Source organism: Patiria miniata, unplaced genomic scaffold (assembly GCF_015706575.1).
Source record: "Patiria miniata isolate m_02_andy unplaced genomic scaffold, ASM1570657v1 HiC_scaffold_5, whole genome shotgun sequence".
In the NCBI taxonomy this organism is placed as follows: domain Eukaryota; kingdom Metazoa; phylum Echinodermata; class Asteroidea; order Valvatida; family Asterinidae; genus Patiria; species Patiria miniata.
In genome coordinates, this window is record NW_024037072.1 from 26,395,212 (window position 1) to 26,683,569 (window position 288,358).

At 40.6% G+C, this 288,358-nt stretch overlaps 12 protein-coding genes, 1 long non-coding RNA gene, 2 other non-coding genes and 1 pseudogene across 19 annotated transcripts; 10 read left to right on the forward strand and 6 right to left on the reverse strand.

Annotated features, from left to right (window-relative positions):
* Nucleotides 1-13,397: 13,397 nt before the first annotated feature.
* On the forward strand, nt 13,398-19,735 carry LOC119740305 (monocarboxylate transporter 13-like). Its single transcript, XM_038215571.1, has 4 exons — nt 13,398-13,743; nt 16,328-16,471; nt 17,015-17,845; nt 18,424-19,735. The coding sequence occupies exons 1-4, from the start codon at nt 13,548-13,550 to the stop codon at nt 18,558-18,560; spliced, it is 1,308 nt and encodes a 435-aa protein (XP_038071499.1). The 5' UTR covers nt 13,398-13,547; the 3' UTR covers nt 18,561-19,735.
* Nucleotides 19,736-22,377: 2,642 nt separating this feature from the next.
* LOC119741323 (monocarboxylate transporter 2-like) lies at nt 22,378-48,112 on the forward strand. Its single transcript, XM_038217074.1, has 3 exons — nt 22,378-22,573; nt 46,150-46,293; nt 46,845-48,112. The coding sequence occupies exons 1-3, from the start codon at nt 22,378-22,380 to the stop codon at nt 47,819-47,821; spliced, it is 1,317 nt and encodes a 438-aa protein (XP_038073002.1). The 3' UTR covers nt 47,822-48,112.
* A 6,184-nt stretch (nt 48,113-54,296) lies between these two features.
* LOC119741324 lies at nt 54,297-59,044 on the reverse strand (annotated as a pseudogene).
* A 2,044-nt stretch (nt 59,045-61,088) lies between these two features.
* Nucleotides 61,089-61,160, forward strand: Trnaw-cca. The gene has a single exon. It is a non-coding gene; the product is annotated as a tRNA-Trp (tRNA).
* Nucleotides 61,161-62,967: 1,807 nt separating this feature from the next.
* Trnaw-cca lies at nt 62,968-63,039 on the forward strand. Its single transcript has one exon. It is a non-coding gene; the product is annotated as a tRNA-Trp (tRNA).
* A 1,318-nt stretch (nt 63,040-64,357) lies between these two features.
* LOC119740377 (serine/threonine-protein phosphatase 2A 56 kDa regulatory subunit gamma isoform-like) lies at nt 64,358-116,324 on the forward strand. Its single transcript, XM_038215652.1, has 17 exons — nt 64,358-64,511; nt 67,655-67,723; nt 71,702-71,852; nt 83,422-83,621; nt 85,418-85,528; nt 90,093-90,185; nt 101,825-101,955; nt 104,685-104,744; nt 105,173-105,281; nt 107,026-107,079; nt 107,343-107,393; nt 108,560-108,679; nt 109,960-110,087; nt 110,805-110,906; nt 111,987-112,059; nt 113,648-113,758; nt 115,646-116,324. The coding sequence occupies exons 1-17, from the start codon at nt 64,485-64,487 to the stop codon at nt 115,787-115,789; spliced, it is 1,734 nt and encodes a 577-aa protein (XP_038071580.1). The 5' UTR covers nt 64,358-64,484; the 3' UTR covers nt 115,790-116,324.
* Nucleotides 116,325-122,637: 6,313 nt separating this feature from the next.
* Nucleotides 122,638-125,853, forward strand: LOC119741148. Its single transcript, XM_038216845.1, has 3 exons — nt 122,638-123,588; nt 123,908-124,368; nt 124,989-125,853. Exons 1-3 carry the CDS (start codon nt 123,270-123,272, stop codon nt 125,172-125,174), a joined length of 966 nt encoding a protein of 321 aa, XP_038072773.1. The 5' UTR covers nt 122,638-123,269; the 3' UTR covers nt 125,175-125,853.
* Nucleotides 125,854-127,129: 1,276 nt separating this feature from the next.
* On the forward strand, nt 127,130-129,301 carry LOC119741149 (gem-associated protein 6-like). Its single transcript, XM_038216846.1, has 2 exons — nt 127,130-127,334; nt 128,589-129,301. Exons 1-2 carry the CDS (start codon nt 127,162-127,164, stop codon nt 128,992-128,994), a joined length of 579 nt encoding a protein of 192 aa, XP_038072774.1. The 5' UTR covers nt 127,130-127,161; the 3' UTR covers nt 128,995-129,301.
* A 4,321-nt stretch (nt 129,302-133,622) lies between these two features.
* LOC119741062 lies at nt 133,623-134,590 on the forward strand. Its single transcript, XR_005272714.1, has 3 exons — nt 133,623-133,884; nt 134,269-134,456; nt 134,547-134,590. It is a non-coding gene; the product is annotated as an uncharacterized LOC119741062 (long non-coding RNA).
* Nucleotides 134,058-160,614, reverse strand: LOC119741061 (putative ATP-dependent RNA helicase DHX57). 3 transcript variants are annotated; one of them, XM_038216709.1, is made up of 25 exons: nt 160,497-160,614; nt 157,751-158,046; nt 156,603-156,923; nt 154,979-155,137; nt 153,718-154,780; nt 152,929-153,050; nt 151,813-152,008; nt 150,874-150,998; nt 149,476-149,609; nt 148,128-148,182; nt 147,560-147,774; nt 146,709-146,815; nt 145,684-145,790; nt 144,884-145,057; nt 143,685-143,848; nt 142,559-142,635; nt 141,961-142,056; nt 140,541-140,681; nt 139,996-140,091; nt 139,599-139,682; nt 139,050-139,187; nt 138,156-138,332; nt 137,649-137,738; nt 135,829-135,972; nt 134,587-134,730 (listed from the first exon to the last, which is right to left on the reverse strand). In XM_038216709.1, exons 2-25 carry the CDS (start codon nt 157,984-157,986, stop codon nt 134,587-134,589), a joined length of 4,365 nt encoding a protein of 1,454 aa, XP_038072637.1. In that variant the 5' UTR covers nt 157,987-158,046; nt 160,497-160,614. The 3 variants fall into 3 exon arrangements, with proteins under 3 accessions (XP_038072638.1, XP_038072637.1, XP_038072636.1); XM_038216708.1 differs by having other exon boundaries at nt 160,490-160,614; XM_038216710.1 differs by lacking the exon at nt 160,497-160,614 and having other exon boundaries at nt 134,058-134,730; nt 157,751-157,986.
* A 320-nt stretch (nt 160,615-160,934) lies between these two features.
* Nucleotides 160,935-178,188, forward strand: LOC119741593 (amine oxidase [flavin-containing] B-like). The gene is made up of 17 exons (XM_038217408.1): nt 160,935-161,027; nt 163,984-164,081; nt 164,322-164,416; nt 165,674-165,811; nt 167,798-167,899; nt 168,787-168,982; nt 169,507-169,544; nt 169,728-169,791; nt 171,324-171,499; nt 171,823-171,898; nt 172,650-172,737; nt 173,571-173,624; nt 173,932-173,989; nt 174,466-174,563; nt 175,468-175,579; nt 176,678-176,740; nt 177,823-178,188. Exons 2-17 carry the CDS (start codon nt 164,036-164,038, stop codon nt 177,985-177,987), a joined length of 1,569 nt encoding a protein of 522 aa, XP_038073336.1. The 5' UTR covers nt 160,935-161,027; nt 163,984-164,035; the 3' UTR covers nt 177,988-178,188.
* A 3,110-nt stretch (nt 178,189-181,298) lies between these two features.
* On the reverse strand, nt 181,299-194,664 carry LOC119741024 (HHIP-like protein 2). Of its 3 annotated transcripts, none has more exons than XM_038216592.1 (8): nt 193,179-194,663; nt 191,796-192,124; nt 191,103-191,232; nt 190,767-190,909; nt 190,190-190,271; nt 189,875-189,960; nt 184,674-184,760; nt 181,299-183,622 (listed from the first exon to the last, which is right to left on the reverse strand). In XM_038216592.1, the coding sequence occupies exons 1-8, from the start codon at nt 194,270-194,272 to the stop codon at nt 183,312-183,314; spliced, it is 2,262 nt and encodes a 753-aa protein (XP_038072520.1). In that variant the 5' UTR covers nt 194,273-194,663; the 3' UTR covers nt 181,299-183,311. The 3 variants fall into 3 exon arrangements, with proteins under 3 accessions (XP_038072520.1, XP_038072521.1, XP_038072522.1); XM_038216593.1 differs by having other exon boundaries at nt 183,411-183,622; nt 184,674-184,933; nt 193,179-194,664; XM_038216594.1 differs by having other exon boundaries at nt 183,411-183,622; nt 184,674-184,885.
* Nucleotides 194,665-195,284: 620 nt separating this feature from the next.
* LOC119741098 (nucleic acid dioxygenase ALKBH1-like) lies at nt 195,285-200,203 on the reverse strand. The gene is made up of 5 exons (XM_038216769.1): nt 199,843-200,203; nt 198,552-198,666; nt 198,021-198,186; nt 197,062-197,322; nt 195,285-196,919 (listed from the first exon to the last, which is right to left on the reverse strand). The coding sequence occupies exons 1-5, from the start codon at nt 199,990-199,992 to the stop codon at nt 196,160-196,162; spliced, it is 1,452 nt and encodes a 483-aa protein (XP_038072697.1). The 5' UTR covers nt 199,993-200,203; the 3' UTR covers nt 195,285-196,159.
* A 51-nt stretch (nt 200,204-200,254) lies between these two features.
* On the forward strand, nt 200,255-207,226 carry LOC119741099 (SRA stem-loop-interacting RNA-binding protein, mitochondrial-like). The gene is made up of 5 exons (XM_038216770.1): nt 200,255-200,274; nt 202,069-202,156; nt 202,959-203,017; nt 204,152-204,259; nt 206,231-207,226. Exons 2-5 carry the CDS (start codon nt 202,084-202,086, stop codon nt 206,321-206,323), a joined length of 333 nt encoding a protein of 110 aa, XP_038072698.1. The 5' UTR covers nt 200,255-200,274; nt 202,069-202,083; the 3' UTR covers nt 206,324-207,226.
* A 1,819-nt stretch (nt 207,227-209,045) lies between these two features.
* On the reverse strand, nt 209,046-223,497 carry LOC119741901 (carboxypeptidase Q-like). The gene is made up of 14 exons (XM_038217845.1): nt 223,382-223,497; nt 221,837-221,938; nt 221,560-221,691; nt 220,418-220,479; nt 219,989-220,094; nt 218,504-218,565; nt 218,085-218,249; nt 217,223-217,307; nt 214,958-215,061; nt 213,741-213,827; nt 212,974-213,090; nt 211,695-211,770; nt 210,990-211,169; nt 209,046-209,263 (listed from the first exon to the last, which is right to left on the reverse strand). The coding sequence occupies exons 1-14, from the start codon at nt 223,446-223,448 to the stop codon at nt 209,154-209,156; spliced, it is 1,455 nt and encodes a 484-aa protein (XP_038073773.1). The 5' UTR covers nt 223,449-223,497; the 3' UTR covers nt 209,046-209,153.
* Nucleotides 223,498-230,086: 6,589 nt separating this feature from the next.
* Nucleotides 230,087-238,006, reverse strand: LOC119740953 (sulfite oxidase-like). Its single transcript, XM_038216468.1, has 4 exons — nt 237,607-238,006; nt 234,321-234,425; nt 233,310-233,468; nt 230,087-231,644 (listed from the first exon to the last, which is right to left on the reverse strand). Exons 1-4 carry the CDS (start codon nt 237,839-237,841, stop codon nt 230,377-230,379), a joined length of 1,767 nt encoding a protein of 588 aa, XP_038072396.1. The 5' UTR covers nt 237,842-238,006; the 3' UTR covers nt 230,087-230,376.
* Between the last annotated feature and the right edge of the window lie 50,352 nt (nt 238,007-288,358).

The following is a 288,358-nucleotide window of genomic DNA, read 5'->3' on the forward strand; positions in this document are numbered from 1 at the left end:
AAGCTTGGGTGTTCAGTGGAAAAAGTTGTCAAAGTTTCTACAAAACATATGGTTTTGTACTTTTAGTTGAAAATTTTCAAGATTTCTTGCTTTTTCATTTTTTTTTTCCAAATTTTCAAGTTGGGTCTCAATTTTTCAAGATCTTGAAAAAAATTTCAAGCAGTGGCCACACTGATTGCTATGCAACCACGTGGTGCCTGATTGATTCACTTTCAGTACACACTTGAAGTATAGGATACCAGTTAAAAGTTGTGGCAACGATGACCATTTTAGCAGATTTTTCTGCTAAATCCTTTTCTTTCTTCATGGGCTAAACTTCGTAATCCTGTAGCCTAGCGGGACGTCGTCGCTGGCGTTTTGGGTACCGCCCGACGGGGAGTTGGGTATTTGATGCTGGTTCTTGCTCCTCGTCTTGAATTAGGCCCGTTGTGATATCTTCACTGCCGTTTTCTTGGGTGGAAATGTGTTGTTCTTCCTCGAATTCTTCCGTGCGTTCAGCAGAGGGCTCGAGCCTGATTGGCCCCCCTGGCCGGAGTATTTCACTGTGTCGTCTGTAGTCTCCGAAGTGGATTATCTTCAGGCAAGTGAACACCATCTTCATCAGTTGGTGTAGGTCATAATGCACAACCTTCGGCTTTGATTTTGGTTTCTCCTGTACCCGGAAGTTCACGTCTGATAACCTATTCAGGACCAGATACGAGCCAATCCATTTGAACTGCCGCTTGGGAGACAATCCTTTCCTTCTGGTCTGGCTTTACGAACGGCCCAACCAGATTAACCAAGCTTCGGTTGAATCTTTCAATGAACCCGTCGGACTTAGGGCAAGTTCCATGGGCAAGTTCGCGTCTGGTCGATCCCCAGCAATCTGCACACTAAGTTGAATACGGCAGACTGGAAGTTCGTGCCTTGGTCACTGTGCAGTTCTTTTGGACAGCCATATCTGCAAATAAATTGCTCCACCAAAGTTTGTGCTATGGTCGGTGTCTTCTGGTCTGGCAGTGCGTACGCCTCAATCCACTTCGTAAATGGATCTCCCACAACTAGTACATACGCATTGCCTCGGTCGCTCCTGGGCAGGGGGCCCATAACATCCAGAGCGATTCTCTCCATCGGGGCGCCAACCGTGTATTGTTGAAGGGGAGCTCGGGGTTTCTTGCCCGGTGATTTCCTCCTTGCACACACTGTGCATTGTCGAACCTTGGAACGCACATCGGCCGATACTCCTGCCCAGTAGTACCTTTGTCGGACCTTGTGTAGGGTCTTGCGCACTCCTTGGTGACATACCGTTTTACTATCATGGAGTTCATCCAGGACACTTTCCCGCAGGCATGACGGCAAAATTTCTTGCAACTTACATTGCCTTCCTCCCCAATCAGTCAAACTCCGGTAGACGGGCTGCTCTACCACCCCCGGTCCCCATGTCACTGGTGTTGACATGAATCTTGCCTGAGGAGAGGACTCCGCTGTAACGACCGTAGGTGTCATCACTTCCCCAACTCTTCCGGTCTGTTGATAGAGCTTTCGTGCCGTCACTGGCTCCTGCGCCCTGATGCCAACACCCGGCATCCTCTCGGCGGATCTTGCCGGTGTCAGTATAGGAGGCGATGGTGTTACCGCAGGGTGTAGCCTAATGCTTGCTCTGCTGGTCACCCTGGCCGGTGTTGCCTCAAAGTATCCCACACTTTCTTCCAACATCCTGTCTCTGCTGTCCATTGTTGCTGTGACTAATGGTTCTCCACGTCCACCGCTGAATTCCGCTATCCCAACTCACTGCTTCTGAAAGATCGATCCTGACCCCTCTCACCCTGTGGTTCCTTTGGCTAGCTGTCCCGTCACTCTCAGTGGATACCACCGCTGCCACCAATATAACGTGTGTCGCCTAGTCGGTCCCTTGCCTCTCTGGCCCAGTCCCGATGGAGTTGAAGCACCTGCGGTTAGAGGCCACAGCACCAAGTGACGTACAGCACTCCCAAATCTGCTCCACCAGGGGAAAGCGCTAACTCAACTTGTGTTTGGGATTTAGGAGATTGTGTGGATTAACCTGTGGTTTTGGGTGGATTAGCCTGTGGTTTGGGTGGTTGACTGGTGGCTCAGGGTGGCTGACCAGTGGCTTAAGTGGCTCAAGTGGCTCAAGTGGCTCAAGTGGCTCAAGTGGCTCAAGTGGGGGAGACTTACACCCTAATTAGTGACAATTAGACAATAAAACGGACGCTACCGTAGAACAAAAATGGCATTTCCAATCGTTTAAATCCATATTTTGAATTTACAAGATTGGATCTTTATGATGGGAACCCCTGATGTAAATCTTGACCGACGTTTTAACTCGGTAATGTTAATTTTTAAGGAAAAAACTTGGACAATTATTTACAGAAAGAAACTGGAATGTTTGCGTTTGTTGCAACTTTTTTATTATCATTATTATACGTGTAATGGTACCATTAAGGAGACACGTTGTCGTAATTTCTTCGCACGATGGGAGACATCGGTCATTAGAGAGACATTTTCATGTCTCCCTAATGTCACAGCCCCCCCCCCCCCCCCCCCCCCACTTAAGCAAGAAAAATTGTACCGTCGCAATTAGATTATATTTGTTGTTCGTGGTCTAAGTAGTAAACATACTGAAATTCGTGGAAAAAGGACAAAGGAATATTGGGTTACTGGGCACATTTAAGTGTGAAAAATTTGTGTCTCCCAAGTGTCCAATCCAGGGTAATATTAATTATTTTATTCCGGTTTATTAAAACTCATGCGTTGTGGCCCGAAGGCCAAATCGTACATGATTTACTGATAAAAAAGCATTAAAAATTTACATAAAGCATAAGATTTAAAATACAAAAAGTGACATTATTGAGATGTTTAAAATACACAATGTACCCACAAAAAAACGTAAGAATTGGCCAGGGATTCAGCATGAGGATGTATGACAAAACACTAGAACAAGGGATAACAAATGTTGGACCCAAAAGACTAAAATTAATATTAAAACGAAATCGATATAGTAAAGTTAAGAGCGTGATAGTGAAAACAATATTTTTACATTTGAATTAATTAGGTCAACGTAGTATGGGATTGGGCTATGTTTGGATAGTGCCCAGTGTTGAGAAAAATTACGGAAGTCATCCACTTCCGCATTCAGCAATATTTAATTTCAAAACTGACCCCTTCGGGTTTGAAATGCGTCGTGAAACATATTACTATCGGTTGAATGACTTTATCTGAAAACATGTGAAAAAAAGAATGATGATTTAGTTACAATGAGACACACTTCCATTACGATGGGATACACTTCCAAACAGGTACTCAAACATAAGTTTACACTCTAATCTCCCCATCGGCTAATACCCAATGTTAAATTTCAAATTATATGTGTTCCATTTGAGTATTTGTAAGTTTTGTAAATATTTGTTGTATAGAGACATGAGCGTCGCTGCATGACGGACTTAAGCGCTTTATAAGAAGCCACAAACAATCCAAGGTAATTATTACCAATATTAATATATGCCAGACCTGAGGGAAAAAGGGGATGCGAGTCTGTTTAAAAAGGGATGCGAGTATTAGGTACACGTCCAATGATATAGGCATACTGGGCTTAAGGGAAAAAAAGGAGTACATACACGCCCAATAGCCATGCTGGACTTATTGGAAAAAGCGGAGGCAAGTCTGTTTAAAAAGGGATGCGAGTATTGAGTACACGATCAATAGGCATACTGGACTTAAGGGAAAAAGGGGATGCGAGTCTGTTTAAAAAGGGATGCGAGTATTAGGTACACGTCCATTGATATAGGCATACTGGACTTATGGGAAAAAAAGGAGTACATACACGCCCAATAGCCATGCTGGACTTATTGGAAAAAGCGGAGGCAAGTCTGTTTAAAAAGGGATGCGAGTATTGAGTACACGATCAATAGGCATACTGGACTTAAGGGAAAAAGGGGATGCGAGTCTGTTTAAATAGGGATGCGAGTATTAAGTACACGTCCAATGATATAGGCATGCTGGACTTATGGGAAAAAGGGGATGCGAGTCTGTTTAAAAAGGGATGCGAGTATTAAGTACACGTCCAATGATAAAGGCATGCTGGACTTAAGGGGAAAAGGGGATGCGAGTTTGTTTAAAAAGGGATGCGAGTATTAAGTACACGTCCAATGATATAGGCATACTGGACTTAAGGGAAAATGGGGATGCGAGTCTGTTTAAAAAGGGATGCGAGTATTAAGTACACGTCCAATGACATAGGCATACTGGACTTAAGGGAAAAAGGGGATGCGAGTCTGTTTAAAAAGGGATGCGAGTATTAAGTACACGTCCAATGATTATAGGCATGCTGGACTTATGGGAAAAAGGGGATGCGAGTCTGTTTAAAAAGGGATGCGAGTATTAAGTACACGTCCAATGACATAGGCATACTGGACTTAAGGGGAAAAGGGGATGCGAGTCTGTTTAAAAAGGGATGCGAGTATTAAGTACACGACCAATGATATAGGCCTGCTGGACATATGGGAAAAAGATGATGCGAGTCTGTTTAAAAAGGGATGCGAGTATTAAGTACACGTCCAATGATATAGGCCTGCTGGACATATGGGAAAAAGATGATGCGAGTCTGTTTAAAAAGGGATGCGAGTTTTAAGTACACGTCCAATGATATAGGCATGCTGGACATATGGGAAAAAGGGGATGCGAGTCTGTTTAAAAAGGGATGCGAGTATTAAGTACACGTCCAATGATATAGGCATGCTGGACATATGGGAAAAAAGGGATGCGAGTCTGTTTAAAAAGGGATGCGAGTATTAAGTACACAACCAATGATATAGGCCTGCTGGACATATGGGAAAAAAGGGATGCGAGTCTGTTTAAAAAGGGATGCGAGTATTAAGTACACGTCCAATGATATAGGCATGCTGGACTTATGGGAAAAAGGGGATGCGAGTCTGTTTAAAAAGGGATGCGGGTATTAGTACACGTCCAATGATATAGGCCTGCTGGACATATGGGGAAAAGATGATGCGAGTCTGTTTAAAAAGGGATGTGAGTATTAAGTACACGTCCAATGATATAGGCATGCTGGACTTCAGGGGAAAAAGGGGATGCGAGTCTGTTTAAAAAGGGATGCGAGTATTAAGTACACGTCCAATGATATAGGCATGCTGGACATATGGGAAAAAGATGATGCGAGTCTGTTTAAAAAGGGATGTGAGTATTAAGTACACGTCCAATGATATAGGCCTGCTGGACTTATGGGAAAAAAGGGATGCGAGTCTGTTTAAAAAGGGATGCGAGTATTAGTACACGTCCAATGATATAGGCATGCTGGACATATGGGGAAAAGATGATGCGAGTCTGTTTAAAAAGGGATGCGAGTATTAAGTAAACGTCCAATGATATAGGCATGCTGGACATATGGGAAAAAAGGGATGCGAGTCTGTTTAAAAAGGGATGCGAGTATTAGTACACGTCCAATGATATAGGCATGCTGGACATATGGGGAAAAGATGATGCGAGTCTGTTTAAAAAGGGATGCGAGTATTAAGTAAACGTCCAATGATATAGGCATGCTGGACTTATGGGAAAAAGGGGATGCGAGTCTGTTTAAAAAGGCATGCGAGTATTAAGTAAACGTCCAATGATATGTATAGGCATGCTGGACTTATGGGAAAAAGGGGATGCGAGTTTGTTTAAAAAGGGATGCGAGTATTAAGTACACGTCCAATGATATAGGCATGCTGGACTTGAGGGGAAAAGGGGATGCGGGTCTGTTTAAAAAGGGATGCGAGTATTAAGTACACGACCAATAGGCCTGCCGGACTCATGGAAAAAAGAGGATTCGAGTCTGTTTAAAAAGGGATGCGAGTATTAAGAAACATGTCCAATGATATAGACATGCTGGACCCAAGAAAAAAAAGGGGATGCGAGTCTGTTTATAAAAGGATGCGAGTATAAGTATACGTTCAATGATATGGGCAAGAGGAGAAAAAAAGGAAGCGAATTGTAAGTACTTAATACCATAAGCACAATAATGGTCCAATGACATGATGGGCACATTATACAAAAGGAATGTGGCTCTTGCGGAGGCTCTTACGACGTATTTTCCTGTTACATTGGTTTGATTCATTTGCAGAAACGGGATGCGAATTATGAAGAAATGTAGACCTATCCCCTTTGAATTGGTTCGGTTCATCATTAAAATTGGAATGCGACGACTTGTGTTGGAAATGGATTTGAATTCTAAGTACATTGTAACGGTAATGTCGAATGAGTAAAACAAATTATAGGATCAGGCATTTAAATATATAAAGTCATTTATTGCTTCTTCAAATAAAGAATGTAGACCAACAAACACTTTTCTTTAACATAATATACCTATCAGGTTTCCTTTACGTTTACATGCATACAACAATTCATTTACTTATAATGTCAAATTTGAGGTTTACTTAAATATTGTATTTGAACAATTATAGGTCGCTTGTTTATGTTATTTCATTGTTTAAACCATAATACTCACTTTTCAACTTTACAACTCACGACAGCTGTTCTTTGATGGTAACATGATGCGTGATCCCAGAAATCATCCGACGTATGAGCTAAAAAGTTAAGCAGCCGTTGAAACAATTTTACAGGGTGTTTCACACAAAAAAGAACCCTCGTGTGTCGGGGGAAACAGTGCATATTTTCTGTGCCCTTTTTACGCTTCATCAGTCACCCTTTGTTTAATTCTTTTGTACGTATTTACTTTATTGCTAATGATGGTAAAGAATATTTTACGCGTTAGCATTTCTTGTAATGATCAGACTAAGTGGATTCCTTATTTTTTATTTTTATTTCGAAATCCATGCCTAAATGACCATTATGTTAGTTCTGTTCTTCAAGAAGTTCCAAAAGGATTTGTACGTTCTCCTCATCCAAGTTTTTTCTTGGTTGGATGGTGGAGATGGGTTAATCCTTGATCGGACCAGGCCATCTTTTATGTTTTTGTGTCGTTTGTATGCCAGGATGGGTTGGGTCGCAAAGAGTGCACTGAGAAAATCATTATCGCTGATCAGATTCTAGTGTTTCAGAAGGGCCTGCTGAAGAGCTGGGTGTTTAATTTGTGGGTTGTAGGGTAAAACAAAGACCAGCGGGATATTCTTTTCGGTTTTTGCACGCTTTTTAGAGTTCACGCGATTTTCGTGTGTGTGCATATACGGTCATATTTCATTATTTCTCCCTTAATCAAACCGCCAAACACTGACTCAGGGTGGGCTGAATCTCGAGCAAGATACTGAAAGGTATCAGTTTTTTGGTTGCTACTCGAGTATCCAGTTTCCCTTCTTTTTTGAACCGTTCGCCTTTGTAGATGACGAGGTCGAGGAAGGTGACTTGACTGTTTGAAATCTCTGACGTGAACTTGAGCGTGGGATGATTTGGTTTAGAGTTTGGACGAGGTCACCGGCTTGGTCTTCGTTATCGTTAAATATTATTAAGACGTCGTCCCTGTATCTCATGTAACTCACAATTGAAGGATTGTGTGGGAGAATAATTTCTTGTTCATATTTGAACAGGGTTATATCGCATATTTCTGGACTGCATTCGCTTCCCATAGCCACGCCAATTTTCTGTCTGAAGAACTTTCCATTAAATTCAAATATGTTTCGATGCATTATAAGTTCCAGGAGACAGCGAGCGTGTTCTCATGTAGGTTTGGGTATTGCGTACAGACTGTTATCGGCAACTTCAAGTGCATCGCAAACTGATTCAATTGCCTCATCTTGTGGGCAATTCGTATAGGCCTACATGGACACAATATCCAATGTGATCAATAGGCTATCCTGCTTCAATGTCACGTTGTTTAGTTTTTCAAGCACATGCCCGGAATCGCATGTATATGTGCTATGTTGTTTGACAATCGGAAGCAGAAAATAGTCTATGTATTTTGAAATTGATTGAGTCTGACCTCCGCAACCACTAATAATAGGCATCCCCACAAACCGCGTTTCTTTGGGTGCTTCTTTGTGAACTTTCGGTAAGAGGTAGAGGCAAGGAGTTTTGATGTCGTGGTTGTCATGGTTGAGAAACTCAAATGTTTTTTTGGATATTACTCCATCAATGTGAAGTTTGCGTATGGCTTAAGCGACCTGTTGCGCGGTTTCCCCAGTCAGATCCCTATCAATCTCTTCATAATGTGGGCCTGATAATTGTCGTATAGCCCCTCATGTATATAGTCTTGTCTGTTTAAAACACATACACCGCGGCCTTTATCGAATGGTTTAATGACTATGTCTCGTCTTTGCTTAAGGCCGGTCAGAGCGATGCGGTCCGCTTTTGATATGTTAGATTTTACATTTTTTATTTCCAACTTGGATAATTCCTCCAAAGTACCCTCAATGTATGATTCTAGATTAAGGTTGAAGGTAGGTTGGGGATTCCAAGTGGAGGGCAATTTGAAAGGATGCTAATTTGAAGGTCTCACTCTCCCTGCCATTTTTAGACGTAATCTCATTTTTCTGAAAAATGATTGGGAATGGCGAAGGATGGTGGACCTTTTTGGTTTTCTAGGGGTGGGTATAAAATTCAAACCCCTGCCTAGAGCAATCAGTTCAATGTTAGAGAGCTGAGTGTCCAAGAGATTCTTAACATAAGGCATACTATGTTTAGCTTTTAGCTCAAGAGACATCGTCTTCGCCCATTTCTTGTGCTTTTTGCTTATTTGGCGAGATTGGACAGATTTATTCTTGGCTGCATTCGTTTTGTTATTTTTTTTGGCTTTTATTAAGTCTCCTCGCCATGCTCAAGCAGACTCAGTGTAAACTTAATCCAACTTGGAAATGATTAATCCTTTTCTTCCTCCATTGTCTTCTGTTACAGATAATCCATCTGGTCTTCCTTGTTTGTGTTTACCCATCTTCCCCCATCTTTCATCCCTTTCCACCTCAATAATGTCCCCCCCCCCCACATCGTCCATTCACTCTCACACTCTTTTGTCCGTTCCCACTCCCTGTGACCTTTGATCCTTCCCCTTTCTGGTCCCTCCCCCGTTTACACAAGACCCCTTGTGGTTTGCCATCTCCCTTTGTTTCTTTGTTCTCTCATCCACCCTCCCCTGCATCTTTCCACACCTTTCACACCTAATCCTCCTTTTGTGTTTCCTCTTTCAGCCCTGCATGTTTGTGTGCACCCCCATGTTAATGTATGTACCTCTGTCATTTCTGTTTTAGCCTCTGAAGAAGAACTTGCTAAGTTCGCAACGTCAGGCCACATTAATTTTAAGATTTAAACTTAATTGTGTTCAATAAGTATTGACTGAATGAGGTCTGCAAGAGAGCGTGGAAATTGTGGTTTTGGTTTTAGTGGCATGCCAGCAACTTATATGTGTGAGCTGGGACGAGGGATGGGGTACAGCGCATGCGCAAGGACAGTGCAAAGTCACGGTACGGCAAGACGTGTGTAATCAAGCGCAAAAGAACCAGCCGGGCGGGCGGGGGGGGGGGGGGGTTTAGAGGAAAGTTGAGATAAGGTGGGGAGGGAAGCGATGAGTTGTTTTGGCTTTAATTCAATTACCATCATTGCGTGCAGATTTAGATTTCTGACATTATGTTTTAATACATGGATGGAGTGAGGAGCAGCCCGTCATCTTTATTTATTATTGTATTGTGGAAAGGGGCTAGTCCAGACTCGCATTATTTATTTTATGAGAGGAATTAAGCAAAATGAGTGACAAAAAGAATGCTCGCAAATAGATAAGTGGATTGTTCTATCGTACTTTTTAGACCCTTCAAACAAAGGAGAATAGGCTTTTCAATATTGTTGTAGAACGCACGGGGGAAGGAGAAGTGATAGTAAAAGAGTAGGATAAGAAGGAGAAGAAAAGTAAAAGGGATAAAACATAGGAGTTATTTTATTCAGACATGAAAGCTCTAATCTCTTTTGTGAAGTTTTGGTGGCTCTGAAAAGGGCTGTTTGGTTTGTAAGTTGGATAGATGAACTATCTGCGTCGCCCATCCCGTGAAGCTGGAAACAGGCCCTCCTTCTGCTCCGCGGACTCCGCGATGATGTGGAAGACGCGGTGTGCTCGCCACCGCTCCGTACGGTCTTGGATCTTGGCATCAATCAGGCTCAAACCCGCTGTTTTTACTGCTGCCAGTTGGTCCTCCAACGCGGCGAGATTCGAACGGTAGGCACTCAATGTCAGGTTGCCCAATTCCACCGAGCATTCCGCCAGTTTTGTTTTCCACGAGACAATCATCTCGGGAGGGCAGGAGATGCCAAGTGGAAGGGTCGGTATATTTTTATTGACTCTAAGCCAGTCCGGAGTCTCGCCGCGCGTGAGGGTTTCTTCTAGTTTAGTTGCTGTTTCCTAACCCGATTTCTCAGGCCGGCCAGGCGGACTACTTCGACTTTGGCACGATGTACCACCCAAAGGGCGTCCGGAGTGAGCCTGATGTGCCCGTCTCTTTCTTGTCTCTCTGGCCTTCTCGGACGGGATGGAGGTGGAGGCGGAGGGGGCGACTGGCGTTGTCCACATGGTATTTCATCGCCGTCGGTGTCGACGAACATAAGCAGATCTTGATTGGCCTCATCGTTTCTTGAGCCGGGGGTGGGAGGGCAGACGAGATTAGTAGATTGTCCATCTTATATTGGAGCTTGTCTGGAGATATGAGGCTATAATTCTCAAACTATCGCTTCTATACCATTCTTGTTGTATGTCTCAAACCCTGACTTAATTTGAGGTTTAGTATACAGAGTGCGATAGGCAGGAGATTAAGCCCGATTTCTTAATAGTCATGCATGGATGCGCAGCCGTATGGTAATATGATTGGTCTCCTACTCCACATGTGACTTAATAACGTAGTGTTTTGTCCGCTGACATGGATCATTTGGAGTCTAGGTTCGATTCCAAAGATAAGAATGCACGCCCCTTCGACCGCCGACCGGGTGGTCGGGGGAGGGGATATCAATGTGTTTAATAGGAAGGGGCGTAATCATACATGCCGCCACTACATTTTAAGTTAAATGGAATGAAGTATGGCCGCCACCATGCATTTAGGTTTTGATCAGACTTGTGTTTTCTTAAAAAGAAGTGGTTTTCTGGCTAGGAAAATAGCAAGGAAGAACCGGTTTTGTGCAAGCAAAATCCAGGGAACAATCTGTTGATACTAATAACTTGTTGGAAAGTTCCAAAATCATTCCAAGAAAGTTGCCGCCGTGAATTGGGTTTAAAACAAGGGAGAAGGATGGGATTTGCTATCAGCATCAGCAGGGCCGTTCCTCGTTCTTTTCTTTTTATGGGATGTATGATAAAATTGGAGTACGAGGGGCTCTGCGAGCTGATGAATCTTTTTGAAAACATTGTATTTGCAACCAGCTAGGGAAGATTTCCGTTTATTTAAGACTTACAAGCGGCAACTTTCTTGGAATGACTTTGGAACTTTCCAACAAGTTATTAGTATCAACAGATTGTTCCCTGAATTTTGCTTGCACAAAACCGGTTCTTCCTTAAGTTGCTATTTTCCTAGCCAAAAAACCACTCATTTTTAAGAAAACACAAGTTTGATCAAAACCTAAATGCATGGTGGCGGCCAAACTCCATTCCATTTTACTTAAAATGTAGTGGCAGCATGTATGATTACGCCTCTTCCTATTAAACACACAAGCTGGTTTACCCGATCATAGATCGGGTAGGGCGTAGTGTTGGGGATGAAAATGTGGGGAGTTAAATGTAAATGGGGGATATAGTTGCCCCCCGACTCAAAATGTGTGTGGGGGGGAGGGGGGCGGGGTCGATTTACGCACATGATAATTATGTACCGTGGCAACTGTCTGTAAATGTTGCCGTTGGTCTGTTAAATTGGCTTTTTGTGAGGCAGTCGCATTTGGAAAACGTAGTGAAAAGGTTACTGTAGTACACAGGCGAAGGCAATAAAACGTCAAGGTGTCATTTGAAATGAAAAATGTTGAGTGTTACCATAAAATTACAAACGGTCTGAATCATGGAGGAAGGTCATAATTAAGTTTCAGTATTGGACTCTTCAACAAACGTAAACTTGAACTTCTTACAATTTGCGAGACCGTCTGCGAGGAAAAAGTCGGTAACTTTTATTGAAGTTGGTACAACCATCTATATAACAGCAAGTTTTACTCGGCCTCCGAGAAATGTTTGCTCCTGAAAGGATCCGAGACCGCGGCTTCACGTCCGTGGAAAAATGTGGGTGTCTTCCGCCGGGTCGGACACTTTTTCGTCGATTTTTTTGTGACTGCGTTTGAGATCGCGATATTTGAAGCAATGCATCGATCCTTCGTTGACCCCAAACAGGCCCCCGAAATTATAACACGACACTGAATTATACGTGGCGGGCAGCGAACTCACAACGCTCAGCCTTGGTGGTGGAAGCATGGAACTGTAAACACATTATGGAAGCAACAGCACTCTATCACGCGACGTCACATGCTTGCGCTTCAAATACCGAGCACCGTAGACCCAACCTCGTTTCCAGGGTGTGGAGCAGGCTGCAGTACGCGTTGCCATCGACAGTTTTGCATAGCCCGGAAATACTACGCAGTGTAGACTTTCGATTGGTCAGACCGCGCAAGGCATACTTAATGTGTAGTCCTTCTGAGTATTCGTTGCACTCGGCGCAGGGGCGGCAAGCGAAGCATATGAAAGAATAGGGGCACTTGGTAGCCACGCACCATGGACAAAAAATATTTTACCAAGGTCACCCCATACCACAATTTGGTGAACGCTTTTGCAGAACGGCCGAGTAGAACACGTAAACGGAACCCCTACGTCGAAGCCGCTGACCTCGCACAGTCTAGACACACAGAAAAGCCAGCACAGGGGGCGGCCAGGCAGTCAACGTGAAAGCGCACACGACGGCAAATTCCTGCGCAAAATGCAGTCACGAAAAATAGACGAAAAGGATCGCCGGTCCGTACGGGAAAATCAGGACGACCCGAAGCGTCCGACCCGGCGGAAGACACCCTCCGCATTTTTCCACGGACGTGGAGCGATTCTGGCGCCGCGGGAGCCCGATGTCTCGGATCCTTTCATGAGCAAACATCGTCTCGGAGGCCGAGTTAAACTCTCTCTTATATATATAGATATATATTTGTTTCTCGTTCCATATATATTTGTTTCTCGTTCTATATATATTGGTTTCGTTCTATATATATTGGTTTCGTTCTATATATATTTGTATCATAATAAAGTCATAAAGGGGGCCTCATATGTACATGTACTCACTAATCCTACCCATACATGTGTTTTATAGCTCCATGGTGTGTGTGACCCCTGTGTAGTTGTTCAAGACCGCAAGAGCTCTCTGATTACACCTGTGCACTGGCAGCTGGTAAAGTGTAATTAGCCGGAAAGATAAGCGTTCTGGCCCTTTCTACACAAAACCCCACGCTAGTGAGGTTTTCCTACACCCAGGACCCGGACCATTTTTGACGAGAGTGTGTTCCTAATGTGGCAATTGAGGTTTTGGCATTACACATTCAACATCCGAAGTAGCCACAAAGTAAAGTTCTGGCCGTTTTGCTGATCTAACACTCCTCGTCCGCGGAAACCCTGTATTATGGCCAGAAATGAAGCTAAGGGTTCTTACCAGCACTGGTTTTCAGTTCTCTGCCTGTTTATGGACTGGTTCTTGTGGGCGGGGCTCATCAAGACTCTTGGTGTCATGTTGCCTACACTCCAAGAGCAGTTCGTGGCCCAAGCCTGGTTGATCGGTTGGATGATAGCTGTTGTCGATGGAGTCATCAAAATCGCAGGTGACGTGCAATGCATTCTATTCCTTTTTGTTTTCTAACAAAAGTGGCGTATATAGGATCTTTCTCTCTCTGCACACTTGATTGTACTCGACCATGGCATAAACAAAAGGGCTCATTACAAACCCTTTCCCATGTTGTGAACGAATAACGGAAAATGGGTCTCTCATGACCTTCACCTCAATCGGTCCCTTGAGATTTCATTAATAAGGGGAGTCATGTCTCAGAAAGTAAACGTTGGTTACTGAACGATTGCCACTTCATTTCCTTGAACGTTTTCGTTGGTCGCGTGGGTAGCACGAACCGGCTTTTGACGAGGTGTGGTGTGAAGTCAGAACCACCCGTGGGGCGTATTAAAGGCATATAGGATCATTTGCATTTCATGCATTTTGTTGTTTTCCAATAATAACACTAAATCCAAAGAAGAATGTTCAAAGCCTAACGGCTGTTGAACTTTCAGCTCAGAGGAAATTACACTTTTCGAGGAAACATTACAAAACCATGCACGCACAACCTTCAGATCACGAAAAACGATTCCGTCAATAGCAATAGCGAAACGCCTAAAATGAGACCAGAGATTCCACCTCCTCCAGTCCGTATTTAAACCTTCGCCCGTACTACACGTACTGTACATTACAGCAGTTGTCTGTACATGTACAGTCGAGTCTCGTTAAAACAAACTCGTTCGGACCTAGCCAAATTGTTTGTTATCAGTCCCATTCATTGTGCACATAAATGCACAGTCGGGACCAAGGCTTTATGTTTGTTACAACCAGAATTTGTATTAACAGAGTTTGTACTAACGAGAGTCGACTGTATATTGAACTTTAAGATTCCAAGAAAAAATGATAACAAGTGCCATCTTCGCATGTTTTACATATACGTCAGGACCAGTGGTGGGGTCGGTTTTATAGGTTTCTTTTATAAATGTTTAGTTCGTTTACGAGTTCACATGCGTTAACACATCTTTTGGACTTCAGAGTTTCTCTCTTTGCTATCGAGGGGAATTAACCAGGTTCCATATATACACCCTTACAAACCCCTCAGACTGACCGTCGATCCTGGTCCCTCTGGACATCGCAATGGAGGCGGAGCTCCCCAGTGACGGAAGTGGTATCTTTCAAGTTCCTCTCCTCAAAACGTAGCTGTGGGATTCACCTCAACGTTTTTGTTTTTATCTTCTAAGTCCAGCGATTGCCGATCGATACTTAATAGGCTAACACTCAAACACAAATTTGTCAGTGCCTATCTCGTGATAAACAGATGTATCACAATGTTTAAAACTCATGGACTTTGTGAAATCAAGATGGCCGCCAAACATGGACTTTTCAAATGGTACCAAAATCTAGTTTTGCAAGTGAAGTGAGTTGTATAAATATGCTAAATAAAAGTAGAAACAAATGTCAGATTTACGATATACCCCCAAGATCCAAATATTTAAACGGTCCAATCTTGTGTTACCACTTTTTTTTCTCCAATAATGGTGCTGGGGTGTAAGTCCTGCCGATTTTTGAATTAAAAAAGTTCTCATTACTTTGTTTGTAACGAGGATACGCCTAACGATGTGCTGACCGAGTAGCCTTAAGGTATCTTATCTCTTTCAATGGAAGGAATGCATACACTGAACATTTTCACAAATGTAACTACATCATTACATGTACTTTCAAAACCCGACAATATATTTCAGCGAACAGTTCTGTATGGTCATGTTTGGTTTGTTCTTGATCATGTTGCTTCGCCGCCTCGCCGCCTCGCCGACCATCTTCAATACACAAACATCACACCCTCACCCAGGTTTGTTTTTGATGGTGTAAAATCGAGGATTTTCTATTGTACCTCTTCCTTGATGTTCGTCCTCAATTTGACTCCACTCCCCTATTACTCGATGTGTTTCACATGTGTGTCCTCGATTTACACCAGAAACATGCGTATACTTGTTCCGTAGTGGGGACTACCCACGAGTTGTCCCATGTTACTATGGGAACCGAAGACACTGGGGACAGCAGATCGAAAGTCCCCATATAACTCGGTCCTATTTTGCCAAACAATAAAAAAAAAACTTCCCCATAAAGCGGAGACGGCCCGCCCACTTGTCTCGCTTTATAATACACCAGTAGTTGATCTAGAGGGGGTTAGGGGTTGCAACTGCACCCAGTTCAGCCGCTGACTAATGTTATGATACTAACATGGGGCCAAAAATAATAAATGGACTGCTAAAGTTCCTAAATTTATTCTTAAATTGCAAAATGCAGGAGAAAGCATCATAGCTTTCAAAAATTTCGGGGAAAGCCTACGGACCCTCCTAGTAGGGCGTGTCCGGTTTCGGTACGCCTTCACTAACCCCCCCTCCCCCTGTATGTCAGCCCCCCCCCCCCCCCCCCCGTTTCCTGAAAGCTAGATCCTCCCTTGGTACAAATGTATACAGCGGTAATGTGCATAGAGAGTGCATGATCAAACTTCGCATGCATGGCTATGATTTATGGGCTGGCGGTAATTTAGCCCCTACGAAGTATGTAGGGGAAAACTATATACCAAATGTTGAAAACAATCATGATTTTATTTTATTTCCACTTTTATTCACGCTTAGGTATCTTTACTAGGCCACTGGAGGTGATGCTTGGTACCCGCGCTCTGGTGACGGTGAGCGGTTTCATGGTTGGGGCATCTATAATCGTCGCTTCATTTACCACCAATGTCGTCATGTTGACCGTAACTCTGGCACTCATAGCTGGTAATAATGTTTGGAGGATCGAGTTTTGACATTCTCTGACGATAGATTATAAATTGAATACATCTATTTTACAAAGACTCCAAATGGAGAATCCAATCGAGATGACCTTCTTCATTATTTTGTCTTTATCCATAACGCTATTGTATGCAAGGCACTGTGTTTAGAGAAACTTGAGAAAGAAAATCTAACCTCGACCAACCGAATTGCGTTGAGCAGTACGCTTCCACTAGCTAGCTGCTTTCTCGCCAGGGTACACGATCATTTGCAAGTTCAAAAATCTTTCATATTATAGTATAGGTGCGGAATATTCTGGTGCCTGGCTATGCTTGAAACTGGTGTTTGTTTTTATATACGGTGTCCAGGATACAGACGGAATCAATTTCGTCGTGCAATGAGACCCGAAAACACACGTTTTCGAAGCCATACCGATCTAACATGTAATATTACACGACATGCGAGTATTGAAAAAAATATGAGGATGTAAAAGAGGCTGACGAAAACTTGATCATAAATTGAACTCTTTCTTGTTTTGCTTCCCTTCAGGACCTGGGCTGAATTTCATCAACATTACAACAAGGGGCGTCATCGGTCGTTGTTTTACCACAAACTATGCCACTGCCAGCGGTATTGGATTTTCGGGATTGGCGTTTGCCCTGATCGTCGTCGGGCCATTTACCCAATTGTTGTTGGATACGTACGGCTGGAGAGGTGCCTTGCTTATTTTGGGAGGGTTTAGCCTGCATCTTGGGGTCTGTGGCGCCCTCTTGCGTTCACCATCGACTGATGAAACACAGACGAACGCCACCTATCAGCAAGTGAGCCCTGGCGCAGATGATGAAGAAACCGACAAAACGAAGCAGTCACGACTTCGCTCCTTCAAAGACGCCCTAAGCGCGCAAATGAAACATTTCGGCTTCTCCGTTTTTTTCAAGGTCTCCTTTTGGATACCAACTGTCGTGTTCACTATTGACCACTTTGTAAACAACCAGTGGCTGTTGTTTTACGTCTCCCAAGCACAAGCAAAAGGCTTCTCTGCGTATGATGCCGTGACATTCACCACGGCCGCAGGGGTCGGCAACTTGTTTTTTAAGATCTTTGCTGGTCCTATCATAGATCGTGGTTTGTTAAAATTGCGACCAGGGATCATAATGATGATCGTTGTATGTTCCTTTGCTCTACTGATTACTCCCTGGGTCGATTTGTATTGGCTGATGATCGTCAATGCATTCGTCTTTTTTGGTGCTTCTGGAATACTATCCGTAATGAGTGATCTATACACCAGGGAACTGCTTGGAGTTGAACTCCTGGCTTGTGCCTTCAGTTGGATGAATCTGATTGGGGCCATGTTAAATTTCTGTCTTGGCTTTATCCCAGGTAAGATTGTTTTCTCTAAGGAAGCCGCTCGTTTGTTTTCATCCGAGGAAACGGGGCGGATTAAATGTTATCCCTTTCGACCCCTCACTATAATAGACTCGACAAGAAAGTAATAATTATTTTTCTTGAGGGCGCTACCAATTAGGAAGGGTCCGTGAGAAGTAGAAAAAGGGTGTATACATACTGCCACTTCCTCTGAACTAAAACAAAACGTATGAGGGAACAGACCAATTAATTTTACTGTACATAAACAAGCAGTAAAAAAGAAACTTCTTGGAGAATCATCCGTTCCACACAGAGGACATTTAACCTGACAACCGAGGACAATGTTTGGAACCCGTTTGGTTCTCGTCCTCGGTTGTACGCCATAAACACGCACAAAGGAGTCACCTCTGCTCTAAATCCACCACCTTCGGTACATTCACAACACAATTGTTTCATGTTTTCAATCTCCTACAAGGAAATCAAAATTGAAGGAAAAATTCATCCTGTTGTGTTACAAAAGGTCAAGAATTCAAATGAATGGCCCCTGTTAAAGTAGTTAAAATACATGTACCCTCTTTTAAATACATCTTTAGGTTGGATATACGACCAGACTGGAAGCTACGACTTTGCCTTCTTCATCCTGGGATGTATAACTGCTTTGTCGTTGATGGCGCTAATGTTGGAATGGATCCATGCGAGGTTCAAGACACGACATTCAAATTCAACTTGAGATATTCCTTCATGCATTCCGTAATGAATTCGCCTAATTGAAACGTATAAATATAAATGTAATGAGACTCCGTGATCACATCTCACAAAATGTCAATCTTAAATTATTGTACATGTAAATCCATATTGGCAAATTATTGTATGCATGGCAAAACCAAAATCTACGTTGCGAGGTCACGATGTTGCACTCGTGCCTTGAAATACAAATGTGTACTCCTGAGCATAAAAACGTCGTATTTTGTACGTGTTTATGGTATAAATCGAAGACACACAGTCATGTGAAGCATCATCGATTTATTGAGGACAGGAGTCAAATCAAGGACGACCAAAAATCATCCTCCCGCCTCACTTGATCTAAAAATTGCTGGGGTAAAGCTTGAGACGGTGAATGAGACAAAGCTCCTTGGTCTCACAATACAGTCTAATCTATGATGGGACTTGCAGGAACAGTAACCGTAGGTTATGCTCAGCCGGTTGAAGTGCTTTGGTGTACCTGTGGAGGATTTGATCTCGGTGTACATTGGATATACATGATATATGCGCCCTGCTGTTGAGTATGCTGCACCAGTGTGGCATAGTAGCATCAACTCCCACCAAACGCAGCAAATTGAAAAAAATCCAAAAAAGGGCCTGCCACATTATCCTTGGCAATACACATACATCGTACACTGAGACTGTAGCCATCATGGGTCTCCAGACGCTTGAAGAGGGACGTCTTCACCTTTGTTGTCATTTGCTACCAGATGCACGACTTCCAAGCAATACGCTGAATGGTTTCCTCACAACAAAAGCTCTTGTAATAGGAGCCTACGACACACTCCTTTTTACCACATTCCCCAGATCAAAACCAAGAGATACGGTAACGGTTCCATTCTTTACCTCACAAAACTTCTGAATCAACAATAACCGGTGCTAGTTTTCAGTTTCAATCTTATTCCAGTATATGTAATGTAACGTTTATCTCTCATTAATGTAATAATCTTGGCCAGCTGTCATGTAATCTTGTAATGTTGTTTATTCCAAATTCAACTTCTGATTTTGTTTTTGCGTATATAACAATGTTCTCAATTTTAATGTGTAACATATAATGTTTTACATAATTATAATGTTTTTATTGTGAACACCTGTAATTCAGCTTCAGCTGCGAAACGGTGCTAATAAATTTGAATTGAATTGAATTGAATTGACCGCGATTAGAAAACGTGTACAAAACCAATGGGAGCTGTTGCAAATAAGTTACAGTATAAACAAAAGATCGACGATGAGGAACAATAGAAAATCCTCGATTCACGCCATAAACAAACTCTGTATGTTTAACGGTAATTCTGCGCAGTAGTTACGTTGCATAGTTTGTTGACTGTTGAAATGGTATATTTGTAAAAAGGAAAAAAAAGGAAACAGGCAGCGCCCTCTATAGAAAACAAAACACGAGAGTCGCTGAACACGCATTATACAAATTACAATGGCTACAAAAAGAAACTGAAATGTACAAGATTTTTACTTCTTTATGCACGAGCAGTCAGAGTTTGAATTATTTATTTTCAATTTTATCTCCAAAGAAATTAAAGAAATGCTCACTAAGTTATATTTGAACAGTTTCAATAAAGGCCAATGACAAAACTATAGTTCCTGTCGTGTGTTCCTCTTCATCACCGCCCAGTGGCGTATTCATGCCGAATAGCCGGTGTAGCGTAAATATCCGACTCCATGTAAATACTGAACTCGTTCGTAGTTGCGCGTGTCACGGTACGACAATTAGGAGAGTGACGGGTCACGTGTGAGGGATTAACCAATAATGGGGAAAAGAAGTCCGATTTTCAAAGGAGTCGGATTTTTATATCACACGGGCATAGCGGCTGCGAAGTCACAGTCCATATGAATACCTTTCTTTAATAGTTGACATAATTTCCAGTGCCTTGAGTACCTAATTGTTGGTAGATACGTGCGCTGTATGAGACTCCGTTATTGTTATTATTATTGATTAATGCCCACACTTCACAGTCTTTTAAAAATACTCGAAACTCTCACGATTGACTTTTTGAGATATTCTCACTCAAAGAAGAACACCCCTAAAATGAATGATGTTTCCCAACTGGAAAAGTAGCCATTTTGAAAAAGAATCCCTTCACAACATGGCTTAATAGCGCCACTTTCAAGCCCAATCATAAAATGCTCAGAATTGGAAGCCCCAAGTCCGGGCCAAATAGGTATATTGCCATTATGTCTTCAATTCTTCAATATTCCATGGCTCTGAGAACTCTCCAATAAAGCATATTTTGAGGGTATAACTTTTATTCATGAGCTCGGCGGACGGATTTTTGGCCTATTTACAAGCGTGCAACCCGTCAGGAACAGGGAAATTCGTAAAATCTCTCCCTGAAAAATGGGGAAAATAGTGCGCATGCGCAACTTATGCAGGCAATAACGGTCCATTTTCAGTCCCACGCACGCCACACCGCAAAAGAGCCGACCAGTGACGTTGCACAAAAGTCTTGCTGCATCTTTCATGCTACTTGAAGAAATTTAAGCGTTTGGTTCGGTATTACCATGAAATGTTTTGAATACGCGTTGCACACAAAGCGCACGCAAGGGTCGTTGGGGCTAACGGTATAGTACAACTAGTGATTGTGTCGCGGCGCGCGCGGTGTGCGGTAGCGGGAACAAGCTCGTATGGGAACAAGCTGATAGCCTTGGTCAAGGTATCGTCCGCCTCGACTTACTGCACGGCTGTTTGCGGAAGTGTGTGTGGGGCGTACGTGCATGCACACAAAGCACACGCAAGGGTCGTTGGGGCTAACGGTATAGTACAACTAGTGATTGTGTCGCGGCGCGCGCGGTGTGCGGTAGCGGGAACAAGCTCGTATGGGAACAAGCTGATAGCCTTGGTCAAGGTATCGTCCGCCTCGACTTACTGCACGGCTGTTTGCGGAAGTGTGTGTGGGGCGTACGTGCATGCACACAAAGCACACGCAAGGGTCGTTGGGGCTAACGGTATAGTACAACTAGTGATTGTGTCGCGGCGCGCGCGGTGTGCGGTAGCGGGAACAAGCTCGTATGGGAACAAGCTGATAGCCTTGGTCAAGGTATCGTCCGCCTCGACTTACTGCACGGCTGTTTGCGGAAGTGTGTGTGGGGCGTACGTGCATGCACACAAAGCGCACGCAAGGGTCGTTGGGGCTAACGGTATAGTACAATTATTAGTGATTGTGTCGCGGCTCGCGCGGTGTGCGGTAGCGGGAACAAGCTCGTATGGGAACAAGCTGATAGCCTTGGTCAAGGCTATGATTTCATAGAATATCGCCTTGGGAAAAAAATCTGAAATCCCCGGTTACAATTCGCCAATTGAGATATTGGGCCGAATTATGGTAGCGTGTGCGTGTGGAGATCAGATCGAGGTAGGGAGTGTTTCAAGGCAAAAATAAGTGCGAATGCACAATAAGCTCTTGCGAAAAATGCGACGCCGATGGCACATAATTATGGAACACCATAATTTTGGACAATTTACGGCACCGTGAGACAGACCGACCACCAAATGACATGTTTAAGTTCCTGCTAGAGCTAACAAATCCTATATCCACCTGATAGATATTAGTTGTGCGCATGTCCAAGAAAACGGGGTCCAGTTGCAAATGGTCGACTCATTCCAACCATCCTCGTCCGAGCGAAGTTAATATATAGGCGCACAACCGCTTTGTGCTCAACTGCGTATGACGCTGTGCGCTATAACTGGTGTTACATTTTAACCGATCCGAATTTACGACAAATAATTTTCTGGCCGTCTTGCTGATCGAAGCTCCTCGTCCGCGAAACCCTCTATCATGGCCAGAAATGAAGCTAAGGGTTCTTACCAGCACTGGTTTTCAGTTCTCTGCCTGTTTATGGACTGGTTCTTGTGGGCAGGGCTCATCAAGGCTCTTGGTGTCATGTTGCCTACACTCCAGGAGCAGTTCGTGGCCCAAGCCTGGTTGATCGGTTGGATGATAGCTGCTGTCGATGGAGTCATCAGAGTCTCAGGTGACGTGCATTGCATACATTTTTACTTTTCCATTTTCTAACTAAAGTGGTGTATAGAATGTTTCTTCTCTTCTTTTCTCTTTTTCATGTAAGTGGGTATTTCACTTCGAGAAAACAGTGAAAACCATGCACATCTTTTAGATCACGAAATACGATTTCGTCAATAGATCTTTATTCCAAAAATCCAGTCAAAGGACTCATCGTTGGAAATCACCTACATTTCTAGATTTTTTTCTGAACGACAGTTCCAACCAGACGGACTTATTTCACGGGGTGTTTAGTGCCACTATGATCTTTAATCCAAGTAAGCATTTTAGTAATACATGTAATTCGTATAGGTTACTTTAGTGGAGCTGCTAAGCGAAAAATCGTGCACTTTGTGGTAAAAGCATGAAATTTTGCATGTGGGGTCAAAATGGGCTAAAAATCATTTTAAGATCGGGACCCATCCTGGATCTTGCACATTTTGGAGGCGGAGCTTGATTTTTCAAAAAGGGGGTGCAAACAATACAAACTCATGAAAACTGTATTTAACATCAAATTTCCTTGTTTTTTTACGCTTTGAAATAAACTTAAACATGAAATAAGACATTCTAGCATTCTAACACCTGTTAATTTTCCACCCATTTTGTGGGCGTGGTCTAAATGGTAAAAGAGGCGGTATATATTAGCAGTTTGGTTCTAATATGGAAAACATCATTCAGTTTGGTGGTAAAATTCTGAAAATTGGCATGTCCAATTGAAATGGGCGAACTCAATTTTTAGAGGTGAACGCATCTTGGATCTTGCCCATTTGGGGGGCGGAGCTTGATTTTTCAAAAAGGGGAGTGCAAAAAAAGAAAACTCAGAAAACTGTATTTTACATTCACTTTGTAAATTCTAACATTCTAACGTGTTATTTTCACCCTTTTGCGGGCGTGGCCTAAATATGTAAAGAGGCGGTACATTAGAGCAGCTTGATTCAAACGAGGGAAAATCATCATTTTTGCTGGTAAAAACACAACTTTTCCATCGGTTAACTATGTTTACCATACACTGTAAAGATAAGTTTAAACGGTTGCAAAACTAATTGTTGCCCTTTAGGGGTGGAGCTACATTTTAAAGTAGGCGGCTATAAAAAAAAAAATCATATCTAAATTGTTATGATTGTCTACAAGTAACTTACACAGGGTGAGTCAAAAAAAGGAAACCCAAATGGCAAGACAAATTTTTTTAATGAAGTTCTGCATGTAGCACTATCAAAATCAAGATATGAAAGCCCAATTTATAAGCTTTGTTTTAGTACAAGAGTCATTCAAATCACTTATGTACTTTGCAAGTTACAGAATTTTAAACACAAACACCGTCTTAAAAGTTCTGTCAGCAAAACGAAAACAATTCACATATAGGGGGATGCGCTGGAATTGTTTTCGTTTTGCTGAAAGAACACACACCATTTTTTGTGATACATGGACAGAACTTTAAAACAGTGGTTGTGTTTAAAATTCCGTAACTTGAAAGGTACATATGAGTGATTTGAATGATTCTTGTACTAAAAGAAAGCTTATGAATCGGCTTTCATATCCTAGATTTTGAAAGTACTACATGCAAAACGTTATTAAGAAAATGGTCCCGCCATTTGGGTTTCCTTTTTTGTTCACTCACCCTGTATACTTACAATGGCGGCATTTCCTAATTGTGCATGTATTATAAACACTATGGGGATCACAAGGAGAGGGAGGGGAATTAGGGGCGGCCCAATGAAGGATTTCTTGAAAGTGCTCTTCTAACTTTCTTGGACGTGCTAGGGGTGCCCTTTCAGGCGTTTTTATGCCCCGCGGCGAAGCCGAAGGGGCATACTGTTTCCGTCTTGTCCTTCCGTGGGTGGGATTCCCTATGTGGACTTGTGAACAAAAGATGTCCACATAATGCAGGTTGTGTTAACGTTATGTGGACTAAGCCGTGTCCACATAAGGTTTTGCCCTTTCTGGAAACAGGTTTAGAGGCATTTTGGGGTTAGGTTTGTCTGTAGCAGAATGAAGAGAAACACTATAGGGTATCATAAAAAAAAATTGGGTTGAAAGAGTTTTCACAGTTTAAGTGAAGTTATTTTTTGTACCGAGTTTTCTTAACTACACGAAAACAAAGGAATGTCCACACAAGGTATGTAACGTAAACCTGGGTGTGTGTGTGTGTCCGGACAAATCTTGTCAGCGCGATAACTTGAGAAATACTTAAACATATGAACTTCAAATTTGGTTCGTGTATTGTTCTTGGTAATCCTAAGAAGCCTATTGCATTTGGGACCGAAAGGTCAAGGGTCAATGTCACAGTGGCTGAAACAATAGAAATTTTGTCAGCGCGATAACTTGAGAAAAACTTTACATATGAACTTCAAATTTGGTTTGTGGATTGTCCTTGGCAATCCTAAGAAGCCTTTGCATTTGGGGCCAAAAGGTCAAGGGTCAAGGTCACAGTGGCTAAAACAAAAGAAATTTTGTCAGCGCGATAACTTGAGAAATACTTTACATGTGAACTTCAAATTTGGTTTGTGGATCGTTCTTGGTCATAGGCCTATCGCATTGGGGGTCGAAAGGTCAAGGGTCAAGGTCACAGTGGCTAAAACAATAGAAATTTTGTATTTATTCTGAGATCATAGAGTTTAGGGATTAATTCATATAAAACCTACACGAACGTGTTTGCTTAATTTTCATTCATACAGATGCGAGTAAATGCTTCAAAATTGGAAGTACCAGTATCAGCAAATGCCATGTTTTATTCATACGAACATGGTATCATTTGTACTTTATGAACTTTGTTAATATTAATTTTTCGCGATTAACATATAATAAATGCTGTACTTTTGCGCAGAATTATTTGCTTTATAATTTCAAGGTTGCCCCAACCCAGCCTTGTGAATGACAAGTGCATATTTGAAATCTGAAGCATTTACTCCTTTATATTCATACGAAACGTACAGATGGGAGTAATGCAAATGCCAGTTTTTATTTACACTAACTATCGTATGGTATTATTTGTACTTTTTCGCGATTAACATTAATAAATGCAGTAATTTTTGCGCATAATTATGTGCTTCCATATTTTCAAGGTAGCCCTTACCCAACCTTGAAATATGACAAGTAAATATTTAAAAATTGTAGCATTTACTCCTTTTTATTCATAAGAAACGAAGTAAACGCTTATAGTGTAGCAAAAGCTAAACCTAAAAGTAATTATTTTCAGAATTTAGCAAACGGTTTTTAGTAAAAGTGCTTGCTTAATTTTCATTCATACAGATGCGAGTAAATGCTTCAAAATGGTAAAGCAAATGCCATGTTTTATTCATACGAACATGGTATCATTTGTACTTTATGAACTTTAATAAATGCAGTAATTTTTGCGCAGAAGTATTTTACTTTATAATTTCAAGGTTGCCCCAACCCAGCCTTGTAAATGACAAGTGCATATTTGAAATCTGAAGCATTTACTCCTTTATATTCATACGAAACGAAGTAAACGATAAATATTTTTTTTCTGGTAATGAAACCAAGGATCCTCAAAAGTGCATGCCCCAGGCACTGTAGCTCGCAAACCCCGAAAATAAAACGTGGAGAGAAGACAATGAGAAGAAATTACAGTTTTAGAGGTGGGAGGAAAACCCCAGAAGAATAGTCTGGGGAAAACCCACGAAATCAGGTAGGGACTGAAAATTGAATGCGCAATTACCCACTGCAGCGATAACCCGCCACCGCGAGAGAGCGCCGCATAACGACCACACCGTTGCGTTGAGCGCGAATCACGTGTTGCCGAGGCACCCTATACGAAGTTGTTTGCTTGGAGTTCATGCATACATGACTGGTCGTCAGCCAATTGCGAATATTCTTCATGTTGCGGTCAGGCGCGGATATCCGGGGAAAGGGAGGGGGGGTATGTAGGGTTCGTCAAAACAGCGTCAAAATGCTCGTCAAAACAGCGGGGATCCTCATACTATGTGGTAAGGAGCCCTGTTGGCGAGTCAAAAATTATTGGGATATGGCAAAGATGAAAGTACAGGAAGAAGAAATCATAACATTCAGAAAGCAAACCGGTATAAATGTGTGTATAGTAAACGGTTGAAATGATTAGATCGGGATATTTGAAACAATGACACATTTTCTTCAGGATGTATGTTTTTACATGTATGCCCAACCTTGGGTTATGGTTAGCCTGAACATGAATTATAAAAGATGAGTGAAATAAAAGAGAGAACCTTGAGTCATGATAAAAATCACTACAAGGTAGACGCCAAGGTTAAGTGACATTAAACAGCCGTCAGATTGAAACTCCATCATAACTGGTTGTCTAACTATAGACCTTGGCAAGGACTTCGTACTTTTTAGAATGCATGATTCACATTGCGAAGGAGGACGGTTCAACAATGATATTAACAAGATGCAAGGTCAAACGTTCACAATGCGAAGGTACATGGTTCATATTGCGAAGAAGCAAGGTGCAACGTTGACATCAAGCATGATCAATGGTGTACATTGACAAGATCGAACGTGAATATTAACAAGTTGGAACATTCACATTAAGAAGGAACAACTTCCAAAATGCGATATTAAGCCACGTGCAACGTGCATATTGCGAAGGTATAACGTCAATATTAAGAGGTTACAAGGTTCACATTAAAAAGGTCAATATTAAAATGTCGTTCCAGGGCCACCGTAGAAAACCCAATCCACATGTAGACCATGGGTGCCGATGCACAGCGCATTGTGCACGTAATAACGGCATTGCGTTCGTCGCGTTTGATGCGCTTTTTTTGTATCTGTCCTCCAGCACGTGACCCTCCCCGGTGCCGCTTTCCGTTTCGGTTATGATAGTGTTATTTTCTGCAAACTTATAAACATGTAAAGCTTTACATTTTGCAGGCCATTTACTCAAGAGCAAATGGTTTTTAGTAAAAGTGTTTGCTTAATTTTCATTCATACTGATGCGAGTAAATGCTTCGAAAGTGGCAGAAAAAGCAAATGCCATGCTTTATTCATACAAACATATGGTATCATTTGTACTTTATAAACTTTAATAAATGCAGTAGTTTTTGCGCAGAATTATTTTGCTTTATAATTTCAAGGTTGCCCTAACCCAGCCTTGTAAATGACAAGTGCATATTTGAAATCTGAAGCATTTACTCCTTTTTATTCATACAAAACGAAGAAAACGATTATTAGGCCAAAAAAGGCTCTGGTTTCTGGTATGCGCGCGCGTCGCCATAGCCATGCGCGTCGGCAATGTAAGATGATGTCTTTCAATGTAAGATGATGTCTCAAACCACCAAACTCACTGGTTCGACTGGAATCCTGCTGCTGCACAATTTTAACGTGTTATTTCTCATAAAATTATTTCTCATGTCTGAGTTTATTTCAAGCATGAAGAACAAAGGAAAATGGATGTTAAATACAGTTTTTCTGAGTTTTTTATTTTTTGCACTCCCCTTTTTGAAAAATCAAGCTCCGCCCCCAAAAATTGTGCAAGATCCAAGATGTGTTCACCTCTTAAAATTATTTTCAGCCCATTTTAACTAGACCTGCCAATTTTCAGGATTTTACTACCAAACCGAATAATGTTTTCTATATTAGAACCAAACTGCTAATATATACCGCCTCTTTTGTACATTTAGGCCACGCCCACAAAATGGGTGGAAATTAAGCGGTGTTCGAAAGCAAGAATGTTATATGTTATGTTTAAGTTTATTTCAAACCATAGAAAAACAAGGAAAATGGATGTTAAATACAGTTTTCATGAGTTTGTATTGTTTGCATCCCCTTTTTAAAAAAATCAAGCTCCGCCCCCAAAATAGGCAAGATCCAGGATGGGTCCCGATCTTAAAATGAATTCTAGCCCATTGGGACCCCACCTGCCAAATTTCATGCTTTTACCATAAAGTGCACGATTTGGGCCAAAAATGGACCTAAGCAGCTCCACTACTTGTGATGTTTATGTAAATGATCATTTTAAGCATCGTTATGGTAACTTTCCGTACATGTAGTCAGCATATTCAACTTCCTGTCCAGTCAAACTGAACAATGCAATAACACTGCGTGGAAAGAAGACCAGTAAACATAAACAGGAAACTAGATCTGTTTATATAATTATGTGCATATATATATTGTACAGTTAACAATCCATCTATATGTCCCAATCATGTTCAGTCTGCATTGTGTGTGATTACATTGTATATCCATGACACACCGATGTCGGGCACTTTCACTCACGGGCGTCGCTAGACCATTTTGAATGGGGGTGTCATCATGAAATTTGCCGACGGACCGTCACGCAAAATGGGTATTTCCGCCCAAAATGATCCCTCTAACATTTCTAATTTTCTCCACAGATATATGAATGGTTAACTATGTTGATTACTTAGAATGGACTTAATTTTTCAGTGGGATAGGTTCAACTTTAAAACTAAATCGTCAAAATTTGGCTCTATATATGATATTGAATAGTTTAGGACATTTGCTTGTCGCAGTACTGCGTGTACACGCTCAGCACGTGTGCGCATACTTTGTTCAGACCCGTTCCTCGAACCAAAACTGGGGGGGGGGTCTTTAAATCCTAAAGTGGAACTTTTTATATGCGAGCGCGGAGTGCGAAGCCGTGAAGGGGTGAGGTCTGGGGACAGCTCGCGCTTAAGGGTCCCGGAAAATGTTTGGATTCTAGATGCTCCGTTTGTGAGTTAGCCACGGCCCTATGGAGTTTTTGTACACTAAGTTTTGTTTATCTCAGATTTTGCGCGTTCCGCGTCCATTTGTATATCATGTAATTGAACAATATTTCACAAGCTGCGTTGACGCAATTCTAGTCAATCGAGGCATTTCCTGGCCACTTCCCCCTGACTTTTTGAATGAAATGTGCTTCTCCCTTATTTTATGACCTTCTGCTTGAAATATGCAACAAATGTGTTATAGATAGACCGGTTACAGAGACGTGGGTGTAGGATTGTTGAACATTTGTTTAACAGTGAGTTGAGAACACGAAAAAAAACGTCTTTGTTTCAGCACCACCTTGGTTGTCAATCTGCAGACTTTGATCTGGTCCAAGGAGTTGATGTGATCTTCGATGGAACGACTCTTTTTCCACCATCTGAACACCGTCTTTCAATGGGAACGTTGTTCAAAACCGAATTCATTGTCATTGTCAGGTATCGCAATACGCGCCTGATCCATGGGACGTTAAAATAAACAGTCAATCGCGGAAAACAGGGATTTCGCCAAAAACAAAATTAAAAATGTTTTCAAAAGCAACTTTATGTTAAAACACGCTTATCATGGTTTCGTGATTTTCACGGTTTGGCAAATTTGCAGGGGGGACTATAGAAGGCGCCGATTTACTCGAAGCAAACCATTGTGCAAACAATGGCTTGCACAATGGTTTGCTTGCTCGAATGGCGTCCATGGCGATTTCGCAATTTCTATGGAGTTCCCCATCTTGCGCCTTCGGCGCTTTAAGATCTTTGATTATACCCAGCTCATCAAGTTAAGATGTGCGCTCATCCGTAATCTCCCCTTTCATCTTATGTTCAGCAAGGGGACCATGCATCCATCGTTCAGTGATTGAATTTGATTAACAATGCCAGCTAGCTGCAATAACCATTTGCGTGTAACCTATACCCTTTGGGATTTACATTTGAAAAACGTCTGGTACAATGACTTGCTCAGAATGCTTGGCACATTTTAACTGTGAATTCTCCAGACCAAAGACACTGTTGCTAATCACATGATTCGGGGCAAGCTCTTGCATAGTTACGTAAGAGACGCTCAGCACCAATACATCGTTCACAATGGGTGAGAATAGCACAAAGACACCAGACCATGCCGGAGCTGGGGGTTGCTAGCATAAGGCTTGCCCCGAATCACGTGATATAGTAACAGCCTCTTTGGTCGGGAGAATGCTAGGTTAAAACGTGCAAAGCATTGTATTAAGTCAGCGTTCCAGATTTTATTCAACTCTAACACGCAAGTGGCTTATTGAGGTTTGGGCATTACACATTCAACATCCGAAGTAACCACAAAGTAAAGTTCTGGCCGTTTTGCTGATCTAACACTCCTCGTCCGCGGAAACCCTGTATAATGGCCAGAAATGAAGCTAAGGGTTCTTACCAGCACTGGTTTTCAGTTCTCTGCCTGTTTATGGACTGGTTCTTGTGGGCGGGGCTCATCAAGGCTCTTGGTGTCATGTTTATGGTGTTCTATAGACGCCAAATCTGCGTCGCGTCGTGCTTTCACGTCGTGCCGTCGCGTCGTACCGTCGCGTCGTGCCGTCGTCCGTCGCGTCGTGCCGTCGCTCGTCGCGTCGTAGCGTCGCGTCGTGCCGTCGCCCGTCGCGTCGTGCCGTCGCCTCTTAAATTACCGTTTCTAAGCACGTACACTGCATGAGGAAGCGACGCACCTTCACACGTCGCGTCGTGCCGTCGTACGTCGCGTCGTGCCGTCGTCCGTCGCGTCGTGCCGTCGCCCATCGCGTCATGCCGTCGCCTGTTACCTCGGCGCTTCTAAGTAGACTGCTTGAAGAGGCGACGCACACATTGCCCGTCGCGTCGTGCCGTCGCCCGTCGCGTCGTGCCGTCGCCCGTCGCGTCGTGCCGTTGCGTCGTGCCGTCACCCGTCGCGTCGTGCCGTCGCCCGTCGCGTGACTGTATCTTTCTTGGCAATAGGTGGCGCCTTCATTCTTCATGTACTTGTGTTTAATAGGAAGGGGCGTAATCATACATGTCGCCACTACATTTTAAGTTAAATGGAATGGAGTTTGGCCGCCACCATGCATTAAAGTTTTTATCAGACTTGTGTTTTCTCATTAAAAAGAAGTGGTTTTCTGGATAGGAAAATAGCAAGAAAGAACCGGTACGTTTTGTGTGAGCAAAATTCAGGGAACAATCTGTTGATACTAATAACTTGTTGGAAAGTTCCAAAGTCACTCCAAGAAAGTTGCCGCCGTGAATAAGGGTTTAAAACAAGGGGGTGGGTGGGATTTGCTATCAGCATCAGCAGGGCCGTTCCTCATTCTTTTCTTTTTATGGGATGTATGATAAATTGGAGTACGAGGGGCTCTGCGAGCTGATGAATCTTTTTGAAAACATTGTATTTGCAACCAGCTAGGGAAGATTTCCGTTTATTTAAGACTTAGAAGCACTGGTATGGATACCTGTGTAAGTATATGACTAAACTGCCTAGAGCGTATTTGTTAAAGTTTTTTTTTTCTTTATTGGAAATTCAATACGCATATAGGGAGTAACATCAGTTCCACTGCTGGGTTGCGGTGATGGGTGGGTTACAACTTGTCAACACATACCTCGCCAGCAGGCCCATTAGATTGGTGATAACCGGAGAGCGGGAGTTTCAAAAAACTCATCCGGTGTTTAGGCGACGCAGGCACTGGTTTGTGTACATGTGGTTTTTGTTTCTAGTATACTAAATGATTTGATTTATACCGGTGATAAAATGCCGTCCCACCTGTTTTTTCTTTTTTTTTGTGTCGGGGGAAACAGTACATATTTTCTGTGCCCTTTTTACGCACTTCATCAGTCACCCTTTGTTTAATTCTTTTATACGTATTTACTTTATTGCTAATGATGGTTAAGAATATTTTACGCGTTAGCATTTCTTGTAATGATCAGATTAAGTGGATTCCTTATATATTTTTTTATTTCGAAATCCATGCCTTAATGACCATTATGTTAGTTCTGTTCTTCAAGAAGTTCCAATGGAATTGTACGTTTTCCTCATCTAAGTTTTTTTTCCTGGTTGGATGGTGGAGATAGGTTAATCCTTGATCGGACCAGGCCATCTTTTATGTTTTTTTGTCGTTTGTATGCCAGGATAGGTTAGGTCGCAAAGAGTGTATTGAGAAAATCATTATCGCTGATCAGATTCCAGTGTTTCAGAAGGGCCTGCTTAAGAGCTGGGTGTTTAATTTGTGGGTGGTATAGGTAAAACAAAGACCAGCGGGATATTCTTTTCGGTTTTTGCACGCTTTTTTTGAGAGGTCACGCGAGTTTCGCCTTTTTGGGGAAGAAGGGCCAAGTCTTCTTGGTTGTATCCGCGTTTTTGAAGTTTGTCTTTGAAGAATTCAGCCTTCTCTTCAAATTCTTTTGAGTGTGTGCATTTACGGTCATATCTCATTAATTCTCCCTTAATCAAACCGCCAAACACTGACTCAGGGTGGGCTGAATCTCGAGCAAGATACTGAAAGGTATCTTTTTTTTTGGTTGCTACTCGAGTATCCAGTTTCCCTTCTTTTTTGAACCGTTCGCCTTTGTAGATGACGAGGTCGAGGAAGGTGACTTGACTGTTTGAAATCCCTGACGTGAACTTGAGCGTGGGATGAATTTGGTTTAGAGTTTGGACGAGGTCACCGGCTTACTCACTCGTTACCGTTAAATATTATTAAGACGTCGTCCCTGTATCTCATGTTACTCACAATTGAAGGGTTTGTGTGGGAGAATAATTTCTTTTTCATATTTGAACAGGGTTATATCGCATATTTCTGGACTGCATTCGCTTCCCATAGCCACGCCAATTTTCTGTCTGAAGAACTTTCCATTGAATTCAAATATGTTTCGATGCATGATAAGTTCCAGGAGACAGCGAGCGTGTTCTTTTGTAGGTTTGGGTATTGCGTACATACTGCTTTATCGGCAACTTCAAGTGCATCGCAAACTGATTCAATTGCCTCATCTTGTGGGCAGTTCGTATACATGGACACAATATCCAACGTGATCAATAGGCTATCCTGCTTCAATGTCACGTTGATTAGTTTTTCAAGCACATGCCCGGAATCGCGTGTATATGTGCTTTGTTGTTTGACAATCGGAAGCAGAAAAAAGTCTATGTATTTTGAAATTGATTGAGTCGGACCTCCGCAACCACTAATAATAGGCCTCCCACAAACCGTGTACAAACTGTACGACATAGCAATTTGCAACACTTTCACCGCGCACGGCACGCATGTCATAAATACAGTACAGGTACATGAAGAATGAAGGCGCCACCTACTGCCAAAAAAGATACAGTCACGCGACGGGCGACGGCACGACGCGACGGGCGACGGCACGACGCGACGGGCGACGGCACGACGCGACGGGCGACGGCACGACGCGACGGGCGACGGCACGACGCGACGGGCGACGGCACGACGCGACGGGCGACGGCACGACGCGACGGGCGACGGCACGACGCGACGGGCGACGGCACGACGCGACGGGCGACGGCACGACGCGACGGGCGACGGCACGACGCGACGGGCGACGGCACGACGCGACGGGCGACGGCACGACGCGACGGGCGACGGCACGACGCGACGGGCGACGGCACGACGCGACGGGCGACGGCACGACGCGACGGGCGACGGCACGACGCGACGGGCGACGGCACGACGCGACGGGCGACGGCACGACGCGACGGACGACGGCACGACGCGACGTACGACGGCACGACGCGACGTGTGAAGGTGCGTCGCTTCCTCATGCAGTGTACGTGCTTAGAAACGGTAATTTAAGAGGCGACGGCACGACGCGACGGGCGACGGCACGACGCGACGCCACGACGCGACGGACGACGGCACGACGCGACGGACGACGGCACGACGCGACGGTATGACGCGACGGCACGACGTGAAAGCACGATTCGACGCAGATTTGGCGTCTATAGAACACCATACATGTTGCCTACACTCCAAGAGCAGTTCGTGGCCAAAGCCTGGTTGATCGGTTGGATGATAGCTGCTGTCGATGGAGTCATCAAAATCACAGGTGACGTGCAATGTTTTATCGCAAATACTAACCGCAAAGGATCATGGGGCTGCAATCGGAGCAACAACGCCATCACACGGCGGTGGGAAAACGTACACACGGTGCGGTGTGTACGATATTTCTTGGCTGTCCATTTTTCTGACGTTTTGTGTTCGATGGGAGGTGATTATTGTGCTGTTCTGGGTTGCAATAATGACTGTTGTTATCCACAAAGGTATGATCTTTGTTATACATGAATTAAAGTTTTTTTGATGTACAGAAGAAAAAAAATGTTCTCACGACAAAAAGTAGTAGCGTGCAGTCCCGACGCGATCGCGATGTGCCGACGACCGGCACGCGACCGGGGAAACACGGGACACCCTGCACTGTCATGACTGTGTCAGCCAATGCATTTAGAGTTTCTGGGCCCCTCAAAAGCTCCCTTTTATGACTCTTTTCTTATCGGAAATATATGTGGCTTTTAAAGTGATTAATGGTTTAATTGGTACTTCTGTCAGCGAACGATGTGTGACTTTTACAGACAATTTCATGATTGTTTATTTATATTCTGTTCACGAAAATGTGAAAAAAATATACATGTACACATGTATATATTTGTCCTAGTCAGCTAGTACTGTAGTAGGCCTAGCTAGCTAGCCTACTCCATTGTTTTACTCATAAAAAAATTGCGAATTCTTATGTGGTTTATTTTTTCTCCGTCATCAAACAATAAATATCTCTATCTTACGTTTCCCCTTCTCTTTGCTGTACCTTTTCTTAAGTTATTATTTATTTTGTTCATTCTTACTCAAGTCAAGGTTTGTATGCAAAATAAACCAAATTATAAATCGCATTAGCCTACATGTACATGAACGGTCTTCACTTATGATAATGATAATAGAAATTATATCAATTGTGAAAGGTTTTGCAGGTTCATAAAAATAAGAGACATGTTTAATTAAAAATAATGTAAATAAAATTTGGAACAAAGTTGTACACAATAAGGATGTAGAAAATGCAAATTGAAATGATCAAGTCACGTTTTATAAAAGTACATTGTTTAAAAATGCAATTATGACCTGCGTCTCTTGACGAGAGTTGAATTAATAGTAAAAAAAAACCTGGAAAATTGAAAATAAAACTGGCAAATGCAAGCCTACTCGAGTGTCATAACAAGAGTTGTATGAACAGTTGTCAAAATATCAAGGAATATGGCCTATGTCCCTCAAATAAAAAAAACCGAGTCTCAAAACAAGTCAACAGTTGGAATAAATAGGTGAAAGTAATTGGCAAATATGAGCTGTGTTTCTTAATTAAAAAGCTGGCAATATTTGAGCAGATCATTCTCGTAAAAAGAGTTGGATAAAGTTTTAAAACTTGGCAAATATGACCTGTGTTTCTTAAATACATGTAACTGGTAGCCCCAACATTGGCACAAATTTACTTGGACGAATACAAGAAAACCGGTTTAACATAAAAAAAAATTATGAAATACACAACAGTTAATTATTTACAAACCTGTACAGCTGTACACCTGTTACTAGGTAGGCATGTTAGCTTAGAAATTTTGGCGATCGTGTATCAACGGGCCCGGTTCCTGCATGGTTCCTGTAAGGGACTCGACAAAATCCACTTTTAAGTTATTTGACCTACCAAAATAGTTTGCGATATTTAAGAACATACAGGTATGTCATAGATAAAGGGCAGGGTTTTTAATTTTGAAGGGAATTTTTTTTGGGGGGGGGAGAGATGATAACGACAAAACGCAACACGAAAATGATGGCGATCACTGCGCGATGTACCGTGAATGGCAAGGCGCGCTGAATCGCACTGCACCACTGTAAGCCGCGCAGGAAAATCATCATTTCTACTCCGAGAAACTGTTCAAAAATTACACAAAAGTGTCAACTGTCATTATATTAAGAGAAGTCTGGTCTAGGTTGACAAGGTCATTTTGCATAGTAAAAAAACACTCTTGACTCTAATTTTATCGAAACCAAACGGGCCCTACGCTACACGATCGCTGAAGTTCTCGTGTGTGATCGCAGCCATCATTTTGTGTTGGTTGCGCGATGCGCGCTTCAACATCCGGGACTGCAAAATTGTTATGCTCCGTTTTGCATCCCATGATGCTTTGCAACAGGACGCCCTCTGTTGGTAGAAAGCTATTTGCGATAAACCTTGTTTTCTAACAAAAGTGGCGTATATATAGGATCTTTCTCTTTCTGCACACTTGATTGTACTCGACCATGGCTTAAACAAAAGGGCTCATTACAAACCCTTTCCCATGTTGTGAACGAATAACGGAAAATGGGTCTCTCATGACCTTCACCTCAATCGGTCCCTTGAGATTTCAGTAATAAGGGGAGTCATGTCACAGAACGTAAACGTTGGTTACTGAACGATTGCCACTTCATTTCCTTGAACGTTTTCGTTGGTCGCGTGGGTAGCACGAACCGGCTTTTGACGAGGTCTGGTGTGAAGTCAGAACCACCCGTGGGGCGTATTAAAGGCATAATTTTTGATTTTCAAATAGCTCGATTTTTCAAAAAGGGGAGTGCAAAAAAAGAAAACTCAGAAAACTGTATTTTACATCCACTTTGTTTCTCATGCTTTGAAACAAAGGGGATGTAAATTCTAACTTTCTAATACGTGTTATTTTCAAACGTGGGAAAATCATCATTTTTGCTGGTAAAAACACAACTTTTCCATCGGTTAACTATGTTTACCATACACTGTAAAGATAAGTTTAAACGGTTGCAAGACTAATTGTTGCCCTTTAGGGGTGGAGCTACATTTTAAAGTAGGCGGCTACAAAAAAAATCATATCTAAATTGGTATGATTGTCTACAAGTAACTTACACAGGGTGAGTCAAAAAACGGAAACCCAAATGGCAGGACAAATTTTTTTAATGAAGTTCTGCATGTAGCACTATCAAAATCAAGATATGAAAGCCCAATTTATAAGCTTTGTTTTAGTACAAGAATCATTCAAATCACTTATGTACTTTTCAAGTTACAGAATTTTAAACACAAACACCGTCTTAACAGTTCTGTCAGCCAAACGAAAGCAATTCACATATAGGGGGATGCGCTGGAATTGTTTTCGTTTTGCTGAAAGAACACATACCATTTTTTGTGATACGTGGACAGAACTTTAAAACAGTGGTTGTGTTTAAAATTCCGTAACTTGAAAAGTACATATGAGTGATTTGAATGATTCTTGTACTAAAAGAAAGCTTATGAATCGGCTTTCATATCCTAGATTTTGAAAGTACTACATGCAAAACGTTATTAAGAAAATGGTCCCGCCATTTGGGTTTCCTTTTTTTTCACTCACCCTGTATACTTACAATGGCGGCATTTCCTAATTGTAGATGTATTATAAACACTATGGGGATCACAAGGGGAGGGAGGGGGATCAGGGGCGGCCCAATGATGGATTTCTTGAAAGTGCTCTTCTAATATGTTTAATATTCTGCTGATGAGTGCCTTATGGTACGAAACAGTCTGTCCAGAAGAGAGATATGCCAAAGTTTGTTTAACTCATATTCTGAATTTATTGCATGTATATATATATAGGCATATAAACATGAAAATGTGCACAGAATATCCGTCCATTCCTTGCAGTGTGTACTGTTGGATTTATATTAGATGGATGTTGGGACTTGGGGGAGTAATGTGTTAATGACTGAAAAGGAGGGAATAATGTTGTTGTTTTTTCGAGAAATTATGTAACTTCTTAAATAATGCGTTAGAACTTGGATATGTTATTGGGAGAAATTGCAGTTGACTCCCCCTTCCCCAAATATAAAAACTACACGAATGTACGAAATACACGAATGTATCAATGTAGCTGATAACATAATTTGTGCCATTATTTGTTCCACAAACAGTTTGTCACTTGATACGAATTCATACAATGATATGAATTTGATTTAAAAAATAAGAGATCATTTTCTAATTCTCCCTATATAGTATAATGTCCAGTGTCCAGTTTGCTGACGTCACGATCCTAAAACCTCACGAAGTCATTACGTTTTCCTATATAATATCTAAGGCCAAAAAAAAAAGTCTCCGGTTTCTGGTATGGAGCTTGCCTAAAAAGTGGTGCGGCGACGCAGCTTTTTTTTTTTTTTTACCTGATTTTTTTGCTTCAAATGTGTGCTGATGACTGCAAATGGTGCCCGACTAAACTTAGTGCAAATATATGGGAGTCCAGAGAGGCCACATAAAGCTTATTCTCGACCATAACCCAATCTAAAAACATGTTAAAATTGTGCAGCAGCAGGATTCCAGTCAAACCAGTGAGTTTGGCGGTTTTGAGAAATCATCTTTCATTGAAAAAAAAACTTTTTCATTTTGCCGACGCGCATGGCTACGGCGACGCGCGCGCATACCAGAAACCGAAGACTTTTTTTTGGGCCTAAGGGTAAGTTTGGTAAAATTTGGATGAATGGTTTTTAAATTAAAAATAGTCTAACTTTCTTGGACGTGCTAGGGGGTGCCCTTTCAGGCGATGACATCGCCATGCCACCGTTTTTATGCCCCGCGGCGAAGCCGAAGGGGGATACTGTTTCCGCCTTAATTGTCCTTCCGTGGCTGTGAGTTTGTCTTACATTCCCTATGTGGACTTGTGAACAAAAGATGTCCACATAATGCAGGTTGTGTTGACGTTATGTGGACTAAGCCGTGTCCACATAACGTTTTGCCCTTTCTGGAAAACAGGTTTAGAGGCATTTTGGGGTTAGGTTAGAAACACTATAGGGAATCATAGAAAAAAATTTGGTTAAAAGAGTTTTCACAGTTTAAGTAAAGTTATTTTTTGTACCGAGTTTTCTTAACTACACGAAAACAGAGGAATGTCCACACAAGGTATGTAACGTAAACCTGTGTGTGTGTACAGGCATTACATTCACTGTGTGGACTTCCGAACAAAAGATGTCCACATAAACCAGGTAGAGGAGACACTGTGCGGACTTGGGCAAGTCCACACAGTGTTTCCCCATTTCTGGAAAACAGGTTTAGAGGCATTTTTGGGTTAGGTTTATCGGTAGCAGAATGAAGAGAAACACTAAAGGGAATCATAGAAAAAAAATTGGGTTGAAAGAGTTTTAACAGTTTGAGAAAAATGAGTTTTTTCACTGGTTTTTCTAACTACACGAAAGCAATGGAAAGTCCACACTCGGTATGTAACGTAAACTGGGTGGGTGGGTGTGTGTGTGTGTGTCCGGACAAATCTTGTCAGCGCGATAACTTGAGCAATACTTAACATATGAACTTCAAATTTGGTTTGTGTATTGTTCTTGGTAATCCTAAGAAGCCTATAGCATTTGGGGCCGAAAGGTCAAGGGTCAATGTCACAGTGGCTGAAACAATAGATATTTGTCAGCGCGATAACTTGAGAAATACTTTACATATGAACTTCAAATTTGGTTTGTGGATTGTCCTTGGCAATATTAAGAAGCCTTTTGCATTTGGGGCCAAAAAGTCAAGGGTCAAGGTCACAGTGGCTAAAACAAAAGAAATTTTGTCAACGTGATAACTTGAGAAATACTTTACATGTGAACTTCAAATTTGGTTTGTGGATTGTCCTTGGTAATCCTAAGAAGCCTATTGCATTTGGGGCCGAAAGGTCAAGGGTCAATGTCACAGTGGCTGAAACAATAGAAATTTTGTCAGCGCGATAACTTGAGAAATACTTTACATATGAACTTCAAATTTGGTTTGTGGATTGTCCTTGGCAATATTAAGAAGCCTTTTGCATTTGGGGCCAAAAAGTCAAGGGTCAAGGTCACAGTGGCTAAAACAAAAGAAATTTTGTCAACGTGATAACTTGAGAAATACTTTACATGTGAACTTCAAATTTGGTTTGTGGATTGTCCTTGGTAATCCTAAGAAGCCTATTGCATTTGGGGCCGAAAGGTCAAGGGCCAAGGTCACAGTGGCTGAAACAATAGAAATTTTGTCAGCGCGATAACTTGAGAAATACTTTAACAACAGAAATACTTTACATGTGAACTTCAAATTTGGTTTGTGGATCGTTCTTATTAATCCAAATAGGCCTATCGCATCTGGGGTCGAAAGGTCAAGGGTCAAGGTCACAGTGGCTAAAACAATAGAAATCTTGTATTTATTCTTAGATCATAGGGATTAGGGATTAATTCATATAAAACCTACAGAAGACACTAATGCTGTCAATGAACGTTCCATGTGACCAAGGTACATGTAAGTTGATGTTAAAAGAGTGGTGTTATGTAATGGGAACAGTCACGGTTGCGGGCATTTGTGTTTGTAAACACACCTGACTTGTTTGCATTGGGCATTCCTCACTTAACATTTCCATTATTTGTTTAATAGTTGTTAAATCCTTCCGGTTTATGTTATATTCACTTCTCAGTGCACTTCCAGTAGCACCGTAAGTAATTGACAAATGGCTTTGTACACGGGAATCCAAGACATTGCCTGAGGCAATGCCTGCCACATTACAAAAGTATGATAACGGTGGTCCATTCTTTTGAGAAAGTTATAATTCAAACTAGAATTTTGTGACTTGTGACATGTAAAGTTTCAAGTATATGTTCCATCAAGGAAGGGTGTGTAGTTCTGTTTATAATAAATGGTGGAATATAATATGTAATTATATTCTCATAGGGCTGTGAATTATGACGTCACATGTCACGTGATGACGTCATGATGACGTCACATCAAGTTTCATCTATAACTATAATATTATGGTAAAGAACAACTTCGCCAGAGCATACATCGTTGATGCAAGTTCACATTTTTCACCAATTCTAAATTACAAGGCAATTCCGGTTTCAACCGGAAGAAAGGGTCACGTGATTTTGCACATAATATAAAAAATGAAGACCCTCGATAATTCTATCATATACCACGAAAATCATGTTCAGGTCTCTCACGGTTGATTTTATATTGATTTTTAAAGATCAAATCTATTAATCTTTAACGAGACGTCACGTAACCCATTATGACGTCATAATGACGTCACTTCAATTTTCATCTATAACACATCCCGGTCTAGGTACATACCAACTTTCAACCCAATCGGACCAGTGGTTCTGTAGATATTGGCCTTCAAAATATGCAATTTTAATATGGCGTCACATGTCACGTGACGTCATATTAAAAATAAGATGAAATAAAAAAAAGATACCATGTCTGTTTGCAAACAGAACACAGGGCTTTTCGCATTTTACAAATGTTTATGTTTCGTTGGTCCTTTTGCAGTCACTTGTCAGAGTGCTTCATGCAGTTAAAGGTTGTTCAAATGCTTAGAATAATTCCTAAAATATAATTTTATCACATGACGTCACATGCCCTGCAATGACGTCATCTTTAAAACCCTTCTCAATACACATTTTGTCATTGTGGTCTTGGTTTGAACCAAGTGTGAAAGAAAGTGTGCAATTTTGGAAGCAGAATAAAATCATAAATATTTTTAAAATCATTTAAAAAATCAAACGATGACGTCATCGTGACCAAATACAAAAAGAATTTTTAACATTGCATGTTGCGTTCGTGAGATATGGCTAAACGGTCCAAAAATTCAAATATTCATATATAATCTCAGGATGGCGTCATCATGACGTCACTTCATTTTTTTTTTACCTGTAACACATCCCGGTCTGGCCACATACCAAGTTTCAACCCAATCGGACTTACGATTCTGTAGATAAAGGACTTCAGAAATATGACAAGTAAATATTTGAAATCTGAAGCATTTACTTCTTTTATATTCATACTAGTAAACGCTTATAGTGTAGCAAAACCTAAAAGGTAAAAACTAATTATTTTCAGATTTTAGCAAATGGTTTTTAGTAAAAGTGTTTGCTTAATTTTCATTCATACAGATGCGAGTAAATGCTTCGAAATTGGAAGTAAAAGCAAATGCCATGTTTTATTCATACGAACATGGTACATGTATATCATTTGTACTTTATGAACTTTGTTAATATTAATTTTTCGTGATTAACATATAATAAATGCTGTAGCTTTTGCAATTTTGGAAGCAGAATAAAATCATAAATATTTTTAAAATCATTTAAAAAATCAAACGATGACGTCATCGTGACGTCACTTCGGACTTTGCTGCTAGTACCATTATCTACCTACCCAAGTTTTTCACAAATGTTGTGCAAATACCTATCACCTAACAAACCAAATACAAAAAGAATTTTTAACATTGCATGTTGCGTTCGTGAGATATGGCTAAACGGTCCAAAAATTCAAATACATGTATTCATATAAAATCTCAGGATGGCGTCATCATGACGTCACTTCATTTTTTTACCTATAACACATCCCGGTCTGGCCACATACCAAGTTTCAACCCAATCGGACTTACGATTCTGTAGATAAAGGACTTCAGAAATATGACAGTAAATATTTGAAATCTGAAGCATTTACTTCTTTTATATTCATACCAGTAAACGCTTATAGTGTAGCAAAACCTAAAAGGTAAAAACTAATTATTTTCAGATTTTAGCAAATGGTTTTTAGTAAAAGTGTTTGCTTAATTTTCATTAGCCTTGACCAAGGCGTTGGGCTTATCGATTCGCCGATAAAAAAAAAACCCCGATAAAAATCCCTAATCAACTTGGCAAGGCATAATTGCGTGCACATATCGATGCCCGTACGCTGCTAGTGTAACATATGGATTTGGCTATAGTCTTTGGGTTGTTTGACTATACTATATGTTAGGATAGGGTAGCTGTGGCTAAGAGCAGGATGAACAGATGACTACGAAGACTATACAAAGACACACTGGTAATGACTATGAGCTCAGCTATATGGAAAACTGGTTTATTTTCAAGAACTCAATATTCTACCGGTATTGTGTATGTACAGAACTATAACCTCAGACCATACGGCTGCGTCAGCTTATGGGTATGGCTGGGTACTAGAATACGGAAGTTGGAGACAGAAGACAGAGGTTCTGAAGAGTTTTGTAGATGAAGACTGGCCAGAGCATAGGGCTGAATCAGCTTATGGCTATGCCTCTGGTTTCCCAGGGAGAAGAAGAAGAACTCAATGAAAGTGGGAAAATGGGGACATTTTATACAGTTTCAGAGGGACCACTTGGAGTGAAAATAGGAGATGATGTCATATAAGGAAAACATAACTTATATGACATCATTTCTGAGTAAAGGTAGACTGACCATAGACTGACGTAATGGTCAGTCGGGGGAGTACCCTTATGAGGTCACTTTCCCCTGTACAAGGGTTAAATCACAGTCTTGGTATGCTGTGGGTGTATTGCTTGGAAAAGAGTGACGTGAAGACCTTGGGTGTAATGTGGAACACCTGTTGTGAGAGTGGTATCAGGGATGTGTGCTCAGGGTCAGTCTAAATTTCGGTCTTACACTAGTGAGAAAGTAACTAGTACCATACAGCAAGCGGCTATGCTTGTACATGTACGTACGCAAGTACACACACGTACTCGTACAACAGCCATGCACACACAGTACATTGTACATGCATGAGCTAGTCCGCGTAACCCAACGACAGGCCACGCGGCGCGTATATCCCCCACACGTACGTACGTACACCCACACGCAGAACATAGTAGGCCTACATTTACTGCCTTATTTACACCATGCGTACAGTGCGTACTCACGTGTGTGTGCTTGCTGGTTGTGTTAGTACCGAAACGTTACGATTCTGTAGATAAAGGACTTCAGAAATATGACAAGTAAATATTTGAAATCTGAAGCATTTACTTCTTTTATATTCATACTAGTAAACGCTTATAGTGTAGCAAAACCTAAAAGGTAAAAACTAATTATTTTCAGATTTTAGCAAATGGTTTTTAGTAAAAGTGTTTGCTTAATTTTCATTCATACAGATGCGAGTAAATGCTTCGAAAGTGGTAGAAAAAGCAAATGCCATGCTTTATTCATACAGACATATGGTATCGTTTGTACTTTATGATTAATTTGATTAATTTTTATTCATACAGATGGGAGTATTGCAAATGCCAGTTTTTATTCATACGAACTACCGTATGGTATTATTTGTACTTTTTCGCGATTAACATTAATAAATGCAGTAGTTTTTTGCGCAGAATTATTTTGCTTTATAATATCAAGGTTGCCCCAACCCAGCCTTGTAAATGACAAGTGCATATTTGAAATCTGAAGCATTTACTCCTTTTTATTCATACAAAACGAAGTAAACGATTATTAGGCCAAAAAAGGCTCTGGTTTCTGGTATGCGCGCGCGTCGCCATAGCCATGCGCGTCGGCAATGTAAGATGATGTCTTTCAATGTAAGATGATGTCTCAAACCACCAAACTCACTGGTTCGACTGGAATCCTGCTGCTGCACAATTTTAACGTGTTATTTCTCATAAAGTTATTTCTCATGTCTAAGTTTATTTTAAGCATGAAGAACAAAGGGAAAAGGATGTTAAATACAGTTTTTCTGAGTTTTTTATTTTTTGCACTCCCCTTTTTGAAAAATCAAGCTCCGCCCCCCAAAATTGTGCAAGATCCAACCTCTTAAAATTATTTTCAGCCCATTTTAACTGGCCCTGCCAATTTTCAGGATTTTACTACCAAACCGAATAATGTTTTCCATATTAGAACCAAATTTATATTAATAATGTTAATATATACCGCCTCTTTTGTACATTTAGGCCACGCCCACAAAATGGGTGGAAATTAACTGGTGTTCGAATGCTAGAATGTTATATTTTATGTTTAAGTTTATTTCAAACCATAGAAAAACAAGGAAAATGGATGTTAAATACAGTTTTTATGAGTTTGTATTGTTTGCACCCCCTTTTTAAAAAAAAATCAAGCTCCGCCCCCAAAATGGGCAAGATCCAGGATGGGTCCCGATCTTAAAATGAATTCTAGCCCATTTGGACCCCACCTGCCAACTTTCATGCTTTTACCACAAAGTGCACGATTTGGGCCAAAACTATGGACCTAAGCAGCTCCACTATTCTTGATCATGTTGCTTCGCCGCCTCGCCGACCATCTTCAATACACAAACATCACACCCTCACCCAGGTTTGTTTTTGATGGTGTAAAATCGAGGATTTTCTATTGTACTGCTTCCTCGATGTTTGTCCTCGATTTGACTCCACTCCTCGATTACTCGATGTGTTTCACATGACTGTGTTTCCTCGATTTACACCAGAAACATGCGTATACTTGTTCCGTAGTGGGGACTACACACGAGTTGTCCCATGTTACTATGGGAACCGAAGACACTGGGGACAGCAGATCGAAAGTCCCCATAACTCGGTCCTAATTTGCCAAACAATAAAAGAAAACTTCCCATAACGCGGTGACGGCCCGCCCACTTGTTTCGCTTTATAATACACCAGTAGTTGATCTAGAGGGGGTTAGGGGTTGCAACCACCCAGTTCAGCCGCTGACTAATGCTATGATACTATTAAAATGGGGCCAAAAATAATAAATGGACTGCTAAAGTTCCTAAATTTATTCTTAAATTGCAAAATGCAGGAGAAAGCATCATAGCTTTCAAAAATTTCGGGGAAAGCCTTCGGACCCTCCTAGTAGGGCGTGTCCGGTTTCGGTACGCCTTCACTCACCCCCCCCCCTGCATGTCAGCCCCCCCCCCCCCCCCCCCCGTTTCTTGAAAGCTAGATCCTCCCGTGGTACAAATGTATAGGCCTACAGCGGTAATGTGCATATAGAGTGCATGATCAAACTTCGCCTGCATGGCTATGATTTATGGGCTGACGGTGATTTAGCCCCTACGGTAGGGGAAAACTACCAAATGTTGAAAACAATCATGATTTTATTTTATTTCCACTTTTATTCACGCTTAGGTATCTTTACTAGGCCACTGGAGGTGATGCTTGGTACCCGCACTCTGGTGACGGTGAGCGGTTTCATGGTTGGGGCATCTATAATCGTCGCTTCATTTACCACCAATGTCGTCATGTTGACCGTAACTCTGGCATTCATAGCTGGTAATAATGTTTGGAGGATCGAGTTTTGACATTCTCTGACGATAGATTACAAATTGAATACATCTATTCTACAAAGACTCCAAATAGAGAATCCAATCGAGATGACCTTCTTCATTATTTTGTCTTTATCCATAACGCTATTGTATGCAAGGCACTGTGTTTAGAGAAACTTGAGAAAGAAAATCTAACCTCAATCAACCGAATTGCGTTGAGCAGTACGCTTCCACTAGCTAGCTGCTTTCTCGCCAGGGTACACGATCATTTGCAAGTTCAAAAATCTTTCGTATTATAGTATAGGTGCGGAATATTCTGGTGCCTGGCTATGCTTGAAATCGGTGTTTGTTTTTATATACGGTGTCCAGGATACAGACGGAATCAATTCGTCGTGGAATGAGACCTGAAAACACACGTTTTTCGAAGCCTAACGTCATACCGATCAAACATGTAATATTACACTACATGCGAGTATTGAAAAAAAATATGAGGATGTAAACGAGGCTCACGAAAACTTGGTTATAAATTGAACTCTTCATTGTTTTGCTTCCCTTCAGGACCTGGGCTAAATTTCATCAACATTACAACAAGGGGCGTCATCGGTCGTTGTTTTACCACAAACTATGCCACTGCCAGCGGTATTGGATTTTCGGGATTGGCGTTTGCCCTGATCGTCGTCGGGCCATTTACCCAATTGTTGTTGGATACGTACGGCTGGAGAGGTGCCTTGCTTATTCTGGGAGGGTTTAGCCTGCATCTTGGGGTCTGTGGCGCCCTCTTGCGTTCACCATCGACTGATGAAACACAGACGAACGCCACCTATCAGCAAGTGAGCCCTGGCGCAGAAGATGAAGAAACCGACAAAACGAAGCAGTCACGACTTCGCTCCTTCAAAGACGCCCTAAGCGCGCAAATGAAACATTTCGGCTTCTCCGTTTTTTTCAAGGTCTCCTTTTGGATACCAACTGTCGTGTTCACTATTGACAAGTTTGTAAGCAACCAGTGGCTGTTGTTTTACGTCTCTCAAGCACAAGCAAAAGGCTTCTCTGCGTGTGATGCCGTGACATTCACCACGGCCGCAGGGGTCGGCAACTTGACTTTTAAGATCTTTGCTGGTCCTATCATAGATCGTGGTTTGTTAAAATTGCGACCAGGGATCATAATGATGATCGTTGTATGTTCCTTTGCTCTACTGATTACTCCCTGGGTCGATTTGTATTGGCTGATGATCGTCAATGCATTCGTCTTTTTTGGTGCTTCTGGAATACTATCCGTAATGAGTGATCTATACACCAGGGAACTGCTTGGAGTTGAACTCCTGGCTTGTGCCTTCAGTTGGATGAATCTGATTGGGGCCATGTTAAATTTCTGTCTTGGCTTTATCCCAGGTAAGATTGTTTTCTCTAAGGAAGCCACTCGTTTGTTTTCATCCGAGGAAACGGGGCGGATTAAATGTTATCGCTTTCGACCTCTCACATTATTAAGACTCGACAAGAAAGTAATAATTATTTTTCTTGAGGACGCTACCAATTAGGAAGGGTCCGTGGGAAGAAGAAAAAGGGTGTATACATACTGCCACTTCCTCTGAACTAAAACAAAACGTATGAATTAATTTTACTGTACATAAACAAGCAGTAAAAAAGAAACTTCTTCGAAAATCATCCGTCCCACACAGAGGACATTGAGCCTGCCAACCGAGGACAATGTTTGGAACCCGTTTGGTCCTCGTCCTCGGTTGTACGCCATAAACACGCACTAAGGATTCACCTCTGCTCTAAATCCAACCCCTTCGGTACATTCACAACACAATTGTTTCATGTTTTCAATCTCCTACAAGGAAATAAAATTTGAAGGAAAAATTCATCCTGTTGTGTTACAAAAGGTCAAGAATTCAAATGAATGGCCCCTGTTAAAGTTGTTTTTCTCAAAAATACATGTACCCTCTTTTGAATACATCTTTAGGTTGGATATACGACCAGACTGGAAGCTACGACTTGGCCTTCTTCATCCTGGGATGTATAACTGCTTTGTCGTTGGTGGCGCTAATTTTGGAATGGATCCATGCGAGGTTCAAGACACGACATTCAAATTCAACACGAGATATTCCTTCACGCATTCCGTAATGAATTCGCCTCATTGAAGCGTATGAATATAAATGTAATGAAACTCCGTGATCACATCTCACAAAATGTCAATCTTAAATTATTGTACATGTAAATCCATATAAATTGTATGGCAAAACCAAAATCTTACGTTGCGAGGTCACGATGTTGCACTCATGCATGATACTCCTGAGCATAAAAACGTCGTATTTTGTACGTGCTTATGGTATAAATCGAGGACACACACTCATGTGAAGCATCATCGATTTATTGAGGACAGGAGTCAAATCGAGGACGACCAAAAAGCATCCTCCCGCCCCAGTTGATCTGAAAATTGCTGGAGAAAAGCTTGAGACGGTGAATGAGACTAAGCTCCAATTGGTCTCACAATACAGTCTAATCTATGCTGTGACTTGCAGGTCAATACCATGATCACTAACAGTAGCCGTCGGTTATGCTCAGCCGGTTGAAGTGCTTTGGTGTACCTGTGGCGGATTTGATCTCGGTGTACATTGGATATACATGATATAATTGCGCCCTGCTGTTGAGTATGCTGCACCAGTGTGGCATAGCAGCATCAACTCCCACCAAACGCAGCAAATTGAAAAAATCCAAAAAGGGCCCGCCACATTATCCTTGGCAATACACATACATTGTACACTGAGACTGTAGCCATCATGGGTGTCCAGACGCTTGAAGAGAGACGTCTTCACCTTTGTTGCCATTTGCTTCCAGATGCACGACTTCCAAGCAATACGCTGAATGGTTTCCTCACAACAAAAGCTCTTGTAATAGGAGCCTACGACACACTCCTTTTTACCACATTTCCCAGATCAATACCAAGAGATACGGTAACAGTTCCATTCCTTACCTCACGAAAACTTCTGAATCAACAATAACCGGTGCAAGTTTTCAGTTTCAATCTTATTCCAGTACATGTATATGTAATAATGTAACATTTTTCTCTCATTAATGTAATAATCTTGGCCAGCTGTCACGTAATCTTGTAATGTTGTTTATTGCAAATTCAACTTCTGAAATTTTTTTTGCGTATATAACAATGTTCTCAATTTTAATGTGTTACATATAATGTTTTACATAATTATAATATTTTTATTGTAAACACCTGTAATTCAGCTTCAGCTGCGAAACGGCGCTAATAAATTTGAATTGAATTGAATTGAATTGACCGCGATTAGAAAACGTATCAAACTATAACAACGTCTAGCCCATAAAGTTGCAGACCAGTAAAAGGTCTGAAAATGGAAGATCATGAAATGAGCTTTAATGTTCGTTTCAAGTACCTGTGAGAGTTGTGAATATTTTTCCTGAATTTTGGAATTCGTCGTGTATTATCACTGGGGTCTATGGCAGTTCATTTTACTGGTCTGCAACCTTGGTAGTCAAGGGCTAGACGTTGTTATGGTTTGATGGGGTAGCATAAAAAAAGTTCGAGAGTAGAGCGAGTAATGAATATGCATGACTATGACGTCACTAGAAGCTCATGAGTAATATATCACGGTACGTGTATAGATGCACTGTATGTACTGCATGCAGCGTGATCATTGTTTACGGCCACCACAGAGTTCAGTTATTAGGACAAAAACGAGCAAAACCCCTGTTCAGCGGTTTATAAGGGGCGGGGGGGGGAGCCCGGACCAACAGTGAGCGTCAAAGCCTCGGGAAACCGAATAGGGGTGTTGGGACGGTGTGAGACCATCCTCCCCCAGAAAAAAATAAAATTAAACTGTACATGTACATGTACTGTCGCCCCATTTAATGTATGTATTCGCGTTTAGTGGAGTCCTCTTTCTACTGTCGCGCCACCACCCTCTAGTGTCGTCCCACTTACCGATGATCATCACAGTTAACAAGTCCTCTTTCTACTGTCGCGCTACCACCCTCTAGTGTCGTCCCACTTACCGATAATCATTTAACAAGTCCTCTTTCTACTGTCGCGCCACCACCCTCTACTGTCGCCCCACTTACCGATGATCATCACATTTAACAAGTCCTCTTTCTACTGTCGCGCCACCACCCTCTAGTGTCGTCCCACTTACCGATGATCATCACAGTTAACAAGTCCTCTTTCTACTGTCGCGCCACCATCCTCTAGTGTCGCCCCACTTACCGATGATCATCACATTTAACAAGTCTTCTTTCTACTGTCGCGCCGCCACCCTATACTGTCGCCCCACTTACCGATGATCATAATTATTTTCGCGCGAGTGTGACGACACGAATAAGGCTGTGTGACGTCATGGTATGCATATTCATTACCCACTCTACCCTCAAACTTTTTATGCTACCGTTTGATGCGCGATAGCCAGTCGCCGCGATAACCCGCCACCGCGAGAGGGCGTTATCACGACCAACCAATATCACCAACGAATCGTCAGATTAGGAACAACGTCTGGGGAAATTCGTATCGGTTGTGTAATGCGCGCGCACCTGTTTGGCCTATTATATGCAGCCCGCATTCAAAACATTTCATGGTAATTCCGAACCAAACGCTTCAATTTCTTCCAGTAGCATGAAAGATGCAGCAAGACTTTTGTGCAACGTCACTGGTCGGCTCTTTTGCGGTGTGGCGTGCGTGGGACTGAAAATGGACCGTAATTGCCCGCAGAAGTAGCGCATGCGCACTATTTCCCCAATTTTTCAGGGAGAGATTTTACGAATTTCCCTAGACGTTGTTCCTGACGGATTGCACGCTTGTAAATAGGCCAAAAAAACGTCCACCGAGCTCATGAATAAAAGTTATACCCTCAAAATATGCTTTATTTGAGAGTTCTCAGGGCCATGGAATATTGAAGAATTGAAGACATAATGGCAATATACCTATGGCCCGGACTTGGGGCTTCCAATTCTGAGCATTTTGGATGATTGGGCTTGAAAGTGGCGCTATTAAGCCATGTTGTGAAGGGTTTCTTTTTCAAAATGGCTACTTTTCCAGTTGGGAAACATCATTCATTTTAGGGGTGTTCTTCTTTGAGTGAGAATATCTCAAAAAGTCAATGGTCAACCCACAAAAGATTGAAAAGTAAATAAAAGATGACATGTTGATCATCATTTTTCTGTAGATCCTGATCACCTGTGAGAGTTTCGAGTATTTTTAAAAGACTGTGAAGTGTGGGCATTAATCAATATTAAAACAATAACAATAACGGAGTCTCATACAGCGCACGTATCTACCAACAATTAGGTACTCAAGGCGCTGGAAATTATGTCAACTATTAAAGAAAGGTAAATCATATCGATATAAAAATCCGACTCCTTTGAAAATCGGACTTCTTTTCCCCATTATTGGTTAATCCCTCGCACGTGACCCGTCACTCTCCTAATTGTCGTACCGTGATCACGCGCAACTACCAACGAGTTCAGTATTTTCATGGAGTCGGATATTTACGCTACACCGGCTATTCGGCATGAATACGCCACTGGGCGGTGATGAAGAGGAACACACGACAGGAACTATAGTTTTGTCATTGGCCTTTATTGAAACTGTTCAAATATAACTTAGTGAAAATTTCTTCACTTTCTTTGGAGATAAGTTAAAAATAAATAATTAAAACTCCAGCTGCTCGTGCATAAAGAAGTAAAAATCTTGTATTCCCATTCATAAATGCGGCGCCCTTTTTTGGTTGAAAAGCATACTAATCTAGGAAAATCTGTAAAACTTATCTGTTTTGTACATTTTCAACTCCCGTCAGTTGCTCAAATGCATATCATTAATGACGCTCAAAATTTGTCCACATGGTCCGCAATGAAAAAAAATCACATCCGGTAGCCTATGGTGTGCATGCATTTCTATAGCAAACTTTTGGGAAAGTATTTGCGCGCATTGGCTAACCGCGGTCTACTGCTGCAGCCAGATGCTTCATACATAGGTCATGATAAATTACCCAGAATGCCATCCCAACTTCCTTCACAAGATTCTGTGAAGCTTATCTGCCCTTCCCAGCGCCCTGTTTGCAGGGCGGGGTACGATCGAACGTATTTAGCGGTAGTCCGCACCAGTAGGTGGCTGGGTAAGATCGAACTTTCTCATCCGCATTGAGCCCCCCCCCCCCCCCCATGATGTCCAGCTCTCTGCCGCGTTGTCATATTTTCTGAGTCGTTTCAGATATAGGTATATGCCCTGAACGAGTAAAGCTGATGAGTACACTTGATGTACATAATGCATGTACATGTATATGCTTTCAATGAGCCACATTTTGGGTTTTCAAAAAAGTTCAACAAGAAATGTCCTTATTGTAGAATGTTTGGAGTGAGGTAGAACCCCAAAATGCCCCTAGAGTGCATGCCGTGACATTAAAACAGCATGAGCGCTCTTAACTGCAGTCAAACCTAGTGTATTTTCAAAATCATTTTAAAGGGAATGTACAACATTTGCTTTTGCTGTAATTTTCAGAAATAAATGGATTTGGAAGATTAGTATGTTATAGAAAATATGGTTAAATTGATTTGTTTCACGTTTTGAGCTTGTAGATGCTGAAAAAAAACCCAAGAAAACCAGTCATGTTCTGTAGACTGGTTCCCTGAAACGGAGCAATTAATACACGTTGGGGAATTGTAAGGTCAGAGAATCAGTCTAGCATGCAGGAAGTATACCCCTTCACAGGTGTGTAATCAATTGCAAAGAATAGTGAGAATAACTAAATATGAAAAATTACGAAAAATTTTGAAAAGCCAATTTTCTCCAACGCTTGTCGGCCGACCAGCTTTGAAAAATTACAGTTTTTCTTGAAAATGTCAGCACACTGCCGGAGCAATTGTTGTATCTTCCTTTTAAGTTATCATATAATTCACTGAGAAATATTCACGAAAGGCTCCATCTTCTTATGGGCTTTGATGTTCGGTTGGTATTAATGCAAAAACCAAACAATCTTACAGTGTTATTTTTCTATAATTCAGCGCCCCTTCAAAGATGGTGTGCATGTGAACGTGTTTGTATGTGGCAGGTTCACGCAAATTTCCATCTTCTTATGGGCATGGGCGTCGCGAGGGGGGGGCAAGGGGGGGCACTTGCCCCCCCCTGGAAAAGCAAAAAAAAAAAAAAAAAAAAAAAGGAAGAAGAAAAAAAAAAAAAAAAAAAAAAAGAGGCGCGAAGACAAAGTGGTGTAAATTTAATGAGTTGGGGGGGGGCAAAATGTCCCTGCCCCCCTCTAAAACTGATAAATCGAGAATGTGTTGACAAATACAAGCATTTTTTGGCAAAAAAATTGTTTGCCCCCCTCTAGAAAAAATCCTGGCGACGCCCATGCTTATGGGCTTTGATGTTTGGTTGGTATTAATGCAAAAACCAAAGGAGGAATAAAAAGATTCGGTCAAAATCGTGGTATTTACTGTACAAATCACAAACAATAAAGTGCTAAAGACGCATTACTGCACCTGCTCACCGGCAAGGGCGGATCGGGGGGGGGGGCAAAGGGGGCCATCCCCCCTCCCCAAAAAAAAAAAACGTATCCAATTTTTGATGGTTTTTTAGTGACTTCGCAATAAAGGCAGGTAATGAGTACACCACCATCTTTTCCTGAAAAAAAAATTAGTTAAAGTGGTCAGAAATTGCCTCACATCGCACCACAGTGCATCTAGAATCCAAAAATTAGAATCCACACCGTATTTTTTTTGGGCACACTTTTTGGGGACAAATTTTTTTTTTGGCCCCCCAAAAAATTGTGTTCTGGATCCGCCCTTGCTCACCGGCCTACATCTTTAGTTAATTTCCGCATATAGGCCTAATGGGTAACATTGCCAGGCTAATGTGACTACAGATATGTTTTGTGGGTCATCTGTCCCCCCCCCCCTTCCACATCTGCCTCCATTCCAAGAAAAAGAGGAGATATACTGTTTTATTCGTCTACGTGTATTTGGATTCTTGCTTTGATTCAGCCCAATTACCACATAAAAATTAACGCAACAAAATGACACAAAATATAAGGTGGTACATGTATACATAATACGACGGTTGGCTGTATTCACCATTATAAAGTGTGCTTGTTCTTGAACAGGTGATGTGGGTATGGCTCAAGATCCTTGATGTGCAGTCAGCAAGGCAAAGAAATCCAGCAATTAGAGACGGATCGTTTCTTATATCAATCATGCTTTTTAATGGTTTTGTCAGTATACTGGTGTTGCTCTTCACACATCCGTTTACTATTGAATGCCCATAAGCTTTTATTTTGGTAGGTATAGGCCTACATAGCGCCCAAAACACAATATTATTATATCAAGAGAGGTGACATTGTAAAACTGTGGGATTTATGCACTATTTTGTGCACTGTTAATTAAAGGGTGCTGCTTTTAATGAGGAATGACTCTAATTTAATGTTGTCACTTCCATCTCCCCTGGATCCATTCCAAAATTAGCGCCACCAACGACAAAGCAGTGATACTTCCCAGGATGAAAAATGCCAAGTTGTAGCTTCCAGTTTGGTCGTATATCCAACCTAAACAAGTAATCAATGAGAGGATCTGTATTCAGAACGCAATCAATGAGAGGATCTGTATTCAGAACGCTATTTTTCGCAAATTGTTCAATCGTCTCCTTTTGCAAGTCGGGCATTTCAACTGAAGTAATACACAGTACACGTTTTTGCATATAGATATATTCGCTGCAATCTATTTTGGACCTTTTATACCGTACCAGTACCTGTGAATCAAAGAGTTTGCGTTGACCAATTAGTTCACGGCTTTTGGTCAGGTGACAACGCTAAAAACCAAATATGGGCGGAGCTTATTACCAAATTCAGAACAGTCTATTAATTTTTTTATTTCTTTTTTTTCCCCCGTGTTCATGGGGGGGGGGAGGCATTAACAAAACATAGCGTGGACTCCATAAGAACATAACCTTTGAGATTAACGGCATGGATGTATTTTCAGGCATAACTAATTGCATTACTTTTTTCACTGAATGCATGGCCGACATATAGGATGGATCCACAGGCTATAGGCCTTTCGGTGGTTAAATTATTTAGACAAAAATATCCTGTGGTTTTTTATCACCATGTCTTACCTGGGAAGAGGCCAAAACTGAAATCCAAGACAGCTTCAATGAGCGCCATCTAACTGAAAGCACAAGCCAAGAGTTCAACTCCAATTAGCTCCCTGGTGAAGACATCTGCAACCGCTGAAATCCCACCAGACGCACCAAAATATACCGAGGCATTGATAATCATCAGCCAGTAGGAGTTTACCCAGGGAGTAATCAGTAGACCGACGGAACTTACAAGTACCATCAGTACGATCCAACTTCGCAATTTCAACAGACCACGATCTATGATAGGACCAGCTATGATCATGAAAACAAAATTGGCGACTCCTGCGGCCGTGGTGAATGTCACGGCATCATACGGAGAGAAGCCCTTTGACTCGGCTTGTGAAACGTAATACATAAGCCAATGGTCGGACACATAGTTGTCAGTCATGATTATGATCGTTGGGATCCAAAAGGAGACCTGGAAACAAACCGAGAATCCGAAATGCTTCATTTGAGCACCTAGGGCGTCTTTAAAGGAGCGTGACTGCTTCGTTTTTTCGGTTTCATTACCTTCTGCGCGTGCGTCGGGGTCAAGTGATTGGTAGTTGCCATTCACCTGGGTATTAGTCGAGGGTGATCGCAAGAGGGCGCCACATACCCCCAGATTCAGGCTCAATCCTCCCAGAATAAGCAAGGCACCTCTCCAGCCGTACGTATCCAACAACAATTGGGTAAATGGCCCGACGACTATCAAGCCAAATGACCATCCCGAAAAGGCGATACCACTAGCAGTGGCGTAGTTCGATGCAAAACGATGAGCCGTTACGCTCCTTGTGATTATATTGAAGAAACTCATTCCAGGTCCTGCAGCCAAATTCAATAATAAACACTGGTTCATCACGTGTCGATGCTACGCCCAACTATTTGGCCCACTGTGTTGGGGACTCCCAATTATAGTTGATTAAATATGCGAGTTTTAGGTCACTAAACGTTTCACTTAGAGGCATATAAATTATTTGCATTTATCTCAAAAGTAACCTGTACCGAATTACTATTAAAATGCCGATTTGGATTAGGCCTATCGTACTGATACTTTAAACGTCCCGTGAAATCCTTCCGTCTGCCTTGCTGTCATTTAGAACGCAATGGATTAAATCGTGTTACGAGATCGAAATGTTATGCATGGTTTTCCACTGTATATTTTTTTTCGAAAAATCATTTGAATGATCCGGCGACTCGAACGGAGACTATTAGGACCTAGACGCCAAAATACAAATTCAAGGTCCAATTTCATGGAATTACTAAGGCCAAAAAAAAAATAATAAATAATAGTTCTGCTTCCGGTTACTCTACCTACCCTATTTTGACAGTCCCCACCCTATTTTCTTTTGGGGGGGGGGGGAATGGGGGAAAAGCGAAAATTATCAATTACCACCTTTTACCCTTGATACACGCAGACACCTCCATTATGATCGTACACCCAAAAAAAATTGCCCAAAGTCATGTAATCGGAAGCAAAACTATTTATTTTTTTTTGGCCTAGGCAGATAATATTAGTGTTCAAAGCAGAAATCAACCAAAGCAGACATCGCATTATTATTTCGGCCGGTGACCTGTTTTTGTTTAACAAGTATATTCTAAACAGTCAAATTTGTGTGCCTAATTAAACAGCCCTGCTATTTTGCATTCCGCAGTTGATGGTGGGGCTTTGCATTTAGCGATGTGCAGGCGACGAGCTTATATGGTTTCTCACGCGGATGACACGATGGGGACAATCTAAAGGGAGTTTTGTTTTAATTAAATTTGATTTGTTTCATAGGTTTGTTTAACTACCTGTCTAGACCGAATCTCACTGAGAGAGATACGGCTGATATAATTATCTCCATTACAAAAATAATTTGCAACTGGTATGCGTAAATTAACGGTTACATGTACACAGAAAATATCTTTGGCTGCGTATACAGCATTGGACGCCTTTTGGCTTCCGTCTCGTCCGATTCCCAAACATTGAGGGATGACAAACTGTGCCGATGTATCCCTTTTTAAACCCTTTTTGTTCAATGCCTTCTCCAGAACAAATAATTGTGCAACATGAGAATTATGCATTTTGATGGCCAACAATGTTTTTCTTTGTGGAATTGGAAATTTTCAGTGAAAACTGCATGTTCTCGATCATTGAGAAAAGAGCAATGAAATCACAATATGCATAGTCAGTGATTTGTACAATTATTGGTATGTACTGTGATTGGTACGTACAGGATCATAATTATTTGCAATTACCCCGAAAAAATACCGATTTAATTACAGAAACCTTTTCAAAAGTGAAAATAAAGCTAACTGTTCAAAGTGGAAGGGGCTGGCATTAAATACCCTGTGAATTTATTCCACATGAAATGATGTAGATTGGAAGGAAACCAGGCTGAAAGGGTTTTCCAAATAGCCTGGTGCGGTTGCGGGTACACTTGTTTTCACGTGCATTATAGCAGTGGAATCCATTTACGATCCCCAAGACCCATAAAAATTGGCATTTCCTCTGTTCTGAAAATGTACATTATCCATTGAGCTGAAACTTCAACAAAAAGTTGGTTGTTATGTGCCCCTCTTAAAATGTTGAGCAATTATGTTGCTTCAAACCAAAACATATGCCCACAAAAACAAATGATCTTTACGTACATTTAATAGTGTTCAAAATTGGTGTACCTTTATTCACAGTGAATAAACAGGTCCTATTCCATTTGAAATTTGTTCTCGTTAACTCTCGACGAAAAGGCCAGGCCTTATTCAGAAGGAAAATGTTTATATGAAATATGAACATCTAAAAACAATAACACTGAAAAATATTTTACCAGCAACGAATGCCAGCGTTACGGTCAACATGACGACACTGGTGGTAAATGCAGCGACGATTATAGACGCCCCAACCATGAAACCGCTCACCGTCACCAGAGTTCGTGTACCAAGCATCACCTCCAGTGGCCTAGCAAAGAGACCTATATACACATAAGGCCCAAAAAAAAGTCTCCGGTTTCTGGTATGCGCGCGCGTCGCCGTAGCCATGCGCGTCGGCAAAATGAAAAAGTTTTTTTTTCAATGAAAGATGATGTCTCAAAACCGCCAAACTCACTGGTTTGACTGGAATCGTGGTGCTGCACAATTTTAACGTGTTTTTAGAGGGGGTTATGATCGAGAATAAGCTTTATGTGGCCTCTCTGGACTCCCATATATTTGCACTAAGTTTAGTCAGGCACCATTTGCAGTCATCAGCCGACATTTGAAGCAAAAAAATCAGGTAAAAAAAAAAAAAAAGCCGCGTCGCCGCACCACTTTTTGGGCAAGCTCCATACCAGAAACCGGAGACTTTTTTTATTTGGCCTAAATATGAATAGAAGAAAAAAACAGTTTTCAACAATTAGTAATATGTTTCCTACAAATAATCGAAAGTGAAGGCTAAGACTTTTTGTATGAATTAACTTTTACATGCGATGTTGATAACGCCATTGATAACAGATATAGTCCAGCCGATCACCCAGGCTTGGGCGGCGAACTGTTCTTGGAATGTCGGCAACATTTCACCCAGACCCTGGATGATGCCCGCCCATAAAAACCAGTTCAAAAACAGGCAGAGAACTGCAAACCAGTCCTGGTAACAACTCTTAGCATCATTCCTGGCCATAATACAACTTCTCCCAAATTGCTGTGTCAACGTCAATGCGAGTTATACTGAATTACTGTCACGATTTGTTCACCACACGGCAGATGTGGTTTTGGACAATTATATTCGTCATACAATCCTTTTATTTAAAATGTGCGTGTGTCATTAAGTTGGTCAAAGCCGATTTATCCATTCTTTAAGTTAACAAATCCAATTAAATTGATTTCTATTATAGCTGATGACTTTTGAACAAAAACAAAACCTAAATTATACACTTTGGTCGTCCCAAAAAAATATTGTACTTTTAAAAAAATGAAACGAAATACAGTCAGGGGCGGACCCAGGAATTTTTGCAGGGGGGTTTTCATGGGCAAAAAAATCTGAAATATAGGCAGGGTTTTTTCCGGACACTCGTACCATACTTTCAATGGGGGCGCTGTTTAAATCCTACGATTATTAACACTATAGGCCTATATAACACAGAATAGTCTACATATACCCCAGGACCCAGCTAGCTCTGTCCGTATTTTGTGCAAAAGCGGACATTATTACCTGTACAAAATGTTTGGGTGTCAGAGCGGGGGGGGGGGGGGGGTGCGGTTCGCATTTTAATCATGAATTTCTATGGATCCGCGCCTGGTTACAGTGCTATAAAACTGTATCGAAGAATGGCAGATCTCAATGTACATTACGTATGGTTTTCAAGATGTGAGAGGGAAGCGTATCACTTCCGACGCATGCGCATTTAATTCAAGTCACAATCAATCTCGTCCCCATGGCATCGAGCAGTACACTTCCACTAGCTGCTCTCGCACCATAATATTGGACATTTTGCATATCCAAAGATTTGTATATAACAATTAGGCGGCACGAAAAGTCGGGTGCCTTTACAATACTGCGAGTCAATATTTAGTTTTTGTATGGGACGTCCAGGGTATAGACAAAATTAATTCGTAGTGACGTCAGATGGGAAAATACATTATCTTTTTTTTTCAGAGAGATGCATGCGATAATCACACAAATCCAACGTGAACTATATTACCCTAAATGCGATAATATTCAGGAAATTTAAGGAGAGTTGGACACAATAATTCACAATGAAACGGATGGACGGATGTCATTATAACACGGACCAGAATGCGCTATTTTCATAGAATATCGCTTTGGAAAAAAAATTCTGAAATCCCCGGTAAAAATTCGCCAATTGAGATATTGGGCCGAATTATGGTAGCGTGTACATGTGGAAATCAGATAGTGTTTCAAAGCTCCTGCCAGAGCTAAAAAATATTATATCCACCTGATAGATATTTGTTGTGCGCATGTCCAAGTAAACGGGGTCCAGTTTCAAATGGTCGACTCATTCCAACCATCCTCGTTCGAGTGAAGTTAAAGGGTGCATGCAATGTAATTTTGTTTAATGCTATCCTTGAAACTGCACATTTTGTGTCCCATTTAACCTTATTTTCAATTTTCATTTTGCCACTTTCAAGGGTATTTTGGTACCTTTTTGGTTTATGCTAATCCGAATTTAGCTACAGTCATGAGCAAAACTGTGTGTGTCATTCCGGGCATGCGACAGAAACCGCAATGTTACAGCTATTTCAGCACCAAAGGTTGCAAGAATTTGGAATCTTTTGCTGTCATAAAATTTCTTTTCTTTGGTGATTCTTTGTTGTGTAAATACATTGGCAGTACGCCGATACAAATGTTTTCAATGAGCAAATTTTGGGTTCACTATTAATTTGAACAGGAAAAAAACCCTAAACTGAACAGTGTCTTAATTCCTGAAATGACATCACAGCAACAGAGCCTTCTGTTGTTCGGAAAAGCCTGGACAATTTTAAATGTTTAAAGAAGTGCACTTTTCAATAAAATAAAATAAACCAAAATTATGAGATGTCAAAATAGTTACCATTCATTTTAAGAGGAGTGGGAAGTCGCACAAAATGTATTCCTGAGAGAAATTCAACGCATGAACCCTTTAACTAGCTCGCACAACTTAGTTCATAATAATGTGCCCAGCCGCTTTAGAATTCATCCATTGTGGGTTTTTTAACATTCGTGAGGCCTCGTGGCGCAATGGTAGCGCGTCTGACTCCAGATCAGAAGGTTGCGTGTTCGAATCACGCCGAGGTCAATCCTGTTTTTTTTCCGGGTCGGGGAAAGGGATAGGGCTAAGCCCTACAGGTGAATAAGGACTCCGAAATTGATATTATGGAGGCACAACATTATGATTTAATTGCTATGCTGTGTTTCGATTATGTCTTTCATTTTTAATCGATTTATTTTAACCATTAAATATCCAGTATATAAATGGGGAGTGGAGGGGGTGGCCGAATCATGGAAACCGGAGCCTGGGGGCCGGGACACTGTTCTGTAATGCCGTCGAAACCATCTGACACGCTGTTTGTCAGCGATTCGGCTCGGGAGGGGGGGGAAGGGGATAAACAGTGGGGAAAAGGGGGACTATAAGGGGAAAGAGAGTGGTATATGGTTGATCGGACTAAAGCAGGGAAGGGAAAGGAACTATACAGCCCCTTCAGCCCTACCCCAGTTGCCCGGATCGTCAGAGTGTCACGGTTCAGTAGGATAGCTAACAGTGACAACCTTCTCACCGGGATGCCTGAACAGAATGACGATCTCACAAACTACCCCAAACACTTATACATGAAATTTGAAAGCAGAAGAGTCTCGCTTTTATCAGAGCTATTCCTTAGAAATGCGCGCCATCTCCGGGGCTGTTTCCCAACGGGTACAGTTTATCGGGTAGAGTTTGCGGTGCTTAAGTCTTTGGTGCGTGGTTGCCCGTTCAGTGGTTCGAATCGGCTCATGATAGGCCTAAGTAGGGACTAGCCCGTCCGACTATTCTCGTTTTTCGGAAACGGCCGCCGGACATATCAATTATACTGATTGATCACGTGTAACTTAGTACGAACTACATGTATATGGCTAGTTATGCGCTTTAAGAACTTCAAATTCCTAGCTATTCCAGCTGAGTAGGCCTAAGACATAACTTAACCCTAAAAGGGCTGGGCGGAATCCGCCCCCCCCCCCTCAACTTTTTCCGCGATAGCCTTGATTTTTTTTTTCGCGACCCGAGCTGTTAGGACTTTTTAGCCTCGAGCCTTGCGCATCTTTTGATATCAAAAAAATAAAAATCGGACTAAAATAAAAAAATTCCGGCGCAATGCGCCGTGAAAACTGGATTTTCCCATATACGTCGTGTACACAGAGCAGAATTGGCATTCGCACATATAAGTAATTAGCCATAATTCCAAAACCCTTTGACCTATAGTTATGAAATTTCTTAGGTATGTTCATGAAGAGTTGCTCTATGCATGTACCGAGTTTCACTGGTTTTTCGTCACTCGATGGCCGAGATCTTGGGGCCGTCCCCCCCCCCCCCCCCTAGCCTTTAGTCAAGTCCCACGCGCCTATACCCGGACCATCCGGACACGTAAAGCACCCCGGATGCTAGACTAGCACGAGCGGCGAAGCCGCGAGGGCCTTTACCATCTCGTGGAGAACGCTTATGTTTTCTTTACATTTGTCTACCGATTTGGTAGACATGCATAATGCATTACTCGTTGTGAATTGACCAATGAAAATGCAGAATTACTAACGTAAATCAGCCGTCGTCTGGCGCAAACCACCGTTAGATGATTGGTTTATATTGCTTGATTTATATTACGTGAATAAATGAATAAGTGATTAGTTCCACGAGATAGTAAAGGCACTCGCGGCTTCGCCGCTCGTGCTAGTCTTTTTACGTGCCAGCATCCGGGGTGCGTTACGTGTCCGGGTAAGCGCGTGGGACTTGACTAAAGGCAACCCCCCCCCCGGCCCCCCGGCTGAGTGGTCAAAATAACCCGGCCCTTTTAGGGTTAAAATATAAAAATAAAAATAAAGATTCATCATTCTGTCTCTCTTGAAGCAACCATCGTGGCCTTGTGGCGCAATGGTAGCGCGTCTGACTCCAGATCAGAAGGTTACGTGTTCGAATCACGTCAGGGTCATCTTCGAGATCTCTTTTTTTTTTGAGGGGGGGGGGAGAGATCCGGGAGCCGGTAGGCCTATTTGATTGGTACGCCTCAGATTCAAGTGCCAATTTTCAGCGTTATCTTCATTTTTTTCCAACAACGTGAAACTTCAAAAAAGCAGAGGGGATTAAGACGATCGCTTTCTAGTCTCCGTATGGCAGACATTATTCAAAATGACAGAATAATTATGAACTATGACAGACCAGAGTTGCTGACTCGAGTCATGTGACTTGGACTCGAGTCGGACTCGAGTCGCTATTTTTGTGACTTGTGACTTGACTTGTAAATACCAGCTTTGACTTGTGACTTGACTTGGACTTGCAAACAATGACTTGTGACTTGACTTGGGATTGCAAAAAATGACTTGTTACCAACCCAAGTCAGACGCTACTCGATTTTTTTTTAAATTGAAGTCGCCCATAACAAGGCCCAAAAGGCCACTCATGGTGTTTATAAATGCAGTTTATAGATCCAGCGAGAAAGTTTCATTCCAGAAAATAGACCTCAGTGACTGAATCCAGTAAAATGAATAGTTCCCACTAGTTTCAAAAGTTTTTAATAAGACTGTCACAACAAACTACAGTTTTCAATGACCAAGTCTCTTGCTTAATGTAATGGTTGAACAAACTTTGAAGGAACCTTTCATGAAAAGAAAGCATGCCTTTGTCAATTGCATGTAAAATACTGGATAGCTTAACCCATTGGTATAGGCGTTTAGTATACATGGAAATTGAACAATAAAGTGTTAGTATACTACATGTAATCGAGTGAGTGAAGTCTTTTTTCATGTCATCTCAGCATTTATTTCTACAATGTAAAATACATTTATTAAAGTATACAAAGGGCTAATATCCGACGGATATGTGATAAACTACAAGAATAGTAACTGCAACACATTGAAAAAGGGGAATTAAGGAGGCATGTTCAAAATAACTCGTAAGTTAACGCCAGGTTCTTTTTTAAAGCTGAACAAAATAATGTGCAACTTGACGTGTTCTTGGACAAAGATACTTGACCAAACATGCCAAATGACTTGTGACTGGACTTGTGACTGGACCTAATGACTTGTGACTTGACTTGGACTTGCAAACAATAACTTGTGACTTGACTTGGACTTGCAAAAAATGACTTGCTGCCACCTCTGTGACAGACTTTCGTCTAGCATCTTCATCATCTGATGCATCATGTCAACGAGGAATTTTCATCATCAGCTGGTTTTCCGATGCATGATAGCCGCACGTGTGCACCGAGTACCAACCGACCATTTTCAGCAACGATGGGCGTCACGTGGTTTTAACGGACCTATCACAGTGCTGGTTTGTTGAGTGTGTATGTACGTTACCGTCTTGCGCTCACGATCTCCCGGCAAAAAAATATGAACGCCTTAATGTAGGAAATAAGAGCCCAAGAACATCTCAGACATGCCGAATAAGACCAAGAAAGAAAAGGTGAGTTATTTGAGAACACCGATCGTTGGTGGAGAAAGACGTTCAGTTCGTTTGGGATCCCGGAATGTCGCTGTGTTCAGGTGTTGCCTTTATTACAATTTACATGCAATGTGGTGCATGTGTACTGTCAGTGTCATTTAGACTGTACGTTGCAAAGGCTGTAGTGTAATCCATCTGATATGGTCCATCATGATTATGTACATGTACACTTGTCACGCGTTTAGTACGCAATAGTTATTACTACATTGTACTACTACTAGTACAAGGCCATATTACTACTAGCTTATGGCTGTAGACAGAAATGTAAGGAAAGACTGCAAAAGAGGGCAATAATGCCAGTTTATTTGTACTTAATTTTAGGCAGTAAAGTGGATATTTAGCCGGATCTGGCTTTGGGAAAGATTCCCATATCTGGCAATCACTAGTATGGTGGTGTACCCTAACGTGGCGCACTTCGAAGCATACCCAAATTTCCTCGTGTAGTGTTGCCAAACCTCTTTGTTGACAAACCTCAAATTCATGCAGTGAAATACTGGTACTTTTACCTTATTAATACTTGCTGTTTAACCTATGTGAACAATTTCGGTTTCATAAAATTTAAGCCGAAATTAAAAAACGGTGGCGTCCGGAAATTGGGCACAATTTGGCGGAGTGTTCCCTAACGTGGCACACTTAAATAAATCTCGGGAAATTCCAAATTAACATTTAAAAATTTCTGAAAACTTGATAAATTCTGATAAATCATTATTATCTCTACTTACATACCCAGCCAGATGTTTGTCACAAAATTATTTTCTTATTTTTCGGGGCATTTTCAAAGGGTTCACTTCGCACTTGAAAATAAAATCGGAAAATCACGCCAAAATAAGTTTTTCTTTTAACTTTGTAGCGGGTAAATAAATTCGCGATTTATGAACGGGAGTGTTTATAACTTGATGAAATTTCACTTTCTGTGAAATTTCAGTTAAAACTTTTGCTCTAGCTAGGCGCTACAGGCGAAAAATCAAAGTGCGCCACGTTAGGGGGCGCGCCACGTTAGGGTACATCAACAATATTATTACTTATTAGCCCCACATGTCATGTGCATGTGTGGCCTAGCCTCTGTATTGCTGTGCTGTACGTTCGGCCACACGTCTGGTTTCCCAATCTACTGAGGAGTTTAGTCCGACCCTAGCACATAACGACTCCAGGACAGGATAATGTCTGAATTGCTCAAAAAATTTGAAGAAAGATTACCTAATCCACCCGGAGGGCAAAAGATGAGACATCATAGAATACAACCGTATGCAGTGGTATGAAGAAAAAAAATGCCAAAAAATAAGTGCGCCAGTTTTGGATTAAACTCCTCAGTAGGTTGGAAAACCAGACGTGTGGCCGAACGTACAGCACTGTACAGCGCAGCAATACAGAGGCCACACAAGTGGGGCTAGCCATCACTCATTTTTCCCTTCAGTGACCAGTCATGCCAGTGACCTATCAGTATCAGCCATCAGAAAGTGATATGTCCTAAAAATTCAAATTTAGCAGGGAAAATATTGAAGTATTTACTGAGAAAACACTTACTGAAATGTTCAGACCAGTCTCATACGGTTTGTGCACAGGGTGAAAAGTGATGGCCAGATATGGGAATCTTTCCAACTAGTCCGAATTTGAGAGTCGGTTTGGCCTAGTGGTACTACTTTCCTTGCCTTCCACCGCTGTGACCCGGGTTCGAATCCTGCCCGGGCCAATATGTGGATTGGGTTTTTAGTTATACAAAACCAAAAAATGTTGAATGAGCGCGACTAGGGGTATCAAACCCGGGATCCTTCACTAGTCATATATCAGACGTGCCGTGCTACATGAGCTGCCCGAACAATGGTGGTAATGTAGGCCTACTTGTCTACGTGCCAAAGAGGGCGCTGTTAGACCTCTCCGGATAAATATCGTTTCCTAAAAGAAAGCCGGATCCGGCAATGTGTCTGCTACCTGTATCTTATTTTTATGGGAAACATACAGTTACTGAGTTGGGGCCTACTGGCATTATCACTGGGACCCCAGGAGTAGAATTTCTAGAAACACACGCAAAACAAAAGTAGGCATAGACGGGGTCTAACAGTTGATAAAATTCACAGAAATTTCCATGACCCATTGTCAATGAGGCAAAGATTAACGCTGCATGCTTGGCGAGCTGGTATGGACACAAACTGTAAGAATGTGTGAGTAAATAATGGTGTAAGACAGTCAGCTGAATCTATATGGCTGGAAATTCGGAAGATCACAGTGCATCGTTTATTAATATTAGAGTAGACTTAATCACAAGTATTGTTTCGTACTTCAAAGCACTATCGGAAAGGAAAAAGGAGCAATATCTCCCTTTTCTCTTCTCATAATTGTTGTAATACAAATTCACTTAAGAGGTATGCAACACAGTCCTTCTGATTTGAAAATCACAGGACGTGCGATTATTTGCACTTCTCGGGAAGCTTTTACTAGTTTTAGGCGTGTGATGGCGTGGGGGTGTGATCGCACGCCTCAAAACAGAAGGACTGCAATAATGCCTATTCAGACCAATTAAGGCAGTTAATTATATCAAACACGCACCCCATGTCATGTGTAGTACCCTACAACAAGTGGCTGGGTCCAGAACTCACTTGAAATCATGTCGACTTTGACAAGGATACCTACATGTACCTACATGTACATGTATGATGTGCATGTGTACATGCTTTGAACATGTAATAGAATGGAATAGCATGTGGAAAGGTCAATGACCTGGTTGTCGTTGGCAGCACTTCACCATGACAACAGTAGAGCCTGACTTTCTCTTAGAGCAATGAAACTAAACTGAAGTCCAAGCAAAAGAGGGATCATATATTTCTTCTCTAGTAGTACTATGAATTATAAGGACAGTAAGTTAATCCATCAAATATTAAATCAAGCTGACAAACATACTGTTCCTGTATGTGACAAAAATGATTTTTATGAAACTTCTTTCGGTGCATCTGTCATTTGTGAGGAAATTAACTTCACTCCTGAGTCCTTAATTAATTATTAGATCACTCTTGGATCTCTATCCTGTCTCTTTCTGTAGTGTATACAGAACATTGTTACTGTTTTGTGTTCTGTATTTTTTTTAATTTGTAATGTTTCTGTTTTTGCAGGCTGCTACTAAACCAGCAGGAGGCAACAACAAGACTTCCAGTAAAGATGGCATAGATGGTCCAGACGAGGTAACATCTGGGCTTCCAGTTGCTGTACATTATTAGTATTATCCCACAAGCATGAGTGGAACATGGAATAATGTAGTGCATCTGTGCGAGTGGTAAATGAAACACAGACGCACTAACATTTTCCGTGTTCCACAAGTGGTAAAGAATTTATCTTCGAGCAAACTTGACGCACGGTAAAGATGGAACGAGCTTGCAGTACACGAACTCAGCGGTTATCAGAATTCGGTAGAAAAAGCGTGCGCATCTTGGAATAGTGCGAAATGCGGAATGCGATAAGGGTTTGTGGTATTAGGCATACATCACACTGATAGACCAATCAGGATCAAGGATTCAAGTCTGCTTGAAGATAAAATGTATAATATTATTATAAAATGTGTTATGGTTTAGAAACTCACAATGCTAGATGCTTGAATTTTTTCATTCTTACTGTGACCCTTGGTTCAGACAGGCGTTCCAGAGTCGCGCCGAACCAAAATAAAGTCAAGATTTGAATTAAGTACATGAAAAGTCTGATGTCTGAAACAATTAGGAGCAACTAGACGTGCCAGATGGCGAAAGATCGACTGTCAGAGTTGTGCAGAATGACTTGATTCAGACGTCGCTCTAGTCATGAGCGAACTCAATGCAAATGTATTTGAATAAGTATTGACCGTACAACATTTCAAAATCCACCATACAAATTAAATATTTGTGGTTGTTTTAGCGCGCTATTTGCAACATGGTGTGAAAGCAGCAGGAGAGCGGCCAAGAATCGAGGTTCAGTACTCTTTTCCTCCTCGCATCAGCATAGATGACAATGTTCTATACTGTCCTTCTTTTCTTCCTTTCGGCCAAATTAGGATTAGGATTTGTCCGCTGAATTTTATGGGTCAGAAATTGCTCAAGAAAAACAATGTCCGATATGCTGGTAGTGTTCGAAAACATAAGCAAACCACAAAAAGTGTTGCGCAATGCCGGCTTGTTGCTCGTGTGTTTGTTTGTTTGTTTAGTATAGAATTCTCCAGTGTGTTAATTTCGCCTGTCTGAGACCAAAAATCTAAGGGTCAACTCGAGTCGCTCCTCAATCTATTTAGTTCGGCGCGACTCTAGAATGCCAGTCCAAACCAGGGGTGACTCTACTTTTCTGCATCCGATTTTCTCAAGAGTCTGCTGTGCACCTTTCCCTAGTGTGAAATTGAATTATGTCCACTCGTTTAAAAAAAAAAAACAAGGAAGAAAAACATTATTTGGGGGCCAAGTTAACATACATGTAATACAATGTAGGATAATTATCAAAGATGCAATACAATCAGACGGGGTTTAATGAAAATATAATCATTGAGCTGGGAAATTTGGAAAGACCTTTTGTCATCATGGCAGTAGGCTACCAGTACCACTTGGCAAAACAATCACAGACGCATCAGGAGTTGGTCCAATCACAGTATATCACTATGTAGATAGAAAATGAACAGCTAATCACCTTCACATACCATTACCAATAAGCAATCTCACACATGTGTATGGACATCATATGCTCATACACTTTCCTATTTCCGGCAACTAAGTCAACATCAATTGACTGCACAGTTCAGTATACATGGACAATGTACATGTGGTCTTATAATCAAGGGTCATATTGTGTACAGTGAGTTACGTAGCAAAAGTGAAAACTGATGGACCGCAATGAACACATACATGTACAATAAAGTTCTGCTGACCCGAAAACACATGCAATAACTGGGAACAAAACTGAGCAGACATGTCTGTTCTCATGTGAATATTGAAAATCTTGTGCTTACTCAGATACGTACAATGTGTAATTTACCATAATCCCACATTGCTTGGGACACAGAATTCAGATAATGTGCATTGGGGTTCCTGTGCAATATGCATTACATGTAGTGGATTATTATCGGATTCAGGAAGTTCCTAGCAAAAAATGCCTGCGGTACATTTGCACCAGGTCACAATAGACCTTATGCGTAGCAACCATCTTAAAGGGTAATGCCTTTTTTTAATTTGCTGGGATATGCATAATCTGACCTTTTATGCATTCATTGTTACTGAATTAAAATAACGAAAGATGCCCTCTAAGATGGCTGCTTTGCATAAGGTCAATAGAATCAACGCAGGACATACACAATCTGTGTGGAAGGACCTACATGTGCGTGTACGTACGTACATTGTACAGCAAAATTATACACTAAAAAAGAGGTTGCGTTTTTTTTTTTTGAGTTATAAATACAAAAGTACAGTAGAACTCCATTATAACAAACACGATGTGCTCTGTAAAAAATAAAAGGTTTACATGTATTATAGTGGTCGTTTGTTATATAGCGATTGTGCATTATACATAGTACATGTAGAATTTAATATTTCGTGTGCCAAAAGGAATGTTAAATGAGAAAGGGGATGCTCTTTATGGCCAAATGTTAGTTTCTTAAAGCGGCATTTTGCTGTATTTGTAAGTCCGAAAGTAAAAGAAATTCATTAGTCATACAAGTATGTCATACAAGTACCGTGTATGTCTCAAGTAAATATCCATCAACTACTACTCCAATAACAATGTCATTATGAAAAACAATTCTACACACTACTCAAGTGTGTTTATGTATCTTTAGTCGTCAGTGCCAATTTTTACAAGGGAAAAATCAGTGTAGAAATGACAAAACAGATTTAATACTCCGCAGACATTGGGATGTTGGTCCCTTACACCAGTCCACAGTGGCGTCCATGTGTGCGCAGGGGACAAAATTTGTCTGTCACATCAAGCGTTTGTCCCCCAAGTCGTTGATAAGATGGCCGATAGCATGGGGAGGAAGGTATGCGCGGTTTGAGTGCAATCTTGTAGCGCTGAATGCAACATGTTTGGAGACCATGTGGAGACACAGCTAGGGGCCTTGTGTAAACCCTCATGTCATTAGCTCTTAGCTTTTGCTAGCCGCTCCTGGCAGTTGCTAAGATATTTTCCCATTTACTTGCAAGTAAAAATGTCCAGAAGATTGTGATGTGAATGAAGACATCCATTGATTGTCTGCAATTTTTTTTTTTTTACACAAGTCTGGGAGAAGTTGTGTATAAAAATCTGGAATATAATAATTTTTTAAAAAAGGAAACGGGGTAATTTTGTTTAACGTTATGTACTGGTATTGGTTGGGAGCAAGTATACGGTATCTGATGTGACGTGATGTATACTGGTAGATCTACATAGTAAACAGAATATGGAGGAAAGCCATTTCTACTTCCTCTTTTGAAATTAAACACCTTGCCTGAAATATTTTGCATTGCGAAAGTTCAGTTTTGATTGTTGGACACTCAAATTTGTAAATTGTATATATGCCGGTGTTCAGAATTTATGGACAACCTGTTGAACTCTTGTACAGTACACAATAAATGCACTTGATGTACCCGTGCACTCATGGCCCATGCAGTGTTTACACCAGCTGACACAAGAACATGTACATGTAGGTCTATGGGTATGCATATTGGCAATTCCAGCCTGGCCTGCATGGTACAGATGCACAGGAAGTTCAGGAACAATTATACGGCTGGACTCGGGCCATGTTGGCCAGTGTTTGCTGACCTTCCCTCTCCTGATGTAATCAGGTCCTCTGATGACGTATTTCACTTGTTACCGGTAGTGTGATATTACAGCACACACATTAAACATCTTGAACAAGTACACGCACATGTCATCTGTACTTGTAAAGCAAAATATACATTATGACATGTAGATGTACCGTAATGCATTAATTTTATAGCACTTGGTAGACTTGACATTTGCTTTGTACTATAATACATGTATGTACAATTAGTAATAATACTGCTTAAAATACTACATACATATGTACAATACTGTACATGTATACATTGTAATTTACATGTGAAATAACTGTGCATGGGTAAAGAAGCATGCCTAGCTATAACAAAGGAGTTTCTTTTTCAATATGACCCTCAGTGAACTGTGCCGTTCTTTACATGTATTTGTTTCTACAATAGACAAGACATCGCACAACAAACGTACCACCTCCAACACAGCTGACAAGGTCGAAAGGTACAGGACCGCTGGTCAAGAAAGAGAAGAGACAAGGTTCCTCACGGTTCAACATCAGCAAGAATAGAGAATTACAGAGACTACCCCTCCTCAAAGGTAGGTCACGGCAGATTGCACAAGTGAACAGCATTGAACTCCTACACTCATATAAATTCAGCAGCCGGTGGCGCGTGGATGCAGTTTTTAATCAGTTCCATCACAAGTCTGTCTCAAGTCCATCACAAGTCAATCACAAGTCCATCACAAGTCCATCACAAGTCAATCACAAGTTCCATCACAAATCAATCACAAGCCCATCACAAGTCAATCACAAGTCCATCACAAGTCAATCACAAGCCCATCTCAAATCAATCACAAGTCCCATCACAAGTCAATCACAAGTCCATCACAAGCCCATCACAAGTCAATCACAAGTCCATCACAAATCAATCACAAGTCCATCTCAAGTCAATCACAAGTCCATCACAAGTCCATCACAAATCCATCACAAGCCCATCACAAATCCATCACAAGTCCATCACAAATCCATCACAAGCCCATCACAAATCCATCACAAGCCCATCACAAGTCCATCACAATGCATTGTTGGTAAATGTCTTGATCTGATTGTACAAGTAATTTCACCCTCTGTGTAATGTATGTACTGTACCATATGTACAATGTATACAAATACACGTTTACATGATAAGCATGTACAGTAAATATTCCATGATCATTTTACATGGTGTACAATGTGTCTTTATGTGCATGTACACATACACAGTAGTATGTTTTCTTTTTACATGTGGATATATACATGTACATGCACTTGTACGTGTTCACATTCAACCTGTACATGTCATTTACAATCTTCAACATGTTCAGCAATGTGTTCTGTTTGAAAGCAAGTCTTGATACATGTACATTGTACATGTATACTTTCACATGTACTCTTCATATTTATATTTTTCACTCTTGATGGGCAGATTATTCCTTGGTAATATGCACAAGTTATGTTTATCATGCATGTAGTTGCCTTAAAATCTTGCATATCAATCATCATTCAAGACTTCAGTGCAGTTTACACAAGTTTATCCTAATACAGTGGATTTTTCATGTTCTGTTCAATCTTGCCCATTAGCAGAACTCCCCATTACCAAGTCACTATCCCAAAATGACCTGTTGCCTGGGTCCTAATGATGTTGACTTGGCAATGTCAATTTGGAATGGAGGCAGGAAACCAGTCCATTTACCATACGCTGCATTTGGCTGTTATGTTGTTTTTTGTGGGTTTTTTTACCCGCTTGCATGAAAGCGCAGTCAGCCAATTTGCATGAGATAATATACGTGGATGGTAGTGTGGGAAAGAAATGTTATCTCTTCCCATGGGTCATTTCCTTTTAAAGGGAATATACATCATTTGCTTTTGCTGTAATTTTCAGAAATGGATGGAATTGGGGGGTTGAAAATATAAAGCAAATATAGTTACACTGACTTTTTGGAGGTTTTGGGTTCGAAAATGCTATAAAAACCAAGAAAAACGATCATTTTCCTGTAGTCTGGTTCCCTGACTCCATATAAGAAGAAACGGAGCAGTTTACATACATTGGGGAATTGTAAGGTCAGGGAACCAGTCTAGCTGGCTCGTACCCGTTCATAGATTTGTAATCGATTGCAAACAAGTGCAATGGTCAATTGGGGCCAGTATTTGAAAAAAAGCCAGTTGTTTCCAACGCTGATCGGCCGATCAGCGTTGGAAATTGATACAAAAATACCACTTTTCTTGAAAATGACAGTATACCAGGTGCCATAATTTTACAGGATGCTTTAGACTGTCATTTACCAACATCCTATTAAGGTATTTCGTAAAAACTTGGTAATTTTATTTTTCGATGTTTGCAAATGTTGTATATTCCCTTTAACGTGAGCTCTGATTATTTCATCTCATTAATTCCCCGTCCTGTTGTTATGATGTGAAATGCCAAAGAGTCTTCATTCATTCCACATGTAGCTGGTAATTGGTCATTAGAAAATCTCAGTAAACATGGTAAATGTAGTTTGCACACGTTCATTGTACATTGAACAGTTGTTCATGGACACTAGTCTGTACAATCCTCCTATGACACACACTACTGGCTGTGTCCGGTTCTTTTCAGAACCACACATACTCACAAAAGAGATATATTCACACGGTGCTACTGCAAACTTATCTTGTCTTACAACCCTCCTATGCAAACAAACAGTCTGTGCCAAGTTGTCCCTTCAGTCAAAATCAATCAAGTGACTGTTGAGAATTCCCAGCCCACATAAAGCAAGATTGGCTGGCTGTGACTGTTTACATGTATGTAACTTGATTTTTGATACAGCTTTGCTTTGACTGTGGATGATTGATAAGCCATCTGCGCACACAACTTGCCTGCTTTGTCTGTTCATGGTCTGTTGACTGAATTTGACTAGTCATACTGCTTGCTTGACAATTGACATATGATCTGACTGCTGGTGACTAGCCTGTGTGAAAAGTATCGGGGAAGTGGATGGAAATTTTGACTGTCTGTGACTGTTTAAGCAGTGCGTGCTGGAGGCCGTGTATACATGCAAAAGTTTTGCGGTATTCGGAACGGATGACAGATAAACACGGAGGTAGCGAGGCCGGAAATATCTGTCAACGACCCGCTCGCAGCAAGCGAGGCCGGAAAAATGATTTATAAGGGTGTGAAAATGTCACATCCTTGTGGGGGGAGGGGGGGAACAATTCCTGTTAACCAGTTAATGCCGGATGACGTGTTAAAGTATATTCGTATGGGCAGGAGACAGGTCAAATCGTCAAGCTTTCCCCAAGTCTTTGGCGATGGACGTTTATGTACACAGTTACACGTCAGTGGTTCCCGTTGGTTTTGTACACACCGTGTTGTGAACTTGAACTTGTTCGCTGTACACGGCCTGGTGTAAAAAAATATCGCTCCGTGATGGGGCCTCGGAGTGTTGCAAAAAAATGAATTTAAAGTGAGAAGTATTGTACAAATATTTTGCATATATTTACAAATGACTTCCTAGATTCAGTATTTGTGGTGTTCGACGTGATTGTAAAATTTGGCCGATATATTTTGTCTTTTTCAAAAGATTTTCGGCCAAAAATAATCCAGCCGTTAAGTGTTAAAACTATAAAAGGCATGCATGCGTTACATGTACATGTACCGGTACCTGCTGTTCTTATATCATAAATGCCTTTGGTACAGTGGTTAACTTAATTAGCATGGGACGTTTATTCAGAATCCTTTGTTACAAGTAACAGTTCATACAGTATTGCACTATAGAACTGACCTGACATTTCATTTTCAATGAACTACATTGTACCTCTTGATTCACCTCTGGAGAGAAACAAGATTGAGTTTTAAGTTACAAATCCTTCTTCTTTTACACATTAACTACGTACACTGCATAAGTTACATGTAGGCAGAAGAGCCAGAAGCGTGTTTTTTTTTGCACAAACTGTAAATGTCAAAGTGTAAGTGAGATAAAACTCACAGAAATTTCCCAGAATAGCCGCCGCATCGCTAGAGTAAATTACCTTCCTACTGAGGATTGCGTGCAGTCAATTTCATATATGGTGTCCATTTAGATGAATGTGTACATGTACCTTGGGGATGTGTGTAAAGTGCGTGTACACATATAACATGAACTAAAGGCAATACTGACAGGAAAAAGATTTCCTCTTTAACGTTGTACATGTTCAGCGATTCTGTGAATCGATTCTGATGCAATCCGATTAAGGGTGATAATTCCTCTCAGAATCAATCAGATTTACCCAGCCAAAAACCATAAAAACAGAAGCTACGGTATTTGGAAATGTATACAAGTTTATATAATTTTACTACTATATCGCCACACCAGTAAAAGCAAAGTCATTAAACATAATGAGCAACCACACAAATGTGTTGCAAATATGTCTAGAGTGTATTACATGTACATGTACCGGTACATGTTAGAATATAGGAAAATAAGATCTACTGTACAGGGAATCAATTCCCCCATTTCCCCTTCCCCCCCCCCCCCCCAAAAAAAGATTTCTGAGTCCACTTTTGATTTCTAAGTCCAATTACATGTTAATCTTATGTGATTCTGATTAGGAGTTGCGCAAGCGGTGGCCCATATAATACCACTGATCTCTATTATATTGACTGGATAGCGCTGTGACCTATGCGTGTACACAAGACCATGACGCCCTCGCACACACGCGGCGGCCATCTTGAAGCTCCCTCAAAGCCCCACAACGCACAGATCCGTATATAAAAAGCACAGAATTACAGTAGTTTAGGAAGCAATCTTGGATCATCAAACACGTTTTTTTTTTAATTCATTTTGCCCACAGTGTTTACTCATGTTAATTATTTCGTGATTATACATGTATAATTGTACCGGTACGTGGCCAAAGGGAGTGTCAAAATGGCGTCCAGTGACTTCAACCCCATGGCCCGAAGCGCTATCCAGTCAGTATAATAGAGATCAGTGTATAATACAGGTACCTGCGGTACATTTTTACGTACATGTTCATGGTACATGTACACTTGTGTAAATTTACTGCACATGGTTCATGTGTACCCAGTGAGACACAAATACCGGTACATGTACATGTACATGTCAATGTACCGGTACATGTATACGTTGTTGTACATGTACATCTAGGCATATTCACATCTTTACCTGCTGTTATTACTTACACACATGTACCGGTACATGTTATTAATGCCATCATGATTTAGTCAAGGTGCATGATCTCTTTTGCGGGTATTATGTCAGTATGTAAGCCTTCCTGTTTTGTAAATTTGCTGTGTATCAAAGCATTTGTTCTTGATCTTTTCCTCAAAGTTGAATTCCCTATGTTCGAATGATGAAAATGCCAGGCAGTGTCAGTGCACCCGTATGTTCCCTATGTAAACACCGACCCTTGTCACATTGTCAGACAATGTACGCACAATGTACACGTGTACGGTACATTTAACAAGTGCTTTTAATTTCCTGTCAGTTCCAATTCGATGGCCAAATTTTTAAGATAAAGTGTGCTTGATTGAATGATAATGAGCATCTTTAAAGGGACAGTGTAGACAGTGGTCAGTGGCATCAGGAAAGGGTCATTCCCCCATCCCCCAACCCAAGTTGGGGCTGACGTTCATGAAATTTATGGAGCCCCACTAAGATCCGGGAAGGGGGGGGGGGGGTGAAGTGACGTCATGATGAAAACATCTATACATTTGCACACCAGTTTTCACTGGTTACTTTGTGCTACCATTCAGCACTCCAGACTCAAAGGCCAAGTTCGGGCAAGGACCATTAGTCAACTAGTGGTTGATTTGTGACGTACCTTACGCCTGCGCACTGGTAGCAACGTGTGAACGTCTCTAGTCAAACGCTGGTCAAAATGTCATCGCAAAACTTCTGGATCCTGGCTCTCTGCTAGCGTTATGAATGCGCGCGGCTATTGGTTACCAGCGAAGCAACCAACCCCAGTAGGCTGGTTCCAAATAGTCGACTAGCGTAGTCAACCACCGTCGACTAGACAGAGTTCGGGCAAACGTTAGTTAACCATTGGTCAACTATAGTCCTTGCGCGAACTTGGCCTAAGTTTAACCATTGAATTTCAAGAACACATGCCGGTACATGTACATGTACATCTGAGAGCTGCCGGTAGATAAGCCAATGTAAAATATTCCTGGATGTCCGCGCCCACCTATGAAAAAAGTTTCTTGTGTGCCATAGAAAGATCCAAAAATACCCCGGTACCCTTTAAAAATACTCTATTAATTAAAAATCCATCCATCCATTTGTTTGCATACTGGATGTACCAGGACATGCATGCCAATTAAGCAACATGTTTCTTGGTGTCATACAAATGAAACTTTTCGAAGGGGAAGGATCAGAGTACATGTATGGGCTCCGTGCACAAGAACCCCCATACTGGTAAGAAAGGGATACAGTTGGGAGAGACCACTGGGTGAGACATTTGAACACATTGCAGACGACGCCTGACGCACATGCACCGGTATCACGCAAAGACGCTATGGCTTTGTGCACATTCAGAATCAAATTAGTTGGGCGTACCGGTACTTTGCCCCATAATGTGTGCGAACGGTATACGTTTGTCCCATGCATGAACACATACCGGTACAGGTATGTATGCGTGATGTACAGGTTTACTGTTACCAAATTACACTGCATCTTACAATGTGGGCATGTACAAGTACATGTGTGCACATGTATACTTGCACACATGTACATGTACATGTGCATGTATACATAGGCTGTAGGAACGTGTACACTTTATAATGTACAACCACTGTTCATGTACATGTATTTATTTAGTAGTAATACATAAGTGTACAAACGTACATGTACATGTGTCAAAAGCAGTAGCAGTACTTTATCAAACTTTCTACACAAGAAAAAATGTACATTACTTATTTCAAAACTGTTAGTGTTAGTGTTAGACGGCCCAAAGTTTTGATCCTTGCATCCTTAAAGGCAAAACACAAATTCTACACAAGTTCAGTGTTTGTTCTGCACATGGGAATGTTGTGACAGGGTCTGTGTTTTGTTTGGCAGGTTTACCACGGGACCCCTAACCCACCGAACATCTTAAAAATAGCTGCAATGACCTAGCACGAACTGAGGGGAACAATGGGCAATGTAACCGCAGTGTGTGCACAGTGCAAAAGTTCCTTTGGGTCTACAGGGTTATTCATTGCGTCACTAGGCTAGGTGCCAGTTCACACAAAAAGAAGCCACTGTAGGCATACCAGGGCACTGCATGGTGACAACCCATGAATGCTAAAACATGTTCTCCTTTGATACAGTATCTCCATTGTTGATGAAGACACCCATCAATAATGAGACAAGAGGGTACTTAGGATCAAGACTTGTTGACCAAAAGCTTTTTCCTCACTGGGATCATAGAGGAGACTTCATTTACATCACAAACAGGGGCCAGGACAGTCGGGGTAGAAATCGTTAGGGGACGTGTCCAACAGGGTTGATTAGGGGAAAGGGGGCCATTTTAATCAATGCAAAGTTGTTGAATGGGTACAATGGTTTTTCTAGTTTCCTCAGAAGATTTGTCATTGTCCCGTTTGCTCAAACTATGTTCTGAACTCTTGGAAGGAAGAGGATGCATCTAGATACAAAAAACTATAGTGTTGTGCGCACGGTGTACAATGTGTGTTAGTTTATTTATGCATCCACAATTCACACGTGTATACATAGAGAGTAATGTTTCCATGTATGTAACTCTTTAAAGTTCAAAAAAATGTCTACGAAATGTTTTAGTATTTTTTGTTTTGTCCTCTATTTTCCAGCTCTGGCAGGAGCTTCTACATGTCACTTGGCGGGTGGTCGGTCGGTCTGTCTGTCTGTCTGTGTCTGTCCCCAAAAATTTACCAAAAACATTTGACCAAAAATTGACGCAATGCCATGCCTTCATCAGTAAATGCACTCTTGACGAAAGGTTTCGGAAAACGAGCTTTGTCTCGATCGATGCACGTCAATTTTGCATACGGGTATATGATGTCTGTCCCCGGAAATTGACCAAAAACGAGCCCCAAAGTTTCCCATAAAATGTAGGCCGAAGTAGCAAATTTTAATTTAAAGAAAAAAGAAAAAAAGAAAGAAATGAAATACTTAACAAAAATTGTTTGTAAAAATGTGTAAACTTGTGTGAAGATTTTGTAAATGGAGGCAAGATAATATGCAGTAATGTTATAGTCACGTGGTATATGCTATTTTTATGGGAAACTTAGGGGGCTACTTTTGGTCAATTTTCAGCACGTGATTTTCGCCTGGAAAGGTGGCCCTAGCGTGTATGCACAATCGCTTCATGCTGGACTTTAATACAAGGCGGCCAGAGCTTATTGTGCACTCGCACTTGTTTCTTTACATGTTAAAGGGAAAATACAATATTTGCAAACATAAAAAATAACACTACCAAATCATTTTGAAATACCTTGCTGGACTGTTAGTGAATGACAGTGTAAAGCATCCTGTAAAATCATGGCACCTGGTATACTGTCATTTTCAGGAAAAGTGGTATTTTTGTATCAATTTCCAACGCTGGTCAGCCGACCAGCGTTGGAAAAAAAACTTGCTTTTTTTTTTCAACTACTGGCCCCAATGTTTGCAATCGATTACACACCTATGAACGGGTACAAGCCAGCTAGACTGGTTCCCTGACCTTACAATTCCCCAATATCTATAAATTGCTCCTTTTCATCTTAAATGGAGTCAGCGTCTATGAACCCAAAACGTCAAAAAAGTCAGTGTAACAATATTTGCTATATAAACTATTACCAACCCCCCAAAATCCATCCATTTCTGAAAATTACAGCAAAAGCAAATGATACAATGTACATACACCCTTTAACCCTACCCCCACAAAATTAATTTGGGATGAAGTACCAGTATGTAGTATTTTGTGCAGATTGTGCTAGAGTAGGGTACCTGTATGTACTTACAGTAATATTTTTAAGCTTTGGGGGAGGTTATGTACATATGTACCGGTACTACATGTATGTGTACAGGGAAATTTGTTCGGAACAATCTGTTCAAGTGGGTATGTTCACACTTGAACAACATGGATATTAAAAAAAATTCTAAGGTGCTGTTTATTGGTTTTTTTTTTTCATTTGTTAGTCTGCACTCAAGAATTGCCGGTACATTGTGTATTTGGTTGCACATCATGTTTATCTGAACAACTCATGTGCACCCTTGCAAGTAAATGTGATTACACGGAAGGTTTACTGCAAGAAAAAAAAAACGTTTGTGAGAAAAGAAGACTTTTCTTACGGTACAAGTTGCTTGCTTTTAGTTGACACTGATGCGTCACTGTGATGCGTATGCGAGTGGTATGCCTAATAAACCATGAACATGTTTGTTTTCCTGTAATATATTCCCGTATGTTGGTAAAGTGATATGTGTTTTCTTATGTGATATTGCTCGATATGGCAGTGTCAGGTTCCAGTGTTTGGCACTGTTCTTGACATTTTTAAACATTTTCAGAGGTAAAGAACCTGTGCTGAGGTTGCTAACCGATGAATTCCCCGCATGATTTGTTTTGCCATTAAATTTGCATACGTATCCCGGGTTCCATTTACATGTACGTACATGTACATTGTACATGTACATGTATACATGTCCGAGATGTCCTTGACTTTTTGGAAAATTACATTGCACAAGTTTGGCTTGCAATAACAATAGTTGTGGTAATATTTTCAATGCTGTTTTTTTTTCTCCCCCAAAAATAAATGGAACATCCAGTATTGAGTGTGCACAATACAAGTACTGTATTTCAAATGAAAATGCAAAAGGCATTCATTATTATAAATGTGGGGATGTTTGGTTTGTTGGTCTGTTTTGTTTGTTCAACGCAAGGCAGGTTGATATATTGGGTGGTTTGAGCATGGTTTGAGGAAGCTTACCGTACATGTAGAGCAATGCTCAAAACAAAATTAAAATGCAGTAGCTGCATGTGTATGCATTTGGTAAGGCCCGAAATAGATTAAATTTAATTCTACATCAGCTGATAGCGAAGGCCACACTGATATTCCTATCTTAGTATTGTTGCATGCCTGCACGTAGGTAATCATTTTTATCTTGGCAAAATTGAATACACAGTATTTACATTGTAATTCTTGGAATAGATGTTGGCCAAATTCACTGTACATGTGTGTATACCGGTACATGTACCGGTGATGTTAATACGGTGATGTTAATACGGTACCTTGGGTACTGGCATTTCATTGGACCAAAGTGGTCACATGTAAGTTTCCAAGAATGATAGTTGGCAACAAAATTCAATGAGCACAGCGGTCATCAGTTCACCTCAGTACACAATCGCTTTGATTACAGATCCTGATTTTTTTTATTTTGATGCTCACTACTTTCATCAAGGGGAAATGGGTCATTCTATAAATTTGAGGTCCAAAGTGTGACATTTTTCCCGTCCCTGTTACCTTGGTACTTTGTAATTTGCCATTCAAGCATCATTAAGAATGACTTCAAATGATTGTTTATTTGTTGGGTAGGTAGTTTGCTATTCATAATCACTCTTGGAGGATGACTGCATTAAGGAGTGCATCAGAATAATACAATCATAGATGTCCGATGTAACAGGGACGGGAAAAAAAGTGGACCCCAAATTCATAGAATGACCCAAATCTATTCTAAGACACAAGACATTTAACAAATCAATTGCGACTACTCTGATGTGAGACGTGACAGTTTTAACACCCTCTGGGTTCATGGCACAGATTCCATGTGCCTTTTGGGTGTTGAAAATGGCATACCCCATGTCAATATTAATCTGTGAAGATTGAGAGCACAATCTTGTGAGTCTGCAGGTCGACAGGGCAAGATGATCAGGGCAAGAGTTGATAATCGTTTTCCTTCCCTTGAGAGATGTGATTGCTAATCTTGTTACCCCAACAGCCTTCAATGCCCTGTCTTTCCCCAAGGTGTTCTTTCTAGGTAGATGGTTTGACCATGTAACTTATCTTTTAACAAGTCTGTTGACATTTTTGATTACCGGTGTCTGCAATTTGTCCATCTACATTTGAGATATTTTTGAAGGCTCAAATAATGAATCAAATGCCGTGCAGGTTCCTTTGAACTATTCGTTTTTTAATGTAAATGTATACCCCCCCCCCTCAAAAAAAGACCACAACAACAACAACAAGCTAACAAACAAACAACAACAACAACCCAACAAAGAAAACCCAATCCAAAAAACAAGCAAAACAACATGTAAATGCTTTTTTTTTTTTTCAAAGGCAAATTTGGACACCCAATTTGACTAAAAAATCTGATGTGATTCATACATGTATATTGTGAGAAATAATAGTAGTCAGTGTAAAAACTTGCTGTAAATGAAACAAGTTTTTGAACCCAGCTATAAAATCAAATAATGGTTTCACTCTAAATACCTCATTCAATCTTTGTCGTCTTTTCATGACTGTCAAAGAATACTGACAGAAACATTCTCTTTTTCTCAAAACCCATGTTTTTTTTACTTGAATCTCCCGTGGTTTATTAACCCTAACTCCCCAGGCATTTTTGCTAGGATGCAACCTCAGTCTAGAAAAATCCTCCCATTGCCTCCATGTAAAAATTGCATACAGCCTCAATCCTGCAAAATCCTCTATATCTTCCTTGCATGTGGTTTTTGGAGGGGTGACCTCTGGCTCAATCCTGCAAAATCCTCCGACAATCGCTGTCAATATGTTGAGGCTGAGCCAGTGATACATGTACATGTATACCCTAGAGCAGTGCGGAGTGTTTCAAGTATAATCTAGGTCAAAATTTATGCACAGCTGAATATTAACAGCACAAAGACCTGGACACAGTGCATCCTCCAAAATCAGCCACACATTTTTGCCGTACAGCCTCAATCCTGCAAAATCCTCCATTTTGCTAAGAGGATTTTAGAGGGCTTTGGAAGGTTAGGGTAAAAAAAACTTTTCCAACTTTAACTCCCCACTGAGCCTCACATACCATACATGTAAAATTCACTCTTTTGAAAATTAATGTGGAGTTTTTGACAAGCAGAGTTTGTTTGAACAAGTATTGGTACATGTAGTTTGACAAGTGGACCAGTTTCGAGTTTGAATCCAGTGAATAAGGTGTCTTTGATTTTGTTTGGTTGCAGATGCCACTCCAGCAGAGAGGGAAGACCTGTTCATGCAGAAGTTGCAGCAATGCAGCGTGGTCTTTGACTTCATCTCGGATCCACTGAGTGACCTCAAGTGGAAAGAGGTCAAGCGGGCAGCTCTGAACGAACTGGTAGACTTTGTCACCCATCAGAGAGGCGTTATAACAGAACCCATCTACCCTGAAGCTGTTAAAATGGTATGGGGTATATTCTGGCAATCTTGGTTTGGGGGACGGCATTTAGAAAACAAGTACATACAAGATGTCTGCAGATTGTTCCAATTCTAGTTGAGAGTAGTGCCTAGGAGAAGAGACAACCCAGCCAACCCCATATCAAATACACACAAAATAAACAGAATCCTTGAAAAAAAATCAGATAAAAAACCCCAAATATCAACCTTGATTAGCAATCTGTTAGGGCAAATCTCCAGCTGTGAAACCTAACCCCTAGGCCCTTTAAGCTAGGAACTTTCCTCAATCCTGCAAAATGCTCCAATTGATACCATATATAAATTGGATTCAGTTTTTTTCAGTGGAGGGGTGACCATTGCCTCAATCCTTCAAAATCCTCCAAACAATAACTGTAATGGGTCGAGGCAGTGCCGATGACATTCATAAGCAGTGCCGATGATATCGAGCATAATGCAGGGCTCAATTATGCATGACTGAGCATAAACAATGCAGGGTACAGCCTACGAACTAGACACAATGCATCTTCCAAAACCAACTGACACTTTTTTTGCCATTCAGCCTCAATGCTCCAAAATTCTCCAAAACTGCGCATGGAGGATTTTGGAGGATTGAGGAGGATTGAGGAGGATTGAGGAGGTATAGGGTCAAGAAGTAATTTAAACAGGTAATATAGAAGATTTGGACAGTGACCTATATTTTTAAAGTTTGACATTCATCCGAGGGCAAACTTCATGTAACTCTGGGTTACCGGTAGCTTCTCTCTGGGACACCAGAGTACCGGTAATTGATATTTTTATGTACTGTACGTATATGTACATGTAGCTGTATGTGAAGGTTTGTACATGTTCTTGTAAATCCTGTCCTTCTCGAGCATGTTTGAACCTATTTGGTTAAATCAGGTGCTGAGGTGAGCTTCCTATCAACAAAACTGTACATATTTTATGTTAACTACCTTAAAAATAATAATAATAATAACGATTTATTTACTTATTTTTTTGTTGCTACTTCTTTGAATATTAACCTTTCCATCCTCTTTAGGTGAAGCAGCTTGTCTCAGAATATGTAGATGCATGTTTGCCTTCTTGTAAATGTCAAGTGATAAGAAGATGACAAACTTACAAAATAATTTCCATGTTATCTAATGCCGTGTATCTGAGTGAAATCAGATAACCGCAGAGAGACACAGAGAGAAAGTACGTGGTTTATTTTAGGATCAGCTGAAAGTGCAGTTACGGAACAGCCGTGACGGTTTCAATTGCACGAGCACGGGGACAAGTGTCCCTGTTACAACTGTACACATCAATTTCCTGTCCCAAATTGCTTGTGATTGAAACGGGATCCCTCTAATACGGATGTGAACATGTACATTGACATATGAAGTCTGTCACGTTACTTGAGATTGTGACACGAACACACACTATGTGTACCCGTTTTTCTGTGTGTCAGTTGAATGCACCTATATGAAACTAGGCTTGCAGTAAAACACGATTTTTATAAGAATTTAATTTTGATTTCTTAACATTTATTTGTGTCCAGTCGTGCCTTTTTTTTTTTTTTTTTTGCTTATTAAAAAAATAATCCGACTCCTGTACTGGTCTGGTAAATATTTCCCCCACTTGAACAAACAATTCTTCAAGTATGTTGACTGACATGTATTTCCAAATCTGAATTTGTTTTTAATCAAGAAATTGTCCGTTGGGAAATGATAGTGCACTTTACATTATCAACAATTGTAATTGTCATTTACACCAGAAACAATTTTTTCCCTTTTTTTTTTCTCTTTCCTTTTTTCCTCCCCACAGTTTTCAATAAATATGTTCCGCACGTTGCCCCCACCTTCAAATCCCAGCGGTGCCGAGTTTGATCCAGAGGAAGACGAGCCGACATTAGAGGCGGCTTGGCCACACCTACAGGTCAGCAAAATCCTCTTTAGTTAATTCAGATGTTCCGATCAAATTTCCAAATCAAATCACAGGGCTAGTTCATACAATGTGCGATTATGAAGCAAATTTGACGTTATGAAACATTTGCAGTGGATTTCACCTGAATAAAAATGTGTCGAATTATTATACAGGGGTGAGTCAAAAAAAGCGGAACCCAAACCCCCAAAAATATATTTTATATTTAAAAAAATATGTACATGTAGCACTAAAAGTAATAATATATTTAAAAAAATATGTAGCACTAAAAGTAATAATGGCTGGAAAGCCAATTTCAAAAGCTACTTTTAGATGAAAAAAGTATTGAAATTGCTCAATCCGTTCAAAGATTATCACCATTTAAACACAATGACCCTAAAACCTGTCTCGTCCAAAAAAAGCAATTTATTGTGTGATTTGACTGTTTTTGAACAACAAAGGAAATGCAACAGAATACTTGTTTCAACAACTGTCACCAACTGTAGTACACAATATTTTGATTAACAACCCTGGTTAGGCAAATAATATGATTTATAAAATTTACTTTTTGAAAAGACGGGCCTTCAAAAGGACTTTGTTGCATATTGTTAACGTTTAAACTAAGATTTCATCGCTGGTGATGTTTGAAGACAATTGTGACGACGATTGTTGAAATCGCATTTTTTTTTGGACGAGACGGGTTTTAGGGTCATTGTGTTTAAATGGTGATATTCTTTGAAAGGATTGACAAATTTTAGTATTTTTTCAGCTAAGCGTAGCTTATGAAATTGGCTTTCCAGTCATTATTTTGGTGCTACATATTTTTTTAAGTATGAAATATAATTTTGGGGGTTTGGGTTCCGCTTTTTTTGACTCACTCTGTATATTCACGGCGCGAATACTTGCCATCACATCATAAATTTACGTTAGCTTTCACTTTTGCGGCTAGGATGAACCAGCCTTTATATGATACAAGTTATAGCGTGTCTGGATGAGTGCCAATGACAAGTTATCTTTGTAACCTGATATCTCTTAGATCTTCTAGGTCAAACGGAAGGGTTATGGATGATTTTTCTAGGATTTACAATGTAGGAAGGAATAGCAAGATCGCTTTTACTCTCCGTGGAACTTGATATCCCTTTGAAGTTTGAAGTACACACCTGTACAGACAGTGCACCATCCACTTCTTGCACAGTGTAGATTATGGAGGATTCTGGAAGTTTCTCATCTTAGCCGAATAGGCAAGGGAGTTACAGTTAATCCATGTTTCTTTGGTCGTAAAACCCCTTCAGAGTTTAGAATTTCAATTCTTATACTCATGCAGTGTAAAAAATAGTCTGAAGGAAATACTGTAGCTCCTTCTCTGACAATTCGTGTTTCAAACTCTTCAATTTGGGCAATTCACAGTGCAGTGCGCCACCAAGAGTTTGCCATGGAGAGTCAACTTTTCAAGTTTATGGTAGAAAAAATCTGGCCCATTTGAATGAGTGTCAGTAGACAACTTGAGCTAATTTGTTATAGATTGGGGCATAGGGTTCTGCTGCCTTACAAAAAATCACCATATTGATACAAATAAAAGAAAAGGGCAGACATATACTCGAATCATACGCTTACGAAACTACTGACCGGAAAAAACGAACAATTTCAAATATCCCACGTTGCGAATTTGTCGACCATCTCCCACAATGCACTGGGAAAAATGAACTCTCCGTGGCAAATTATTGGTGCTCTGCATTGTGAATCACCCGAATTGGAAGATTGGTGATCACTTCAGAATGTCCCTCAATTGCGAGTACTCGACATCTGACGATTATAGCGTACAAGTACCAGCAAGCTCACCTCATGAGTTGCGTGTTGTTGTGTTTTGTACGCCCAAATTGAACTACATGTACTTGATAAACTAAATATAAACTGCATAAAGCTTTCAGGAAACCTTAAAATAATGGAAACCCTTTCAACATGTTCAAGACAGCAAATGAGTGAAGTCCATTCAAATTCATTCATATTATGACCAGTTAAATTAAGCTTAGTTACGGTAGCTCCGGAGCCCATGAGCACTCGGTCCTAAATGAGCGAAGTGAGCTCATCAATTTGTGGTCTATTTTCTTTAATCAGGTAATCAATTTACCTTTTTTTACATGTACCAGTACATGTATTGTGTGTCAGATTGTCGGAAGACGACATGTATCCAATCTTCATTCATCCCACATATTGTCAATACAAATGCTAGATGCACAAGTAACCGGAAATGTCCCTTTTGTCGCAGAGTTGCTTTCACATTCAATCAGGGTTTCCTGCGTGCACGTCAAAGAGCGATTTGTTATCTTGGACTGAGGATAACGCTGTATTATTCCCTTGAAACTTAATAGCTGCTCCCATGATATGATTACACCCTGTGCATGTTTACAGGTGTATCATTGGAATTTGAGTGAAGGGAAAAAAAACTGGAGGAATAAAAAGAAAACGCATAATTGCTCCAGAATGCATGAGTCAAGTTCCGACATGTAGAAGGAACTTGTGCGCTAGCATGTTGAATTTTTTTCCCGTATGGGACTTTTCTGGCAATATTGTGGTATTGTCACATGGCTCTAGTGTTATCAGGAAACATTATGCCTTGGGATAAAGTGTTGTGCCAACGGCAGGAAGAGCAGGTTTTTAAACGATCTGTTGGGACTTAACCCTGCTTTGTGATTAGGAGCATCTACCGGTACATCCTATGCACCTGTCTTGTGGGAAAAAGTAGGGGAAGCTTGGGGGGGGGGGGACTGCAAGGGCTTCCAACAGATATGCCAGAAGAATGTACATTGTACAAAATGTAAAGTTTTCTTTTATCTATTCATTAAATTTGTAACATGAAAAAAGTAAGACTGCTGCAAACTGCTTACTGACTGGATGGACCTGAAATATATAAATCTAAAAAATTAATGTGGCCTGACGTTGCGAACTTAGCAAGTTCTTCTTCAGAGGCTAAAACAGACTGTTTTAGCCTCTGAAGAAGAACTTGCTAAGTTCGCAACGTCAGGCCACATTAATTTTTAGATTTAAATTTGTAACAGTTTCATTTGTTTTTAATTTTGTTTGGGGGGGGGGGGCGGGGAGGGACGGGAGGGACAGGGGATGAGGAACACACATCTGAGACATACCCTGACATGCATGCTGATATTACATCCCACCAAAAAAAAGAAAAAGAAGGAAGATTTAAAGAGATGTTAGAAATTAATTTTTAAAGCAGGCTAAAAGCGAAAGCTGTTCAGTTGATGTAGAGAGAAAACATACATGCTGTACATTTGTATTTGAATGTTCTCTGACAAAACATTGCCCGACAAACGTGTTTGTTGTTTTAAGTTTATCATTATTATTGTCACGGTGTTGGCCTGAAGCGTCTTATTATATCTGTGAACCAAGGCCAGAATCCTTTCCAGCAATCGCCACGTGATGAGTATTTCTTGTATCAATACACATGGGAGAGATGCAAAGTGTTGATTGCAGATTTATCATTAATGAAATGAACCGCAAGAGAAACTGACGAGGTGCATTTAAAAGAAATTGACCGGAGTAGGGTTTGAACCTGCATCCCCAGGAATACAGTGCCTGTGCTCTACCAACTGAGCTATCCAGCCGTATGTTGGCGGTTCCCCCATTTTGTCAATGTGTTTGTTCAAGGGGTGCTAGTCAGAAGCCATAAACTACATCTCACCCAAAGTCATCAAGTTTTGACTCTTTTTTTTTCATTAAAAACAAATCAAGTAATCTTTAATTTAGTAAAATAAGGTTTGTCAACACGGCCCACAATTTGTTTACAACAGGGAATTGAGCGAAAAAAATAAATGAGGGTAAACAAAAAAACCCAAATAAATTCAGGTAAACAAACGTGCGAATATTATGTTTGTCACTGTACCGGTATTTTTAAAGGGTAATGTTGAACCTACATGTACTAAATGTAATGTCATACACTTGATGCATATTATTCATTATGCATGTTATCCCCCCCCCCCCCCCCCCCCCCCCGTTGTTTTCTCCTCACTGATGTACTGTAAACAAAGCCTGACCTTTGTGTTTGGCATTTTGGTGGCTTTTAGAACTGTTTTTGGAAGGTTGTGGCAAAAAATACACTGTACATGTAGCATTGGTTTTAAGTAGGTTTTTAATTTTTTAATTTTGTTTTTATTAAAAGGGAATGTTTCTAAAAGATGGGGGGGGGGGGGGGGGGGTTAGTGCTCTTTGAGCCTTATATGGATGCCTACAACCCTACGTGCAATTGAAAACATCATCATACCGTACATGACGTTCTACATGAGTATTGAACAAGCCCTTAAGTCCAAACTGTCTTGACATTTACATACGTTCTCAGTAAAAAGCCTTGTACTGTTACGTTCCCAACACTGTTTAACCTACATGTACATTGCACTGTTGCATCTATTTTAGTCTTTCTCAAGTCCTGTTCAAACCCTTTCTTGACCAATATGCTTTCTCAAGAAAAAGCACTCGAGAGTTTCTCCCGTTTCCCCCGACCTCCCCTGACATCCTGTTTTTTGCCGTGCACTTAACCTTTTATTGGCCGCTTTCCTTCCGTTCGCAGCTTGTTTATGAATTTTTCCTGCGGTTCCTGGAATCGGCCGACTTCCAACCCAACGTAGCCAAGAAGCACATCGACCAGAAGTTTGTCCTGCAGGTAGGAAGTCTAGGGAAGGCATCTGTTTTGAATCTTTGCTTTTTCTAAGAGGATCAAAAGATTACAGTTTACAAGAATCTCCTTTTTTCTTAAGTGCTAATGAAAGTTTTGGTTCGTTGACCGATGGCTTGGCCCATACTGCGTTAGCAGGCATCTTGGCTTAGTCAATTCATATGCTAACTGTATACGGGAATCAGGTAAAATTGGACACAATGTTGCAGGTTTTTGTGCAGGTCTACAAACATACATGTACGTGTACGTTTACATCCATAATTTACATAATTTGGCTGCTGACCTGTTTTGGCAAGTCACACACTCGGTTGTCATGGTTGCGCTCTGCGGATTTGGAATTCTACAAATACTGGCCTACGTTTTTAATTGCAATTAGTGATTCAGCTACCGGTATGAGGAAGATATCCAATCTAAATATTTTGATGGCATGTATTAGTTTTCTTTGATGTGATGTCATTAGTGCTAGAACAGTGCGCATCATGTGCCAAATTGAGGGTTTTTACATCCCAAAATTCAAAAAAAATTGTCTATAATTTACAACTTAATCCAAATTTTCCATTTAATAATGGTTATTTTAGATTGGTACGTGAGTGTTTGTTTCAAGTTTATTCATTCTTTACCTTTTTTGGGGGGGGGGGGATGTTGGTCTTATGCCTTTTTTGTGGGGGGGGAGCCTGCCTCCTTCATTTTTTTCAGAAAAGCCGGACGAGAAACTTCCGGTACTTACTGTTTTTTTACTCGGCCTAATGGTCAGTGCATATTCTACAAAGCACTCTTACGTTGTTTCTTACATACAATAACACATGTGCAAGTAATTTAGTGTCCATGGTAACGCATTGCGATTGCACCCAAGTCTGTATTGATTTCACCACCTTGAATGAGAGAAAAAAATAGAATTTTTAATAAAAACATCCAGGTGGTCTTGGCTTTTTTTTTTACACAAGCAATATTTTTTTCGGAAATTTGCATCCACTTATATGTTTTGTAAATCATACAGGCATGCAACTTGTCCTCGGATCTGCTGATTTCCTTGTTTTTTACTCCTCATGAATGCCATTACAAATTGAAAAACACTGTGCAAAGTCTTGTGTGGTTTGGAGTTTCCTCGTTTTTTCCCTAAATTCCCAGTTGCGTGCCTGATTATATTCTAATGGTTCACAAGAATGTCAATGTTGCTCAATGCACACTGTACTTATGCATATAATTAACAATCCAACTTTATATCATACATTCTACATGTAATGCCTACATGTGTGTCCTAGTTATTTTTCATAAAGACACAAAAGTTGTCCATGTACCTTTGGGTAATGAAATCAGATGATATGCAGATAAAATCAGTATCATAATACCAAACATCTTTTCTCCTCAAAATGGTGTTAAATTTCATGGATATTGTCATATTTTAGTCCTGAAAAGTCATGGAATTTGGTTTTCAGATTTCTGTGGGAACCCTGAAAAGGGTCTGAGGCAAAGCCTTGTTTGCAGATTTTATACACACATAAACTAAATTCTATTTTCTAAGGAAATTGAAATGGTCAGCATGCATGTACTCTGTTAAAACCAAATGTTGAAAGGTTCACTGAACCCTTCTGAAGAAACACATGTCTTGCCAGATTTAACTCTGATACAGTATGTTATTTATTTGTTCATGTTTTATTTTATATCTTCGGGCAATAAGTAAAAATATGTTTTAAAAAAAGGCCTGGTCTAGACAAAAGTTTGTAAAAACTGTTAGTATTGCATTAAGAACAAATTGGTCATTCACTAACTTGAAGAGTGACTAGGAGGACAAATCTCAGCTTAAGGGATGGGATTAGGTAGACACCTGTGGACGTTGCACCTCCCTCTCCCCCCCCCCCCCCCCCCCCCCCCCCCCCCCCCCCCAACTAGGAGCATTGATGATGAAAAATTGTACCACTGATTGTCATGTCATCCTTTTAAAAAAAAATTGTAATCAAACACCTGTTTCCTGTGAAGATCACTTACATGATTGTCACTGCGTTTAGTTAAGTAAGTAACAGGGATGTGTGGCATATACTTGTAATGAAAATGAATGGCACGGACATTGAAAGCATGCTTCACACAACACACAGCCTGTAGAACATTACATATTACATACGTGTACAAGTAGTTTGTTTGGCAGATAATGTAGCAGATTAATTTCAGAGAACATGGCTTTAAGCAGCCACGAACATGTGCTCAATAGCAACAAATGTCTAGTCATACATGTATAAAGAGTCCCGGATAAACTTCTTTTTGGTGCTTAAAGGGAAAATACAACATTTGCAAACATCAAAAAATAAAACTACCAAATCATTTTGAAATACCTTGCTGGACTGTTAGTGAATGACAGTGTAAAGCATCCTGTAAAATCATGGCACCTGGTATACTGTCATTTTCAAGAAAAGTGGTATTTTTGTATCAATTTCCAACGCTGATCGGCCAATCAGCATTGGAAACAACTGGCTTTTTTTTTTCAAATACTGGCCCCAATTGACCATCGCACTTGTTTGCAATCGATTACACACCTATGAACGAGTACAAGCCAGCTAGACTGGTTCCCTGACCTTACAATTCCCCAATGTATGTAAACTGCTCTGTTTCTTCTTATATGGAGTCATGGAACCAGACTACAGGAAAATGATCGTTTTTCTTGGTTTTTATAGCATTTTCGAAACCAAAACCTCAAAAAAGTCAGTGTAACTATATTTGCTATATATTTCCAACCCCCCAATTCCATCCATTTCTGAAAATTACAGCAAAAGCAAATGATGTATATATATTCCCTTTAAGGCACCGCATAATCATGGCATAAAATCTCCACTTATGGTCCCATGATGCATTGCTTGTGTAAATGTATGTACATGTACATGTGTCACATTAAGTTGCTTAATGATGCCATTTTGGTGCAGACATCAAAAGTCCAACTTAATTTCCGTCTCGACACTCATTGGCGCTGATTACAAGGACAGTACACATCACTTATCTGAACATAACTGTAATATGAAATGTCCACCTGCATTGCACATGTACATGTAAATTCAAGATGGAATTGGCAACATTGTGCGAAGGGCAAAAAAAACCCATTAGAATATATACATTGTACATGTACTTCATTCAAATAGTTAAATGTGTTTGTACGTTTTGTATGACATGTACGTGTACCTGTGCTTTGCTGGAAAAATACGCCACAGGACAGATTTCATTTTCCACTTGAAATGGGGTTTTGGAAATTGCAGACTTGGAATATTGACATGTTCATGTATATGACGGGTCCTGACAGGCCACAATGATGTATGAAGACCAATGATTTTTCTTCGTGTTCAATGGAAAATAGCCCCGGATTTCCCATTTTGGAATGGATCGAAGCATTGTTTTGCGTGTGTTCCAAACTCATCCAGTCCTTTAAAGTCAAAATAAACATTTTTTTCAAATGTCCAATGTAAGCATACTATGTATACAAGCTTATGTCTTGTTTATATTAAGTTTGCCGCAGAGTTGATGCATTCGAACTGTTTGTCCCAGGCCCTTTTTCAACACTACATGTATGTGAAATGTTTTTAAAAGAGAACAAATATTTCAGCTCTTTAAATCAAATAAATAAAATGTATAAATATAAAAAAATTGAAATGGAAACACAAAATCTCACAATGTGGTAACACCCTTATACAATCCATGAACAGGCTCAGATAGCATTTAAATACAATCACACGACACACGTACAATATAAATGTAATGTACCAGTAGATTTCCATGTTTATTCAATCAAAGTTATGAGCTTTCAGATCTGTTCTGGACGACTGGCCATTGCTCTCTGTGGACATCATCAGGAAACACTGCAGTTTGTTCTGCAATGATTTCTGTCAAGTTGCACTTTTAGTGACTGATACATTTTGAAGATTTCCATGTTTATTCAATCAAAGTTATGAGCTTTCAGATCTGTTCTGGACGACTGCCCATTGCTCTCTGTGGACATCATCACGAAACACTGCAGTTTGTTCTGCAATGATTTTTGTCAAGTTGCACTTTTAGTGACTGATACATTTTGTACATTATTGCTTTGTACCGGGGGTATATAACTATATATTCACATGTTCATCTTCATGTGAAAGGGATATACAGTATGTTACATGGTACATATAGTGTGCATATGTACTGGTAGACTAGCTATTCTTCTCTGATGTTACAGTAGGTTTGTATCATAATCTTATACACTATGTACGTGTACCGTATGGATAACCGGCACAACGTCTGAAGACAGACTCAAAATGGCGGATTATTGTGGACAGCCATTTCAATTCTGATACCGGCCAGCACGTCGAATGTCAAATTGACCTATGACCTTGGGGTCGACCTAATTTAAATATCAAATTGGATGTGTTGTGCATCTCCAATAGGATCTACAGCAGGCCCGTTCCCTGATCCTAGATTAGGGGGGGGGGTTCTTGAAATCCTAAAGCGAAAAGTTTTGTATGTGGGCGCAGAGCACGAGGCCTTTTGACGGCGTGAGGTCTGGGGCCCGTCAGCCCGGCTGAAAATTTTGGATTCTACATGTTCTAGATGCTCTGTGGTGCAATCTGAGGCATTTCCTTGCCACTTCCCCCTGACTTTTTGAATCAAATTTGTTCGTGTTTACACATGTACAACTTGAAGGCAAGATTTTTAGGGGATGGGTAATCAAAAGTTGATTTTTTTTTGGTTAAAATATCCGAGTAGAACTCGTCACCGAGCGAGGGGGTTTGTTCGAACGAGCAGGGGTGAACTGCAACTAGCAAATTCGTGCTGTCACGCTGAGGAAATGTATCAGTTTAAATGATACAATGCAATAAAATGTAAACAAAAATGCGTCAAATTTAAATAATATGTGGATGCTTTTAAAAGGGCTGCCTGCTTATTTATTTGATAGATTGTCACTTTTATGACGACATGTTTAACAGTCCGTAGCACGCACCATGAAGCACATGTAAAAATAGGTCTGGGGCTTAACATGCATATCCATGTCCACTAAAACATTTGAGGATTTGATGAGGCAAATTTTGTCGCATTTTTGATGTAAAAAAAAATCTGAATTTGGCAATGAAGAGCCCTGCAATTTTCATGTGTGACTTGCTGTACAGACCGTTCCGGGTTGAAAACTTAAAGAGTGTGAAACGTCTGTGCAAATCCCCATGGCGAACCTGGGGCAAGTGAAATATAGTTTGCGCAAACAAGTCTGAAACAATGCGGGGTTGAACTCAGGTTGAAAAATCGAGAGTCACCCTGTGTGTAAAGGCCTATAGTTGTAACTGTCAAAAGTCCTAGACAATAGCTGTAGAAAATAGACTTGGATCAGACTAAGTCATGTGTTTCACATTGGCCCTAGGCATACCAACCAGTTTTGTACACAGTGTGTCTTGCACAAGGCGCTCTCGGGAGTGGTCCCAAAAAGTCATTTATACATGGTGTAAGTGTATTTAAAGTACATGTTCAGCATACAGTTAGCACACGTACATGTACATTATGCCAAACACATATGTGACCTACATGTACTGAGGCAAAATGAGGAATGTCCCCCAAAACCTTGTTTTGAGTAATTGATGCCTGAAGTCGGATATAGTAGAAAAATCATGTCAAAATTGATATTGGTTGTTTCGCATTTTTGAGTAGTCAAGGTATCCAAGATTCACACTATGCAATTTTGTTAGGAAAAAAATACCCCAAAAAGGGAGGAAAAAACTGAAGAACGTTTATCACTGCCGTTGGCGGAGCAGTGTGTATCTTTTTTTTTTTTTCAAAGTCTTTTTCTCAAAATCAGGTTGGCGAAGATTGGCAGGACACTTGAAATTCCTGCGACATATCTTTGGAATAAATTCAGCTACAGAAATAAATTTGGTATCATTGGAAAGCCAATGATTTGCGCTTTAACATGATGTATATAACTAGAAAAGTCAAAGGTGGGGGTTATTCCTCATTATGCTGTGGCAGGTCACATATTTCAAGCACCTGTCATCATTCTATGTATACATGTATAACAGAAACATTAAAAGCCATTAACAAGATCTCCGACGGGTAAACATTGCTGCCATCTTTTCAATCTTCCCTGTGGCTCCAAAATACCGCAGATGGGCCCAGACAGACGAGACAGAGAAAAAAAAAGGTCCCTCCTTTGGCAAGATCATGTGCAACAATAAACAGCAGACTTCTTGTGATGCCACTCTGCATGCTCTGGCTGAATTAACATGGGGAAGATGAGTGTGTTTGTTATGCACTGCATCCAGTGTATATTAAATTCAGTCGCTTGGGAAGGTCGGTACACAGCGTTGGATAAGGCGTGAGAATGCTACAGGCTTGGATTTGGCATTTTTGAGCGATTCAACAAGTACATGTACATGTATATGAAATAGATAAATTTGTGGCCCACTAGGTTTTTTCCCTCAGATGGAGGTCTGAAATTAGATATTAAAGGGAATATACCACATTTGCTTTCGCTGTAATTTTCAGAAATGGATGGATTTGGGGGGGTTAGTATTTTATAGCAATTATTGTTACACTGACTTGTTTGAAGTTTTGTGTTTGTAGATGCTGGAAAAACCAAAACAAAAATCATGTTTTTGTAGTTTGGTTCCCAGACCGCACTTAAGATGAAACGGAGCAATTTATAGACGTCGGTGAATTGTAAGGTTAGGGAATCAGTCTAGCTGGCTTGTACCCGTTCGTAGGAGTGTAATCGATTGCAAACAAAATGCGCACTAAATATGGTAAATTGGGGGCAGTATTTGAAAAAAAAAACCAGTTTTTTTCCAACGCTGGTCAGCCGACCAGTGTTGGAAACTGATACAAAAATAACACTTTTCTTGAAAATTTCAGCAAACCAGGTGCCAGATTTTACAGGATGCTTTAGACTGTCATTCACTAACAGTCCAGCAGGTTTTTTATACTAATTTGGTAGTTTTGTTTTTTGATGTTTGCAAATGTTGAATATTCCCTTTAATAAGCTCCTTGGCCATGAAAGAAAGGACTATTTCTGGATTAAAAAATATTGTTTTAGTATTTTTGTTGAATATTTGCACATAATTTAGATGACAATCTTTGATGTGATCCTTGTGCTTCTCAGTGCATGAATAATGCAGATAGGGATCAGTGTTTCAAAGAGAGAAATGGAATATTCGTGCAGCTAAAAATAGTTTGAAAATGGACAAACATCTGAATGCTTTCTTATTTCTTGACATAAAAAATGACATTTTTATCTATCGAGATTTATTCAAATGATATGAGTAAACATTCCTGTGTACCCCTGAAATTCAGAATGAAACCTGTAAGAAGCTGACACTGGACAAGCACGCAAGACTGAACAGAAAAAAAAATGCTGACCAATTTATAAGCCAAAGCAGTTGTCAGGCACTGAGTTTGAATTAAAAGAATTGAAAAGCTGAAGCGGAGGAATTGAAAGCCACTTGTCCAAAGAAAAACAAATTGCATTTAAGCAGACAAGATGAATGGACAAACACAAAGGAACAAACCCAACCACAAATTGAATTAAAAGAAACATTAGACGGCCAGAGATTAGGAGAAAGTTATACTAGACATGCAGTACATGACCATAAACTTTAAAAAATAAAAACATGAAAAGCACAGCATGAAGCAAAGAATATTCACGAAACAATTCTTCATACCGTTCATTGTACATGTAGCAGTCATTGCAATGATGACACCAGCAGCATTGAGGTGCAATGTAGCTTTTTCATCGAAGTGTACAATAAATGCGCTGAGTACGCGTGCACCCTTTGAATGGCAGCCATCTTGGTGGTACAGTGCTTCAGTTTCACGGGGATATGCATAAATACCGTACGTGTACATGAACATGTACCCAGAGCATTCAAAAACACCTCCAAGATGGCTGCCGCACACATATATGCAAAGGGTCTATTGGTAATTTTGTCTTCCAGCTTTTTTTCATCTTGTAGGCCCTATTTATTTTTGTATTGAATCATCCATAATGTACCCCCACATGTATGTGAGCGGAGCCTGTCTGGATTTATTTGAAGAATATAAATATTGACCCTAACCTCCCGAACTCCATCAAAATCATCCCCCCCCCCCCAATTAAGGTGGATTTGGGGGGAACTTGGTCCTGCAGGCCTGGTTTGACTAAATATTGATAATGGAGCATGATGGACTTAAGCCTGGGGGCCTGAAGCAGTGCTAGGGGTATCTGATTGATTTTAGCATCCTGTACTGCTGTTGTCATATAAGCCGTGCGTACTAAGTCCGTCAATGTCCACCATGACCGACCAGTACATGTACGTCAGTGGAGGATTCCATTATGTCATGTATTGCAAGCAGAGGGATTGATGGAGTTTAGCGGATTTGGTCCAGTACTTAGGAAAAGACAGAAGGGGGTTTAATGAACAAACTTGAAGTGAGGAGCATGGAAGTAATAAAGTAGTCATATATTATTATAAGATGGAATTTTGCGTAGGGTTAAATAAATTAGATTAGGTTTTGCCCTTCACCGACGTTTAAACACTGTATACTCAGTGTGTTACCTCCCGAGTGAAAGATGGAAAAAATCACTCGGGTGGGACTCGAACCCACGACCTCCTGCTTTCCAGTACAGATGTCTTACCACTCGACCACCGAGCTAACGGGATCGGTTGGCTGGTTCGAATCTGATGTACATAGCAGCGGGTACCGCATAAACTATTATAAGATGGAATTTTGCATCGGGGTGATATAAATTAAATTAGGTTTTGCCCTTCACCGACGTTTAAACACTGTATACTCAGTGTGTTACCTCCCGAGTGAAAGATGGAAAAAATCACTCGGGTGGGACTCGAACCCACGACCTCCTGCTCCTCATAGATTGTTAGAAAATAAACAGGCTATGTGCATCTACATGTAGTGTATACATGTATTGTGCAACTTTCAGGCATCACAAATCAAATGATGACTTCCATATTCCGGTTTGGTTTTACTTATTGTCCCCGCAAGCCAGATTGCCAGCCCCGATCAGGTTTTCATTTTCGGCAAATCAGTAATTCCACAAATGTATCAGCCCTGGTGTCCCGGAGGGCTCCATGCGTGTTGTCACCCGAGTTCACACAAACTACGCGGTCATTATCGAAGGTCTCACGTGAACTACGCCGGGGAAGACAAGTGGTCATCAGCAAAGAGCAAGGCGTCAAGTGTTGGAAGTACCAATTTGCATATCTCAGGGGTGTTGGATGTTTTCAAGACATGCTGACTGCCGTGACTGTTGTTTTCCCTCTGAGGTGTTCTTCTTGCTTCAGGTTGCTTCCGGATAAAGACGGATATTTTAAGTCAATTTTAAGACATTATTCCTGGAATAAAGATCATCCCTGGAACAGGATGAGATAAACTTGATGAGAAGCAGTTTCTCTTCTGTGCCTAAGGCTTAAGGCGTAATTTCTTGAAATTTTGAGATACATGTCTTTCTTAAAAAAAAGTCTGCCGAATTTGGCAAAATGTGACCAGCTCCACAAAAAGGGTATTATGTCGCGAAAAAGTGAAATTAACTCTTTCGCTACGGAAGTTAATTTACCGATTTTTCCACGTTTGGACGTAATAAACTGCTGGAAATTCCGCCGTGTGTCGATGTGGACGCCGGCATCTTGAAATGTCTCTCTGTAAACAAACTGCTCACAATAACCTGCAGCAGACCCCGGCGAGACGGAGAGCCGCTGGCAGCGGCTCAAACTAGGGTCAGAGGTTATACGATATAAATTATGTAGATAAGGCACACGTCATGGGGATATCCTGTTTATTCACAGCGACGTCACCGAGCCGCTGCCAGCGGCTTGCCGTACGACATGTACAATTTTTGTGTACCAATTACACAACTGAGAAAACCCTCAAAACAGGCTTTGAAATAGCTGGCTCTGTTACTGTTAGAGATTTAGGCATGAAAAGCTCAAAATGATCAATTTTTTTCAACATTTCTTTCAAAGAATCCTGAAACATCAGGTAATGAAGATATTATTCACAACAAAAAATATAAATCATATTTGGACAAAATTTTCACCCGCTCAACTTTGAACGGTGAAAATCACATTACACGATAATGCACAGCGCAGCTTAATAACCTTTTTTTTGTGGAGCGGTTCACAAATAAAAGTTACCAAGCATCACTTCTCAAATGTCATTGACTTGAACTAGAATAAACATCCTATCTTTGTATGTAGATCCTTAAATAAGGCTTGGTGGAAACAATCCTTTGGGATGTGATTATACAGAGGTTTAAAGTCCACAGGAAATAAGTACAAAACATTAGAAGTAGTGCATGTACCTGCAATGGGGTTAATTTGCAGAGTTCAACAAAATGTTAAAAGCCATGAGAACAGTCCTCAGGTACATACGGTATGAATTGGTGGCTTATGGTCAAAAACATGGTGTACCTGTACCGGTACATACAGTGTGTACGCGGTACTTACATGTTTTATTGTTGAAAATGCCCAGTAGGATTTGTTGAGTGACTAAGGCCGAAGAAAATAATAGTTCTGCTTTCTGTTTTCCTACCTAACCTATTCTGACAGCCCCTACCCTAATTTTTTTATGGGAAAAATTAGAAGAAAAAAAACACCCAAAACCATCAAAATCTTCCTTTTACCCTTGACTACACGCCAAAGCCTCCATATTATCGTACACAACAAAAATTGGCCAAAAAAATATAAAAAATTCCTACCTACCTACCCTATTTTCGAAAGCCATGTAATCGGAAGCAGAAATATTTTTTTTTTTTTGGCCTAAGTTCAATACAGAAAATATTTTCCTTTCTAACGAAAGTTGCACCACAAACAACAAGACTATCTGACTTCATTATAAGTCAGGCAAATACCTACATGGGTCATTCTATAAATTTGGGGTCCACTTTTTTTCCTGTCCCTGTTACATGTACATCTGACATCTATGATTGTATAATTCTGATGCACTCCTTAATGCAGTCATCCTCCAAGAGTGATTATGAATAGCAAACTACCTACCCAACAAATAAACAATCATTTGAAGACACTTTTAATGATGCTTGAATGGCAAATTACAAAGTACCAAGGTAACAGGGACGGGAAAAATGTCACACTTTGGACCCCAAATTTATAGAATGACCCACATGCAATATACATCATCTCTTAAAAGGGAAAAGAAATACCCCTACTTAAATGTAATTAAGTAAATGTATTTTTTGGGGGGGGGGAGAAAACCAATGTGAAAAATGTTGACGTCCTTATAATGCCCTCTGATCATACGTACAGTGTATCACATCTTTTCTGATTCTGATGACAGTTACTGGAGCTGTTGACAGCAAGGACTATTTGACTTCCTTATACTTGATAGTCAGGCAAATATCTAAATGGAATCCATCATCTCTTAAAAGGGAGAAGAGAGACCTCTACTTACATGTGTATTTAAGTAAATGTGTACCATATTTCTTTCTTTTCTATAGTACATGTACGTCTTGCATGCTCATGGGATTCTGACGGTGAAACACTGAATCAAAGTTAATCTTTACATGTATGTTGGTTCTGTGTGTGTGTGGGGGGGGGGGGGGGGTAGAAAACCATGGTAAAAAAATCTGACTCCCTTATAATGGCCTCTGATATTGTATCACCTATTTATTCTGATTCCAATGACAGTTACTGGAGCTTTTTGACAGCGAGGACCCGAGAGAGCGTGATTTCCTCAAGACCACGCTACATCGGATCTACGGCAAGTTTCTGGGTCTGCGGGCCTACATCAGGAAACACATCAATCACATATTTTACAGGTACGTAAGAGCAATAGCCGCTGTCCCAGCTGTGAGAGGCAGCGTTAATAATTGACTGACTATCGTCGACTTGGGTCTGAGCATCTCTGGGCTACAAGTTGACCTGTAATACATGTAGGCTTCCATGTACATTTAAAGGGAATATACATCATTTGCTTTTACTGTAATTTTCAGAAATGGATGAAATTGGGGGGTTGGAAATATATAGCAAATATAGTTACACTGACTTTTTAGAGGTTTTGGGTTCGAAAATGCTATAAAAACCAAGAAAAACAATCATTTTCCTGTAGTCTGGTTCCCTGACTCCATATAAGAAGAAACAGAGCAGTTTACATACATTGGGGAATTGTAAGGTCATACATTGGGGAATTGTAAGGTCAGGGAACCAGTTTAGCTGGCTCGTACCCGTTCATAGGTTTGTAATCGATTGCAAACAAGTGCGATGGTCAATTGGGGCCAGTATTTGAAAAAAAAACCAGTTTTTCCAACGCTGATCGGTCGATCAGCGTTGGAAATTGATACAAAAATACCACTTTTCTTGAAAATGACAGTATACCAGGTGCCATGATTTTACAGGATGCTTTACACTGTCATTCACTAACAGCCCAGCAAGGTATTTCAAAATGATTTGGTAGTTTTATTTTTTGATGTTTGCAAATGTTGTATTTTCCCATTAAGTATTCTTAACAACACCACAGAATTTGTTGCATCCCTTGCCAGTTGCAAAAAGCAAGATTTGTCAGTCCTTGTCCTTATTTTTAAAAAAGAAAATGCAAAATTAAGTGTTTAAGAACACAACTTATTGTTGTTTTGAAATAGACATAAACCCCTCGACCTTGCCATCTAAAATTTTTGTATAAAAGCAAACCTTATTATCATGAGTAAATGCTTGATTTCATCAGGAAACCAGATACCAGTAAATTGTACCGACTATTCTTACTGTACAGAATTGTACAGAACTATCTTATCAGCTGCCTGTGCTTTGACATAATTTCCTGTTTGTGATTGTGATGAGGTGCCTGCATGTTGTAGGCTTAAAGATATAGTCCATCATTTGTAATTTGTGCATATTGTTCGTTTGAAGCAACAAAATGTTCAAAATCTAATGAAGGATACTGAACAACTAACCTGATGAAATTTCAGCTCAGCTTCAGCTGTATATTCCGAGAAAAACAGCATTCTAGGATCTCAATTTCAAATCAAAAGTTGATGAATCATGTTTTGAATTGGGCCTGAATTCAGCGTCTGAGACACGTTCTCACTGAGCCGATTGCAGCTTCGCAATGTCGCACACTGATCCGACGAATTATAGCAACCGCGCGCGTGTGTGCGTCGTGCCAATGCTTGCGCGCGCTTCACCGAATGACAAAACGAGCTACTAATTTAAATTTTCCTACGGTGCGTCTTAAGACGCACTGTTGGAAAGGCCTTCTTTCGTTGATTACTTCAAAATGAAAGAATCATTTCACAGGGAGTTTAGTCCACTTACTATCTTTCAACCAAGTATGTTTTTCAACAATAATTATGCCAGTTACTTTTCGGATGGCTGCAAATGATGGGCTGAGAAGTACGATGAACAATTTACTTTTTCTTTCAAATTGCTCTTTGACAATTTAATTTCTTTTATTGTGGCTTACAAAAATTGAATGAGATCCTTTTAGAAAAGAATTGCATAGTTTGAAATTGACATTACATGTAGCTTCACCGATCCCTGCCTATGTTTTGTGATCCGAGGTTTATTTTAGGAGGACGCTTTTGCTTTTGGCCGGAGGGCTTAGCAGCACTCCCTTCCATGTCTCTTTTTACTGACAAACCTGTTTATTTGGCTGTGGTAATTTTCATGCAAATGTATCAGAGGTGAATGTTTTGTAGGAAAAAAAATGCAAATCCCCACGTATGTGGGGGAGTTGAGAATAATAAGCCTCTGCCTTCATACACCCACATTATGTATTGCATATTATTTCTGTCTGCTTTTGCAAATCACTTACTTAGATTTCTGTACTCGAAGCCACCTTGTTTTTAATGAACATTCATGCTATTGTATTCAAAGCTTTAACCATAAACCATCCATTTTTCTTTGTGGGGAATTAAAATTTGTGGGACCGATTTCAATGAGTTGCTAATTGATATTCATAAAAAACCGGCACCTGAGACAGTTTACCAATTCCTATTGGTCGAGAGCCCGTCATGTGGTTGGTTTGAAACCGCCGGTAGAATACCGCTGTGTTCTGCGCCACATTGCGCATTACCCGCCTCGCACTCGCCAGTTTCCATATAAGGAGATTTGTAGCACTACGCGCACGAGGCACATACCATAGACATGGCCAGAGGGGTGTTTCATAAAACAGAAAGTAAAGTTGTTGAACAAAATCGTTCGAAATGGTGTGAATTTTGAACTTGTTTTGAATTTTTGACAGAAAGTTATTTATGAATGGGAATAAGTATGTGCTTAGCCGGTTAAAACTGGCTAGGGTCCTGGTCGCCGATGATGTTCACCTTAGCCCATTATCCGTGACCAGGCCCCTAGCTGGTTTTAAACGTACTTGTTTAAAACTGGCCAAACACATATTCCCTTGAAAACGTTACGGGTTACCAACCAAAATGTAATGTAATGCATATTGCTGTTGACAGGTCCTCTGCTTAGTTTTGATGAGACGAACCATGCTTTTGACAGCTGGGATATGACACACTGCTAATAATCAGTGTTTTCTGTCATTGTTTTCTTACAGATTTGTGTATGAAACGGAACACCACAATGGTGTGGCTGAACTACTAGAAATCTTGGGAAGGCAAGTTAAATGTCTTGCTTGTGATATTTGTTATCATATGGACTCCTTTCATGAACAGTAGATTGCGTTTTTGTTTACCACTTTTGAGAGCTTCGTGGGAGACAGGTTCGCACGTGTATGGCACAAAGTACACAATCCAAATGTGCACAACCTAGTTGTAAGCATGTTCGATATCCTTTTATTTTTATTTTTTCATTTTCGATATATCAGGAAAAAATATCGCCATATTCGATATTTTCGCCATGACATGAGGCCAACTGGAGGATTTTGCAGGATTGAGGCTACATCCTAGCAAAAAGGCCTAGGGAGTTAGGGTTAATCATTTAAACGGCATTCTCTGACTATCTTTTGCAAATATCTACACAAATGTCCACCTGTTACCTCAAATTAAATGGAATTCTGTTGACAAATTTGGTTTGGTTCTGTAGTATCATCAACGGTTTTGCCTTACCGCTGAAGGAGGAGCACAAGTCATTCCTGCTGCGAGTCCTGATGCCGCTACACAAGGCCAAGTCACTCAGTGTGTATCACCCACAGGTAAGTCATGCAGTATAGAAATACTGCACAATATTCATTATGTGTTCCCCTGCTGTTTTTGATTTTCACCTTGATAAATAGATTGCTTTATTAAACTGCTTTTTTCCTAGCAATACAAACATTATTCACTTTGAAATGAGACGTCAATGAAAAAAGCCACCAACGTTTAGTTATTGAATTATGTCTTCCAAAAATTCAAATTATTGGCTGCCAGACAAGAGATTCTGTATCTTGATTGGTTTAGAGCTGGCCACATGGCATTCGCTATTTTTGCTATTTTGCTGTACACGGCCAAAAGTACTGTACCCATAGCAACCAAAGTACTATACCCGTAGCAACCACAGTACTATATGCATTACAACCGGTATTGTGTGCAAATGCACAGGGGTGTGCACGTTGCGCGTATTATTCCCTAGTGTTTGAGCTACAGAGCCTGGTTCAACATTAAGTGAATAGTTTGGGCCCCATTTGCAACTAATTTCGTATTCAAATAGAAGTATATTTTTGTTGTATTTAGATTAAATTAATCTGTTATCGCTTTAAATCAAGCAGAATCTGTGGGAGAGGTGTTATAAAACCAAATATTAACTGTTCTATCTGGTGATGTAGTCAAACTAGCCTCCCTCGGTGATCCATGGAACATTCTATTTTCCCTCGGCTTCGCCTCGTGAAAATAGAATGTCCATGGATTACCAATGGAGGCTAGTTTTACCACACCACTCGAAGCAGTCAATATTTGTACCGGTACATGTGTATAACATCACCCCGACACAAATTCCACTATTTATAGTGGCATAGATGGTTGTTCATTTGCTGTAATTGATATATTTTTTTGATTTACGACAGTCAGTACAGGGGTGAATTTTCATGTAAACCCAATATAAAAAAAAAATCATCAAAAATCATTGATTATCATACCTGCCATCATATTGGATTTGCGTCGGCCAGCTGACCCGAGCTACAATGTAGCTTGGTGATAAAAAGCTTGTTAGTTGTTTTCCCAAACATGTTCTCGGACAGCACTAAATGTATGTTACTTGCAAAAAAAAAGCATCTCGGATCAAAACCCAGTATTAAAAAATGATTTGAATGACAAACAATGATGCAATATTTCTGTCAGTGTCCTGTGCTGATACCCAAGTCAGTCCATTTACCTTTTGTAGCCTGATCTGGCCACGAGCGCATGAAACTGAATTTCACAGCTTAATACTTGTAATAAATACGTTCATGTACATACAGGATTTTACCAAGAAAAGGCAAAGACACTGCGATATTATTCACTGGTTTCCAAATAGTTTGCTTTGCAACAAAATTCAAAAATACATGGGGGACCATTCTGCGGTTTGGCTTACATAAAGCACGGCTTGAAGCGAAAGAAACAAGTGTTACCGAGGGGGCATGAATAATTCATACCAAAGACTGAACATGCAATTTTCATTTTTATGTGCAACCATCAATAAAACTTGGCGAACGGGAATAATTATAATCAGAAATAACAGTAATTTTGTGTGGATTAGTCGCTGTTTACTCTAGCAGGTGATACCTGTGGAAATGCCCCACATGTTGGGTTGAATATGCTCGACGTTTGATTCTGAGATCTCGGCGGATGTGAATCGCTTGTGCATACAGGAATGTTTGCACAGAGCCGAATGCTAACAACTGGGGTTCCCTGGAATGGCCACAGCAGATCTTTATATCAAACATTTATGATAATATATTTATTCTCTGTGTCTTTACGTTACAGCTTGCGTATTGCGTAGTGCAGTTCTTAGAGAAGGATCCCACTCTTACAGAAAAGGTGAGGTCACAATTCCTGGCATTTTGATGTGGATCTGTGGTACATACAAATTAGATTTAAGATATATAAGAATAACAGAAATTTAAGTTTAAATGAAATTAAAATTAAATTTTTAAATTAATGAGAAAATTAGAAACTTCGTGATCATATAGCCACAATAAATTGTACAACTGTTTCAGAGTTTCATTTTTTCGTATCTACACCAGTCTTGATTCACTCATAAAGAGAAATTAAACCTCTGTCTTTGGGTGTCTTGTTTGTAGGTTTTGAAACTACTCCTGAAGTACTGGCCAAAAGTGCACAGTCCAAAAGAGGTAAGTTATGTATCCAATTGTTGTGCCCAATATGTCATTGAACCATCTCTTCTCAACAATAAAAATAGTAGAGGGCCTAACGCTAAGGGGTCATCCGTAATTATCAACATTTTCATAAACGTACGAAACGTACACCCAGGGAGGGGTCTAACGCTTTTGAATTTTGTGAAAAATGTCAATCAGTATTTTCGGTTGAGTATTTTTTGTAATGGTCTTTCAGAAGATCTTTCTTAAAAAAAACCTCCTCTACCTCAACTTGACGACCTCCGGACAAGCTCGAGAATCATGGGAGAAGCCTCATGGGAGAAGCTTTGTGCTACGCGCCGGTGACAAACATACGCGATGCAGCCCTTTTCAGCTGCCACTTTGGTAGTGAGGAATTGCATACGCGTGCGCGTTTAGCAAGCACTTAGTGTGCCTAGCCTATCTTCAAGACACTAATATTCTATAACTAATCGCGACGCTATGAATGAACTGTTGAATCCAGGATATCTTTGAAAAATCTTCATTTTGTGGGGGGGGGGGGGAGGGTGTTGAGGAAGGGGTCTGCAAAAAGAGTACGTTTTGTACGCTTTGGAAAATGTTTGTGATAAGGGATGGCCCCTAAATGCCTAAGCCGGAAATGTGGCTTCAGCACATTTATTTGCGTCGTATGTAAATGTTGGGGGAGAGCCAGTTGCAAGGAATATACATCATGGGCCGTCTTGGCTGGTATATTAAGAATTTCATGAGGTGACAAATTAAATGAATGGAACATTCCATCTGTCTCCGAATGAAATTATTCTTTTCATTGCACGAATGTGAAACATTCATTATTTGTTTTATACAACACCTGAATAAATCCTCGTCATCTCATTGGAGTGACCGTGCAATTGAACGTCTATTTTTGCGGTGCAGCTGCGCTGTGCGTTGGAAGCAATAATTCAATGACACGTGAGCAACGACTGATCAGATGATGTGGATCTATTCAGACGTTGTATGACAACTTTTATTTTTGGCTAAACAAATCTTTTCTGTGCTTCACAAACCTCTGTGCTGAAAAGCTCCATGGCATTAGCCTCTAGTGGAGTGCATTAATTAAAGGCAGTGAACAGAATGTCAGGGAATGTTACTACAAGCAAAACGCCTTCAGTAATTTCCATGGTATCATTTTTTTGTGATTTCAGGTGATGTTTCTGAATGAATTGGAGGAGATTCTAGACGTCATCGAGCCGGCTGAGTTCAACAAGGTCATTGAACCTCTGTTCCAACAGCTCTCCAAGTGTGTTTCCAGCCCACACTTTCAGGTATTGCCCCTAAATGTTTCCCTCATCAGTTTATCAGTGAAAGTATCTGCACAATTTGGCAGTGGAAGCAAGATGCTCCCGAGAATATGATTTGTTCACGTAAAATTAAAAGATGACACAAATACCCCCTCGAGTGGGAAAACATGATTGAAGGACAATTAAGCATCAAATGGGTTCAGGCTCATGCTGGAAACACATACTGGTTGGTTCTAGCAGATTGCCGTGTGTATGTGAACCATCTCACGCACTAAGTCTTTACACAGGGCTCTTTAGAGTAGCTGACACAGTTTCATATACTGTTCCTACACTGTTTCGTCCACCGATCAGATAGTATTGTGTTTGGTAGTGTGTGAAAACATCAGCTGAGCAATTCAACTTTTGTTGTCTTTTAAAGGTAGAGTAGAGTATAGGCCCTAACATTTGTCATTTGTGCATTTTTTTGTTTGTTCTCAGCAAAAGTGCTCAAAATCTAAAGAAGGGTGCTTAAAAACATGATGAAGTTTTAGCTCAGTGAATGCTGTATATTCTGAGTAAACAATATTCTAGGATCTCGATTACAATTCAAAAGTTGCTGAGTCGTGTTCTGAATTACGCACGAAATCAGCGTCCGGGACACGTTCTCATTCAGCTGATGCAGCTACTCGATGTCACGCACTGAACCGACAAATTATTGCAACTGCGCGCGTGTGCGTTGTGTCAATGCTTGCACGCACCTATCCGGTTCGTTAGTGTGAATTAGTTCAGTTTAAACCACGCCCACTGGCCATTAAGTAGCATTGGAACCATTGGAACCGGAAGCTAACGCAACTTGAGCGTTTATCCAATGGGCGCTAGTAATCAGTGGTGTGCGCGTATATGACGTTTTTACTAACGAACCGGATTCACGGCTTCGCGGAATTAAAAACGAACTACTAACGGAAATTTCCAAAATTTCTTTAGACACATCTTTTGAAATGGCCTTCTTTTGTTGTTTTCTTCAAAATGACAACATGCCAGAAAGAATAATTTAACAGGCAGTTTAGTGCCATTACTATCTTTAAACCAAGTATGCTTTTCAACAATAATGTCATCAGTTTTTTGGATAGTTGCAAATGATATACTCTACCTTAAACAATTGCAAAGATGATCTTTGATGCTAGGATCTCAGTATCTCTGTCCTAAATTTAGATAACATTCACGATCTAAGTCTTATTCCATTGAGAAAAGAAAGAGAATTCATTTACCCCATAGTGGCCTTTAAAAAAAAAAAATTCTCAACTTCATATCCCCTTATCTCACAGGTTGCTGAGAGGGCGCTGTACTATTGGAATAATGAATACATAATGAGTCTCATCAGTGACAACGCCGCAACCATTCTGCCCATCATGTTTCCTGCTCTCTACAAAAACTCGAAAGCTCACTGGAACAAGTAAGACATCACTTCATTGGTTTGTCGGGATATAGAAGTGGCTGCCTGAATTACAAGCCAGACCCCAAGAATTCAATTGAACTAGTCAGTTGGAGGTCCATTTTGTAGGGGCAAGTGTCTCGGGCCATTTTAAACATATAGAAACTCAACCATAACAGAAAAAATAAACAAGTTTAACAAAGTGTGCACTGAGTTGAAAACCAACTGATTTAGATTGCCATTCAAACCAAACGATGTGATCCAAACTCATATCAAGCAACTTGAAACAAACCTTAAACTTAGTAACTTTAGAATTTGTGCTTGTCACTTCAGGGCCCAGTTTCATGGCTCTGCTTACCGTTAGCGAAAGTTACCGTTACCGTTAGCTTGCTGTAGAAGAAACTTCCGGCTTACGGTTAGCGTATTTCACAGGTTTGCAAGGAATTTGGGCTTAAATGTACTTGCATACATCCCGTAAGTAAGGATTCTGTGCTTACAGGGTTAGCACAGAATTTTTCTCATAGCGCGGTTAGTGCAGAATGGAGATCCTAAGCGCAGAATGCTGTGGTTGGCAGAGCCAAGAAATTGGGCCCAGTGAGATGGACCGTGTACAAAATTCTTCAGAATGTAGTCTCAAAAGTTGCCTTGCCTAAGTCAACAGCTGAGTGTTCTATTGCTCCTAATACTCGCCCTAGTGCATAAATCACACCGTGTGTTTGTGTTTTGTATCATTGCCAGGACTATACACGGGCTGATCTACAATGCGCTGAAGCTCTTCATGGAGATGAACCAGAAGCTGTTTGACGAGTGCTCCCAAAAGTACAAACAGGAAAGACAAAGGTGAGTGAGAGAATTGCTGACCAAAAATAGAATAACAGATGCAAACAAAGTAATAATTATAACTTGTCCATATTGTTCCAGGGCAATTTTGTAAATTTGGACGCACGTGTCAGACACTTTAATGAGCTGGTGTTGGGAAAGTGAATGTGATACATCACTAATAGTGTGACATCTAATGAGTAGAAAACAATTACAGACCAAACTAAGGTACACAACCTTAACAAACTTGTGTACCTCATGTGGTCGGACGTATGGTGTATTTTACGGAATTGCCCTCTAGCCTGTTTTTCTGATGGCCATGTTTTTTTAATTTAAAAAATAAGTCTCAAGACTGGTTTCAAGATGCTCACATAATGTGTTTTTCGTATGTTGCTCACGCGAGATTGGCAGCGCAGGCGCTAACTGCGCGATGTGGTGCAGAAATAGGCGTCAATCAGTGGGGGAGGGGGTACGGGACAAGTCCCCTCACTTTTAAAGTGGGAGGATATCAAAAGTGTTTGTCATGTCCCTGAATAAAAATTGTAGCCTACATAAGATTCTATAGCTCAGAATAGCTTAGCTGATTCAATGACTCCAAACTCGAAAATGATGTTTAAATGATGATCTTTTTCTCAAAAAAAAAATGGTTAAAGTGGTCAGAAATTGCCTAGATCACATCAAAGAGCATCTAGATTCCAAAACTTTTCGGGGTCCTCAAGAGGTTCTCGAGCCCCACGCCATTAAGGCTTTGCACTTCACGCTCGCATTGGTTCTGATCAAGGCATGTCCCCCCCCCCCTATTCCCCCCCCAGGCCCCCCCCCCCCCCCCCCCCCCCCCCCCCCCCCCAGGCCCCCCCCCCCCCCACCCCACTTTTGAGAAGCGATTGACGCCCTTGGACCGTGCAGAACACAGCGGTGCAGGAATAAAGTGTTTAAAACCAGCCGGTGTTTTATCAGCGGTTTAAAACCACCCACATGACGGGCACTTAGACGGGCACCAATAGGAATGGGTAAACTGTCTTAGGTATTTATGAATCCATGTTTATAAGACATTAAGATAATATGTTTGTTGATTAGTTACTGTTTTCATTTCTCCAACAGTGAGAAGGACAGACTAAAGAGGAGAGATGAGCAGTGGAATAGACTTGAAGGTGTTGCAAAACAGAACCCAATGGTAAGCTGAACGAAAGAAAATCATCCCTAATTGAAACACATCAAGATAGATTTATGAAATGCATCTAACTTATTATAAGAAAAGTATGCAAAGTATTACACCAAACTCATTTGAATAGAAGGGAGGGGTAGCATTTACTGGTGTTTTGGTGTTTGATGATTTGTAATCCTTCTAATGTGAAGCAACAGAAGACCATTATGGCAGATGACACAGAGTATTAATTAACCCTAACCCTCCAGGATATTAGAAACCCTGCAATTAAAATGCAGCAACACACAACACTTGTCAAAATGACATACCGGTACCTGCACATATAAAGTGCACAGTGTAGCATGATCCATCAGGTCAAAAGTCTCAAGGCCCAAATGCCTCTGAGTCTGTGGTAACCAACTGCAGCAGGATACAACTGTGGCATTTCTCAATGGGACTAGCTCTCATTGTCTCAGAAGTGGCCATTTATGCACTGGTGTTGATAGCTGAATGCAGCAAAGTTGAACAGACTTTTACACCAGATGCACTGTGTTGCGTGTGGCAGGGTTAGGGTTAAGGTGATATAAAGACACCATTAAGAATAATAATAATAATAATATAGTGCTTATATAGCGCTTTATACCAAAGGTCTCAAAGCACTTCACAATTATTACCCCTGTTCATCAGGCCATGAGACCAGTTTCTGCAGCAGCTCAAGATCAGCGCAATCTGGTCTCTACCTTCACATGTACCCATTTATACTCCTGGGTGGAGAGTGGCAATTGTAGTAAAGTGTCTTGCCCAAGAACACAAGCACCATGTTCCCCGTCCGGGTTCGAACCCACGTACTGCGGCAAGTGAGCCGAACACCGTAACCATTGGACCACAGCGCTCCACAGAACAGTTTGTTCACATCGTATTAGAAATCTTAAAGGGAATATACATCATTTGCTTTTGCTGTAATTTTCAGAAATGGATGGAATTGGGGGGTTGGAAATATATAGCAAATATAGTTACACTGACTTTTTTGAGGTTTTGGGTTCGAAAATGCTATAAAAACCAAGAAAAACGATCATTTTCCTGTAGTCTGGTTCCCTGACTCCATATAAGAAGAAACAGAGCAGTTTACATACATTGGGGAATTGTAAGGTCAGGGAACCAGTCTAGCTGGCTCGTACCCGTTCATAGGGTTGTAATCGATTGCAAACAAGTGCGATGGTCAAATGGGGCCAGTATTTGGAAAAAAAGCCAGTTGTTTCCAACGCTGATCGGCCGATCAGCGTTAGAAATTGATACAAAAATACCACTTTTCTTGAAAATGACAGTATACCAGGTGCCATGATTTTACAGGATGCTTTACACTGTCATTCACTAACAGTCCAGCAAGGTATTTCAAAATGATTTGGTAGTTTTATTTTTTTTTTGATGTTTGCAAATGTTGTATTTCCCCTTTAAAAACAGAATTACAAGTGAACTTTTGCCAAGGCTTTTGGGTGCATTGTAATGAGAGAATTCCGTTTAAAGTTTTGCTATCACTAACTGGTAATTTTGTACAAGTATTTTATCTAAATCATAACTTGTGCTACTTTGCATCTCGTCATTTTGTTCTGAACCTCAGTTTGAGCGATTACATAACGATATCCACGAGGAAAACAGCCGTATGGAAGTTGACACGGATGAAGATGTTTACGATGGAGACATCACCAAGGATGTGGCTACTGAGGCCAAGGTAAACAACAACCATGGTGACTTTTGATCACTTGAGATTCTTCCATTTGGGAGATGTAAATTTAAATTTTTGGTTTTTGCCCTTCACTAATTTAACTTGATAAGCAATGTTTACTCACTGTTTTCTGTAAGGGTGCGAGAAAATAGACGAGATTACTTTTATAAACTTTATTCACGAGTTGGCCATATTAAATTGAAAGCGAGGTTAACACTTTGACAGTTTTCGAAACTTGTGAGTAGAAATGAAAGCAATGAAATAACAATTCATTAAAAATTAATACCAGTCTGCTCTGATGAATAATTACAAATTTGTGATTAAACATACCCTTTCAAGCAACATTAATCCTGACAGAACTCAACCCATCAAACCCCAACGGCATGTTTTGATGGAATCTGTCAGGATGGGTACAGTACCCCTAAACTGACAGTCTTTTACATTTGGTTGGCACACCTCCAGAATCAAAGTCAGAAATATGTGTGTACAGTTTCCCATATGGTGTTGGAGTTTGCCAGGATGGGTATAGCTCCTAGTAAATCATGCTAGGGAGTTAGAGTTAAAAAAAAATGAAAGTCATTCTTGGAACGCATTCCATCAATAAATAGTCTGGCACCATCCCATTCAACAGTTTACAATTTATGAGATAGATTCAGGGAACACGATCGAAAATGGTTTCCCGTGACTATGGTCTATAGGTATGGCCATACCCCTTATTCGGGGGGAAACCATTTTTGATCGTGTTCCCCGAATTTTATTTACGCATACGCCATTTTGCCGTGCGATAATGTCGCGCGTATTTATATACAGGCACAGATCAATGAGCGTGTTTACATTACGCGACAAAGTCGTGCGATATTGCACGAGTAATTTCAAAAATCGCGTACTGTATCGCGTATTTTGTTTGTTCGTTCACACACACACGTGCGACATTGCCGCGCAGCATAGTCATTGCGAAAAAAATCACTAATGTGTAATAGGCCTTGTAAAGTGTTCAATGGGATGGTGCCAGACTATTTATGTGTTCCGAGCCTCACTTGCAATTTTTTTAAATGTGGCTTAAAACATTAGCGTATAAATAATCACAAATTTTAAATTATTCATCAGAGCAGACTAGTATTAATTAGTAATTATCTTTATTTCATTAATTTCATTTCTATTCGCAAGTTCCAAAAATGAAGATTTTACCTCGCTTTCAATTCAATATGGCCGACTCGTGAATAAAGCCTATTGCAGCCATTTTAACCTCTCAACCGTAGATCTGGAAAAGAATTTTGCGTGCTCTGACTTAGACTGGTTTGCGACTTGCCTAATGTTGTTCATAGGCATCGGTGGCAATACGGCATTATCAGCTGAGCAGATGAAACATCTTCTCATTAGCATGTTCGTTTTCATCGTTTGCTATGTGTTACCATTCAGCACTTCAGACTCAAGAACCATTGAGTTTTAAGTAAATATATCTTGGAGCTATATAAAAAAAAGGTAAGATAAAGGGGGACGAACCTGTGTTCACAGGAACGGAGTGCTCTCTTTCGAAGTGATTGGGCCGTACTCGAGTCCATAAAATGCTGCTGTGGGGGGGGGGGGGGAATCGCCACACCTCCTCCACAGCGAATATGTTACCTTCCCAGCATTGAATAACGCCGGTACCCATTTAACACCTGGGTTGAGAGGAGTAATTGAGGTAAAGCACCTTACTCAAGGGCACAACACACATGGCCACGGCAGGGCTCGAACCCACAATCTCACGATCATGAATCCTGGTGCCCTACCGTTTGACCACACGTGTCCAATGTAAACAATTCTTGGATGTCCGCACCTGTCTATAAAGCCAGTGTCAATGCCAGAAATAGATGAATACAATGTACATGTTGAACTATTTTCCATCCGCAGGCTCCAACAGGTGTGAAGAAAGAACCGGTCAAGCAGTTGATACGAAGAAAGTCTGAACTTCCTCACGATGCGTACACAATGCGTGCACTCACCACCCACAAACGGCCAGACGAGTATCTAGTGTCTTCACAGGAATCCAGTTGAGTGCAGTGGCAAGTTGACTTTCAGAAGTAGATTTATTAAAGACACCAACATACGAGAGACGATTTAACGAAACTTAAAAAAAAAATTCACTATCCTTTAAAAAGTATTAAGGTGTATTATAGCGTACTATATAAATAGTTCATGCTTATCACCGTGGTATAGCTGGATACCTTGTTTTGACCGTGTGGTATTTGTTCAATGTGATGATTTTTTTTTTAAACCGTTGTGTATGGATGTTCATAATCGGGTTATTTTTTTATGCCAGAAAGCACTTTTAATGCAGCAGCTTTGAGCAGAGGCTTCAAAGTTGATGTTGCCGTGATGACATTTAATATGGGATGAGACTTTGTTGGATGTGTATGATCGTTTGTTGTGATACACTCAGATGTGTGTGTCTTATATCAGTCATGATATTTTTTTTATCACTTATATTAAGCTTGTAAGGAAGTAACTTTTGGTAAATGTAGTCACGTTGTTGAAAAATCAAACGGACTATTTAAATTAATAAATAAAAAAAAACACTGTATGAAATGGATCTGAACCCTCACCCGATTTGCTTTATACCCATAGTAACACACTATTATTATTTTTTACTTTGATACCCAACAATATTGTTAGATGCATTAGGGTCTTTTATAAATTTGGGGTCCACTTTTTTTTCCTGTCCTGTTACATCTGACATCTATGATTTTATAATTCTGATGCACTCCTCAATGCAGTTGTCCTCCAAGAGTGATTATGAATAGCAGACTACATGTACATACCCAACGAATCAAACATTGTTTAAAGTCATTCTTAAAGGGAATGTACATCATTGGCTTTTGCTGTAATTTTTAGAAATGAACTATTTGAGGGGTTAGTATAATAGATCAAATATTGTTACACTAACTTGTTTGAAATTTTGTGTTCGAAAATGCTGGAAAAACCAAGAAAAACAAAAATGTTTAAGCAGTCTGGTTCCCTGACTGCACTCAAGATGAAATAGATCAATATTTATAGGTGGCGGAAAATTGTAAGGTAAGGGAACCAGTCTAGCCTACCTGCACCCGTTCATAAACATCTAACCAATGGCAAACAAAATTTGGACTGAAAAAAAGGTAAATTTGGATTAGTAGTTGAAAAATAGTCAGGTTTTTCCAACGGTGGTCGGCCGACCACCGTTGGAAATGTATACGAAAATACTATTTTCTTGAAAATGAATTCACACCAGGTGCCATAATTTTACAGGATGCTTTCCACTGTCATTTATCAACATCCTAGTAAAGTTTTTCGTAAAAACTTGGTAGTTTTATTTTTCGATATTTGCAAATGTTGTATATTCCCTTTAATGACACTTAAATGGCAAATTACCAAGTACCAAGGTAACAGGGACAGAAAAGATTTGGACCCTAAATTTACAGAATGACCAACACCACCTAAACCTCACACAATAGCCGAATGGCAGAGAATTTGCACCCTGCTTGACCTCTACACTATAGTATACCACAGCTGTGCCACGTTGTTGGGCCATAGTATACCCTGCACGATTTGTGACAGAGGGGTACCCCCCCCCCCCACCCTCCCACCCCCAAGCCCACCCTCCCACCCCCAAGCCCACCCCACCCCAACCCACCCCATGTCCCTATAGAGTACCGAAGTTTACTGCCTATTCTAGTTCACACGCAGCGCGTGAACCAGCGCGTGAATCAGAACAAATATAGCTGACGCCAGACTTTGGTGCTCTATACTCTGTATACACTCTAGACTATTGTTCCCTAATACATGCCTCCTACATATCTCAAAAGAATTTCTGAGATTCCGGTAACACAATGACCAACACAAGAGGGGGCGGGGGTCTGCCACTTATCCTGCTACATATTAGCCTTAAGTCAAGTCAACCGCGCTTACCCGGACACGTGACGCACCCCGGATGCTGACACGTAAAAAGACTAGCACGAGCGGTGAAGCCGCGAGGGCCTTTACCATCTCGTGGAGAACGCTTATGTTTTTCTTTACATTTGTCTACCGATTTGGTAGACATGCATAATGCATTACCGTTGTGAATTGACCAATGAAAATGCAGAATTACTAACGTAAATCAGCCATCGTCTGGCGCCAGACAGCACGCGCGCCATGGCGCGGGTGCTGTTGCTGGTAACCGCAAACCACCGTTAGATGATTGGTTTGTATTGCTTGATTTATATTACGTGAATAAATGATTAAGTGATTAGTTCCACGAGATAGTAAAGGCCCTTCCGGCTTTGCCGCTCGTGCTAGTCTTTTTTACGTGCCAGCATCCAGGGTGCGTTACGTGTCAGGATGGTCCGGGTATAGGCGTGTGGGACTTGACTAAAGGCTAGCTACATATGGGCCAGAGAGTGTGGTTGGTGAATAAGTTTGACACAGTAAGGATAAATGTTTCGTGGGAAAGTACTGACGTTGCGAACGCACTAGCCCAAACAAAATTGTTTTGATTTTTCTGGGTTTTTTTTTGTTTCACTTAAAGATTAGTATTCTTGATTTCTTTCTATTCCAAACTTTGCCAAAATTTACTTTTTTTCCCTCTTTCTCCTTGTGTGTTTAAAATATTCAGGTCTCGCACAAATCCATGTCTGTTGTTTTCTAGAAATTCTGCCCTTACTTTTTTTAAAAATTAGTTTAAACTAAAGGGGCAAAATATAATGTGTTTGTTAGCAAAACCTTAAGAAACATGAAAATATTAATACACACGTGTATTTGTTGTGAGATTTTTGTGAAAATATACGCACTATTGTCTTAGGGGTCCAATTTTTTTATTTATTTATTTATTTATTTATTTATTTTTTTCACGTTGGTGCCCTTTGATGACTTCTGCAAACCTTCAAAAGCACACACTGAATTGTTTTTCCACAAGTTTAAGTCAAGCACTTAAAAAAGAGCTGAGTCGGCGGATGAACAAGATTAAGGAGGATTAAAAGTAAACAAAATTGCAACCTCTCGTAATTTTCCTCGTTAAAAAGCTGTGTTCTCATAAAATGTTTAGCCAGAGGTAATTCAAACTTGGAAATGCAATGAAGAGAATCATGTCAACTGTCATGTCAATTTACTTTTTGTGTAGCCTTTCCATTGCTTTGCCAGTTGTATTGTGTCCTAGTATCGTTAGTTCCCAGTGAAGTTATACACCACTTGTTCTCCTGCACCATTTGGATTCCTTCTCATGTACATGTAGTCTGAATAAGCTCTGAAAATAAGCTAGTTGTGCATCACGTGTATGTTTAAAGTGACATGCAGGCATGTCGTAAGTTAACTCATAAAAAAAGGCTGGAGTACAATCGATATCAAGGTGTTCCATCCCCGTAAACATTCTTTCCGCTTGGTTTTCCTTGATGGTTGGATGATTTTCAAAACCTCCACCTCGATCAATAAATAAACATAAATGTCATGGTGGTGTCATGATTTCTGAAGAAGTCAGTAGTGCGGTACGCTGGCAACATTTTAAACCAACTGTCATATTGCTTTTCTATAACAAGTTGTGGAGCCATAGTAGGGTAAGAAATACAGTGGCCTGATAACGTTTGAATGGATTGGATTAGTTTCATGTATGCTTCACTTGAAATAATGTTAATGCTTGAAAATGCAAGAAAGTAATGTTAATGCTTGTCAAACACACAAAATGTACTTTCTAAATCATTGTTTATCAAAGAGTTTATGGTGCAAAGTGCAACACAACATGAGGTCGGTGCCCACTGTAATGATTATCTACTGCAGAACAAAATGCGGGATACATTTGTGTATTAATGTAGATCGTTGGTTTCATTTCTTCAGTTGGGGTTTCTTCCCATTTTTTTCTGGTCTTGCGCGTATTATTTTATTAATGGGTATTGCTTTTAAGAGGCTATGATGTTGGATTTGACAAAACATGCTTTTTTGCATGTCGTTTAATAAAGTGACATTCAGACACTAGTTATCCAGGCAAAATGTGCACTTATCTTCCACATTTGCCAAAGTTGGTGTAGCACAAACATGACAGGTGCAAGGATAATGGGAAGATTTTCTCCAGATAAACTAGTGACTTTTTGTTACATATTATTGATATGAAGAGGAGCAAAAGTCGCAGTTTACTGGTTATATTACAATGCACAGCCTCATCCTTCTCCTCTCAATTTAAAACAGAAATCCTATTAAACACTTGACTTACCGCGTCAGTTTTTGGACAGCCATGGATGAAAATAATGAATACAAATTTTTTCCTTTGCATTCTTCAACAAGTGACTGCTAGCTAGCACATTGTGATATTAACCTCAACAAAGATCATTACCATGGATTCAGGAAAAAATATCACTTGGTCAAAAGTGTCCCATTGGCAATTTGATAGCATTAATGTAATGGTACAGTTTAAACACAAAGATACATTATTGACAGCTATCCAAGGTCCAAATCATGTTTTTTTACTTTACGTTTTAACATCCCAGATACACATCCCATAATGGAGTTTTTCAAGAATAATGCCAAGATTTGTGAATATTTTGTGTTTTAAATCATTTTTGAATAATTATGCGCATATCTTTTGTGCACCGTGATGCAGTATAAAGTGTAGAGTTTGTATGAATTGTAAAACACAACAGGGTTTTCACCCAGATCAAATGTCAGTATATTTCACGAAACAAAACAAAACAATATTTGGTTTTCCCAAATATAAGTAAATTATGTGTATTTGCAAAAGCACTGAAGAAGTTCTTTGGACCGCATTGTTTTGCGATTATATATACACAATGTAAATCTTTTGGAAGTGTGATATTTTGTGAGTATGATTATGCAGATATTGTGTCTGGAGAAAAAAAAAAACCATGCTTATCGGTATAACGGTAAATTTGATTGGTTGCCTTCAAGGGGGAATCTTCCATTCCACAGAAGGGGAGAGCCCACCTTTAGCAGTAGTGCGTAGTTGTCATGTTCATTGTAGATTATAAACGCCAAGAAAAGTTGTGAATAAACAGGTACCGATTATGTAGCCGAATTAGATTAAAATGCTGTTTCACATTGTGAATAATGTAATCTTTATTTTCATAGCAACTGAGAGGGAAAGCTGCCTGGAGCAAAATGTATGTCTCAGATGTTAAAATAATTACTCCAAAAAAAAACCCCGAAGAGCTTGAGATATGTTGGGCTATGATTTTAAACCAGACAAAACTCAAGTTCGACTTGAGATGAGACTTCGGTGTATAATCATGACATGCAGAGGCAGTAAAAAAAAAAGACAAAATGTGGGTTCATTTTGAATTGACGAGTCTAGTCCCGTTTAAAGGTTAATTGTAAAGTGAATACTATGCCTTACTGTACAGCCAGTTGTATTATGTAATAAATGAATACCTCGGAGTGCTAAAACTAGTGAATGGTGTATGTACACCAGAGTTTGTTCATTTCTGTCTCTGTTGCGTCCTCTTTTTTCAGCTGTAAATTACAGTATTTTTTCTGCATGAGTCAAAGCGTTTTTGGCACACTATCATGCCAGTCATTATTGTCATTACATGTGCATTGTACCATGATAATACTTTCCGCTGAAGTAAGGTACATTTATTTTCAATAAAAAAAAAAGGAAACGGAGTGTAAACTGAAAATGAATTGAACTGCTGCAAACTGCTGCTGAGCTTACTGACTGGATTGCAATCTGTTCCTTGCTCTATGGAATGACTAACCTTTTCAACCCCCCTCCATACCCTCCTGGGATTGATCACCTCCCTTGTCGTCCCTTTCCTTAGTTCCTTCTGCCTAATTCCATTACACCCCTATTCATCAGACACTTCACGCACTGCCGCACTCCTTTGTCCCCCGGCATCATCATCCCCTTTTCACCCCCCCCCCCCCCTTCCACCCTTGCATGCTTGTGTGTTAATGTTCCCTGGCCGCATGTCAGTTTCTTGTGCCACTGTCATTTGCCTCTGAAGCAGGCCTTGTTAATGAAGGCCGAAACATCTGTCCAGCTAATTTTGTAGAAGAATAAACGTAAGGACTTCGCCTTCAATGATATTGGCTTTACGTTTTCTCCAAGATACCAGCAGGAAGTTTTCCAAATTTCTAACAATTTATTTCAGGCAAAATGAGGCAATGGCCGCGACTAGGGGACGTGTGGTCTAGCGGTTGAGCACAGGATTCATGATAGTGAGGTTGTGGGTTCGAGCCGCGCCGTGGCCATGCGAGTTGTGCCCTTGAGTAAGGAGCTTCACCTCAATTACTCCTACCAAGGTGTTAAATGGTTACCGGCATTATTCAATGCTGGGAAGGTAACAGACTCGCTGTGGAGGAGGTGTGGCGATCCCCCCACAGTAGCATATGAGTCTGGACCAATCGCTAACGAAAGAGAGATGGGCACTCAGTCCCTGTGAATACAGGTTCGTCCCCTTTACCCTTTTTTATTACCTTGCACAATTTATAGCCAAGAATGAATCTCCAATGGCGGAGCTGAGTGGAATGAACATATTTAAAGGCACGCGGGGTAATTACCCGGAAACGTACCGGTACCATGCCAAATACCGGGGAAATTGTTGCTCCTGACATGGTCTGGATACACAGAAAGCAATTATTGAAGGTTCTTTTAACAAGCATGCCCGCGGTCATGCTTCTTATACGTAAAGGAAAACTATTGTTCAATATACATAAGTACAGTAACTGTGTTTTTTAAGCAATTACAGAAATCATGTGACTGGAATAAAGACTAGCACTCCAATAAGCCTCTGTACTAATGGCGTCACACTTTGTTTACACACTTTCTTTCCTATGGAGCCAGTGGGGTCCCACGGTCCACTGAGCACCATAGGAAAGCACACACGTAAACAAAGCGAGCAGTCGTTAATACCATGGAGGAAGGAAGAGGCTTATTCCTCGAACCATGCTCGAACCAACGTTTTGTGCCCCGAAAGTCCTGCACGTTATAATAATTATTACACGAAAACCGCAGTTATCAACCTATTTTATGTGGACTTTTATATTCCTGTTAATGATCTTTCCAACTTTTGCCAAGCGCATGGGTTTCCCACGCGTTTTAGGGCCCAAAGGGCACAATTCCGATCGAAAGACTTGCTGCACCCGTAGTGGGTTTTGAAGCCGATACGATGGGGTCTTTTTGTTACAGCGTTCAAGCATTGTTCTGTTTGCGGCCTTCAGCCATGGTTTCGCGCCAACTTCGCGGTTAGCAGTTAGCTCTTAACATGGCAACGCTTGTAACTCCAGGTGGACTTATCCTACATGTACATGTACTTCCTTGTGGGGTGTGACAACGAAGGATACAGGTACCCATTATTTATTGAATATCCCAATAGGAAACACGTCAAACACTGATGCGCTGCGCGCGTGTCGATGAGTAAACTCGTGGAAACTGGTCAAAGATTGCTTGAGAACTTTTGTTCAGATTGCTGATTATGTTGACTGTGACGATTGGAACGAGCGACGTCGTGCTTAAACCTTTGCCACAGGGCCGGGTACCCCACAAAAGCCTAATTCATCGGACACAACCCATCCTGTGAAGATGTTGCGTCTGTGGAGTGTCGGATGTGCAATTTATATATGCATCCTGGTGACAAACCTCAAGCGAGTCGCCTCCACTGGCGACCTGCGGATTTTCAGCGATAGACACTGTGACTGTTTACATGCTGAGTATTCGTGGAGGAACAACACGACTGTGTTACTGGAGAGCTACACGGGGGATGATGAGGGCGGTTCGGGCCGGATCGTCTCCCGTGTGTCGTTGATGAAGACGGGGCATTGGAAGCGATCGCGACAGGATCCTGTAACATTGTCGGTTTTAGAAATTCCGTCCAAGGATATTCACGACTTAGTCATCGATGGTAATGATAATGTGTTTGTTTCAGTTTTCATGAAAAAAAAAATCATACGTCACACAACATAACTTTTGTGCTAAATTTTGGACCAATTCCCTTCCTCCATCATACTTCGTACATCGACATTCCATTATCTTGTTTCGTTTCTTTGCATAAATTTTCAAAAGATTATAATTCACCAATTGGTCAAAAATTCACCAATTTTCCATGGACATTATTTGCTCTTTTTGCACAATTTACTTGTATAAGCTTTGTAATCCCCCCACCGAAAATTGCTTTCTGAGTCATCACTACTAATGGTTCTTTTTTTTTCAAACAAATTCAGGAATCTCCGAGTTGGTCACTTCATCTGCCCAATACATGTCTCGGACCGTTGGCAAGTCTGGCATTCCAAGCCTGGCCGACCTCGTTCCCATGTACGACGCCATGTTTGAGAAGCTGCACCGTAGCACACGCGGCTGGCCTTTCACACAGGCCCGATGGGCCACCTTTTACCACTTCTCCGTCATCCACGCCGCGGAGCGAATCCGCGGGGGCGTTCCCGCACAGGACGCCTGCCCGCCTTACCGGGGGTACGCCACAGGCAAAACCGGGGGACTGTTCGTCTGTCGGCAGGAATACGAGGGTTTCTTCCTCAGCAAACAGGTTGTAGACGAGAAGCAGCTGATGATGAAAATCTACGGACAAGCGGAGCAGAGCAACTTTGAGGATGTGGTGGAGGCTCTGGCGAGATTGAACGCGTGCGGCTCCTTTGATTGTGATGTGCCGGGCTGTGCAAGCTATCGGGTATAAATTGTGTTTTGGCAGCCGATCAGCCTTCCTCACGAGTCAACTCTAAAATGACTTTTAAAACTAATGTGCTTAGTTTTTCCACGTCTTGAGTGCCACACTGGTGACATGTTTGGTCCATTCTAAGGCAACAGACATGTCGATATTGAAAAGAAAAACAACAGCTTTTTATTGTTCGAAAAATATTAACCCACTTGGATGCGAGATCGATCCACCTAAGTGTCCCTGCAAATGACCCTAATTACGTCAGTGTGTGGAATTTGTTTCGCCTATTTCCCCATGATGAAAAACAAAGATTAATTTTTGCCAGGATTTTTTACATGTAAAAAAAACCGCCCGCCTAATTCAATTTGGCCTTGTACTCTGTAAAATTCCCTCAAAACTTCTCCATATAGTCTTGCAGTTTGCGCTTTTAGATTATTATGATAATGATGACTAATATTGTGACGAAAATACATGACTATCCTAAGAATTCTCGCATTGCGTGTTGCTTTTGGGAGGGGGAGGTCAGGTGTGACACTGACTATGCCATTTCACACACTGCAAGATGCACGACCATGGGCTTGTTTTTCCCCCATTTTTTTCACAGTTTTTTCGTTTTCTTCGTTCTATTTCAGTACGACTTCGGATGGCACATCCTCGGCAGTGATTCAGGTTGCTGCGGCGACTACCCGCGGTGTTGCGACTTTGCAGCTCCTTTTTGCTTCTTCCATGACATTCTGTGCGAGTGCTGTTCGTATTTCGTCTGCCCTGAACCATACTGCAAACCCGCCCCTAGTTGTACAAACACAACCGTTGTCTAAACTAGCAGGACATCCGAGAAACAGGGGAAAATTGTCAATTAAATAACAAATAGAAGATGGGGCAGAGACGTATCATCAGTCATTTTAAACGGCATGATAGTCTTTCAGCGGTGACGTATTGACACTGTGAGCATACAAAGTCTAGCTGCATGCCGGCAGGCTGAACAGTTTTGTACTCGCCCCTGCAACTTTCAATATAACTATTTATGTTTCCGTTGCTCAATTTCATCTTGTGCCCCATGCACTTCAGGCGTGTTAAGTTTATGTATTTCATTATAATTTCAAGGTTTTTGTCCACCATTTTGATATGTACATTAACTTTAAAATGTATTAATATTGTCGTAGACACTTTGTTATCCATGTTTCTCGTGTATAGGTTGACTATAGAGTTTGTGTGTGCTTTTTGTTACCGGTATAGTAGTTGCATAGATCCAAAGTTGTGTTTAAATCAAATTTCAATTTTTGTAGATTGTTGGATTGTTTTTACTACTGTTTGGCGAGATAACTTTTTAGTCAGTCACTTAAAGTACAATGTATTTGGAAACTGTGAGGTTTTCTCCGCATGGGGGAGGGGGTGCCGAAGGACCCGAGCGAGGATAATGCTGCATTAATTGATTTTTAAAAATAAAACTCTGTATAAATTAGGTACCTAAAATAAATGTACACAATGACAACATTATTCTTATCTGCAGTTCAGTTTTTTTTTTTTTTTTTTTAAAGGTTGTACCTATTATATAGGTACAACCAAGGGGTGTGTACCAGCCGTGCATTTAGGCTATAAACACGGCTGGCACACACCCCTTCATTTTTCAAGAACATGTACAGGTAGCTCCCAACCTCGTCCCCAGGGTGTCGAGCAGTACACCAACCACTACCTGCTTACTATTGGAAATGAGGTTGGAAATAAAGTAAGCACTGGGGAAGAGGTTGATGTACATGTAGTTCTTACCGGTACCCAGATCCATATTTTTATTCCAAGCGTTCCTTGCCTGTTTCCCATAGGCTGTGCGAAAGACATGCCGCGGGGTGTGGCGTGAATATCCGACTCCATGAAATAAGGCTCATCGGTAGTACTGCGCATGCGTATTATGTATATGCGCAATTACGATTATATGCTATTTTTAGGATTATATGGGAAAGTGACCTGTCCCTCTCCAATACTGAAAAAACTGTCTTCGAGATCCTTCCCCCTTGCCCCCCCCCCCCCCCCCGGATACGCCATATGCCTGGTCTCTTTATATGTCCTCTTTGGACTGTTCTCGATTGGTTTTTTTTTTGGGGGGGGGGGGGTTGGTGGAGGGGAGTTATTAATTAAAAAACATCACTTTTTAAAGGCAGTAAATATTTTGAGGATAGAGGCCTAATCACATGGAGACAGGGTTCGACCGACCTTAGGCTACCGGGCTACTGATCGAACAGACTCTTAACAACAGCGCCGCGCCCACGGACATTGATACAGATTTGCTCTCTGAATTTCATGATTTATTTCTTCCTGTCCTTTCATCTGGACTCGCTAGCCGGGCGGGCTACCGTAGGAATAGTTTGACTACAGCCAGCCGCGTGATATTTTGACCAGCATTTGTTTGGCTAGGCAGGCTAGACCACTAATTAAGTCGAACTCTCGGATGGAGATCGTCGTGATAAAAAGTGAGCGTCCTGAGTTGTAAATCACACATTGTAAGTCGGGTCCATACATCTTTTAAATACAGCTCTATGGTCAGGTAAAAAGACTTGTAAAATGAGAATGCAAAACTTGTAAAAACTTGATTTCAACATAAACAACTACGAAATGCATTCAATGCATCTTATTCACTCGTTTTGTCAAACTCGTTGCCCCCCCCCCCCCCCATCATATACCTAGCTACCCGGTAGTAGTACTCCCTCTCCGAGCTCATCGCGACGTGACTCAGTGGTCATCATGAAAAAAAAAAATAAAGCTGGCGAGCGGGCGCAATGTGGAAAAAAGAGGGCGCTGCACAATTTCAAAATGGCGGCGCCCATGAACAAACTCGATGCTGAACAGTTTGTACAGGGTAAAGATTTTGTGCACTTTTCTCCTTGCGATTGGCGTTCGTTGGTTTCTAAAAAGGTGGACGTAATAAGCAAGGATAGTAAGAGGCATACTGGATGGATATTTACAGTTGACCCTGTGTCTCAAAGGTAAATTCAAAGAAGTTAATTTGGGCGCTCAAAGTCAAACAACAATGTCAACATGACAAGAACTTGAAGACGTCAAACAACATACGGCGATCGTTATCATAGGCCCCTGTTTTTTTTTCGATCACATTAGATTAGAAATTAAATCAAGATTTTTTTTATTACTAAAAATGACACTGTCAACCCAAGGCAGACTTCTCTAAATGTAATGACACCTTTTTTAGTATTTTTTGAACAGTTTCTTGGGGTAGAAATTACGATTTTCCTACCACGCTGTTTACAGGCCGGTTGGTCATGTTGGTTGTCGTGCAGCGTGACTTGCACGCTCACGGTACATTGCATGGTGATCGCCATATTTATTTTCGTATTGCGTTTTGTCGTTGTCATCTTCATTTTACCCCCAAATTTCCCTCAAAAATTCAAAACCGAGACCCGTGAACGTATACAACGCCACGCGCTTCCCTCGCATAAATACAAGCGATTTATCAATTGATCTTTTGATCCGCTACATATAACAATGTATAATTTTGCCCATAGGTAAATCACTTACTTGTTAGGCTTCCTGTGAATTTACGCGAGTGTTGGATCTGTCATTGCCAAGAAACTTGATGTAAAATACGGCACAACTTTGTCACAACGAACGTTTTCAAAATGATCAGAAAATCAAAGACAGGCATGACACTCTGGTACCCTGAGTTCCGCATGCACAAAACAGTAGGAGTCCCACCAGTGGGTACCCGACTAACTGTCTTACATGGCAGGACGACCGTAATACCATGTAAAATTCTGCTAAATCCACTTCGAAAGTCTGCCATTTACCCAGTAATATTGCTGTTCCCTTGTGTAAGGGATTGTTTCAGGGATCTTTAAAAAAACGAAGGTTTTTCAAACCAAATGTGCCCATATTTCTCAAATCTTTTTCATTGTCCTTCATCTACATAATTCTGCCGAAAAAATATCCTGCTTGATTTTCTGTACAAGTCATTTTTGTATGCAAAATATTCTGTCAAATGTAGCCGAAATTCGGCTAGAACGGTCACTCGATCACAGTAACCGTGGATCACAATAGAGTGTTTTTACTATAGATTGAAGCGTGGCTATGTATATAGCCACGTTCACGGGTCTATTCAAAACCCTGCCCTTCATATGTTCTTAACGTCACCAATTAGTTTGGTTGGTCAAATAATTTACAAGTGGATTTTGTTCCCTATAGGAATAATGTTATTAAAACAAACTTCCATATATTTTTTTTTACAGTATTGTGCTTGTAGAATTCCCTGATGACCAGCGTGCAGTAACTGAAGTCATCATGGGTCATGCCATCCACAGTGTAACCCTTGTCAGTGAACCCACGCCTCAGTGCCTGGACAGACTCAACAGACTGTTCCAGTCCAGTCATCAGCACAACGAGCTGTCAGAAGAGGAAATCTCCCGTCGAAAGACAGACTTAAAACAGTGGCTGGAAAAACATCACATACCCGTGACATTGTCGGGGGACAAGGGAGAACTGCTCAGTATAGCAGGAGCACTGTACGTTGAACCGCCGTACGGTTTGGAGAACTGCGTGAGCGCAAATGAGATCATACTGGCCAGAGTGCAAGCGCTAATACAGTCCAAACCAGAAATGCCAAAGCCCAGAGCTTGTAACGGAGAAAACACATGAGGGCTCTCGCTGTAGCTCACTGGAACCACACAGGAAAACTGCCAGTCAGTTGAACATGTGCCAAGACAAAGAGCCTTTGAAAGAAGAGTTGATTGAGTCTTTATACTCCATAGGAAGTGAGTTGGAAGGCACATTAGTTGATAGCACGGGTCACTCATCAGCTGCTTATGACGAGAGGATTGAACTCTTGTGGCATGTGCAGGAGTGTGCTGGAGTTCACTCTTGAGAAACTGGTACATCTACATGATGAGTGTGCATTAAGGATTGATGAGAATCTGACGAGGGCAAGAGTAAATTAGTTTTCTGACGAAAGTGTAATCAGCAACAGTATTCATTAAAAGACTGGTGCTTGAGTAGCAATGGTCTTGCCATGTAAGAACAAGTAAAGCTTGAGCAAGTTCGGGCGCGGATATTGTAGTTTACCGTATTGTTCGACTAGCTTAGCTCGATTGAAGGACAGTTGGACTACTCTAGTCAGCTATTTGGAACCAGAGCACGGGGAACGGTTCCATCGCTGGTTACCAATAGCCACGCACATCATAAAGCACAACAGGGGGAATGGACCAAGACGTTTTAGTGATGACGTTTTGACCAGCATTTGACTGGAGGCATTCATACATGTATGTTGCTATTAGTGTGCAGGCATAAGTTATGTCTCAAAGCAACCACTAGTGAACTCATGGTCCTTGCATGAACTTGCACTTTGATGTCAAAACATGAAAAGGCTGTGCCATGCCTGTGGGTGCCTTTGGGCAGGTTGGAGCCTATGATGTCATTACACATTGAGATTTTAAATAGAACTGTAATATCTAGCATTGGATTATTGAATTTCTTTATGCCTTTACAGTTTTCACAATTACTATAGAAAATGAAGGATCTGAGTTATGCATCAATGACAATACATCTGGCATATTGACCTGGTGGGGGGGGGGGGATGCCAAACTTGGCAACATGAGGTTCATTGTTTCAAACCAGTAGCAGCCCTTGACCATTATACAGTTAATATCTGGTGTGATGTAGACTCTCCGTGGTGTTTTTTACATGTGGTGCAAATGGTGCCTATGGCAAAGCCAAGGCTGCTATGTGTGTATTTGCTCCCAAGGATGTACAAAACCAATAGACTATATCACAACAGACAATTGTGGTGTTATTAATATTTTCTCTTAACATTTTTTGTATACTCTGCATAGTCTATTAGGTCATCATGCATACATGTACATGTACATGAACTCCTGAAATACGTCAAGTGAACAGTTCTCAACCAGTGAAATTACACAATTTAATGTCATGGTGTAACATGATGAATTGGGTGACAGCAAACACACATACATGTATATGTACACCCAGACTTGCTGGTAGACTGCCCTCCAGTCTGGTGTACCAGAGGTTGCAGGTTCAAATCCAACTCAAAGTCTATTTCATCTCTGCTATACTATCAAGTGGAAAAGGTGTAAAAGCATTACACTCACTGTGTGGACTTCTGAACAAAAGATGTCCACATAAACCAGGTAGCAGCGACGTTGTGTGGACTTGCCCACGTCCACACAAGGTTCCCCCCTCTTAGAAAACAGGTTTAGAGGCATTTTGGGGTTAGGTTTATTAGTGGCAAAATAAAGAGAAACACTAAAGGGAATCATTGGAAAAAAATTGGGTTGAAAGAGTTTTCACAGTGGGAGTAAAATGATTTTTTTTCACAGGTTTTTCTGAACTGCACGAAAGCAAAGGAATATTCACACTACGTATGTAACGTAAACGTATGTGTGTGTTCACAAGTTGTTTGGCTCAGTCCCCTCCCCTGTGAAGCAGACCATGCAGTAAAGCCACCTACATTCACCCCACAAAGTAGGCGAGGCAGAGCCTCTATTTTAACATTGTTATGAAAATAAACAGATAAGGTACAACCAAAGATTTGTTTCACGCATACATATTTATTTGAATGTTGCAGCTTTGTAAATTACCAACTGATACATGTATATTATATTTTGGATATTATTTAGGCTCAAACTCTTTCCTCTTCTCCCCAGGGTTGTTAATCATGATTCTTTTTTTGATAAAAAAAAAAATCAGATTTTAAAACAATTTAAACCGATTGTTTTGTTTTTTGTCAGTGTATGAGTTATCAAAAACGTTGTTTGTCATATTCAATACATACATTGTATATTATTCAACACCCATTTGTAAAACTCTGTTTATTTTGCATTGCATTTATACATTTTAAAACTCCCAAAGATTTTTTTATAGAAATTATCTGTTCCTGAAAAAGAGAGAGATTAACCATCTCACGAGCTTCAATATATTTGAGGGATTTATTAAATTGTAGAACACTGAGCAAGAGTGAAGGACCCACCATGGAAGAATTAAAGACAAGTTTGTCATCTGTTTAAGTGTTACTTCTGTTCAGACAACAAAGTTTCTTTTAACTCCCCAGCATGATTTACTAGGAACCATACAATGTACCCATCCTGGCAAATTCCAACACCATATGGGAAACTGTACAAACGTATTTCTGACTTTGATTCTGGAGGTGTACATGTACCAACCCAATGTAAGGGGTACTGTACCCATCCTGACAGATTCCAACAAAACATGCCGTTGAGTTCTGTTAGGGTTGAACCCTAACTTTAGGAATATGTAACATGCCTTGCATCCATGCGTGAATCAATAATTACATACAGCATTCATTGGGAAGTTGATAACAGTGTAGCCAAGCAGAACATATCAACTGCCACGAGAGCATACTGGATGGAATGATCCACCAGATAACATCAGTGTATTCAAATTGGGTTAATAACCTTAAAAACCTCTTATTTATGAGCGTATATAAGTATCATGTGATTTTTAAAAAAACTTTTACATGACTCCTGAAGTTTTTGAATGATTTTCAAAAAAACTCTTCAAGATATTTAAATGAATGATTTAAATCAGGTGATTTTAAATCAAACAACCCTGCTTTCTCCCCATCATCTTGTTCAGACTCGTCCGTTCTAACACTAGCCTCAAAATGCATTCAAGGCATGCGTGTTTTGAATGCTCTGTACTTTCAACTGTGTTGCATTAGAAAGTAGTCAGTGTTTTATTAACTTTGGACTTCTCAGAAATGCTGTCTATTTTCTCAAAATTTAGTGATTTGAATTTTCAGTGACCATCTTCCTCTTAGTAAAGCCAAAAATTAACTGTTGCTAAAATTTAAACTTTCTATTCAGCCCAAGCACACGTTCTAAATTGCACAAGTCACAGTTAGAAAATACTTGATGTGTAGGCCTATGTACTGGATTCATTTATACAGGAAAATAAATACTTGTTTTTGTTAAAAAACAGATACTTTTAACAATGTAGGTGATTTTTGGCAGTATTCTTTTAAAGAACTGAATTACTCTGCATCAAAAAAATTACAATTGTACTAACTGGAATTAAAAAATTACACTTGTTATACTGATAGGCTCATGCAATTCAATGTACAGGCACACATTCAATGGATTCAAAATTTGTTTTGATTTGTAAGTATTTTGGCATTAAAATATTTTCTTTATAAAAAATCACATATCTATATACACATGTTCATGAAGAGATAATTTCCAAAATGAGATAAACGTCATTGTGTTATCTTTTAGAATTCCACGCTCTCCTGGCTGGCCAAAGTCCATTTTGACAGGTTTTATATAGTTAAACACACTTGAAAAAAAAGTTTAGAACCAGCTGTTGTGCTGTTTTTGTTCTTTAACCCCAACTCCCTAGCATGATTTACTAGGAACCATACCCATCCTGGCAAACTCCAACACCATATGGGGAAACTACGCACATATATTTCTGACTTTGTTTCTGGAGGTGTGCCAACCCAACGTAAAAGACTGTCAGTTTAGGGGTAATGTACAATGTACCCATCCTGACAGATTCCAACAAAACATGCCGTTGGGGTTTGATGGGTCGAGTTCTGTTAGGGTTAAATTTAATAATGGTGGAAATATTCACTTTTTATCAAATGGATATATCGCATTTTGGAAATAAAGTCTTTGCATGTTTTGCATAATACAACTGCAAGGCACTTGTCTCTGCTTCTGGACTTCACTTGCCACAATAAAAAGTCACGGATAATTCAATTTCTAATAACTTGCATGAAGTTCATGCTGCATCCCATGCTATGCATACAGTTCTATCCATGTGGTCAGTGTACATTTACAAGTACATTTTTCCATGTATGATGGAAGCATCGTGGACTACAGCGCAAAATATCCTATTATGCTGTACATGTCAGAGAATACCCAGATTTTACATTCACTCAAACATGGGCACAGGTCCTCACAGGACTATGTACGTAAGTTGTCATGTTCCACAGGTCACAGTATTGTAATGAGCTGCACGATGGCTGTGATGATGTGACTCCTTTGTAGGCAGGTGCACAGGTCCACAGAGGGCCAAGTTGTCATGTCCTTGCTCACTGCGTTGTAATGAGCTGCACGATGGCTGTGATGATGCGACTCCTTTGTAGGCAGGTGCACAGGTCCCCAGAGGGCCAAGTTGTGATGTCCTTGCTCACTGCGTTGTAATGAGCTGCACGATGGCTGTGATGATGTGACTCCTTTGTAGGCAGGTGCACAGATCCACAGAGGGCCAAGCTGTCATGTCCTGGCTCACTGCGTTGTAATGAGCTGCACGATGGCTGTGATGATGCGACTCCTTTGTAGGCAGGTGCACAGGTCCACAGAGAGCCAAGTTGTCATGTCCTTGCTCACTGCGTTGTAATGAGCTGCACGATGGCTGTGATGATGTGACTCCTTTGTAGGCAGGTGCACAGGTCCACAGAGAGCCAAGTTGTCATGTCCTTGCTCACTGCGTTGTAATGAGCTGCACGATGGCTGTGATGATGCGACTCCTTTGTAGGCAGGTGCACAGGTCCTCAGAGGGCCAAGTTGTCAGGTCCTTGCTCGCTGCGTTGTAATCAGCTGCACGATGGCTGTGATGATGTGACTCCTTTGTAGGCAGGTGCACAAATCCACAGAGGGCCAAGTTGTCATGTCCTTGCTCACTGCATCGTAATGAGCTGCACAATGGCTGTGATGATGCGACCCCTTTGTAGGCAGGTGCACAGGTCCACAGAGGACCAAGTTGTGATGTCCTTGCTCACTGCGTTGTAATGAGCTGCACGATGGCTGTGATGATGCGACTCCTTTGTAGGCAGGTGCACAAATCCACAGAGGGCCAAGTTGTCAGGTCCTTGCTCACTGCGTTGTAATGAGCTGCACGATGGCTGTGATGATGCGACTCTTTTGTAGGCAGGTCCACAGAGGACCAAGTTGTCATGTCCTTGCTCACTGCGTCGTAATGAGCTGCACAATGGCTGTGATGATGCGACTCCTTTGTAGGCAGGTGCACAGGTCCACAGAGGGCCAAGTTGTCATGTCCTTGCTCACTGCGTTGTAATGAGCTGCACGATGGCTGTGATGATGCGACTCTTTTGTAGGCAGGTCCACAGAGGACCAAGTTGTCATGTCCTTGCTCACTGCGTCGTAATGAGCTGCACAATGGCTGTGATGATGCGACTCCTTTGTAGGCAGGTGCACAGGTCCACAGAGGGCCAAGTTGTCATGTCCTTGCTCACTGCGTTGTAATGAGCTGCACGATGGCTGTGATGATACGACTTCCTCGGGGACAGGTGCATAAATCCATATTGGGCTGTTGGATCTTGTCCTGCAGAAGCTGGTCTAGCTCCAGTCTCAGCTCCCGCACCAGCTCGGCCACCTGGCAAAGAGAAGATATACCAGACTGGTTTAAAATATGGGGTCAAAGTGGTGGCGCTTAGGCACAGTTTTTCATCCTAATTCTCCTTACACAATTTTTTTTTCAAACAAGGGACAATACTGAATCCTCAAAAAAACCTTTGTTGGGCAGAAAACCAATGGTAACTTCTTTGACTTTTAACTTTCAACATACCTAAAGTCTCATGTAAAGTAATAGTGGCTAGGTTCTACCGCACTTTATCCTTCAAAAATTTCTTGAAACAATTTTTTACGGATTTTAAAGGATCTTATAAGATAAAGATTTACGGTAGCATCATGTGACAAATCTCTTTTGTGAGTTTGTGAGGTTCTAAAAAAAACCCAGGAAAACTTAACGTTTAGGACAGTATGCTCTGCCTGGTGTCAGAAGACACAGTCTCCTGACATCGTCTGTCTTCTGACGATCGGCAGAGCATACTGTCCGAAACGTTGAGTTTCCTTGGTTCTTTTCAAAACCTCACAAACTCACAAAAGAGATTTGTCACATGGTGCTCCCGAAACCTTCATCTTATTGTTATCTTCACCATGCAAATATTCAAATCTTATTTGAAGGATCCTCAAAGGATTGCGTTAGCCACTGGAATGTTTTTAATGGGTGCGTTCGATAAGCTTCCCCGTTTATACACAGGGTTACACCCGGGGAAGCCACCAAATGAGGCTACTCAAAGTGTATTTGCCTAGGCATTCTACGATGTATTTGCCTAGGCATTCTACGGTGTATTTGCCTAGGCATTCTACGGTGTATTTGCCTAGGCATTCTACGGTGTATTTGCCTAGGCATTCTACGGTGTATTTGCCTAGGCATTCTACAGTGTATTGCCTAGGCATTCTAGGAAAATTAAAGTCAAAGGTCGTTTTTGGGTGGGACTTTAAAATGTAAACACACCAGGCATATTGTTGTCTGGGGTAGTGGTGGTTGACACCAGGGCAGACATGAGGATCACGTGATGGCTAATCAAACGCTCTTATGCAAGTTTCACTTACACTCGTAAGCTAATCGAAAGCACCCAATATGAATCTAATCTTACAAATTGTAACACACAGATTACAAATGACAAACCTCGACAGTGGCAACATTGAATCGAATCCAGCCCTCGTCCAGGGAGATGATGAAGCGCCCTCTATCCATATTTATGGAGAGATCACAGCCTCCAAACAGCAGTAGCGGATACACAGACACCATACTGCAGTCACGGATGTACACCTAGTTGACATGGAAATTTGGTATAGCATCAGAGACCCATTGCATCACTCTGCTTACCGTTAGCAAACAAATACCCCGCTTAGTTGTTTATACAGATATTCTTTGCTATAAACAGTTACTGTGTTACCCAAGCGAGCAAAACATTTGCCCAAAAACATGGCGTAGACCTTTCAAAAGAGTTCTATCCTTACATAGAAAGTTAGCGTGCAATTTCTTTGCTATGCTGTAAGCGCAGAATGCCATAATAAGCACAGAAACTGTTCCTAGAGCTGTGCGATTTCACGACTTAAGGGTATGGTAAGTTTGTGCTATGTACAAATTGTATTATACTACCAGGTGTTCGCTCCTTACATGAAGCAGAAGACACTGCTAAAAACATATGAGGCAAATAAAAAGGCACCTTGGGGTTCTCTCCTATCACAGTAACTACTAATTGTTGCAGAACCTTTGTAATATTTGTCCATATTATCTGCAAACAAAATGTGTTTTTCCTGTCCACATGTGTGAAATTCTGAGCTTTCACTGCTTACTGTGATGCTTACCTCATATTTGCTAATCAATATTTCCCACTGTTAAAGCCAGAGTCCATCATTTGCAGCTATCCAAAACTAACTGACGTAATTATTGTTGAAAAATATATTTGGTTGAAAGATAGTAATGGGACTAAACTCCCTTTGAAATTATTCTTTCTGGCAAGCTGTCATTTTGAAGGAATCAATGAAAGAGGCCTTTCCAACGGTGCGTCTTAAGAAGCACCGTTGGAAATTTCCGTTTGTAGTTCGTTCGTTCGCGCGCGTGGTTGCTATAATTCGTCGGATCAGTGCGCGACATCGCGTAGCTGCAATTGGCTCGGTGAGAACATGTCTCGGACGCTGAATTCAGGCCCGATTCAAAACATGATTCAGCAACTTTTGATTTGAAATCGAGATCCTAGAATGTTGTTTTTCTCGAAATATACAGCTGAAGCTAAGCTGAAACTTCATCAGGTTAGTTGTTCAGCACCCTTGTTTAGATTTTGAGCACTTTTGTTGCTTCAAACGAACAAAATGCACAACTTACAAATGATGGACTATATCTTTAACATGGTTATAAGCACCATGAAAAAACGGATCCATTAGGCCCCATCCACTGTACACACGGGCAATCTCACGTGTACCTCTCCAATGTGCTCCACACTGCATGTTCCAGAATGCGCACGTGTCCCGACTTTCGTGCACACATGTCGGACATTGATCGAGACCGTGCTTGAATTGGTCAAAACACCACTGGGCATGGCTTAGGATCAGTCTATTGGGCCCAACCGGCTTCATGAATAATAATAATTTGGGAGGCTAATCATCCTTACTCGCAGCTGGTATGCTGAATTGCGAAGGACGCGGCTACAACGTGGTTGGGCCGCTGGCACGTAAAGGCGCCTATGGCTGCCGGCCACATCGACCCATATACGACCACGGAGCACAGCCTGAGATCGAAAGTGTTTGATTTTTCCGGAGGGAGGAAAACCGGAGGGCCCGGAGAAAAACCCACGTGGCACAGGAGAGAACCAACGCACGACTCTACTCGCATGTGATCCGCGGCCAGGATTCGAACCGTGGTCACCTTGGTGAGAGGCGAGCGCTTTACGCACAAGCCACCCATGCCACCCTAGGAGATGAAGGAGGAGATAGTTGAAATACCTTTGATGTCTTGATCTTTTCATGAAACACCAGATAGGGGCTCTCATAGTGTCGCACTTGGAAATTGACTGATGATGGATGAACGTTCACCTGTTACAAAAACACACAAAACAGTGAACGGAAGAATGAGCTAAAACATGGAATGCAAGTGGTGCAATAGTGTAAAATAGCTGTGCATTAAATTTGCACCAAGCCTAAATAGAACTGATGCGCCACTTCTTGCATGGTCAGTAATAGTACAAATAGTTTCATGTGTATGTCTTCTTTATTCATGCACTTCAAATCCATCCAGTTGAATATTGGTGCTCTTAATATAATTAAGTTTATTGTTATGAAATTGTCCAAAAATAAAAAACAGCTGGTCTGCACAAATTGGGCTACAAATCGCGAAGACAGTTCCACGATGTGGCACACTTGAACAAATCCCAGAAATTCCAAAATTAACACACAACAGATTTCTTGGAAGCTAGATGATTAACAATTACAAGTACCACAGCATGTACTCACATAGCCATCATCTCTCGTCTTGAACCTGATATCTTCTGGCCTGGGTGCCTTAGGCACAGCCCCTGCACTAGTCTGGCTGTACTTGGACTCTGGCGTCATCACTTGTACCACGTTAGGATAGAGGGCAGCACATAGGACGGCAAGGACGAGCCGCGAGTTGTCTGCGTTTGCATTGCCCTTAAAAAAGAGGACAAGTGGACAATCATAAGATAGTCCTACAGCGCTTAGTGTCTAATCCCTGCGCAAACTCTGTGAGCAGGGCGGTATAGGTACTAACTTTCTGTGTTATAGGGATGAGATTGTCAATTTGAAAAAGGTCTGAAAATTGGATGAAAGTTCTAAAAGATGAATTTCTTTGTATATTGATGTCTTTCTCTCCGATAAAAAAATCTGGATCTCCTGTCTGTTAGTTCTAGCATTCCCCAAAAGGTGGATGAGTTAAATCTTAATCCTTGTCCGTACCTCAAAACAAGTACGACATTACCTTAGGAGCTGAACTGAACAGCGGCGTAGCCAGGGTTCTCACCATAGAGGGCGAGTGGGGGAGTGGATGATATAGTGTGCGGGTGGGGAGAGGGGGGGGGGTTGCCCAATTTCTGTTAAACCTGTTAACCATGGTAACTTATAGGACTAACAAATTTCCAGTGGGGGGGGGGGGGGGGGGACCGACTGGGGGTGGAAGGAGAGGAGGGGGGGGGGAATTTTTTTTTAGAGGGGGTGGGGGCGTACACCCCCCAAGCTAGTGCTGACCACCAATATAGCTAGATTTCTTACAATTACCTCAGGGTACCACACCCAAACAACAAGGTGAGTGCAGTTCTATATGTACCCGAGGTTAACACCACAAAACAACAATTAATGACCACCACCAACTACAAATTAAGACAGTCTTACCTCAGGTCCGCACATCTTGAGGACTGCATCCCCATTCCCTCCTGTCTTTCGGTCCATCATCTTGGAGCTCAGTCCTTCCTTGATGAAGCCGATACTGGACAGGAGCTCTGCAAACTGGTGCTTCATGCTTGCAATCATCTGTATGAACAAAAAACAAAACGCACTCTACCTGTGATACCCATTTCTTACTAGATGGATTTCCCAGCATAAATAAGAATGCACAACTATTTTTGCCTGTAAATTTCCTTCGGCAAATAAATTCTAGTACAGTTGTCATCAGGTCCTCCCAAGTCGTTATAAGTTACCCAGTCCCAATTCAAATTGCAAGGTACATGTATATTGAAATGAAAGATGAAAAAGCCATTCCTTTGCCACTGTTAATTTGACCTGACTTGTGACCAAACTTCAGGTTTGACTTGTGATTGACTTTGTGGCTGACTGGATTACAACTCTGATACCTTATCAAGACAACAGTTAAAAAAAAAAAGGAAAAACGTTTTGTGATTGGACAGCAACACTGATTACATTGCTATGTAAGTTACTGTTTACCTGGAGTGTTTTTAAGGACAGGAAGTTTTCATGGCAATACCGGTATCCGTTGTAAGATCCTCGCCCTATGCACGTGGTCCAGCCCTACAGGTGAGATAATAGTAACGATTATTCATACAACATCAATATAGCAAAAGGTCTTCTAATGCTTATCCCATCCAACCAAAGGAATTACCTTCCAATATGGCCACAGCTAGTGCATAAGGTTTGTTAGTACCCAGGCAACTATACATCTCTAAGAAATGGGCATTTCATTTGAATCCCCAAATGAACGTACCAGCAAGCAATTCAGAAACGAAATGCAGACATCAGTAAAGTTGAATATATTTATTGGATCTTTACATTGATTCCTCAACATCGTTATCGTTATTGTAATTCATGATGGTATTCATTTTACCTTGTAAGCTCTCAGCAATGTCAGGTGATCACTGTTGCCGATGGCGAACTCCAACTTCTTCTTGTCTGCTTGGTCTCGCTTGTCAAATGGTGCCACCTTGATTGACATACAACATTGTTATCTTGTCAGATTAATTTCCCTTAAAACTTCAAACTGCAATACATGGGTACGTGATTCTGAAAATACTGACACTGTCAGTGACTCCCTGCTACCATGTGTAAGACAATTTTTTTCAAAAGGCTTGGATATTTCTGACAGTTGATAATTTGTCAACATACTGAACAAACATCTTTACACTGTGATGCTCCCAAAGCTTATCCACTTTTGTAAAACCTTTTATTGAAAAGAAATAAATATATAAAATATAACAAATAGTAAATCGATCACTTCTCCACAACTTGTTATTTGAAAAATGAAAATATATTTGAAAAAAAAAAATATTTGAAAATATATTTGAAAAAAATATTCGAAAATAAAAATGTAAGTATGTTCCAGGAATCTTCACAAGATGTTCTCATAAAATCTAAATGTAATTTGATCCTTACGAAGGGTGACTTGAAGCTGAGACTAGCAGCAATAGTAAGCACTGGATCCAGGCAGCGAAAGATGGCGCCAAACAACATGAGTTTACCAATGCGGACGTCAACTGGTAAGGAGGCTAAGTGATAACCCAGGGAGGTCAAGCCCTGCAACAGAAATAACAACAATCCCAGGTTATAAAAATACACCCGGTGGGCTTTTTCTGTACAAGTCAATCTCAAATGTTTCAATGCTGATAGTGCCATGAGACCACACCTGAAACAATGTACAACATAAATCAATAAAAATTCATAATACCTGAGACAGTTTACCCATTAATTCCTATTGGTCGAGAGCCTGTGGTTTTAAACAATTGATAAAATACTGACAGGCTGGTTTTAAACACCGTTCCAGTGTCACATGAAATTTGAGACTCCTATGAAATCTGGTCCCTTTAACCCTTTTATTGGTTGAATGTTCACAATCTTTACTTAGGCATGCGCAATACTCTACCAATGAGTCTGTATTTCATAGAGTCCTCAATTCACACCACACCGGCACCGCCACGTTCTGCGCCACATTGTGCAGTACGCACCACACGAGAGGCACATACCATAAACATAGCTTGAGGGTGTTTAAAAAAACATGAAGTAAAACTGTTTAAGAAAACATTTGAAAATTAATTTTTTTTAACTCGGTTTTAATTTTCGACTGAAAGGTATTTATGAATTTCGGCTAGGGCCATTATCAACGTCCAGGCCCCAAGCCGGTACTTGTTTAAAACTGGCCAAGCATAAATTTATACTAAGAAGATTTTTTTCCTAGAATGTTCTGCTGAATATTTAATCAGACAATCTTACGAAGAATTTTTCGACCTGCCTAATACTTTGGGAGAATTTTTCAGGGCCTTGAAACCCAGTTGATGTGCTAGCCTAAGTGTCCTTTCTTTCAAAAGTGTACTTCTTGTGTACTTTGACATTCAGGGTACAGATGGTCCAAATTTACATATTACTGCTGAAACTTGACCAGTTAACCCAGACAATGGGTGTACCTTAACTTATTACACCTCAGCAGAATTTAAGTGCGGGAAAAAATGGATCTCCAACTTTCCCGCAGCTTAGAATAATAAACATCTCCAACTGCTACCTGCTATTGAGAATGCACTACTGGTATGCAGTTTGTATAAATAAATCAAATGCATAAAAACATCCAAGAACATGCATTTCCTGTATAGTAACATTCATTTAGTGTAACTCCATATAAAGAGTGCTGATGACTACTGTAAAACGCCACTATAAGGAACACAGCTTTACCAGACACTTGGCCATAAAAATAAAATAAAAACACAAACAAATGAAAAATACAAAAAAATACAAAAGCGAAAAGAAGTTAAAAAGCATGACAGGTCTAGACACAAAAATACAGGGATTACAATATGAGACTGACCTCCTCTTTATCAAGCGCTCCAAGATTCTGCAGTCTGAGGATGGCATCTTGATTGTTGGAGATTGGTGGAGGTTCTAGGAGGTTGGACAATACCTCCTGTCACACAAGCACAAAAAGAGTAAAACAAAACAATCAGTGCTGCTGTCTAGACTGTTGTGAGACTTTTCAAGACCTCTTTTATAATCAATTTAATAATCAATTTTTTTTAGATAAAAATGCTGGTGAGTCAAATAGCCTCAGTTTCATTATTTGTCTGATATCATTTATTCAGTATTTGACCCGATACATAAGAGAAATGACTGAAGTCGCACTTTTTCGAGAAAGAAAAAATTGGATGTTTGTGTTTTTGAGTTAACATTCATCTTCAGATAACTTGAATATTTTCAGCATTTAAAATCTCACTGAGAACTTAATGAAACCTTTTACAGATACATTGTCTAGACACATCTCACAATATTTTAACTTGACTCTTGAGATATTGACAAGAACACTCATACAATGTGTCTATATCAGGCTAGCTCTTTTGTGCATCAAGGATGAAAATGGCACAAGGGCAACCGACTATTCCTAAGCTGTAGATTGCCTAGCATGTTCTCACCCGTACAGACATTCCTTTGAAGAGGTCCAAGATCTTGACTCTGAGAACCAACTGCTCCAGAGGGATTCTCTGAATCTCTAAAAAAAAAAAAATAAGCAATGAATTTTTCTTCAATCTGTCCTAAACTTTGTGGCAATTTGCTAGAAAACTGCCCGACTCCTCCAAACTCAGTTTTTGGATTTTAGCACAAATGTCTGTCAAGCAATGACATCTTTGGATTAAGCACAGCCTGTAGTGTAAGAACGTAACATGAAATGAAATAAAATTCATCCTTTACCAGAATAACAATTTGTTTTAATTTGAAAAAAAAATGTATTGTTTTGGGTTTGATAAATTTCAGTAAACATTTCATGAAAACGTTACTTCCGGTTTTGTTTGATGACGTCATCAGTTGAAAATGTGAAAAATGAAAATGTATTTATTTAGACAGGAGACATATGCAACATAAAGTGAAAATAACTTCTGAAAATATAAAAACTACAAAAATTAATACTTGTATGTATTAATAACACCTAGTTTTCGGTCTGATGATGTCACAGCATTTAGAAGCCCAAGGTTAACATTGTACTGGGTATCATTATTTGTGCCACGAACATAGTCATTGGACATGGATCAAATATGGATTTGAATTAAAAAAAGAAAACTTTTTCGAATTCTCCCTACAATAGCTTCTGATCTGATGATGTCATGATTCTAAACCCCACAAAGTCATTAGCAGATGTCCATTGAAAATTGATAGGCAATTTGGTAAAACTTTGATGAACGCTTTTTTAAAATCGAAAAAGTTCAACTGTCTTTGACATGCTGCTAGAGGGCCCCATTTCGGGTGAAGAGACAAAAAAAAAAAGGAAAGGAAAGAAAAATAGGAAAAAAGAAACATTCAAACAATTTTAAAATGGTGATCAGGTTGAGCCCAATCACCCAATAAATACAAGATTAGCCTTGCCCAGTTGAGCTGGAGTTGGAAGTCACAGACAATGTTTATACTCAGAGATTATATCAGTTTAGCCAGCCAGTGACCCATTCAGTCAGAGGTAAAACTGGCCCTTCAAGTTCAGCAAAACACTGTGATAACCAACAAAGTAGTTGCATTTGAGGTTATCAAATGCTTTGAGTTAGCTGGTACCTGGGATCGGTTGGTCCCTGAGATGATGCTGGTATGTGTTGGCAGTGTACAGATGAAAGCATACGCCTTCAGTGACACGCCCCGCCCTCCCTCTACGCTGCAAGGCGTTGGCTCTAGACACCCAGGTCGTCTCCAGGCTTTCCATGCCCTTGGACGAGTCGTATCTAATGACATAGAGAGAGAGATGGGGAGCTGAAATTAGTCTTCAACAGCTCTTTCTTATTTATAATTGATTATGATTCTGTGAAGGAGTTCTAGTTCTCTATGTAATGGACAGCAACTTTCCTAACCTCCCTAAAAAAGGGGACAAACCTAACAAAACGACCAAACTAAAACAAAACAAAAATCAGCTGTATTCGTGCATATGAGATCATACACCATAAAACCCCTCTAAAACAACATGATGATTGTTTTATCAACTAAATTTGTTCCGAAGTCCAGACGAAATGGAATGTTGCTTTCTTTGCATGCATGCTAGTATTCATCCAGCCAACACATTGTACAAAACAATCTTGTATGCTTAATACGTAGTTAACCTATTTTGATTATCATTTAATCACAATCTGTATTTCAAGAATTGCCAAGGAGAACAAATAATGTAACCTTTCCACTATCAAAGACTCTTGAGGGAATGTTCACCAAGAGTGCTAATTAAGGATGCTGAATTGAAGGTAACTGATCCTGACTGAGAAAAAATATCAGAAATGGTGGCTTCCTACAAATCGTAACTGTTGAAAAACAGGAAAAGAAAACTATGACTTGTCGAAAAAAATTCTCTTAACCAGTTCACGCCTGAATTATTTTGACAAGAACGGAACAAGGCGTGGGATTACTTTAGACTCGACCTCATGCCAGGTGGGTTGAAGCCATCATACTCGTACAGCACACTCATATTTTGGGCCTCGCTCCCTGTGAGTGGGTAGCCGACAGATATTTCCGGCCTCGCTCCCTGCGTGTTTATCTGTTATCCGTTCCGAATACCATGAGATTGTTGCGTGTACTCACAGCCTCCGGTGCGAACTGGTTAAGTTGTACACAGCCTCAAAAGCAGGTTATTTTCAAAACTAATGTTAAACTTTTAGCCTTTGTTAACTGTGAACAACTTTGTTGTTGCAAAGTTCTGCCTCAATGTTCGCAGCATTTTAGTGGATATTCACAAAGGTGTTTCAGTGACTGAAAAAACTTCTGCAAGGATGTACCTTTTCTCTTTCATTTTTCCTGCATCAATGACGTACACGATATCGTCAATGGTGATAGAGGTCTCCGCAATGTTGGTAGCAATGACTATTTTGGTGACTCCTTCCTTAGGCTTGAGGAAGGCGGAGTTTTGCTCCTCGCTGGAGAGGGACGAGTGAAGGGGCACCAGCTTAAACCTGAGTGAGGAAAGAAAGAGGTCACTGTGAACCAATGCTCTGGTGTGTTCCTATGCGAAGACACAGGGCCGTTGCCTCAGGGTCTGGAGTACTGAATTCGTGGTCTGTGGGTAATCCTGCAGGTTGTGGGTTCGAGTCCAGCCTGGGGTTATTGTGCGTGTGCCCTTGGGCAAGGCACTTTGTCACTCATTGCTTCTTCCCACCCAGGAGTAGATGGGTACCTGTAAGGGCAACGATGGCTCCGATTGTGTTTGATTTCAGCTGCTTTGCGCCGAAATGGCAGCATTGAGCTGTATACTCCCCAGGGAGCTGAGATTGTCTTTGAATGTTTGATTGACCTTATGCATTAATAGTGTTAGGAGTTCTTTCCAACTGAAATCCAAGCTCCTTGGTCATGCAAGTGCTAAGGCGTCTGTACTAGTAACCAGGAGGTCATGGATTCGAGTCCCACCCGAATAGTTGGGACAACTCCGAGTACACAGTGTTTAGAAAGTGCGTTGGCAAAGCCACATTGAATTTACATCATCCCAACGCAAATTCCATCTCATGAATAACCAACCAAATGATAAAAATAGGGAGTATTAACGTCAGGTAATCTTCACTAAAGCCCCGTTGGTATTTCTTACTGTTTCTTGGCTCTGGGTCCACCGAGAGAACTTTGAAGCTGTTCATAGCAGGAAAGTATCTCAGCCAGTCCGGGGAGAAAGATAAGAATGGCTCCATCCTTCGGATACTGAGGAAAAACAAGAGAAGTTTAATACCTTACAGAGCAGATACATGCCTTGATTTAGAATAGATAAGTATTTTGTTTCTATGCCCTTAAACCCATGAGAACAAATGTGCATTTACCAGTACTTTGCAATCTGGAGACCCAAAATATGAGGCATTCTGGCACAATTAGACAGAACTGGGCACAGGTCATAGTGGAGAAAAATGTAAAAAAAAACAAATGGGGGTGATTTTTTCTTCAATATTCATATTTATTTGATATTTGTAATCTTTTAAACCCTAACTCCCTAGGCCTTTTTGCTAGGATGTAGCCTCAATCCTGCAAAATCCTACAATTGGCCTCATGGAAAACAAGCATATAGCCTCAATCCTGCAAATTCCTCCATTATTTCTTGAATATGGTCCGTGGAGGGGTGACCCACTGCCTGAATCTTGCAAAATCCTGCGGCAGTGACTGTCAATATGTTGAGGCTTGGCCAGTGACATCCTGGAGCAATACGGAGGATTTCAAGCATAATCCAGGCCTATTGTGCATGGCTGAGCAAAAACAACACAAGGTCTGGCCCAAGACCTTGACAAAGTGCATCCTACAAAATCACTAACGCACTTTTGCCATGTAACCTCAATCCTCCAAATTCCTCTACTTTGGCAAAGAGGATTTTGAAGGATTCAGGGCGGTTAGGGTTGATTATACCATGATGCAGTACCACAAGTACTCATCCATCACCAGTCTTCCCGTCCTAAGTCATACCACAAGCTATTCAAATGAACTGTGACAAGACACGACAAAGGTATTCCATTGTTACTGTTCTACTGTTATTTGTGACTGGACTTGTGACTGGACCTGTGATGGGCTTGTGTGATGGACTAGTGTGATACCGCCTCTTCTTACTGAGGTTGCAGAATAAGTTGAGATGCATACCTCATGATCCCCAAAGACAATCCAGGACACCAGTTCTTCGATCAGGTCATTATTGATCTTCTCCGCATCCATGGTACCTAGGACCTTTATGGTAGACTTGCTGTAATCTGTTTGGAGGAGGCCAAGTCCAGTAAATATGATGGAATCTGTTAGTCTAGGATTAGAAATGCATTAGTTGAGCTGGTATGGAGTTTACACACACATTTTTTTGTCATGAGCTGCAGATCTCACGATTAAATTCCAATTTCTTTCAATTTTTGACAATTTTCAACAGCAACATTTATTTCCAAACTTTCCAAATGTCCTTTGTTTGCAATTCCTGGGTCAACAAACTTTGCCATTGTTTGTTGAATATAAAATGGGATGTCCCATTGTGCTACAGGACTGCCTGGTCAAAAAAGCATTGTATTGCAAAACTAATAGAAATTCATATCATTGTTATCATCTGAACACCCCCCTCCACAAAGAAAATCAATCCTCCCATGCATATAACGGGTAACATGTGGTACCTGTGAAAGGATGTCCCAAGAGTCAACACTTTTTGACCGATTTTGACCTACCAATGTATTAATCACATACATTATCTGACCATTGGTGACCAGCCTGTGTTAAAAGTATAGCAGGAGGTGAGGAAGGAACTTTTGACCGTTTGTGACCTCTTAAATAACAGGAGGGTTAACTCAAAGTTAGGCTGTTTCCAAATTTGGCATTTTTGTTCACCACAGCGTATGTATGCGCCAATGTCTCTCAAAAGGCTTCAACCAGTCAAAGTAACAGTTAGTCAGTAAGTTAGTCTGTCGGGGAGTCAGTCAGTCAGATAGGTACAAAGAAGACACAAGTGAATTCCTTACCACAATATCTCACAGCCAGCTGTTGGACGGTGAGATTCCAATCTCTCATGTTGTCCTTGGCTGGTTTGATGGAGGTCGATGCCAACGCTTCCTCGATCTCATCTTCCACGCCTCCGTATTGGTAGTTCTTCAACTGTTTAGAGGTGCTGTCTGACGGCACGGCATTGCTGCGCTTGATCGGCCGAGAGTAGGTTGAATTCTCTTCCAGTTTATAGCTAAAATATCATTTTTTCATGAATTTATTACAATTATTGTAAAATATTTTATGAAGCTTTGAAAATAGATTCAAAAGGGGAGGATAAAAGGGCGTCTAAATCTCACTCGGCTGAGAATGGGAATGTGGGCTGTGCGGCCTGAACATCATGATGTAAGGTGATACGCTATTGGAAATAGACCCATTAGTTGCTGTATAACGACCCAAACTACCCTGCCTGTCATGGATTCATAAGGGAATAAATACATTGTAATACAATGTATACAAGTGCTGGTTAAATACATAACTACAGCGTTGAGTGTGTAAAGCAATAGAATAATCAATCAATTTCCAACGGAAATTGTGAATACCTACTTTGTCCATTCAATGGCGTCCTCCAGAAAGTACTGCTCAACTGGGAATGTTCTCCCTACAAGGAAGAAAAAAAAAGAAAAAAAAAAGAAAAGATAGGGGTTGTATGATTCTTCAAACAGACCAAATGTCAATTGTCACAAAAATATTAAAAACAAATACAAGGACAGTCTTGCAAGGAGTCATGTAATAACAACCTAATATGACTTGAAACAATGCACACAAAAATGTATCTCAGGTGTGCAACTACTGTATTCTAATTTTGTGGGTATTCACAATCCAATTAGATATATTCCTGAGCATAACAATAGTGTCACACTTGCAAAAGAGATTCTGCATCAAAGTTACAGGATAAAAGTAGGTTGGACTGTACTCTTCCTTCTTTCCAAGTGATTTTAAAACGCTATTAAAAACGAGTCAAGAGAAATAACCAGAGTTATTCAAGTCAATTCAATTCAAATTCAGTACTGGGTTTTGCCCGTCACTGAAGTATTTTATAAACACTGTGTACTTAGTCATAGGTGGAATTTTGCGCCGGGGTGATATAAATCAAATTAGGTTTTGCCCTTCACCGACGTTTAAACACTGTATACTCAGTGTGTTACCTCCCGAGTGAAAGTTAGAAAAAATCACTCGGGTGGGACTCGAACCCACGACCTCCTGCTTTCTAGTGCAGATGTTTTACTACTCGACCACTGAGCTAACGGGATCGGTTGGCTGGTTTGAATCTGATGTACATAGCAGCGGGTATGTGTACTTAGTGTTGTCCGAGTGCTTGAGAGAAAAAAATTCTACTACTTGGGTGAGACTCCAACCCACGCCCCTTTCTTACTAGCTTGCCAGCGTCGGCTGGCTGGTTTGGATCTGGTGTACATGAAGCAGCGGGTACCACAAGTGAAAAACTTTTTCTGCCCGCGATACCCTTTAAAAAAATGTTTTTGCGACCCGAGCTGTCCTGACTTTTTAGCCTTGAGTCTCAGTCCTTCTGATTTGAGGCGTGCGATCACACCCCCACACCATTGCACACCTAAAAGCCTCCCGAGAAGTGTGAATAATTGCATGCCTGAATTTCCCTGGACCACAGATCACACACCTAGAAAACCACACACCTAGAAAAAACACACACCTAGAAAAATCCAGGTGTGCCTTTTTCCACACGCCTGTGATTTTCAAATCAGAAGGACTGGAGTCTTGCTCATCTTTTGATACCAAAAACATAAAATTTGGATTGTAATTGGTCAAAACTTCACGTGGTTGGGCTTAACGAATAAGTCTACTGAATTTGGAATTTGCTGGAATTTGTGTGGGTTTTTTTTGGAAAACGTTTTTTGGAGAAAGAAAATCTGCTCACCTGGTATGTCAATGACCGGGCAGCCGTTGAAGTAAGATGAGAAGAGTTCTGCATTGAGAGTGGCGCTCATCAGTAACACCCTCAGGTCCTTCCTCTTGGGCAGAAGATCTCGTAAGACCATCATCAGAAAATCACTGGTCAAAGGAAGAATCAAGATCGTAAGTCCCATTCTCCTGATTACATTCACTAATTCCTATAGGCAAGTACACTCAACCAAAAAAGAAAGTCCCCCCTTCCAACACTTTTTTGTCTAACTCAAAAACTACTGAGCACCTCTCGCTCAAATAACGACTATCAGTACAGAAATTCCTTAGCAATCCAGCCATGCTCTTTATTGGGTCCAAAACAGTGATAATGTGCACAAATTTATGCAATTTATGACAAATGATACCGCAAACAGTTGCACTTTTAATACGTGCAACTTGTGGTTCACACTCACCTTGCACGTATACAAAAGTGCAACTTTTTTTTTGGTACCATTTGTCATAAATTGCATAATTCTGTACACATTATCACTGTTTTGGGCCAAACAAAGAGTATGGCTGGATTGCTAAGGAATTTCTGTACTGATCAGTCGTAGTTTGAGCAAGATGTGCCCAGTAGTTTTTGAGTTAGACAAAAAAGTATTGAAGGGGGGACTTTCTTTTTTGGTTGAGTGTACATGTACAATGTGATAACCACTCAAAATCAAAATCATGTTAGTTTCCACTCTCATGAAGGCCTCCTTGTTAATCTCTCTGGCGGAGAATTCAGGAGGAAATTTCTACCAAGTACCAAGTCGCCCATGCTATGGAAATTCCAAGTGTTGAATAAAACTTAAAACTTATTTTTGTTAACCGAAAAGGGTACACTTTATGGCCCTCTTCATGCAAATTTTGGCATAAAATAGAAGAATTATCTTCCTCATCCTCCCGCATCATCTAAATGGAAAAATAATCCACAGTGATTATTCATGTAACTTGTAAACTGAGAAGATGCGTATTATTCATGTGATGCATAAAAAGGACATTATTCTGTATTTTTGGTGGCGAAAACAATATATGCCCCCAAAAGCACCATAAATTCAAATTAACATTTCTATGAGAACACTAGTAACTATGAGTGCACAAACCATGCAAACTCATGGTCAACGCCACCTCAAGTCATATCACAATTAAGTCACAAGTTAAATCACAAGTATGATCATAAGTGAAAAGGAATGGCACAATTTGTTTGAAGAGACCGATACCCCTTTGGTCAAGGCCCAGGGGCCGAGTGCCCAAGAAGATCTCGGACAGAACAACTGGGAAGACCAAACGAGTCAGATAGCATGTGGAACCTAGCTGTGACCAATGCTGTCTTGGAATGCTGTCTTGGAAACTTTCAATGACTTGACTACATCTCTGGAGCATTGCTTACCTCTCTTCACTCCTTTCGTGCACCTCATCCACGATGACGTGACTGACACCGTCCAGATTGAAATCTCCTTCTAATCGACGCAGCAGGATACCAGTCGTGCAGAACAGAAGTCGAGTGGAAGTAGACTAATAAAGGAAATTACATCACACATTACTCAGTCTGTTGTTATTGCGCTTGTTACAAAAATACAACCCCTTTAATTTTGATGGAGGAACATTATTTTGGCAAGTTCTTTACAACTTAATTATTTGAGTGCTCTTTACAAAACGTAATACATACATGTAGGAAGAAAATTTGTTTTTAGCATTTCCTAGTGGTGGGCTAGTACATCTCAAAATCCCAGCATTGAGTTAATTTGTGAGCAAAGAAGAGTCAGATACATGAAAAAAAGATAGATTGTTTGATTTTTGATTTGTGTGCAATAAACAGTTTTGTGAAAAATTTAAAGTTTCTGGAAAGGTATTTTTCTCTGTCAAAACAGATTCTGTAGAAACATGGTTTCGTGTAGCAAATTGCTGTTAAATCTCTTTGAAACTGGTTATCATGAATTCATACTGTAAGACTGTGACACAGTGAAATGAAAAAGGCAATAAGTGAAATAAAAGAAAACATGAACAAATGTTCATGCTTAGAACAAGGATATATGAAAGCTTAAAAAAGTGGGCAATTACAAGTAAAGAAGGGTATTACTTTTCTTTTTTTAAGACTTTTCAAGTCAGGAAAATATAAGAAACATTTCAGGTGAGGTAAGGGAGAAAAACATACATGTAGCTAAAAAAAATTAACGAAAATACATTTTCTAAAAGCAGTGGGCTCTTTGGCATGTATTTCAGGGGCTAAATAACCCCAATCCCCCTATGAGCATAGCTTGCATCAAAGACATTGACTATTCCAGGCAACTCGCTTCATGACATTTTAGCACATTTTTTAATGTATTACCTGTTTGTTCTCCAGTCTGATCTGGTACCCAACCACCCCACCCAGCTTGACAGCCCTCTCATTGGCCACCCTCTCAGCGACCGCCATGGCCGAGATACGCCGAGGCTGAGTGCAGATGATGTTGCACAGCGAGGGGCCGGGGATCTTGAGAGAGGCATCCAAGATGAACTGGGGCACTTGGGTTGTCTTTCCACATCTGAGGAGAAATCAAAACATGTTAAGGTGAACAAGGAAAATTTACAGATGCGCAATTCCATGGCACAGTGTCGGATGTAAAGATGTACATTTTGGAAAATTCAAAATTGTACATAAGAAAAGCTGTACATGTAATCATAAAGAGGATTTTAATTCTGATAAAACGTATCAGTTACTAACGTATTTAACCACTTGCCTTCAGGATTATTTTTGGTTGAAAAACCCCATTTAAAAAAAAATTAAGATATATCAGTCAAATTTGTAAATTAAATCAAACACCACAAATAGGCCTACTGACTATTGAGAGTCATTTATACAATATTTGTATGATAATTTCCACCGTAACTTCACATTTTGCAAAACTCTGAGGCCCAACCACAGACTCACAGAGCGATATTTGCTACGAGGACAGGCTGTGTAAAGTGGCCAAGTTCAAGTTACAGACACGGTGTGTACAAAACCAATGGGAATCACTGACATGCACACACGTCCACCGCCGGACACTTGGGGAAAGCTTGATGATTTAACCCGTCAACCGCCCCTGCGAATATACATTGCCAGATCGTGCTTACATGTCCTCCGGTATTAACTGGTATTTCAATAAAATACAGATACTACGCTTGAAAATGATATGCATGTTTCATTTGTGGCATTTGGACTCTTTTAAAGTTTTAACATTGTGGTTTTTACATCCGTGGAATTGCCCAGAAGCACGATATGAATGATTTAATCAAATAAAATTATAAAACAAATGAAACTACATGGGAAAATATATTGATGTTAATTAATCAATAAGCTCAGCTTGGAAGAAAAACAATTAAATTTTGGATGTGGACGTGAGCACATGATTCAAAAGTACAGGCATAAAAGCTCTGTTTAGTTCATGAATTGAAGAGTTAATGCAAACATACTTTTGCTTACCCGGTCATTCCGCTTACAACCACTACTTGGTTTCTGTCCAGGGTTTCCAGGATGGTTCCCTGTTCCTTCCATGCTGGTAGCTTTTGCCTATCAGCCAGGAAGCTCTTGTAGGAATGAGAATGCTGCCGACGTAAAACAAAAACCACACAATGCAGAGTTTGTGGAAGTGTGTGAATTGTTCAATACCAGTACGGAAGGGTAAAACTTACAGCATGCACACTGTATGAGTGCCTAATGCACACAGAGGCCGTCATTCATTTAGTTTGCGGACCATTTTTGTTCTTCTTTAAAGCTTCATGCAGAACGTGATGCATTGCCATTGGAGACGAGCAATGTTACCAACATGTTCCCATACTGTTCCTAGTCCCAGAAGTCCAGCCAGGCAGAATTCAGAGCTGACCATTTCAAGCACGGAAACTGCCGACACACCCCTTATCGACTGATTCAAAGGGCAAGTATTTGTTTTCGCACTGCAAATACACTACGTGTAAATTTGAACACATTTCATTTTATTTTAGCAAGTTTTGCAATGAATGGTGCGTGACACCAAATACTTGCATGCTTCACGTGTCAAAGTCAAGTGTCAAACTATGTGCCAAATAGTTAGTGCAGAAACAAAAAAAAGGTGCATCTGCAAGCACTGTTTAACTTGGTGTGACAAATCCAAAGCCCCGACATTGCAAAGAGCAGGCCAGTTAGGCTTAAAAAAAACCTGTAACATTTGTTTTGATTCTGTATGGAAGGAAGATGTTAGAGTTTTTAAAGAAAGAGGAAATGGAGACTTTGTACCTTCTTTTTCCTAAACTGCTCTTTGAGAGTCCTGTTTTCCCTCTCAATGGCTCTCTTGTCTCTTCTCATTGGTTGGTTTTTCTCAGCTTTCACTGGTGCAGGTTCAGACTCTATTTCTGAGGAGGAGCTCCCTCCATCCTCATCGGTGCTATCAGAGTCCTCGCTTTGCTCCCTGCCAACTGGTGTGTCCTTTCCCTTGGCTAAAGCACACGAATTGCTAGGTTTGTGTCCAGTCGAGTTGTCAGCTGCAGCATTCTGAGGTTTTCCACGACCAGCTCCCTGCTTAAAGGCCGGTTTCTTCTCAACCGGTTTAGCTGCGGAAGGTGCGAGACTCAGTGGCAACAGCTTCTGTTCAAGAGTTTTAATCATCTGAGGAGCATCTTCAAGAACTGACACAAGCGAGAACACGACCGGGGAGGCACTTTCAGCAATCTCCTTGGCCTCTTCAAACAACAAGTTGGAGATGTTGAGGCTCTTGCCGATGGGGAAGTCTGGATTTGAGGTGAGGAAGGCCACGAGAGGAGGTTCCATGGGATACAGGTTACCCTCGGGGAATCTGATCTCAAGCTGATAGACCTGAGCATCGGCATTGTCGCAGAGCTCCTGGTAGGACTTACTGTGACCCTCTCTCTTATGCCAGAACTTGCATTTGGAACCAAACCGGCAGTGGCCCTGCTGATAGAACCTGCAGAGACCGACGCTGGATAGAGACCTGTCCACCATCTGCTGCTTCCTGTTCTGTAAGCTGCGGGCCTTCTCCACAAAGTGGTCCGTGACATGGGGCAGGTCAAAGTTCATGACCCAGACCCGGTTGGGTATCCTCTCGTCAAAGTCCTCCTGGTATATGGAGCTCAGAGCCATGGCTTCCTCCTCTCTTTGCTGCAGGGCCTCCTGCATCTGTCCATCGGTCTCCCCTCCCCCTTGGCTCTTGGTCCGTTTCCGTTTGTGTTTGTGCTTTGGTGAAAAGTGGAAGCATTCTTGCAGGAGATGATCCAGTGCCTGGCCAACATCGCCATTTGTCTCTTCCAAGGCTGCAAGACAGTGATCCCGGTGAAAGCCGTATCTACATGGTTTAAAGAACATGAAATTGAAGCCACAGAACCAATGATGCACTAAAGTGGAAAAACAAAATGCAAAATAACAGCTATGAATATTGCTTGTGTCTGACTAGTTGTCAGCTGATTTTTACTCCACATTTACAAAGTTGATAATCCCACCTTCAATTTGTAACTTCCCACTCAATTCATCCAGTTATACTCACTTTAGAAGTTTAAGCAGAGCATATTTGTTGACAAGTTCCTCCTGAGACTCATTTTCATTCTCTGCTTGGAAGCCTGTAGCACCCTCCAAAACCATGCTTTTGTCTTGAGTCCAGAAGCGGAAGTCACTTCGATTGTGTAATTCATCATAACCTTGCTCACTGTGCACAATTAGAACAGAAGAGAAAACTACATGTAACATTTACTAATCTTTGGAATGACAATGAATCACCTGAAGCCACTACAGGCATTCCTGTGTCGCCTATAAAGGCATTCCCTTGTCACTGTTCATCCCCAGCAACTTTTGACCTGACTTGCGATTTGACTTATGGTTGACTGCTTATGATTAATCTAAATGTATTAGCAAATGTACTACATTGTACAAGTAGTAAAGTAAAGTCTGTCACGAGCCAATATGGGCTCCGTGCACAAGTACACCTTCAACGGCCAGAAAAGGAGAGTTGGGGGTGACCAAGACTGGTTCCTGGTCCATCCACTGCGTATTTCGAATGATCCAAAGTTATTGGGGGCGGGGATCAGTCTGCAAAACTATCACAAGTTAAATTCGAACGTATTTGCGCACCTACGACGCTTGACGCTCTCGCGCAAAGACGCTACGGCTGAGCTTTGTGCACATTCAGGAGAAATAAGTCGTGCGTACTTTGCACGCAAACCAGTCCCATACGCACATGTGGTGTCCCGACAAGGGGCTCTAAAAACAGGTAAAACGTGCCCTCTTTTGTTGGCGCACGGAGCCCATAGCCCTTCAGGCCAGTGTTTATCTCCTGTTTCCTCGGCATGAAACGATCGAGGATATTTATATCCCCCCCCATGGGATGCCAGTCCATCGCAGGTTACTTCCCAGCTAATACCAGTACCCATTTATACTCCTGGGTGCAGAGGCAAGTGGGGGTGAAGTGGCTTGACCAAGGAAACACATATGGCCAGCAGCTGGATTTGAACCCCTAATCCTCTGATTGCAAGTTACAAACCCTAACCACAAGGCCATGCACACTCACTCTCCCTTGTATTGCATATTGTGTTCATTCACTGATGAATCAATAGAATCATAGTGTTGGGCGGTTTTTGGGCGCTACAGTGAGTAATGGGATAACTCGTTATTGAGTTGTGAATTTCATATTGGGTTTTACCCTTCGCAGATGTATAACACTGTATACTCAGTGTTGTCCAAAGTCTTGCAAGAACATTTCACAAGCTCACTCGGATGGGATTCAAACCCACGACCTCCTGCTGACTAGTGCAGATGCCTTGCCACTCTTCCACCAAGCTTGCCGGGTCGGCTGGCCGGTTCGAGTCTAATGTAACAGAGGGTACTGCAACCAAACTTTTTGTAAGCTAGAATTTGCGTCGGGGAGAGGTAAATTGACTTGTGGTTGATGTGTCATTGAATTGTGATCGACTGGTGATTGACTTGTTATTGACTTGTTATTGATTGGTGATCGCCGTGATTGGCTTGTAATTGACTTGCGATTGAATAGTGATTGACTTGTGATTGACGTGTGATATTGACCTGTGATTGAGTTGTGATTGATTCGTAATTGCTTGTGATTGACTTGTGACTAGCTTGTGACTGACTGGTGATTGACACTTTTACAACCCCAATACCTGATCTCTGATGGTTCACTCCCCTGGAGTTCCCTCAAGACGTCCCGGACCAGTTCTTGATTCTCAGTTGTCATGCGCAGCTGCTGCATCTGCACCTTCCTGGGTTCACCCCTGCCACGCCCTCTGGGCCCACCCCTGCCGCGCCCGCGATACTCATCATTGCCACGCCCCTGGTGGGTTCCCTCACTGCCCCACCCTTGTTGCCTGTCGCTGCCTGAGGATCCTCTCCCTGATGATCCCGTTGAACCTCTTCCTGATGAACTTCTTCCTGATGAACCTCTTCCTGATGAACCTCTTCCTGATGAACCCTTTGATCCAGTCCTGAATCAAAATGTTACATGTTAGTTTGTCATAAGACAGGGATGTGGTTGACTCCAGACTGGGCCCTCGAGTGCAGAAAAAGATGCATAACAAAATCAGGCCATCTTTACTCACTCTTTAGCTTACAAAATTCTCCCAAATTTTCATGAGGCAAATACAAGGTCCTCAGTATTTCACCTGCCAAGTTTGAAGTCTCAATTCAATTTATAAAGGAGACTTTTCTTTTCTTTCTTGGTATTGTTCATCCACTGTTACTTGTGACTGGACTTGTGATGGACTCAACTACGTCCCTGTCATCCAAAAAGCAAATGAATGGAATTATAAACCTCACATCCTTCACATCAGCTTTGAAACAATTATTTCACTGAGTCCACCAATATGAACCAGAAATATCTGAAACGCTTTTGTTCAGGCCAAGCGGACTAAAAGTCTAAAACAAGAACAATGGCGATTATATTTGAGACATTTGGTCAAAGTTTCGGACATTTTAAAAATCTCCTCTTACCTTTCAGACATTTTGAATGTTTGATATGTAACCCTATCAGGAAACTGGCCTCAAGTCACCTGGAAGTGCCTGAAACTTAACATGGCCGGTTTCTTGATAGGCTTACATTTCAGATATTTTGAGGTTAACAAAATGTCTGAAAAGTCATTGGTTTTAACAGGTTTGTTTCAGACAATCGTAATGTCTGAAACGCAAAAAGGCATCAATAAAAATGTCTGAAATGGTGTCAACTCTCCGAAAAAATGCTTGCCACTAATCATGTTTCGGAAATTTTGTCGAGAACAAAAGCGTTTCAGACATTTCGGGATCATAATGAATGTACCTGTTGTTTCTGTCAGATGTCTCTCTTGGCATCAAGACAAAGTCATCATCAAGGTAGTCAAAATTCCCTTTTCTCGCTCCAGTCTCTGCAGCGAAACCAGAAGACCTTTGGCCTTTGCCCCCTCCGTGACCTCCTCCTTGACCTCCTCTGTGACCTCCTCCTTGACCTCCTCTGGGTTTGCTTCCTCTTCCGCCCCCTCTGTTGGGACCACCCCTCTTCCGAACAACATTGCTCATGTTGACCACGGTTGATACCAGTTTTGAAATTAATTACTGCTCCTCATGCCATTAATAAGTCTGAGGATCAAATAAATAATCATTTCAGGTGGTAGGGTTAAAAAATGATATAATTAGAAAATTATAACACAGACCCACAACATGTCATGTTTTAAGTGGCATTACCACAGCACATGCCTCTGCACCAAATGCTACATTATTGTTGTGTACAACTTTTTGTTCACTGTGTGGTCGCTCAAATTGACATCGTACAACATCAAGAAACTTTTTGTCTGATGATCCTTCGACCATTACTTTCTACAAAAGTACTACCAACATTTTTATAGGTCACTTATATGCCATTTTTTTTTCCTTTACATGTATCTTTTGCTTGATTAGTTTTGTTCTTAGGTTTTAATGCTAAGGTGCTTGTATTAATATTATTCTATTATTATTATTATAAGTATTGTAACAATATTTAAATTTTAAAGGTTTTTCATGTTTTTAATTTTTTTTTTAATGATTGGTAAGCGCCTTGAACATCATTTTAAGGGATTGGGCGCTATATAAGATTATATTATATTATTATTATTAAATAATCACCCTATATTACCCTAGTAGTGGCAGAGATGTAGTTGCGTTTAAGGTAAATTGTACTTGTTCAGTCAGCGAGTCCAAGCAGCAATGTAAAAGCTATGGGGAAGTACAGCAATCAGTGGGCTACTGCTAAGAACTTTTTTTTCACAATTTCAATCATGCAAAACATCGTTCAGCATGGATTTCGCAGCCTTTGGCTTTAAATCTAAATTACTTGGGTTCACAGAATAGCCAACTGGTTCATAAGCCATGTTAAGTCGATCCTAGTTTGCATTTTTTTGTATCTGTAAATGCCCCAACTATACCAAGTTTCATCCCATCTACATGTATGCGCATTAGGGGGACATTTGATAGGCGCATATATTATTAATGGCGCTAGGCCTATTACTAGTAACACCAGCTCCATGGTACTACTTAGGCCAAAAAAAAATACTCCTGCTTCCGGTTTCCCTACCTACCCTATTCTGACAGCCCCTAGTAATTTTTTTATGGGACAAATGAGAAAAAAACGCGCAAAACCATCAATTTCTACCTTTTAGTTTTATACCCTTGACTTCACGCAGACGCCTCCATATGATCGTACACAAAAAAAATTGGTCTAAAAAAAAAAATTCCCTACCTACCTACCTAGGCCTACCTTTTCGAATGCAATGTTATATAATCGGAACCAGAACTTTGTTTTTTGGCCTTACTTAAGTTACTAATACTACTTTTACTAGAGTGCGCGCGCGCGTGTATGTATGATTTATTGCAGTCACTTACGAACCGGATAGTTGGGGCGTAACAATTCCTTTAGAAAGTCAAACCCAAGACATGCTAGAAGAACTTTTTAGTTAACTGAGGAATAAAATACATAATCTGTTATAAAGTGTTAATCCATGCTTATTTTGCACAGCATTGAGCACATTACTGAAGCATAGTCGTGTTCCCTAACGTGGCGCACTTCGAAGCTTGCCCAAATTTCCTCGTGTAGTGTTGCCAAACCTCTTTGTTGACAAACCTCAAACTCATGTAGTGAAATACTGGTACTTTTACCTTATTAATGCTTGCTGTTTAACCTCTGTGAACAATTTCGGTTTCATAAAATTTAAGCCGAAATTAAAAAACGGTGGCGTCCGGAAATTGGGCACAATTTGGCGGAGTGTTCCCTAACGTGGCGCACTTAAATAAATCTCGGAAAATTCCAAATTAACATTTAAGAATTTCTGTAAACTTGATAAATTCTGATAAATTATTATTATCTCTACCTACATACCCAGCCAGATGTTTGTCACAAAAATATTTTCTTATTTTTCGGGGCATTTTCAAAGGGTTCACTTTGCACTTGAAAATAAAATCGGAAAATCACGCCAAAATATTTTTTTCTTTTAACTTTGTAGCGGGTAAATAAACTCGCGATTTATGAACGGGAGTGTTTATTACTCCTAGAACTATGAGGCTCCACGTAGTGGAGCCTCATAGGTTCAGAACCCCGCAAAATTGTTGTCAGCACAAAACACTAATTAAGTACAAAAACGTCCATCCCAACGAAGCCGTTTCCCACAGAACCGCTGCACAGTTTGCCCCTAAACTCCGTACAATATTTTTGTACTTAATTAGTGTTTTGTGCTGACAACAATTTTGCGGGGTTCTGAACCTATGAGGCTCCACTACGTGGAGCCTCATAGTTCTAGGAGTAAGTGTTTATAACTTGATGAAATTTCACTTTCTGTGAAATTTCAGTTAAAACTTTTGCTCTAGCTAGGCGCTACAAGCGAAAAATCAAAGTGCGCCACGTTAGGGGGCGCGCCACGTTAGGGTACATCAACAACATAGCACTCATCAAGCAGTCAAGCAGACTTCAGTGAATGTGTAATAATTAATATACAAAACTCATCAAAACTCAAAATTCAAAACATATCACATGGAATAAACAATGAAATTTTGTATCAAACATGTCAATGGCAGGCCTAGCTAGCTGTAGCTGTATTAGAGGCCTGCTCATGGCTCGCTCGCGCTCAGCCAGGCTGGTATTTCTCATCTTGTGTTGTTCATCGAATCCTGATCCTCAATGGTACGTACGTGCGGCGCGTGTGATGGTGCAATTTCTCACCGCACCACAAAATTCCTTGACCTTCAGCTTCATGCATTAAGGGACGTTCCATTTTGGAAGAAGGTAAAACCATGGAGGTAGGCATTCCTACGTCCTTTGTATGTATACTGCCAGAGTTAGACGAAAGAGAAAGTCGATCTCGTGCATTTAAACAGTTCTATTTAAGTTATGAGTGTATTTGTGTAACAGTTTTCTTTTTTTTATGAAAACAAAATGCACACTAAAATGTTCTGAAAATCCGAGTCACACCTTTTTGAAGTGAACTCTGCCAGATGAGGTCAACGCACACATCAGCTGTCGTGCATGTTGTGAGGTTTGCGCTGTAAAAAAGGTTGATCAAAACCTTCAGAAGTGAAGACTGAAGTCTGTACATGTATGTGTCTTTAATCTTTGTTATCATTGTACTACTAAATAATTACTATGTAAATTAATAGATCGTGAGGGGAGGAATAGATCATCTTTGTGTCTGTGTATGTTGTAATTTACATGATATTAAACTGCTCCCTGCTGTCATGGCTGTTGGCTGTACTTACACTTACAGTGTTACACTTGACATGCTTGATTGCGTTTGTTGTGCCCATTCTTGAAAATCACGCATTCTCGAAAATGGGCATGCACATTCTCGAGAATGGGCGCGCATTCTAAGAATGAGCGCCCATTCTTAAGAACGAGCACGCGTTCTTAAGAATGAGCGCTCATTCTTAAGATTGGTTGGGAATATCACGTGCACAATTTATGAATTTTGCCCAATCTTAACAAACATTGCACGACATAATTATGTTAAATGAATTGTATAGCGGTTAAAAGGGAAACAATTCATATAAAGAGGAAAGAAAATGTGCTATGCTTCTGTACTCGTATAATTACGATAATTTGAATCAAATTAAACCTGTTATTATTGCTTTTTTCTGCCCACTATGGGAAGTTTTGTAATAACGGAGGACTGGGAACTAGTCTGGGAAGTGCTTTGTTTAGGCTAGACAAGTTACAAGTCCCTGCATGTATCATATGCGTGCCACAAAAAAAAAAACGATGTCCAGAAGCCAAAATTGCTCTTTTGACTAGATAGAATCCAGCTCTGCGACGTTATGGTGGGATGTGAACAATAAATTGGTGGCAATTTAAATGGGAAATAGCATTAGCACTATGGGATGTCGCAGTATTCATTCTCATTCTTCACATTCTTCATTCTTACGTCCCCCCCCCTTGCTTTTATTATCCCAAAAATCAGAATTCTTTGCACTAGTATTATTATGTCTCTTATATTTTCCCGGTCCCCCCCCCCATATTAATACGCCTTTACTTATCATATCCACTCTACTTTTCAGAGCCTTGCGTTGCAACAGTATAATTATTGAGAATCAGTGAACGAGGATTCAGCTAGACTTGCCAAGCGCAGCCGGTGCTCGGCATCGACAAGACCGTTATCTTGTAGCGCATTCTCGAGAATGTGCGCTCAATCTGGAAGAGTTATTTTTTGCCAAGATTGAGCAAGGATCCAGTTGCACATTCTCAAAAATGTGCATGCCCATTCTCGAGAATGCGTGATTTTCAAGAATGGGCACAACACGTTCATTACGTAACGCGTTTCTGTGGTGTAGAAAACTCCACAGTCTAGACTATGGCTAGACTAGACTTTGTGCTAGGGGCTAGCCTAGGGCCATACAAATGGCGATTGTGAAGTGTAGGGCCCCTGTTTTGTTTTGATAAAATTAGAGTCAAAAATTTTTGTATTGCACAAAAATCACCTTTACAATCAACAGCAGACTTTTCTCAATTCAAATAACCGTTTTGCAATTTTGAAAAGTTTCTTGGTGTAGAAATCACGATTTTCCTGCGCAGTTTGTGCCTTGCAATTCAGCGCGCCGTGCATTCTCGCGGTACATCGCGCGGTGATCGCCATCTTTATTTTCGGGTCGCGTGTTGTCCCCGCGCTGTCATCGTCATTTTACCCACAAATTTCCCTCAAAAAATCAAAACCCTGCCCTCTATACCTGTTCATTAAGAATGTCGCCAATTAGTTTGGTAGGTCCAATAATTTTAAAGTGGATTTTGTTCCCTTATACTAGGAGCCGGGCCATACACTACACGATCGCCATACAAATAAAAACTAATAAATAACTTATTGAAATTGTAAATTCTCTGTATTTTTATCTAAGATTCTGCATACCTTGTAATATTTTTTTATATCAGCCAGTGGAGAAGTGTAATAAAATAAAATAAAAATAAAATAAATGTCACAACTTTTGTTATGTTAGTTCAAATGAAGTAAACTTTCCATGGAAATATTTCAGAGACAGACTCATGTATGTCATAGTCATACTTGGCAAGAGGGTTCACTTACCCATACGCTTCATTATTTAGCCCAAAACATGACATGCTTGAGTAACTCCAGCTCCAACCAATGCTCATCAAGAATTTGACGTTTAACGCTGGAGACAAAACTACGTTGTACGTAACGGATAGAAAATGACAGAGTCCCTAAAAACCGGACTCCACAAAAATGGTCCTTTTCCCCTTTTATTCAAACCAGATGAAATGAAACATTCCTCATACCGTGCAGCAGTCATTCACGAAGTAGTAATGATCATGGAGGCTTACTCAGCATAAATAGTCAAGAAATGATCTGATTGGCTGATCGGCACAAGCGCACAATAAACACAACACAGCCATGACAGTACAGCGGCACTGGATGGTTTTTCTGAAGTTCTAGCCACCAAAATCATCTTATTTTTGTAACTTTTGTTCTGCTTCAAGTCGATTATTAGGCCTATAGCTTCATGAATGACTGCTGCATGATATAAGGTATGTTTCATGACACGTATGATTTGAGTAACAGGGGAAAAGCATGAAAAGGACCATTTGTGATGCGAGCAAGCTAAATAAGTCGTTTGTCGGGAACTTTCATTTGGAGATACAGGCCAAAATAGGGCCACTTCATCACATCACTTCATTGCATCTCTTCGTGTTCTGACTTCCATAATTTTTTAACTAAAGATGGTTTCAGCATGCGGTTTGTGCAGCAGTAATGCTGAGGTTGTGCTCTTTTCAAATCTGTAAAAAAAAAAGAAAATTGACCAGGGTCGACAAACGACTTATTTAGCTTGATCGCATCACATTTTTGTGGAGTCCGTTTTTTAGGGACTCTGCCATTTTTGATCCACTATATTCAACACACACGTAGTTTTGTCTCCGGCATTAAATGTCAAATTCTTGATGAGCATAGCTGGAGTTACTCAAGCTAGACTTCCCCGTGCTTCCTTCTGGTGCAATGTGTCTCTAGTCTTAATTTGCCAACTGAAGTGAATTCAGTTTATCTTTCTCACCAGGCCCGATTTCGAGCAGTTCAAGGTCTTTTGGCATTAGCGTTCCAAGTCAGTTATGGAGCCAGAGTACGATGTCATAATCCTAGGGGCAGGCATAAGTGGTAAGTGGGGGTGAAGTTCCTTGTCTTGAGTTTCAAATTCATAATTCATAATGTTTCCATTGTAAGGTAAATCGCTCGGCACCTGATGTTCGTTACTTTTTCTTCAGGAATAATGTATCCCAGGCTTAACAACAATGAAATTATTTTGGTGAATGTAATAAAGTTATCTTCAAAAAAAGTAGTTCATCTTGTAAGTTGCACAGTTTTAATTGACACCGGTTTTGTTTCCCTTTTGTCAAGGTTTGTCGGCAGCCAAGCTGCTGCATGCTAGAGGTCTGAATGTACTGGTTCTTGAGGCTAGGAGTCGAGTTGGTGGACGCACCTACACGAAGAGGGTAATAAAAGGCTCAATTAAATAGCTTATATCCCAGTGTGGGCAAGTCCCAACTCTATCTGCTGCGTGGTGTCTTACCCTATAAGCCCTTTTCACACTAGAGCCTCTCAACCGGGGTTGAACTCAACCCTGGGCGAACCCAGTGTGCCTGCGTTCAACCCCGTATCGTTTCACACTTGTTTCATGCAAATCAAGCTTATCATGCTCAGTTACCACTGTTTTGAACCCTAGCAAGAATTTCAACCCAGGTTTAAAATATCAACCCTGGTCTGGAGCAGGGTTGAGTTCAACCAAGGGCGAAATCAATCTCGGGGTTGACGCAGGGTTGACGCTGGGTTGAAATTCTTCAAGTGTGAAACGATGGCATGTTTTCAACCCTGCGTCAACCCCGAGATTTGTCTAGTGTGAAAAGGGCTAAAGTGTGATTGTGAAGTTACAGACCCTTCTTTCATTCTAGTCCTTGGAGTGTTTTATCATTCCAAAATGAATTCTATAACCTTAAGCAGTCTTCTTTTAATTCTAATGACCTTTTTGTTTGTTTGAATATTTTTTGGTAAAAAATAGAATATTTTTTTTCATTTTCAAATTGATACCGGACTCATCAATGCGGTTTGTGCACTCACATAAAGGATGTGTTCATCAACTATACTTTTGTTTAGTCGTCTGTGTTGTCAAAGCCCTACATTCTTTACACAAAGTTCTGTTGGTTTTATCCACGCTAACCAGTAAGGTGTAATAACCTGAATTTTCATTACATAGTAGAACGCCATGGTCCAGTGGTTACAGTGTTTGACTCATGTACGAAGGTGCGCGGGTTCGAACCGTACCAGGAACATGGTGTTTGTGCCCTTGGGTAAGACACTTAACTACAATTGCCTCTCTCCACCCAGGAGTATGGGTACCTGTGAGGGTCGAGGACCGATTGAGCGCTGATATCGGCTGCCCCGTGGTCCCATGGCCTGATGAACGGGGTGATAATTGTAAAGTGCTTTGTGATCGTTGATACGATGGAAAGCACTATATAAGCACAATTATTATTTATTACATGTAGGAGAGGCACCCGTAACTTCACAATCGGCCCTCAAGTGCAAAAAAACAGGCACAAAACCAGGAATGTGTGCTTGCACCAATACACAGCTGAAAATAGCATAAGATGCATATGACCGCATTCAGACTGAACATGCACACATCCATAATGTCTTTATATGATGGAAACATGTACACGTAATTAGTGTTTTTAATTGTCCTAAACTTACAGGATCCTGACTTCCAGTATGCTGATATGGGCGGGTCTTATATAGGCCCCTCCCAGAAACGCATCAGCAAGCTTGCCAATGAGCTTGGGTTGAATCTGTACAAGGTCAACGACAATGAGAGATCCATATTCATGGATAAGGTAAATGTCTCGTAACACACAGGGGTATAACCTGACATTTGATGGATTTGTTACATTGATCAGGATGATTTAAAATTTATTACAAGCAAACTTGAATCCTTGATCCTGATTGGTTAAGCCATGGTAACAGCACTGTGGTATTATATTGCATATTCACATGGTCCGTATTGCACGACGCGAAGCATATATGCTATTCTTAGATGTGCACGTTTTCTGATGCGTGCACAAGTAATTTAGGATAACCGAAATGGTCACAGCATACATTTATGCTTCTCATCTTAAATGTGCATCAAGTTCGTTTGAAGATAAATTCTATATTTCACTCGCACTTGTGGAACATGAAAAATGCAGTGTTTCTGTGTCCCACATGTTTCAGCCCCATGGCATATGAACACTGATATTCGGGGTGTTCCACTCATTCTTATGGGTTTTTAAACTCACTTGGGTAAGCTTGTTAATTTTTTCTCGCTGAAAACACTTTATGCACAGTGCTACATTGGTAAATGTACAACTCCTTGTGTTCAAGCTGTAACAATTAAGCTGTTAGTGTTTAGACGTTTAGACCCAAGTTCATCATGGACATTTTTGCCAGAAAGCTACGTGTACTTTTTTAGTGCTCAAAAATTTAGTTGTGTAATGAAACACAGTAACAAACACTGCAACAGCATGCTTCATGTTAAAGCTATAGTCCATCATTTGCAGCTATCCGAAAAAGTAACTGGCGTATTATTGTTGAAAAACATACTTGGTTGAAAGATAGTAAGTGGACTAAGCTCCCTGTGAAATTAATCTTTCTGGCAAGCTATCATTTGAAGTAATCAACGAAAGAAGGTCTTTCCAACGGTGCGTCTTAAGACGCACCGTAGGAAAATTTAAATTAGTAGTTCGTTTTGTTATTCGGCGCAGCGCGCGCAAGCATTGGCACGACGCACAGGCGTGCGTGGTTGCTATAATTTGTCGGATCAGTGTGCGACATCACGTATAGCTGCAATTCAAAACAAATCAAAACCGTGATTCAGCAACTTTTGATTTGAAATTGAGATCCTAGAATGCTGTTTTTCTCGGAATATACAGCTGAAGCTGAGCTGAAACTTCATCAGGTTAGTTGTTCAGTATCCTTCATTAGATTTTGAACACTTTTGTTGCTTCAAACGAACAAAATGCACAAATTACAAATGATGGACTATATCTTTAAGTGGGAGTGGTCAGGCTGCACATTCCTACATGTATCAGATACTACAAAGCCAGTTGTTGGAATGTCAGTAGTTAGGGTTTCATGCCATCCTTGTGCCATCATGGCACATTCTGCTTTGCGATAATTGTTGTTAACACAGTGCCATTGACAGTTTTTTTTCTCAACTTGTGGTTTCGGTTTTACAGGTGCCCACCTTGCACATTTCTGCTAGTAAAGTGGTTTATATAACTGACATACAGATCCTAGTCATTTGATTGGTGGAACTCACATCACGTGACATTTGTTATTGCTCCCATTCACGCCGCGGCTCAAAAAGTACTATCCGCCCATGGGGAATGGGAAATACTATTCAACAGTTAGGATCATGACGCGGTATTTGTGTGCAAATGCATGCTGGTGTGCGCGTTCAGCGTTGCGCGTAGCGCGTGTTGTGCCAAAGAGCCAGCGCTCTTCAAACATTTTCGTGAAGGGGTGGTTTGGAAGAGAGAAATACATTTTCCTCCAGTTTTGTATTGAAAAAAAAAGTTCAAATATATCCAATGACAAGGATCTATATGTCAGTTATATAAAACAAATATTGAGTGGCTTTAAATTGTGAAATGGGAGGAATATTATCGCTCGGTAAAATCTGGACTTTTCCAGTTCACTCGGCTTCGCCTCGTGAAATGGAAAAGTCCAGATTTTACCTTGCGATAATATTCCTCCCATTCCACACTGAGCCACTTAATATTTGTATAATGAGGCACTTATTGTTTATTGATGAATTACATTGTTTTTTTCAACACTCACAGGGTAAGATAATGCCTTACAGGGAATTTCCCCGTGTTTACAACCCCCTGGCTCTGATGGACTTCATCAGTTTCTGGAGGACGGTGGATGAATGTTGTATGCAGGTAAGGCAACCTTTGTCTCAATGGATCCCTCGGAAGCATGTGTCTTGACTCAAGAGATTTCTTGTGCTCGCCAAGTTAAAGTAGTTCCATTCACGTGTAATTTTCTTGAAATAGTGACACATTTACGACACAGTATGGACACTTTTTGAAAACTGAAACTAAAGACATATGGTCACATATCCATTTATGTATTTATAATTTTGAAAACTAAGCTGCTTTTTCATATTTATTTAGGTACTATTATGCGTGTTGAAATAAAATACGATATATCCTTTTTACAAATTCAATTCAAGTTGATCTCCTACTCACCAGCGCTTGAATTACAATGTATTACATTGTATTTACTCCACGACCTGTGTGCCATGGCCTCGTGGTCTGGAGCACTGGATTTGTGGTCTGCGTGTAATTCTGCAGGTTGTGGGTTCGAGTCCAGCCTGGGGTTGTGGTGCGTGTGCCCTTGGGCAAGACACTTTGTCACTCATTGCTTCTCTCCACCCAGGAGTAAATGGGTACCTGTGAGGGCAGAGATGGTTATTGTGGTTGATTTAGCTGCTTTGCGCCGAAATGGCAGCATCGCGCTGTATACTCCCCAGGGAGCTGAGATTGTCTTTGGAATGTTTCGTTGGCCCAGTGAGCAGGGTAATAATGATATAGTGCCTTGAGTACCAATACTGGTGGATATGTGCACTTTATAAATAATTATACACATTAGCATTAAATTGATTTTGATGTAAACGGTATGCTTCCTAGCTTGGCCCTTGTTTGAGTAGACCACCTGGTCTGCTCACGATGGACCCATGTCAATTTCTACACAGGTAGGCAAGACAATAGTGTAAAAAGGCCTGATTTAATGGATTAAGTGCTTCTGTTTTAATGTGTCTGCCCAGGTACCCCTGTCCGCCCCCTGGGACTGCCCACGGGCCGTGGAGTGGGACGGCATCACCTCCCAGGAGTTTATAGACAGGCATTGCTGGACGCGATTCACCAAAGCCAGCGCTGAGTCCATGATCCGTATGACCTTTGCCATTGAGCCCAGGGATATGTCCTTCCTATTCTTCCTGTGGTACACAAGGAGTGGTGGCAGTACGTAGTCTTTTTTATTCTTCTGTACAACTTGGAATGAATTTGTGACAGTCCACCACCAACAGGCTTTGGTAGTGATGATGTACTCTTTCCAGATTAACCAAATAAACCCCACTCTTTGAGATTAATGTAAAGTTACATTATCAGCTTTAAAATGACACCAAACTTCTCCATATCTTTTCACTTTGTGGAACTCAAAGTGTGGACTCAAATAAACCTCACAATTTTCCATCCAGTCTTTAATGCCAGCTGTACGGTTATTGTTGCAATACTTTGGACATTTACAACTCCCAATTCCCAATTTCCAAATTCATCAGTTTGTATTGTAACAGACCTTTACTGTCATCCGAGCAGTTTATCATGTACGTGTAGTTCACAGTATAAAGTCTGAGTAGATTGGTAGGAATTAGCCAATCTAATAGACATGTGTTTATATTAACAAACTTGTTTTGTATTCAACCATTTCTAGTCCATATAGAGGCTAGCCTGGTGACAGCATGGAATTTATTTTCATTTTGTTTCAGATGCTTATACTCACATGGCCACAAGCAATGGTGCACAAGTGAGTATAAAATGGACCATTTTTGTGACACCATACATCTGTGGTTTTTATTAGCCCAAAGTGACCTTTATTTGCGACAAAGAAATAAGAAGATGGAAGCCTAACGGACCGTACTGTCAGTTTCAAAGGTGACATGGCTTTGGGTGAAATTCATTTTTGCCATGATTTTATTTTGTTCCTCAGGACAGTAAGATCGTGGGTGGTTCTATGCAGGTAGCTGAACGGATAGCAGACAATCTGGGCTCAGGTAGGTTGGTTGTATCTGATCTATCAACAATATACCAACTTCATGTCAATGTGGAATCTTATATGGTACATAAAATCAGTACAACATTTGATATTTGGTGTCTTGACTTTCCTGAGAGCAAATTTCAGGGTGTGGCACAAACAAAATGCACAGAGAAAAAAAGTAAAATGGACTGAGGGAGTAACAGCTTGGTATAAATCTATGATACTCATGTTTTATACTTTTAATGAAACTAGAGTACTCATATGCTGCTGAATACAGAAGAACTTGTATCCAAACTCACTTATCATTTACTTGGACTCAAGTTCTTCCTCAACTTGGACTAAAAAATAAGAATATTCCAACTTAAAATGGAAAACTCGGACCAGAATGTTAAAACATATGAGAATTGACTTGTGTGCATCCTTGGGGGTCGAGGGGAAGGAAATGAAGTAATCTAAATTTTGACAGGAGTGTTCAAAGGATATTAATGTAAAGCGCTTTGATCTTAGTTAACAGCACTATGTTAGTATCTACTATTAAGTATTTGACCTCAAAATCTTACTTTGGTTATCTGAGGAATGGTATTGGTTTATGTGTGCAAATGGATCTATCGACACAATTTGTACAAACCTCAATAGCCTCTGTGAATGAGACAAATGCAGTGCACCTGAACTTGGGCACATAATGTAAATAGCGCTTAATTATTGATTTGTCAATAGAAATGATTTCTACAGGGTGGTAAAAAAGAAGGAAACCCACTTTTGACAGGAATTTTAACCTACTTACTTAACTTATTTGAACTGGGTTTTTTAAGTGAAGGATAGTCCTTCAACCATACGTGGTGAAAAAAATCTTTTAACAAAATCTCTGTTATCATGCTAATTTGAATACAAGTCACGAAAAATCACTGTTTTCCACGTGTAAGTGTAGTGTAGTATTTTTTTGTCTTCAAATCAAGCTCCGGAGCTCAGTCAAGCGGATGGAATAAAGCCGTCCGTGGACAATCAGGTTTTGCACATGAAGTTTTTAAACTACCGTATCTCAGAGACAAAATATGCATTTGCAATCATTTTTTTGTCACTAATGTTTAAAAATCAACATTTTTATACCATTTAAGTTAATTTTTGAAATATGCTCAACAAATGGGTGAAAATTGCTGTCAAAAGCGGGTTTCCTTCTTTTTGCACCACCCTGTATTATGAGTGCCCTACACAAGTACCTCCTTAACGGTAACAAAGGGAGAGTTGTGGGAGACTACTGGGAGAGCCATTGCCGAAGATGCCTGATGCTCACGCGAAGATGTTATGGCTTTGTACACAATCAGAATAAAATTAGTCATGCGTACTTCGTGCCATACGTGGCGAACCAGTACGCACAAATGTGTCGCCCACATTGGAGCTCTCAAAAGTAGTAAAAAATGCCCTCTCTTCACGCACTGAGCCCATTACAGCTGATGATGTACCGGTAGTTCACAGCTTGGGGTTCAAAGCAACATGTTTCAGTAAAATCAAGTTGCCCTTTATGTAATGCTTCTCGTTGTGATTGTGCAGATCATGTGATGCTCAACAAACCTGTTTCCAAAGTTACTCAGCACGATGATGGAACTGTTACCGTAGCAACCCTCGGCGGCAGCAGCTACAGCTGTTCCTTTGTGATCAGCGCTGTCCCCCAAGCTCTGATTGGTCGGATCACATTTTCACCTCCACTGCCGTCGCTGCGAAACCAGGTAAAGTAGACTTGACACAGTTAAACCCTGTTCTAAAGAAGTGATCTTGCAAACTTTACAGCAAAAGGCATTCTCCCTATTTGATGCAAAAAGGAGGATAATAAGCCTCTGTACTGATGACATTGCACTGTGTTTACGTGTGCACTTTTTTATGGGCTACGAAACCGTTGTCCCAACCAGGCTCCCATAACAAAGCACACGTGTAAACAAAGTGTGACGTCATCGGTACAGAGGCTTATCCCAAATTAGTTTAAGATGTAACATTTTTATATATGATATTGAAATGAGTTTTCTGTTTTTCCGTGTGTTACTCATATACTCAGCTTATTCAACGCATCCCTATGGGATCATGCATCAAGGTACTATTGTATTACAAGACACCCTTTTGGAGGAAGTTGGGTAAGTATTTTATTCTTGTTATTCTTTTTGTGCGGGGTCGGGAGGGGGCAGGATGATTCCTGGCGATTATGTAGTGATGGGCCCCTGTTTAGTCAAGGTAGATTCAAGAGTGTTTTTGATCATTCCAAAATGACTTCTGCAACCTAAAACCTGTAATTCTAATGACCCTATTTTTTTGTAATTTTTAACAGTATCTTTCTGTAAAAAAATACAATTTTCTTACGCATTTTACAGTTGATGCCATGCAAATCAACACGGTTTTGGTCATTCACGGTGCGCCGCAGTGATCGCCGTCTTTATTTTTGTGTTGCGTTTATGGTCTTCATCGTCGTTTTACCACAAACTTCCCTCAAAAAATCAAAAACCCTGGCCTCTATCCACAACACTCCAGTTGGTTTTACATGTAAAAGCCGCTACCTAGTTTGTTAAGCTCAATAAACTAAAAGTGGATATTTTTTTAACGGGCCCGTAACTACACAATGGCCAATTTCTTAATTGCAAAATTTTGTTCGGGAACCAAATGCCCCGGGAAAGGGGGATGGGGGGGGGGGGGGAGGGGAATTCATAAGTTTAACAAAAGTTGTCCAGGAGTTACACAAGGCACAACCGTTCTGGTACAAATCAAGTGGCTGCAAACAAGCTCACAGCATATTTTTACACCGGCATTCATAAAAGCAAACAGTACCATAACAGGTTTTCGTCTGTGCATCTCTACTACTATTACGTATGCTACATTTCCCTGTGTTGTCAGATTTCTGTGGTGATTTATGGGGTACAGACCTCATGGCTGAGGCTCATGATGACACCAAACCTGACGGATCTTACCCAGCTCTGGTTGGGTAAGTAAACTGGACAACTATAACTCTTTATTATACCAATAGTCCAGTCTGGGCACACAGTCACTGGACACTCACGGTGGCCCCATCTAATGGCAGACACACTGTGGACTCAGAGCACATGCACAAGTACCCCTCAATTGGGAGACAACTGGCAGGGACTCTTGAACGCGTTGCCAACAGCCTGACGCTCATGATAAGATGCAACACGTTTATGCAGATGTAACATAGAATTAGTCATGCCTACTGTGTGCCATACATGCAAGAACCCACTACACGCACGGGGTGTGTGTCCATCCCAATGGAGCTGTCATGATTGGCGCCATCTCCTGTACATGCTCAGAGTCCGAGGTTTACAGTAAGGATTGGCTGTTTGTGACCACTGTGAGTTTCCTGTTTCTCTGTGGCCTGATTGATGCATGGGTTCCGTGCGCCAACAAAAGAGGGCGCCCTTTTACCTAGCAACGACGTCCCATGGGCGGGACACATACATTTCGCTGGTTGACGCGCGCGCACCATTCCTTGTGTGTGACGCACGTTCACCAGGGGGTTTGTACTATGTACACGGAGTGGCCATGCTTCGCGGCAAAATATTGCAGTCAGGCAAGATGACATCGTTCGGTCACCCCCAACTGTACTTTCTTTGCCGGTGAGGGGGTACTTGTGAACGGAGCGGATAGTATGTATACAGTGTACCGTCTCCATTAAAGATTGTTCAAGAAAACAAGCTTTGCACTATGCACACGATATTGATGCAAAGCTTTCATAGATTTGTTTTCATATTTGAAAGTCTGTCATGCTTTTCACTGACCGTGCATTGCTATACTTGCTTGCAGATTCTTAAATGCGGATAATGCCAGGAAGTACTGCATGGAAACACCAGAGAAAAGGTAAGATTTGCTGGCCAACATCACCACTACCACACAACCACATCTTCATTTGCAGGCCTGAGTAATTTCTTTTGTTTACAAGCATGCATTCCTGAATTTTTAGCAACTGTCAGAGAGCCCACCTCACCCAAATTGCTAGCAAAGGAGAAGGTAAGATGTAGGCTGCACAGAAAAAATTGATAATAGTGAATACATGCTAAAGTAAGTCATGTTGGCTTGTGAATTATAGGCTAGAGTCCAGAGTCAAGTAGGACAGAGATATGCGACCAAAACATCATTCAAGTATTTTTTTTTCTATTTATTTCAGGGCCAACATGGTGGCTGGCTTCTACTCCAAGGTTTTTAAATCAGATGAAGCACTCTATGTAAGTTTACTTTCAAAACGCTATGCTGCCTAATCATCTCACAAAGCAAGGCATGAAATTTCTGTATCATGTTCACGTCCAAAGAAGAAGCTTTCTAAATGTGAAATACTAAAATAAAAACTCACTAAAATACTGGATAATTGATCGCCAGCTTTTCAAAATCAAGGTTGGCATGATTCAGGGCGTAGTTGTACCATATGTATAAGGCCAGAGCTTCGTTAAAATCAGTGTTAACAGGGTTTCAGACAGGAAAAAAATGATGAACTGATTAGTGGGTGAGTTAAATGTTTTTGGTTGGGCTAAAAATTTTCATTGATCCTAATATGTCATAAAAAAATTGCACAGGAAACAAGTTTCTTTAATAATTGGGATACCTTATAGTGGATTTATCATCTTTTTAGCAAGATGACAATTAGTGACTTTAAGTAGGTTTCATCCTCTGTACTTGACATCTTCTCGTTTTTGCCTCCACCTAGCCCGTGGCAAGCGTGGAGCAGAACTGGATGGCTGAGCAGTATTCAGGGGGATGCTATATGGGAGCCACGCCCCCTGGAACCCTGACCACATTGGGCAAGTAAGTCATGATGTCACAATTATAAATTGCATACATTGAGTGTATATTAGAACCATGGGCGTCAATCCTGGTTTGGTGGGGGGACATGTCCCCCCCCCCCCCCCCCCCACTTTTTGAAGGATGGGGGACACAATATCAAATGGCCCCCCCCCCCCCAAGATTTTTGAACTCGTGTGTTTCATGTACAGGGCCCTATTATGTACTACAATGTATATTTTGCTAAGAAAATATTGGTTAAAGTGGTCAGAAATTGCCTGAGATCGCACCACAGAGCATTTAGAATCCAAAATTGTCTAGGGGCCCTTTAGAATGTAATAGCTTATACAATGACTTCAGCCTCGAAAAGGATGTTTAAATTATTATCTTTGGCTAAGAAAATAGTGGTTAAAGTGGGCAGAAATTGCCTCAGATCACACCACAGAGCATCTAGAATCCACATTCCCACGCCGTAAAGGCTTCGCACTCGCATTAGTTCTGATCAAGGTATGTCCCCCCACTTTTGAGAAGCGATTGACGTCCCTGAGTAGAACTATGTTAGTCCTGATTATTGCGAGACAAGTTGATATTGTTTTTCGCCGTCATGAAAAGTTAGAAAAATCTGTTGAATGACTGCATTGTCCTTTTTTTCATAAATGAATAGTTTGTAGTATTCTCCTCCAGTTCTGGAAAAAAATTAGGAATGACCGACGATGTTAAAATATTGCCTTTCACTAGGTCAAGCGTTGAAAGAAGGAATGCATTGAGTTTTGTACCATTTTGAAGATGATAGTTTGTTTAAAGTTGGTAGTTTGTGGAAAGTTGCACACCATATAAGGCATCAGTAATCCTTCCAATGGCCTGAGGGTTTCCAACAGTTCTTACATTACTAGTTTGACTCACCATAACATGTCCCTCAACTCCGCAGGGTGATTCGGACTCCCGTGGGCAAGGTGTATTTTGCAGGCACCGAGACAGCAACAAGATGGAGTGGGTACATGGACGGTGCTGTGCAGGCTGGTGAGAGAGCCGCTAGAGAGGTAGGTCATAGAGGGGGCAGGTCCGGGGGGGGGGGGGGGGGGGGGCCAATCCCCAAAATTCTTTCTAGCTCCCCCTTCCAAAAAGACATTTTCTGAATGACATTCCCTGAAAATTTGTCGGAATCAAAAAATCATGGGCAAACATATTTTCATTTCAATTTTTTTTTTAGTCTCTTATTTGTTTCTTTTGTATATACAGCCATGACAAAAAAAATCTTCGGAATTAATAAACCATAAAACAATGAAAGTTTGACTGTTAACAGAGCTGTTTTGCTATAACTCTTTGCCAGCTTTGTGTGTCATGCAGTATTTTGCAATGCGGCCAGTCGCAGTAATTTATCAAACTTTATTGTCCCTTAATAACGCTCCGATTAATACACACTATTGAATTCCAAATCCCACACATTTTAACAATCACTCCTCTTCTCGCCAGAAGCCAATTTCATGAAACTTTACGCAAAGGCATGAGTCCACTCTGTGCAACTATTGCTCAACTTGCGCAACATTTCACGCTGTGGAACATTTCAGTTATGACAATTTCACTTAAGTTTCATGGTGCGTAGATCCGCGACTTGCGCAACAAATTATGGCGTAATTTGCGCAATCATTATTTATAGGTGGCATAAGTTGTGGCATAGTGACTGAAAATGACCTATTTTACCAGCTAATCATGATCGTCGTGGAGCCTGTAATTGTACGACATATCAAGGTTGATACAAGACACTCACAGCTTTGTGTTGAAGGTTAAAGAAGTGCTATTCTACCGATTCCAAAGAAAGTCGGTCAAAAATTTTTTTTATACGGAGGTGATTCATGGACTGTTTCAAGAATGTACAAAATCATACACCCCACAAAACCGCCGTCGTAAATGCTGTTATTATCCTTGTCCAAGATGTTTAGATTATTTAAACGTTGCGCAGCTACGCCATACTTCGTGAAATTGATCGTAAGTTTATTGCGCAGCTGTGCAATAAATTTGTTACGCTCTGTTTCGTGAAATCAGCTGCAGGGTATTCCAGATGGTCAGGATCTGACAGATTGTTTGGGACAAACAGTGTTAAAATGAAGACATAATGATCTTGATATCCCTTATTGTAGGTTTTGTGTGCTAATGGCATGCTACGTCAGGATGAAATATGGGAGCCGGAGCCAGACCCTGAGGTAACGCCCAATCAATTACATTTACACTTAAGTCTGTTCATCAAGGAACTGTTTGATTACACTAAGTGAGCTATTCTCAAGATCCAATGCAGGACACATTGCATGAGCAAATGGTGCAAAGTGTGCCTAACCTATTCGGGCGATTCACAATGCAGTGCGCCACCAAGAGTTTGCCGTGGAGAGTCCATTTTTCAAGTTTACAGTCGACAAAACATGGCCCATTTGAATGAGTGTCTGTAGACAACTTGATCTAATGGATTGGAGCATAGCGTTCTGCCACCTTACAAAAAACACCATATTGATAAGAAGAAAAGAAAAGGGCAACAGATCCTCAAATCATACGCTTACGAAACTACCCTCTGGAAAAAACTAACAATTTCAAATGTCCCGCGCTGCGAATTTGTCGACCATTCCCACAATGCACTGGGAAAAATGAACTCTCTGTGGCGAACACTTGGTGGCGCACTGCATTGTGAATTGCCCGAATTGCAAACAGAATGTACAAAAACTCTTTTAACGAGTGCCAATTTTTGATCTACTAAGGCTCAATGTGCCCTTTTTTGTACGGCTACCCCCCAATCAAAATGACCTTGCTAAGAGCCTGTCTAATACAGAGTTGTAATTGAGATACAGGTAGTCACAAGTTAATCACAAGTCAGGACACAATAATAACAGGATGAATTATGACAAAGAAATCCCTTTGTCACAGTTTCAATTTAATTCAATTCAATTCAAGAAGACATTTATTCCATACTCCTTTAGAGAATACATTCATAAATAAAAGAAATCTGGTAAATGGCAAGATAACAAAATCAATAAATATGTTTCAAAAAATAATGAAAATAAAATAAATGATAAACTTATTTCGATTTATGTACAAGAGAAAGTAGCCAAAATTATACAGTTCATTTAAATAGCTCGCTGCTTGACTTAACGACTTCTGATTTATGTGATCGACTTGTGATGACTTGTACTCAAGTGACTTTTGACTGCGCTCTAATATCCAATGTTGTCACTGTTTTTATTATCTGTTTGAAAAATATTGCATTAAAGAATGCTTTTTTGCTCTTTTTCCTTCACAGAATGATGGAGTTACCTACAACCCTTTTGCCGATAGTCTCTTTCTCCGAATGGTGCCTTCCGTTCCCGCCTTTCTCAAATTCACTGGTGGAGCACTGGCCCTTGGCGCAGTGGCGTCAGTTTTGTATCTTCACAGGAACAGGCTGCCACAGCTCTTTCCAAACTAGGGACGTGGGAATACTTTTACTGGAACTAAAGTTGGAGAATTGATGGTACTTTAATCATTCCTATTCATGAGCAACAGCCTTCACCTTGGGAACTAGTTTGTCAACTTCCAATACCAAGGGAAGTTAACATAGACTATCCACATACCAAGGGAATAAATGTGTGCTTGGCCTTTTTTAATCAAGTTCATTTAAAACCGATTAGGGGTCTGGATGTTGATAATGGCCCGAGCCAAAACAGTCAAATTATAAATTTCCAGTGATTTTGTTCAACAATTTCACTTCATATTTTTTTAAACACCCCTCTAGCCATTGGCGCGTGATGTGGCACAGAACACAGCGGTGCCAAAATCTAGGACTCTATGAAATACGGACTCACTGGTAGTATTGTGCATGCCTAAGTGAAGATAATTAGGAGAGTGACTGGTCACATGTGAGGGTTCAACCAATAAAATGGTGAAAGGGACCAGATTACATACGAGTCCATATTTCATGTGACACCGGAGAAAAGTGTTAAACCAGTCGGCATTTTATTAACTGTTTCAAATCACCCACGTGACGGGCTCTCGACCAATAGGAATGGGTAGACTGTCATAGGTATTTATGAATCATATATTATAACACAAATCAGATGAACTGACCTGTTATGTTGTGTTATTTTTTATAACTCTGCGACTTTATTTGCATTTTATGCAGTGAAATCAAATCATCTTAAGTCGGTCACAAGCCTCCAGTCAAGTTACATAATGGAATGTGAGAAAGGCATATTTTTTTGTGTTTTTGGTCAAATGAGTTGCAATTGACTTGTGATTGACTCAAGTACAACTGTATAATGACACTTTTATTGCAAACTTGGGCCAAGTTCGGGCAAGGACCATTAGTCGACTAGTGGTTGATTTGTGACGTTCTTTACACCTGCGCACTGATAGCAACGTGCGAACGTCTCTAGTCAAACGCTGGTCAAAATGTCATCGCAAAACTTCTGGATCCTGGCTCCCTGCTAGCGTTATGAATGCGCAAGGCTATTGGTTACCAGCGATGCAACCAACCCCAGTAGGCTGGTTCCAAATAGTCGACTAGCGTAGTCAACCATCGTCGACTAGACAGAGTTCGGGCAAACGTTCGTTAACCATTGGTCAACTATAGTCCTTGCGCGAACTTGGCCAAGGATGCATATGAAAGCCTGTATTTGACTTGATTGTTCAGAGCACACATTCCACAGTACTGATCGCACATCTCGTGGTGCAGATGAACGTGTCAGAGGCAAGCTTCTCATCAGTTACTCTCGTTGGAGAAATTTGCTTCTTTGATTTGTGGCGTTATTCACAAAGTGGGAACGAAGGGATTAGAAAATCAATATCCAGAATACAAATGAATAGGACCAAAATCTGCTACCAAAAATATGACATGGACTTGTAGTTATGACAATAGTGGTGCTATGCATAAAGCTAAATAGTAGCCCAGTGTAAGAATGGGTTGCCAAAAATACATGTGGGCCTAGTGCACAAGTACCCCCTTCATTGTTGAAAATGAGAAGGAGCAATGTACAGATAATGTAAACATGCATAGTGTTCTTCAAACGCTTGTGGTTAATTAAACAGTACCTTCTCTTGTACGCAAGATGTTTCATCATAATCGATAATCACATATTTTATCTTTACTAGTTCAGGGTAATAGGTGTACAAGGGAACCTTGTCAAATTTGCGTAATGAAAATACAAAGTACAATGTATGGGTTATTTTTTTTTACCTCTGCTTATGCATTTGCCAACATTTTCTTAAAGGATTTTTTTTGTTTATAGAATATGCCGTGATTATTTGGGCCTAATTTTATGGCACTTTTTAATCTGCTTTATCAGGAAAAATAAGTTGGCCTTAGCCTGGAGGCAAGGACTGCAATTGTGTTCAGTCATTTGACCAGAGCAGCCAGTAGTGTACTGTGGGCACACGCATGTATGCCAACATGCCAGAATTGGACCTTTGTTAAAAATTTGTCAAATAAGTGTGTACCACTGATCTGTTAATGACATGGATAGGTGGCTATCAGTGATTGTGTGCTAATTAGCCTATTGGGTCTGATGCTGCCGAGCGGCCATTATAGTTCACCCAGCATTGTGTTATTGTGCATAATATGTAGCGTACATGTTATTTAGTTCCTTGACCTTGTGAGCCCCATGCAGCTGGGTGAAGTATTTCGGCAAATGCGTGGCTTCAATCACTGCTGTATGAGCTCCGTGCACTACCAAAAGAGGGCGCCCTTTCACCTAGCAACGACGTCCCATGGGCAGGACATTTCGCTGGTTGATGCGCACCGTTCGAACGTGTTCCTTGTGTGGGACGCACGCACACCAGGGGATTTGTACTATTTACACGTGCGCAGTGGCCGCGCTTCACGTCAAACGAATTGCAGTCAGGCAACATGGCGTCGGTCTGTCACCCCCAACTGTACTTCCTTTGCTGGTGAGGGGTTGCTTGTGAACAGAGTGGATAATCCTCCGACTTGAAAGCCACTTCGTAAAATTATGGGCACGTGTGGTCTAATGGTAGAGCGCAGGATTCATGATCGTGAGATTGTGGGTTCGAGCCCGCCGTGGCCATGCGTGTTGTGCTCTTGAGTAAGGCGCTTTACCTCAATTACTCCTCTCAACCCAAGTGTGAAATGGGTACCGGCATTATTCAATGCTGGGAAGGTAATGGAGGTGTTGCAATTATCCCCCACTAGCAGCACTTCATGGACTCGAGTCTGGCCCAATCGCTTTAAGAGAGATAAGCACTCCATTCCTGTGAACACAGGTTCGTCCCCGTTTTCAAACACTTCAGGCAAAGGGTTATGAAGTGTTCAAGTAACTGTCACAGTATTGCACAAAATACAGCACTGTGGAGAGCAGTGAAGCATGCCAGAATCCACCAGCTTGCCCAAAGCTTAACCCCACAAAAGAATTATGGAGGGTTTTCAGGGGTGTGAAATCTCAGCTTTAAAGCTGATTTCAGATTTTTTTTGTTTTTCCCTCACTTGCTGTGTACAAAAGTATAGGAGATTTCCAAAGTTCAGCTGTTTTACACCTTTTTTCAGCTGTTTTCAGCTATTTTTATCAGTGCTCACTCACACCCCTGGGTTTTGAAATGTTATCCATACTCCACAGAATATTAACTCAAAAAGATCTTGAAGTATGGGAGCTGACTCTATGAGCAAAAGTGTTTCAGCAAAACTTGGTTATGAAGTGCACAAGACAAAGAGGGTTCAATGTTTAACTTAATACGATGCAAATAATATTTTATGGATAAATACAAGTGTAATCATATTTGCACAGAATCTTATAATTTACTTCATTGTCTATTTTATTTGTGAAGGAGCACTTGCAAAACAACAGGATTTTTTTTATTAAATTTAGAAAAATATGACACTGAGTATTGGCAATATATATTTTAAATATTTTCATGTATAAATGATTATTTAAACTTGCAATCATAAAATGATCAATAAAAAAAATCATACAAAGTATGACATGCTATCAAAAATATTTCTGCTTGTGAAAAATATTTTATAATCCAACATATACAAGTAATTTCATTACCAAACAAGAGAATTTTCAAGTTTTTTAAATCGTTAATCATAATCCCTGCACCTTACCAATTTAACTGCATAATCAAGCAAATAATAGCATATAATTTGCTTCAGTCAAAAAAGTATACACCAAAAACATTTTATACAAAATTTGGTTACAAAAGATTTGGAAAACGACAAGTACCATGTTTTTCATAGATAATTTACCCAAAAACCCGTAAATGAAAATGACACAAAATTCGTCAATGTACAAAATTCGTTAATATAAATCCCACACACTCAAATCCACCAACATTTATTTTTTGCAGTATTTTGCAAAAGTCTGTCAATTCTGTTACTGTTCAAGGAGAATGATCATCCAAAGAATCTGCACACTCTCTTTTTGATACAACCCCAACACCACCCCACCCCACCTCCCAAAAAAATACTAAATAACTAACAGAATTATCCAAATAGATTGTCGCTTTGAAAAGCAATGATAATGTGTAAAATATAAGTACAACAAAAGGAATTTGATAGTGCTAGTCAGATCTTGCCAGTCAACTCGTATTTTTGTTCTGAAATCATTGAAAATAATTAACACAGGTGTCGGTTGTGAACCTCTGTATAGATGCCCCATCACTATCATTTGTACAAGTTACACATGACAAACGTTCTTGTAGCCTTGGTCAAGTTGTTTGACGATAGTGTCTGATGATCGACGGTCGGGTGCTAACATGAACAGTGCTACATGTATGCATTCACATGTACTGTCAACTGTATGGAGTGCAAACAGTGACCTCATATGCGGCTAGGCTACAAAATGCAAATCAGTTGGTGCTAGTCGAACCCCTTGCAACAACCAAGCGCCTTGGCTTATGTTTTTCTTAATTTCTCGCTGGATTTCCAGCGACGAGCTCCTGTGCGAATAAAGATGATTTTATTATTCAGTACTTGGTCGTGAAGGCTCATATTGTACATGGATAGAGAGCTGGATAGTGTGGCTACATTCTCCAACAAGTTTGGAGTCCTCAGACCAAATAAAACTTGACATCAATCTAGCGACAAAATAACAAAAACTGCCTGAAAAAACTCTACCGTTGTTCCAAGGGGTTCAACCAGCACCAACTGATTTGCATATTGTAGCCTGGCCAAGTGAGGTTGCTGTTCACGCTTCGTATAGAACATGTGAGCCATAGCGCGCAGCTATTATTTATGTTAGCAGCAAACCATTGATCAACAGACACTATTGTCGAATGCCTTGACCAAAGCTAACATTCTTGTAGTGTGTCCTATATGTAGCCTCACGGGAAAAAGATGCGCTGCATTATTCTCTGTTCACTCCTACGCTTATGATACATAATACCAACTGTTGTTGATGCTAGTCAGAGGTACATTATGTAAACATTGGTATAGATTAATGGCATTCAGCAGTCAACTTTGAGGTGCGTTTTGTTGTTTTCATTCATAACCAATGAATGCACAAGAGGTCTACTGGTGTGTATCCTCATTGAACAAAAGTACATGCCTCAACGATGGCTGCAGTGCATATGATCTATATTTGTGGGTACTCAGTCACCTGGCATCAAAATCGCGGACCAATTTCGAGAAGCTGCTTTGCAGAAACTGTTGCCGAGTAATCAGCTAAGAATCAGCAACAAGAACTTTTCGTCGCACGACACTTCTACGGTTAACCTATTGTAGCCAAGCAAATATCTATTGTTTTATGTTTTGAATAAGTTTTTAGTGGTTGTTTTAGGGTTGATTTTGGGTTGTTTTTTTGTTCACATCCAACCACACTTGATACTGTGCACTTTGACCTGGAAGGACAGAAACCAGGTCCAATCTTGCCAGAAGGAGTTGGCGTTGAGCACAAAGCGCTTCCAGTTCCTCTGGTAGGTTCCACTCAGGTAGTACATCCTGCCCACCTGCAGGTTGGGGCAGTCACACCGGTGGGGCTTGCAGGTGACTGTGGCTGTGACTTCCTTGGAGATGCGGGGAGTGTACGGGGCCTGGTGATCTACTGTGAAGACTTTGAGGTGCACCCGCCTGTCGCGGCTGAACTGCTTGACGGATACCACTTTGCCTGACAGGACTGGGTGAGGGAAAGGTATAAGATTGATGGCAATTTGTTACAGATTTGGGCTTTCTTCTTGGTTGATGGATTGACACGTTGGGATCAACGGCAGTTTGGGATTAATGAACCTTTCAATTGTAAGACGGACCCCATGACCCCCCATCCCCTCCCCCCTCCCCCATGAGTTGAGGGTGCGTGGCTGTGACACAGGAGTGTGTCAAGTCATGATTTGGTGTGTCCAACAAAATGGGGAGTATCATATTTCCTCAGGTACATTACAGTCCGTATTAAATAGGTGGATAAAAAATGTTGCTAAACAGCGTCAAACGTATACATTTAGTGTGTCGCAGGGGGTGTGTAGATTCCACAGAAGGATGACCCACTGTTAGACAATGACACACCATTACTTTCCATGGGTCGGGGGGGGGGTGTCTTACAATTGATGAGTGCATAACCACTGGTGGTGTCCAGTTAGCAAATAAAATTGACTCGGTGGACAAGTACCACCCAAATATTGACAAAGTGAGTAACATGAGACATGCCATTTCAACTATAAATATTTATCTTGTTCTTATGTCATGTCTTGAACACCATTTTTGCCATGCACACAGCACCCATGCAAAGATGCTACAACAGGCTTCTGAACATTCAGATGGACATTGGTCGTGCGCACTTCATACCATAGGCGAGCAACCCAGCGCTTACCCATGGCATGTCCCACGTACTAGAGCTCTTAGGAGTGGTCTCACAGTGTCTACAGCACCTCATCCATCCCTACTGTCTCTTTATTGGTCAAGACAGTGTTAAATCTATTAAAGCATTTTTCCCCTCACTAAATTGATACCCACTGCTCAAAAAAATACACTGCGGCCCATACGTACTTTATCCACAGCATGTACATGTACAATACCACAATCACAGAAACTAGCGTTTCCACATCTGTTGATGTGCATTCACAGTGGATCAAGATGCACAAGATTTCAGAGAGATCTATTCAAATAGAATTGTATTCATCATCATATAAACGACAAAGGAAAGTTGATTAGGTTCAATTTAGTCACTAACTCACCAAAGTCTGCAGTGCACACTGTCTGGTTGTTGATGGTTCCCCGATCCTCCTCCTCTTTGCAGACGGAAGGCTTACGGCCCCTGCCTCCTGTTGAATATGCAGGAGGCGAGCATGTGACCACGATGAGGAAATCTCATTGGTCAATACCATGGCGATGCAGACAAGCAAGGCAATGGCAACAAGGCTGGGGGTGCAGATGAGGGCAGCCTTGCCTGGGGTGGGTGTGGTGGAGATGACAGCATGGTCTGGGTTAATGCTGGCTGGTGTGAAAGTGTCAACACAGAGTGAAGCCACAAATACAACAGCTTTCATGCCACATGTACCTAACATGTAGTGGGTTTGCTGTTTTGGTTAGCGATGAAAACTCTGGAATTTCCAGGTCTGATTCATTTTGACATTGCTTAAACACAAAGCCAATTGTCTTTTAGATTTACACAGAAATCCAGTTACCACAAACATGCAGCAGAAGCAGGCTGTACATGCAATGCTGCTCGGACAAATCTGAGGCATTCTGGCAAAAGAAGACACAACTGGGTAGAGGTTGAAATGAGGGTTTGTTGGTATTAGGAAAGAGAAGTACAATACTGTTCGTTGCACTTCAATTTGACATTCAATTGACAAGTTATGGCTGTTTAAAGGTATAGTCCATCATTTGTAATTTGTGCATTTTGTTCGTTTGAAGCAACAAAAGTGCTCAAAATCTAAAGAAGGGTGCTGAACAACTAACCTGATGAAATTTCAGCTCAGCTTCAGCAGCTTTCGAGCAAACAACGATCTAGGACCTCGATTTCAAATCAAAAATTGCTGAATTATGTTTTGAATTGGGCCTGAATTCAGCGTCCGTGACACGTTCTCACTGAGCCGATTGCAGCAACGCGCAGTCGCGCACTGAGCCGACGAATTATAGCAACCGCGCATGCGTGTGCGTTGTGCCAACGCTTGCGTCTTAAGACGCACCATAGGAAAGGCCTTCTTTCGTTGATGTCTTAAAGAATAAAGGGAGTTTAATCCCCTTGCTATGTTTCAACCAAGTATGTTTTTCAACAATAGTTAGGGGGATAGCTGCAAATGATGGACTGTAGCTTTACACTTTGCGCTTATTAACAAGTCAAAAAGTAAAATACTGAGAAAAAGGCCTTTGAAGTTTCAAATTGTGTAACCTTGCAAATGAAAGATGCCAATTGGTTTCCCTTAGGGTTAAAAACGATTTTGTTCAATGATTTCTATACTATTTCTTTAAAACATGTGTGGTAGACACAAAGGTTATGAATATCAATAAATTTATCGGAAAATCTAAAAAATGGACGCCATTCAGTTTGTGAATTTTTTCTCCGCTATGGCCTGCGCCCAGTTCTGTCTCATTTTGCCAGAACAACTCACAGTTATATGAATGGTACAGATGGTGCATTAAAGAGGTTGTGGAATGCTCGAAGACATTTCCGTCATTTTTCGGGTATATGTAGCCTAAGGTGTGATGAAATAAAAACGACTATTGTTTCTGTCATAAAATGAGTACAGAAGGTACTTTTGAGAGCTGTTTTTCAAATCCTGTCATGCCTGTTTCGACCCGAACGTGCAATTTGTGTAAAAGTCGTCGTTGCGGGCAGCAAACAAAAAACAGTAAATCGTGACGTAATAAACAGGACTCCCGATGCAGAGTAGCATAAACGAGTCCTGTTTATTACGTCACGATTTACTGTGTTTTGTTTGCTGCCCGCAACGACGACTTTTACACAAATTGCATGTTCGGGTCGAAACAGGACCTGAAAAATAGCTCTCAAAAGTACCCTTTGTACTCATTTCATGACAGAAACAATAATCGTTTTTATTTCATCACACCTTAGGCTACATATACCCAAAAAATGACGGAAATGTCTTCGAGCATTCCACAACCTCTTTAACTCATGTGATGGCCTCATATGCTGGACACGCTGCTATTAGTGCTTGGGGTGCACCGGGTCGCATAATGACGCCTACGCACGAAACTATTTTTCTTCTTAATATGAACAAACCTCTAGCGTCTTGGGTGTCAGTAGGCCTATTATTTGTGATACATGTAACTCCAGCAGTTGTTGGTGAATCTTAATTTTTTTTCTCGACTTAGAATCACTTTTTAGCATGAGAATAGATGGCTTCATGGAATTATTTACTTTACCGGCAACACAGGTTTCAGTTTTCCTTTTTTTCAAAAAACTGTTGAACTTGAGTTTTTATTGAGTTTTTTACCTCCTAATGTAATCACATTTACAACAAACCCACTTTCTACACGTGCGTCATCCTATAAATTTGGGGTCCACTTTTTTTCCTGTCCCTGTTTCATCTGACATCTATGATTTGATAATTCTGATGCACTCCTTAATGCAGTCATCCTCCGAGTGATTATGAATAGCAAACTACCTACCCAACAAATGAAAAATTGTTTGAAGTCATACTTAATGATACTTGAATGAACCTAGTGAAGATTTGCAGTAACACCGTGTAGATATCTCTTTTGGGAAGATGTTTGGTTCTGAAAAGAACCGGTTGGTTGTAAAACTCTGTTGTAAAACTCTTTTCAGAACCACTCATCTTCCCCAAAGATTTTTCTACATGGTGTTACCGCAAACCTTCACTTGTTCCTACCACCACCATGCAAAGTTTCAAATCTTACTGATACTTGAATTGAAAATTAAAAAGTACCAAGGTAACAGGGACAGGAAAAATGTCACACTTTGACCCTAAATTTACAAGATTATACCCACATACATGTGTTAGTATTTCAGACATACGATTAGTGAAGTTGATGTTAATGTGAATCTCAAAAACACATACATTTGAAATTGGTCTACATACAAAATGTGAATTATTTATCATGCAAAGGATCACATGCACATTTTCTGCCAATCTGACAGACCGTTTGCACTGCAACCATTGTTGGGGTGCGTGCTTTTGTTCAACAGAGTAGGCATGTTGTGCATTCATTGTTAATGAATTAACGTAACAAAAGACACCTCTAAGATGGCTGCTGAATGCAATGGATCTATACCCTATAGGCACACAAGTATTTTACTTTCAGGTTTGGAAACTTATTGGCACATGCAATGTAATTTTTTTTCATACTACCCTTGAAAGTTAACCTTAATTTTGGTTTTGCCATTTTGAAGGGTATTTTGGTGCCTTTGTGGTTTTTATGCTGATGAAAATGTCCACATTCGCGAGCAAAACTGTGATGTCATTCCGGGCAGAAACCTCAATGTTGCAGCTACTTCATTACAAAAAGTTGCTAGAATTCTGGACACTTTGCTGTCGTGAATGTTCTTTTCTTTGGTGATTCTTTGTTGTGTAAGTAATGAAATGGAATTTAACGAAATGAACCAAAAAGCGATTCCAAATAGTGTTCATACATTTAATTAAGAGGTGTAGAAAGTTGCACAAAATGTGTTCCTATGAAAAATTCACTGCACGGACCCAATTTAATTCAAACATTTGTAACAGACAAAGTGTGCCACAGATTGTGCAGCAAACATCATGCATTTGTAAAGAACTGCGCACATTTTACAACTCTGAATGACCTTGTCATAATCGCACACTGCATTGTTTGTGTACACGTTGGTCTCTGTACCCTGTACCCATTGCTAAAATATTGACAAAGTAGAAAAAACAACTGACAGAGGCAGAACAGCCCTATGTACAAGGACAAATTTGTAAAGAGTAAGATCGTTTCACATACTGTATAAGGGTCATTCCACGAAGTTGAGATACAAAGTGTGACATTGGGGTCAAATTTTCAAATTGCTTGTCCAAGCATGACAAGTTTTGTTTATGCATTTTTTTGATAGCTCATACATTGTGGTTTAGCAATTCATTCAAATTTAAGTCACATGATTTTGGAAAGTTGGTCAATTTGTACACAAAGTACATGTATATTTACATGTAATGACTATGGAGAAGTTGTGGATGTAACCGGACGCCACGTCTTGTTACATCCAAACCTTGTTTTGTTCATAATTAATACTTCAAAATGCTTCAAATTCACACCAAACTTGAGTTTATCATCAAATAGCTTCATTTAATAATATCCATACTTAAATACTTTTAAAAAATGCTAAAATTGTTATTTCCAACAAAAAAAAAAAGAATGGTTGTGGATGTAACACGTGGGACACCACTACATCACAATGCGGTATTCTTCACCTCGGTATGAATGGAACTAAATGTTGTGTGTGTTTAGAAATGTTGTCCCCAAATCTCTGTTTCAAGGGCAATTTGCAGATTGCAGGTCATGATTTTCATACTTATTTTAGGCATGACTATGTCAACCGGTTGTGGATGTAACACGGACATGCCACCATGTGCCCACAGGCATAAGATTTTCTTCATATTTGGCCAAAACATTTATTTGCATAGACTACGATCACATTATTTTTACAAATACCAGTTCAATCATGAAATATTGGGGTCAATCCGACCTAAATTGCTGCAAAAAGACAACTTTGCACAAGCCAGTTGTGGATGTAACATAATATGAAACACAGGACACCCATGTGTTACATCCACAACCCAATTGTGCATGCCATTTTGGCAAAACATTTTAACATCTGATATTTATTTTTTTCAATAGAAAGGGTACATCTTCTCGCTATAATTTGTGTAAAACCTCAACTCCAGTCCACTTGTTTTCTTTTCAAAATGAGTTATTTTTGAACTGTAAGTTTCTTTGTCACACATTTTCCTCATTTTATTATGCCGGACGCCATAACCTTTTTTTTTTTAATATCATCGAGCGTGGTATCATTTAAAAGCTCATCTTATAGCCTTATTGTCAAATGACATTTGTTTTAGAAATAACAATTCCATAAAAAAGAAAAAACTGTTTTATAATCAGACCTCAGAAAATTATGGCCTGTTCCTCAACTTCATGGAATGACCCCTAACAGTTCTTGTACTATATATATTTCCATTCTGAGGTTTGGTAATTGAATTCATGCAGCGCAGAAGGTTTGTAGAACAGTTTTACAACACAAGCTAATAGTACTTTGTTGGAAAGCACACATGCATGAAAAAATTCCTTTTTTTTGGCACAAAAAGCAATGATGATTTAACATCAGACAGGCTGACCCTGAATCTAACTGTACTTTTTGTCGCTATATAATTCATGGTACTTGGGCTATGCAGTTTGCCACTACACGACCAAAACAAATTAAGAACTTGCGTAAACTTACTGGCATCACTGGGCTTGAAATCAACAGTTGGTCCATTGACGTCCACCGATTCCTTCTCCCCAAAACACTCCGATGGATTTCCCCTCCTAGCACGAGGGGATAAATTTAAAAAAAAAAAAAAAAAACACTGATTTTAAAACAGGTCCATTTCTGGCTTTGTGTGTCTAAATTTGAAGCTTCTTGATAAAACTCAGAAAAGAACTCGACGGCTACGCAAGTTTCAAAAGCACCTCTCAAAAATATCCAATAGTGAAGAATTTACACAAAGAAGTTACAAAATCTAAAGCATATTATCTGTTTTGAGATATACCATACCTTGCTGGGTCTACAATCTTAAACACCTGTCCTCCATTGAACGTTGTGCTTGCATAGCTCGTTGCCAGCATGTAAACTTCACCTATGTGCAAACAATAATATTTGAGCAGTTCAAAATATCAAAATTGTAGGTACTGAGTATTTAAAGTAAACAGTCCAAAAGAGGGCCAAATTCTTCTTTCAAGATGATCCAATCGATGGAATTTTGGAAAGGACAAAGCAGATGGCAGAAGAAGAGGCTCTTATAAGCCAAACCTAAGGTTAGGTTATAGCTATGGCTCAGTCATGACTATGGTGATGGTTATGGTGATGGCAATGTCTTTGACTATGGCTAGGGCTGTGTCTGGAGTGCTGATGTTTCATAGGGCTTAGTTAAGGACAACAATGCTTAATAACTTTGAGAGAGTTTACATGTAAGAAACAAGGAGAATGGTCAAGATTGGAGAACTGAAGAAAACAAAAATGACAAGGCCAGGGATGGGGGGTTAATTACTTCAACTGAAAGGGGTAATGTGACAGTTGCCTGATTGCGCATTTGTGAGAAGTGAATCAGGTCATTTTACAGTAGTACACTGACCTGCTTCGTCTTCGCCAAATGACAAGATGTTCTTAGGGTAAGAACTGACTAATTTCCCCAGGCATGTAGACGAGTCGCCCATACAGATCTCTTGGCTTTCCCATTCATCACGTGTTGCATTTTCCGTGAGGAAGAAAAGTCGGCTGCAGAGGAATCCAACAAATTATTAGCAATTACATCAACTGACATTGCATTTGAACAACAACAACAACAACAACAACAAATACTGCAAGTTAAACTTGTGCGATCCCCCTGGCATGCTGGCTGAAAATATCAAACACTTCAAATTTCAGGTTTACTTTTAACACTTTAAGAACTGTAATTGCGCCATCTTACCCACTGACATAGTCACCGAAGATATATTTGCCGTTTAGATTGGGCGATTGGCAGCCTCTGTACACATAACCTCCTGTGACTGACTTGCCCACAGAGTGCGGATAAGCATGAATGGGTAGAATCTCATCAGCTGCAAAAAAAAAAAGAGAAATTAAGAGTTTGTAAACACAATATTTACATGTAAAATTTATGATTTTTAAAGTTAATGTATTGTAAGTGCTTACTACCTGTAAGTTTTGAGACTCCCAAATTTTGGAATAGTGGTGAGCATGTACCGGTTGTACAGGAATCGGGTACCCTATTGAAGTAAAACACGGCTACCCGTAAAAGAAACCCAACCCCAAAATTCAAATCTTGGAAGTTGTCTGAAGGGCTTTACCGCTTGACAGTGTAAACTGCAACTTTTGCGAGCGCCATCTGTCGCACGTTTAAAAATGCACATAAACGTGAAATCTGTTTTGGTTTTCCATATAGCCTAGTTTTCATTTTGAAAATTCCCCACAAATGGCATTCAAACCTTTCTTTTTCATTGTCTGAGGCGTTACTAAGTAACTTGTAAAGTTGGTTACGGTTACCCGATCCCATAATCTGACATCAGCGTTCGGGTACTCGGGTACCTGGTCCCGATGCTCATTGCTCACCCCTATTTTGGACTAAAAAAAAAAGACACTAAGACATAAGATGTTTGCTCACCGAGCCACTCATCATTGCACTGATCGTCATTGTAGCAGCTATAGCCTTCCCTCCCTCGCCAGCCGTAGTTCCCGCCTTTGACGATGATATCAATCTCCTCAAACCGTGACTGGCCGACGTCTCCACAGAAGATTCGACCCTTGCCGTACCCACTCTCTCTGTCACCCCTGTCTATCGCACACCTCCATATGTTGCGGATTCCATAGGCGTAGTTCTCGGGGCGGGCGTTTTCCTGTCCAACAAAGGGGTTGTCCGGGGGTATGCCATAGGTCTGATTGGTGGCCGGGTGGTCCACATCAATACGGATGATTTTTCCTAGAAGAGTGTTCCTGCAATGTTCCAAAAGAATAGATAACATTTCAATTTTTTTAATTTGTTGCACATGGAAATTATGAATAATAAAAAAAAGTTCACTGCATTCCTTGAAAGGAAGAAACAGACAACATTTTGCCGCTAATGCTTTTGTCATCTAGTTCTGTGATGCAGATCTAGACATCAAATGAGATTATTGCTGGAAAAAAAATGTCAATTTCATTTCACTGTGAAAATTGTGAAATAAAAATAAAGTTGATGGTTTTATATTTTAATTAAACACAATTTATAATACAATGGGAAAGAATTTCACATATGGCCATCATTAACTTTGTTCCTGCAGCGACCTATCAAGCATCAGAAAGCAATAACAATAAACATGGGATCCAAAAAAGCCAAATTTAGCAGGGGAAGATATTGAGCATTTACTCAGAAAATACTTTTTTTCAGACCAGTCGCATAGGGTTTGTGCACAGGGTGTCAAGTGATGTGATGCTCCAGGTATGAAATTCTTTCAATACAATGTACTAGTACTACAGATACCAAATGGGTTTTTAAACTGTTCGGATGTGCTCATTTTGTTTTAGGATTTAAGTTTAAGCCCCCCAAAAAATATTCGGTCTCTGGTCAGACCAAAGTTCCGGAATTGACGCAGCGACGCGGCTTTTTTGTTTTTTGTGTTTTTTTTTTCTTTCTTTTTTTTTCTTCAAGCTTGGATTGTACAGACAAGGTGGGGTACTATTTTGCTTTTTTGGTGTCCTCATGTACATTGGTGTCCTCCATAATTTGCCTTGGTGCTCTCGATCATTTGCCTTGGTGCAATTTCCCATTCCTTGGTGCTCTTTGGTAGAAAAAATTGAGGATGTGCAGCAATAGAGGGCGCTGTTGGAGCTACCGCGGAACATCGTTGCGCGCGCTGACCAGAGACTGACTTATTTTTTTTTTTTGGCCTTATATTCAGCCATCCTATCACCAATCGGAAGAATTCAGCCATCCTATCTCCAATCGGAAGAATCACTTCCAACAGCAAAATTCGGACAAGTGATCTGTCCATTTGATGGACAGACTTACTTATTGAGGCCACTATCCAGTGGATCACCGGCCGCCCCTCCATCACCAATACTAGCATACAAGTAGCCATCCAGCCCAAACATTAACTGGCCTCCGTTGTGGTTGGCATACGGCTCATCAACCTCCAGAATCACTTTTTCCGTCTGCATGTCAATTACATTCATGTCCTCTGGCGAGACCATAAACTCGCTGATGCGAATGAGCTGGTCACTGGAGCTTCCTGAGCTGTAGAAGACATAAAACTTGGAATTGCGGGTGAAGTTTGGATGGAAGGCAGCGCCCAGTAGCCCCCGTTCATCGCCCCTCCGGCTGGATGTTAAAATCGAGTCTTGGATGTCAAGGAAGGGTTCAACCAGCCTGGTCCGGTTCTCCAGAAACACGTGGATGATTCCTATCTGCTCGGCAATGAAGAAACGGTGGGTGTTGTCGTTGGCGTGGATGGCGAGGAGGGGGTTTTGAAGACCGTTGGCAAACTCCTCAAGACACAGACACTGGCCACGACCGGTACCGGACTGGGCCTCCTCAACCCACTGCGAGAGATCATCATTGGCCAAGACATCAGGGTAGCAATAATCCACATCTGTGATGGCCATCTTCTCACAAAACTCAGTTGCTGAGTTGGCGGCGGCCTGTCGCACGGACTCTTCCGTGGTGATGAAGGGGACAAGTTGGCTGCAGGAGCGGTGGAAATCGGTGCAGTAACTGTTGCAAAGCCCAGGCAACTGTCGTGTTCTCTGTTGCGTGGCTTCTGCATCGAAGAGATGGGCAGCGTACGGGGAACACTCCTGGCAGAGAATCTCTTTCAGGAAGTTGAGACAATCTGTCGTGAGTGGTCCATGAATTCCCTTGTATTCCGCCACAATATCTTCAAAGTTCTGCCGGATTTCTAGATCCATTTCTTTTGTACAGCATCCAAACTCATCGTATAGGGTGCAGAACTCCGGCTGCTGCTCTTGATTATGGTCAAATGGTGCAAAAAAGTCCAAGCACTGTGGGTGTGCAGTGCAAATCCTCACCACTGCAAGGCACTGTATGGCCAGCATGCAAACTTCAAGCAGAAGTAAACACTTGGGCCTCCCAATTGCTATTGCCATTGCAATGAATTAAACTGGGGGGAAATATGATCGACAACTAGTATTTGTATAGTGAGTGACTCTTAAGTCAAAGCAAAGTGACTGGCACAGTCTGACAGTGGCAATACGTGGCACAGAATGACTGAGTCAGTGCATTACTCGATAGTTTTGGTTGCTTGTGAAGATTGGAATGGCAAGTCGCCCGAAACAAAAAGTCACAACCATAACTCCACCCCCGTGTTTCCGTTCACCGTCACTGTCACACCACTGCATTGCACGTCTAGTCTATTACGATACATCTCATACACGTACAGTCTAGTACACAAAAGGATATGATTATGCAACTGAAAAATACAGCTGATGCACTGATGACACGTACCGTACCAGTATATGGGGTACGGTACGGTTTATTTGGTATGCAACTTCGGTACGCGATATACGGTCGATCAATCATGCAGTACAGCGCCCTCATACTTTTGTTGTAACACGATCTCACACAGCATCGGAGCTAGCTGAAGGCGTCTTGTAACTGAAGGGGCGGCGGGGCCTGGCCTTTTTGGGGGACCCTATCAAGAACAGACAATGTGACATTCTTAAACTATTACAAAACACACTACCAAGACAACAAAAAGCAAAAAAAATCGTAAAACACTGACATTTTTTTTTGTACTTACAAATTGTTAGCCCTGTAACAGAAAAACACAAATATGCAAAAAAGTTATATCAACCTTTTGCGATTTATAGAGGATTTTTTGCTTTTATTTGGATCTCCTAAGATTCCTAAGTGAATATCGACTCTTGTCTGTACAGTAAGCCAATTTTCTAAACCTGAATTTCTTTCTGTTTACTTGTTGGCAAATCCTACCAAAATTCAAAGTATAACTTGGTGACAATGCTCATAAGGAATTTTACAAGTGCAAATAAAAGGTGTATGTTGTTGTTGTCAATCAGTCGTCTAAACATTGCAATGCTGTACTCTTAAAACAAAACTTAATACTAAACTTCGCAGACAAGGGGAAAGACAGACAAGAAATGTTTCATAAAATATACAGCTGATTTTATTATTTCCAATATGGGTTGTGGTAAATAGTTACAGATATATATTTAATGAGTTATGTCTGCTTAATACATTGTAGAGGTAAAACTTGGCCTAAACTTTAAAATCGCTCTCCCCAAATGTGTTTGTTTGTCTTACTAACTTTCAATTTGTACATTTTATTTTAACAAAAACACACAATGTTTTAAAATTATTATGTAGGAGTCTGCAGCTATCTGCACAAAAATAATCAGTTCAATATTTGTAGTATATTCCCAAACTAAATGCTGGCAGAGTTTTTGTTCGGTGTCTCATTCAGATGAAACTTGAAAATGGCATGAAAGCAACTTCACTGAGCAAGACCATACCACCACATTTGAGTAGGAAAAGAGGGATGTCTTTGTGGGTTTAAGAGCCATTTGATAAAAGAAATCAAATGACCTACTTATAATATGATTTTCAAAGAGATTATATTATTTACTTTTTAATGTAGCTCAGTTTGGGTAAAAGTTTTATTCCAGCTTTATCCACACATCTGGTCTAAGATGATGTAGTATTAAGTTTATTTTTAATTTTTTTTTTTTTAAAGATTTTAGTGTACATTTGTATTGCACTGAGGTCATCATTATATTGTGAATGGAAGTCATGCATATTGTATTCCCTTAGTTTCATTCAAGGCAACACTGGAAGTAAACTGAGCGCTGTTTTCTCATCATTATATTTATTATATAATTCCTTTAGATGCAGCATAACTTAACTGCATACAATTGTACATTCTCACAATTTAAAAAGTATTTCAGAGCTTTCATAAATTAACAGTAACGTTGACTTTGAAATATTATTTCTGCTGAGGTAAAAGGACATCTCATAATTTAGCCTTGGTCTAATTGCTCCGCTTTCCTTTTAGATCCTGAGAGATCTGAGTGAGTACAGATGGATGGTTCATGGCATATATTCACAGTTTCTGATGGGAAATCACGGCCCGGACCTGTCACCTGTCGCACACTGATGTTAATGCGGGTGTTGGACATGAACTTGGCAAACCGCTCCCAGGCTTGAGGGTCCTGTAATGATCGCATGGTCTCATGAATGACAGTGTAGTCTGAGTCTACAAGGCCTTGGGCAGCACATCTAGGACTGTGCTTCCCACAGGTGCCTTCACCAGACTTGAGACTGCTTTCAAATGCATCCAAGGCGTCATCCCCTGTATCAAATCTGAAGCTGGAATCGTAGGCTTTGGAAGTCTCAGTTCTTTCGTGCATGTTGCTGTCCTCTTTTGAAATTTCAGTGTCACAGCTGCTGAAAGGAGGCACCGGAGCCGATGTGTGATTCTTATTGCCTGACAAGGATAGGGAATCTGTAGTGTCTTGACTGGGTCTTGGGATATCACAGCAACCTGTTGGTTCAGAGGCACTCTTGCAGCTGCTTCCAAGAGGTTCTGAGTCTTCCACCCGGTCCAGGCATGATGGAAGCTTCATTGAGCCTTCCGGAATGAGAATCCTGGGGACTGCATGGTAGGCCAGGCGGGATTGGCCGCCCATGAATATGATGTCACCACTGTGCAGATACATAGCCAATGGGGAGGTCTCTTTCGTCTTTCCACCGAGCAGAAAGATGGCCGAATGACCAAAACTGTAGGCAAAAAAGAAGGAAACAGTAATTATAACATGGTTACGTTCATTTTACACATTGGTGTTCCAAGAACAGAGCTCTCACAAGTGGCCACAAAGTCAAATCTAATGATCACAAACGGAGTCCATAAAACACAGCTCACCTGTAAGATATGATGGGTGCAGTGAAATCAAACTCAGAATGGTCTGTATGCCCTCCCAGTGTAGAGTTGCTGTGGTAGTAGCTCACGATGCCTGCCTGGGAGCGGAAGGCTGGGAACCCCATAACACTAGCCACAAAGGCTGAGAGGTCCGCTAGGTCCCCGGGGAAGGGTGTCCGGTTGTGTGGATGGTACAGCTTGGCTGTCCAGTCATAGTGATAGCCAAGAGTCACCCATCGCAGTTGATCCATGAGACTCTTCTTCCTGGATGGAACATAGGACATTTGAGTTACCTGTCAAACATTTTGGTTTAGACATTTTTTTTAGACTAATGGCCACTGAGGTTTAAAGGGAAAATACAACATTTGCAAAAATCAAAAAATAAAACTACCAAATGAATTTGAAACACCTTGCTGGACTGTTAGTGAATGACAGTCTAAAGCATCCTGTAAAATCATGGCACCTGGTATACTGTCATTTTCAAGAAAAGGTATTTTTGTATCAATTTCCAACACTGGTCGGCCGACCAGCGTTGGAAAAAAATGGCTTTTTTTCAAATACTGGCCCCAATTGACCATCACATTTGTTTGAAATCGATTACACACCTATGAAAGTGTTCAAGCCAGCTAGACTAGTTCCCTGACCTTACAATTCCCCAATGTATATAAACTGCTCCGTTTCATCTTAAATGGAGTCAGGGAACCAGACTACAGGAAAATGATTGTTTTTCTTGGTTTTTATAGCATCTACGAACCCAAAACTTCAAAACAGTCAGTGTAACAATATTTGCTATATATGACCAACCCCCCAAATCCATCCATTTCTGAAAATTACAGCAAAACCAAATGATGTATATTCCCTTTAACATTGTGCTAAGTAGCTATCAGCAAGTATATTACAGACAGTTTTTTTTTTTACCCCTTTGATGCTCGCTCCTTGGTCCTCCTTGACTGAATGCTTACTTTGATTGGGCGTCACTGTCGTCATCCCACAGTGACAGACCGCCGCGGATAGAATGGTGACTGTCCAGATTGCAAACGTTGGGCTTGTTGGGGTAGTCTTGAAGACATCGTTTGATCCAGTAATGTTGGTAGCCAGGACGGAATGGATTTTCAATGTAGACAAACCCTTTGGAAGAGAAAAGCAATGTTTTTTACAAAATTACCTGTGATGCCTAATATTGATATTACAGACTATTGTTACTTTTTTTTTCAAAAGCTGACTGCAATTCAGGGTTTGGGGTTTTGGGAGGAGGCACCAGCAAAGGGGAAAAAAAGTGTGGAAGCCAGGATGAGTATTACATGAATGTGATCACGTCCACTTCTGCAGAAGGTATTCTGTGTAATTTATGTCCAAAAGTTGATTTTCTAGGACCTCATTGGCAAATGAGAAGAAATATTTTCTTTTATCAGCCTACTTTTTTTCTAAAAAAGAAGATTTTTCCAGGATTTCAAGGACATTAACCAAGCCCGGCTTTACATCTCTGCAGGTACCTGGAGCACCTTGGAGTGTGAAGCACCTCCACTGGTCAACTGGCTTCAGCCCCAACTTTGTAGCTGATGTCATCGCACATAGTTGGCATGTCACTTTGGGATGATTCTGAGATACCTGTTGTTAACGGAATAAGAAAAATAAATAATAAAAAAAACAATAACCCAATAAGAATAATAATAAAACTTGAAATCATAAATAATACAAGACACAACAAATGTTTTTCCAGTCATTTTACATGAATTATCTACATGTATGTCTTCATGTGCATTGGATGCAAATAGACCCTAATGGTGACCATCAAAATGCGAATACCAAAATTCCAGCATTGTTACTTTTAGGACTCCTCTATTTTTGGGTTCACTGAATAATTAACTTCTTATGAGGTGCTTTTCATTCCAAAATTACATTTGCAGCCTCAACAAAGGCTCAAGCAGTCATTTTTTTTTGGTTGATCAATGTGACGTCGTGTTTTTATCATTTTAAACAGGACTTAGCCTAGAGAGAAAATGAGTTCTTATACAAGTCATACCACTACCAATCTTGGAAGAATGGGCTTTTGTTCTCTTAATATATGAACAGGGTCCTAAAAGCCTGCCCAAATTTTTTCCCCATGGTTAATAATGCTACAGCAATATCTTCTCCTTACATGGTCACGGTGAGTGCCGCTTTGGTACACAGTTTGCTTTAAAAATTCTGACTAAATCGGAAATGTCAGTCCCTTATGCGTTGCGTCCATCTTAGAGGGAATATTTTGTTATTTTAATTCAGTAACAATGACTGCACAAAAGGTTCACTCGTGTATATCCCAGCAATAATATGGAGGTAGAATTAGATCCCAGCAAAACAAAGTCATTGCTCTATCTATGCAAGGCTAGTAGTAGTACCATGGAGAAATAAAACACATAGTACTAGCCTTGCATAGATAGAGTAATGCCTTTGAAGTTTGTTTTGCCTTTGTAGTAGACTAGTACTAGTAAAGTAGTAGGCCTACTGAGACTATTCAATTCATCAGGCATGTCACTTTGTCTTTGTCAGGCCTTTATTTGCAATGAATAATTTACCTAGGGTCGTGAAAGTGAAAAAAAGTGTCTTCAGAATACTGCATTCTGTCCATTACTAATATAGCAATAACCAATGTGTAGTGTACAAATTATCACTTCTTCTCCATGCCGCCCCCCCCCCCCCAACCAAAATCCCAAGCCCCACCCCTTCCTCCATGTCATGTCCAAGTTCTTAAACTTATTCTTAACGTTAACTGTTGCGGGTAGAAACGGGTCAAAATTGTCTTACCAACACCGAATCCCAAAAATCTATCACCTCACTGAGATCAGGGGGAGGTTTTCGTCTCTTATAACGTTTGAACTGAACTCGAAACTTGTCATTTTCATGGTTATTTTCATTTGGAACGCTCATGTCTGAATGCTTCATGGGCGCAGCCATCTTGACCGAATGCTATTTCGACCAATCCATTATTTGTGAGGGTATAGCGAGTGATTGTAACATTTTTGCTTGCTCGTAAAATTGAAACAAAATAAAACATAGTAGACTAGTATGTCTTTTTTTGCGAAATATAAAACAAAAAATCTCTCTTGTATACTGAATAGTTTTTGCCTCAACTGAGTTGTAATTTTTTTTTCAGCCCCCCCCCTCCGTTCGTTGAGTAGACTTATCGATTCAAAGAACGAAATATTCACGTGTGCAATTTGCAACTGCATTAACTCAGTACAAGGGTTTCGATCCAACTCGGACCCAAACCAACTCGGACCCAAGCCAACTCGGACCCATGCCAACTCGGACCCACTACCAACTCGGACCCATGCCAACTCGGACCCACTACCAACTCGGACCTACGACCAACTCGGAACCACTACCAACTCGGACCCACAACCAACTCGGACCCACTACCAACTCGGACCCATGCATGACCAACTCGGACCCATCGTTTTCAATCATTCGACATCGTTTTCAATCATTCATTTCATAAAGTTTGTCCACTTCTCATCTGTTATTACAGTGATGCTGTTTAGTATAAATTTTCATTGTAATTGTAAGGTAAATTATCTCCTATCTGTCATGTCTGTATTGCAGCAGTATAACATTTTTGTCGTTGTAAAGCGCATTAAAATGCTATTTTGAAATGCGCTTTAAAAGTGTAATTAATTATTTATTATTTTTATTTGTTTCCATTAAAACATATTATGCTTTAAAAGTTTAACCAATTATTTATTTTCATTCAAACATATTAATTTACATCGTTTACACCATCTTGCTAAATTTAACAGCAATTTATTTCTTTTTTACTCCAAACTTCAACATAACGAGTATACAAATTAAGAACAGATCTTCATAGAAAAATAAAATTGGAAAGTATGGCATTAAAACAAACACTTTCAAACATAACATTATTAACTCAATAAATATAAGTAAACATTAGAAATCAATAAATAAAATAAAGGTTCCATATTAAACAAAAAAGTTAAATCAAAAAAGTATAAAAAGTTACATTTGTAATCGGATTCGTAAAAAAAACCCACAAAATTCAAAGCCAGCATGTGAATTAAAAAATGATCAAGTTTAATCCCCTACAAATAGATGCAATGTCAATCATCAAAAAGGAGTATTGGAGCTCTGGGAAGATTATCCTTCAAGGCCTTACAGGTAGCTGCCTGTATGTTCCACTATGATGTTAGGGGAAGTTAAATCAAAAAATTATTAAAAGTTAAACAGATTCATAAAAAAACCCACAAAATTCAAAGCCAGCATGTGAATTAAAAAACCCCAAACAATTACATGAAATGAAAGGCCCAAATAGTTATTTTAAATTAATAACTTCCTCACTGAAACAAAATGTGCCACTTAAAACCACTTGTTACACGACACAAAGGCCTGCAAAAACAAACAAGTAATTTTTTTTTACTGAAAATTATAATCCTTTGATTTTCGTTTGGAAAAGAAAATCGAGATTTTGAAAAAGCACGTATATATCAAGTTGTACAAATGACATACGATATGCCTAACCTATACTATACACTATTAATACCTCTTGGTTTAGCTTCACAGGTCACGGTTTCAAAAAGCTAAGCACGTTTAGTTTCATGACGTTCAAAACAATAAGCGTTTAGCAACAGTATTTACTGTACGCATCATAAAATACCGCTCCACACAGCGGCAATACAAGAAAACAACAAAACTAAAAGCCCCATTCTGCCCAATGTAGTTACAGAATATCTTCACTTTATAAGCACTAACATTAAGATCACCTAAAAAATATAATCTCTAAAACTAATGATTGAGTCATTGTTGGGTCCGAGTTGGTCGAGCTTGGGTCCGAGTTGGTAGTGGTACGAGTTGGTCGTGGGTCCGAGTTGGTCGTGGGTCCGAGATGGTAGTGGGTCCGAGTTGGTAGTGGGTCCGAGTTGGTAGTGGGTCCGAGTTGGCGTGGGTCCGAGTTGGCATGGGTCCGACTTGGCATGGGTCCGACTTGGTTTGGGTCCGAGTTGACCTGATACCAGTACGAGTGCAAGCTTCAAAATGGCAGCTAGAGGAGCAATTAGAAAAGTTCATGAAATCTTCGTGTCGAGGCTCCCATGGACAGCAGGCACAAGTAATAATGTTATTAATTTGTTGCTGCTATATTCGACAATCGATTTTTGGTGATTGTGTAGTATACGAGCCCCTCTTTCGTTTCATTTTCACTTCAGTCCTTGACCTTACATGCCTTAGCATGTGTTTAATTTTGTCATTGCAAAAAATGTCTCACTTTCTTCTTGGTAATTAACTCTAGTATTACAACAGTGCAAGCATGCATGGTGTTAGCTCTACAAACAGGGTTGCTCTTTTTTAACATTGGTCTTATTATTGTCGCCATGTAATGGTAATCATGTATTTTGGTAATCGTGTATTTTAGGACACCTCTACTGGAGTAATGCTTTACAAGTTACGTTCATAAATCAAAACCCTGCTCTCTATTTCCACAAAATTTATTTTTGATTACAAATAAGAAAGTGAAATCTTCTTAGATAAACAAAATGATTTGATTAAAAACGTGAAAGTAAAGAAAGCTAATAATAAAAGAAAGAAAGAAAGAAAAAAAAGTGTACAGCTCAGATTTGATCCCGGAACCTTCAGCATAGTAGTCACGTTTTAACCAATTGAGGTAGCGAAGCTCTCTGGTTGAATGGGTAGTTATATAAATGTGATATAGATTCGCAATGGTGTTTTCGTAATGCCATAATGATAGCAGTTGAAAATCGCCACTACGTACTTAAAAAGCAGTAAAACTAAAAGGTATCATAGTATGTGCATATGCTTCTGTGAAAATTGTTTTAACATTTTTTTAAGTTAATCAAAAAGTTCATATATCAAGCATGTTTCAGGACAGACAGTTTTATCTTTTTGTCCAACAGCTGAACTGAGGGATTATTTTGCTCAATTTGGCACCATCCGAACATGCAGACTAAATTATGTGAGTATGGAGTTTCAAACAAAACTCAGTGTGGCCTATTGCCAGTGAAGATCAGAGTGTAATCTGATGTGCTGGAAAACATCTCAACAGTTTAGATGTTTTAGATATTTCCAATGAAATAATTCCACACTGCACTTGATGAAATATATTTTTAAAGTAGCCCCAGTATTAACTGGGGCGCTAGAACTCCTTTTTTTCGATTTTTGTCTTTGGTCGGTCGTACTAAGTACTAGTACGACTGACCATACAAAAAAATGGGAAAAAAGGGCTTCTATCGCTCCAGTTACTGGGTCTGCTTTTGAAGAGGAACATGCATGAAGGAGTGAGTGGCCTCATGGTCTGGAGTGTTGAACTCAAGTTCTTGTGTGTAATTCTGCAGGTTGTGGGTTCGAGTCCATCCCAGTGGTGCATGATTTCCTTGGGCAATTCGCTCTTTTCACGCTTCCGCCATAGGCATGCACAGCCTCGATCTGGCAAGTTTACAGAATGAAAATAGCCAGTTCAGTAATTCCCGTATCGAGTTCAGATCACAAAACCAGCTATTTTCATTGTGTAAACTTGCCAGATCGAATCTCTGCATGCCTGTGGCGGAGCGTGAAAAGAGCGAATGCCACACATTGCTTCTTCCTACATGTATATGTAGGGGACTAGGAGTAAAGGATTGCCCGCAACTGCAGAGGTTGTGTATGATCATGAAGCTAGCTCCATGGTGTGATCTAACCATTTATCCCGGTATGGCAGCGTTGAGCTATACACTCGCCAAGAGCTGAGATGGGGTATGACTCACCGTGCTGTGAGCACCTATGGATTGCACAAGTCCATGGCCAAACATATGAAACACAGTGATGCACCATGAAGCTTTCTCAGATATTTTCCAAATCTAGTGTTCTAGTGAAAGGTTAATAACATTTCAGATTGCGTAGTTGCATATAATGGAGTACCGAAGTGTGACGTCATTTAGAACCAGAAAGTGTAGCGCAAACGAATGGAGTACGCACGTGTGTTGGCTCACGTGCTGAATCACGCGCTGTTTTTCACACACATTTTGTGCGCGTGACGTAATCACTTCGGTACTCCACACAGGTGAGCTGTAAACACCCTTATTGTTCTTTGATTTGCTCAATTTCCTTTCAGGATCAAAAGACAGGGTTCTCCAAAGGCTTTGCCTTTGTGGCCTTCCAGTCAGAAGATGGTGTGGAGAAGGTTCTACAGCAAGACCAGCATGTCATTGATGGACAGAAGGTGAGGTTTATCCAACAAGCTGCTGACGTTGCCATAAATGTTGTTCTTCTTTCATCAGCCATGACTTGCCTTGCTGCTCAGACATTCAGTTGCATTGCTCCAGTGAACAATTTCATCTGAATCACATCACAACATTGGATGCAATTATTGACATCATGAGATAGTTTTAAACAAAATCTGCATAACAATGTTGCAATTCATCTTTAAACATACATGTAGTTTTCTACAGCATTTGGATCTATTTCTTTCCACTGTTGTCATATTTGTCAATGCAAATCAAGAAGGGGCTATGCGAAATCAACCATTGTTGTTTTTTTACTTGAAACTTCCAAGGGGATATGAAGTCCCATGTCGAGTAATTGAGGCTTCACTAAAATTACTAGTCTTGCTCCCAGACTGGTTTTGTATTTCCCTATTTTGCAGCCAGTCCTGTGACAAACGTGGTGGAGTTGCCGCGGCAGTAGAGGTCTCTATCAACAAGATGAATCAAGTCCAGTCTTGGCAATATTGGCAGCGCTACCCGGGACATTTCGAGCATATCTCACGCACATGCATTAGCTTGAATACAGCGCGCGTGAGGTATGCTCGAAGTCTCCTGGGTAGCGCTGCCAATATTGCCAAGACTGGTTCATCTTGATGATAGCGACTTTGCTTGTCACGGACCAGCTCTATGAAGGGAATAAAATTCCAAATGTAGTCTTGGACGGAGACTATACTTTTACTTGACCCTGCAAAGTCCTTTAAAACTCCTAGTGGATGCTGAGGGATCTGCGAGGGTTAGGGTTAATGCTTAAAAAAATGAGTGGATAATTTCTGTTGAATGTTGACTAAAGCAGAGTATTGTTTTTTTTTTTTTTTTAACCTCTTCCTTTTGACGATACAAAGGAAATACTTTCTTGAACTTTTGAGAAACCCCAAAATAGAGCTCAACTGTACAGAAACACATGCCGTTTGTTAGAGTGTTTTTCATATCTATATGTATTTTTCAGTCACTCTAGACTGAACGCTTATAGGGTCTAGGCATTGGCACATCTTTAAAAATCATGTAATTAAAAGCTCAGTTCAGATGCCATGACATTCCCATTTATCTTGAAATTACCTGGCTAATATTAACATCCCCTCGCAATGGTGTTGATGACTTTGAGGGTAGATATTGCAGAGTTCCATCTTTACCTTTCAAAATACTAATCAATGACTAGCAGAAGGGTTGTAATCTTGCAAATACAGCAAATTAATTCTTAAACACATTCAGTCAAGTAGTGCTAGAATTTATGCCTCAATTTGTTGAATCCAGACTGTTAATTCTTATACATTTTAAAACCAAGTTGCTGACCAAAGAACATATAAATAACGCTGTTAAAGTGCTTTCAAAATGTCAAACATAATATCATGGAAAGGCTTAAAGGGAATATACAACATTTGCAAACATCGAACAATAAAACTACCAAGTTTTTACGAAATACCTTACTAGGATGTTGGTAAATGACAGTCTCAAGCATCTTGTAAAATTATGGCACCTGATGTGAAGTCATTTTCAAGAAAATGGTATTTTTGTATACATTTCCAACGGTGGTCGGCCGACCAGCGTTGGAAAAACCTAACTATTTTTCAACCACTGCTCCAAATTTACCATTTTTCAGTCCAAATGTTGTTTGCTATTGGTTACATGTTCATGAACGGGTGCAGGCCAGCTAGACTGGTTCCCTTGCCTTACAATTTTCCATCATCTATAAATTGATCCATTTTATCTTTTGTGGAGTCAGGGAACCAGACTACATGAACATTTTTGTTTTTTCTTGGTTTTTTCAACCTTTTCTAACACAAAACTCAAAAAATGTCAGTGTAACAATATTTGATCAATTATACTAACCCCTCAAATAGTTCATTTCTGAAAATTACAGCAAAAGCCAATGATGTACATTCCCTTTAATTGTTTTGATTATTTACTCCATTCCCTCCCCCAACTTGAAGGTTGGCGTGCAACGGCGGCAAGTTGAGGCGGCAGTCAGTCGGTTACAAATCAGCGACGTTTTCAGTCTGGACAATGATGCCGATGCTGTGTGATGCTTCAATGGGACTCTTTTAAAAACAAACTATGATAGTGCGCATTTCTAACTTCGTGTCATCAAATGATGATGGAAGAAGTTTGATATTGATCAGGTTTAAGCATCCAAGAGAAGAGGCCAAATCTTCCGGTGGACGAGATTGTCATTTCAACCAACATATACATAGTATACTTTCTGCAACCTTGAATATAATTTTCAGCACTTTTTGAACCAGAGGCGACAACAGAGCATGTATTTACTGACATTGCCAGTGTAAGGGAGACCATCGGGTTTTTAAATCATTTTACCAAAAGCAGCACTTGTTCAAAAGTTAATGTCAGTTTTTATTTAAAACAAGAAAATTTATTTTCAGTAAAAGCCAAGTTTTTCAGGTTGACTGATATGACAGTACCTACATTGTAAGCTACACTTTGCAGTTTGAAAAGAAACCTTAGTTTTACACGCATGCATGTGGGTAAATTGGAAACAAACAGACTGGGGGTCCCAGATTTACAATATGAGATTAATGGCTCTGAAAATTGGCATGTTCACTTTCATCAGGTGTCCCGTCCAGTCGATAATGAAGTATTCAGTTGTGAAAATCAAACATGAAAGTGATGACTTGTTATTCTTCGGCTTTACTAATGCATGTTATTTACCTCTGCAGTGCACATTAACATTTTTAAGGTTGAACATGAGCCCAAACTTTGATTTGACGGCCTGTTTCTTTCTAGGAAGCCGACATTTGAAATTGGAATAAAGGAAAAATATCAAATAAAGGGTGCTTACTTTCAAAACAGGATCTTCAAGTGTTTATGGTTGAACTTTATTTAAACTTTATATTCACTTGATTTGGTTATTAAAATAAATATTTGATTTATTTCAGTAAACAAAGTAAATTAAAATATTTGTTACAATTAAATTACACATGTGTGCCTTGCAGTCTCTGTCTGTGGTACTTTGTCTAAAAGTGAACATCAAACTCTATAAATAATTTCAGGGGGTTACACAATTCTCACCAAGTTTTAAATTTTAAATCAGGGGTGTGAATCCCAGCTTTACAGCTGATTTTAGCTTTTTTTGTTTAGGATTTCAGCTTTTTTTCCCTCACTTGCTGTGTACAAAAGCATAGTAGATTTCCAAAGTTCGGCTTTTGTACACCTTTTTCAGCTGTTTTCAGCTATTTTTATCAGTGGTCACTCACGCCCCTGTTAAATGATCCTTTTATCTTTGAAAGAAATGTCATAGTCTAAGGTGCAATAATTTGGTTAAAGGCATATAGGAGCATTTTGCATTTATCCCAAAAATATTATTATCAAAAAGCTTACTTGGATTTAAAGATCATACTGGTACTAAATACCCCGTGAAATTATTCATCAGGGTTGCTGTCATTCAGAAGAAATCTAGAAATCTAGAAGTTGGAAGAATATCTCAAAGAGAAATGTAGACGATCATTTAGGCACTGAACTTCTATCCCACAAGGTGGAATATAAACCTTACCCAGCAACTCTGGAAGACATTAATGCTGGGCGAGTGTCCCGAGTACTCGCCGGTAGTGTTTGCTACTCATTGTACTACTCGTGGTTTTTCATCTACTCGAATACTCGTCCTGGCGAAGTGGAAGTAGGTACTCACGGGTAGCAATTTTTTTTCCGCAATTGCTGACTTACAAGAAATAAGCACTTTGCGGATTCTGTGCCAAACTTGTCGTTTGTCTTAATACATCCCCCGCAACAAAGGAATCACTACCTCCATCTGTTTCCTTGGGATTCCACTAGCACTCTCAACATAATTTTCAAGAAAATGAGCCAAAAATTTGCATAGTAAGGATATCTTCAGTGCTAAAGAATGCGGTGTGCCTTCCACACTTTTTATTTGTAGTAACTTCCTTCTTCGTAATGTTTATGCCAGTTTTTGTTTTTATGGGGATTTAGTAAACTACTCGTGAGTTATTTGTCTGCGAGTACTCGAGTAGGAAAATCCACTTCTCGCCAAGGCATAGAAGACATAGAATGTGCTACTCATCTAATCTTAACCACACTGCAATATTTTTTCACTTTTCTTCCTGCCAACTTTGAAGGCAAGTCTTCAAAGTATGTCTTTGTGCGTCTGAATGAAATCTTAAATATTTCCAGCGAGCTACTTACGTAGGAAACTATTCTCAAACAAAAAAGCACTACCTGCACTGTACACTTTATTTTGTCTTCCAAATAATTCATTGTGTGCCAAGCACAGAAATGGATATACTGTAAGATAAAAAATTATTTGGCAATAATTGTTTGGAATATTACTTATTGTTTGTTATGTCTTTTGGTAGCAGAAATTGTTCAGCTGAAGTTGATACTGTTTCTTGGAAGCCACACCCATAAAGCAGAGATATAACTAACTTTCAGGGTTGTCGCATATGTGACCTGTTCTGTCAAAAGCACATGCTTCTGGGTAGAGGTTGAAATTGAGATAGGGCCAAAAATGCTGTGGGGTGATTTTTTTTTTTGATTTTCAAATTTTTGCATATTTGTTATCCTGCACATGTCTAAAATATACTATAAAAGTTTGAAACCCCAATTTGAACTCTATATATAGTATTTTTGATGATTTGTTAAGGTATCAGTTAAAGAAATGACTGTTTTGTGACATTCGTGGCCATTTTCTCCGTTTTCTACTTTTCGACACAATGAACTTAAAATAGCATAACTCTGCCCAGGAATGACTGGTTTCAAAAATTAAACCACCTATTAAAAGGAAAAAGAACATATTTTAACAATATGCCAAAATCTCATTTTTTACCTTTTGCCCAGAAAAGTCTGATTTTGAAAGAACAGGTCACATATATCAGAGGATACTCTAATTTAATTTCTGGGTAGCATGTTGTCCAAGTCTGCAACGATGTAGGAAACCACAGTCCACACGGCAGCACACAGATCCATCGAGTGGGGGTCTTGCACAGACATCGTATCACCTTAAAAAAATATAAAGGCACAAAAACAAAAAAGATGAAAAACACCCTACATGAACCGTGGGCTTGAGCTGCTCATGTTGGTTTGGTTGGTGGGTGGGTGGGTGGGTGGGTTGGTTAGTGGACACTTTACTCGGCCAGACATTTTGTATTCATGCAACTCGAGTATTACAGCTTTGCATTCGAAGACTGGTTTTGCAAACACTGATGCGCATGCATCTACTTTGCATATTTTTGCACATTAGATCACGTTTTCGTTTTTGGTACTCTCGAGGTACCGGTATGGCCCAGGTGCACTGATGGTGCTGTAAGCCGTTTTCACACGTTACCTGGCCGCTGTGGGTTGCATCACTTGGTACTCGTTTAGCTAACATTGTGTTACAATGAATTACCTTTTTTCCCTGATGAACCCATACAGTGATGGGGTGTTTCATGTGGTACAAGAACTGATGGGTAAGACCAACACATGTACAGGGCAAGTAAAAATAAGAACTTAACCCAAACCTTAAAAAAAATATATTTCATATTTGAAAAATCTGTAGCACCAAAAATAATAACTGGAAAGCCTATTTCATAAACAACTTAAAGATGAAAACATTACTTAAATTGCTCGATCCTTTTAAAGTATATCACCATTTAAACACAATGACCCTAAAACCTCTTTTGTCCACAAATCCGATTTCAGGAATCGTCACAATTGTCTTCAAACATCACCAGCGATAAAACCTCTGTTTAAAAGTTAAACATATTAAACAAAGTCCTTTTGAAGGCCCGTCTTGAAAAAAAAAAATGGATTTTATAAATCATATTGTTTGCCTAAGCAGGGTTGTTAATAACGATATTGTGTACTACACTTGTTGACAATTGTTGGAACAGGTATTCTGTGTCATTTTCTTTGTTGTTCCAAACATTCACAACACACAATAAATTGCTTTTTTGGGGGGAGGAAACGGGTTTTAGGGTCATTGCATTTAAATGGTGATATTCTTTGAAAGGATTGAGCAATTTAAGTATTTTTTTCATCTAAAAATAGGTTCTGAAATTGACTTTCTAGTCACTATTATTTTTGGTGCTACATATTTTTTTAAAATATAAAATATATTTTTGGGCGTTTGGGTTCCGCTTTTTTTTTACTCGCCCTGTACAACACAAATGACACGTCACAATATTTCTTGGGTTTCATCATCAGGAAAAATTGCAACCATATGAAACTGTGACCACAGTTATAAAGGGAAATCATTTAGCTGTTGCACACATTCCATCAGTAATGTTGAAGGCCAGGCTACTCAGGGATGGTGGAGCAACAAAAAATGTGTCTCTGTTATCCCTATAGTCTTGTGAATTGGCTGCTAGAATTTCTGATTAAGGCAAATATTGATGAAGTGGTTTACAGGCCTATTCTGCATTATTATTTGAGTACAACATGGTTTGCCGGTGGACGGTCGATATGAACTCCCTGAGGTGTTGGAAGAATTGACAAACTATTTCCTGAGGCGAAGCTGCGTGTGAGTGCACTGTACCTAGCTGCACCCTGTGTGATAGTTGATCGACAGGTAGGCTAATGCAAAGGCAACCCACATGTGATAGTCGATGTGTATTTGCACCCTCCGTGAATCCTGCGTGTACACTTGGTCCACAGCAGAACTAGGTGGTGATGGTGAACTGACCAATTGCAATGTAACTGTCCCTCATGAATATGCATGAGGTATAGTAATTATCATATACTGACCATCTGAGTGATGGAACCAGAAGTAGTGTTCGTTGTGGTTCAGGAGACTGCCTCCCGGTACCCCGTCTTTCTCCCAGTAGGACACGTCTAGACCGTCCTCTCCCTTACGGAAAGTGGTAGCATTCACTGGTCCCAAAAGCTCCACTATGCTCTTGAGTATTTCTAGTGTGTCGTTGCTTCCTATGACAGAGGAAATAAAAAGAAATTGTTACGATGCACTCTTACATGTTTTCTTCGAAAGTAGCTTTTCTGGACACTGATATGAAAAACACGTCACTCTTACTCATTGTGAAAGGTAGCCACTAGACAATAAAAGATTGACGCAAGTCCAACAACTATCATTAAACCATAGTTCTTCTGCCCATTTAGGTACAGAGGCATGGATATCAGTCACCTTTCCATAATTATGTGGGTTCTTTTTATCTTTACGCAAACATACTTTTTGACGGACGAGAAAAATCGATCACATACTGTAGCACACACCTCATTTCATACGAATGTATAAGTTGCCTGTCCGTTTCGATCATTGCTCAAAATCGCTCCATGAAACAAATTCGATGGATGCGCAAAATGAAGCGGATGAAAAAAAATATGTAAAGATGGTTATAGTGTGCACAAAATTCCAATCTCCCCCCTGTTTTTCTGAATTGCTGCTGGTCTTAATGCTATTTACATCTGTATTTTTGGTACACACTGCTAATTTACCTCTCATTTCAATTCCATACGGAGTGAATGTCCCCATGTCCGATTCCATCACTAGGTCATAATTGCTTGCATTTGCCTGTATTGAAATCATGGAAGTTTAATACACATGAATTATTTAATGAGGCAAGACAACAAAGTTTGTACATTTGCCAATAACCCCCTCCCCAAAGATGACATGATCTAAGACCTGGCCATGGACCAGGGCCCAATTTCACGGCGCTGCTAAGCTCAAAAATTTGCTTAGCACAAAAAAAGACTGGCTTATAAAAGCAGGTTACCAGCCAAAACTCCATGTGATTTTCATGCTAAGCAAACAACAGCTGAATACTAATCGCGCAATATAATCACGCAAGCAATATACATTACGTGGAGTTTTGGCTGCCGGGTAACGTGCTTTTATAAGCCATTTATAAGCCAGTCTTTTTTGTGCTAAGCAAATTTTTGTGCTAAGCAGCGCCGTGAAATTGACCCCGGCAGATCAGTTCACGTTCTTATCACTATATACCGGTACTGCCAATGTGCCCAAGCAGTTCATCTGAATGTGCATTAACTAGTATTTAACTAGTAACTTGAAGAGGAATGCCCTTAAGTGGGGGTGCACTAGGGCAAAGCCCCCCCCCCCCCCCCCCCCCCCCCCGAGCATCTTTCATCACTCTGTATCTCTATTATTGCACAAACTCTATTAATAGAAATCATTCTGATCAAGATTTCTATCCTCTTTTTACAAAAAACACAGTAACAATTAGATGGTTGTGCACCAATTTCATGCAGCCTTGACTCCATGGGCGCGTGCGCGTTCCTTCAATAACCCCTGGCCATGAGGAATACGTAAACGACGCTGACCGGCTATTCAGAGCGTGCTGCGCGCGAATTTCGAAGACTGCACGTCACGTACGAACTGCGAGATGCTTATACGATATGGATTATGGAAGCCTCGTTTTTTGCCCCCCTAAAAACTATCTGTACCGGTATCTTGTGTTGCAAAGGGATGACAGAGGTACGTACATTTAATATAAATCCTTGCTAAATAACGCGACGTCTAAATCTCATGTTTGAAAGGATTGATTCTACAAAAACAAACTTTCAAAATTTTAAGCACTGCGTTGCACGTTAGATACATCGACTGCAGTCCTAATGAAAATGTTTGGCACATTTAAATTACACAATTCCAGGGGTTAAGATTGCGCAAGGCATGATGGGAACCAACAAGGCGCAGCAAGATCGTACTTGTGGAAACAAGGTTGAATTTCATGTTGATGATACTGAGTAAGTCTGGTACCTTGTGTCGTTGATAGTACTGAAGTGATCCTACTCCTCCGACTTCTTCCCCAGTCCACATGACCATACGCATGGTCCTCTTGGGTCTCAGGCCCAGTTGCCTGACAACTGATAAAGCCTGCCATAAAAGGAGAGTAACGATAATGCACAGGCAGCACAGCTGGATTACAAAACTGGATTAATCCTTGAGATACCAAATTCTTCTTTGTGAACAATGTAATACACCAAAAGAGCAATTCCTAATAACAGAGGCAAATTTTGTAATATTTCTTTTGCAAATCTTTTAATCTCTCACAAAACACCAAACAAACTGGTGAATTATCTGAACTGTTGAATCTAATTCGAAAACCTTTAATTTTTAACTCTTATCTGTTACAAACCAAGTCAGAAGAGGGAGGTTATTTATTTGGATGAGACTCCTCAAAAAATATAATCAATTAAGTCATGTCTTTCTCAAGAAAAAAAACATTTTTTTTGTCAACTTGAAGAAAACATATATATCACACAAATCCTGGTCAGTTACAAGAGTACATCTACATGTACATTAATTCAAATTAGGTTTTGCCCTTCACCGACGTATTTAAAACACTGTATACTCAGTGTGTTACTCAGTGCATGTACATTGGAAAGTTGTGATTTTCTTGAAGGATTTAACTCAAAGCAAACACCATAAAGCCACCGTCAGACCGTAAGCAATTCTGTTACACCTTGGGCTATGAGTACTTCAATGTAAAATCTCAAATTGATCATGAATATGTATGAAGTCACCTGCCAAGAGATGAAGGCCCCGCCCCCATCATCCATAGCCCCCTGGCCTACATCCCAACTGTCCAGATGTCCTGACACCAACACAACCTGGTAACAGCAAGGGGGTAAAAACATCAATTGATAACAACCAGCTACGTTCTAGACAGACTACTGAGCAACTTCCTCAACCAATCAAGAGCAAAAGTTTGACCGCTGCTTTGGAAGCTAGCTCACCTTCAAGTGAACTGTTCCCAAATTTATGTTTCCAAAAAATCCTCAAGATTTACACAAAGTGTCAGGAATGCAACTGGGAATGTAGAAAAAAACGAGGAAACTCCGAACCACGCAATATTTTGTACAGTATTTTTCCATTTGTAATGGCATTCGTGAAAAATTAAAAAACGAGGAAATCAGTGGATCCGAGGAAAAGTTGCATGCCTGAAATGTGAAATTTGGAAAGTGTATAAAATATTGACAAAAAAATTGTGAGACAAAACCTTTGACTTTGAAGCTTGTGGCACATCCACTTTATTTTTGCTATTGGCATTTGCCCTTTGCTGCAATGCCTTTGCCAGTAATTAGGTTCTCAGAATTGGTTTGGTTGAGTACTCCCTCCCAATTAATTGAATTATCAGTAGTGTATTTCTAAATTTCATAAATAACTGATTAAAAACTGTACATTTTGCTGATGATGTCCGAGTGTCCTACATTGTAGGTGAGGAGGCAGGGGACACATTGTGTGTGACAGGGAAAGGAAATCCAGATGTCAGACACCGGAAGGGTGCAAAAGCATTGCCCTTTCACAACTAACAAAGTATTACAGTCTTAAAACATATTAGTACGGCAGATAGGTGATGGGATGGTGCTTTTGATGATACAAGCATGGCCTTTTTTTCACACCGACACTAGTATATCATGAGAAAGTTATTTGGCTTCAGGGCCATCACAGATTTGTCCATTGAAAAAATATAGGTAGAATAACAAGCAATGACAGCCATTTTGAAAGATTTGAAAACTGCTTGTTATTCACACATCAAATCTGCGATGGCTCTTTAGCCAAATGTCTTTGACATACTCTAACTGTGTGCCAAATGCCATGCTTGTATCATCAAAGGCACCATTCCCCCAAATATGTCCTCTATCTGGCCTTTTCCCCCACTGCATACAACAAAAAGTGCACAGACACACACACGTGTAGGGAAAATTGTTTTGTGTAAAGACAAGTAAAATCCACACACTTGTTCAGGATGCACGCTGCCCGCTACTTCAGCAACAGTGTTACGGGATATGGATTGAGGTAGCGTCTTTGCTTGCATCTTGAGCTGTATCACAATCTTTGTTCCTGTGACATACATGTATAAATAATAAGAACAGGATTAAAACTAATTTCAAATCAAACATTTTACCGAATGAAAAAAATATTTTGGGTCTGTTTTTTTTTTCGGCTACAAAAACGGCAATTTAAAAATGGAATCTATTTTACAAGGTGAGCTAAAAGAAAAACATCAACAGTACACATTTAATGGAAAAAATTTCCTTCAAATGTGCCATAATTTCCAAACTTCTTGAGGTGTCTCAACAAATTTTCTCACATTCTGTACGTTTTTCAAAAATTTGAAGAAAAAAAAATAAGATAGTGAAAAATCAAATATCTTCTGCATCCCTTTCCTGCCTATTTTTAATCCTCCTATGCAAACATGATTATGTGCCAAGTAGTCCTTTCAGTCAAAATCAATCAAGTGATTGTTTTCAACAGTTAAGAATTCCCAGCCTACATAAGGCAGGATTGACTGGCCGTGACTGTTTATACAAATCAATACAGCTCTGCTTTGGCTGTGGGTATTTCAAGCCCGCTGGAAAAAACTTTTGCCAGGGGGTGCTGGAATTTCTAGAGGACAGACAAAATTAATGCGAACGCGGAGCGCAAAGCCCTTACGGCGTAGCTTAAAGGGCCCCTAAAAGTTTTGGAATATGGATGCTCTGTGGTGCAATCTTAGGTGATTCCTGGCCTCTTTCATATGACTTTTTTTAGCAAAAGTTTTTTTTTGAGATTATAAAGACAATTTATTTCACTTTTTTGTTTAGAATATGCTGTTGCTCTTATAACGTTTCTACTGTACTGAAAAGTCGAGAACCCTGTATTTTTATCTCCATTTTTTTGTTCCATTTAATTCTGGAAAAAGAATTGTATCATTATGCATGACATCGCATGTAGATATTATTGTTGCAAGGCTGCTTTCTTACATTTAGTAAATTCTGTCGTGTATGTTTTGTTTTATTTTCCGAGCCCTTACGGCGTGGGGCCACAGGGCCAGGTGCCTGCTTTAAGGCCCCGGAAAATGTTGGATTCTGGATGCACTTTGATGAAAATATACTGAAGTATATACTTAAACTTATAAAATCCGAAAGGATGTTTTTTGTTTCAAGTTAAAACAACATGGTTCCACTGGAAGCGGATGAATTTCTGTTCATGAAAATAATCACATAGGCCTGTAGCTCTCGATATATTTGCAGCATTATTTGTTTGTTACAGGGATTGACAAATATAAAAGTGCAAGTTTGGGGCTAGGCAAGGATTTATCGGTCTACTGAGTTTATGAGAAAAAAAAAACTTTGCAGAGGGTAAAACTTGAATAGCTTTTTTATTAAAACGAAACTACACTGGAATTGGCTTGACTAGTTTCAATGAAAGCCGCTCCCACTTCTATTAGGTTGGGAATGTGTGTGAACCTTGCTATTTGTTAATGTTGAGAACAGAATGCTAGCAACGTCAATGAAGCTTTTAAATGAAAAGAAAAACCTTTGGGAAAAGGTATGAACTTTTGCTCCTATTGAAAGATCGAATGAAAAAAATCCTGGCAAGCATAAATCAACTTTGCCACCATTGTCATGACCGAGGTTATTGCTTTCGGGTCAAAGCTTCCATCGTGGCAGAAATATCATAGACATGTCATGATTTAGATACATTAGATTCTGCACTGCCTGAAGATTTCGAAAATACCTCTTCTGGATATTTTACAGTGTTACTTTATGCTAGACGTTCGAAGCGCCGCGCTTAGCCGCGGCAAAACTAGAAACGAACAAAACGAAGGTGATATTTGTAGAGCAAGCATAATGCATAGCGTAGCGGCGCAATATCAACGTCATAGAACACTGCTGGCTGGAACACATTTTACCCGGGAGTAGGGGGTGCTGAAGCATATTTCAGCACCCCAATACAAAAAGTTGGGGGTGCTGTAGCACCCACAGCACCCCCGTTCCCGCGGGCTTGGGGTATTTAGCCAGCTGTGCCCACAACAGTTGCCTGCTTTGTCTGTTCATGGTCTGTTGACTGAGTTTGACTAGTCACAGTGCTTGCTTGACATATGATTTGACTGCTGGTGACTAGCCTGTTTTAAAACTACAGCAGGTGAAGTGAATGGACATTTTGACTGTCTGTGACTGTTTAAATAGCAGGAGATTTAATGCTTAGAGTAATGGCTGAACTAGATTTGTGTTTTCACCTCTTGCTGCCATTCTTGCCAACATCTCTGCATCTTCTACAGCTATGCATGCAGTTGGAATCTTCTTAACCTTGTCTGAATAGTCCTGCGTGTATACATAGCAAACACACGGAATTAAAGTGTTTTTTTTGGTAAAATTTCCTCCAATTTCAATACGATTTTGCACACCCCCTAGGGAGTTAGGGTTAATGCTAATAGGTATGAAGAAATCTACAGGATTTCAATGTCAAGCTCACCATGGTTCACACATCTAGGCTGATTGTGAAACTTCAAATTTCACCGTCATCATAGATCAATTTTTAAATATTCACTCATTAGGAGGCCATTTGAAAAACAATCCCGTCTCTTTTGAACATGCCTCAGTTGAATTTTTCCGTGGATGGAATTTTATGGTTTCTTGTCAACCACATTCTGTACAAATTTAAGTGGGAAACTGTTTTTCAATTCATCTGGAGCATCGGTAGGATTTAGATTAAAAATAATCCTTGTCAAGCAAGAGTACTTTAGCATGGAATCCAATGAAAGAAAAGTTTAAGTCTTAATGAAGCAAAGATGCAAAGTTGAACCAGTGGTAGCTGGAGGTTGACACGGAGATATCCAGTAAAACCCTGTAAACCTTGTAAACCTCGAGCAAAACTTTAAAATACTGGTCATATCTACCCTAAAGTCTCAGAATCTAAACTGACGTCTCGGACATCCCCCCTTTCCCCCTAAAAACTCCTGGACATTCTACATGTCGGCCTTTGATTCTGCCAATATGGGACTTGGACGCAAGATTGGCACCCCTGAAAACTCCTGGACATTCTACATGATCAGCCTATGATTCTGCCAATATAGGACTTGGACGCAAGATTGGCCCTACCTGCCATCCTGTGTGAGGGCTGTGAATGGAGAAGCCAGCAATGGAGCGAACCAGACTAGCCACGCCACCCAGCTGAGCAGTGTGAACAGCGGCAAAGTCCCTGTAGGCAACAGATACAGGGTAGCTCACCCACGGCTGGTTGAAAACAACAATCTTACCAGGGACCTGTGAATAAACAAAGAAACTGGACAATAACGTCACATTGAAAAAGGCGACCGGATGGTGACCAAAATCTCTGATAGAATTTTCCTGATAAGTCCTGGTGAAAAAGAATCAACTACGAATTATGGCTAATTCCCAGCAAAGGATTATCTTCTTGCTTCTAAAGATACTTGTGTTGGTCATGTACATGCAGCATCTTACAGATTGAGCAAATAAACACATATAAATGTGGCATGTCAGATGAACGAAAGGCTTACCTCACTGGACCGATTTGTCAGTTCATCAAATGAACTAACCACAATGGCTTCAGCTGTGATGCCTGGAAAAGGAGAATTTTCAATTGGTTTTATTATTTGCGTACGGTTTTGATTTGAACCAATCAGCAAGGTCTTGAGGAGTGTGACTTTAAATCAAATATTGACATTCAATATGACAAAGAAGTTACTTTACACTTTCCATACTATTCATAAGATGGAATGTGCTGTTTTAAAATGTTGCACCCTTTCATTCGCAGCGTCCACACACGCAGACAGCTCAGACGAGAAATCATCTAGAAACATTACAAGATACATTTAACATGTTGCCCTGCACTGCCTGGTACCTTGCCTGGTGTGTTATATGCTGCCCTCAAAATGACCTTAGCATGGTAGGGTATAGCTCTTGGCCCAAGATGTTAGTGATCGATAGCAATGGTTGCATTGTTGTAGAGCGCCCTTGTTATATTGGTGTTTTACCTTCTCGCACTATAAGTCTTGGGAATCTTGCATCAATGAGGGCATGGCTGTTTTATGTAAATTAGACTGTTGGTGTAAATATAAATAACTTCAAAGAAAACGGCAGTATCCCATTTTATTTATTTTATTTCTTATTTTAACTGGGTAGCCCATTCAGTGTAAATCCACTGATCTCCCATGGGGCCCAGTAAAGAGAAGACAATGTGAAGAAATTACAGTTTTAGAGATGGGAGGAAAAAGCCCAGAAGAGTATTCTGAGGAAAACCCACGGAATCAGGTAGGGACTGAAAACCCAATCCACATATTGGCCCAGGCAGGATTCGAACCCGGGACACAGCGGTGGAAGGCGAGGAAAGTATCGCTACACCAACCTGACTACCATTTGATACTGGTAGTCGCTCATGCGGGGGTATCACTGCGTTACATAGCGATGCTTGATCACTGCACGTAGCGTGTATGTTTACAACCGTCGCGCGAGTGCATGCGACTGACTACATGTATAAACCATTTTGCGATCACTGATTGGTTCCCTAGGAGAAAAAAAAGAAAAAGTTGAACGGCTACTACAGGATTCCCAAGACGTTAGTGTGAGCAGGCATGCTGGTCTAATCATGACGTTAGATACATGCATGCACGATCCACCATCGACCACTAGTGTCTTGGGCCAAGACTACATTGTGGGTAGGGTAAGGCTTTGGACTGTTTGATGACTGCAAACATTACTAATAGGTATTTTTTTTACAAATTTGGGTTGCAAAAATGAACTTGTTTTCTGTACAAATCTATGGGAAATTGGCAACTTTAACATGTAAGATGCCAGAAAAAGATATTTCAGTATAAATGTTGGCTGAATTTTGGTATTTGATTTGTTATCAGGATCACACAGTAAAACCAAGAATGATTTCTTTTGTACACTGGGAAAATAATGTGTGTATAAAAGGTACAAATATATATTTAATTGGACACACTGCCTGCTCAGCTAAAAGGGGTGAAAGTTGTCTCGATTACCTTCAGGAGGAGTACCAACACTGCTGCCTAGTCCCAGCATGATCAGATTATATCTCCGCGGTTCAAGCAGCATGGCTGATTCATTGCCTCGAACCCAGTTGGGAACCTGATGGTATGGAGAATCAAATAATTTCTTTTAAACCGTACTTGCTGTTTCCAATTTCTTCAAAATATTCCTCCAAAATATTATACCTACTGCTATTGTTTCATACGAAGAGAATCTCGACACCACATTACTTCATGAAGTTATTTGTATGTAAATGTGTCGGTTGATAACATTTTTCCTCAACATTTTTTGTTCCAATTTTCTAAATTCTGGAAACTCATAATAACATTCAAAATCCCCCAAACGTTCATTTTCTATCCACATCAAAAGAATTTTACAAATGTACATAGTGTTTGAGTTGTTTGAAATTTATTCATACTTACCGTTACATTTTCACCATGAACATTATCTAAGCCGTCCTTTTTAAGCTGATCCAGCATAAAATCTGATTTGGAGCAAACAGACAAAACAAAATGGTATGTTATACTCACCTTTCTTTATTATTTCAATAAATATGTCAGTTCATGACTGCAACTCTTTCTGCATCTTGATATTAAAAAAAATGATAATACTACCACAAAATATATAATTATTCTTAATTTGCAAAATGACTTTTAAACATATATACTTTATTCACGAGTCGACCACATAAAATTAAAAGCGAGGTAAAGTCTTCATTTTTGGACTCGCGAGTAGAAATAAAAGCAATGAAGTTAATTACAAATTAATACCAGTCTGCTCTGATGAAAAATTTGAAAATGTAATTAAACATACCCTAATGTTTAAGCCACATTTTCCAAAAAAAAGAAAGTGCGGCTTGGGACGCACTCGCCAAACATAAAATAGTCTGGCACTATCGCATTCAACAGGTTTTTTTTTTTTAGGTTTTGCATGATGGAGATAGTATTGAAAGGTTTGCAGAAACACCATGTGGACATTTTTTGAACTAAGAGAATTGTTCCGAAAAGAACCAGAGTTATAAATTCAACAGTTTACAATTTATAAAATAGATTCTGGGAACACAATAAAAAATGGCTCCCTCGTGAATATATTATAAGGTCTATATTAGGCCCCCCCAAAAAAGTCTCCGGTTTCTGGTATGCGCGCGCGTCGCCGTAGCCATGTGCGTCGGCAAAATGAAAAAGGTTTTTTTCAATGAAAGATGATGTCTCAAAACCGCCAAACTCACTGGTTTGACTGGAATCCTGCTACTGCACAATTTTAACGTGTTTTTAGATGGGGTTATGATCGAGAATAAGCTTTATGTGGCCTCTCTTGACTCCCATATATTTGCACTAAGTTTAGTCGGGCACCATTTGCAGTCATCAGCCGACATTTGAAGCAAAAAAGTCAGGTAAAAAAAAAAAAAAGCCGCGTCGCCGCACCACTTTTTGGACAAGCTCCATACCAGAAACCGGAGACTTATTTTTTTTGGCCTTAGTGCAAGTTTGGGAAATAAGTCACTCATGGATGAAAATAATCAAACATCAGTGATCAAGGTGAATCTGGCATCAGACTTTCTTACCTATGGAGTTCTCAAGATTCTGGGTGCCTACAAGACGGTTCCCAAATGTGTCAGTGAAGAGCGCCAGTCTGTTGTATGTTTGTCCTTTTGCGCTGCCGTTCACAACGAAGTCCATGATTTTGTTGGCAACATCTACAAAGACAAATCACAAAACAATGCTTAGTTTATCCGCAGGCTACAGGATTTAAATACCTCTTCAAATCTTAAACTGGAAATGCACAAAAGTACATACCGATGTAATGACAAAGCCTCTTTTAATTATCCTTATTTAGCGTACCTTTATAGCTGGCAATTTCTTCCTTGATTTTCTGCAGATCATAGTTGGGACGTTTCAACAGTGATTTACCATTGGAAACGGGTACAAGGCTGACAAGCAGAACTGTCAAAAAAGGGAAATAAAATACTGATTTTAGAAAATGGATTGACTGAAATATCATAGCTACGCGACATACTGCAACTCAATGGGGGGGAGGGGCACTATGGCTATTAGGATAAGGCCAAAAAAAAAAATAGTTCTGCTTCCGATTACATGGCATTTGAAAATAGGGTAGGTAGGTAGGGAATTTTTTTTTTTTTTTGCAAATTATTTTTGTGTACGATCATATGGAGGCGTCTGCGTGTAGTCAAGGGTAAAAGGTAGAAATTGATGGTTTTGGGTGTTTTTTCTCATTTTTCCAATAAAAAATTAGGGTAGGGGCTAGAATAGGTAGGTAGGGAAACCGGAAGCAGAACTATTTCGCTTTTTTTGGCCTATTAAATTATACGTGTAAATGTTTTTGGAAAGTGTCCAGACGCCACTACATCAGTGGTTGTGCAACATATCAAATCCTTTGCGGTCAAAAGGACCCCATGTAAACCGGCCAAAGCGCACAGCCAGATGACCTTGGACACAGAGAGATAAGAGCTCCCGTGCTGTGTGTGTGTGGTGTATATACACTAGCGCTGCCTAGCACGTGTACAATAAACAGACCGTACGCGCTGAGCCGTGAGCAACGTACAGCAAATTTTATTGGAGTTTGAGATAATCAATTCTTTTGTAAATGAACACACGCGAGTCTAAACCTCAACCAATCACAATAAGGGTTATACTGTTGGAAAGCTGACGAGACGAAGAAAAATGACTCAAGAGATCTTAGCTCCCAGGTGGCGCTATTTAACGTTGTGATGATGTTAATGGACCAGTTCTTGGTTAAACGCGTAGTTTACACACAAAACGGGGTGATTTTTGACTAAAAATGCAGTGTTTAACATCAATACACGAGTGAAACTCAAGAGTTTTATTCAGTTTTTCTTTCATTTTCTGAAAGAGTAGTTTGTTAGGGTCATACTGTAGTAAGATCTAAGGTACTCTGTCGAATAATGAAGTGGTGGTGACAGATGTGAGAAAAGGGCCAGTTTTTAATGATTTTTCGCCGTGTTCTCTCAGTCATAGAGGTTGCACATAAAAACCGGCCCGGTGGGTTAGTTCCCCAATGCCCAAAGGAATTCATATTATGAAGTCTATGTGGAGTCAAAAATATTTTCAGTTTTCTAACAAAATTGAAAATGTTTCTCAGATCCAGTTTCCCCAAACTGAATTGTAGAGTCTGGCACCGCCACTGGTTACCATTCAACACTCCATAAAAAAAGATTTAATAATATCACCGGTGTCCGCGCAGCGCGCCCGCGCCCGCCCGGTAAATATTAGCAAACAACAACAAAAGCTAAAAGCAAGGCGGAAGCTTGGCCATGCCCTAACTTAGGCTAAACCGTAGTCTACTCTAGAGCAAGGAACACGAAAAATCCTGTTATTAACATTCCCAACAAATATGGTTCAACTTACCAGCAAGTATCGGTAGAAACCATCCACCAAATGCAAAACGTGTAGTATGCAGCAAATTTAGAGCCATGTTTGCAGCCTGCGAAGTTGCACTGTGACTGTGTCATGTGTGTGTAGATAGTGTATCTGCATCAGGGTGACCGTAAGGTTATTGCCAAATTCTGCTAAATGCAATTCAAAAATCCGTCAGATTCATCAAAAATCTGCCAAATTCCCCAGAATTACTCGAAATACATGTACACGTACACAGTATATCACTTAAAATCACATGCAGATTTTGTAGTAATGCCTTCATTAAGTTTCAAATTACATTATCAACAATCTATATTCACATAAATATGTTATGAAATTACGTAAAATTAAAATGCGGTTGCGTTAACCACGACAATTTCGATTCCCAGTGAACCTCAGCATGTAGCTAGCCAACCTGTTGCATTATACAAGGGTTTGTTTGAAAAGATTAAAGTTTTTTTTAAACAAATGTACCATATTTTTTTTATTTGCTATGTTTTTCTGTCAAATATCTATTTTTGCAGAATTTTGCCAAAAATCTGCAAAAAAAATCCATTCTGTCAAATTTTCTGTCAAACTCGTTTTTTTAACAAAAAATCTGTGAAAGTTAGCCGAAAATCGGCTAAAACGGTCACTCTGCTAATCACGAGTCGAGTCAGGCGCTCTAAGCCCGGAACCACATGACATGAGGCGGTTTAAAAACTTTTCCTAGTCGCTCGCGCGCCTCGCCCGTTGCTCATTTCCGACGAACCAATCAGCGATACAGTTCCACGGTGAGCATTAAAGTTGGGCTGCATCCGAATCTGTTGTCTAGAGCTAGGTCTAGGTCTTCGCTCCATTAGAAATACGCGGGGACGCGCTGACAATAGACGTAGCCGTAGCTCTGGAAGCCCGTTTCGGACACGGCCTTGGGGTTCCAAAAGCTAAAAAAAAAAAAAAAAGAAAGAAAAAGGACCTAATAAACTATTTCAAACGATGAAGAAGAAGTAATTAGATTTAAAAAGAAGAAGTACAAGTAACTAAATAAAAATATATTTATTTTGGTCCAGGGATTTGGCCAGAAGGGAATCAAATGCAGGAAATCAAGAGAACACAAGCAGGATGGACAGCCTTAAGACACCGCGACATTCCGACAGGAAAATCCATCCCAAAGATTGCCTGCAATGACATATGCAAGTACACACTTAATTGGACTCACTCTGAGCAAAGAAATGGAGAGGAAACTTTAAACTTCCCAAAGCAGTATGGAAAGATTGACTGGTTAAAGTAGGAGGGATCGGATCAGATACCTGACAAAAGGAAATGATGTGATGGTAACAGCAACGAGGAATAAATGGAGATGGGCAGGACACCTGGCAAGAAAAGAGGATGAAAGATGGAGCTGACTTACAACAGAATGGCAAGCACTTATTTATGGTAAACGGAAAAGAGGGAGACCTATTCTAGAATCCATCAGCGATAGTTCCCATCAGATGGAGAGATATGTTGGTGTCGGAAACAGGCACAACAGCCTGGAATTCGAAGAGAAATATCGGAGACAGAGAGACATGGCGTAATATGGGAGAAGCCTTTGCCCAGCAGTGGGACGATACAGGTTGATGATGATGAATGATAAAATATGTTCCGAATGGGGCAAAGTTTTCCCCCTGATCGGAGTACAGGGTGTGAGTGACACTTGGTTAACTAGCCCGGTGGGCTAGTTGAAAAAACAGCTTAAGGTCAAGGCCTGATGATAAAAAGAGCTGAAAACACCTGAAAAAGGTGTAAAAAATAAAGCTGAACTTTGGAAATCTCCTATACTTTTGCACACAGCAAGTGAGGGGAAAAAAGCTGAAATCCAAAACAAAAACTGCTGAAATCAACTTTAAAGTAAGCTGAGATTTCACACCCTAATGTCTTAAGTTTTGAGACCACAACTCACTAGTTTTCAAAGCTTTGCCTCCGATTATAAAGACTAAATGCATGGATGGTTTCCTTGAGAATGATCAATGCAAATATGGGGGATACAGGGTTACTCTGTAATAATAATTAAATTATTGTATTACATAATCAGTACAAAACAACGGTTCCTCGATTAAAATATATTCATTTATTGCTCCAAATGATGCATGTAGATGTACACACTATTTTCATACATGTTTTTGCATTTTAAAGAAAGAGTAAAACAATTATTTCAGAAAATTTGTCAAAAAAATTGAAGGAACTATCTTATTAGTGTGCCTTTTGAATACTAAAATTTGCTAGCAAACACCACGTATTACATAAATATGACTTTATATCTTTTCAAAAGATAATAAGCAATTTATCAGTGTTGTAGTCGAGACCGGATAGTCCGAGACCGAGACCAAGACCGAGACCTGAAAATTCGAGACCGAGACCGAGACCAGCCCCTTCAAGGCGGACCGAGACCGAGACAAATATGGTCCGAGACCGAGACCGAGACCGCTGATAATAAATAACAATAGTCGAAATAAAAAAACAAGACACGTTATTATAGTTGAAAGTTGTAACCTTTATATTCACAAAGATAAGACCAAAATTTTGACCAGTGGCAGTGTTGACAAATTGATACATGACACCTTACTTGAGCAAAAAGTAGTTACACTTAAGAAATATGGGCTTTGGCATGTTGTCTGCACCCAATCGTGACAAAAGTAAAAAGTTAAAGGCAGATGTTTCATCTGTTATAGGAACTCGGATCCTAAACTCCACAGTCACCCCTTGGTTTCAGCTATGACTTCTAACGGATATTTAAAGATGCAATTTTAATTTTACATTGTGCCTTTTTTTTCCTAAAATAAATATAGGACTTAACTTCTAACAAGACTTGTGTACTTGATTTTAAAAAATGGGAGCTAGAAAATGTTGAATTAATTTTAAAATTTCTGTCATAGAATGTGGACTTGTACATGTAGACCCACAAGTTGCGAGGTGGTAGCCAGAATGTGCCAGATATGGATTTTTATTTTTTTTCTGAACGGGATTTTAATTTTTGAGGAATAATGGGGTACTTCAAAATGAGCAGCCAGAAAATGGGGTCTCATCATACACTCTCATGGCAACAGTGAGTGGTAACTGGTAAGAGTGTGTGAGTTCAATGCTGGAAAATCAGGTAGGAAAATTTACTTTTTCTTCAAAATACTGTCCCAAATTAAAGAGAACATTGTGTGGGGTCGAAAATATAACTAATTTGAAGCACCTCATTTATTATCAGAATACAAAATGCAAGTGATTACGCCCACAGGGGTGGGCTTAACTACACAATCCCCGAAAATGGCAGGCCCTTATTGCATAAATTGTTACAAGTTTATACTTTGCTTTATGTGCCCGACACAACAGATAATTGCCGAACTTGTTCCAAATCGTTCAGTGACTGGTACTGCTGCAGCTTTACTTTTGGGACTTTCCAACGTGCAGTCGAGTCCAAACCGACCACGATATATAACAAGCTTGATCTACGGGCTAGCAAATGTTTTAACTATCAACGGTACTGAACGAAGTGAACACAAAGTAATCGATCGAGCTGTAAAAGCTACATATTGCCGGTCTCGACCCGAGACCAGCCAAAATATCGAGACCAAAGGGGACCGAGACCGAGACCAAGACCGAGACCACAGCTTCCGAGACCGAGACCGAGACCAGCAAAAAGTGGTCTCGAGACCGGTCTCGAGACCGAGACCGGTCTCGAGACCTACAACACTGCAATTTATCATCGGGAACATGTTTATATTCATAATTCAGAAAACAATTTTTTTTTAACATATGCAGGTAGTTACAGTACAGACAATACAAATATTCACAATTTTATTCCACTTATCCGTAAAGCATGTAAAGTCACAATGTCAAAAAACAAAATCATATCTCAAACTCCTTGGTTCAGTAAAAGGATCTTAATTCGGGCGATTCACAAAGAGTTTGCCACGGAGAGTTCATTTTTCCCAGTGCATTGTGGGAGATGGTCGACAAATCCACAGCACAGGACATTTGAAATTGTTAGTTTTTTCGGTCAGTGGTTTCGTAAGCGTATGATTCGAGGATATGTTTGCCTTTTCTTTTCTTGTTATCAATATGGTGTTTTTTGTTAGGCGGCAGAATGCTATGCCCAAATCTATGACATATTAGCGCACGTTGTCTACCGACACTTATTCAAATGGGCCATGTTTTGTCGACCGTAAACTTGAAAAATGGACTCTCCATGGCAAACTCTTGGTGGCGCACTGCATTAATCGCCCGACTTGGCAAACAAAATCTGGCACAAAAAAGGTTATCACAAAAAAATATCTCTTGCAAAGTCAATCAGATAGATTTGGATAAAACTTCAAGTACTGTGTTAGAAATACAGTTTAGAAATACATGTATATTTTTAAAACTAAAACAATCTGGAAATTATCTTAAAATGAACCCTGCTGCTGTACAATCTCATGATGTGAGTTGATAATTCCAATACCCTTCAAATGGGTAGTATTCAAAGCAATAATTGGACGAAGTCTCATGATAAAAGTTTAAAAGGCTAAAAAAACTGACACATCTGACTGTAAACAGCACTCTTTTGCACGGTGGATCGAAAAGTTGCAGTTTATTGGAAGATTACATATTAATCTGAGGCGAACTCATGACAAATACAGTACAGGAGTAGTTTTCTAAGCTAGTGCTGTTTAACCTCAATCTCAAAATCTGGCCCAAAAGAGCATTTGTCGGGAACTAAATACTACATGTATTAGTACATTAGCATTTGTACTATTAGTACAAAAGCACCTTTTAGAAGTTTAAATCAACTCATACGTTATATCATAATCATTCATAGTACTTAAAATCCCCAAACAAAGTGTACTAATCATTCAGGAATACCACCATTTTTCTAAATGTACGAACATGCAGTGCAACAATCGGCAATTCTGTATTCCATTTTGGTGCATATTTTACATCTTTCTCCCCTACTCATCTTAAAACATCATGAAAGCATGAACTTTATATTAAAAATGGAAAAATAGAAATGTAGATTTTCTGATATTGTGATTTGGTTACATGCATGCATGTATCTCTACAAATGGAAAATCAGGACTGAGAATTTAGGCTTAAAAAGCCTGACCCCTTGGTATCTTTACTAGAAAGTATCCTGCATCCGCCAAATCCACCTATTGTGTCATGCACAACAATTTTGGAGTCGGTGAGTGCTCAGTATGTACGGTAGGTATCCTGAATCCATCAGAATCCCCCAGTACCAATAGGCTGACAATCCTCAATCCATCAAAATCCCCGTGTTTTCAATATGGAGGTATCCTGAATCCACCGAAATACTCCAAAACAGGGGTATGGGTTTTGATAGATTCAGGATGGTTAGGGTTAATACTCGCGGAACAAGAATTCATCTTATTGATGCAATATCAACACGAATCCTGAAACCACAAATCTCCAGTATGTCGGTTACACCTCTATGTTCCGACACCCCTATGTTCCGACTGCACATATTCCTATTCCTAACCCTAACCCTAACCGGGAGTAACACAATCTAGGTTGTCGGAACATAGGGGTGTCGGAACATAGAGCAGTCACCAGTATGTCATGCACAAAATCATGTCTCACAGTATTTTGGATGGATTTGAGACCGCAAACACGGGTGACTCGACTGCAAAGTGGGCGCCTCCGCCACAAACCAGGCAACGAGCGACTATTTTGGTGGGGTTAAGCTCTGGGCAAGCAGGCAGATTCGGTCACGCTTAACTGCTCTCCACATTATTTGTGCAGTGACTCTGTGTGTGACACATTTACTTTAACACTTCTTATCTCGTCACCTGAAACTGACCAACAGGGTTTTACATATTACTCTGAATATCGACTTCCCAATAGGAGGATTAAGGTGGATTTTTCGTAGCCGTCTACTTCTACGTACTTGTTTTAGGAAACACTTTAACATTAGTACAATTTAACATTAGTACTACGATTGCTGCCTTCATGATATTAATATGTAAGATTAAACAACACATTCTCTTCAGTTGTACATTGAACATGAACTATATTGGCTTATATGGTTTACCCATTTTGTAATTGTCAATGGCTTTCTAAACTACATGTGTAGTCTTGAAGCAACAATCAAAAGTCAACCAGTTCAATCCAGCAAAATTCACTACATGTATTTACAGTAAACTTTGGCCAAGTTGGCACTCTCGGGACCCGGAAATTTGTGACGACTTAGGCGAATGCCGACATCTGCTGTAAGTCGTCATTTTGCTGACTTACATGAATGGCCATTTTGCACATAGATTTCATTGCACTAATTGGCTTCGATTTACCCTGGTTTATCTCCTTAATGCTTGAGTTGATTCCAGCAAATCAATCCTCGAATTTTATCATCACATGTACAAAATAGTAATACATTGTACATGCACATACTATGTACGTGTACATGTTACGAATTAAATGCATGTGCGGTATTGAATGCATCACTGTATCATGCAATAAGACGACCCCCAAAATGGACAGAGCATGATGCAGTGCAGTAGTAAAACCCCTTGGCTTGGCTGTTCAGCAACACCAATGCATGCATGCAGCGATCAACTGGGCTGTGCCGGCCAAACTACTTTTCACTCGACACTTCTTGCCAACTGCAGTGCAGGAAGTCGATGCCAATGCGTGATTTTTTTAATGCCGACTTACACAAAGGATTTTGTTACGCTTTTTATGGAAAGGGGACCGAGAGTAACACGACGACTTGAGCGATGTGGCGACTTATAAAAGCCGACTTAGAAATAAAAAATTTAATGGAAATGCATTACAGACAATTGGGACTTTAGTTAGACGACCGACTTGAGTGATTTGACGAGTTGTACGATGTCCACTTGGCCGGAGTTTACTGTACTTTTTTTACAATAAAATTGAAAGCTTCCTTTGAATGATTACAATTGAAGAGGTGGAGGCAATCTTCTGCGGTTCTTTACCCAAACCAACAAAATCCAATGCTGCATGTATCTGCAGAGTTGGCAGATTAATCACTCTTCTTGAACAACACCAACATGGATGCGGTGCCAGGCTGTATTGAGTAGCCCCCTGACATTCCAGATACCTTTCATTGTATCTGGCTGGACATTGTGGGAGGAATCGATGGCCTTACAGCAGATATCTAGCTTGCCGCCGTGATCCTTTGGGATGGGAATTTCAGCCTCCCAAAGAGTCCAGGCCCAAACCCTACTGATTTTTTGGCCTGCGTCTTGTAGCTCGGCCACGTGCCATTCCTTACCCCCGTCAACTGATACGTCCACCCGAAGGATGCCCCGTCCCCCTCCGCTCCAGGCATATCCCTTGATGGTAACCTTCTCCTCATCGACGTCGACTTTGCTTCCATCCCTCGGTGTACAGATGGCTGACTGGACGGGGTACTCCTGGATAGCAGGTGCTGTCTTGTAGTCAAGCTGTCCGAAGTCTACCGAGGGGTTGAAACTCTTGTAATCATTCTGCTGCCAGTGGCTTGGGCTTTCCTGGTCACTGGCGACAATCTTGTACAGCCATTTGACACTGCGGGCACCGATGTTTCCAGGAATGATCACCCTCAGAGGACAGCCATGATCAGCCGGGATATCGGTGCCATTCATCTTGTAGGCTACTAGGACATCCCGGAAGGGATTCATGGCTACTGAAAATGGGATGGAGGAGCCATAGTGTCCACCACTGGCATCCTTGTCCAGACCCTCAAACTGAATGTGAGCGAATTTGGCCTCGTCCTCCTCTGTCAGCCCAGCTTGAAGGAGAAGGTCTCGCAGCTTCACGCCCGTCCACTCTGCAGTACTGATGGCCCCATACCTCCAGGACAAACCTTTGACGGTCTTGTAGCCAGACATTTGGCTTCGGCGATTGCCGGCACACTGCATGGTGGCCATGATGGTGTGCTCCTTGAAGTTCTTCTTCAGGTTGTCCATAGACAAGTTGATGGTCTTCTTGCCTGGAACCTCAACACGGAGCTTGAAATTCTGCATGTCACACTGGGGTACAGGAAGGTGGTTCCTTACAAAGAACAGCTCATTTGGGGTGACGAAACTGTCCACCAGTAGGCTAGGTGGCGGCTCAGCATTGAAAGGTTTCTCAGAGTTGACACGGAGAGCTGGGTGACGGTAGGGATCATTGGCGAACGGATCACTTAAATCCTTGTGCTTGATCTTGTCAGCGTCTTGGTAGTTGCCAATGCGATACTCTTCCAAGATCTCAAACACTTCATCAGACTTGTGCACTGCATACAGTGCCCAGAATGGCTCAAGTGACCCACCTAATATATACAAAATAAAAGACGACAACATAAAGTGACAATGAATTATCAACCGGTTTTCACATGATCCAGTGAATGAAGGGTAATTAAATGCATGCAGTTAGACGTTTCAATACTTTACGCCAATAGTCTGTTTTAGTTGTAGTGGGGAATCTCTTGTTCTTGTTAGAGATACAACATGTATAGATATTCACCAATGGTTGTGACTTGTTTTTGAATTTTTTTTGGTAACATTCATACTATTGCTGAACATCAGTTTCTGTGTTTCTGTAGGCCATCTACTCTCAAGGATACATAAATGTAAACTGTACATTTATGTGTGTGTGTACTTTCATTTCAATGTTCAACTGATGTGACTCCATCATTTCTGCAGATAAAAGTTTTGTCACTCATCTTTTACCTGATATGCCTGAATAATTGGCAGCATCCATTATACATGTATATAAATCAAAAGCCAATCAGCTGTTCAATTAATCCAAAATATGACAAAAAGGGAAACGATTAATCAAATGAAAAAAAAATTGCATACTTGCGGGCCTATTAACTACAAACCCTCCCTCTCTGGCTGGCAAATTCAACAAAGCCAACCCAGGCAGCAGTCACAATAAGTCAAGTGATTGTTTTTAACAATTGAGTGCTCTTTTCCCACATAAAGCAAGTTTGACTGGCTGTGACCGTTATGAAACTTGATACAGCTATGCTTTGACTGTAGAAGATTAATAAGCCAGCTGTGCCTACCAGTTACTTGCTTTTGTCTGTTGATGGAATTTGACTGTCACAGTGCCCACAAGAAATATGATCTGATTGTTGGTGACTAAGCCTGTGTAAAAGGCATTGCAGGGGAAGAGGATTGAATTTTTAACTATTCAAACAAAAGGAGAGTTAGCAGGTTGCATCATGTTGTATCATTTTGGTGCAAAGTATGTCTTCTTAACTCTAAAACTATGTCACTGCCAGCCTATTATGTAGAGAGGTAATTAAGACCTTACAAGTCATTAAAGGTATAGTCCATCATTTGTAATTTGTGCATTTTGTTCGTTTGAAGCAATAAAAGTGCTCAAAATCTAAAGAAGGGTGCTGAACAAATAACCTGATGAAGTTTCAGATCAGCTTCAGCTGTATATTTCGAGAAAAACAACATTCTAGGATCTCGATTTCAAATCAAAACTTGCTGAATCATGTTTTGAATTGGGCCTGAATTCAGAGTCCGTGACACGTTCTCCCTAGCCTACTGCAGCTATGCGATGTCGCGCACCGATCCGACGAATTATAGCAGCCACGCGCGTGTGTGCGTCGTGTCAATGCTTGCGCGCGCTTCGCCGAATAAAAAAACGAACTTAACAGACATTTCCAACGGTGCTTCTTAAGACGCACCGTTGGAAAAGGCCTTTTTTTCGTTGATTTCTTCAAAATGACAGCTTGCCAGAAAGAGTAATTACACAGGCAGTTTAGTTCCCTTACTATCTTTCAACCAAGTATGTTTTTCAACAATAATTATGCCAGTTACTTTTTGGATAGCTGCAAATGATGGACTCCGGCTTTAAGTATTAAGTCAAGTAGCAAGCTGTTGAAATTAACTTTGACAAAGGCGTTCCTTTGTTCATACCCCACTTCATCTGATCTGACTTGTGATTTGACTCACTTACTGCAACAATGAAATCTCACCTGCCGCCAGCCAAATCTTGCCTCCTCCTGGGTGAGCCTTCATGAATGAGGTCACATCGTACACGCCATTCTTGTAGGTCATCCAGATACCCTTGTCTGGTGTCTTGTGCTTGGCCACTTCCTCTTGGCTGTACTCAGGCAGGCCTTTGATCGGCAAACCTGTTTCATAATGATGCAAATTTTTGCTGTGCATTATTACTACCCCTATTCATTTTGATCATAAATCATTCCTCGTACCATCTCAGATCCCTGGGGAAGGTAGGGAATAAACATGTACAGCTTGATGCTGCCATTTTTTAGGTGTAACGGCAAATTCAAACACAAGCGGAGAATGTGAAATTAAACATAGGGTAACTAGAGGTTTTACTAGCCTTGGTCAAGCAATCATCTGTGTTCTTCTGATGATCGATGACTGGTCACTAACATAAACACTAGCTGCGCGATATACACTCACTGTACAAATTTATCTCATCTTTATTTGCATACGAGGTCGTCGCTGGAAATCCAGCGACAAACTAAAGTAAAACATAAGCCAAAGCAAACCGTTGTCGCATGGCGTTTGGTCGGCACCAACTGATTTGCGTATTGCAGCCTGGCCACATGAGGTCGCTGTTTGCGCTTTGGACAGTGCATAACAAAAGGCTGTCGAAGAACACCTTGCCCAAGGCTGAGGTTTAAGAAGGTTTCACTTTTTTTTAGGGGGTACCTCAAGGATCAACCTCAAATTGTCACTTGTTTAACTTTGTCTTCTTCCCAAACCAACTTTGTCATCACAGGTACCCATTTCGCAGACTGTACTCGATGGCAACACGCAACTTGACAGAAAATTTTCTTTAGTTAAAAAAGTTAGAGACTGCTTGTTCTCTATTGCTAATATTCCTAAATGTCGAAGGCAGGGTAGGCAAACGTCAAAACAGCATTTTTAATTTAGCGTTTCAAGGTGCCCCATCTTGTTTTGTTTGTTCTTAATTCTGAAGCAACTTCAGATCTGAAATGAATAGCAATTTTTACCAGCTTTTTCTGCAGCACTGAGAGAGTCTCCAGCCGACTTTGTGGTCTTTGCAGTGGCACACTCAGAGTTGTTGACAAACTTTGTGTAGGCAGTCAGACCAATCCCTGTAATAGAAATTAAAGAAATCAGAGTTTAATCAAATTAAAAAAAAAACATAGTCTTTGATAAACGGTAAGATTTAATTGAAGATAGTGGATATTTTGCCGGAGGTAATGACGGCAAACTAACGATCACTAAAGGTTTGCCGGCGGCAATCCATATCAACAGAGGGCGCTGTACTCTTTAAAATAGGGCTGAATTATAAGATGTATTAAATTCCCACCAAAATTTGTGTAGCACGTTTGGTGTAATGGTTAAGCAAAGGCTCTAGTAAGCGGGATGACTCGCGTTCGATTCCGACCGCACCACATTTTAAAGTTTTTTTTTTCTCATCCCCAAATAAATAAGAATATTCTTCTTTTCTTATTTTAACATGTCTCAAACATTTTTTGCAGAGTATTACATTTTCTTTTTCTGATTTGTGGCTGTGGAGGATTTTTTTAAAAGGGAAATAAAGTCCGAAATTATAAAATGGTCTGAATCCCATCTTGTGAATACGAGGTAACAACGATAATTTTGGCATGGAGCCAGACTAAAACTTGTCACCGGAAAATGTTTAAGTACAAAAAAACAGTAACTGCGCATGTTCAGTGCATATCCGGCAAACTAACGTTTACTAAAGGTTTGCCGTCTCCGGCAAAATATACACTGCCTTAATTGAACTAGCTCAAGTGGGAAACCCTGGCTCTATCCTGAAAATTTGACGGTAAGAGCTGGCGAGAAATCTACGTTATCAATCTGGAGTCTCAGAGATTGGTTCTAGATCCCTCCATTATTGCTTCCACTAGCATAGCCACCAAACTCACTTGAGTAGTACTTGTAACGTCGAGAATATCCATACTAGTACACAAGTCTTATTCCTTTCATACAAGGTTAAAGGGAATATACAACATTTGCAAAAATCGAAAAATAAAACTACCAAGTTTTTACGAAATACTTTACTAGGATGTTGGTAAATGAGAGTATGAAGCATCCTGTAAAATTATGGCACCTGGTGTGAAGTCATATTCAAGAAAATAGTATTTTTGTATACATTTCCAACAGTGGTCGGCCGACCACCGTTGGAAAAACCTAACTATTTTTCAACTACTGATCCAAATTTACCATTTTTTCAGTCCAAATTTAGTTTGCTATTGGTTACATGTTCATGAACAGGTGCAGGCAGGCTAGACAGGTTCCCTTACCTTACAATTTTCCGGCATCTATAAATATTGATCTATTTCATCTTTAGTGGAGTCAGGGAACCAGACTGTTTGAACATTTTTGTTTTTCTTGGTTTTTCCGGCATTTTCAAACACAAAACTTCAAACATGTTAGTGTAACAATATTTGATCTATGTACTAACCCCTCAAATAGCTCATTTCTGAAAATTACAACAAAAGCCAATGATGTACATTCCCTTTAAGGTTTACGAGTAAAGTAATAAATCTAGAGAAAGTAAATAGGGTAATAAATCTTAATAAGGTACAGCCAGAAGTGACCGTCCACCAGGCCCTTACTTTTAGGACCCCGTTCCTATATAGGAAGGGAAAGACTCGCCAAAACAGTTGACTAAATGACACTCAAAATCGACATTCTGATATTTCTTGACATCTTGGCAATGACATCTTCTTGAATATCAGTAGGTTTAATTTTGTGGAAAGAGGGCAGGGCTTTGATTTTAGAGGGAAATTGAGGGGTAAAAGACGACGCTGACAACCAGAAAACAGACTCAAAAACCAAGATGGCAAACGTGAGAGCTTGATGCAATGAAAGCTCAATGCCGATTATAATAATAATAATAATAATAACTGTATTTATATAGCGCTTTTTGCCAGAGGATACAAAGCGCTGGGGGAGAATGCAACCAAAGACAGGCAAATGAAGTATATGAACATATGAGACCCATTATGTAGCACCTTTTTGCTAGGTGCTGCGGCGCATAATTGCTGCCACTGCCAGAAACACCGGGGCAAACCCCTTCTCTTAGCGACAAGTGTTACTGGGTTCTTTAACGTACATTACACAACACATGGGACCTACGGCTTTACGTCGCATCCGAAGGACGAAGCAATAATGGTAAAGTGCCTTGCTCAAGAGCACAAGCACCATGTTCCCACGGTCAGGATTCGAACCCGTGTACCACGGCACACGAGTCGAACACCGTAACCATTGGACCACAGCGCCCCACAGCGATTGGCTGATAAAAAATAAACATCTTATTTATTTTTTTCAGCAGCCAATCAGCATCGGGCTTTCATTATGAAGCGCTTTCACTCGTGTAGTGAGAACTACAACATGCACGTCTGACTGCAAAAAAAGGTAGGAAAGTCACATTTTCTTTGAAAGTGCTTTCAAAATTACAACTAACATGAGTTTATATGAAGAAAAAAGACTGCATTAGCCTGCAAAAGTCATTTTGGTACTGGACAGTCATCTGCAAAAGTCAGTTTTGAATAGAACTCGTAAAAAACAGAGGTGTCCTAAAGATAAGAATTACCAAGAATGCGGAAAAAGAGACAGCGGTTCACGACTAAATAAACTGTGAGCAGGTGAGTGTGAGTCATAAACACTGCGCAAAAATAATACTTAAAGGGAATATACAACATTTGCAAACATCGAAAAACAAAACTACCAAGTTTTTGCGAAATACCTTAATAGGATGTTGGTAAATGACAGTCTAAAGCATCCTGTAAAATTATGGCACCTGGTATACTGTCATTTTCAAGAAAAGTGGTATTTTTGTATCAATTTCCAACGCTGATCGGCCGATCAGCGTTGGAAAGAACTGGCTTTTTTTCAAATACCGGCCCCAATTGACCATTGCACTTGTTTGCAATCGATTACAAACCTATGAACGGGTACGAGCCAGCTAGACTGGTTCCCTGACCTTACAATTCCCCAATGTATGTAAACTGCTCTGTTTCTTCTTATATGGAGTCAGGGAACCAGACTACAGGAAAATGATCGTTTTTCTTGGTTTTTATAGCATTTTCAAACCAAAACCTTCAAAAAGTCAGTGCATCTATATTTGCTTTATATTTCCAACCCCCCAATTCCATCCATCATGTCCATTTCTGAAAATTACAGCAAAAGCAAATGATGTATATTCCCTTTAATAATTAGTCACTTTTTCACTTACTTTCACTATTGTCACTTTGTTTATTAAAAGAAAACATTCAATTCTCAAATTCGTTCGTTTCTCACCACCAAGTAAAAGAGCACCCCCGACAAAGAACCTCGACCTAGTTCCCCCAGCACCGTCAACATCAGTGGACGAAAAGTTCTGCGAATGCGATCGTCCCGAAGTCGAAGATTCGCGCTGCACGTTCGACGTGGATACCCGAGCAACAGCAACAGGTCTTGTTACCGTTACCAATTGTTTCGTGAGGCGGCTCACGCTAGAACCTAGGGCAAACCTGCTGAGGGTTAGAAGGGCCATTTTTAGGGTTGAAATCAAAGATTTGCAAGTTGGGATCGCCAAATCCTCCCCTCTTTCCCAAACGTCGACACACACGTCATGCACGCGCACGTACACAAGTAACGCTAGCTTGGTGCCGTTCTCCTTGCTTACACTGTTCAAAGGGGTTTCTACGTAGGAAATGCGTCTACGAACACTAGAAACCATACAAAGGGAACTCTAAAAATAATCTTAGTGGCTCAACAGAGGGCCGGGCGCTTCAAATTTCTACCATTTCAGATCTGCTGATTTTTTTCTGGCGCGCGCGTAGCCTTGGTCAATGCTCTCGTCGTTATTCGTCCCGTATGCGGTCAATCGTCGGCTATGCACATGCATGTAAAAATACAGCGCGAACAGCGACCACATGCGGCCACTATTTTTTTATGCAAATCAGTTGGGGACGATCGAGAGCCTTGGTTCAATCGTCGGCAAAAGCATATGTTTTTCTTTACTTTGCGCTAGATTTCCAGCGCACGACCTCGTATGCGAATTCAGATAATGTAGGCGGGGCACCACGAATTGACACTAACATCAAACAATCAATATTTTACGATTTCGATTTTTTTCCTGATTTGTGATTAATTACACATAATCTATCACCTCAAGAAGTTACTAAACACATAGTTAATTAGTTTTGTCAAAACATTAATTAACATTAATGAACATTTGCAACTTAATAGGTCAAACCGGAAAATGCGTTTTCACGAAGTGTACTTTACCATTCTTTTGCATGTAAACTGCCTGCACACTACGCGTCAAAAACGGGTTTTGCGTTTTCACGAAGTAACACAAATGTCACGTGATACGCGCGACTCACTTCTGGCGTCATCACGAAGTAGCGCTAACCCATTAGCTAATACACATGGTTAGCGTCACTTCGTGAAAACTCGAACAGCGCGTATTCTGATTTTAGAGTTTTTACGAAGTGACCTTAAGGTTAATTAGTTGATAACTCATTAATATTATTTGTTTTTAATAAAAATCATACATAAACGTGACATTCAAGATCCCAGATTTCAGACAATGTAAAAAAATATGAATTTTGAGGCTAATACGATGTTCAGATCACCGTTTCAAAATCATCACCAACTTAAATCGCTTGTATCTCGAAACACACATTTTCCACTTCGCGGGGTTAAGGTCACTTCGTGGTGTCGGTGACGATATGTGGAGTGTCCAATCACACCTTGGTAAATCCGGACGTCATCAAATTATTTGCAGCTATTCCGCCTTTTGCGGACGTGACAGGAACCACAGTTTTTGTGCATTGGTGCCGTGTGCAGAGACACACAATGTGTACGTGCATGGATTATGTACGGGTGCCACGTTTCACTATGCAAGTTTCCACGCAACGATCGACCAATAAGAAAACGACATTTAAGGTCAGCTAAGGCTATTAACATAATGAGCACCACCCCCAAAAAATCACATGGACGATTGAACCAAGGCGCTAGATCAGGTCCAACTGATTTGCATAAAAATAGTGGCCGCGTGAGGTCGCTGTTCGCGCTGTATTTTTAATGCACTGCATAGACATAATTATGACTGCATGCATAGCGCTAGCGAAGATATCGTTTACCGCGCTACGGCCGGATGAATAACAACTAGCGCCTTGACCAAGGCTAGCGCGCGAGGGGTGGGACTGGAGGGCAACCCATAATGCGGGTTTTAACAATGAAAAGCTCATTCTTGCCTTTCCGAAATTCTGATTGGGGATGACGGGGGGGGGGGGGGGGGCACAGGTCTCGAGGGGGGAGGCCGGGATGGGGGATGGGCGAGGCGATGAAAAGGGGCGCGATATTTTTCCGTTCGCATGGGGGTATTACGTTGAGTTGCAAGTCAGGTTCTCGGACTTTATTTTCCCTTGAAAAAAATCCTCCAAACCACATATTGGTAAAAGAAAAATGTTCCAAATGACTAACAAACCTTTTTAAGAGAAAAAAGAAATAATAAAAAAAAAAATCCGATGGGAATTGTACCGTCTGACATGTACACAAGAAAGTTATTAATCCGTAGTGTGATCTCGCCGAATTATGGTACATGTATGTCTCTTTATCTCTCTGTATTTTTCTTCAACATTGGCTTACAGAGTCTGATGCACCATAGCTTATAACATGGCTTAGGCCCAAAAAAAAGTCTCCGGTTTCTGGTATGCGCACGCGTCGCCGTAGCCATGCGCGTCGGCAAAATGAAAAAGGTTTTTTTTCAATGAAAGATGATGTCTCAAAACCGCCAAACTCACTGGTTTGACTGGAATCCTGCTGCTGCACAATTTTAACGTGTTTTTAGATTGGGTTATGGTCGAGAATAAGCTTTATGTGGCCTCTCTGGACTCCCATATATTTGCACTAAGTTTAGTCGGGCACCATTTGCTGTCATCAGCCGACATTTGAAGCAAAAAAATCAGGTAAAAAAAAAAAAGAAGCCGCGCCGCCGCACCACTTTTTGGGCAAGCTCCATACCAGAAACCGGAGACTTTTTTTTTTTGGCCTTATACTCGGCACAGCATCTATATATATAAGAGAGAGTTTAACTCGGCCTCCGAGACGATGTTTGCTCATGAAAGGATCCCAGACCGCGGGCTCCCGCGGCGCCAAAATCGCTCCACGTCCGTGAAAAAATGCGGAGGGTGTCTTCCGCCGGGTCGGACACTTCGGGTCGTCCTGATTTTCCCGTACGGACCGGCGATCCGTTTCGTCGATTTTTCGTGACTGCGTTTAACGCAGGAATTTGCCGTCGTATGCGCTTTCACGTTGACTGTCTGTCCGCCCCCTGTGCTGGCTTTTTCTTCGTGTCTAGACTGTGCGAGGTCAGCGAGGTCAACGTAGGGATTTCGTTTACGTGTTCTACTCGGCCGTTCTGCAAAAGTATTCACCAAATGGTAGTATGGGGTGACCTTGGCAAAATATTTTTTCTCCATGGTGCGTGGCCACCAAGAGTCCCTATTGTTTCCTGTGCTTTGCTTGCCGCCCCTGCGACGAGTGCAACGAATGCTCAGAAGGACTAACATTAGTATGCCTTGCGCGGTCTGACCAATCGAAAGTCTACACTGCGTAGTATTTCCGGGCTATGCAAAACTGTCCATGGCAACGCGTACTGCAGCCTGCTCCACACCCTGCAAACGAGGTTGGGTCTACGGTGCTCGCTATTTGAAGCCCAAGCATGTGACGTCGCGTGATAGAGTGCTGTTGCTTCCATAATGTGTTTACAGCTCCATGCTTCCACCACCAAGGCTGAGCATTGTGAGTTCGCTGCCCGCCACGTATAATTCAGTGTCGCGTTATAATTTCGGGGGCCTGTTTGGGGTCAACGAAGGATCGATGCATTAATTGCTTCAAATATCGCGATCTTAAAACGAAGTCACAAAAAAATCGACGAAAAAGTGTCCGACCCGGAAGAAGACACCCACATTTTTCCACGGACGTGAAGCCGCGGTCTCGGATCCTTTCAGAAGCAAACATTTCTCGGAGGCCAAGTAAAACTTGCTCTTATATATAGATGGTTGAACCAACTTGAATAAAAGTTGAATCGCAGACGGTCTCGCAAATTGTAAGAAGTTCAAGTTTACGTTTGTTGAAGAGTCCAATACTGAAACTTAATTATGACCTTCCTCCATGATTCAGACCGTTTGTAATTTTTTGGTAACACTCAACATTTTCATTTTAAATGACACCTTCACGTTTTATTGCATTATGATTTATTGTCAAACTGTACAACCAGCCTTCGCCTGTGTACTACAGTAACCTTTTCACTACGTTTTCCAAATGCGACTGCCTCACAAAAAGCCAATTTAACAGACCAACGGCAACATTTACAGACAGTTGCCATGGTACATAATTATCATGTGCGTAAATCGACGGGGGACAGGGGAACCCCCCCCCCCCCCACACACACACACACACAGATTTTGAGGGGGACATTGTTTGGTCTCCCCCCCCCCCCCCACACACACTTTTTCTTCCCCGAATAAAAATATTGTAGCCTACAATAATGATTCTATTGCTCAGAATACATGTAGCTGATTCAATTACTCAAAACTCAAAACTTTCACAGATGATCTTTTGCTCAAATTGGTTTTAGTGATCAGAAATTGCCTCAGATCACACCACAGAAATTGCTTTTCTTTAACTTTAATATTGAGCAATAATCGCTTTAACTAACTTATCTAATTCAATCCACTAAAGTCTATAATATATCATAGTCTATAATATATCATAATCAACTTGATTCAACAACTACAGGGAAAAACTTACCAACTGTGTGGAAACTTCTCAATAATCTTAACTAACTGGCTAACATCTTGAAACTAGACCCAACTTTTGGTGCTTCGAACTACAAGCTTGACAATGAATACGTGGCACTTGTGCCCTCGGTCTTATACAGACTGCCCTTGACCTCTGGGTCGTGACCATACTGGGCCTGCTGGACGGTCACTTCTGGCTGTACCTTATTCAGATTTATTACCAGTTTACTTTCTCTAGATTTATTACGTTACTCATAACCTTTAACCTTGTATGAAAGGAATTAGACTTCTCGACGTTGCAGGAATCAAACTCACGCCATCGGATGTGTAATCCAATGTAGTATCCATGACATTTTAAACATTATACTGTTGCATATAATTCTATATATAATAGCGAGCATGTGGTATGAAAAAGAAAATCGCGGCTGGGGCCGGGTTTAGTATTACTATATTAGGCTGCTGGCAGCTGAAGGCGACAGAGGTATCATTATGCAATCTGAGTGTAACCTAAAGCACTTGAATGGAATTTATTTATTTATTTATTTATTTGCAACATCCAACAGCAGAATAAAAACAAATATATTCCAATAAAAATAAAATCATTATTTAAATAAAAAGAATTAATAAAACTAAATATATATTTAAAAAATACATATAAAAAAAGATAATTAATTAATGAACAAAGTAAAAAAGACAAAAGAAATAAAATAAACTGGCCGGGGGGGGGGGGGGGTGACTGGGGGGGGGGGACATTACCGGATTAAGATAACGTAACCCAGAGGGAAGGAAAACATTAAATTACTGTTAAAACAAACGACATTACTTGGGAGGGGGATAGTGTAACTAAAAAGACAGGATAACATCAGTTTGGACACAGAAATAAAAAGATACAAAAATAAATCCATGAAAATAACCAAATAAGATTAAAAATAACGCTAGTATAGTTGTAAACGATGGCTTTCATAGAGGATCCTCAAAATTCAATTTTATTAGTGTTGACCCTATTTTGCACTTCTCAGCGAAATTCTGAAAATTATGATATGGACACATTCTTCTTTCGGGAATTTTTTTTCTTGGGGGAGGGGTGGGCAAGAGCTAGAGGGGGTGTTAATACTCAGAGATGGGGGACCTAGTGGCCCCGTCCGGATTTCACCTTGTGTAAAGATCCGCCTTAATGCACAAGGGGCGTTAATCAAAATGTTGGGTTGCACGACATCCAACACTGAGAGATTCTCTGTTGGATGTCGTGCAACCTTACATTTTTTAGGCCTTCAGTTTTCTACATGGCGGTAAATCATACACAATTCCTGTCCATTTGTTATTTGCCACTTGCACGGAATGTGTCCGGGTTCATTGTATTGGTGGTCGGACGTGTTGCGATGTACAGGAATCACATAGGTTTACAAGTACAACTTTTTCCGACAAAGATGTTTCAGAGAGAAGAACTATTTAGTGTGAAAAATTATTATGGACCAGGGACAATGGGTACATTAAGTACTTTGTGATGACATGCGACTATAACAGAGACTTGACATTGGGGGTACAGTTGCAGAAAAAAGGAACAATATTAAGACCAATATTGTGTACCAAGGATCAGTAAAGGAAAGTAACGAAAACGTATATTCTTAAAATAAATTTCAACAAAATGAAACAGTTCATGTAATAATGTAAAGGACCTCGGAAGAAAAGCGCCCCTGCTCGACGACGCCGCAATTTGGAGAAGACAAAACGCTGTTTTTAACTGATCGTCAGGTGAAACCAATGTACCTCAAAATGAATCTCAAGTCCCCCCCCCCCCCCCCCCACCTGGCCCAGTTAATGGGAGACTATTGAGACGCTTGGTGGCAGCAAACACACTGGAGTTGCGTAATTTTGTGGCATGCGCACATATCATAATATAATTAAGCAAGCGCCTCAAAAGTCGCCCATTTTAATAAGGGCGAAAACATTATGCGCCCCAACAAAAGCATAGCCACAAGTGAAGCATTTTACAGTTGATTCCCCGTGCTGTTCGACAATTACAATTGTTCGACATACAACTTCGAATTATTGGCTGCCAGATTCATTAGAATTTTATTCTAATGAAACTGTTACGATCTTAACGAGACACCATGTAGTATCACATTTCATGTTAATATTAACAAATTGGAAAGGAAATTAATATTTTCGAGAAGGCGTGGACGAATGATCGCGAAATCACGTACTGCACGTTGTGAATGACAACACCAAGTACGCGATATAAATCCATTTCTAGCCAATTGCGGTATCGAATCAGGATGCAGGAAGGAAGTTTCTTATCCAGGGCTTACTATTGGAAACAAGGTTGGAAATAAAGTAAGCACTGGGGACGAGGTTGTATATACCACAAGGATAGTCGAGTCCATCATATTCCTGCTATAATAGTCGATCACAAGTTCTCCAGTCCTGATTCAGATCACAAGCTATTCAAACGAGTTTCGACAAAAGGCATTTCTTTGTTATTGTTCATCCGCTGTCACTTGTAACTGGAATGGACTTGATTTAGGCCTTGTGACTGGATCATTGGACTCGACCGTGGATATACATCTCTGGCAGTGGTACGGACCGGGGCCAGTCTGCTCACAAGGCAGATCTGTTTGTGCCCAACAAAAGCCATTTTGTTTCAGACTACGTTGCAGACGTTCAAAAAGGGAAATTGTGAGGTTTTTAAAAGTTGAAACAAACTCTACAAGTTGAAAATTTAGTAAGAGAATTTTTTTTCGATGTTGTTGAAGAGCACGGGGAACACAACTTTAAACCGAGTGGATCATGAATGTCAATTGGGAGTTGTGAGCTGACTTCTTCATGGAGCAGGCGTGCAAAGTGTGTGACTGTAGATGGGGTGTGTTTAAGTGATAACACCGCTTTAAACATTCATCCCCAAATACTGGAAAACAAGCCTCTATTTCAATCAACATGCAGCTAGCTATTTGAAGGCCGTGCGCCCTTATGATTTTTTTTAGTCTAAAAAAAAGACTGCATTGCTTCGCCCTCTGCTCCATGCACTACAAGTCCCCCCCCCCTCCCTCCACCCCCAGCTTTGCTGCACACTCGCTGCCTGGCTTCTTGACTAGTAAACGAAGCTAATAAACCGATGAGAAAGTATTGTGGTTCTTCTGTCCAGACACATTATTTTCTTCGCGATAAAAACAAAGTGAGTGATTATTTATTATCAGTACCACCTGAACAGTTTTATGGGATATAGGACTGCCAGTCGGAGTTGAAGACGTGTGAAATTGTATTGGGCCCGTCGGCAAGGCCGCGCGAGAAGTAAAATTGTGCATGCATGGGGATGCATGATGGGGGATGACTAAAATAAAAAAATTGCCCGCCCGTAGAAATTCGAAAGGGGGGGGGGGGGACAACGCCCCTTAACCTTATACCAACCTTACTCCCTGTTTCAATCCTATTGAATACATTTTGGTTGTTGGGAAGTGGTGTCAAAAAATTAGGAAAATCTGCGCTTTTATGAAAACAAGATCTCCAAATTGATTGTTTCCATTTTTTTATTCTCCAAAATATCTGTTTCATATCACGGTTAAGAATGACGCCATGCACTTCTTTTTTCGATTTACTTATTTCCAGTCAACCAATAAGGCGTACCTCTTATGGAAGAGGTTTATAATGCAAATATTTGTGTTGTTGAAAAAAAAGTCAGCCTGGTTCCACTCCCTCCCCCCTTTTTTTTTACTGAATGAACTTTTCATTGTGGTCAACCGAAAAAGTTCACCCCAAGTGGAAATTGGTTATGACAGGGCAGGGACATTGGGGTGATGGCGGTAAACGAATTCATCGAAAAGGCCACGGGAAGGACCAACGGCGAACCCAGAAAATTATTTATATCAACGGCATTATTCACCTTGCCAGAAGGGTGCAATAGCTAATGACTGAGCGACCTTATAAGTCTGTCCGAAGTTGAACATTATTGCTATGTGGCAAATAACATCAGATGTTTCCACAACGCGACAGGTGGTCAATTTTTCCATTTAGGGGATAAATTGAAGCGAATAAGCGGACGACCTCGCCTCATTCTGCGACTGAGGTAATCTTTCACAGTACGTAACTAATGTCGTTTTGACAGACTAGTGTCTGGTCTAATCGCCCGGGGTGCTGAAGCGGTAGACTGCCGGTATGAGGACGGGTCGGGTGTGACCCACCACCCGGGGAATGTTTGTTCTGCTTTAGCCCCGATCTTTGCGGGGTTGCGATGTTTCCCCTTGTCCTTGCCACGACGGTGTGATGTTTTGAACCCCGGTTGAGACATCGTATCAGCCTTCAAATCAAATCAAATCAACGTTCTCCCTTAACGAGGTGCAGCTTCATTTTTGTCCCAAACCCTTTGACCAAAATTTGAACCGGTTTTGAAAGGGGTTTCCTCACGAAAAGGGAAGCATGGAATGGGACACAGAGGGTAATCTCCATTCTTCACAAGGTGCAGATGATCCAAGTGAAATGAAAAGAAACTGCAGGTTTTTCCCCCAAAGTAGCAATAGCATGTGAATCAAGCGTAACTTGGAAGAAGGAAAATTTCGCCAGTCGTAAAAATGTAGCCCAGTATTTTTTTTTGTGGGGGAGGGGGGGGGGAGATCCAGGGGCACATGCGCCCACTAAAGGGCCCCCTTTTTTTCCCAACCCTAATTGTCGCGGTCAACAAGTTCGATTTAAAAACTATTTTCATTCTGCAAACTCAGATAAGAATATTTCATTCAATGGAACAACTGTCCAGCCACTATTATGGTGTCCCTAGATACAGGCAATGCTTGCTAGTCTGAATGGGTCCCTAGCCTCCTCAACCCAACCAGTAAATCATGAGGCAACGGGGACTATCTCGCATGTTATGTCATTTCTTGTTTTTTTCCCCGGTATTTTATTGGCAGAGTATGGCTCCCGTCGCTCAAAACACAGAATGGAAATGCACAAGACATGGCACATGTAGTCATGCCATGGGATAAAGAAGAAGTCGGGATTTATCGACTTCCTTTCATAAGACAGAATCAAAATCCTTGAAACGAACAAATACAAGGAAATAACATTTCTTAAAGTTATTACTTCTTATTTAACTTCGATTATGTCATAACGTAACACTCACGGAGTTTAAGATGTGTTTTGCAACACCTTCGGCTGAAGGCAATGGATGTGCAAAGTTTCTCGGACACGACCCCACCAGTATGGAAGTGGCGTGCTGTTGCCATGGTGAGCCGCCATTTTTTTTTTGCAGGCATTTCCTCTACAACAAGCTACACCCACCGTCGTTGTAAATCCTGTCTCATGTTCTTTCACCATCACCAACAGACGACCAGAAATTACCAAGGGTTCTCATGGGAGTCAGGACGGAGTCGATACCGCATGCCACGATGTCTCCCGAGTGGGTCGTTCTCGGTTGATGACCGGTGGGTTCCGTTTTGTAAATCATTTCCATGTACGCGGAAGAAAAAAAATATGGAAAATTTTAGTATAACTTGGGCTGTGGTACATCGATTAGTCTGCATGATTATGCGGTAAATTTGGCAATAATGTGTTGATTCAAATCGATGCAATAAATTGTTGTCAGGGGCGGAATCGCATATGAAATTAGTTTAGGGTGACGTATAGCGGCTCGCTGAAACTGTGTACTTAGATTGTGTATGTTACGAAATGACTTTAATTCGTTATAATGAACAATCGCATTTGTTTTTCTTAAGTGGGAAATGTTTCCGTATAGTTCCACCAGTAGGAATAACTTATACAACAAAAACACTTTTATCATTTAAGTTGAATTGCTGTTCCTCATTGGTACGGTCACCTTTAAAAATACCCTTTGTTTTGGGACGGTCTCCCTCCAAATATTGTCAATGATTTATATGTAGAAGAATTGTAAACAACACTGACCGATTCGTGGACTTTTGTTAAATTATGGGTTCCACAGTTCATTTCGGTCTATTTACTGTGGCATGTTTTTTTTCGAAAAGAAATTTATTGCAGTTATCAGAAAAAAGGGTCCCCACCTCAGATATTGTATGTCACATTCTACGCTGCCGCACATGTGTGTATGCAAGTTCATTGGGGTTCACTGAGTTCAACACGTTATTCATCATTTAGTCGATGATGGTATCGGCCTAAATTTTTGACTTAGGGCCCAATACTAACACCGCCCAATGTAAAATATATGGCAGAAGTAACAAAAATGAACATCTGTGGCGAATGTTCTGCGAGATAGCTTGGTCTTTGTGTATCATTCATCACTGGGCAAAGAAACGTCTCGTAATAGACATATTGCTCAATGCTAGTAGTACATGATGTATAGTAATTCAGTGCGTAATGACTATGGGGCAGGACTGTCCAATACGGAGCGAGTTACCTTGAATTCGCCCACCACATCTAGGGCTTTTGGGATGGGATCACGCACGGCTGGCTTGATAAAGCTGACGTCACGAACTCGTCAACTCGAAACAAAAGGCAAGGAGCTCAGTTCAGTCGTTGCACAATCCAGAACACTGAGGTGTCCGCCGTGTGCTTTCGCCTTCGCTCTGTATACAGATATACAGTCGGTGTGTCGGTTCCTTGAGTTCTGTTGTGAATTTATCTGCGATTTAGAATGCTCTCTTGATTTTCTGAGATGTATGATCCTTTATGATCGAGCCGTTGATGAGTAACCATGGTGATCGCGTTGACTCAACATTGCCTCAAACCATCCTCCTCCAACTTTCCACCCTGTCCCTCTACCCGAGACCGAATGTCATCCAAACCTGGACTGCGACAACAGTCTGTCAAGAAGACCTACACGGTGTCCGATCGAGCTGATACGGCCACAGCCCGGACAGACATGACTCCTCTGACGTCCCGTGGTGTGCCGGCCAAGAGCTTGCCGATGCTCAGCCCTGAGTCACCCAGAGCACTGGATCTGGAGGGGAAGCGTGCCCGCCGAGTGGTGCTGATGAGACGAGCTAGCGAGGGAAGCTGTAGCGGTTCATCTCGGCTCAGCACGGTGGTTGAGCTCCCCGGTATCAACACAAGACGGCACAGCGTGACCGGAACTGTCAGCACCATCGACGAGTCAAATTTGGAGGTTTTCGTCTCGCCTCCTCTAAAGAGATGCAGCTCCTTCGGTGATGCAACAGCAGCTCATGTCTCAAGCAGCTCGTTCAGGACAAGAGAAAGACCGCTCTTGATGCGACGGTCCGGGCCTGGGACTACTCCAATACCGCCGAGCTCACCGCGGTCATCGCAGAGTAAAATCTCGGTGGACGTCAACAACAATCGGCCCATCGTGAAAACCAGCTACGGCAGTTCCACACACTTTGAGTTGACTTTGCAGAAGATCGAAGAGACTAAACCACACCCTGAGAACGGTTTTCCGTTGAGACCCACACGGAAGGTTGTCCAGCGGAAAAACGCCGTGTCGTCCATGGATCGGCCGCAGTACTTAGGCGGGGTGGATTACCAGGAATTTAGGAGCAGTCTGGAGGGTAGACGGTATGCGAACATCAGTGAGATGAAACCCGAGTACGCCGAGGAACTGTTGACACATGATGAGGAAGACATTGGTCTCCAAGAACAAACCGAGGATGAACAACTACGTCAGAAATGTATAAAATGGCTGGAGACTCTACCTCAAAAGTGAACCAAAATATCAAATTCAATTACGTCGTTTGGATCAGTGTTCCATTAATGGAGTAATGCAAGGTACTTTTGAGAAAGCTTAATTTAGAGTGTGTGAAAAGGTTAAATATATTTTGGAAGTCAAATTTTGCTTCAAGTTAGACTTAAATGAATTAATATTCAAAGTGTAGACCTATCATCATGTAGACCAACATTTTAAAAAGGATATTTTAAAATGGGATGTAGTCGAGTACATCACAAGTTCATCACAAGTCCAGTCACAAGTAATTATAACGAGTCAAGTCACTAGAAATACTGGAAGAACAGTACCAAAGAAATGCATTTGTCAAATCTCATTTAAATAGCTTGTGAGTTGAATCATGATTGAATTGGGACTGGAGGACTTGTGTTGAACTTGCAGAGACTTGTGATGGGCTCAACAGTTTACTACATCCCTGGTGTGTAGAATAGACCCTGTGCGTTTAGGCAGAGTTAGAGGGAAAGGCTTTGTATAACCTGGATAGGCACGAGTGAACCATTGTACATTTATTGTTATAAATTAAAACAACACAAACACCCCTATCAGATACCTGCAGTGCATACGATTTACATGCATTTTTAAACCTGGAACAGAATTATATAAAACAGTTTTATAATTGAGGAAAAAAGGAAACTGGTCTACTTTTTGGAGAAAAAACGTTGACAAAAGTGTCAAGCTTTTGTTGTTTATTGTTTTCCCGCAAAGTTTACCGTAATCACTTCCCTATATCAGCTAAGAATATTTGATATTAAAAAAAAAATTAAATCAATAATGAATTATTACGTATAATCATGTTAAAATAGGTATGCAGCTGTTTGATTCACGACTTTTTCCTTTTTTTGAGGGAAATGCCCGTCCAAATACAATGTGTATATGAGGAAATAGTTTTAACTGTCTTACTTTCAATTCAGTGATTCGCAGTTATAATCACGCGAGTTCATTTTGATTTCAGATTACTTTTTTTCTGTTTTTCTCATTCTTGTATTTTCTGTGTCATGTTTTATATTAGGCCTACTCACTTTCATGTGAGTAAGATGTGGCTCTATGCGTCCGAAATGGACATCACTTATTAGTGATGTTTATCCGAAAAAAAAATTGGGCCTGGATTATATGGAATGGAAGTTAACTTATATGTATTTGTATGTCATGTAGTCGAGTTGAATGAAGGAACAGTTATTCATGTGAGCATGGTGAGGTCTAATCTTTCCATTATCAAACAAATAACAACGTGACTATATTGAATGTTAACGACCTCCTCTAATATAGCCTGCCTGTCGATACGTATAATGGACATTGGCGAGGATGTAAATAAATTAATTGGGTGATATTTCCAAATGATCGTGATAATTAAATTGCAAACGATTGTTTAGCATGGACTCAGGAGTGGAAATCCTACTCAGAGAGAGCAGATAAATAGGATACCCCACACTGAAATTTGATACTTCTTTTTATTGTCGGGGCGCATGATGTAACCCAAGTTCGTTGCACCCGGACGTCGCGATCGAGAAATCATGCTTCGGCCTATTATATTCTTCGCGAAATGAAGAGTCTGACTATTATTTGAAGCAGTATCTCATCCGGGATTTTTCAAATGGGAAGATTGCTAAAGTTTTGAAGTCAAGTGATACATTACTTTCTTACTGACTGACTGTTACTTGTCAGACTGGTTGTCTTTATCTCTCCGACTGTCACTTGTAAAGTAGACTTACTTAAGTCTCTCAATGATGCGGGGTTTATGCAATAATTAAGTAAAACTTCCATGCGTGCGGCGAAGGTTTTCATTTCCATCAAGTTACCATTACAACAATTCTGAATCAATTGAATACAATTCTGTGCACTCTGGGACCAGCTTGATTAGACTTGCCTAGTCCTCTTTTCCCCATCCTCCATGGTTGTACGGGGGGCTGTTTATTAGCCACCCAGACCACTCCTAAAATTTTTTGAAGGATACCAAATGAGTGCTGACGTTAAAAAACGGCTACCGTGCTGGGAGACGATGGGCCTCATGCCCGCTCATTTTCCTTTCCCTTCGGTGAGCCTTTTTTATAACTTGTCCTTGAGTCGGACTTTATATTGCCAATTAACATACCTGGAGACCAGACTCAGACAGGGAGTAAAAACACCTGCATTTACCCTTAGGTGTCAATCGGTACCTGGGAGGGGTGGGGGATAACACAAAATTGGGAAAAGCTTTGGCCCCAAGACGAAAATTGGGCAGGGGCTGGAATCGTTTCGTAAAAATGACGTGTTCAGAGCTGACATTTAAGTGACAAACCCTAAATGGGAAATTTGTCATTTTAACTCCATAGGCCCTATCCTTAAGCCGTAATTTCCCTAAATGATTGTTCCTTCTCCTAACCCGTACCCCAGCTGCATTGCAATGGTCTGATCAAAGGTGAGGCAAAAGTAGGTCTCATACCTTATGACTTTTATGGGGTGACAAACTTTATAATCACGGCACTAGAACACCAAGGACGTGCCTCTGGTGGCCCGTGAATTGTTCATACTAAGGAGCTATAAAAAGCGCCATGGTACTACATGTAGTATGCTCCATCCGTGCATTGAGACTGCATGTCCCCGTAGAACTGATTTTTATAGTTCTGTGTCTGGGCCGGCTAGAGTGCGTCATGATATTGTGACCTGGGCATCAGACTAGCCTCGTAGGGTATTGGACTCTATGACACTCAAAATGTCACCAAAATGTCTAAATACCCCGACGAATCATGATTTACGGTCATCAAGAATATTATTCCCTTTCATATAAATATTAACGTCCCTCGACATCGCAATTGAGCATAAATCTGCACTTTGATGCAAGTCATGCAACTTGTTCTACGTAATTCACTTTTTTTGAGAAACAGAAGTCGGTGAAGAGTCATCAGAATTTACTGGAACCCTAATAGTGCACGCCCATCGGGGTATAGGGCAGACATGATGGGTGCGGGGGCCCATGCAATACATTTTTTTAAAAGCAATCCTTGAAAATGCACCTTTGTGTCCCATTAAATCTTATTTTCAGTTTTTGTTTTGCCATTCTCAAGGGTAATATTGGTGCCTTTTTGTCTTTATGCTATGATGCGAATTTCTATATGCATGAGCAAAACTGTGCATGCCGGGCATGCAGAAACCTCAACGTTACTGCTAGTTCAGCACAAACAGCTGCTAGCATTTATTATGGATATGTTGCTGTCGTAAATTTTCTTTTCTTTGGTGATTCGGCGTTGTTGAGTCGGGACATGGGAGTAAGCCAGTGAACAAACTTTTCTCACGAGTGAGCAAATTTTGAGTTCACAATTTCAACAGAAAACCCCTAAACTGATAAGTGTCTTCCTGAAATGACATCACAGCAACAACGTCCTCAGTTGTCAGGTAAATTGTGAATGTGTTTGAAAGACGTGCATTTTACCAAAAAGGGATATGTCAAATAGTTTCCATACATTTAAGAGGAGTAGAAAGTGACACAAAATGTGTTCATAAGAAAAAAAAATCATTGCATGAACCTTTTAAGTATAGTTTTAAAATTGTGAAAAGAAATTTCAAAAGTTTTGGAAAATTTTATCTTCCTCCCAACAGTATACCTACGTTTACACTAATTTTGTTATGAGTAGGCCTATTAGGTGGGAGGGCGATCCCACGGTAGAAACTCTAAAAGGTTTAATGGATCTTAGATTGAATTGTCTACTTCATTAAATGATCAAATTAGTTTGTATTGATATGATCAACTCTATCATGGGTTCTGGGGTGCATGGTGAAACCTTTTGACACAAGGTGACATTTATTGTTCCAAACATTCTTGTTTTGGTGCTAATTAATAAACATAAGCATTACGCGCGCTGTACGTCCGTTTTTCACTACCCCGTCCCCTACGCCCAGGGACCAAGTTTCGGCCATTCGGCTACCGAACCCCCCCCCCCCCCTCATAACCCCGAACTTAATGTATGCCCTGACGTTAATATTGTTTTACTGTAGGCAGCCGCTGTTGGCGCGTGAACGTATCTCATTTGACATGAGGGTATAACACAGCTGGATGTGTGAGTTCAAGCTAACAATGTCAAATTTCGGCGCATGCGGGACCATCCCATCCCCATAGGTCATAGTAGACAGCAAGGGCATGACTTAACATGCTCCACTTCGTGCCACAAACTTTCCATTCCACCACCATGCCGAGACCTTGATAACTGAACGTTGAGTATGTCATCAACTACGCGTTGGTATCGGTCCCGCTGTGATCACATTATCCTTCGAGGAGTTCGAGTACATGATACTGATATGTGTCGGAGGTCACTGTGAGTTTCGATGCGACATGGAGCCTACTTTTATCAGGTTGAAGGGTTGGTGGGCCGGTCAAGAAAAGTTCAAAACGATAATAAGACCTCATAGTTCAGATTTTTTTTATACATCTATAATATCTTAGGAGTTCTTTTTCTGGCTGGATGGAACCCATCTCCACCCCCCCCCAAAAAAAATTCCGGTCCATATGGTCTTTATGGACGTAAAAGACTAAAAATGAAGTAGATTCAGCAAAAATGAAAAGTAGTGCGGACAATTTCAGGGCTTTTTTGTTAGGGTGCCACCCCTCTACTATTTTAGCTACGCTATTGTATCTAATATGCATCATATAGGAACAACAACAGGGAACCACTGTATTGTAACTAAGCGCTTGCTCCCCCCCCCCCCCCCGCACGATGCCCCTCCCCCTTACGTCCCCTCTCAGAAGTTGTAGGCCAAAAAAAAGAGAGATAGAGAGAAAGAGAGAAGCAAAAGCCGGAGATATATATTTTTTTTTTGGGGGGGGGAAATAAATCCCGTTGAATTTTCTTCCCTTGCAAATTGAACCCCATTGTTACGCCAATCAACAGTATAGTCTGAAACTCTGTTAAAGGCGGATTAAATAAATGTGCCCGCGGGCACACGTTTTTACGTGCTTTAACAACGGAAGCTAGCTACGAAACCCCCAAAAAGTGCGCAAAAGTTTTCTATGTTAAGTTCTCAATGTGTATAGTTGCCACTGAGCTGAAACTGCAACAGGTTAATTAGCTGTCATTCAAGGGCGGATCCAGAACACAATTGTTTTGGGGGCCCGAAAAAATTTGGTCCCCCAAAAAGTGGGTCAAAAAATTGCGACGTGGGGTTCGGGGCCCGCTTAAGGGCTCCAAAATTTGTTTGGATTCTGGATGCTCTGTGGTGCGATCTGAGGCAATATTTCTGACCACTTTAACCAATGTTTTTTTTGTAGAAAAGATGTGTACTCATTGCCTGCCTTTATTGCGACGTCGCTTAAAAAAAGAAGGTTTTTTTTGGGGGGGGGGGGGCATGGCCCCCTTTGGCCCCCGGATCCGCCCTTGCTGTCATACAACCTACTTAAGATTGTGAAAATTGTGTTGCTTCAAACGAAACAAAACACCAAAAAAATGCACAAAAAGCAATTGATGCTATACCTTTACAATTATTAGTATTAGTGATCATTTAGAAACTTGTATTATTACCGAGGGCGATCCACTGATGCGGATATGAATAGCGTTTGTAATCGGTAGAAAAATGAATCTTGAAGGTAATATTCGTGTACAGCATTTACAAACATCCAAAAACAACTACCAAGTGAAGTACCTGACTTGACTGTAAGCGAATAATAGTCTCTGCATCATGCGAAATCATGGCACCTGGTGTGTTGCCATTTCCAAGAAAAGTTGAATTGTTGTATGAATTTCCAACGATGGTCGGCCGACCATAGTTGGAAAAAACGGCTTTATTCAAATACTGCCCCCAGTTTACCTAATTTAGTTAGTCCACATGTTGTTTGCAATCGGTTACACATCCATGAACGGTACGGGTGCAAGCCAGCTAGTCTAGTTCCCCGACCTGACAGTTTCCCGACGTCTAGAAATTGCTCCTTTTTGTCTGAAGTATAGGGGCAGCGAATACAAGAACAGCATTTTTCTTGGTTTTTCCAAAGACAATCAACGACAAAGGAATGACTGCCAGACAATCCGGTATTATGAGGCACAGGAGGATACAAACATTTTTTTGCAGTCGTTCCCAAATTCCAAAAAAAAAAACCAAATAAAAAAAACGCGCTGACAAAAAAAGAAGCTGAAGTGTAGGCCGGTACCGCACCTTCATTTTGAGTTCAAGAACCGCTTGGCAGCGTCTACATCATAACATCACGTCCGACTCGTAAACCTGCCGAAACCAGGATTATTCCAAGTATCTGAAATGAGATATCATGTTGGCCTGCTTTTATTAATATTAAATGAAAACATTTTGGTAAGTTGACGCTACGAACATTCGAACATTGAAGTTTCTTGCACCCTGCAGTTTCGTCTCATAGATCCTTGATCGTCCGTTCAAGGGGACACGTGACGTCACTAGAAATGTGGTTGATATTCTACCCGCTGTGCTGAAGGGCATATCCCAGATACATACATTGACCGAAACATTATCAAGGAACATGAGCACATAATAATAATGATAACAATCAACAATGACTGAATGTGACTTTGTGACAACAAACATCGGGGGCCTTGACTGTATAAGCTACCAAGTAGAAGGCAGCCAGAGACCAGTGGCGCACCCAGGATTTGGTTGGGGGAGGGGGCTCACAATTTGTTTTGTCAATTTTTTTTATAAGTAAATATATTTTTTTCCAAAAAATGTTGCCCAAAACTTTGGCAGCAGAATTTGGTGTTTTTTTTGGGGGGGGGAGGGGGGGGGGAACTATTTTTTACGTTGGTGGCGCCACTTACACCCCTATTTTACTACTCGAAAATAGACCACATACATATCACCACTGAGGGCAAATTGTGGGAATAAAAAAAGGACAACCTCTTGGGGGGGGGATCAAGCCCCCCAAGAGGCCCCCCCCCCCTTGGGTGCGCCACTGGCTGAGACAAAGCAGCACAGTTAACATCTAAGAAATTAACCAAATTACTTCCAAAAGGATAAATGACCATTGTTTCAAAAATACACAAATAAAAAGGAACCAAATAAACAAGGAAAGATTTCAACATTGAAGAAAGCAAAACTACCCTCACCTTAAATCCATTACTTTCCTAATAAATGACAATTGAGACCGTGGACAGATTGAAAATCGGCACTTATTTTGAATAGGCCGCAATTCAATAAATATTTACCCGATTGCAAAGATTTCCTTCGTTGTTGAAAAGCTAATGGAATATACTCTCTAAATGTGTATCGATATTTGTGATGTTTTTTTTAAAGCTGTGAAACTGGAAAGAGGGGGCTTCGAGGGTTCGTTTTGTTGTGTGAGACATCCTGCATATAGGTGCCTCGTTCATGCGGTTAGTATACTGGTCTACTTGCTAATCATCCCATCCTCCATTTTGTACTCTTGAAAAAGAAAAGCTAACTTAAGGCGATTTTCCTTACAATTGGTAATTGTCACGAATAAAGATGCAATTGTTTTTCTATTTTGAATTAATGAAGCAATTTGTCACACCTTTCAACAAAAGCCCCGACGGCAGTGGCGTAGCCACCGGGGGGCGTGGGGGACCCCCCCCCCAATGAAACCTTGTTCCCCCCCCCCCCCCCACTGAGATTTTGAGTTTTTAAAAAAAATTATCATTGATCTAAATCTAAATAGTCGCGAATGATCCACATGATGACCACTGAGAAACGACCCTTCGACCGGCGACCGCGGACCAGTAAGCTGACAACCGGCGTGACATAGCGCATAATGGTAATCTAAAATGCGTATTAACACCCACTGCACTGCTCGCTCACACAACGGAACACGTATTATAGGAACGTGTTAAGCACCAACAGACCCACCAGCAGGTGTCTTCAAATGCCACAGACATCGCTGAACTCAAAACATCTGTAACGTTTGTCCAGGAAAGTCATGACGCCATCAAAAAGCTGATCAACACAAAAACCGAGTACAACCTGCGGATCATCAGGAACCTCGAAGACAAGATTGATGACATCCACAATCGAAGTCGCCGTAACAACGTTGTCATCCAAGGCATTCCTGAGAGATCTGAGGCCGGATCGGAATCGTGCGAGGGCTTCGTCCATGAGCTCTTGGCCAATCATCTAAAGCTCCAGGGTGCCGACGAGATCGAGATCGACCGGGCACATCGCACGGGTCCACCACCCGGTACAGGCTCAGCTGCAGCACTCAGCTCACCACGCCCAAGACCAATTCACTGCCGGCTTCTTCGATACAGCGATCGTCAATTCATCCTAAAGAATGCAGCAAAACATCTGAAGAACAACAAGTTCAAGGGCAACAACATCTTCATAACGGACGACGTCACACCCAAAGTCAGGGCCCAACGCAAGCAGCTGAGGGAAATGCACCTGCGACGCATTCAAAGAGAGGAGCGGGTCCACTTTGCGTACATTCCTTGGTCAGTACCAGCCATGATCAGGTACAAGATCCAAGATGGCCCGTTCAGATCATTCCGTCTTGAGGGAGACGCCTGAAGTCAACAATGCATCACAATGTTCACTTACATTTAATCTTCACTGCTCTATTCATGTCCTTTGTTTTGTGTATTTATGTGTGTGTATTTGTGCCTCAGTGTGAGACAAGCCGACATCACAAGTTTATCCTGCTTATTCTGGTGAGTTATATTTCGTGCTTGATATGTTTTGATTTTGTTTTTATTAATTAACCAATAAACATACCCTATTGAATGACTTCTGATATAGATCCAGATACAAATTTTGATATTCCCGACAAAAATTGCTATTACTACGACCAGGATGAATTCAGTGATCATTTCATTACGAACACCGATATTAAATTATTACATTTCAATGCTCGTAGCTTACGAAAAAACGTATCAAGCATTAATCAGTATATTAACTTACTACGGAAGGATTTTGCAGTTATTGGAATATCGGAAACCTGGTTAAATGATATTCATGACCCTCTAATACAAATCCCAAACTATATCATTGAGGGAACCTGTAGACAAGACAAGAGGGGTGGTGGGGTTGCACTTTATATACAAGAGGATTTGGTATATAAAGTTCGCAACGACTTATCAATTAACAATTCCGATATTGAATCATGTTTTATTGAAGTTATAAATACAGGTAAAGCGAATGTTATTATTGGAACTGTCTATAAACCCCCCTGTGTTTTAACCAACAACTTTACAGAATGCTTTAGTACTGTTTTGTCACTTATATCTAGTGAAAATAAAAAATGTTATATAATGGGTGACTATAATATCAACTTACTTGAGTATGACATTGACAATAGTGTGCAGACCTTTATGAATACTGTTCTATCTCAATCATTTTATCCAACTATTGACAAACCAACAAGGATCACTGCTGATAGTGCAACTCTAATTGATAACATTCTAACCAATGACCTTTCGAATCTTTCCTCTGGTGTTTTGATGACTGACGTCACAGACCATCTCCCCGTATTCTTAGTAACCAACAGTGTCAAAGAAAGTCCCCGAACCAGCAACAAATTCCAAAAACGTACTTTTAATGCCAGTAATGTTGAAAACTTCATTTATGATCTAAATATGATTGATTGGGATTCTGTAATATCAATAAACGATATACATCGTATGTATAATAATTTCCTATCAAATGTCCAACAACTTTATAATAAAAACTTTCCTTTACAAGATGTTAAATGCCGATACAATAAATGTAAATCCCCATGGTTATCTGATGGTATTTACATTTCTATCAGACGAAAAAATCATTTGTACCGAAAATTTACGAGGAACCCGACTGCGACTAATAAATCTGTTTATACTCTGTATAAAAACAAATTGAATTCTTTAATCAAATTAGCCAAAAAAGAATATTTATACACAAAATTTAGCGAAGTGCAAGGTAATATCAAGGGTACTTGGAAAGTTATTAATTCATTACTTAACAAGCGCAAGCAAAACGTAAACACATCTTACTTCTTTCAGGATGGTAACGAAATTAACAATGACAAGGAAATTGCAGAAGCATTTAACGACTACTTTGTTAACATCGGCAGTAGCCTCTCCAGTGAACTCCCGTTATGTAACACTTCCTTTGATTCATTTCTAAGCAACAAATGTCCAAATTCACTGTTTCTTACACCTATTACCAAGGAAGAGGTTGTTGACTATCTTAACAAAATACCTTCTGGGAAGGCCCCTGGATTTGATGGTTTAAGTTCTTCTGTCATCAAACAAGCACGGTATTCTTTAGCTAAGCCCTTGTCTGACATCTTTAACAAGTGTTTGACAGCTGGAGTCTTTCCCGATGATCTAAAAATAGCCCAAGTAACACCGATATATAAAAAAGGTTGTAAGCATAACATTACCAACTATAGACCCATATCAGTCCTATCTACATTTTCAAAACTATTTGAAAAGCTTATTTACAAACGATTAGTATCTTTTATCACTAAAAATAATATTCTTTCTGAGTCTCAATTTGGATTTAGACAAAATCGTTCAACTGAATTAGCGATATCATATGTAGTTAATAAATTATGTAATGCAATTGATCAAAATAATTTCTCCATAGGCATTTTCTTAGACTTATCAAAAGCATTTGATACTGTAAATCACGATATTCTTATAAGTAAATTAGATCATTATGGAGTGCGGGGAACAGCTTTGGACCTTCTGAAAAGTTATCTGTGTAACAGAAACCAGTATGTATCGTTTCAATCTGTAACTTCAACTAGCCGATTCATTACGTGCGGGGTACCTCAGGGTTCCGTATTGGGTCCTCTACTATTTCTTCTTTATATTAATGATATATGTAATACTTCAGACACTGTAACATTTTGTTTATTTGCAGATGATACAAGTTTGTTGTACACTCACGATAATGTAGATGAAGCAATTAGTAACCTAAATATGGAACTTGAAAAGATCAGTACATGGCTTCTCGCAAATAAATTATCTATTAATGTTGTCAAGTCAAATTATATGATTTTTTGTGCCAATCAGTACAAGTACACACAATCTGTTCCTCTGAATTTAAATAACTCAAGGCTTAATCAGGTTAAGATAACTAAATTCCTGGGTGTAACTATTGATGAAAATCTCACTTGGAAACATCATATTGATGAAGTAGCGACAAAAATATCAAAGAACGTTGGAATAATGAATCGTTTGAAATATTATCTTCCGAGTAAGATTTTATTAACATTGTATAATTCATTTGTTTTACCATACTTAAATTACTCAATCTTGACCTGGGGCAGTTTGCCATCTAAGAGTAACAAATTACTTACTTTACAGAAGCGAGCAGTTCGTTTAATTTCAAATGCTGGCTATCGTGATCATTCTGCTCCGTTATTTGCTAAATTAAATATATTACAATGTAATGACTTATATTACCTTAATTTAGGAAAATTAATGTTTAAATTTAAGCATAATCTACTCCCGTCCTGTTTGGATTCTTGTTTTACCTTAGCATCTAATGTTCATGTATATAACACCCGAAGTAGTGCTAAGGGAAATCTGTTTGTCCAATTTAATAGGACGTCAATGTCAAAAAACAGTGTGGTTCATCAAGGCACCTTGTACTGGAATAGTTTAGATGATTCTCTTAAACTGTTACCCTCACTATCTGTCTTTGTCAAAAAATTAAAAAATCATTATATCGAATCATATTCATAAATTGAAATGTTATATGTGCATTAATATTTAGGCCTTGTCTCACACACTTGTCCTGTCTGTCTACCGTTGTGTTTTGTTTGTCCCTTGTTACAGTACTTTGGTTGTATGTCTGTCCATAGGTAAGGGCACAAAAGCGTCTGCTTAACCTTATACCTAACTGTTGTCATTTAATATTACACTTATTAGTAATCACTGTGTACATAACTGTCATATATATTACTATTGACCTTTCTTAATTTATACATGATTGTACATAATTGTAATGAATGACATCATTGAAATAAATGTTTCCAAACTAAAAAAAAAAAAAAAAAAAAAAAAAACTATAGACAGGTGGTCCGTGGGTCACACAGGTTCAGTCAGCGATATCACGCGAATCGGCCACGCACAAACTTTGTCCTCCATTCATATAAGCTAAATAATAATAATAGACCAATTAAAATTCCTTGAAATCAGTGGCGTAGCCACGGGAGGGGGGGGGGGGGCGTGGGGGGGGGGGCCATGAAACCTTGTCGCCCCCAGTCGTCCCCCCCACTGAGATTTTGAGTTTCTAAAAAAACAGACATTGATCTACATGACGCCATGGGCGTCAATCCTGGGGGGACAGGGGGACTATATCTAATGTCCCCCCCCCCAGATTTTTGAACTAGTGTCTCATTTACAGGGCCCTATTATGTACTACAATGTATCTTTTGCTTAGAAAATATTGGTTAAAGTGGTCAGAAATGGCCTCAGATAGCACCACAGAGCATTTAGAATCCAAAATTTTTCGGGGCCCTTTAGCGGGCCCCGTACCCAACGCCTATAGCTCAGAATACCGATAGCTTATTCAATGACTCCAACCGCGAAAACGATGTTCAAATAATTATCTTTTGCTAAGAAAATATTAGTTAAAGCATGGAGGAAAGTGGTAAGAAATGGCTTTAGATCACACCACAGAACATCTAGAATCCAATTTTTTACGGGGCCCTTAAGCGGGCCCCGAACCCCCACGCCGTAAGGGCTTCGCGCTCACATCAGTTCTGATCAAGGTATGTCCCCCCCCACTTTTGAGAAGCGATTGACGCCCCTACATGACGCCCCCCCATGAAATGTTCCACTCCCCCCCCCGCCCCCCAGCGGGCCCCCCCCCCCCCGAAAAATTCCTGGCTACGCCACTGCCCGACGGGTACAACTGTTCCAAACTATTTCCATAATTTTTCTCTAAACAATCTAATCTCCAAAAAATATCTGAAACCTAGCTCCGCATTATAAAACAAAACTATACAACCCGGCGAGAAGATTCTAGCGATACAAAGTTCCCTGCTTACACGCAGGCGTTCCTCATCTCCCTTCTTTCATCCCCAAGTTCGCCCATAGCACTGTCCCCTTGAACTTTGTACTATTTAGAGTTTCTGCCGGCACATTAAAGAAAACATGCAGTGGAAATTCAGCTCACCTTGTTTTTATGCACAGTACTACGTGTTGCCACAAATCACACAAGATCTTAATACTTGTTTTCATTGGAAGTGACAAGAAAGTGGTAATTTTTCAATTATTAGCAACTCCCTTCATTAATACTGTAAGAGGGCGCTATTTTGCTTTTGCCACGCAAGCTATAGGTACTCCTGGTCAAAAGTGATATGAACAGTACACAAATTAGTCCTTCAAAATTACCCCCCCCCCCCAAAAAAAAGGGTTTGAAGAAATAAATGCCACCACTATTGTGGAAATTTTCATTAGCATAAAAACAACAATGTTGAAATTTCTCCCTTTTACTGCTACAAAGGAGTTCATAGGCGTAGCCGGGGGGGGGGGGGGGGTTATTTACCCCCAATATTTTGTAAAGACTGCCTGTTTGCCCTTTTCTCAACGTGCTAACCCCCAAATAGTTTGTATAGAGTGCCCATTTTTTTACGAAGTGCCCTTTTCTCTGAACAAGTGCCCTTTAAAAAAAAAAGGGGGTGCCCTTTTTTGTGGCATTTGCCGTTTTGGTACCTTTTTCTGAATTTCGCACATGTATCGTCCTGAAAAGCACCATATATTGGCCCTTTGTGTGCATAATCGTCGCTTTTGAACAGCAAAACCGGTCTACATTTCACCACGGATGTGCAAGGCCCTTTTCAACATTTTTTACCCCCCCCCTCCCAATAAAAATGACCGTGCTACGCCACTTAAGTTATAGTTACATGGAAAGAAAGCTGTTTTCAATGTATTTAAGTCAGACAAATCTTATCGCATGCTCCCTTTAAGCGAGACTGGAGGCGGCGCTACGTGCAGAAAATCACGCAGCAACTTGTTTTGGTGACAAACTGAATTACCCCATATTCCATCATGGTGTTTATTGCTTCATTGTCTTGCAGGCTGGTCTTTAGACATTTGAGTAACCTTCGTGTTGCCGTCAACACTCCAGGCGGTGGGTTTGTTGATAGAAATGAAACCTCATAAAAAAGGCCTCGAATGGACTTCCTAAAGTTTGTGGCTTTTTTTCTTAACCGAAGGAGATGTAATTGCAGCACTGGCCCTCCTTCGCAGCAGGAAAGACATTGACAACTCGACACGTACTGTGAACTTTTTGAGATGGTAAATTACTAGGCTAAGTTATCTTTAACGCGCACGCAAATTTAGAGGATGAACGGCCTCCACGTTAACAGCTTTCCCAAGTGTGCAGCATCTTTTTTTCTGGATAAAATAATGTAATTCCCTACTTAGCTGGTATACAGCAATGGAATGGTTTTCGTGTACTAACTTAATACAACATTATTATTACAAAAATATATGGGCCTAGTACAAGCCGACAATTTTTTTCAACGAAAAATTGGACCCAGCTTCCGGTTCATCACAGTCATTCGTCATACTGAGTAAAGGATTATTTGACTTAAGGCAGATGCGAATTCATTAAGAAGATAAAACATAAGAAAAGAATTAGCATCACGACGTTATTTTTATTTGCCTACTCTGTACAAGAAACTGTGCTGGCACGAAATGACCGTTGGCGGCAGCAGATAACTTAACTCAGTGTTCATACCCTCTTACCATATGCCTCTTACCCGTGCAACACAAAACCACCGATTTTTTTTTTTAAAGTCCTATCCCAACTAGTTCGTACAAAAATACAACATAGCTCTTAATTGTTTCCTAAAGCCGAGACAGTTAATCACTCCAGGAAAAAGATCCACAACTGCAAGAAAGAACGGTAGGCCTACGTGTTTGCAATAGGCCTAAATGAGACGAACTTTTCCGACAATAATAGACGTCCGGCATTTTATAGACGTCGTTTTACATTTGCAGTGTATTTGCACATTCGAACTTGCAGTGCCTCCTGAGACATAATCGTCGTACTCTTCTGACACTTGCTCCATCCACGGCCCTTAGCATTATGCTGTTATCTATTCGCTAATCGGTTGGAAACTTGTGCGCAGCTACCGTGTAGTCTACTATGGAATATAGCCGCTTGCATACTACAACAAGCGTCTATGATACTCGCGCAGATTCGACCGGCAATTAATTATGCTAAACAAGACTGTGTCCGACATCCACATGTGACCATTCAGCGGGCGCCTTCTATCGGGTCTTCAGTAACCCGTTGTTGTTTTACAAAAAAAACATGGCCGCCAAATTGACCAATCAACAGCTTAGTACACATTTCTGATCGAAAAGACGTCACACAGTTCCTAAAGTCGACTCCGATTGGTTGGCGCACGGGGTCGTATAAAATTTGCATATAGGATATATCAGACGATCGTTCGTGTGACTCTGCACACGAGAATGTCTGATCCTATACTACCGTAAGGCCACTGGTGTAGACCAGTAAATAGGCCCAGAGTTGCGGCCCAATCACAATTTGCATGCCCTCAAATTCTTTGCATTTTATGGGATATGAACTTGAAGGTTTTTAATAAAGAAGCCGTGCACAGGACTGTGAGCTCGTATTTCTGTGAAATTCGCTTCGAATTGGTCCCTAAAATTGCTCTATTTTGCAATGGAGTGCAGGCATCATTTATTCAAAATGGCGATGGGCCACAGGACTATAGTGATCATCTTTGGATGGAGTTTTCTCCCAAAAGTCATAGGACAATTGAACAAAAGATGAACAGAAAATGACAGATGATGAAAAAAACTTTTATCTGATGGGTGTTGCAAACACCTTGGAGAGTTGTGAGTATTTTCAATAATATTCGGAAGTGAGTTCTATGGGAGTCGATTTGCACTCAGGTCTGCACCCGTACGGCCGCCGTATGTGCAGCGAGAGTTACGAACACGGCAAAGGCTGACAGCGCCACCATTGAGAACGGAAAATACACAACGCTGGAGGGCGCTAGGTCACCCCACCGTTAATGTCTCGAAACGAAAGGATAAGAATGCTCCACGAATTCTGTTTCTACAAATATTGAAATCCTTAATACTGACTGGGATTTTAACTTTCCATACACTTGTACATGAGGCTAAAAAGAGGGGTTATTTCACATGCAGAGCCCTTGGCAGAGTTCGGGCGGTCTGTTCTTGAGGCACGGGTATAATTGTTCTCGCGCTCGAACGGCGGGAACACGACACACGAACGCTGCAATCGGAACAGGATCGCACACCACCTATCCGTCCGAACGCGGCCCGCGATACGCAACTGGGTCTAAATTGAAGAGGAACAGTGGGCTAACTTTCCTGAAACTCGACTAAAATTGCGACAAAATGAAAAGGAAAAGATACGCTATTATATTTGTTTCCTTTTTAATTTTTGTTTATTTAATAAACCCGTCGCAAACCAGCCCACTGATGTCGTTATTTTCCCGAACTTGATTTTGGTGACGTCCGGTTGAAGAGCGACCTCTCTTGACTATAACCAAAATTTATGTGACGTTTAATTACCCTGTGATGATTTGCATAAGATTTGCAGTTGAATATCGAATACAGGTAGCTGCAAAAACTCGATGGGTAAACATTATTTGTTGTTGTTGGCTATCAGTGTGTAGAATTGTAATTGAATTGTATTTTTTTTTTTTTTAATGAATGTTGATTTTACTGGTTTTTTTTTTATCGGCAAAACACGAGGTGGCGCTACAGCTGCAATGAAGTAGACCTTTCCGTCGTGAATGAAAATGTCATTGGAACATTTGGGTTAAACAGCAGGCAGTCTACTGAATATAAAGTGTAAGAAATAGAATCCTAGAAACGCAACCAATGTGAGGTCAGGCTATTATTGACGGCTAGGACAAAAACAAAACTATGAATTTTAAATGACCGGCAATTGTCGAGTCGACGTGCGAGAGTTATTCAAGTGTGCGGCGGTCGCCGGAGGCGATACCGGCGGTCGCTCGGTGCGGTGAGCGGTGATGGATGGCTGTCGCGGAGAAATAACCCCGGTAGGGCCATCAGTCACAATATTCACATCGTTGTGGTGAACCTGGTGTACGGGGTAGACGTTCTCCTCAGTGCCTTAGTAAGAAACTCACAACGAGATGATAACGAGTTTTGGGAGGATTTTGGAAGAGAAGTGATAGCCAGCGTCGCGCTGGTTTGTGCAAGAGTGAATCAGGATGGGATGTTGACTTGTTATTTTTATGAGTGCCATTTGCAAAATGTGAAGTCCGTAGTGATCAGCATCAACGCGATGCATACTGATGACACTGACGGGATACATGGCTCTGTAATGCTCCCTGAAGAAACTTAATTCTTTTCTAATCGGTCCATCGATGACGACACTATATAGCCTGTCCCATCCATAACTTTAACAAGACATTGTAATCTGTGCACGCCATTGCAATCGCTGATGTGCCACAACTAGATTACCGAATGACGGGCATGCTTGGTACTATGAAGAACGACGAACACACCAAGTTTGAAAACAAACACACAAACAAACAAACACCCCAACAAACACCCCGAGAGAACAAGTAACTACCCAAATACCGTAAACTACAAAGTCAAACTAACACACACAAGAAAACATAACATCAGAGAGGCGGCTAAGAACGAGGGCAAATAGCCCCTCGAGGCTGGTACGAGGAAAATAATGATTGTAGATATTTCACAAATTCACCCTTGGCATTTGCTATAGGTCCAGAAAATGGTGTATTTGCTCATTCACTGTGATACGACGCAGAAGTTAAGAACCACCTTGGGTTGAAATTGATGAAGAGACGTGTACACGGCATACGACGTTAACATGTCAATCCGACAGCCACATCTCGCTGCACGTTCCCTCCCTTTGTTACCGTTGGCAGGACAGAATGACCGAAATTGCAACAGTCTCCTTTCCTGTTTTCCCCCCTCAAATTGTATTGAAGTTATATCCCTTTGTGCGAATGGTATTGCAACCCTAGGGCCAGATTTGTAGTGCAAGAATGGTTTCGGGTGTATTGGATTGACAAGTGTGCATTAACTGCGCCATCACGTTCAGTGTTCAGGAGCCGTGAGCTCGTCCGGCTCGACTACCCGAGTCTGCTTTATAAGCCGCTAGCCCACACCACTGTCAGCGTATAATCATATAGTAGGCCTATATGATTATTACACTCCGTAAGGTGTAGAGATAGCCTACATGGGAAAGAATTAACAGAAAAATCACCTGTTTTCTTCCATTCTCACCAAATTCACGGCAGTGTCATGGAAGTACTCGCTTAGGTCCTAGGGAGGAATTCACGCACACGTTCACAGGTAGCGGAGCCGATAGCCGGCACACACCGGTAATTTAGCGCTGTTTTCCCCGCGGTGGTAACGGCAAAGCTCATGCAGCATCACGGGATCAAATAAATTGTCGTCTCTACACGGCAACTGTTCTGACAAGTCTGATCCTGAATGCACTAAATTTGATTATTTGCAGAAAACTCGATATTTTATTTATATAAGACTTGTATCAACACATAGGCCTATACATTAAGTCAACTACATGTACATGTATTTGCCTTGTGCGTATAATAATCATTATACGTGTTTACCGAATGATTTTTGTATTAGTTGATGTCATGCTCAAATCGATTTGGAAGGTGAGGTAAAAATCGCACATTAAGATTGTTATAATCATGAAACCCATCAACATCTATTATTTCCTTCGTTTTTTGCAGAGTTCCATTGGAATATGTTCTGAAAAGGTAAAACACAGATATATCTTTAAATGAATTGAGAAATATGACCTGGTGACATCCATCTGACAAGGTCGAGCATAGATTTACAGGCCAAACATTTTGCAACTGAACAATGAAATTAAAACCTGCCACAACCTGAAGAGAATGGTGTTCATGTAATATTCCGTGACACTCGGCCTTAGGGTACGCCGTCCGTCGCTTCATGAGAACGCATAAACGAAGACGAACACACACGTTGAGCGCTCATGACCAAGCAGTTAGTTATCTCCACGTCTCAAATGAAAAAACGAAAGTAGACAAAAAGGGAAGACGAAAGAAGCAAATGACAAGGGGCAGGCGTAACCAGATTCCTTACAATTACCGCAGAGTGATAATTGTACCTGAGGGAGGCATGATGCTGTATTCGCGGGCCGGATAATCACGCCGGACACGCTCAGGCGTCAAACCCTTTAATTTTCTGCTTTCATGATTTTCGGTCTTCCCGAGAGCTGAAACATTTTGCTGGATTTAATTCGCATAAATGGAAATTGCTTCACCTCGGTGTGATCTGCCATGAGAAGAGTTATTGTCTCCACTCCGGAAAGAGAAAAAATTAAAGGAAAAAGAAATGAAGTAGGTTATACCTTTCGTCTTTAAGCTGAAAGATGTGAGTTTGTTATGCGAGTTGTCAGAATAGTCAAGCATACTACAATTAGGGTCAGTTGGGTGCAACTGAAAATGAATCACACAAAACAGTTCCATCTCTAGATTTGTGCTTGGAAATGTGTTAAATGATTTCAATCTAAATGTTATCATTAATTCCCTCTTGCCAAATTAAATCAAACCAGTTCAAGGCTTCACTTCGCTTCCTGACAATCTATACAATCCCAAAGAATGACAAAACTGTAATTGCAAGACCTCTCGCTTGTCAACTTTGTTCAAGACAGATATTTTAAAAGTCGATGCCACTCGAGCCTCCAAATAATTCCTAGAAGCGCCACTGATCAGGGGCTTGAGGAGAAGGATGATTTTATTCCGACATAAGCGACAGCTGGGTCGGGCGAGAATCAGCAAAATGTAGGTATAATCGTGGGCGACTGGAAAATACCTATGTCATTCTTTTTATAGGTTTTGTTTTATCATTGAGTGTTGCTGGGAGGAATGCGTCCTAGGCGGCACGAGAGTCTCCGATACCAACCGGTGATAAAATGAATGGAGTAGGGATGCGAAGAGGACAATGTAAAGGTTGCAGACCAGTAAATAAACTGCCATGGACCACAATGATAAATGCCCCCCCCCCCCCCTTCAGAAATTCAGGAAAAATACTCAGAACTCTCCAAGGTGTTCGAGACATACATCAAATTAAAACTGATTTCAACATCTTTCATTTTCTTTTAAATTTTTTGGGGGTTAGCTGATGACTTTTAGGAGAAATTTCCATCCGAAGATGATCACCCCTTAAAATAGCCCTAAAGCCCATCGCCATGTTGAAAAACGATACCTACACTCCATTGCAAAATAAAGCGCCTTTAGGGCTACAATTTCATCTAAATTGCACAGAACTACAAGCACACAGTCCTGTGCATGGCTTCCAACCATATTTTTTTTACAAACCCTCAAGTTCATGGCCCACAATATGCTCACGTGATTTGGCCGGCGTAGGCGATTTTGGGCCAATTTACTGGCCTGCAACCTTAATGTACTCCGTTTGTTACATTTTAGAGCGTCCCTAACTGACAACAAGTGTGATTGACCGTTAACAAATCAATAATTGTAATCTTTTCGCCGGGTAACTTTGTAGTATTCTTTGATTTCGAAGATTGCCTTTTTTAACTTCAACCTTTATAAAACTTATTAATTATCACTAGTTGAGAACATTTTTCACACCAAATTCAATTTCACTTTCCGTTATCATGGGTCAATGGTGAAGTATCAGGGAAAGAGTGAAGTCCTGCTGACCGAATGAACTAGTCCGAAGAGGGGCCAGACCTATTCAAATTTCTGTCAAAACAACTCGGGTAACTCTCTCTTTCTTCCCCCAGGGCCAGCCACACCTGGACCACGACCGGCCTAGTCTAGGTGTTCCCTCCCTTTTGTTCTTTACCCACGCCAATCAAAGGAAACTCGAATCAAGCACAGCCCCGGGGTAGCCCCCTGAACTGAGAATAGGATCGAAAGATTTCCATGTCAAAAGAATCAGGATTGGAAGTCCTTTTCCCCCCTTATTTTCTGAGGGAGAGAAAGTCTATCCTTATAAAGATCCGTGCCCCTTCTTGAAGAAGTTGAGCACAATCTTCGAGTGCCTCTAGAATGAAGTGTTTTTCATTGATACCAACCCGTTATTTGTAGCGCGGACAATGCAAAACACATGTTTTTCACGAGATGCTTGAGAGGAGTCGCCCCAGACATTTTCTGTCAACAAAGATTCTCCTATTTCAATTGCACTCTCCCGTGGAAAACAGGAATCACACAACATGTTCATTCAGCCAAGATTATTTGTTCGTCGGGATTACAACTAAAAAGTATAGCGTGCGCGTAGCTGAACTGGTTGATGCGCTGTACGATATCCGTACCGTTATTCGGAAAACCATGCAGTAACCGAAAAAAAAAACCACTCAGGTTTTTGAAAACTTAGAAAAGTGAAAAGCCACTATAACATGACATAGGAGATTACAGTTCACTTGGTTGGCAGCATGCTGTTATAGCGATCTTGAAGCTTCACATAAAGTTGCTCTTTTTTGCTATAAAACATCTCATTCTTTTTTGATATGATCGTGGTAACATCAAATTCACCTTTGTATATCTTAATTTAATATAATATTACAAGCTTTAAATGTTGTATTGGGGCATTATGCAAAATAAAACGATGAAAATAAATTGGGGTCAACTGAATGCCTTGAGAGAAGCTGAGAGGTTTAAAAAAACCTGTTAAAATGTAGAGTTCCTTTAAAAAAAATTATCTAGAGAGGAGTCACTGACTCGCTTAAAACAGAAGAAATGTGTTGCCATTATTGAGCTGAACAACACATTGTGTTTACGATGTGACCTTTCCTATAAATATAACCCTAACCAAACTCAACACATCGAAGCCCAACAGCAGGTTTTGTTGAAATCTGTTGGGATGGGTACAGTATACCCCTAAACTGAAGGTCTTTTACATTGGGTTTGGCATTCCTCCAGAAACTAGTCAACCGTGTGTGACTGTGTGTGTACGATTTCCCACGTGGGTGTTGGAATTTGCCAGAATGGGTACGGTTCTGTTTATGACATAATATTATTCTTTTAACAAGGTTTTTCCCCCATTTGAATCCCATCATTAGGTGCACCCTTATTAACCCAGCTTATTGTCAGACGTCGACTAAATTTTCAAGAAAGAAACCTTTGCAGTGCGTGCAAGACAATGTAGTCAGTCACACAAAGTGTTTATCTTTATATCTTTGCACTAGTTATACCAATGTCTTTGCTGACCTCAAAGACTGGAAAACACAGTAAAATTGCATATAAATAGCAGGAGAAAAAAACTACATCTGTAAATACTGAACTTGATATCATATCGTGAGACAGCATGTTCTCAGATATATCTCCGCTATACAAGACAATAATCGAAAGATGCACCACGACGAGATATAAATAACCGACTTCGGGGAAAAGTATTCGGCAACGCATTTTGGTGAACATACATAGTGGATGAAGTCATATGCCTATAAACAGACTGCTTCGTTCTGTCAGGCCAGTAACAAAAGCTGAATCTTCTGTCCATCATTCACTGATCATAGTTACCGTCTCAAGTTGACGTCATCCCGGCCTCTCTTAACAACCAGCTGAGCTCTTGCTGCTCGAAATAATTGCGATCAGTGTGGGATCTCTTGGTTGTCATCTTTGCTTTTTTTTGTTCACCGCACAAGCTGCATGCTGGTGTTTCGACCATTTTGAATGACAATGGGCCGGCTCGCCCGGGAACCACCCGTGGAAAAAGCGCAACAATTGCCGGTCGATACCGGCATTCAGAGGGTCAATTAAAGAGCAAATAGGGTCCCCTTTCAGACGAGGCGGTCAGGAAAGCCCACTTTTCACACTTCACCCCAAAAACTTTTAACAGCTTTCTTTTGTGGTATGCCCGCAAAATGAGGCTGAATCGATCGACCCGTTTCGGACGGGCAGGGTTTTGGAGGAGGAGGTGGAGTCGGGGGGGGGGGGGGGTAATGAATAAGATTGCCTCTGTACGCCTTGGTGTGAGGTCTGACACGCCGGATACAGGGGAACTGTATGGAGGTGGATGACGGGTCCTTGCATCAGGTGTACCCAGGTGTTGTAGCCAGTCATTGTTGGGTATTATGTGAGGAGTCATGGCCGCCTGTGGGAAGGATTGAGTCGTCTTTGTTTGCTGAAATTGTCAGATTCTCTTTTCTTGAATGTCCACCAAAACATACCTAGTACTTTTACCACCCAGCTCGGCCCTTGCTTATAAACACTTGTCCCAGAGTTCAATGCGTATTTGTGCTTAATCCTTATGTGTGCAGGGCCATTGGTAGATTAATTGTCTCTTATGTCCAAATAAAATTATTGCCCTAGCAAATAAACAACAAAGATAAAATGTACACGTTCACTTTCAATCAAAGAGTCTGTGGGACTTGAACCTGCGACGCCACAACACGTGCACTGTGCGAGCACGGGTACGGGGTTCCATATCCAAGTCAGTCACTTTGTTAATGATTAATTGTCAATTAATTTGTTTACTTTAGTAATATTATCCATACAGTTCACTGCCACTAGATCTAAAAATACAAAGAATATCCAGCAAGACAATTATTTGGTAAGGGCTGAAAACACATATGCCCGCCACTAGTAGCACACACTATTATGTATCGTTGCGAACCTTTGTGATATGCCATCTTTCCTTTTCCCGTTTTTATCTTCCCTTTTTTTGAATAGTGGTGGGCTATATGGTGTGTTTTGTGTCTTTTTGGGTTACGGAGCAGAGCATTTTGCTGCGGTAACTTTGTTAAGCACATTCACATTAACTACGTCCTTGCAAGCGGATGTTGATTTTTACAACTGCCTTTCAAAACTGTTTTCGCGCTAAGGTGAAATTTCCCTTTGTCATTTATATAGTTGTGTTCTTTATTTAGAACTTTTGAGGTCTGGTAGAAAAGTTGAAATGTTTTTCCTCCAAAATGAAATGATTGAAGTCGAAAAGAGTAATTCTTCCTATATAATGGTCTTGCATATATACTTTTGATTGCAAATGTCCACTATCCCAAACGTTTTTTTATTTCGAAATAGTTTCATGTGACACCTGTCCAAAACTTAACAGTATCACGTCCTTTTATGCAAATTAAGAACCACGCGTGTTTTGTCCAATTGACACCTTGTTTCTCCCTGTCTCCGTATATAAGTCTGTATAGGAGAAGCACTACAGTCATGATCGTTGGGTATAGGACAACATGTATTTCATGTACTGACCCTTATTCAAGTATAACAAGTTAACAACAAATAAGAACACAATTTTAACTGTAATGAAAGATGTCCTAATCTAACCTGTTGAAGTTTTTTTTCGGTATTTTTCGTTTCTGGATGCTATTACATGCATATATATATCCGTGCGTACTAATTATTGTCGTTATCCCATTTTTCTCGCAATCCCATACGAGATCAGCTTAATTTGGTTTTGATAAATGGTGGAAAAAACTTAACAAACCGTTTCTGAAAAAAATAGAAAATGTACCCCTTTTGCCAAATCGTTCAATGCCACTTCCTCAGTGGGAGGCAGAGCATGGATTTTTCTAATGAATACGCATCACAATTTAAGGATAATTCCCGGCCTCGTTTCGATTTTTTGTTTCGATGATTTAAAAGGAAATTTAGACACATTATCGGCTTATTTAAGAATCATTTGCATTTGTCCCAAAAGTAACCTAACGAATTATTGTCAAAAAGCGTACTTGGATTAAAGATCGTACTGGTACTAAACACCCAATTAAATTATTCCGTCTGGCTTGCTGTCATTTAGAAGAATAAAATTAATGCAGCTGATTTCCAACGATCAGTCAGTTGACTGATTTTTGGAGTAAAGAGTGCCACTGACGAAATCGTGTTTCGTGATCAAAAAGTTGTGCATGGTTTTCAGTGTTTTCTGAAAAAAAAGGTTTAAATCCACTGAGCTGAAACTTCAACGGGTTAGGTTTTGAACATTCTTCTTTGATTTTTGAGTGGTGCTATTATTGGAAACCAACGAAATTGCATGAAAAGCCAATGATCATATGCCTTGAAGTTTCAAGGCTCCTGAGAGTTATCCCATTAATGCGGCAAGGCACTGTTTTCATTTCCCATGAATAAACCCGAGAGCTGGAAAATGTTTGTTGCACCATCGTGTGTCGGTTATTTCACAATATGTCACCGAACCCTCCCCCTACGGCAGGTAGGTCAAGAGTTCTGAAGCTTTAGAATCAACCTGCTGCTTTTGGCCAGTAGTATATCGATGCCCCCTACACTACCCCTCTATTTATTCGTGCAATCAGAGTTAGTACTCCCGTGTAAACTCGTCGATATGCGCCGGGCGAATCGCCGATATTAAAGCACTATAACCTGACAGACAGCGGCTGCCGGCCAGCCGGATTTGAAGGGATTGCCGAAGCCCGGGAAAAGACAAACTGCCCTGGGCTCAGGGTAAATAGTTTGTTATGCTTTCCATGCCCACTTGCCCACTGCAAACTGGCCATGATGTTTTCGGCAAACATCCCCATCCAAATGTTGGTGGTGTATTTGATCCCGGCCTCGATTAGAACGTCAAACACGAAATTGCAGCTATCGATCGAACAGCGACCCGTGATGCTTGGGAAGACTCACACGTGCTGCTGGTTCGGGGATCTCAGCTCGTTGCTAACGGCCGTTTTCTCTCTTCCCCCTGTGTCTCCCTTCGTCCTTTATTCTCGCGGTGCATGAACATCCATGAAATATTCAGTAAAAAACCACTTGGAATTTCCACGGGAAGTAGCTTTGAGGCGATTTCTGGAGAGCAGTGGAACTGAGGGGGTATATACAACATCATCCCCGCTCATTTTCGTTCAGGAGATCAAAATGACCAGCTAGCTACAAACTGCGCCGCGTCTGTTGTGTATATCGAGAAGAAAATACGGCAAGCAGCCTGCGGGGGTGTTGCGCTCGCATACGCGGTGCAAAAAAAAGCCCCAGCGATCTCCTTGTATATAGAAAACCTAATTGTCACAGTTGAATATCCGGCCTGGAGTGTGTCACTTTGATTCATGAATTTACATGACTGTGTTTCCTATATTGATCCGACATTGGAACTTAACACGAGCCAAGTACTTGCAATTGGCACTGCCTCTGGACAATTTACTCCCGAGCTCAGTCCCAGCGACATCATGACTTTCTTGAGCCTGCCCAACGCGCGTCCGCACGGCCCCGGTGATAGGCACGGGCCATTAAGCAGTCCCTGCCCCTCTGATCAATATGATATTTCATGGTTGATACCCTTCGGCGCTGCGCATTTCCCCGGGCCCGGACTTGACGATCATTTTTTGTCTTGATGGCTTAATGGCTAAAGACCATTGAGCTTATAGGCGTCTTCTGACGGGAAGAAATCGTGGAAAACTGTACTTTCTTTTGAAAGTGATGAAACAGGTCCGAGTAGATTCTCATTATACCGGGGTAAAGAATGGATGTAAATGGTGAAATCTGATCAGAGAATTGTGGTGGTTTTAACCTCAAGTTTCCTTCCGAAAAAGTGGAAGTTGGCCAAAGGCGACGTGGTGAACTAAGTGGCCGTGATCCATTAATAAAATAGAGTCAAGACTTTTAAGGGAGAAAAGGAGCAATTTTATGCAGTGAGTATCTGTAAAACTATCGGCGCCTCACAAATGAATATTCATATGTTGCACTTTCACGCATAAGCTTAATCAATCACGCAGACAGGTCCTACGGCAAGTGGATCACCTTTCTGTTTTTCTGCGGATATAATTATTTATCCTTTCATAAAAGTAACATGTGCGCCTACTACTCTTATTACATCACAAGAATTGAATGTATCAAAATAATTGCAACATTACTTTCTTTCTACTTCTTCTTCTTCATTCATTCATTTTCATGATGACTTGATGAGTTGGGCCCAACTGTCCCTGTCGAGCATAGTGTTGGAAAGAGATGGACCACTCAGACCAGTTTCTAGCTCGATGGATGTTTTCAGGGTCATGTTGGGACGACCTTTTTGTCGAGGGGCTGCAGGATTCCAGGGGAGAACTTGACTAGCCGGCTCATTATGTCCATACAGTCAGTATAATACACGGGTCCTTGTAATATACCCAACCAAAATGGGAGTAATCCCTTTAATTCTTAACCTTCTTGCGTTTTAGAAAACATTGATAAGAAATTGCTATCGAAGTCAGATCCGAAGAAGTTTGATTTTTCTCCAGATCCCATTAGAGCCTCACTGGCCCATTGCGCCCTCTAGCGGCGCATCATTCATAACCGAAGTTTTGAATCACATGAGGTTTTGCGTGACTACGTTAATCCTCAAATTATTGAGAAGAATCATCAAAACACAATTACTCTCACGTCCACTTCTCTGACAGCTAGGTATAGCATGTCGTCTTCAAGTCAACATTATCTTACAGTTTAACGTGTATAGACATCTCCGTAAATTCTATTTTCCTAAGGTACACTGCACAGCCAAACACAACAGACACAGATAGATCATGCAGATGTCAATATACACGCAGCTATTCGAGCTCAATGATCAAACACTTGACAATTTATAGTCATTTTGCCGCCGTTGTTATTTACATTTTTCGCCTTGTTTAATACCCAAATATACTCAGTACTCATGATGTGCTGGCGATGTCACACATGGCGTACATTTATTAGGATACACGTGTAAATCGGCATTTTAGCCTCAAGTTGTTGCCGAAGTTGCCAGAGTCGTATTTGTTTTCCATCCGGTAAGATTATTATTACTTTAGCAATGTAGTATAGAAGATTTAAATGTTGTTGTAAGATATTATACATATTGTCAGGAAATATTGGTTTGCTTGTCACCTCCGGGGTTAATTTGGTGTTTGTTCTGCACCAATTGGACGAGTTCTGCAGAAGGGATTCTTGCTCCGGGCATTCCGATCATCGTGGGTTAAGGGCGCTTCGTGCTACATAGCCTTTTAATTATGGTTGACACAATAGGGGCGCTATAATTATGTTTTGGGTAAACTCTGTTGTATTTACCCAAATTTCTCAAATAAAAAATCGTCCTCCTATTGTTTCTGCCATATCTAAAAAAAAACCCTACTAATGTACCGCTCGGCAGCGTTGTTTCGCACGGGAAAAAAACAGTGCTCAATCTGCACAATATGAACAATATTGTCCATAAAAAGTGTCAGGGGACGTTTGATAACAAATCAGAGTTATTAACTCAACGTTTCGGTCATTATTCTCTGACAGTCTTCAAGATCAAGGTCAAAACGATGACGGTTAAAATATACTGACCGTATATTAACGCCCTGGTCTTTACCAGAAACCGACTCTCTCTCACACACTCTCTCTTACGAGAAGAAAATGTTCATACATTTACCTCTTTTTGAGTCAATTAACATAATTCAACCATCGATAGCCTCAGATCGCCTTTTTTTCTTAATTGAGTGCAGGTAAAGAAAAGATTGTGATGTTTGACCCGGGATTTGTTGATGTGGTGACGCCACCTGTCTATCTTTTAATTAATCACGGCTGATCGTGAATTTTAGATCGAGCCACCTCACGCAGTTGAAGAAATGGTGCAAATATAATAAAATAATGTCCTAGCATTAAATATGTATTCACCGTTCACGCGATTTTTACTCTCTAAATTCCAAACTTCACTCCATTCGAGTGAAGATTCACTCCCACAGTCGGAAACTAGGGACTAGACGTTTTAGAGTGAAATTTCTTCAATCATAAAGATCGAGTTTTCACTCGAGCCCCTACTGAAGTGGTTCATTGTCAGACTATTTCAATCGAAAATGAGAGTGATTTTCACTCTAAAACGTCTAGTCCCTAATTTCACTCTTTGGAATTTAGAGAGTAGCAATATAAAAGTTATTCACTTTTGAATGAGACACTGAACAAAACACTGGCACCGAATTTGAATTATAGTGGCTACCAGACAATAACTGGGCTCTCGGTGGGCGGGGTTATAATTATGTGCATAAAATGAAAGCCCTTTTTTAGAGGGTTACAGATGCCTAAAATCGGAATAAAATAGTTGTTTTCATTAGTACAAAACACACAAATTGAAAATTCGCTAGGAGAGAAAATAAAATCCATTTTTTGAAGAGCATGGGGTGCACATCTTTAATAGAAAGAAACAAATTATTATGCACAACGTTGGAGCCGTAAAGCGCACCAGAACAGACGGTGCCGGCTCAATAAAAGGCGAGCGGCCCTCGCTATACCATCTGTACGCGAGGAGCCATTCTCCCAAGCCGGCCTATCAAACATTAATACTTGATCAATAACAGCGCGCTTGAACAATGCCATTGATTTTTTTTTACGTTGACTAATAAAAGGTGTCGTTTAAGAAACAAAGAGAAAAAGTGGCGCAGGGTGTAATGGGCCGGACTATATGCTTCACGTCTTGTTTTTCTGTGGTTCTGTATTTCCACGTGGTTTCTGTTTTGTCTGCCACTTTTTTAGCGGAAAGTGGGGAGGGGTTAACAGGGAGCACCCAGGCGAAGCTGACGGGAGGAAGAATGCTTGTGTTACATGTATTGTTGTTCCTTTACCTGGAACTAAAGTTCTCAATCTCAATAATTCTATGTAAATGAGAGACATACGATCAGTAGCGGATCTGGGTGGTGGGGGGGGGGGGGGGTTGCAAAACACCCCGTTACGTCGGTGACTAATGTTATGATACTAGTAAAATGGAGCCAAAATAATCGACTGATAGCTAAAATTCTCAAAGTTATTCTCAGATTGCCTTAGAATGCAGAAGAAAGCATTGTAGATGCCAAAACTTTCCGGGAGCATGCTCCAGAACCCTTAGCAGGGCGTGTCTTTGGCACGCCTCCTCACCCCCCCTCCCGTTTCCTGAAAACAAGATCCTCCCTTGATTAAGTGGATATTGACAAGATGGTCATCAATGCATTTACATGAAGCTTTAAATCGTGAATGACTTTCATTTACATCATTGAATCTACATGTATATACAAATTTAGCCAGCTCAAAATCACAAGGTTGCGAAACTATACAGAAAACATTTTCCTTTTTTGGGGGAAAACTTGATGGAGCTGAGTGAGTCAGATGAGTGGAAAACGTGCGAGGGGACGAGTTGTGCTGTTTTCTGTGATGAAGTTATATGCCAAGATTTTTATAAAATATGTTTATTATTCAAGTGAAAACTAGAATTGTTTAACTCAAACTGTCTGTAAAAATAATGTTGTGTATTAATTATAACGCCATTAAAATGCTTATGTATCGATGTGCCATTTTGTCGGTGCATACATCCTAGGCTATATATCAGGCCCTTCAGCAGCTTGGTGCGATGAAGGATGCTATTTTATTAAAACAACAGTGGATTTTAAGTTAAGTGGATTTTAAGTTAAAGACATCTAAACCAGCGCACAAGGCATGGGTTTAGTTCTGTCTCTTGATTACTTATTTTGCCAGTCATTGATATTAAAATGCACGGCTTAAAAATATTACCTTTTTCAATTTAAGGTGCTTCGTTCGATCGACCACCTCCTGCATAAGTGTAAAAGTCGTTCCTGACATTGGGAAAGGTGTATATTTTAGGTGTCAGCTTCTCTATATTATTACTCTTCGGAACACAGACATCTAATTCACTTATTTTCTATGCCTAAACGGGGAGCGCATAAAAAAAACAAAACTAAGAAATAATCTCCAAGGATGTTGATGCATGTAACATTGTGCACACACGCGCACACACCTTATTGCATAGACCATTGATCTCCATATACCCACCTCTTGCGTTGATGCGCCCTCAACGAGGACAGGCTCGTTATTGACCTTTCTGCGCTTGGTTGGCAAACTGCAATTTTTGCCAACCACGGCCTGCAAAACTATGGAAGGTCCAACACTGCAAAAATGAAGAAGAGTTTTTACAGATCGCCAAAATATTATTTGATACTTGAAAATACAACATTTTCAACAATGCTACAAAATAATTCCTAAATATACCTTTTTACTATGTGTTGATGGCGTTATGAGGACTTTTTTGGAAAAATATGTTGCCAACCATGGCTTCAATTTATGCGCTTACGGCAGCCCATACAAAATGGCGCCAATGTTTACAAATAAAAGAAAGGCCTATTTAAATTCAGTGACAATGAAAGAACAGTGCGTCTACACATGCGTTTCAACAAGGACCTGCCCTCAGATGTGATGTCAGATGGACGGCTGCACCGGGTCTGTTCTCAAGGCATCACGATCAATTAAACTGAGCCCAGCAGCTGATGAATGTCCCCACTTATATGCCTCGCATGGCAGCATGGAGCTATACAACGTTTTATAGCTCCATGATGGCAGCAACCACATCTTTTCTTGTCTTTATTTGCTCCACGGCGATCCGTCTTTTGTCAGCCGTCCCTCTTGTATCTCTGTATAGGACCCTGTTTTCTCGTCTTGTCATACCGTTATCCCCCATTCTTGCTTATGTGACAGCCTCATAATATACCAATAGCTCGGCTCGCACAGTGGGTCTTCGCACGGTTCATTTTACAGGTGTCATTAATCCAATAAGGGTGTCTGTCACACCTTGCCTTTCTCCTGCAGTGTGTATACACCGTAACCCGCCCATGCCTCTTCACACCGTATTGTTGACTTTGTGAAAGAGATCAGAATCCTCCATACATCACCCGAATTGAAAAAGCCGTGAGGGTGTTTTATGATAAACTAAGAGTTTTAATGAATCGGGATTTCTATGCTTTTGCGGCTCGGTGCAAATTGGTCAGCTTTGTGCCGTGTTTGAGGATTAGAAGCGTACAATGCAGCTATGGAGCTTTCTACTCGGAGTTTGCATCTACACAACACAACATCAACAGATTCCTGGGCAAAACTGTGCCTATGCGAGGTTGATAAAAAATACATGTACTTCGGATGTATTTGCCAAAACGAAATTCCTTAACTTTCGAAAATAACTAATCTCATCCAAGTTACTAACATTATTTTTTTTCAAGCTTACTGTGCAATATGTGTATACAATAGCTTTTGTGTAATTTCGCGTTTTTAAGATGCAATATTGAACGATTTAATTGTGTTTCTTGTTTGTAATTTTGTGAGGCGTTCTGGCACAATGAGACGGAACTATAGGCACAGGCCGCAGTGGAGAAAAAGTTTAAAAAAAAATGAATCGTGATGAACTTCTGATTTCAGATTTATTGAATATTTGTAATCTTGTAGGGGTCCGCTCATAAGTCCGACGCCTCATAGGTCCGACGCCTCATAAGTCCGACAAAATCGCATCCCCTAACCAAAATAAAGGCCCATAAGTCCGACGCCTCATAGGTCCGACGCCTCATACAAGTCCGACGCCTCATAGCTCCAACGCCTCGTAGGTCCGACAAATTTAAACGCCTTGTTATTCCGACGTCGGACTTATGAGGCGTCGGACCTATGAGGCGGAATAAATACATGTTATTTCTCATAAGTCCGACGCCTCATAAGTCCGAAATTTCGGACTTATGATACGGCCCCTTTTATATCACTACTTGCCTATAGGCCAACACATTTTTAATGAAATAGTATAAAAATCGTAGAAGAAAAGTGTACTTAAGGATAAACAAATTGGCATATTCCATTTTCACGGTTGAACTACAAAACTCGCCTTTTTTCTCAGTATTTTACTGTTTTTGACCTGTCGATGAATGCAAACTATAAAACAGTCATAACTTGTCAAAGGAATGTCCGATTGAACTTGTAGGGAAATTGTTCTCTGTTCTATACCCTCACAAACCCGCATTTCAACCTATGAGCAGTTCTGTCTCATTGTGCCAGAACGCCTCACAAAAATTAATTTCATCCCAGTGAGAACATCTCCTTCCTACATATTTACTTGCATTTGGGTGGTACTAAATTTAAGTCAAAAGGGGAGACTATTGATGGAGTTTCTATACCTTAATCCAGGGTATTTGAGAAACCCAGTTTTTTTCCAACGCTGATCGGCCGACCATCATTGGAAATTGATACAAAAATTCTTGAAAATGACGGCACATCAGGTGCCATGAATTTACAGGATGCTTTAAACTGTCATTCACTAACAGTCCATTTAAGGTATTTCCCATTAATTTGGTAGTCTTGTATGTTGTTGTTTACAAAATGTTGTATAGGCCTATTCCTTTTAAACGCGAAAGATGAAGTATGGATGAGTGTTATGCATGTATTATTACCTCCGCCAAGGAGGTTATGTTTTTTTCGGCGTTTGTTTGTTTGTTGGTTGGTTGGTTGGTTTGTCTGTCAACAAGATAAGTCAAAAAGTTATGGACGGATTTTAATGAACTTGTTTTTATATAGGGGTGGTCCTTGGCACAAGAACAAATCGATTAGATTTTGGAAGTGATCCGGATCTGGGTCTGGATCCAGGATTTTTTAAAGGATTCTTCACCATTTATGCAAGTATATCTTTTGGGTGTACTGACAATATGGCGGGGAATTGTTTAGGGGTGCACACCGGTAAATCGATCCGCCAAGCTCATGAATAAAAGTTATACCCTCAAAATATTCTATATTAGAGAGTTCTGAGCGCCGTAAAATTGGGGAATTGAAGAGATATGGTAGTGAACCTCTGGCCCGGACTTGGGGCTTCCAATTCTGAGCATTTTGGATGCTATTGGGATCGAAAGTGGCGCTATTTTGCCATGTTGTGGAGGGATCGTTTTTCAAGATGGCTACTCTTCCGCTTTGGGGAAAATAGGGGTCGTCTTCTTTGCGTGAAAATATCTCAAAAAGTCAATGGTCAACCTACCATAAATTGAAAAGAAAATGAAAGATGACACATTGATCATCATTTTTCTGTGCAGCTTGAATACCTGTGAGAGTTTTGAGTATTTTTAAAAGAATTTTGAAGTATGGGCATTTAGCACTAGTGTCTATGGGAGTTTATTTGCAGGTATGCACCCTTAGCACTGGCGGAGGATTGCGCTCTCTGAGTGCTTTCTAATTTAACTACAGTAGTATCCCTGCCAGCTTATAATAGTGATAGACCCTTCAAACTTCCAACATGGTTAAATGGTGTTACTGTAAAGTTGCAAAACGGTAGTAATATCGGTAATACTATTTCTTAATTTTTTTTTCTAAATTTGAAACTGCATTTTTGACATGTGAAATATGTTTGTCAAAGTGCATTTTAATTAATGCCCATAGCTCACTGTCTCAAACGCGTGAGAACGGTCCAACAGAGTGCCGACACGATCGTCTGAAAAAAAGAAGGAAATCGCCAGGTGTTAATTAGTTATTTGTGATCAGAGGAGTTAATTATTTTCGTCAGTTGCAGATATATATCGGGGCTGGTGGGATCTTTTGTGTTTGTCGTTGCTCTTGAGGATATTGGGAAGTATCTAGCGTATTACTACGCGACTGCTAATGAAAGAAGCCTCCGTCACGCGCGCTGAACGCGTTATATGTTCGTTATTAGCGATTTACCGAGAACACGGCAGGGACACGTTTTGCACGTGTTGCCGACTCTTGTTGAAAGGATGGTTTTAATTGGCAACCTGTTACATTTAAATTGATATTATGCTGATACTCTTTGGGAGGGAAAAAAGGGTCTTGGGCGGATGTAATCGAGAGAAGGCGATTTAAAAAAACAAATTGGCGAAAGTTTCGTCCCTCCGGCAATATTAACATCGTAAAGTAGAACGTAGCCTAAAAGCCATAGGCGGTATACAGACAACTTGTCATAGACAATCTCCTAGAAGAAAACGATTGGGAAACATTAATACCGTGAATAGTTCTTGGGAATTCCGTAATAAGAAAGAACAATTAGTTCTCGGGGCCTGCAGGGCGTTTGGTTGCCACCAAGGTAACTGTGAAAATTGTCTCTTGTACTTGGCCGTAATGAGCATGTGCAAGACCATCGAGAAATGTGTACACATTCCGTTCCTTGATTCTTCTTGTTTGAGAATTGTTTAAGGTTGCAGTTTACGAGAAACGGCAGTAATAAGAATTGGATTTCTTCTCGCAGCTTTATTAATTTTATAAATGACACAAAATTCTCTTAAAAAAATAATTGACGTATAATAGATTTGAAGCCTAAATGTATATGTCATGGGGTACCGAGCAGAGAAAACGTTGCCCGACATTGGTCATCGTGTTTTCTTAACTAGACAACCCAAATGTATGGCCACCATCTGTGAATGTCAAAAGGCCCTTCCTATGCATACATCAAAACTCCACCCATCCTTTAGCGATCTTGTAATTGATGGAAAATCGACTTGGCACCTGATCCAGACCAGAAAGAGACGCACCCACCTATCGTGCGAGACAGGACACAACAAACACCCAAAGAACAAGTTGAAAAAGTCTTGTTGCCTTCATAATAGGCAACACCAAACAATCTGTTTGCCCGGCATTCTGCCCGTAACTGGTTAGCAAATACGGGAATAAAGAAGGACCATAGAGCCCTCAGTGCCGGTGTGTTTTCTCTCCTTTTATGTTGTCCTCTTGCTAAATTTCTTCCGCTTGGTTTGATCTGTGAGCCTAGCAAACAACTCCCTGACAGGACCCCCTTGATAAATGTACCCAGTCGATTGGCTGATCCGTACGGTACATACAAGCTTCGCACAATCCCCGATCTCCACTCTATTGTTGGTGTTTTGTGTGTCGATGATTTGCCGTGGTCATGTCTGACAGTTTTTCTCCTTTATTTGGGCACCAGGTAAATCTTGGGTGTCAACAAAATCTGGGTCAGGAGTCAAACGAAAAGTTTAAGAAAATAATGTGCCCGGTTCGAGTGATATAGGACTCATGACGTGTAGTTTTACGATATTCTTTTGGCTTTAAGCGTATAGCAGTGAAACTCGATCTCATACATGCGCCCCTTATTTGTTTCTTTTGATAGTTTAGTGTCAATACCTACTAAACAGACTAGGCAACATAGTAAATATTTCTTTTACTACCTTTTATACTAATTTATGAAAAACAAAGAGGTGCCATTTACCAACTTGCGTTGGTTGTCAATGTGCACATGATTTTACTTTTTGATTTCAGTTTTGTCAATCTTCCATTTGTGCACTGGTCCTCAGGTTGGAAAGCCAAATTTACTTCAGTATAACAAGATTTAGGCCTAACCAGTGGCGTAACGGGGGCACGGGGAGGGGAGGGGGAGGTGCCCCCAGTGGATGTTCGTGCCCTTGCCCCCCCCCCCCCCCAGTTTAAATCTTGAATGGAACAGATATATGTATACACTGACTATTGAAATATGCCCTCAGGCCCCCCTTGAAAAATGTGTGCACCCCTGGCACCCTTTCGACCCTAGTTACGCCACTGGATGTAACTTGCCATAATTACAATTTTCCTCGGAGTTCGACTGCGTTGTGAGGTTGGTTAAAAACCCTCACCTTTCTTGACTGTCCAATGACTCGTCTTCTCGTATAGCAAATGACGGTGTTTTGAAATCTAAAAGACGATCACAGAACAATGTCGTCAGAAAAGGCATTGTACGTCCACTACGGTTGCATGATAAAAGAGCTCAAAATATGGGGCAAAAAGGTTTGTTTACTAATGTGGGAAATTGTTATAATCCTCAAATCCGGAAGAGCCTTCAAGAGTCGAGGACGACGCTAGAATCTTACTTAAGTTGTTCTCTTATCGAATCTCCCTCCGTTTTGAATGCCCTAAGAAGAATGTCTTTAAAACATATAAACAGGGCGGGAATAACTATAATCCTTTCGGAAGTTTAAGTCACTTTACTTAACCTATATTTTTAAAGGAATTCAAAGATACCCAGAAGATAACCAGAAACCACAGTGAGAGACATCAGAGTCCATTCGGACATGTTTATGTTTGCTTCATCCACAACAACACCTCAGGTGTTGCACTATCAGACAAGAACAACCGGTGTTTTTTTTTCATGCGCCCAGCTATATCTTCCCCGACCATCAATCGACCTCACAATTATCTACATTTCAACCCTGATCCACAAATTCACTTTCCAATTAGCGAGCACAATGAGCAGACGTTTGCTCACTAATAGCGTGGTAATTAGCCCACAATAGCCCGGTCTATACCGAGCTCTGAAAGCGTGCCATCATCAATATGCTATTACCACCAGATCCCGTGGTTTCCTCGTCCCTCCCCGTCTTTTCTTGCTGGTCGTCTTTTTGTATTTTAATAAAGGCCGACGGGGAATATTAGAAAGTCCTCGAAGATATCTCTCTGGTGAGTTTCCGGAGCTTTGTTTTTGTTTCTAGGTTCGCCACTGGCCCGGCCTTGCCAGCCTCAGAGAACTGACGGGAACCCATTATTGTCCTGTCTTCCCCTCCCCTCCTCCCAACGCCAGAAAATCACCCTGCCAGCTTAAAATGCAACAAAAGCAGCTTATCAGCGGTAGCTTTGAGAAGATTACTGGGCCTCTTCCCACGACTGTAAAGCCCTGGATGCTAGCATTCTCACCGGACCATTAACAGAGAGTGCCACTTTTAGCTCTCAACTTAAGAAACCCGTCAATATTACACCAGCGGACCCAGCGCAGCCGGCGGGGGCAATCCACCGCTAGACCCCGGGTCTAGAATGAAAAGAGGCGATTAACGGTGCTAAATATGGTCCCGTCTCTCACACACCCACTCATCTACTTGTTTTTATTGCACGTGATGTCTTGTCAGGTTTGTGTATGCCACAGCTATGGCTGTATCCTAGCCGACAGTTCGACCGAGACAATAGCACAGGTGTCCCCGCTGAAAAGTTGTCAGTCGATATCGCCGACGGTATCCGGACTGACCAGTTCTATACCGAGCAGTTGCGCCCTATGGAATCCACCATCTCAAGGACAAACAGAAGGATGAAAATCGAAAATGGACACAAAAAGAACGTTCAGCTCGCTTTATGACATGAAAAAAGATTAAAGGTTTTCAATTTAAAGATTTTAATTTTACCTGCGACGACAGCACAGCCAAAACGTAATACTGAGCCGTCTTTTGTGAGACGCGTACGGTCACATCAATTTAACTAGAATAGTCATTGAAAATGCAAAACAACTAAAACTCAACACAGCCACGGCGAAAATAAAAGAGTGACAACTAATAAGTTCCTGCAGTTTTTTAGCGATACCAAATGTTACCTTAAATTTACCCCAAAATTTCTCATAAACCAAAAATGCCCAAGATATATGTGACAATCCATGCAAACAAAACGATCTTTCCGACACGAGATCATGTCTATCAGATTTTGTTTTAATTTGCACTTAATCGATGAATCTCAACATTTTTCTTCAAAACAAGGGGCACATGTGTATGTAGATGTTACAGTGTTCGGTGTGCTGTGGGGAAACAACATGATATGGAAGACTCAATAGGCGCGCGCCCCCAACAGGTATGAAGTCTCTAGCCATGTGACTCGTCACGAGGTACAATGAACTCGCCGATTAATCCATAAAAGCATCGGTGGATCATTGATACCTCTTTGATCGACCGGCAAGCTTCAAAGCGGCTTCTCCGTATAGGAAGAATAGAACAGAGGTGGGAATCATTCACGCCTTGTTTAACGCCTAAAAAGACCCTCTACCACGGAACATTTTATGGACCTGTAAAGATAATACGCTAAATTGGCTGCTCTATACGGACAATAATATGTCTTATCAGAGCCTAATGCCATGTGATTTTGGTGTTCAGAGGATGTGAAAATATCGGTCTCTTTATATTGGACATTTTTGTACCAAAGCTATTATCCGACAACCAAAGACGTTTTGTGCCACACACATTGAACTGTTAATGAAAGGATTCCCCTTGTCTTGATTTCAGGAGGGGTTCCATAATATCCCATAAAGGGAAA

Bases quoted from the DNA above. Each gene is read 5' to 3' on its own strand.
- LOC119740305 (XM_038215571.1), top strand. From the start codon at position 13,548: ATGGCCAGAAATGAAGCTAAGGGTTCTTACCAGCACTGGTTTTCAGTT. The intron at 16,472-17,014 runs GTAATAATGTTT...GCTTCCCTTCAG, and splicing joins AACTCTGGCACTCATAGCTG to GACCTGGGCTGAATTTCATC. The intron at 17,846-18,423 runs GTAAGATTGTTT...ATACATCTTTAG, and splicing joins CTGTCTTGGCTTTATCCCAG to GTTGGATATACGACCAGACT.
- LOC119741323 (XM_038217074.1), top strand. From the start codon at position 22,378: ATGGCCAGAAATGAAGCTAAGGGTTCTTACCAGCACTGGTTTTCAGTT. The intron at 22,574-46,149 runs GTGACGTGCATT...ATTCACGCTTAG, and splicing joins TGGAGTCATCAGAGTCTCAG to GTATCTTTACTAGGCCACTG. The intron at 46,294-46,844 runs GTAATAATGTTT...GCTTCCCTTCAG, and splicing joins AACTCTGGCATTCATAGCTG to GACCTGGGCTAAATTTCATC.
- LOC119740377 (XM_038215652.1), top strand. From the start codon at position 64,485: ATGCCGAATAAGACCAAGAAAGAAAAG. The intron at 110,907-111,986 runs GTGAGTGAGAGA...TTTCTCCAACAG, and splicing joins TACAAACAGGAAAGACAAAG to TGAGAAGGACAGACTAAAGA. The intron at 113,759-115,645 runs GTAAACAACAAC...TTCCATCCGCAG, and splicing joins ATGTGGCTACTGAGGCCAAG to GCTCCAACAGGTGTGAAGAA.
- LOC119741148 (XM_038216845.1), top strand. From the start codon at position 123,270: ATGTTGCGTCTGTGGAGTGTCGGATGTGCAATTTATATATGCATCCTG. The intron at 123,589-123,907 runs GTAATGATAATG...AAACAAATTCAG, and splicing joins TCACGACTTAGTCATCGATG to GAATCTCCGAGTTGGTCACT. The intron at 124,369-124,988 runs GTATAAATTGTG...GTTCTATTTCAG, and splicing joins CGGGCTGTGCAAGCTATCGG to TACGACTTCGGATGGCACAT.
- LOC119741149 (XM_038216846.1), top strand. From the start codon at position 127,162: ATGGCGGCGCCCATGAACAAACTCGATGCTGAACAGTTTGTACAGGGT. The intron at 127,335-128,588 runs GTAAATTCAAAG...TTTTTTTTACAG, and splicing joins GTTGACCCTGTGTCTCAAAG to TATTGTGCTTGTAGAATTCC.
- LOC119741061 (XM_038216710.1), bottom strand. From the start codon at position 157,986: ATGAGCAATGTTGTTCGGAAGAGGGGTGGTCCCAACAGAGGGGGCGGA. The intron at 153,051-153,717 runs GTACAAAGTCTC...TTACGTCGGCAG, and splicing joins AGCAGTTTAGGAAAAAGAAG to CATTCTCATTCCTACAAGAG. The intron at 152,009-152,928 runs GTAAGCAAAAGT...ATTTCTCCTCAG, and splicing joins GTTGTAAGCGGAATGACCGG to ATGTGGAAAGACAACCCAAG.
- LOC119741593 (XM_038217408.1), top strand. From the start codon at position 164,036: ATGGAGCCAGAGTACGATGTCATAATCCTAGGGGCAGGCATAAGTG. The intron at 167,900-168,786 runs GTAAGGCAACCT...GTGTCTGCCCAG, and splicing joins TGGATGAATGTTGTATGCAG to GTACCCCTGTCCGCCCCCTG. The intron at 176,741-177,822 runs GTAACGCCCAAT...TTTCCTTCACAG, and splicing joins AGCCGGAGCCAGACCCTGAG to AATGATGGAGTTACCTACAA.
- LOC119741024 (XM_038216592.1), bottom strand. From the start codon at position 194,272: ATGGCAATAGCAATTGGGAGGCCCAAGTGTTTACTTCTGCTTGAAGTT. The intron at 190,910-191,102 runs GTAAGATGGCGC...ATTCCTCTGCAG, and splicing joins TTCGGTGACTATGTCAGTGG to CCGACTTTTCTTCCTCACGG. The intron at 189,961-190,189 runs GTATGGTATATC...CCCTCGTGCTAG, and splicing joins AAGATTGTAGACCCAGCAAG to GAGGGGAAATCCATCGGAGT.
- LOC119741098 (XM_038216769.1), bottom strand. From the start codon at position 199,992: ATGGCTGCGCCCATGAAGCATTCAGACATGAGCGTTCCAAATGAAAAT. The intron at 198,667-199,842 runs GTAAGACAATTT...CGTTAACAACAG, and splicing joins ATTTTTGGGATTCGGTGTTG to GTATCTCAGAATCATCCCAA. The intron at 196,920-197,061 runs GTGAGCTGTGTT...TTTTGCCTACAG, and splicing joins GCACCCATCATATCTTACAG to TTTTGGTCATTCGGCCATCT.
- LOC119741099 (XM_038216770.1), top strand. From the start codon at position 202,084: ATGGCAGCTAGAGGAGCAATTAGAAAAGTTCATGAAATCTTCGTGTCG. The intron at 202,157-202,958 runs GTAATAATGTTA...TTTGTCCAACAG, and splicing joins CCCATGGACAGCAGGCACAA to CTGAACTGAGGGATTATTTT. The intron at 204,260-206,230 runs GTGAGGTTTATC...CCCAACTTGAAG, and splicing joins ATGTCATTGATGGACAGAAG to GTTGGCGTGCAACGGCGGCA.
- LOC119741901 (XM_038217845.1), bottom strand. From the start codon at position 223,448: ATGGCTCTAAATTTGCTGCATACTACACGTTTTGCATTTGGTGGATGG. The intron at 221,939-223,381 runs GTAAGTTGAACC...CTTTTTTGACAG, and splicing joins GTTTCTACCGATACTTGCTG to TTCTGCTTGTCAGCCTTGTA. The intron at 209,264-210,989 runs GTCAGTATATGA...TATTTTTTTAAG, and splicing joins CTGGTTCCATCACTCAGATG to GTGATACGATGTCTGTGCAA.
- LOC119740953 (XM_038216468.1), bottom strand. From the start codon at position 237,841: ATGGCCCTTCTAACCCTCAGCAGGTTTGCCCTAGGTTCTAGCGTGAGC. The intron at 233,469-234,320 runs GTAAAAATTGCT...ATTATGAAACAG, and splicing joins CAGTGCTGCAGAAAAAGCTG to GTTTGCCGATCAAAGGCCTG. The intron at 231,645-233,309 runs GTGAGATTTCAT...TGTATATATTAG, and splicing joins CAAGATTTGGCTGGCGGCAG to GTGGGTCACTTGAGCCATTC.